Source organism: Rattus norvegicus, chromosome 2 (assembly GCF_021556685.1).
Source record: "Rattus norvegicus strain SHRSP/BbbUtx chromosome 2, alternate assembly SHRSP_T2T, whole genome shotgun sequence".
NCBI classification, from domain to species: domain Eukaryota; kingdom Metazoa; phylum Chordata; class Mammalia; order Rodentia; family Muridae; genus Rattus; species Rattus norvegicus.
Window position 1 is genome coordinate 186,171,192 of NC_141535.1, and position 243,168 is coordinate 186,414,359.

The following is a 243,168-nucleotide window of genomic DNA, read 5'->3' on the forward strand; positions in this document are numbered from 1 at the left end:
AGTCTGGGTTATAGATGGAGGCTCTTAAGGGTTAAGCCCAGAGACAGGGAAAAGGAGTTATTACTTTGGGAGGGTGGGGGTAGGGCCTCTATCCCAGAACTCCATAGACCAGGCTGGCCTCAAAGATCCACCTGCCTCTCCTTCCTAACTGCTGAGATTAAAGGCCCAGCTTGGTTATTACTTTTGGAGGCTTTCCCCCAACACACAGACTTCTGTGATTCTGACACTACTCCTATGAAGGGTTGCTGCTGACAGCTGGACCCTGGTGACACTCTTACATTGAGATGCCCTAACACTGATGGAGGCACAGTGAGAACTGCAGGTTTCCATGGAAGCTCCCAGACCCATTTCCTGTCCAGTGTTAGGAGAAAGTTCTGCTCTCGCCGTGGCCTCTAGCACTCCAAAACTTACTCCGCCTTAGCACTTTGTTCCGTGTCCTGTGTCAGAGCTCCAAGCTCCACTCTAAGCACTCCACCCGAGAACTGTGCAGCCAGAAAGTGTGAGCTGATGGAGGTGTCGTCTTTGTTGTTTTTGTATTTTGTGTATCTTTTTGTATGATTAAAAACTATATTTTGTACTTAACCAAATATATTTTCACCCCAAAGTGGGGCTATCCTTTGTAAAAAAAAAAAATCAAAATAAAGTTTTTTAATGGCAAAAATAAATGTTCTTTTCTTGTCTATGACATACATTAGTTACTAGAGAAGTTACTAGAAAGTAGGTATCTTCAGTTTTCCTCTGCCTCACAATGCTGAAAACCCATGGAGAGCAGTTGCTCAACCCTGAGTGATAGAATGACTGGTTTGGTCTCCATTCAGACTGAAGAATGAATGGGGTCTGGTGATAGAAGCTAAGTAACCACATCTGTAGTCCCCAAAGTCTTCAGGGATCAGGCTTGCTCTTGTAGCTAAGAATAACCTTGAACTTTGGTCATGTTGGCTCTGCCTGGGGTGTGGGGATTAAGAGTAGGTAATAAATACCATGCTCAGGGTTTGGGGTTGTTTTTTAGTTTGTGTGTGAATGCAGGTGGGAGTGTGGTGCTTAGGACCCACCATGGAAGAGCGAGTTCCACTTTGTGGGACCCTGAGGCAGAAATCATCTTTACACCCTGAGCCATCTTGAGGGTTCTCTGCACTCAGTTTTATGAATTCTTTAAAAATAGCTGTTTGAGGGGATTTGGAAGGGACAGGGTGAGATTCCTTTTTATTTTTTAATCCCAATGGGCAGCTTTTGTATATACAAAGGCAGGGAGGATCTGGGGAGAAGGGATGTGAGAGGGAAATTAAACAAGTGTGTGTTCAGCTGGGAAGCAGGAAGCTTGGTGTGCTCCTGTGATCTCCTGGTGTCCCTAAAGCTCAGCAGGCTGTCCAGAGTGAGAATGGTCAGTCCACCCTAGCCCAAGGTCAGGATGGCTGATGGGGATGGAGTTTTGGGTTTTGTTTTGTTTGATACAAGTTCCCTGATTCAGAAGCAATCATCTCAGCCTCCTGGGCACTGGGGTCAGAATACCACGGTCTCATTCATCACTTGGTTTTTATTGAGAATTTCCCTCAATATAAACCTGGTTTATATACTGAAAAGAGGAACTATTTCAGACTTAAGAGCTTTAGTCACAGAGATTAGATGTTTTAGAAGCAGTTTTCTATCTTTATAGTTACTTTTTGAGACAGGATTTCTCTGTGTAGTCCTGGTCTACAGACCAGGCTGACCTCAAACTCAGATCCACCGTCCTCTGTCCCCAAATGCTGGGATTAGAGTATACCACCGCTGCCTGGCTCTTTTCAGTTCTTAGCATATAATTAGAATTCAATGTCTACCCTTATTCCTCGGGACCTGTTTTGGAATCTTCTATTTCTTACAAGGGTATTGATGACTGATAAACCATTTCACCGCTAACAAGTTATTCTGTTCAGGAAAAAGCTACACACGTGAGAAATGGAGAGGCAGAATACATCGTACAGTTCTTCCTGGGGTTTGGTTCATCTAAATGTTTTCTTCAAAAATGGGTTTTCTATAGCTCTCTCTACACCAGTCCACTTTACCAAGCACTGTATTAGAAACCAAGGGGGAGCTTGCTGTGGGCAGAGGCGGAGGAGGAGGCGCGGAGTCCGAGGCCTCGGGGCGGAGGGGCGGAGGCCGAGGCAGAGGTAGAAAGATTGCCAAGAATTCAAGACCGCCTTGGCCACAAGTACCACCAGGTCTGCCAGGGCTACAAAGCAAGGACTCGTATCCCCCAAAACAAACCACAAAACCACAAAGAGCATGTGAACACAGAATTGAACAGAAATTGAAATTGAAAAAAAAAAAAAAAGAAATCTTTCCCTGCACTAGTGATCTTTATCATTCATTCACTATAGCACATCCGCTTACTTTCCTGCCTCACGTAAAAAGGAACGACCATGTGTGAATGTAGATGGGTAGCATGGGTGTGGGCCACAGTGCATAGGGAGGTCAGAGGATAACCATGGACCCTTCCATCTCTATATGATCCCAGGGACCCATCAAACACAGGTCAACAAGCTCACACAGCAAGTGCCTTTATCCAAGCCAGAAAACATATTTTCCTTCTTTTGATACTGGCTGTGTCTTCAGGGTGACCTTGAATTTCTGATCCTCTTGCTTCACCTTCCTAGTACTGGGGTCCTAGGCACGTGTGTGTGTTTCCATGCTCACTTTATCTACTGCTGGAGACTGAAATCGGGCTCCATCTACGCCTGCCGGGCAAATACTTTGCCAACTGATGTGCATCACAGATTCTTCCTGCTCCTTTTGAGTATTTACAGTGTGCTGGTATCTAGTTCTCCCCATTGCTGTAAAGACTCTCACCTGAACTCCTCCCCCACTTCTCACCTGTTCAAACATTCAGTGGCTCCTCCCCTTTAATTTTGTGATCAGGAAACTAGGTCAAAGTTGATGGAAAAGTTTTTTTATGCAGCTTGGTTTCCAGGGACTTGAGGGTTGGAGCAGGGACAAGAATGAGAAAGAGGGCCAGGCTAACGGATGGAGAGACCAGGAAGGTCTCTGTATTTGTGTACAAAGACTTGTTATGAGAACTGAGTGGCCAGGAGAGGACAGATAACTACACCCAAGGCCACTCAAGAGATTTGATCCTGCAAAAGGCAGAACGAGTGCCCCCTCTCCTGATACCCCAGCCCCACTCCCACCACATCTAGCATTGTCTACAAGATTTTATTTTTCTTTCTGAGATCGATCTCTGTCTGTCACCCAAGCTAGCCTGGGACTCACTATGCACAGGCTGGCAATCCTACTGCCTCACGCTCTGAGCTTGTAGGTGTAGCCCGGACCTAAGGAGTGTTCTGTGACAGTGGACATGCTGTCTGCACCGGGTGCTGTGGAGCCATCAAACTGGGACTGAAAAGGTGGCATTTTTAATTCTGTTTAATTAATTTAGACTTAAATAGCCTTGTGTCGCAAGTCATTGCCCTATCAAGGGCACAGCTAACTCTGAGGAAGGAAGTCGCCAGATCTGCTCCCCGAGAGGAAACTCATCCCTCCTGAGAGCACAGTAGGCTGCACTCCACTTCCTTTTGCGTTCTCTACACAATTTCTGCCTCACCCTGGGACATTTTCTGCCTGAAGGCTCATTTTCTGCCACTTCCCCATGGCCCTGCAGCTGTTTCCCCACTTAACACTGGGTCTCATTTTCCCATGATCTTCTCAAGTGGCTTTCAATATTTAAAGAGCTAGAACCTCAAGGTACCGCCATTAGTAGAGATCTAGTTCTGAGTATTTATTTATTTACTTACTAGGTCCAGTCTAGTACTGGAAGATCTGAGAAAAGTCAAAAAGAAAAAGAGAGAAGTGGGGGAAACACCCTGAAGAAAATAAATTAATAGAAGGGCCTGGTGGCCTGTCACCCATCACATGGGAGACTAAGGCAAACGGCCCAAGAGCTCAAGCTAGCTTGGGGTGCACAGCAAGCTTTTGTTTTTAAAACTAGTGATGCAGCTGGGCAGTGGTGGCACAGGCCTTTAATCCAGTGCTCCAGAGGCAGAGGCAGAGGCAGAGGCAGAGGCAGAGGCAGGAGAATCTCTGTGAGTTAGAGGTCAGGCTGGTCTACTGAGTGAGTTCTAGGACAGCCAGGGCTACACAAACAAACAAAAACAAAACAAAGAAGACACAGCACAGTTGGTGGAGTGCTTGTCTGAAAATGCAAGGCCAAAGCCTTGAATTAGATCTTCAGCAGCACAGGAAAGAAATGCCTGGTGGTAAGCACCAGTCATCCCCGAACTTGGGAGGCAGAGGCAGGAAGATCACGGAGGTTCACACGTTCATGCCATATACATCTATATAGTGAGTCTGAGACCAGCCTGGGACATATGAGACCTGTTTCAAAAAAACAGACAGGAGATCAGGCAATCCAGGCCACCCTCAGCTACGCAGCAGAGACGTTGAAGCCAGGCTGGGCTCCAAACAACAGCTACAGGAAATCACTTAAAAACAGACAGACAAAAACCAACAAACAAGGAAACAAGGCCCTTCTCTGAACATAAAGAAAATGCAAGGATCCGACTAGAGTTGAGGCATTGAGAGAGAAAACTGCGGGGGTTGGGGATTTAGCTCAGTGGTAGAGCGCTTGCCTAGCAAGCACAAGGCCCTGGGTTCGGTCCCCAGCTCCGGGGGGAAAAAATAAAAAAAAAAAAAAAAAAAAAAAAAAAAAGAAAAAAAAAATAAAGAAAAAAAAAAACCCCAAATAAAAAAAAAAAAAAAGAAAAGAAAACTGCGGAGAAAGAGTGAAACTAAGCATATGGCCAGTAAGAAATAATCACACTGGAAGGAAGACCTTTGATTCTCTCTCCCTGTCTCTATGTCTCTGTCTCTCTGTCTCTGTCTGTCTCTGTCTCTGTCTCTGTCTCTGTCTCTGTCTCTGTCTCTCTCTCTCTCTCTCTCTCTCTCTCTCTCTCTGTGTGTGTTTGTGTGTGTGTGTGTGTGTGCTCTTGAGCACAGAAGCCAGAGCACAACTTTGGGTGTCATTGCTCTGACCTTGTCCACATTTTTGTTTGTTTTGAGATAGGATGTCTCACAAGTTTGAAGTTCCCTAATCACACTACCCTGGCCAGCCAGGCAACCCCAGGGGCCCCCTTGTCTGTACTTCTCCACCACTGGGATTATAAATATTAGTTGCTGTGTTCCGCATAGGTTTGGTTTCTACTTAGACCCTCTTTCTTGTGTGGCAAACATGTTACAGCTCCCAGCCTACCTCTGACTAATTTTTCGAGCGAACCACCGAGTCCTGCTAGAGTTTTTTTTTTTTTTTTTTTTTTTTTTCTTGAATCACCTCTAGGTGAACACAGAAGGGAGATAAAGAATATATTTAACTGGCCCTCCTGTTCTAAGCACCCTGAGAAGAAGAAGGCCTTCTATCCACAGTACTTTTGAGGTTGAAACAACCTTCCAGAGAGCCATAGATCCAGGGTGGCAGGCCTTGGCCCAGTGGGTGATGGCTTTAGAACCTGGGAAAAGTTCAATGATTAGCCTGCAGGTATAGTTCTGCCTTGGTTTCTCTTTATTGCTATGATAAGCACCGTGACCAAAAGCAACTCAGGGAGAAAAGGTTTTATTCTGCTTACATGTCCAGACCACCGTCCATCAGTGAGGGAAGCCAAGGGCAGGAACCTGGAGGCAGGAGCTGATGCAGAAGCCATGGAGGGGTGCTGCTTACTGGTTTGCTCCCCATAGTTTGTTCAGCCTGCTTTCATAAACAGCTCAGGAACACCTGCCCAGAGATGGCACCACCCACCGAGGGCTGGGCCCTCCCACATCAATCATTAATCAAAATGCCCCCACAGACCAATGTGATGGAGCCATCTCCTCAGTTAAGGCTCTCTCCTCCCAGATGACTTTAGTTGGGGGTTAAGTTAACAAAACACTAGCCCCCACGGGTACTTAGGAGAACTAGTTATTAAGAATGCAGATCCTGAAACCAAACTAACTTCTACACCTCCTGTGACACCTGCCAGCATGTATGCTGGGCAGCTTGTTTAAACTCTCCACACCATAGGCTGTTGATTCAATACTGCTGTGTTGTAAAGTTCTATGTATTTTATTGTGTGTATATGTCTTGGTCTGCATGTATGTCTGTGCTCTGAGTGCCTTCCTGGTGCCTTGGGGAGCTAGAGGGGAGCACTGGATCTCCTGGAACGGGAGCTATAAATGGTTGTGAGCTCACACTGGTACTGGGTCCAAGCTGGGTTAAGTGCTTTCAACTGCTGCCTCACCGTTTATCTTTCTAAATAAGGCGGAGAGCAAATCAGGAAAACCACCAATATGAATCTCTGACTTCCTAGACACATGAGTGCGTGTGCACATACAAACACACATGCGTGTGCATGCGGACATGCGCTCAAACACAAAAAGTTCAGAGAAGCTTGTGTATGCACAGAGGACAAAGTCAGTCAGATGTCTTCCTCTGACAATTCCCATCTTAGTTTTTGGGACACAGCCTTTCACTGAAAGCCTGGAGCTCACAGATTGGCGACACTGACTGGCCAGCAAGCCTTGGGGATCCCCTGTCAACCTCCCTGCAGAGGAAGTGCAGTCAGACACCGGCCCATCTGTCTTTTTATGTGTTTGAATGGCAAGCGCTTTACCAACCCCCTTGACTTACTTACTTATTTGTTTCTATATCTTTGAGTCAGGATGTCATGATGTAAACCAGGCTGGCTTCACACTTATCTCAATCCTCCTGTCTCAGGTTCCTGAGCACTGGAATCACAGGTGCGAACCACATTTCCAGGTTGTGTGTGTATGTGTGTGTTTTATTAGGAGAACGAGTCTCGAGATAACCCACACGGACCTAAAACTCACAATCTTCTTGCCTCTCAAGTGTTGGGTTTGTAGACAGACACACTGCCACCCATAGTTCTGACTGTTCACTTGTGAAGTGAAAGCCAATGGTAGAACTGCCCCACAGCTGTTGGAAAGATTAGAAATACATAGTGGGGAGTGGGAAAGGATATCGACCACCAAACCTCTCCCCACGACTTACAGGGAAGGAGAGAGCCAACTCCCCAGAAGGTGCCCTCTGACTTCTACGGGCATACCACAGTGCCTATACACGCAGGCACGTGCGCTCACACGCACATATGCACTCACATGTACATAAGTGCGCATTCGCACACACATTGATGTAGGGGCTGGAGAAATGGCTCAGTGGCTAAGAATACTTGCTGCTTTTCAGAGGACCAGGTTTAGTTCCCAGCACACACACCAGGCAGCTCATAAACTCCAGCTCCGAGAGATCTGAAGCCCTCTTCTGGTTTCCTTGAGCACCCACCCATAAACATGAGGTATTCACAGACACAGACCCATAAACTAAAAGAAAAAAAGGAACAGACTTTTTAAAAAGATAAAGTGTAGTAAGGGAAGAATGCATCTGGGTGCTGTTAGCACAAGAGCATGCTTGCTATTCAAAGTAAGAGCAGGCTGGGCAAGCGCACAGCTCCGTCCGGAGGAGAGCCTCCGCCCACAGACTCTTCTTTTTACCTCTGCACGTGTACTGTAATGGAATCTTCTAAATTCTTTGGTTTACACAATTATGGGAAAACTTTCTACCATTTAGTGTGGTAAACCGAGGGCCTGAGAACACAGACATACAACGTAATAAAGAAGTCTCTTCTTTCTCTTTCTTTGTTTCTTTGTTTCTTTGTTTCTTTCCATTTCTTTCGAATTCTTTTGTATATAAGAGTTTGCCTGTGGGTTGGGGATTTAGCTCAGTGGTAGAGCGCTTGCCTAGGAAGCGCAAGGCCCTGGGTTCGGTCCCCAGCTCCGAAAAAAAGAACCAAAAAAAAAAAAAAAAAGAGTTTGTCTGTATGTATGTATATATGTATGTATGTGTACTACTTGTATGACTGGTACCTGCAGGGGTCAAAAAGGGCCTGGAACTGGAGTTACAGATGGCTGTGAGTCACCTTATGAGTGCTGAGACCAGAACCTGGTCCTCCGTCTAATTCAGACGCTCTCCCTGTGAGCCCTCACTCCAGTCTTAGAATTCCCTCCTAAGGTATTTTGCTCTTTTCCCAGAGACAGCCTAGCTGGGGAGAGTAAGGGACATAGGTCTGAGCCACCCTATGAGGCTCAGGTCAGTTGACCCGGATTGTTCTTGTCCTGACCTGACGGTTCATGGAGCTTGTTGGCTTTCTATTCTTTCCTTAGCCTGTTACATAAAGAGAAAAGAATGAGCGAACTCAGTGCCCTGGGGTGTTTCTGTGTTCCCCGCTGCTCGGTCATCTCCAGGCAACGGTGTGACGGAAGGAGAGGGACAGAACGTGGGGACGGCATTGTGAATCCCATGTGACCTGCATCTCAGGATGTCAAGTGAGGTCCATTCTCTGCCTTTCTTTGCGTGATGGAACTGCTGAGTAGACATCTTCCAGTCAACCAAGCAGTCGGTAAACAGGTTCTTGGAAAAGTCTGACTGGGTGATTGTCAGGGGTATTTTTAACCTCCTGGATAGATGGAGAGAGGAAGGGTTCCAGTTGCTGGGATAGGAGGGCAGACAAAGGGGCTCCCTTTATACCGCTCTATGGATGAAAACTGCCGAAATCCTCCTCTTGCTGCTGCACAGACTCACGGCCAAGGATCGGTGTCCTGCTCCTTCGGTCTGCACCCATGGTCTTTCATACTTGCCTCACCTTCCAGGGCAGAAGCTTAGCTTCCTGTTCCACACTCAGAATTTCCCCTTGCAAACCTCCATAGATCAGTGGACGTGTCCTTTTCTCCTCAGGGAGAAAGATGTGGCCCTGCCAGTAGCATGCTGCCTTCCTGATTGGTCTGTAAGAGGGTCACAAATTCTCCCAAAACCTCATGAACTCTACTGTCCCTATCCTGAGACTCAGAATCTAAGACTCAGAAACCCAAGTTTGGGCTTTGTACATCTTGGGAACATAGAAGAGCTGTTTGCTTGTGGAGATCAGAGATTGAAAATGGTGGCATATAGACATGGCTGCCTAGAAAGCTAGGTCATTGGAGAGAGGGGAGGGGCTGGGGGAGCAGTGAATCAACAGAATGCTTAGGAAAGCCTGTTGACTATGGGAGGAGGGGTCCTGGAAACAGGCATGGAGGTGAGCAGGGAAAAGAAAAATTATGGGAATTCTCAAATGGGCTTCATTTTCTTTTGGTCTTGTGTGCGTGTGTGTCTGTGTGTGTGTGTGTGTATGTGTCTGTGTGTTTGTGTGTGTGTGTCTGTGTGTGTGTGTGTGTCTGTGTGTGTGTGTGTCTGTGTGTGTGTGTGTGTTGAGACAGGGTTTCTCCTGCGTAGACCTGGCTGTCCTGAAACTCACTCTATAGACAAGGCTGGCCTCGAACTCATGGACACACCTCTCACCTGTCTTTGCCTTCTGAGTACTGTGATTATAGGCATGCGCCACCACTACCCCGCATCTTGGTCTTCTTTTTAAATCCCCCACCCTGCCATCCCCAAAGACTTGGTCCTCCTCTCCCTTTATCTCTTTCTGGGTCTCAGCATCTCTTCTGATACTTTATATCCTGTTTCGTGGTAAAGGAAGGAATCCTTAACACCGGTACTGGAGTTGCTGGGAAGCCTGCAGGAAGATGAACTTTAGTTTGCCATAGAATCCAGCTCAAACAGGCTGTGATTCGTGTTTCTTTTCCTGTCTGTTCATTTTAGCTGAGGTTGACAGAACGGGGCACCACAAAGGAAACGCTAAGCCAGAGGCAGGACATTAGCCAAAGCAGCCTGCAGATATTTAGGAGCCCATTCAATTTCTTCCTCAGAGTTTGAATTGGTTGTGAACATTAAGAAACTACATTACTACATTTTAGGGGCCTGGTGTGGCATTGCATTCCTGAAATCCCAGCATTCGGAAGCTTGATGATTAATAGTTACAGGCCACAACTGGAAATATAACAGGCTGCTCCGAGACAATGTTGAAAGAGAGGAAGGGAGGGAGGAAGAAAGGAAAAAAAGGAGAGAGAGAGAGAGAGAGAGAGAGAGAGAGAGAGAGAGAGTTGAGACAATTTAGAAGTAAAGACACTTGCCACCTGAGTCTGATGACCTGAGTTCAATACCAGGAATCCATGTAAAGATGGGAGGAGTCACCAGAGTGTACAGTTGTCCTCTGAGCTCCACATGTACACTATAGCACACATGTGCCAGCATTTACACTACACCTCAAAATCCAAGGGGGGAAAATTCCAGCACTAGGGAAGCTGAGGCAGGAGGACCAGGAGTTCAAAGCTATTCTCAGCTGTATAGCAAGTTCCAGGTCAGCCTGGGTTACATAAGACCTTGTCTGTTGGGCTGGAGAGTTGGCTCAGAGGTTAAGAGCACCGACTGCTCTTCCAGAGGTCATGAGTTCAATTCCCAGCAACCACATGGTGGCTCACAACCATCTGTAAAGAGATCTGATGCCCTCTTCTGGTGTGTCTGAAGACAGCTACAGTGTACTTATATATAATAAATGAATAATAATAAAAAAAGACCTTGTCTGTCACATACATACATATTACATACACATACATGCTGCATGCATAATACATACATATGTGTTCATACATACAAGAGGAAAATTATGTGACACACCCTGAAGACTTCAGGGATAAGTCTAAAGATCTCTTTGTACAGCTGCCTCTCCTGACCAGGCCCCCAACATCTCCTGGGAGGTTTGTAGACACCACTGACACCCTGGGTAGGTGTGAGAGTGGTGGCTTGGGCTGGAAAAGCAAGACTCAAAACAGAATCCAGGCCAAGTAAGGGAGAGGTGAGGAGCTGAGAGCAGCCAGATCCAAGTATGGTCAGGCAGGAAAAGGTTATCTGGGTGCCAGGAGAGAGGCCTGGGGGAAGGAAATGAACTTAGCAAAGGGCTGTTTCTTTCTCCCACAGAGCGCCCATCTTCGCTTACTTCCTTTCACCACCCTGCCTGGCAGAAGCATTCACTCGAGGAGAGTTTCCTCTCAAAATGGTTGCGTCTGAGGCCACAGCAGGGCAAAAGGAAAAAGAACAACAGGCCTCTTTCCTGTCCAGAGGGGACTGTGGGAGGCATCTCCACGATAAGAAAGACGTCTGATTTAGACAGCCTTCTTCTCTCCTTCTTTTGTTTGTTTGGTTTTGGTTTCTGTGTTTTGAGACAGGGTCTCTTATAGCCCAGACTGGCCTCAAACTCACGAAGTAGCTAAGAGATCTTGAACTCCTTGTCCCTTGCCCTGTCTCTACCTCACAATTCCCTGCCCTGTTAAGACGAGGACAGGCTTTAGTTGCTGGGTGTGGTAGCACAAACACGTAATCCTAACTCCAGCACCCAGGAGCCAGAAGGCCCTCAAGTTTGAGACCAACTAGAGATCCTGTCTCAAAAGAGTCATGAAGAAGGCTGGGAGGTGGTTCAGTCAGGAAGGTGCTTGCTTGGGGGTTGGTGAGGTCAGGAAGGTGCTTGTTGTGCACATTTGAAGACCTAAGTGGTGTCTACTCCCTGTAATGTGAGCACTGGGGACATGGACACGGTGGGTTGCTGTGGCCAATTCCAGCCATCCTAGCCGACTTCAAACACATATAAGGTAGGACCATAAACGAAGAACAGCACTTTAGGCTGCTTTCTACATCCTATTTACAGACGTGCACGAGCACACACATATGAACGGGAACAAATGGAAAACTTACATCAAGTGTGGTGACACACACCTATAATCACAGCACTTTGATGGGGGGGTTGTTTTGGGGAGGCTTGGTTGTTTTTGTTTGTTTTTTTCAACAAAGGGTCTCACTACGTAGCTCTAGTGGTCCTGGAACCCACTCTGTAGACCAAACTGACCCTGAACTCACTCAGAGATCCACCTGCCTCTGCCTTCCAAGTACTGGGATTAAAGGCATCAGCTACTGTGCCTGGCTATCCCAGCACTTTGGAAGTTGAGGCAGAAGGATTATTCTGGGTCTGAGATTAGCCTGCACTCCACAGTGAATCCCAGGCTTAAATAAAATAACACAAAAGCAAACTGGAAATAATGGTGTGTGCCTGGAATCTCAGCACTTGGGAGGTGGAGGCAGAAGGATTAGGAATTCAAGTGTTTTATGATTAAGTTTAAGGCCAGCCTGAGTTACCCAAGACCCTATCAGGAATGAACAAAGCCAAACGCAAACATGGGTTTAACTGAGCCCCTCCTGGCAGGCACTGATAACGCTGGGTGCTGGGGACAGGCTAAATTTGTTTTCTCTCTTTACCATAAATCCAGAGAAATAGAACCATAGGACTGTGTGTCCACATAAGGAGGGAAGCCAGCTGAGCTGTAAGGAGCACAGTTCATTGCTGAAAATCCTGGGATACAGGCGGTCTGAATAGAAGAGTCACAGACTCTGTGGTCATGGAAACCTTAACCCCTCTGGTCCCATAGCTGGGGTGAGGCCAGGGTGTGCCTACTAACTCCCACTGGGGTAGCTATAGTTAGGCAGCTGACAGAAGAGACATTAAATCCTTTTGGATTAGGCAAAGTGTTCTCCGTGAATTCTAGAAACTAGAATTCTGCTTTGGGATTTCAAATTTCTATGTTTTCTATGTTTGTGATTTCCTTGGGGGAATATGGGTCTCAGTAGGGGAAAGGTCAGTGGAGAAAAGGTTGTGGCAGCCTGGTCAGATTACCCAACCGTACTATTCCTGTCTAGCCCATTTATCTCCTCACCTTCTGGCCAGACGTGTTTTAGGACAGATAGGAGGACCTGTATCTGTGGCCGACTCTTTGGTCAGAAATCTCTATGGGGTCCTTGATGTGACTCCTGACTTGCAGGTTGTAACCTTGAACTCTTGGTGACAAAGCTTCTCTGTTTTCTTACCAGTTGCAGGAATCTCTGGTCCCCAGCTGCCCTGGCTGCAGAGGTTCTTGGAAACAACTGGCAAAGTGCCTGAGGTAACTTTAGCTTGCCCAGCCTAAAATAAGGTGGTAAGGATCAAGGGGACTGAATCAACAGCTTGGCAAAATAGGGACATGTCCCTCCATTTGGAGGACAAAGGTTGAAGTGACCAATTGGGATCAGTTGTACTACCTCAAAGACAAAATGTCATACAAATCAAGTCATATTTGAACCCTGCCCTGCCTGGACTCCTGCTTTTACTGGCAGGTGACCTTGTTGGGCTAAGCCAATGCCTGGAGTCCCAGTACCATTCGTACCTTTACAAGTGGGTCTACACCAAACTGACTGTGGAGTAGGGGTCTCGTCCAACTTTGTGTATCAGACAGGAAGAAACTGAGCATGGAGTCTTGACACAACTTTCCAAAGATACAAGTAAGGAAACCAAAGCCATGAGACAATGCTTTGCCTATCTGAGATGACAACTGGTCCCCTTGACTTAGCATCTTGATTTTTTTCCTTTTATTTCTTTTGAGACAGTGTCTCCTGTGCCCCAACTTGGCCTCAAATTTTCCATACAGCCAAGGGCCATAGGTATATATATGCCTTTATGTTCAGTCATATGGTGTTAGGTATAGGACTTTGTGTATGCCAGGCAAGTGCTCTATCTTCTGAGCGTCACCCCCAATTCTCCACACCCTGTTCATTCTTGACCAGCCTACACCCTTCTTTACATTCAAAGTTCAAGCAACCATAAAAATAGTTGCAGAAACCAAATACCCTTTCCTTACCAAACCACGGGTCCCGTCCACCTGCCTTCTGGCCTTCCAGTTTCTTTTGTCCTCCACTCTCAACCTAACTGCATATTGCAACCCAGATCTCTATTTGGTCCTCAAACCAGAGTCCTTGCACCTGTTCACAGGCTCCCCATTCCACACGTCCTGCCCAAGTAGGCAAGGCCGGGGAGGGTAGGTGTGGAGCATGGGTCAGGGAGAGTGGTTTTCCTGCTGTAAAGCCTAGTCTGTAGCCCAGGCGTGGGAGCAATTTAGACAATAAAATGCCCTAATGGGTAGTATGTACCTGACTGGCAAACACTGCCTGGGTCTGATGTAAATTTGTAGGTAAGGCCTCAACTGTTACGCTGCCTGCCTCTCCTTTGCCCCTGTCTGCTGGACCTAGGCTCCAGCCTCTGCCTGTTTGGTAGTGCTTGTGGGAAGTTGGGGAAAGGTCAGTGGAGATAGTTTAGCTCATGCCTGGAAACACTTAGGACTCTGGGGACGCTCGCTGCTGGGTCTCGTGTCTCTGGCTTTGTCCAACCAGGTCACCTGCCAGGGAAGGCAGAAGTCTAGGCAGAGCAGAGTCCAAGAATGGCCTGATGTTTATGACACTTTGTCTTTGAGATAGAATGACTGATCCCAAGTGGTCATTCCAACCTTTGTCCTCCTTTCTCCTGTGCCATGGGAAAAGGGAGGTGAAGAGACAGAGTGTGGACAGACCCTGAGGGATTAGTTTCCTGCCCTTCTTAATCACCTTCAGTCGGGACCTTTGTCCCCATTAAGTAGTTCTCAGGGATGTGTGATGGCTTAGACTGTACCTGCCTCCAAGCCTGATAACTTGAACATGAGACCCCAGACTCATACGGCAGCAGGAGAGTACTGACTCCTGCAAACTGAACTTTGGGCTCCCCGCACAAGCTATTTTGTATACCCCTGGTCAAATAAATGAAGTGTAATAAAAAAAAAATGACATTCCGGAGGAGGTAGCCAGTGGCAGTGTCTTTCAGCATAGACGTGGATTTAAGTGAGGAGGGTTAGGATGGTGTCTCTCCTCCACAGTGTGTGAAAGGGAAATAGTGGGAAACGACAACAGAAAGAAAAAAAAAGAGCGTTCAGGATCTTTGTGTTCTGCTGTTCCCTCCCTAGCTACAGTCACTGGCTGGCCGAATAACTGTGGGAAACCCCAGGGACAAATCTCCTGGCCCCACCCTCCCCTCACCTCCGAGAGCTAGAAAAGGAAACACATCAATCATCACAAATTGCTCAATAACTCTGGAATGTTCGTTTCTATTCCTGTTCCCATCTCCGTTTTCTCAGCCGGGCTTCTAGCCCAACACTTGCTACTACATTTAAACGAGGCCTTTAAGATGCTTTTCCTCCATGGAGTCTAAGCTCCTCTGTTGCCCTGTACAATGGGGTCAGAAATACCTGACCTTAGATTTCGCCTCTCTAACCCACGATGCTGTAGGAAAGTCGGTCGGCCTGTCTAAATGTAATTGGGAAGTTTATTAGAAGCTTCTCCCCTAGTCCATCTTTAGACTTTCAAATGCTCAGTGGGGCCTCCCGTGGTAGCACCCCAGATGTCTCTGCAGTTCTCCTTACTCTGTTTCTATACTGGACATGCAACTTACTCGTGGCTGTGGCATGTCAAGTGCATGCAACCAATCAGCTCGAGGAAGACTTCCTCAGAAGCCAATCACAGCCCAGGGAAGTGACCTCACCCAAGCGCTGTGTGGGCGAGGAAGCCTCTCTTAGAGCTGTGAGTGTCCCTAAATCACTCCCTTCCTCCCCACCCTCCTTACTTCCTGGAAGATAACACCGCCTACCCCCTCCCCAAAGTAGAGTGAGAAAGGCTAACTCAGTTCCACAAAGGAAAGAACAAAAAAATGAAGCTGCAAACCACACCCCGGCTGTCAGTAGAGAACTGTATATTTAGGGAGTTCCCTAAATATGCCTTTCAGTGTGGGCTCTCCAGCTCCTGGAGGAGAACCGCGTAAGCTGAAAGCAGTGAGTCACTCCTCTCTCCGGGCCCCTGGCCTTCTTGACTCTCTGCACAAAAATAGCTGCAATCACTCTTTGTAAATAAGGACGCGATCAAGGTCAAGTGTGAGAGAGGAGAGGGCTGGCGCCCTGGTGAACATGGAGCAGGCTCACGTCCTCATGCTGCTGGGGGCCGAGGGCTGGGGTAGTCCGTGGGAGAGCCTGTGCTTTCCTCAGCAATGCCTTCAGACAGCACTGCACAGGCGTTCCTCAATGTGTCCACACGGGAGGGCTGAGAAGGAAAGGTCAAGGGTCAAGGCGGTGACACCCCTCCTCCCCCCAGTATCACATTGGACAAGCAGAGGGTTGACACTGGTGGCACAGGCCTGGGATCCTAGCTTGGGAGACTGAGACAGTTTAAGGCCTGTTTGGGCTACAGGGTTAGTTCAAGGCCAACTTAGGCAACTTAGCAAAAACCCGCTGTCTGAAAACTTTGAAATAAAAATATAAAAAGAGCTGGGGGGCTGGAGAGGTGGCTCAGCGGTTGAGAGCACTGACTGCTCTTCCAGAGGTCCTGAGTTCAATTCCTAGCAACCACATGGTGGCTCACAACCATCTGTAATGGGATCTGATACCCTCTTCTGGTGTGTCTGAAGACAGCTAGTGTACTCATACACATTAAATAAATAAATAAATAAATAAATCTTAAAAAAAAGAGTTGGGGATATGGCTCAGTGATAGAATACGTTTAACATTTGCAAGGTTGTAATTTCAAGCCTCTGAAAGGGGTGGGGGTGGGGAGAATGGCCTGACTGGACATCCCTTTCAGCCTTTCCTTCAGCCCTTTCCCATCAGACATCACTCTGGGTAGAGAGACAGGTACAAACATTTTATTTAAAAATATAAAACAGGCCTTACTCCTCTTGATTATTTCTACCCCAAGTGTCCCCTAAACTGTCAGGTGCTGTGCATCACGACCCCAGGGATCACACAGGCCACCTGGATTCTGACTAAATAATTTTTCCTCAACAATTTTTCCTTAAATCCTGGTGAGTCTGGTGTGGTGGTGCAGCCCTGGAATCTCAAGACTTGGGAGGTGGGGGTGGGAGGATCAAGAGGTCAAGGCCAGCCTGAGCTACATGAGATCCTCTCTCAAAAACAATAACAAAAACAGGAAAAACCCTAATTAAATAGGATATTTAGTTCCTGTATCTCAAATCAAGAATGATATATAGTCTCAGGTTTTCAGTGTATGGCCCAGGTTTTCAGTATATGGCCTCATCCATATTGTCATCGCTGTCACCTCCAAAGTCCTCTCCATTGTCAAAATATGACATGATGTAATCAGTCTCCTGAAATGTAAAAAGAAGCAAAGACCAGGAATGATTTCAGAGTTTTCTCCTCTTGGTTTCCAGGATCTTTCCCTCCCAAATACACCTTTCCAGGTCTGGGGCAGCCCCGCCCACTGTTGTAAATGTATTTTACTTTCTATGTGTATAGGTGTTTAGACTGCATGCATGAATATACTATTTGTGCGCCTGGAGCCCTCAGAGGCCAGAAAATGGCATCCAATGCCCAGGAACAGGAGTTACAGTCACTCTGAGCCGCCATGTGTATGTTGGGAGTGGAGCTTGAGTCCTTCGGAAGAGCAGCCTGTGCTCTTAACCATGAGCCATCACTCCAGCTCCATATTATAAAAGTTAAAATGATTGTTTGCCTGTATATGTGTGTGTTTACATATGTGTGTGCATGTGTGCCCTGGTGCACATGGAGGTCAGGGGACAACTTGCAGGGGTCAGTTCTTTTCTTTCACTTTGTGGGTTCTGGGGATTGACCTCAGGTCATCAGGCTTGGTAGCAAGCCCCTTTGCCCTCTGAGCCATCTACTCCACCATGTTATGTGTTTTGAGAATAGGCCAGGGATAGATGAACTGGAGAAAAGCCTTTTGGTAGCATTGCAACTCTCTGAGAAGGTCTCCTGTGTAAGAGTTGAGAGCCCAGAGTTAGGGAGAATACCAAGTCTGGAGACATACTCATGTAATCCCAACTGCAGGAAGTAGAAGCAGGGGGTTTCTGGGGAGTTCCTGGCCAGCCTGGCTTACATAGTGGAGACCCTGTTTCAAAACCAAAACCAAAACCAAAACTAAAACAATAACAAAATCTTTAAAAAAAAAAAAAGACAGACAGAGAGAGAGAGAGAGAGAGAGAGAGAGAGAGAGAGAGAGAGAAAGGGAGGGAGGGAGAGAGGGAGGGAGGGAGAGAGGGAGAGAGAGGGTTAGAGTTGTGAGCCCAAAACTTGTGAGGGAGAAAGAAGGGGGAGGGGGGGAGGGGCAGAAGTGCCTGTCACCTCCTCATGCTCCTCTTCATCATACTCCTCTTCCTCCCCCTCTTCCTTCTCCTCTTCCTCTTCTTTCTCTTCATCTTCCTCTGAAGTCACTTCCTCCTCCTTCTTCTCTAGAGTCTCATGTGAGGATGAATAGGAAGAGAAACTCACACTCAGAGAAGGAAGGGAGAAGTGAGGCTCTAAGGGACCCTGAGGCCAGCTGCCTATTACACTTCCCTCTCACCTCTAGTTTCTGGATCGTCTCCTCCTTATCCTCTGTGCTCTTAGGGGGCCTCTTGGGAAGGATAATGGTGGTCCCTGTTTGGAGGATCAAAAAGTGAGTCCTTAGGAAGCACATATCATAACTAGGTTTCTTTCTGGCTTTTAAATTGTGTGTGTGTGTGTGTGTGTGTGTGTGTGTGTGTGTGTGTGTGTGTGTGTGTGTGTGTGTGTAACACCCAGGCAGACGTTAGAATGAGTCCGTCCTTCCAACTCCAGCACGTGGGTCCTAGGGATTGGTGGCAGGTGTCTATCAGCTGAGCCATCTATCTCTCCCTCCAGTCTAGCTGAGCCTACGCCACCCTCCTGCAGCAAACGCGGCCCTCTGCTGCCCTCGTGTGGTCATTATGGCACCGGCTGACGAAACCTCCTCCTCCTGCTGCAGATTCACTCACGCTCCTTCTGGACTTTCCGCACTCGAATCTTGAGCTCGCTGGGTAGTCGTCGCCAATCTGGGAAGCGTGGAAGTGAAAATCATTAGGACCTTGTCTGGCTAGGGGTTTCCGGAAATGATGGCTGGTACTGAGGGAAGGGGAGTATTAAAAAGGGCAGGAAGGAAGGGGTTGGTTTGAAGATTTTCAGAATAAAACTGTAGGCTGGACGCCTCTGGAGAGGTGGGCACTATCGTTACAAATAGGGTTTTCAAGTAGAAAGTGTTGCAGAGCACATGTTAAGACTCTTGTTTTTAGATGTTAAGCATCTGAAAGAAGGGCATTTGGAAAGGACCAGTCACCTACCAGGGTTCCAATCGATGGCGTTGTCAATCGGCCCAGACATCTGATACTTGTCTGAGTAACGTTCCACATCTGGGGGTCAGAGCCCATGAGTCACAGTTTTATCCTTAGAATATTTGTTCCCAAGGGTCTACTCCTCTTATCTATTGATGGAAGGGGTTACCCCTTTTATCTATCGATCGCCTTACTCTAAACCCAGAGCCCAGTGGTGCCCACTTGGGTGGAAGCCTTATTTCTCCTCCAGCCTGCCTTTTTGTTACTCTTGTCTTTGTCCAGAATCCTCTTCTAGTGTGCTCCATGGGACAGGATACACTGGAATAAAGACCAGGGTTCCGTCTTCTGTCTCCCTCTCACTAATGGGTTAGCTTAGTAAGTCTTCCACCTCTGAGCCCTCAGCTCCCAGTAGAGAAGCAGACTCAGTAGACTCAGTAGAAAGGCATCAACTGGCAGTACTTCTCACAGGGCAAACATCCACTCACTCAAGCCTGCCAGCAGCCCTGCCTTCTCCAGTCCCCTGCTCTCACTAGTGAAGGGGAGAAGGCTTTGCACAGGTAGGATACGCAGAAGCCCAGCATCAAGGTCTCTCCAATCGATGAATTGGAAATCCATTTGTACCCCACTACCCCATTTGTACATTTGCACTATGATGCTAATGCTTTAATGTCCCACTAACCCCAAGATTAAGGTTCAGCTCAAATCTCCAATAAGGTGATACATTTCAGACACAGACGGAACTTTAATGCTCTCTCCATTAGACGTAAACTTTAAGCCTCTCTGGCCCCCAGTATGCTGAGCGGGCTCTGCCCCAGCCTTCCTACTGACCTCTCTTGGGGACAGCTGGCCGGATGAAGTAGGGGAGCTGCCTCATGGCCCCACGCAGCTCTTGCTTCAGCGCCAGGACATACTCCCCTTCCTCTCCTGCGGGCAGAGGCACCGGGTGGAACTCCAAGGGCTGAGGAAGCACAGTGGTTAGTGCTGCAGTCCAACCTTAAAGGACCTGTCCCCCAAGTAAAACCCAGTGTTCTCAGTAAGAATTTGGAGGGCCAGAAAGATGGAGGGCACTTTGAGAGCTGGAGCGTGGAGGGTGTGAAGAGTGAAGATAAACACTTCTTTGCCTGGGAAACACCTCCTATGGGAAGTCACTGTAGAGACAGAATCAAGGTGTGGATGGCTCCTGACGGGCCAGGAGGACTCTGTGCTCACAAGGATTCAATGAGGGCACATGGAAGGCTTAGGAAGGGAAGGGAGACACTCACAGGGAAGAGTGGAGAGGGCTGCAGAGTGGGTGGAGGCAAAGCGTCACCCTTCCCAATGCCTACAGCCTCCATGTTGAAGGTCAACTGGCCTCGGCCACGACCCCGGCCCCCACCCCGGCTGGCCATGGTGGAGGGGGCCTGGATACGCAGAGATCCAGTGAGAAAAACCTAATAAAGACAAAAACAAAGAGATAAGAAGTATACTAGAAGAGACTCGAAGCCAGTGGGCTGCACCGCCTGTGGTGTTCTGTGGCAGGTGACTTTTTGTCTCTGGGGCCGGGTTCAAACCAGGGCTCTTCTCATGCTAGACAAGCACTCTCTCTACCTTTGGGCTACATTCCAAGGCTTTTCTGTGACACTCAAAGAAGCCAACGTGCTGGGGGCAGTGCGGGCACACGCCTTCAGTTTTAGCACTTGGGAGGCAGAGGGAGGCATTGCTTTGAGGAGAGCATTGCTTTGAGTTCGAGGCCAGTCTGATCTACAGAACGAGTTTCGGGACAGCCGAGGATACCCAGAGAAACCTTGTCTCAAAAAAAAAAAAAAAGGCAAATAAATGAAAGATATAATTAATTAATTAAAAAATAAATAAAACAAAGTCGGAAATGATACCACAAAGCTGTTTTCCTAGCTGCATACTTGGAAGGCGGATTGCCTGTTTGAGGCTAGCCTGGTCTACACACAGTTCCAGACCACTGAGGGATGAATAGCAAGACCATGTCTCAAAATAAACGAAGCTGGCCCCAGCTCCGAAAAAAAAGAACCAAAAAAAAAAAAAACCGAAGCTGGATTGATGTTCAGTGGTTAAGATGTGCATTGCTTTTGCAGAGGAATAGTTTGGTCCCCAGCACTTGTGTCTGGTGTCTCATGACGGTTTGTCACCCCAGCTCCAGGGAATCCAACACCCTCATCTGGCCTCCACGGGCCTCTGCAGTCTCATGCACACACTTCGAAAACATTTTTAAAAATAGTTTTTAAACACGATTTGGAGAGATGGCTTGGTGGGTAAAAGTATCCGGTGCTCTTTCTTGCAGAGGACCTGGGTTTGGTTCCCAAAGCTCACATCAGGACATTCCCAAGTGCCTGTGACTGTAGTTCTGTATCCAATGCCCTCTCACAGCCTACAGACACTTCTACAGAAGTGGTGCACATTCAGAGAAGTAAAAGTAAATAATACCTAAAAGTGCTAAAACATTCAGCTAGGGAGATGTCTCAGTGGTTGAGAGTGGGTGGGTACTGCTCTTCCAGATGGCACGAATTTGATTCCCAGCTCACACACAGACTCTAGCTCCAGGGGCTCCAATGCCTTTGGCCTTCATGGACACCTGAGTCATGTGTATACACAGAGATCACATAGACCCATAATTAAAAACAAGACCAATTTGTTCAATTTTTTGAGATCTTTATTTATTTTTATTTTATGTGTATGGGTGTTTTGCACTCATATATTATATAATATATAATATGAGTGTAGTGCCCATGAAGACCAAAAGAGGGCACTGTTTCTCCCGAGACTGGAGCTACAGGTGGTTGTTAGCAGCCTGAAGTGGGTGCTGGTACCAAACTTGGATCCTCTAGAAGAGCAATCAGTGCTTTCAATCACAGAACCATCACTTCAGCTTCCAATACAATGAAATAAATTAATATTAGATTATAATCCCAAAGTAAACGCCATGAGTCCATCGTGTTATAAGTGACTGGGAAAAGGCAAATGCGTCATGCAGAATTCTAAACAAACCATGTAGATAGCACAAGCTAAAAAATAAACAAAGTTAACAGGAAAGGAACATAATTCCTGATTCTTCAGAATGGGAAATTTTGTCCCACGTGTTTTGGCAAGTTGGAGTGTATGGGGTCCCTTCTAATGGACACCATTCCAGTTAGTGACCAAGATCAACATCACTGGCGACTCACAAGGACAATACAGGTGGGTTTTGTTTGTTTTGAGACAGGCTTTCTCTGTGTAGTCCTGGCTGTCCTGAAACTCACTCTAGACAATATGTATTCTTAACATGCAGTGACACATTTGTTTCCTCTCTCATTTTCTTGATTTGGGGTCTCCAGGAGCCCGGTTGACCTGAAATTACCTCTGTAGCAGACAATGGTGCCCTTTTAATCTGGAGGTGCTGGGACTGCAGGGCATGTGCCTCCTTCCCTGTCTCTCTCCTGTCCGTTCATCCTTCCTTGACAAGGTTTTACCGTGTTGCCTAGGCTGTCCTTGAACCCTTGTTCCACCTCAGCTCCAAGTGCCAGACCTCCATGCCAGGGCTGGATCCGAAATGACACTTGTAGCTCTGTGACCCTCATGCCCAAACCTCCTCCCAAGACCAGATTAGTCCCTGAAGAACAGCAGCTTCCGACAGAGGATATCCTACAGCATGCCTGACCAGTTCTCCTCAAAACTGTCAAGATTATTAAAAATAAGAAGCTGAGAAACTGTCAGAGCCCAGAGGAGCCCAAGGACATGAGACAAAATGTACTGTGGTATCTTGGATGGGATCATGACACATGAAAAGACCATTATATAAAAAGTGAAGAAATCTGAGTGGAATATGAACCTTGAATAATAACATATCACTAGTGGTTCATATGTAACAGATACATTGTAGTAATATACAACATTAGTAAAGGGAACCCTGGGGATTTTCTGCTCAGTTTTTCTGTAAATCTATTCTTTAAAATTTTTGTCTCATTATTTTGGTCACTAAATTACATGCCCAGCCCTGTAATGTGGTTTTCTTTCAGGCAATGGGCCTTCATGATTGTTTCTTTTTTTTCTGTTTGTGCATTAATTTTCCCTATAATGTATGAACACTTCTTTTCTTTTCTTTTTCTTTTTTTCGGAGCTGGGAACCGAACCCAGGGCCTTGAGCTTGCTAGGCAAGCGCTCTACCACTGAGCTAAATCCCCAACCCCGAACACTTCTTTTATAATAAGGGAAAATAATTAGGTAGGCATTGTGATTGGAGCCTGTAATCCTAGCACTTGCGGGGCTGAGGAAAGAGAACCGCTAAGCCAAGGAGTCTAGAGCTAGCCTATTATACTGGCTGGTTTTGTGTGTCAACTAGACAGAAACTGGAGTTATCACTCCAGAGAAAGGAGCCTCCCTTGAGGAAATGCCTCCATGAGACCCAACTGTGAGGCATTTTCTCAATTAGTGATCAAGGTGGTGAGGGCCTGTTGTGGGTGGTGCCCTCCCTGGGCTGGTGGTCTTGGGTTCTGTAAGAAAGCAGGCTGAGCAAGCCAGGGGAAGCAAGCCAGTAAGTAACATCTCTCCATGGCCTCTGCATCAGCTCCTGCTTCCTGACCTGCTTTAGTTCCAGTCCTGACTTCCTTTGGTGATGAACAGCAATGTGGAAGTGTAAGCTGAATAAACCTTTTCCTCCCCAGCTTGCTTCTTGGTCATGATGTTTGTGCAGGAATAGAAACCCTGATTAAGACACCTGAGCTATGCAGAAAATTCTAAACTTGTGATCCTCCTGCCTCTACTTCCCAAGTTCTAAGATTATAGGTATGTGCCAACATGACCAGCCAACAAATAAAATTATTGATTTACAATTTTAGTTAGGGACCCAAGGACGTGTCTCGGCAGGTCAAGGCCCTGGGGCATACAAGCTGACAACCTGTGCTTGATCCATGGAACCGATGGGAAACAGAAAGGAGAATCACTGTGGGCTTAGAGGCTAACTAGCCTGACATTCACTTCTCAGTGGTTAGAAACCCTTGCCTTAATAAGGTGGGGGAGGGGACAGATGAGGTCAGAGAACGCTGAGGATTCTATCTCTCCTTCACATAAACATATCACATAAAGTAAGAGTTTAAAAATTGAATTAAATGTAAATATATTTTATCTCATGTACAAAAATCATATATAAGATTTATAATCTGTAGCAGGAAGAAGACGGTGTCTGAGGAGTTAGGGGTCTAACTACCATTATAAAAATGGAAGGGAAAGGGCTGGAGAGATTGCTCAGTGGTTAAGAGCACTGACTGCTCTTCCAGAGGTCCTGAGTTCAATTCTCAGAAACCATATGGTGGCTCACAAACATCTGTAATGAGATCTGACGCCCTCTTCTGGTGTGTCTGAAGACAGCCACAGTGTGCTCAGCTGTGGAGAAGCCAGGGGCTCTGAAGCAGAGCAACCAGGAGCTAAGACAAAAGGCCACAAGCTCGGAGCTTAGACTTTAATTCCATTCCACATACTCCCACACCACACAGCTGACCACCACAGATGCAGAGGGAGAGACAGTGAACCCTATCTAATGCAGGCATTAAGAGGGTGGGCACTGGTGGGCACTAGACGGCAGTGGTCTTCCCTTCTCAGCTTGAGAATCTATAATGAATCCATTTAAGATTATAAAAAAAGGTACTGTGCACTCAAAAGCTCCTGGCTATGGAAATCAAAGGACCAAAGGGAGAAGCTACTGCTGGAACTCTGTAAAAGGCCTTCTAAATCAGAACATGGTTTTAGGTTATGGGTTGGTGCTGCTGTTGGCTTTGGTCAGCAAAGCTTCCTTTTGTTACAGGAGGAGGAAGGAAAGGGCTGCACCCTTGAACTCCCAGCACCTGTGACTAACTGCTCAAGACCAGCCTAAGACTCGGCCTGCTAACATGCCGTCACAGAAGGAGGGGGTCATGGGCCCTACCCTTCCCTGATTATAAGAAGTTATGGGAGAGGGAGGGACATTTTCTTCAGTGCTGTTGTAACCACTGGTAAGGTTCTCATTCTCCTGTAAAGAAACCCTTCCTGAGACACGGCTGGTGGGGCACACCTTTAATCCCAGCACTCAGAGGGCAGAGAGAGGCAGGTGCACATGAGACTGGCCTGGTCTAAACAGGAATGTGCAAACCAGCCAGCCAAGGCTACACAGTGAGACCTTATCTCAGTAAATAAGTAAATAAAAATAAATGAATGAATAAATAAATGATTTCTTTCTTTTTTTTTTTTTTTGGTTCTTTTTTTCGGAGCTGGGGATCGAACCCAGGGCCTTGCGCTTCCTAGGCAAACGCTCTACCACTGAGCTAAATCCCCAACCCCAATAAATGATTTCTTATGTTACTATAAACATCCCTATTGGAGAGATGGCTCAGAGGTTAAGAGCACTGACTGCTCTTCCAGAGGTCCTGAGTTCAATTCCCAGCAACCACATGGTAGCTCACAGCCATCTGTAATGAGAGATCTGATGCCCTCTTCTGGTGTGTCAAGGACAGTACGGTTATATACATAAAATAAATAAGTAAATCTTTTTAAAAATTATGGAATCACACACACCAAAAAGACACAAAAGCACAAGGAGGTCTAATTGGAGAGAAGGTTAGCAGAAATGGAAGAGGGAGTGATAAGAGAGGGAAACAGCCTCACCCACGGCGTGTGGATGACACTCCCCACTGTGTGTGTGTGTGTGTGTGTGTGTGTGTGTGTGTGTGTGTGTGTGTTTGAGTTTGACAAATACTGTACAACCAGCCAGCGGTGGAGCATGCCTTTTATGCTAGCACTCAGGAAGACTCTGTGAGTTTGAGGCCAGCCTGGTCTACAGAGCTTGTTCCAGAACAGCCAGGGGTTCACACAGAAACTGTGTCTCAAAAAACAAACAACAACTAAAAAACAAGAAGAGAAAGAAAGAGAGAGAGAGAGGAAGGAAGGAAGGGAAGAAAGAAAGGAAGGAAGAAAGGAAGAAAGAAAGACACTGTACATAGATGATTGAAGTCCATTTATGAAAATGTCATAATGGGACCCACTGCTATGTAATTAACATACCCCCATAAAAACACTAAGAGGAGATCCTTGAGGGCATCTGAGGTCTCCTCTGATGTGACCCTGATCTGCTTCTGTTACCATCAGCCCTCCCCAGTGCTCACCAGTACACTGTACTTCGTCCACACCCCACCAGCTTTCACAGGACAGACTCCAGCCCACTTATGCGCACCTTTGCCCTACAGTAAAGGTACACATACTTTTGCTACTAACGGGTGTGCTTCAACACAACATTCAAAAATACCAACAAATTCATGGAGTTTAAGGAAGGCAGAGCTGGGAGTGGAAGCACATGCCTGTGATCACTTGAGAGGTGAAGGAAAGCTGATCTGGAGTTCAGGGTCAGGAGAGGATAGATACATAGTGAGTTCCAGGCCATCTTGGGCAACATGGGTTCCTAGCTTAAAACACCAAAACAAACAACCAACCAGCCAGCCAGCAAGCCAGCCAGATCACCAGCCAACCAACCAACCAGCCAGACAGCCAGCTAGTCAAACCAGCCAGACAGCCAGATAGCCAGACAGCCAGCCAAAAAGTCCCAATTCTGTCATTTCCTAGTTATATAAACTGGTTCTTTCTTTGTCTGTAAAATGGGAGTAATAATAAACCCACATTCTTAGTTACTTTTAAATTCCTCCCCAGAGACACCATGACCAGTGAAACTCACAGAAGAGACTTTATTGGGGGCTTAGAGTTTCAGAGGGTAAGTCTATGACCATCATGGCAGGGGTGGCAGCAGACAGGCACTGCACAGGAGCATAGCTAAGAACTCACATCAAAGCCCACCTCCTGCAACAAGGCCACACCTCCCTATCCTTCCCAAACAGTTCCACCAACTGGGGACAAAGTGCCCAAATGTATTGAAAGAGCCAGAGTTAGGTCAATCTAAGGCCAATGGAAATCACAAACTATGAAGAGAAGGTTAGTTTGTAGAAGGAAGCACCCATGTTTGAAAGTGATGTCTAATTGAGTGGCAGACAAGGAGACAAATCAGAGAAAGAACTGAGAGAATAGGATATTCCCGACTCTCATGAGAAAAGAGGAAAAGGAAGCTACTTAAGGGAGAGGCAGACAGTACAGGAGCAGAGAGTGCAGTACAGGAGGAATACAGGAGAGTTTGTGGAGACAGTACAGTACAGTTGGGAGGGAGAGTGGAGCAGAGAAGGAGAAGGGGCAGTTTTACTGGGCGAGTTTTACAGAGACAGATTGAAGAGAGAACAAGCTAGACACAGGTAAAGATTGCTGGAGTTAGTTTGAGGCCAAGCAGAGCAATTCAGAGGCAGAGAGAAAAGTCAGTTTGAATCAGTCAGCTTGGAGAGGAGTTTGAACTAGAACAGCTGAGTTGAACTAGCCAGGCAGAGATCAGAAAGAACAAGAAAGGATGAAATTATTCAGTAGCAGGCCTCAGAGGCTGAAAACATTCTAGGCCTAAATAGATTGTACAGAGGCTATAAGCTTCCAGGACTAGCCCTAGGTCAGCAGACAGACAACAATTATTCAGGCAAATACAAGTTTCTTTTACATATATGTGTGTATAATTCATTCACATGTGTGTGTTTGACGTTTGAGGAGGTCAGAGGACAACTTTGGGTGTCGGTCTTCACCTCCAGGTTTGTTTCACAGGCGAGCTCTTTCTTGTTTGCCACAGCTGGCCTGAGAGCTTCTGTGGTATTCCCTCCCCCACACCAAGTCTCCACCTCCCATCTCACCCCAGGAGTGCTTGGATTACAGCGCAGGTCACCACATCTGCCCTGCTGTTACATGGGCTCCATGGAAATGAACCCAGGGTTTTCCAGCTCGAGCTGACGGTGCCTTTTATGGATTGAGCAATCTTCCTGGCCCGATTAAACCATTTTTGTATCAAATAAGGCACTAACAACAAGTTAAATAACAATAATCAGGTTGTGGTGAGGTCTCCTTCAGATGGACATTGGCTCTGCTAGGTAGATTTCTGTCCAATTGTCACAAGCAGGGGTCATCTGGGAAGAAGGAACCTTAATTGGGAAAATGACTCCTTCAGATGACCTGTGGACAAGTCCGTGGGGCATTCTTGATTGACATTGACGTGGGAGGGCCTAGTTTACTGAGTGGTGCCACCACTGAGCAGGTAGTCTGGAGCTGTCTGGTAAAGAAGCGGAGAAAGCTCTAGAGAGCAAGTCAGTCAGCAGCACACCTCCATGGCCACTGCTTCAGTTCCTGCCTCTGTCTCCCTTAAAAAAGATGTGACTGGGAAGTGTAAACCAAATAAACACTTTCCTCCCTAGGTTGGCTTTTGGGCCTAGTGTTTTACCGTAGCAATAGAAACAAACTAAACCGTAGCCCACCAGGGGAAGACCAATCAATCTCTGGAGGTTTTTCTAGTGGTTTTTATTTATTTATTTTTTTTTCTTTTTTTTTCGGAGCTGGGGACCGAACCCAGGGCCTTGCGCTTTCTAGGCAAGTGCTCTACCGCTGAGCTAAATCCCCAACCCCTTTTATTTATTTTTTTAAGATTTATTTATTATATATAAGTACACTGTCGCTGTCTTCAGACACACCAGAAGAGGGCATCAGATTCCATTACAGCCACCATGTGGTTGCTGAGATTTGAACTCAGGACCTCTGGAAGAGCAGTCTGTGCTCTTAACCACTGGGCCATCACTCCAGCCCAGGGTTTTTACTCTTAATCTAGAAATCTTACTGTTAAAAATCTGTTCTAAAAAGTCACATATTCTGCAATAAAAGTATCACATAAAGAGCTATTTATGGCAGCAAAAGTTCTGAAATAAACTAGGCATGGTGACTCACACCTACAGTTCTAGTCCTCAAGGAGGCTAAGACAGAAAGTGGTCAGTCTGAGGTATATATGGAGTTCTAGGTCAGCCTGGGCTACCTAGTGAAACTTACTTTCTTTCTTTCCTCCTTTCTTTCTTTCTTTCTTTCTTTCTTTCTTTTTGATTTATTTCTTTATTTTATGTATGTGAGTACACTGCAGCTGTCTTCAGACACACCAAAAGACAGCATTAGATTCCAATCCAATGACAGATGATTATGAGCCACCATGTGCTTGCTGGAAATTGAACTCAGGATCTCTGGAAGAGCAGTCGGTGCTCTTAACCGCTGAGCCATCTCTCCAGCCCTGAAACCTTGTTTCAAACAAGAACAAATTCTGAAATGACTTAAGTGGTCTAATAATAGGTGATGAAACCACAAAGACCAGCCATACAGTGGTGGTGTGCGTCTTTAATCCCAGCACTCGGGAGGCAGAAGCAGGCAGTATCTAGAGTTCAACCTGGTCTACAAAGCCAGTTCCAGGACAGCCAAGGCTACACAGAGAAATCCTGTTTTGAAAGAAAACAAACAAAAAAACCCAAACCAAACAAAACATAACAACAAAACCCCAAACAAACCACTTTCAAGGCAGGAGGTTGATAATACTGAGTGTGAGGGGTGAGGGAGAATACAATATAAAGTTATATTTATCTGTTATTTTCTTTTTATGTTTTCATTCTTGGTACAAAGTTGAATTTCTTGTGTGGCCGTATTACTTATAAAACACAAAGTTATGCATATATACAGAATAAACTGAGCGTACATGTGTCAAAACGCTAGTATCAGGGGGCAGGCAAGATGGCTCAGCAGATAAAGCCAGTGCCATGGGGAACCTGAGTCCCATTCCTAGAACCACATGAAGGAGAAGGGGAGACACAGCCTTACAAAGTTGTCCTCTGACAGCGACACTGCATGGGGTGGCACGTGTGTGTACAGGTACACAAAATAACAATAAAGTTGGGTTGGGGATTTAGCTCAGTGGTAGAGCGCTTGTCTAGGAAGCGCAAGGCCCTGGGTTCGGTCCCCAGCTCCGAAAAAAAGAACCAAAAAAAAAAATAATAACAATAAAGTTTAAAATTGAAGAACACTAATTACAATCAATGCTATGGTAAGACTATGAAATAATACACACTTATATTATTACTATGTGTTGTATGGAATAAATGTATATCCTATGTTAACAAGTAAAAAGGATGTTTTGTTTGCAAGAATGCAGGGGAGGGCTGGAGAGATGGTTCAGTGTTTAAGGCCCTGGCTGCTCTTCCAGAGGACTTGGGATTCGATTCCCCAGCACCCACAGTGACTCACAGCTGTCTGTAACCCATGTCCCAAGGAATCCAACACCCTTTTCTGCCTTCTGAAGGTTTCATGCACACAGTGGTGCAAAGACATACACGCAGACCAAACACATAAAACAAGAATTCAGAGGCCTGGTGCTATAGCTCAGTAGTAGAGCCCTTACTTGGTAATTCACGAGGTCCTCAATTCAATCCCCAGTTAAAGAAAATAAACAAAACCCCACAAACAACAACAACAAACTTGCTTAGCCTTGGGCCTGTCATTCAGAAGTTTTAATTCATCTTTGGCTCCACAGTGAGTTTGGGGCCAGCCTGTAGAATTCACTACCTTCCTCTGACCTATGCACCAGGGCACACACTCCACCCAGGCCCACTAACAATAAATACGGTTTTTTCTCATTATATAATATTTTATTTAAAAATTTTGCCTTTTCAGTGTACACTTTCTCATTAGCAACTCCCACGGTGGGAAGACAGTTTATTACTTAGTCTTACATTTTTTGGACAGCTCATTCGTGCATAACTGAGATACATTTGAAGAGTAAGTCTGTTTGCAATCTGTCATATTTGAACCCACCTACAAAGGAGAACTCCCTAAATTGAACTTCCCAAAATCTAACTTTCCTTGATTTCCTTCCTAAGACTTAAAACGTCAGTAACTGAGGGCATCTCCTGATTAAAAGTCCCCTAGAAACAGAGCCACCAACAGCTGGGGCCACCTGAACAAGAGTGGAAGGTTCCAAACAGAATACTGTTCAATTTCATGCAAAGTCTGACTCATGAATGAACAGTGCTCCCTCCAGGTCTGAGGAGAGAAGTCTACTCTTATCCTGACAGCAATTAGCTGGCTCTCCTTAAGAAATTGTGATCAAAGGCAACATGAGCCTATGAAATGTTCAGTTACACGATGAGTCACGTGAACTGGCGTCCAGACTCAGTGACTATAGGACTCAGACTCACGACTGAGTGAACCTAACTCCTCAACAAATAAATTCTGAAAATAGCCATGTAATTAGAAGACATTCTGCCCACCAACGGATTTACCGTTCATCCCCTCCTCATTGTGAGGTGAACAGCATTGATAAAGCAGAGGCAAGGAGGCATGCAATCAAAGTGCTACACCAAGAGGTCAGAGCTTCCACAGCATGGCAACCGCTCTGCAGATGCCTACATTGTGGTAATTGAAGTAGCAAAGCCCAGCAAAAGTCAAAGCTGAGACTGTCCTCATGAACGTAGGCAGAAACCACTTGTCCAAGGCCCCAGTAACTGTGCAGGGTGAGGGTTGCAGCCAGAGAGTAGTCCACCACAGAGCAGGGATTCAAGTACCCAGCTGGAATCAGGCCCAAGAGCAAAACACTGACAACCCTCTCACTGGTCCAGTGGAGAGATGCAGCCTTGGAACCAGACTGGTGGCTTGGTGACAGGTGAATGTGCTGGGTGCCATGCCATCCTGGGGTAGGCTGGTCCTGGAGAAATGTGGACACAAAAGCAGGTCTGACTGCCCAGTTTCGGAGTAACAGAGCTCGAGCTCCTTGGCCACTGCAGAGAACGCCCAGCTTTTTTTATATAAGGTTGTTAGTGGAAACCTGGTGTGCAAGGTAATAACTGGAGGATGTGGGCATCGACCCCACTACCTCTCGCATGCTAAGCGAGCGCTCTACCATTTGAGCTAATCCCCCGAGCTGAACGCCCAGCTTTAAGAGGACCGCCATGTCGCTTTTGAGGGCTCCCAATAAATAAGTTTAAGTTGAACAAATACAAAGAAAAAATAAAATAGTGGCTGGGCCTGAAAAGAGCTGGTGAATTCTCTTACTAAAGATGCTGGCTCTGGAGTAGGGGTGTGGTTCAGGGGTAGAATTAATGCTTAGCATTTGTAAGACAAGATTCATGCTTCTCAATTTAAAAGAAAAAGTTTATTTGGGGTGCAGTGGTACAAGCCTGTTATCCCAGGAAGGCTGAGGCAGGAGGATCATAAGTTGGAGGCCAGCCTGCTTGTCCTGCATAGGAAAAAACCTGTCTCAAAAATATTTTCCCACATACTCAACAACAATTTATTGGATAGATGTTATCAGAGGGTTCACTATGATCCCCATTGTCTAACGCTGTGTCTGGGATGTAGTAGGTGCTCAGCAAATTCCTGTTTGAACAGGAGTCTAGAGACCCTGTGAGTCATAAAGACTCCCTTATGGTTCTTATAGCTGATTTCCTTCTCTGGTCTGAGAATAACTATAAAACATTAATGCAATAAACCACCAATTTAAAGGCCTTTAATTATATACTATGTTGTCTTTTATTGTTCCCTAATTATATTAGGAGTTTAAAACTGGTTCCCACAAATCAATTCCATTCGATGAACGCTTATTGAACACAATGTATTAAGTACCACAACCTGTCCCATCAAACCTTCGGTTCATGGAATAGAAACATCAAAAGAGAACGTGTAATCCTAGCACTGGGGAGACTGTAGCAGAGGAATGCAAATTGGAGGCCAGTATAGGCTACACAGCAAGAGTCTGTCGGTAAAAAGGATGGGAGGGATGGAGGGAGACAGTGAGCCTCATGAGATACTAAATACTCTCTTTGCCAGGTGGCCAGGAAAACAGATTGATTAGCTCAAGTTGTCCTCTGACCTCCTTGCGCAAGCCATGGCGCGCACGCCACCACCACCACCACCACCACCACCACCCCGATAATAAATGTGATTTTAAAAGTTAAATAGATTTCAATAATGATAATCAGACATTGTCAGGCTGAGGATCAGTAAACTCTTCAAGGAGGTCTAGAAAAGCAGTGGGTAGAGGGTAGCGAGCGGTTCAGTTGACTTGATAGGTAATAAGAATCTGCCAGGCTCTTGACAGGAGGTTAATGTTAACAGACGTGGAAGAAGCTGATACCATAGAAGAGTCTGAGCTACAAGAATGAGCATTCCTCTCCTGTTTTAATATCTGTCCCCAGGCACGACAGCAAGCTGTGTCTCTGGTGTACAGTCAAGACAGCAGTGAGAGCCCGGGAAGAAAGGGGAGGGATTCAGAAGGGGGCTAGTCCAATAGGCTGACAGAAAGCGTTAACTACGTTGCTGTCTGGCGCCGAGGGACTAAATCTGGAAGTACCGAACCAAACCCGGTCAGAGCCACCAGGTCCAAGCCTTACCTGCCGTCCCTCCCCCACTCGGGCCCACGCAGCCGCCAACTTGAAATTTGCTTTTCTTCTTCCAGCCCGCGTTCTAGGCCCGCCTCCCTGACCTCTCCATTGGTGGGTTTTCCTAGCCAATCAACAAGAGCGGAGGCGGGCAAGGAGGGGTGGAGGTGGGAGCAAGCCTAACCGGAACTGAGGCTTGGCAAGTAGGGCGCGCTGAGACCTGGGGCTGCAGTGTTCACCTCTTCTGCCCAGACGGAACCGACTCTGGATGGCAGGAGTCGGCTAAGATGACCTGCTCCTCAGAGCACTTCCAGGCACGTAGCTGAGCCAGAAGAGAATTGCTGCTGGGAAATGTAGCCTTGGGTTAGAGAGACCAGACTGCTTAACTGTTAACGGCTCGGCCAGCAGGAGACTGGAGTTAGTTCCCAGAACCCTCCAGGAGGCTCCCAACCGCCTCCAGCGGTCTCCAGTGGAGACTCCAGCGTCCTCTACTGGCTTAGGACCCCTCCCTTGCCCCCCCCCCCAACTCCCCAGCGTCAGTCTTTTGGTGACTTTCCGACCCTCTCTTTCAGCACTACCAATAAATACTTAATCTTTTTTTTTAAAGATTTATTTTATATATGTGAGCACACTGTAGCTGTCTTTAGACACACAGAAGAGGGCATCAGATCCCATTACAGATGGTTGTGAGCCACCATGTGGTTGCTGGGAATTGAACTCAGGACCTCTGGAAGAGCAGTCAGTGCTCTTAACTGCTGAGCCATCTCTCCAGCCCCCAAATACTTAATCTTTAAAAGATTTTTTTTCCCTAAAGACAGGGTCTGGCTACTCAAGTCTAGACTGGCCTTGAACTCTTGATACTCTTGACTCTGCTACCGTGGTCAGGCCCCAAATGCCCAGTCCTGTGAATTGTTGCTATGTCTGAGAAGTGGGGGAGGGAAAGGCTCTTGGGATCAGAGAAGTCACTGGGGAGAGAAGGCGGGAATCCAGTGGGCTTTTTTGTTTTTTTCTTTCTGCGCTTTGCACTGCCCTTCAAGCCCCTTCAAGGGAATGGTGTGGAGTAGAAAGAGTCATCCTGGGTTGGGGATTTAGCTCAGTGGTAGAGCGCTTGCCTAGCAAGCGCAAGGCCCTGGGTTCGGTCCCCAGCTCCGAAAAAAAGAAAAGAAAAAAAAAAAAAGTCATCCTTTCACGGAGTAGAAGTAAATGGAAATACTTCAGGATGGAGATAAAACTAGGAGTTAGTCAACATGAATATGCCAGAGGTCAGAGAAAATGCTTGTGGATGACACATACTCGGTTTTTGGAATAGTACAAAAACATAGCAATGAAACTTTGGGGAACTTGCTTAACCTGATTTGTTGCAAGAAGACAATAGTTCCCACCTCATAGAGTTCTGAGGGTCGGAGATGATGTACGTATGCAAAGCACTCAGCACACTTCAATAGCTAGTAAAAGTGGGTGTTTTCCCTACAACTTTCTCCTCCTTTACCAGTAACGTCTTTTTTTGCATCTACATGAGGCATCCACCATTTGAGTCCTCTAGGAACCTTCGTGAGCTTAGTACCCTTAGTACCCATCCGATGCCCCCACTTCCCTTGGTACCTTCCAGCTGGACACAAACTCATCCCTAAACTATGCAGATGGAAGCCTTGGTAACCATGGAGACAGGGCAGGTGGCACGGAGAGGCAGAGGCAGTGAGCAACAGATAGGAAGAGACAAGGAGTGATTCAGGCAGGGACCTTCAAGGGAGAAGGAAGAATGAGTCCAAGGGGTAAAGAGATGTAATGAAAGAACCCATGCAACAGGGTACGGTCGTCACTCTGTCTTTTTTCTACCTCCTATATACATCCCTTAAAATACTGTAAAGAGGGAGTTTAAGAATGCCCCCTGCCCTAAAAATTCCCTGGGAAAACCTCCTTCCTTACATTCCTAAGGGACCCAAGGGAAATGAGATCCAAGTGTCTCTATGGTGTGTGATGTTTGAGGGGGTGCAGCGGGGATATTCTGCTAATTCCAGTCTATACTTTCCCTGATATTTAAACTATGGGAAGGGAGCCACATCTCCTGCTTCTCTGCTCTGTGTGGACGCCGCTGCAGATCCCAACCGCCTCCCTACACCCCTCTGCACAGTGTGCCATATGCCGTGTGTGGCAGTCAGGTCTGGCATACCGGAGCTCATGGAGATGTTGAAGATCAACGGAGAATCTGGATGGTTCCTGAATGGGTCGCGGGAGAGTCCCCTAAGGAGCGCTTAGGTTTGTTTGGGCTGGGGAGGTGGGTTAAGAAAGGGAAGTCAAGATTGGAGGCACTAGGTGTTTTTTTTTTTTTTTTCTTAAGGATTTATAGGTTTATATGTGTGCGCATGGGGGTGGGGAGCGGATTGGTGCCGGACGCCCCCACCCGCAGAGACTGGGCTATAAATAGTACAGAAGAGCTCCGCCCCCAACCCCCCTTCTCTCCTCCGGAGCCGGCGCTGTGCCCGGGGCGCACCGGGAGGAGGGACCAGGATCCAGCGCTGGGGCGCAGATACTGACACCAAGGGAATCCGGGTGCCCCCCCACGCCATGTGGGCCCCTAGGTACCCGGCTCCTCCACCCCAGAGGCCCCCATGGCCCCGGCCTCAATCCTGGCCAGGCAGAGATTATGCGGACATTCAGGTATCTATTTGGGGGTACAGCCTGGGAGGGGGAAGAACAAGGAGCAATGGGGGAACATAGCAAAGGCAAAAGAAACCCTAATTCTTCCTCCACCCCTTTAGGTCCCAATTGCAAGCTGCTCCCCACCGCCACATTCAATTTTGGGGGATGTGGCAATCTAAAAGAGGTTAGGAATAGAAATATGTGTATGACAGTACGGGTGCATGTGTGTGGGTGGGTGGCGTTCAGTATCCTAGAGAGGGGGATTCCAAGTGTGGATAAGAAAAGGGGGATGTTGGAAAGGTCTGATAAGCCGTAGGGTGCAAATGGGGGGTGGGAATATCTGCGCGTGCATGTACGTATTTGCACGAGCTCTCATCCTTCAGTGCGGGTGGTGCACTCTTCCTACCTCCTCTGGCATGAGCTGGGAGGGGGATGGGACGACTGCAAGTCAGGAGTCAAAAGGAAAGACTGTGCCTTGTAGCCCCCTCCCTCCCACCCCACCCCCGCATACACCAGGTGCTTTCATCGATGCCTCAGTTTCCCTGCTGAGCCTATCAATGAGCTCTCTGTCTCTCTTTCACAGGGATAGGCTTCACTACCAAGACCTCAGGCCTCTCCCAACCACCACCCATCCATACTCCTAGATATCTTCGGCAGGTCCTAGTCCCGGCTCCATCGGTGCTTTTGCCCGAGCCGCAGCTATGCTGCACACCGAGGGCCACGCTCTTCTTCGGGCTGTGGGACAGGGTAAGCTACGCTTGGCCCGTTTGCTTCTGGAGGGAGGAGCCTACGTGAATGAGGGTGATGCCCAGGGGGAGACTGCGCTAATGGCGGCCTGTAGGGCCCGTTACGACGACCCTCAGAACAAGGCGCGAATGGTACGCTATCTCTTGGAGCAAGGCGCGGATCCCAACATCGCAGACCGTTTAGGACGCACCGCGCTCATGCATGCTTGCGCCGGGGGTGGGGGAGCCGCAGTAGCCTCTCTGCTCCTTGCCCACGGCGCAGACCCCTCAGTCCGAGATCACGCTGGCGCCTCGGCGCTTGTCCACGCCCTGGACCGCGGGGACCGCGAGACCCTTGCCACACTGCTGGACGCCTGCAAGGCCAAGGGCACGGAGGTCATCATCATAACCACGGATACCTCGCCCTCGGGCACCAAGAAGACCAGGCAGTATCTTAATTCCCCACCGTCCCCGGGGGTAGAGGACCCTGCACCCGCTCCTCCTAGTCCAGGGGTCTGCACGTCGCCTTCAGAAGTCCAACTACAGACTGCAGGAGGAGGACGCGGGTTGTTATCCCCTCGAGCCCAGGAAGAAGAGGAGAAAAGAGACGTCTTTGAATTTCCTCTTCCTAAGTCCCCTGATGACCCTTCCCCTTCCGAGCCTCTCCCCAAGCCACCTCGACATCCTCCAAAACCACTTAAAAGGCTCAACTCCGAGCCCTGGGGCCTTGTGGCTCCTCCTCAACCGGTCCCTCCTGCGGAAGGGAGGCCGGGCTTGGAGCGTCTGGCCGCTGAATTCAATGGCTTGACCCTGACCGGTAGACCGCGTCTTTCTCGGCGTCACAGCACTGAAGGCCCGGAGGACCCGCCCCCATGGGCGGAGAAAGTGACGGGTGGGGGTCCTCTCTCGCGCCGAAACACTGCGCCCGAGGCTCAGGAGTCTGGTCTTCCTTCAGGGCTAAGGCAAAAACTGAGCCGCATGGAGTCTGTGGAGCTCGACACCCCTGGACATTTTTGCCCTGACTCCCCCGAGTCCAGCCGCTTATCCCTGGAGCGCCGGCGCTACAGCGCCTCTCCGCTGACCCTCCCTCCAGCGGGCTCAGTTTCCTCCCCACGCCAGTCCCAGGAAAGTCTGCCGGGGGCTGTATCCCCGCTGAGCGGACGGAGGCGGAGTCCAGGGCTGCTAGAGCGGAGGGGCTCCGGGACCTTGCTCCTGGACCACATCTCGCAAACACGACCGGGTTTCTTGCCTCCTCTCAACGTCAGTCCCCACCCTCCTATCCCAGATATTCGTCCCCAACCCGGAGGTCGGGCACCCTCACTGCCTGCCCCTCCACACTCTGGGGCACCAGGGTCTCCCAGGACCAAGCGCAAGTTGGTGAGACGCCACTCCATGCAGACTGAGCAGATTCGCCTGCTAGGGGGGTTCCAGAGTCTAGGCGGGCCTGGGGAACCAGGGCGCTGAAAGAAATGAGGGTCTCCAAGGAGGGGGAGGGTAAGGACCCTGATAGAGGGAGAACCAGCTGATACCTCGGACACGGGATCTCTTGCATGTGCTCCTGGCACTGTGCACGCACACATGGGTAAGCATGTGTCCAAATGCACAGTACACTTACTAGCGAGGAAGGATAAATACTGTGTTTACTGGGCGTATAGACCCACACATTCATGCCCTGGTCATTTCACAAGTACATGGGATCACTTGGGAACCCGTAGGCACAGCACACCAACAAACAGAGGACCACTTGTGCTGGGGTCCCAGGCTCACATTTGTTCAGAAGCAGCAGGGACCCTCCACTCATGGCTGGTCTCCTGTATCTTTGCCCTCCTGAATAAGCAATCCCTCGCTTTCCATGTATGCCCTGCAGCGTGGCCTACCATACCTTGCTTTCTCTTCATGACTATCTCACCCCAGTCTGCAGGCCTTGCTTCTCCATGCCTGGCTCCTCGCTCACACCCTGCCTCCATCCGCTTTTCAGGATGTCTTCTTCACTGTTCTTGGGGTTCCTGAAGCAGCTCCCCATCTCAGTTCTGTTGCTGCCTTTCATGCCCTCCACTTCTCAATTTCCTGCTTTTTAGTTTTTATTCCCTCCCCCGTGCCCCGCCCCTCAACACACACACACACACACACACACACACACGCACACGCACGCACACACGCACACACACACACCACTACAGATTGTCTTGTTTACCCCAGGGGTTATGTCATGGGCTCAAAGTTGCTCTTCTGTGTGTCTGAGCTTATGAACATGCCCCCCTCCCACAGGTAGAAGTGGGGAGCAAGCCTAAGTCTGTCCTCTTACTACTTGACATGTCAAATAAATGTGTTCAGAAGTCTGTTTTGTCACTGCTGCCGAAGGTGTGGGCTGGGGGGGTAAAGAGAGGGAACGGGAGAGTGCTGCTTACAGTCGAAACTACTCAGGGAGCGAATCTAGAGGTTACAGCTACCTTCTTTCCAGGGACCAGCTGACCAGTAGTGTTTGTAGAAGAAAAGGCAAATAGGTTCTGTGTTCTGAAGGTTTGAGGGCATTTGGTAAGCCTTCCTCCAGCCTCCACATGTCTGATCTTTAATGATAAAAGATTCTTGAAGTGTCCCCTGATCCTTAAGCAGATGTGACTTCCTATGTCTTCACCACATGGATTTTGTTGTTTTAAATACAGGGTTTAATTTCATTCACCAGGTGTGCCTCATTCATTTTCTTCTCACCTCCATTGTCCCAGGTCTCTTAGCCACCCTGGGAGAAGGGGTGGGGGCTAGTAACTTCACCAAAGGGGAAAAAGGGGGGATGGTCAGTCAACAAAAGGATGTTACAGCGTGTGTGCACGGATGTCTGCTGGGGACACTTGTTGGAATCCAGCCTTACCTGGACGAAGTACCCTTTCCCATCTATGTCCTGAACTTCTCGGTTTGATAGGTGTCTGTATGTATTCTAGCTTGCTCTTTCTGTACAGTGATAAACACATTCTACCTTCTCTGACTCCCTTAGTGAATAGCTGAAATCAGAAAACCATCCCTGGGTGTAGAATAGTGAAAAAAAGAAACCATTTGGATCGGAACACTTAATGTCTAAATTTCCCTTGCCATCTAGCCATTTGATTTGGGGCAGTGTATCTAATCTTTCTGCGCATCACTTGTTCGTAAAATAAAAAAGGCAAAGCACTAAAGTATTCTACATAGCGTGCTCTCATTAGAATCAGCATCATACTCAGCTTTCACTCCACCACCAATTGTGTATGAACTTAGAGACGAGTCACATCACTTCTCTGAACCGCATCTACATCTAGGAAGTAAAGTGATAGACAAATGATACTTAAGGATCCTCTCCAGCTACAATTCTATCTAGCCTTGCATCCAGGTCTATTTTCCTTCAAGCCCCGCCCTAGGGGTCTGGCCGGATTTCTAGCGCTTACCACAGGATTCCCAAAGATGCTCAGAAGCTCTCCTTCTTAGACGATTTAGCCTTGTCTTTTTTCAATTGGTTCCCGTAGCCTCCGCCTTCCTCAATCATTTGCCTAAGGTGGCTTAAGGGCCCACCCCTTTCCTCCCTCTCAACCAGTGATTGGCATCGCATCTGGCTCGTTCCCGCCCTCTCTTGACTGACAGCTGGATCCCGGCACCGCCCTCAGTCTCCCGGCTCTTGCTCACTGGGGTGGCTGGGACCGTTAGCTCGCCAGGCTGGCAGGCTCCGGGGCCCAGCTCCGCCAGCCGCCGGGATGGAGACTATGCGAGCACAGCGGCTGCAGCCCGGCGTAGGTGTCGGCGGGAGAGGCACTCTACGAGCACTGAGGCCGGGGGTGACCGGGGCCCCAACTAGCGCCGCCACACCCCCCGCAGGCCCGCCGCCCGCCCCACCGCCCCCCGCCCCGCCCCCGCCGCCACTGCTTCTGGCTGGGGCCCCCGGGCTGCCCCTGCCCCCCGGCGCTACGGGGAGCCCGGCGGTGCTGCGCGAGGCGGTGGAGGCGGTGGTGAGGAGCTTCGCCAAGCACACGCAGGGCTATGGTCGAGGTAAGTGTCGGGGACTGGCCTTCTGCGGGACACCCTCTAGGCAGGAGCATGGCTCCCACAGCTCCCACCGTCCTCACAGTGGCTCTGCTTGGCGTCCAGCCCTTGCATGCATTTCCTTTTGGGGAGTTTCCTTCTGGACACACACACGCGCGCGCGCTTGTGCGCGCGCGTCTACATACACACACACACACACACACACACACACACACACACACACACACACACACACACACACAGAGTTATTAATGCATTCTCCAGGGACTCCTTTTTTCAGATGCAATTCTCATTTCTTCCCAACTTTTTCTCTGTCAACAGCCGAACTCCTGGAGGCTTAAAGGTTTTAATGTCCTTCCTCCCTTTGAGAACCGGCTCCTATTGTGTGGGATCCTCTCCTTTATCTCAGACCCAGGACATTTCTCCTCCCTACCCTTCTCTGTCTTCTCTATCTGATCTCAGCAATTCCTGAACCCCTGTACTTCATCTTCTAAACCCCGACTTTTTTAGTTCTTCACATACTTATCCACCCTGCCCCTGACATGAAATTTCCATCAGGACTTCAGATCTGCTGGAGAATTAGGTAGTGCTTTCAAAAGTCACTCACAATAACTGTTCTTTTGAATCTGGACCCACACCATTGAGGCCGTGCCACTTCCTGTGACTTGGTGCCTCACTTTAGAGTCTTAGTTTGGAGCTTCACAACTCGGGCCTCTGTCTGTCTGGCGCTGTGTTCCTGGCCCCTGCCCAGGAACTGAGGATAAATCTCAGGCCCTGGCTCACTCTATGCTGAATTCTGTGGAAATGAGCCAGGCAACAACCCTATTTTGCTTAGAAATTGCCAGCTTAAAGATGCTTAATTTCAGAGAAGAGGGATGTGAGGATTTTCTTTGTTGTTTTTGTTTAGGCAATGTTAACCAATTTCCTGTCAGAATCCTGGTTCCAAATTCATAGTTTAAACGGCAAGAAACACACAGCGAAGGGTGTGTGACTCAGACTTTAAGTCTGGAGTTTCCAACACATCACTTCTGTTTCCTTGGTCAGGACCTCCTGGGTCTAAAAGGGACAGCATCCTTTCTGTCTTAGTGGGAGAAAAGTTGCACAGCATTTCCCACCTTTATTTTTTTCCAGGGTGTTGTCCTCCTTCCACTCTACTCTTTACTTCCTTTTGGAAGCATCAGTGAAAAGAGCAGACAGGCTTCCGAGGCCTGTCAGTCTGGCTGTGTCTGTGGGTGCAAAGGGACTCCTAACTTCACTGAGCAAGTTTCTTCAAGGGTTGTGCTCTGGGTTAATTAAGATCCTGCAACTGACAACAGAGTGGGCACTTGAAATGATTGCCAGCCCAGATTTTCTGGTTATCTCTTCTTTGAAACATGGCTCATTTTCTTCTACTCTTAAATGTTTGTATCTTTGTCAACTGGAAGATTTCAGTGACTTGAATGTTCAGATCCACTCCGCTGCACATCTGATGGCTCATTTACTGTTACCCTCCCTTTGCTCTCTAACCAGTTTGAATGCCAGCCAAGCTAGGATTCTTTCTGCAGGGTGCTGTGGATACAAACGGATGCACTTCTGAAACTAGTGAGTCCATACAGCCACTTTCCAGGTCGGTTCCCACGTTTAGCAAGGCGTACGGTAGCATGCCCAGCTCCTTTTACCTCAGTACTGAGGGCAACATTTTGCCTCCGGTGTAGTAGTGGACAGAAGTAGCTACCCTATGTCTGAAGAGTTCCTCTTGGAAACTTACAGGCACTTATCAACATGATAGAGAAATATATCCTCACCCATGCTTCTGTGCCCTGAAGAGCCTCTGGTTTGGCTTCTAAACTGGGTGTGTGGAAAACTCTTTTAGTTTCCCAAGAAAGGATGAAGGAACAAAGGAATTGTGCTGACAAAGAACAACCAGGCTTCGGATTCTGTGCTGTGTCTCCCCTTCAGTGCCCCCGCCCCAGTCTTATTATTCTTGAGTCTCTCGTTTCCAGTCTGGGTGTCCAGCCAGTGCTGTAGGAGAATTTGGCTTTCTGCAGATTTGGCTCAGAGTCCTTCACCACATGGAACCACTTCTCTGCTTCAGTTAATCGGCAAAGCTGCCCTTGGCAGACACCCACACACCCTTGTGACTGATGGCATGACATTTGGGGTGGCTCTGGTGCCCTGAATACAATTTACTTTGGTCTTGGTCCAGATCCCTCTTTCGTCTGGGGATACCTTACCTGCCATCTTCAGTTCGAATCCTTCATCCTTTTCCTGAGGAGTCTAGACGCACCGTTTCCAGTACTGACTTCTTAGATTTATCTTCACCAGCATTGGGTCGGAGCACGCACGCACACACGCACACACACGCACACACACACACACACTCTCTCTCTCTCCCTCTCTCTCTCTCTTTCTTTCTCTCTCTCTCTCTCTTTCTTTCTCTCTCTCGCTCTCTCTCTTCTCTCTTCTGGTGTTCCCTCATCTATAGGTTAGTTCCCACTCCCCTACCCACACCTGCTCAAAAGTCTCTCTCTCTCACACGCACACACACGCACACACACACACGCACACACACACACGCACACACGCACACACGCACACACTTGTGCCGGCTCTTTTGCTTTGTTTTGTTTTTTTGAGAAAAGTCCTTGGTATATAGCCCAGGTTAGTATGGAACTCACCATGTAGTTCAGACTTTTTAATTCAGGGTGATTCCCCTGCCTCAGCTTCCCAACTGCTGGGATAACAAACGTGTGCCATCATGCCTGGTTTGCTGTTGCTTCTCAGCTCAGCTCACAGTGTGAGAGATTTTGACTGGGGACCTGGCCCTGTCATGCACTGTGATCTCGGTGATATTGCTCACTCGTTTTTATGCTTTATCTGTTCCATTTTTTTTCCATTTAACAAATGTTTACTGCTCACCAGGTGCAGTGGTGAGCAAGTTACATATTTAGTCTGCTTTAGAACACGTGTGAGGGTCGATGGTGTAATATCGCAAGGTAGCACACCATGGAAGAGGGCGTGGCTTGGAGCCAAGGGAATTATTAGTTCTTAATCCTGGTTCTGTCACTTCTGGTCTGTCCCCTAAGCTGTATACTTTTTGCAAAATGGGTATTATAGTACTTGTCTTGATTTTTGTTTATGGGTGTTTAGCCCGCATGCATACCTGTGTACCATGTGCATGCCTAGTGCCACATTGGCTAGAAGAGGGTGTTGGATCCCCAGGGACTGGAATTACGGATGGTTTTGAGCCACTGTGTGGGTGCTGAGAATTGAAGCTGGGTCCTCTGGAAGAGTAGCAGGTGCTTTAAACCATCAAGCCATCGCTCCAGCCCAAGAATAAATGAATTTCACATGGTATTTTCTTTGTCACTACAATCACAGACTATCTATCACTGGAGCTAATCTGTGTGGGCATTTATAACTTTTGGAAATATTGGACCAGACCCCTGTTAATTTCTTGTGACTGACAGAGCAGAGCATCATATATTGTGCTGCTTAAAGCGAAAGAAAGGAAGCAGGGGTGCTGGAGAGATGGCTCAGTGGTTAAGAGCACCGACCTGAGGTCCTGAGTTCAAATCCCAGCAACCACATGGTGGCTCACAACCATCTGTAATGAGATCTGATGCCCTCTTCTGGTGTGTCTGAAGGCAGCTACAGTGTACTCATATACAATAAAATAAAATCTTTAAAAAAAAAAAAAAAAAAAGAAAGGATCAGGTCTGATGGCGCACTTCTGTATCCTCACTTGGGAGATGGAGGAGGAGGAGAATGGGAATTCATGGCAATCCCTGCTACACAGGGCCAACCTGGACTATGGGAGCCCTAACAAAATAGTGTGTGTTTTTCTACAGTTCTGCAGGCCAGACATTAACATCAGTATCACTGGACCAAATGGGTATTAGCAGGATCCTGCCAGAAAGCCTAGTCTCCTTTGCCTTCTCGGGCTCCTGGCAGCAGCAACATTCCTGAGCCCTGGTCATGACCACACCACTCCAGTGTCTGCCTCTGTGATGTCTCCTCTTCTGTGTGTTGCCAACTCTGAGCTCCCCTTCACAGTTTTGTTGCTCTTTTTTGTCCTTTCTTTCTTCCTTCCTTCCTTCCTTCCTTCCTTTCTTTCTTTCTTCTTTTCTTCCTTTCTTCCTTTCTTCTCTTTCTTTCTTTTGAAGCAGGCAGTAGTGGTGTCTGTAGAGCTGTGTGACTCTCAATAGCTTCGAACTCATAATAAGACCAGGCTAGTTTCGAACTCATAGAGATCCCCTTGCCTCTGCCTCTCTGTGCCACTGGTGTAATCCATGACTCCCTGAGTCAGAGTCGGCAAACACATCTGCAAAGTCCTTGTCCCATGAGGTAGCCTGGTTCCCAGGACTGAAGTAGTACATGTTGGCAGGATGTAATGCATCCTGCTTCAGTAGATGGAGTTCCCCACTGAACCCACTGCTACTCCACAGTGCTGGCCTTCAAAGACTTCTGCATGCCCTAGGCTACTCATGGCCTTCCAAAAACTGAAGAGGAAAATATTAGACAAAATATTGTTAAGCAGCTTCCCCATTTCCATTATATCTTGAACCTCTCACAGCTTATTCTTGCAAACCAAAATGATCAGGGCAACCCCTCACCTCTCTGTGTCACTACCTAGTTACCCTCTTTTAACACCTTTATCCTTACCACAATATTGTTTTCATCTTTTTTCCCTACCTATGGGCTGGTTTGGGTTTTTGTTTGTTTTGTTTTTTGAGGAAGGGTCTCATGTAGTCCTGGTTGGCCTCAAATATGCCATCCTTTTGACTCAGCTTCCTCAGGGCTGGGATTCCAGATGCACGCTACTGCCTCTGACCCTGGACTTACTCTTTTATTATTACTTGTCTTAGTCAGGGTTTCTATTCCTGCACAAACATCAGGACCAAGAAGCAAGTTGGGGAGGAAAGGGTTTATTCAGCTTACACTTCCACATTGCTGTTCATCACCAAAGGAAGTCAGGACTGGAACTCAAGCAGGTCAGGAAGTAGGAGCTGATACAGAGGCCATGGAGGGATGTTACTTACTGGCTTGCTTCCCCTGGCTTGCTCAGCTTGCTCTCTTATAGAACTCAGGACCGCCAGCTCAGGGACAGCACCACCCACAATGGGCTACACTCCCCCACCCCCATCATCTCTGTATTAACTCCAGCTTGTGTCAAGCTGACACACAAAGCCAGCCAGTACATTACTATTGTTGCTCCTATGTTAATCCCCTCATCCCCCCAACCCACCCACCCCCAACCCCACTCCCATGCTTGGGAACTAACCCAGAGCTAGCATTTCCTTCGGGCATGTTAGGCAAGCACCTTACAACTGAACTATGTCTTCACTCTATACTTATTGTCTTTTTTAGGTCCATTTAATAAACATGTGCACTCTGTGCGTGCGTGCGTGCGTGTGTGTGTGTGTGTGTGTGTGTGTGTGTGTGTGTGTGTGTGTGTGTCTGTCTGTCTGTCTGTCTGTCTGTCTGCCCAAGACAGGGTTTCTCTATATAATTCTGGCTGCCCTGGAACTCAGTCTATAGAGCAGGCTGTCTTCAAATTCAGATCCACCCACCTCTGCCTGAGGTCATCATTTTAATGTCTTTATCCTTGGGAATAAACAATTTGTCACCAACATTTCATTTAGACAGAATCTAGTGTTTTATTTCCTACAGGTAAAAAGCAAAACCAAATATTCCCTTTTGTGTTTGCAGTATCATGGTATAAGCATTTTAACATTCCTCACTAGTTTGGTCTTTATCTCAACCCAGCATCTGTCAATATCTTCCACAAAGCATTTGCATTTGTCAAAAATATTCTGTTGATAGCACTTCTTCAAATATCTTATACAAACCATTATGCCCATGATTTCTTACTGAAAATCTGCTTTAAAAACAAAACAAAACAAAAACAAAAACAAAAACAAAACCTGCTGGGCAGTGGTAGCACACACCTTTAATCCCAGCACTCAGGAGGCAGAAGCAGATGGATCTCTGAGTTCAAGACCAGCATGGTCTACAGAGCAAGTTGCCAGACAGCCAGGGCTACACAAAGAAACCCTGTATTGAAAAACAAAACAGCAAATCAAACAACAAAACAAAACCCTATGGGCTATTCATTTATACAAGTACAAACTCATACAATGCACACCTAGAACTGTTTGTAAGTTTTAGGGGACTCGTGAAGCCCTTTGAAGCTCAGACATAGATTGGATCTTGGGTTATGTTTCCCAAGCTGGAAAGAACAGGTCAGTTAAGGTATCTAGATTCCTGCTGCAATTCTGTTGCAGGCTTTGAGCCCCAGAGCTCCCACTTCCCCACATCACAGCATCACTTAGGGGCATTTTCAAATGTAGATCACAATCAATTGCTTAAAAAACAAGAAAAAGCCAAACCAAACCCCAAACAAAACCACAACCCCCTTTTCCCCAGTCTCTCATTTCATATTCAGTATTACCTAAATTTGCTCCATTTCCTTAGACTTTGAGGGATCATGAAAGAACTAGCCCTGTGCTGTATGCCAGGGTCCAGTTCAGCTGGATGTGAGGCAGGCATAAGCTTTGAATAGGCCCTTCCCCATGTTCGCCTCCCCTTCTCTTCCACCCTACTATTTCCCCTGTTGTTCGTATGTTAGGGGAGCTGTCGTTTGCCTCAAAGACAAGGGCCGAAAAGGTCTCAATTGAAAGATCAAAGATGGCAGAGCTCTCTGGGCCAGAGTGACCTCTGAAGAGCCTCACCGGGCCCAAGGACAAGACAGGGAGCCTTTCCTTTTTATGCAGTCTTTTGATAGAAGAATGAGCACTCTACCAAGTCAGTCAAGTATAGGCTATGAGCCAAGGAAAGGGTTTCTGCTGCTTTCCCTACCGGCCTCTCTGTGGGGATCTTTGTTTTAGTTTGCAGAGCAGGTAAGAGCTGACTCATTGGCCACCCACTTCTGATTAGTTAGCCAAGGCTGTGTGCTATTCTCCCCACCCTTAAAGACTGAGTTTTGCTTAGTGAAAGTGTTTGGGTCAGATCCCTTCTTCTGAAGCAAAATGGGCTCACAGTCTCGCCCTCCCCTCTAGGTCCATCACCACATTTGCACACAGTCCGAGATTCCTGCCACTGTCCCTGTCAATGACTGAGCATAACAGGGATGTTAATGCAGGCCCATGAGGCATATGGGGTAAGATCTGGGATTCCTTTGACATAAAGACTTCTTGGCTTGGCCAGACCTTTCTTGGAACTACAGTGCAGCCCAAATTTAAGCCTCTTTCCTTCCCTGTCTTCCACATGTCAGACATCCATTGTGCCCTGAGGGCTGTCCTGTCCGCCTACTCCAATAAATCTCTTGCATGTTTATCTTATCTTAGCACTTTCTTGACAGATCCAAATTAACACAATGTGAAGAAATGGATGAGTTTTGTGGTAATTGAGAGAGGGAGAGTATTCATGCCATAAGGTACCAGAAGGTATGTGTGATTTATGAGGCTCCAGTTAAAGTCTTTTGAAATGTTTGGAACCCTGCAGCCAAAGCTGAACATACCAGATCCCCCTTTCTATGTAAAATGCATTGCTTTGATCAGACCCTAAACACAGCCCTACCTAGTCTGGTCACTGCCTCTTTTTACAGCCACCCTGCACTTTCCTGTAGGCACAGTGGGCCCTTATTCTCTGAGTTTGCTCTGCTTCCTGCTCTCTCACGGCCTCCATATCTGTTATATGGTGTACTATTCTCTTACCTTTTGCCTAAAGAGTTCCAGCTCATGCTTCAGCCTAGACATGACCCTCACGGTAACTTTTTTGATCTTCTTCACACTGGGCTCTGGGCCAGTTCCAGTTCCATGCAAAACTAAGAGGCTGGAGAGATGGCTCAGAGGCTAAGAGCACCAGCTGCTCTTCCCGAGGACCTGGGTTCTATTCCACTTATAACTGTGAACTTCAGGGGATCCAATATCCTCTGGCCTCCAAGGGTAGCAGGCATGTAAGTGGTGCACATATATACACGCAGGTAAAACACTCATACATATAAATACCTTTAAATTAAAAAAAATGTTTTAAAGTCTCTAGTGTAGAGTCCTTGCCTGGCTACATTTGTCCTGCAAGTAAGTAAGCAAATGAAAAAACAACAAGCAACAACAAGAAATGATTTGACTGGGGCTGGAGAGATGGCTCAGTGGTTAAGAGCAATGACTGCTCTTCCAGAGGTCCTGAGTTCAAATCCCAGCAACCACATGGTGACTCACAACCATCTGTAATGAGATCTGATGCCCTCTTGTGGTGTGTCTGAAGACAGCTACAGTGTACTCATCTATAATAAATAAATCTTTAAGAAAAAAAAAAGAAATGATTTGACTGTGGAACCAAGGTCTCAGTTTGTCACATATACATAATTTCCTGTGCACGGTGACCTCCCCATGTGTGCCCATGAGGCCAAAGACTGGCTCCAGGTATCTTCCCTGTCATTCTCCAGCCTTCTTCTTATTGAGACAGGATCTCTCACTGAAACAAGAGCTCTTCTTTTTGTCTAGGCTGGTTAACCAGTGAGCTCAAGGACCTGTCTCTACCCAACGTCCCCTTCCCCAACACCGGGGCTACATATATACATTATATCAGCTTTTACATGGGTTCTGGGAATCCAAACTCAGGGCCTCACGATTGCACAACAAGTATTATAACCACAAGAACACTCTCCTAGCCCCTCCCCCTTTATGATGGCCTTGCTCTTAGGGTTCCCATTGCTGTCGTAAAACATCATGATAAAAAGCAGCCTGGGGAGGAAAGGGTTTATTTCAGTTCACAATTCCAAGGAAAGTCAAGGTATGGCTCTAGAGTAATAGCTGATATAGTAAACCTCTCTCTCTCATATCTCTCTAACATGTGCATGTGTGCATATGTGCTTGTGTGTGTGTAAATCATTTATTAGAATGATTTACAGGCCATGGTCCAGCTAATCTAACGATGGCTGCCTGGAATGGAAAGTCCGTGAATCCAGAAGTTGCTTGCTTAGTCTACGAGGCTGGGTGTCTCAGCTGGTCTTGAATAGATGCCGGAATCCCAAATGGTAGGTTTTAATGCCAGTGAAGGAAAAACAAAGTAAAAAGGGCGCGAGGGGCAGCTAGAGAGATGGCTCAGTGGTTAAGAACACTGGCTGCTTTTCCAGAGGTCCTGAGTTTAATGGCAGCTCACAACTATCTGTAACTCTAAGATCTGACACTCTTACACAGATATACATGCAGGCAGAACACCACTATACATAAAATGAAAATAAGTTATTTTTAAGAAAAAAAATCCCTCACTGAGTGATTTTACTTAATTAGATGTAATTGACAACCAAGAATAGCCATTACAAGGCAGGAACTCAAACCTAGCAGGAACCTATGGACGTGAGCTGATGTAGAGGACATCGAGGAGTGCTGCTTCTAACTTGCTCCATGTTGCTTACGAGGCCTGCTTTCCTATACAACTCAGGTCCACTGGGGCAGCACCACCACAATGAATGGGCCCTCACACATAGACTGTCAGTCAAGAAAATGCTGCCCTATGGATTTGCATCCAGGCCAGTCCTATAGAGACAGTTTATGCATTCATATTCCTTCTTCCCAAATGATCCTACCTTGTCAAGATGACATAAAACTAGGCAGCACAGGGCTGGGGATTTGGCTCAGTGGTAGAGCGCTTACCTAGGAAGCGCAAGGCCCTGGGTTCGGTCCCCAGTTCCGGAAAAAAGAACCAAAAAAAAAAAAAAAAAAAAAAAAAAAAAAACTAGGCAGCACAATCTTAAATTTCTGCCACAGCTTCCCGAGTGTGAGGATTACAAATGTGTGCCACCACACCCAGCTGGCTTTGTTTCTCATTCCGAAGCCTGATGGTTCAGTAGTTCATAGCCTTTAAAAAAAAAATGTGGGGCTGGAGAGATGGCTCAGAGGTTAAGAACACTGGCTGTTCCTCCAAAGGTCCTAAGTTCAATTCCCAGCAACCACATGGTGGTTTACAACTACCTATAATAGTATCTGATGCCCTCTTCTGGTGTGCAAGTGTACATGCAGGCAGAACTCTATACATAATAAATAAATTTATTTTTAAAATCCTTTTTAAAAAATGTTCTGGGCTGGAGAGATGGCTTTGTGGTTAAGAGCACTGACTGCTCTTCCACAGGTCCTGAGTTCAAATCCCAGCAACCACATGGTGACTCACAATCATCTGTAATGAGATCTGATGCCCCTCTTCTGGTGTGTCTGAAGACAGCTACAGTTTACTCACATGCATACAATAAATAAAAAAGTTTTTAAAAAGTTGTAATTATTTGTATTTTATATGTATGGGTGTCTTACCTGTGTATACATGTATGTGTCACCTGTGTGCTTGTAGAAGCTAGAAGGTGGCATCTGATCCCCCCAGGGACTGTTATTACAGACTACTGTGAGCTGACATATGGGCCCTGGAAAATTGAGCCCTAGTCCTCTGGAAGAGGAGCCAATGCTCTTCACCCCTGAGCCATTTCTCCAGCCATAGCGCAATTATTGAACCCTTCTTCATTTTATAATCCGTAAAATGGTGATGACTAAAAGACCTGCCTCCTAAGGTTATACGTGGTGTGTAAAGGCCCATGGAAACGCCTGTCATTTAGTAAGTACTCCATAAATATGATGGAGCTGCCACCTGGGTGATGGGCGTCATTGTCCCAGGCCAGTTGACCGATTGTAGAATGACTGCTTGTATTTTATTACACAGTAATATTGCTGGCCAGCCCTGAAACTTTGGCTGTAGTATTTAAGTTAAGCTACTTTGGTACCCAGTACTAACCAAAATGTGAGATAAAGCAGGGGCCCTTAAACTCTGTTCACTGGCCACCTTTTTGCCCAAGAAGTTGTTCTGAAACCTTGGGAATATAGGTATATAGAATAGATATACAAATCAAACATTTCTTGGTAATAAGCCAGAATTAAATGTTAAAACAGTTCTTTAGGGTTAGGGAGATGACTCAGTGGATAAAGTATGTGCCACACAAGTGTGAGGACCAGAGCTCACATTTGGAAGAATCCATGGAATGGTGGATGCAGTGCAGCACATCTGTAATCCCAGTGTGCCTGAGGCAAGATGAGTGATGGACTCAAAATACCAGGAGGCTGGAAGACCAGCCAGCATGGCTTAGTAGTGAAGAACAAGAAGCCCTGCCTCAAACAAGGCAGACATCGAGGACTAATAAACCAAGATTGTCTTTTGTTCACAGATGGCTTGTGGCATGTGCACCTTCACTCACATTCAGACACACATGCACAAAGCCACACATAGATAATATATATATATATATATACACACACACATATACACACACATATATAATTTTACCATTTACTAAAGATTAAGACAATATGCATACTAATGAGATAGACATACTTATTTATTTGCATTTATTTATTTATTGGTTTGTTGGTTTTTTTCCAATACAGGGTTTCTCTGTGTAACCCTGGCTGTCGTAGCACTTGCTCTATAGACCAGCCTGGCCTCCATCTCAAAAACCTGCCTCTGCCTCGAGAGTGCTGGGATTAAAGGTGTGTGTGCCACCATCATCTAGTATATCTATTTCTTATTTTGTTCACTTACCTGTGTTCTTTCTTAACAAAGTAAATCTAGGCTGAGTACTTGACACCATGGATATAGAGCATTGTCAACATTTTTAAAGTTTATTGATACTCTGAACACATCATCATCAATACTGAGAGCTGATTTGCATTAGTACAGAGTGGCAGAAGTAGTTAGGGCCGTTCCAGAAATTGTTAACAACTCTAGGTCCAGGGACTCAGTACCCTCTCCTGGATCCATGGGTACCTGCACACACATGGTGCACGTACACACACTCATGCACACACATCCATATACAAAAATAGTAAACCTTTACAAAGAAAACTTGTACTCACAAGCCAAAATTTGCATAAGAATTAAAATTGTACTTGTTTATGTATATGTGTGTGCATGATGCAAGTTTATGGGTGTTTGTGCTATGGCATTCGTGGAGGTCAGAAAACCATTCCACGGAGTCAGTTCTCTTCTGTCTTTATGTGAATAGAACTAGCTCACCAGTCTTAAGGAAAGTTATCTCGGTGACCTCCACTTATCCATCCATCCATCCATCCATCCATCCATCCATCCATCCATCCATCCATTTTAGTCAAACTTAAACCAGTAACTTTCAAAAGCAAATATTGGGCTAGAGAGATGACTTAATAGACTAGGGTTTGGCTCCCAGCACCCACATGGTGGCCCTCAACCATCCCAACTCCAATTCTAGGGGATCTGATGTGTGCTTCTAACCTTAACCAGCACTACATGTGACGTTCAGGCATACATGCCGGCAAAACACTCATATGCATAAAAAGAAAAAAGATAAATCTAACACTTTAATGCTCTAAATGGCTGAGCCATCTCTTCAGCCCCACACAACAATTTTTAAATTGAACATTTTAACACAATACAATAAAAATATACTATTTTGGAACTATTTGGAAACTATTGTGTTTCCATAAGATTTTTGTGTTAGACACGGTAAGCATCTGCAATCTGAGCAGAGTGTTTCAGCCATCTCTGTCGTGTCACAAGGCGCCAAGGCTGCTGCATCGCTGCGGGATTCTCCACCAGCGGCACCGTCAGAAACCCTGGACTCACTCCACATTTGATTTTGGATTAATTTGGTTACAGCACATCCAGAAGCCTTTTCCTGTTCTCAGTTTCCCACTCTCTCTTACCCCATATACGGTCACAGCCCTACAGTTTGAGAAGCTAGGAACTAGAGCACTGGGGGAGGGGAAGAGGAGGGAGGAAGCCCAGCTGTGGCATGCTGATTTATTAGTCTGTTTACCCTCTTGCAGTGAACGTGGTGGAGGCCCTTCAGGAATTCTGGCAGATGAAGCAGTCTCGGGGCGCTGACCTGAAGAACGGGGCTCTGGTGGTGTACGAGATGGTCCCCTCCAACAGCCCTCCCTACGTCTGCTATGTTACTCTGCCTGGGGGGAGTTGCTTCGGGAGTTTCCAGGTAATTCATGAGGCAGCAGCAGCTAGGGTAAATGTGTAAGTGCTAATAAGGACGTTTGTTACTTTGGCCATCAATCTCTGCCTGATGTCATGAATATGAGGACTGACTAACTCTGAGGGAGTCCTTCCAGCACCTGAGGCTCATGAGGACACAGGGGAGCCTCAATTAGCATGCTTTCTTTGGGCCCACAACTCAACCCCATTTCAAATTCAAGCAGTTATGACTGCACTCCCAGCACCAACCTTTGATTTAATCTGGCTTCCACGATCACACTCCAACTTCTGGCCATTTCTTCTTTTTGAAATGTGTATGGGCATCTTGATAGCTTCCATGTCTGTGTAGCACATTTGAGGAGTGCCCAGATACCCTGGAACTAAAGTTCCAGACTGTTCTGAGCTGGCATGTGGGTGCTGGGAATCCAACCTGAGTCCTCTATAAGAGCAGCCTGTGCTTGCAACCAATGAGTTCTCTCTCCAGCTCTGGTACTACTCCTACTCCTACTCCTACTCCTACTCCTACTCCTACTCCTACTCCTACTCCTACTCCTACTCCTACTATTTTTCTGTGACAATCCTGGCTGTCCTGGAACTTGCTGATAGACCAGGCTGGCCCTTAAGAGATCTGCCTGCCCCTGCTACCCTGCTCTGATTTTATTTTTGATTACATGTGTTGAGGGAATGTGTAAGTCAGTGCAGATGCCATTCTATTAAGTCCCTGGGGTAAACCTTGTGATGTGGGCTCTCTGTGTGTGAGAACTGAACTCAGGTCCTCTCTAAGAGCAAGAAGAGTCATTTCTCCATCCCCTCTTCCTTATTTTCATGTTTGAAAGACAGGATTTCATGTAGTCCAGCCTATCCTCAAAATATGGATGACCATGCTGAACTTTGATCCTCCTGCTTCCGTCTCCCATGTGTTGGGATTATGAGAAATAGAGCTGGCATGCTCCATTTATGAAGTGCTTGCCTGGGGGCTGCTCCCAGGGCTCCAGCACAAGAGGCAAACACTCTACAACTGGCCTACAGTCCTAGCTTCCAGGTTACATTGTTTCTAAAGTTTTTCTGTTGTTAAGGTTCTATGCAGATATAAAATGTTTGAAGACTTTTATAGGATAGAGAGAAATTGTGGGGGCTAAAGAGATAGTTCAGCCATTAAGAGAACTGGCTGCTCTTTCAGAGGACCAAGTTAAGATCCCAGCAGTCATTTCAAGCAGATCACAACCACTGGGAACTCCAGCTCCAGGGAATCCGACACTCTCTTTTGGCCTTTACTGGCACTCCCACCCTGATTTATACACAAATAAAACAGCAGATTATAAAAATCTTTAAAAAGAAATTATATAGATTGGTATGAATATTATCAAGAATTGTTTTTTTTTCCATTTCAGAGAGGAAGGCAGCCTTCTAAAATGTCACCTTAAAGAGTCTGAATAGGAATTAAAAGAAGATAATAGACACCTTTGGTTAGTTTTCATGTGATTGTGTCCATTAGATATGGTCGGAGCCCTTGTTGTGTGCACAGCACCTTGGGCCTCCCCATCATATGATTTACAATGTACCATTACTGCTTGTCTTTGCAAGTGTTCCCAACTGTATCTGTTTTCCCCTCTCTGTATATGTGTATATGTGTGTGTATACACATCGGCTTGAACCCAGGGCCTTGCAAACTATCTTCTTTCTTGGTCAGTATTAAAAACCTGCCACCCATTCAGACTGCTACATAGATGACAATTTATCTATTGCATGAATAAAAACCACTGAAGCTCAGTTTTTGCCTTAAATAGAAAGTCCTAAGGAAATCCATCCATCCATCCATCCATCCATCCATCCATCCATCCATCCATCCATCCATCCATCTACTCATTCACAAGACCTATTCATTCATAGACAAGGTTTATAGTCCTGGCTGTCCTGGGACTCGCTATGTAGAATAGGCTGGCCCTGAACCCATGGAGATTTGCCTGCCTCTGCCTTGTTGGATTAAAGGTGTACACCACCATGCCTGGCTTGGAAACTTTGTTTTAAAACAGAGGACTAAACCTTTTGACTCAACACTTGAACCATTTCAGATAAATAAATATAAGCCCAGGATAACTAATGATTACATTAGCTTTCCATTTTCATGTGTGGTGTACATGTATGTGGGTGCATGTACACATCTATTGTGTGTGTGAATCCCGAGGTTGACATAAATATCCTCAGTCGCTCTTCCACCTTACTCATCAGTGCAGAATCTCTGTCAAACCTACAGTTTGCCAACACGGCTGCTCTTGCCAGCCAGCTCACTCTGGGGATCCAAGCTCTGCTGTTCCACAGGCTGGAACCTCGGGCAGACATCGTGTATGTGGGTCCCGAGGCTGGAACCTCGGGCAGAGATTGTGTATGTGGGTTCTGAGGCTAGGATCTGAATTCCAGCTGTCACCTGTGCAGCAAGTCCTTTAACACTGGGCCATCTCAGCCCCTTTTCTTTCCTCAGAATAATATGGCTCCTTCTCACCTCATCCCAATCTGAAGGACAGATTGAGTTTTACTTTGATTTGTTACTTTCTGAAAGTTAAATGATCTGGTCTTGGCTTTTAGCTTATTTTACACCCCCCTTGGCAGGTAGAATTTTCCTAGTGGTTTTCTTCATGCTGACATTTTTAGTAGTAATATTATGGGATAAAGTGGTTAACAGGTTGGTAATAAATAAAAATAGAGAAACAAGCCTGAATGTGGATGTATCGAGCTATCTCAGAGGAAACTGCCCTCCAAAGGAAATCAGGACTTATCAATATAGTTAAGTGACAACATCTCCCACTGTCCCTTTGAAAGCTGAAACATCCAGCCAACGTGGTGATACATGCCGTTAATCCCAGCACTTGGGAGACAGAGAGATCTCTGTGTGTTCAAGGTCTGCCTGGTTTACATGGTGAGTTCCAGGACAGCCAAAGCTACACAGAGAGAGACTTTGTCTCAAAAAAGCAAAACTCTACATCACTTCTCTTAATCATGAATGACAAAGGTACAGAGGCTTCTGCAGAACCTGCTAAAGACTAATTATAATAGAATACCATGTAGGCTAGGGGGCTGACATTGGGATGATCTGACTTCTGAACATCAGATTTGCCCTAATACCATGTTGGTTACTGTTTTTAAAAAGCTGTTTCCCGGGGTTGGGGATTTAGCTCAGTGGTAGAGCACTTGCCTAGGAAGCGCAAGGTCCTGGGTGTAGAAAATGCCTGTTTACAGCTAAGAGAAAGTGGAAGAATCCCAGAATTCCAAAAGGTTTCCGCCTTGTTTTAATCTTAAGTTACCTAGAATTCAGAGACCATTGCCTGACAAACTGGTGTGTGAGTAATTTGTGTGAGTAATTAGTTCACTGACAGTGTAAGTAGAGGCCTTTTCCTGTCTTCTGGCTATCTGCTGACTCAGCAGCCTTCCTAGCTCTGCACTCAATTTGGTAGGAGTAGTCATTTCCAATTCTTTAATGACTTCAGGATGTTTAGTTAAAATTGTGTTTCCAAACACCATGCCATTTTTCAGTAAAGCTTCGGAAAGTGTGATGAATGCAACTGATTCATCCCTGGTGTGTGTACGAATGTTCTCTTCCTCAGTGGTGTCTTCCCTACTCTGCTGCTGCTGCTGCTCCTCCTCCTCCTTTTCCTCCTCTTCCTTTCTCTTCCTCTTCCTCCCCGCCTTGTCCCCCTCCTCCTCCCTGTCCCCCTCCTCCTCAGTGGTGTCTTCCCTGCTGCTCTGCCATGGACCACTCAGACGGAGGACACCGTGGGAGAAGCAGGGCTCTGGTACTCAGGAAGGCACAGGTTCGGCGCAATGACAGACACAGCACACTCAGGGTGGTTTGAGTCTGCTGCGATTTTACTGAAATCTGCTTTGTGGTTATATACAATGCTTGAACAGAAGCTAATTTTTTGGCCCCTGGCCAGGATACACTCAAACAATAACCAAGAAAAAGTTTAACAGTATACATGAAGTACAGAACAGAAAGCAAGACAGGAAATAAATTTCCCTGAGAATCAGACTGGTGACAGATGGTGGTCATATACCTCATTTACCTCGATCTCTAAATATCATCTCTCAGATAACAACGGGACAGCCGGCTGTAAGGAATCTTTAGTCTTTTATTCTCTCTTAGCCAAAATGTATGTAATTCTTTTAAAGATAAGATAGTTCTTTTTGATAATAGGCAAGCACAGGGACGTGATCTGGCCAAGCATTTTATAAAATTTAAAGAATAATATAGTACTGTCTTTCCATCAATGTTAACCCATCTATCACCTTCTTCATCATATGTCCCTGTGTAGGGCAATGGCTCCGTAGTAGTCCTGTATCTACTCATGCTGTCTTTACCTAAAGGAGGAGCCCACCACCTTGCTCTAATTAATTAATGTTTTCTTCCACGTAACTACTTGATAGGAATTCCTAAATGTTTGGGGTTTTTTTTATAATTGATGGAACTTTCCCCTCTAATAGCTATTGCCTTAATTCTTTCACTATCTACGAGGTCTGGATTTTCCACAGTTAATTCTTCCTGCTGTAAGTTATTGATCATGTCTCTTATAGTTTTATTCTGATTCTACTTAATTTTTGTTAGTGCTTTCAAAAGAGGCATGGTCCATAAAGACCAAATCAGGTCGTGATGTTCTTATTAGTAGAGAAAAAAACAAAAGAGCCGATATGTAACTCCTGATCATACTGATTCGAATCAGCTAGGCAGAAAGTCGAGCAGGAAGAGGCCAAGCCTATTCAGGAGACCAAGTTATGAGGAACACACATCTCTGGTCTGCTGACCACGATTGTTTCATGCCAGACATTCTGGCCCAGCACCACTCTTCCTCCTCCTCCTCTGCCTCCTCCTCTGCCTCCTCCTCCTCCTCCTCTGCCTCCTCCTCCTCTTTCTCTTCTTCTTCCTCCTCTTCCTCAGTGGTGTCCTTCCTGTTCCTCCTCTCTCCTCAGTGGTGTCTTCCCTGCTGCTCTTCCCCTCTCTTAGATGTGTATATATTCTCCCTCTTTCTCTCCTGCCTAGTTTTGCCCCACAAAAGCTGAGGCCCGGCGAAGTGCTGCAAAGATTGCATTAATGAACTCCGTGTTTAATGAACATCCATCCCGAAGAATTACTGATGAATTTATTGAGAAGAGTGTCTCAGAGGCCCTGGCATCTTTCAATGTAAGGAACTTGGAAATGGAAGGAGGGAGCATGGGGGATGGGAGAGGCGGGGAACCCATGCATTTTTGGGTTTTGTTTTTTTTTTTTTCTGTCTGTATTTCTTTCTTTCTTTCTTTTTAAAAAATATTTTATTATTTTGTATATATGGGTGTACCACATGCAGTGCCTAGAAGCCAGATGAGCATTAGGTCCCTGGAACTGGATCTATAGATGGTTCTGATCTGCTATGTGGGTGCTGGGGATTGAACCCTGGTCCTTCGGGGCGGTAGCCAGTGCTCTTAATGACTGAGCCATGGCTCCAGCCCTTTTGGGTGCATTTCTAGTCTGTTTATTCTACCAACTTTTGTGTTGTGTTGTGTGCTCCAAATCTGTCTTTAATTCTTTATCTGTGTTTTTATGTTTATTGATTTGTCCTTATATTTCTTTGGCATCTTGATCCTTTTAATTCAAGTTTTCTGGAATTCAAAAATTTTATAGTGATGGTCATGTGACTTCTGGGATAACCAGGACCATAGAGAGAACCTATCTTCAACAAACAAAAATAATAAGAAAATTCTTTATCAGCTGGTTGGTACACACACATATTTAGTCCTGGAATGAAGGAGGCAGAGGCAGGTTGATCTCTGAGTTCCAGGACAGCCAGGGATACACAGTGGCATTCTGTCTCAAAAAAACAAATTAAAAAAATCAAAAACCAAACCAAAAACTAGGGGCTGGAGAGATGGCTCAGCGGTTAAGAGCCCCGACTGCTCTTCCAGAGGTCCTGAGTTCAATTCCCAGCAACCACATGGTGGCTCACAACCATCTGTAATGAGATCTGATGCCCTCTTCTGGTGTGTCTGAAGACAGCTACAGTGTACTGATATATAATAAATGAATAAATCTTTAAAAAAAATTTCCATATTAATTTATACCCCCAAGACTGTACCAGTCAAGGTAATGAAAATACCACCAGGACAGGGCTATCTAAAGACGCATTCAGTAGTGTGTTAACTATTAAAAAAAAAAACACTGTACAGTTTAAAAACATCTTACACAGACAAGGAAAAAACTTCTAGAACCAACTTATTTTTCATCTTTGTCTTCCTCTTCCTCATCTTCCTCATCCTCTTCCTCATCCTCCTCATCCTCTTCCTCACCCTCTTGATCGTCTTCCTCTTCCTTCTTTTTCTTGCTCTTTTCAGCCGTGACCACCCACTTTTTCGCTGCTTTTCCTTCAGCTCTGTAGGCAGCAATATCCTTCTCGTACTTCTCCTTCAGCTTGGCGGCCATCTTCCCATAGGGCTGCTTGTCATCCGCGGCAGTGTTGGTCCACATCGCTCCTAGTTTCTTTGCAACATCACCAATGGATAAGCCAGGATGCTCGCCTTTGATTTTTGGGCGGTACTCAGAACAGAACAAGAAGAAGGTTGAAGGAGGCCCCTTGGGTGCACTGGGGTCTTGAACTTCTCTTTGGTCTCCCCTTTTGGGGGATGTAGGTTTTCATTTCTCTTTCATAACGAGCCTTGTCAGCCTTTGCCATATCTTCAAATTTCCCCTTTTCTTTAGCAGACATGGTCTTCCACCTCTCTGCGCACTTCTTGGAGAACTCTGAGAAGTCGACAGAAGCATCCGGGTGCTTCTTCTTGTGCTCCTCCCGGCAGGTTTGCACAAAGAATGCATATGAGGACATTTTGCCTCTCGGCTTCTTAGGATCTCCTTTGCCCATGTTTAGTTGATTTTCCTCCGAGAGGCACAGAGTTGCCCGGTGCCCCCACTTGCTGCTTTCTAAAAGGACCAGGGTTCAGTTCCCTGTCAGGTGAACTGTCTGTAACTCCAGCTCCAAGGGGAGCTGCTGCCTTCCTCTGGCCTTGACATTCACACATGATACACAAACATGCGCACATAAAAGACAATCCTTAAAAATTAAATATGTGGCTCGTGAAGGGCTAGAGGATGAGGTAGCGGGTAAAGCCTTAACCATTCAAGGCCTTGCAAGCAGGAGGCCCTTATTTGATCCCCAAAGCCCATTTGAAGTGCTTCGTGTGGCAGCTCTCATATTGTTCCACAGCTGGGGACCCCTAGGGCTCTTTGGCCAGCCAGGCTAGCCTACCTGGTGAACCTCAGACCAACCACCCTCTCTAACAGGAGGTGGTCAGTGTTCCTGAGGAATAGCACTAGCTCTGGCCTCCAGATGAGTACAAATGCACACATACACATGCACACGCACAAAAATGTGACTAATAGCTATTGGATAGTGCTGGTCAAAATAATTCTGATTGAAGATCTGTCTTTTTCTTTCTCCTGTTACCAGGGTAACAGAGAGGAAGCCGACAACCCAAACACGGGGATTGGTGCCTTCCGATTCATGCTGGAATCTAACAAGGGCAAGTCAATGCTGGAATTCCAGGTATAGCTCCATGCACGTAATGCAGGACAGCTTGACACAGCAAGTTTAATGCTACCGACTAATCTTTACCTTCTCATTCAGAAAAAACACAGGGAGAGAAGGTGGCTAGATTTTACAGTGTTTAGTCCTGGGTTGCATACCAGAATTGGTAATTATAGGTGCTCCCAACATAATTTGTAAAAAGTTTCCCCTGTGATTCTGATGAATCTCCTAACTAAAAGTCACTGTCCTGGTTGTATTAATCAGGGTTCTCTAGAGAAACAGAACTGATAAAATGCATGGGCACCCCACCACACACACACACACACACACACACACACACACACACAGAGTTTATTAGAGTGGCTTATAGGCTGTGGTCTGACTTTTCCAACAATGACTGTCTCTTAGAATCCAGTGTCTGTTCAGTTCACGAGGCTGGATGTCTCAGCTAGTCTTCAGTGCCCACCAAAATCCCAAAGGGGCAGGCTGTAACGCCAATGAAGGAATGGACTTGCTGCTGAGGGCAGGAGCAAGCAGGCAGACAACAAGCTTCCTTCTTCATGTCCTTCATAGAGACTGCCACGAGGTGTGGCCCACACTTAAGGGGTGTCTTCCCACCTCAAATGATCCAATCAAGAAAAGTCCCTTACAGATATACCCAGCAGCTTGGGTTTTAGTTAGTTCCAGGGGTCATCATCAGGTCAACAACAACAAATGGCCTTCACACCGGCATTTCCTCCCTCAGGAGCTGATGACAGTTTTTCAGCTGTTGCACTGGAATGGCAGCCTTAAGGCCATGAGAGAAAGACAGTGCTCTCGACAGGTAAGAGTCACCCAAGGGGGGGTTGGGGATTTAGCTCAGTGGTAGAGCGCTTGCCTAGGAAGCGCAAGGCCCTGGGTTCGGTCCCCAGCTCCGAAAAAAAGAACCAAAAAAAAAAAAAAAAAAAAAAAAAAAAAAGAGTCACCCAAGGGAAAAGGGCAGCAGGAGAGCTGCTTTGAGCTCTTAAATGGTTACCAGGCAATGACCACTGAAGGCCTCATTCATTCTGCTCTTGGATTCTTTTGTTTTGTTTTTATTTTTCAAGACAGGGTTCCTCTGTGTAGCCCTGGCTGTCCTGAAACTCCCTCTGTAGTGAGTAGCTGGCCTTGAACATAGAGACTGGCCTGTCTCTGCCTTCTGCAGGCACCCAGCCAGCTCTTGTATTCTTTGCTTTTTGAATGTCACTGTGCTCCTTTTGCCTTGCTTCCCCATCATAAAGTTTCCCTTAAGAAACGTTGGCTAAGCTGGGCTTGGTAGCTCATACCTTTAATCCCAGCTCTTAGGAGGCAGTGGCAGGCAGATCTGAGTTCTAGCTAGTTTCACGCCAGGTAGTGGTACACAGTGAGACCCTGTCTCAAAACAAAATAAACCACCAAAAAGTCCTACCTTTTGCCCTCTGTTTCCTGGCTGCTATGACATGAACTAGTCCGCTCTGCTCTGCCTCCCTTCTAAGACAGGCTGACAACTCTGAAACTATCACCTTCTGAGTGTAAGTCTGTCACACTAATTGTGGATCAGTCTCTATTGTTTCATGGAGCCCTTCTATTCCTTCTAGAACAAGGAGCTAGCTGGAGCACAAGAAATAAAATAGTCATTGCATTTTTAACATAATTTTCCCAAGTTATGGGCATTCCTACAGACCCTTGAGCAAGGGTAAGTGGCACCTCGAGACAGTGTACTTGGTCTACAGAAAAAGTTCCAGGTTGGCCAGGGTTACACAGAGGAAACCCTGTCTCAAATAAAATAACCAACCAACCAACCAACCAACCAACCAACCAACCAACCCACCCACCCACTCACCCACCAACCAACCAAAGAGATAGTATGCTCAGGTTTTCACACATTTAGGAGATTTTATTCTGCTTTAAAAGGTGGCCATATTTTCTACCACAAACACCTTCTGCACACTGTTGGGGTACTAGAAGGTGTATCCTGTCCCTGAGCCCAGAGCTCTGGCTGTTCTGAACGTCACTGTGCTCCCCACAGCAGAGCCCTGTGCTCCTGTGATCTGTGCATGTATCTCCTGCCCCATCCACTTCTGGTTTACTTAAACTCTTTATAGGACATACGTGCTAACTTCCAGCCAGACATCAAGGCTAAGTTCCATTGGCATCACTGTGCTATATGATATACAGGACTTATGTCTTTATCCATCAGGGTCATTGTGCTATATGCTGTGTATGTGTGTTACCTTCTCAGTGATCTTTGCATTCCTCTCTGACCAGGAGGTGTTGGCTCATTATTCACATCGGGCCTTAGATGATGACATTCGCCACCAAATGGCTTTGGACTGGGTGAGCCGGGAGCAGAGTGTGCCAGGGGCACTGTCAAGAGAGCTGGCTTCCACTGAACGGGAGCTCGATGAAGCCAGGCTGGCGGGCAAGGAGTTGCGCTTCCACAAGGAGAAGAAAGACATTCTCATGCTGGCTGCTGGGCAGTTGGGCAATATGCATTCTTCCAGCTGTTAAGCACCTGCCCTCTACTCGCCAGGGCTCTTCAGGCCCTTTTTTGTATGTCTCCTTTTTAAGACGTAGGATGATGATTTCTGTATATACTTTCTCAATTTTATACTTTAAAATAGAGATATATATGTATAAATTCTACACCTGGCTTCCTATTTGCTAAGAGATCCATTTTCTAACTTCCACTTTGGGGATTAGTTACCTTTGAAATCTCAGTGTTCTATTTTAGAGCACAGTTGGCTCTTAAACCTTCAGATTATCTAAGTCATTAACATGTACAATTTACTAAGTGTTCCTGTCTCTTTAAAGAGCTATGATCTCTGCACTCAGGAGTCTGAGGCAGTATTGCTGTGAATATGAGGCCAGCCTGGTCTACATAGTAAGTTCCAGGTCAGCATGGGCTGCAGTGTATAAGATCCTGTCTCAGACCCCTCACCTCCCACATAGAAATCACAGTGGGAACAGGGAGCCTGTGCTCACCTCCCCCATATTCTTGGTTTCTCTCCACTAAAATAGGGTGGGAGTGTCAGGTTTTGGTTAGCAGCGACCTTCCGATGTACCTCTCCTGCTCACTTTCCTTTTTCCTTGCCTCTAAGTGCTCCTTCATATGGGGGCTTCCCTACCTTATCCTGAAGGAGACCTGCTTCCTTTTGTTCTGTGGGACATTTTATCACAGCCTGGAACTCATCCTATAGACTAGGAGGATGGCATACTTGTGGGTGTAGGCTGCTGAGATCACAGGCATGGGACACCAGGCCTGACCTGGTTCTTATTTTAAAGTCACTCTGAGAAACTGCCTAAGAACAAGAGAGTTGGGGTTGGGGATTTAGCTCAGGAAGCGCAAGGCCCTGGGTTCGGTCCCCAGCTCCGAAAAAAAGAACCAAAAAAAAAAAAAAAAAAAAAAAGAACAAGAGAGTTACACACCCAGTTCATATGGTGGTGGGTAGCTGGGACTACCTAAGCTGCCCCTGGGCTCATCTACCCCTACTAGCAGTCTAGATTTCTGGATGTGAGAAGAGGGTAAGGGTTGAGGCTGCTTGCCTTCCACCGTTCCCTGGAGTCACCAGTCTTACTCACCAGACTTAATAAAGACACACTCACACATACGTGTGCATACATACACACACACACACACACACTCACACACACACGCTTTTTCCATTTTGTTTATGTAGCCCAGGCTGGCCTCCAACTCTCCTGGTAGTTGAGAATGACCTGAACTGCAGACTTCCTCTGTCAGCCTCCTACATGCTAGGGTTTCAGTGAATACCACCTCAGCTGCCTCAATCCTTCCTTTCAGGACAAGACGCTTCTTGTTCTTTAGAAACTGTAGCTATTCTGTTTAGAGAGAACCATGTCCCTCTCTTGTCTACTGAGCTATGCTGTTTACTCTGAAATGTACACACCTTGCATTCTCAATTCCTGCTTCTTCCTTCTCCTCTACACTGACTGTGAGAACAGGGGTAGTGAAGCTTGGATTCGAAGGTGGCTCTTCTTAAGCACAACAGATTACTTGTGTGTGAAGAGAAAACTAACCTGGAGGATAGGCAGGGAGAATTTTATGTAGTAAGCTCAATCTTCCTTTCTGTGGTCTCTGCTATATTGTATTATTGTTCAGTGCACTTTCTATCAAGTTGGGACAGTTAATGCCACTATAATTCGACTTCCCATTTAACAGTTGCAGTTTGATTTTAGATTAGGAGTTGGGTCTGGTGGTGCAGGTCTGTAATCTCAGCTATAAAGGAGGCTAAGGCAAAATTGGAAATTCAAGGTCTACCCCAGCTAGAGTGAGCTGAGGGGCAACCTGAGTAACTTTGCAAGACTGTCTCAAAAAACATGAAATAAAAACAGGGTTGGGGACATAGCTTAGTGGAAGAGAGTCTGCCTGGCATGTGAGGCCTGGGTTTAATCCCTACTGCAAAAAGGGTAGGGGAGTGAGAGGTTTGGCAGGAAGAGAGAGGGGAGCATGGTTAGATCAGTTAGCTCACTGGGTAGGAACAAGGTGAAAAGCAGCTTTCTTACTTTTAAAATCATCTTTGTGACAAGGACACATGGGATCAGAGTAGGGTGTCCAGTTAGATTGGTGTCAGTGCTTGGAGAAGGGTTCTTTGATTCCTTTAGTTAGCCCTGTCTCTTTGTTTCATAAAACACACTGGGTTGGAACAGAGGCTCCTGAGTTACATGATATGGGTGACTTTTAAATTGATATTTATAACCTAGACACCGTGAATCCTCCAGTTTCTCCTGGGCTCCTTTTTTTGTGTAAGATGTGTTAAGGGTTATCGTTTGGGGAAGAATTGTCCTTGTACCTCCTGGAATTATTGTTTTTCTCAAAAACCCAAGACTCCAAAGAACATGAGAAAAATTGTTCTGTCCACTTTTGATGTTGAAGATTTTAGTTATCCTTTTGGTACATTCTATGTATTTTCTATGTAAAATTTTACACAATTAAAATGATTTTTTTGTCTATTAAGCCAGAGTGACTTTTTTCCCCCTGTGATAGAATCTTGTGTAGCCAAGGTTGGCTTCCAAATTGTTATGTAGCCAAAGCTGGCCTTGAATACTTTATCCTTCTACCTCTACTTCCCAAGTACTGAGGTCAGGGCCATGTGCCACTAAGCCTGTTCCTGGTTGTCAACTTGACTACATCTGGAATGAACTACATCCAGAATTGGAAGGCTCACCTGTGATCCTGATCTTGAGGCTGGGAGATACAAGTTTCTGACCTGGATCTTGGTGTGGAGATCTTGAGGCAAAGTGGCTATGAATCCCAGGAGCTTAAGGCAAGGAGATCTCTGAGTTCAAGGTCACCTGGGACAAAACAAGTCCCAGATCCAGGCATGGTGGCACACACCTTTAATCCAGGACACACCTCCTGCTGGAGGCCTATATAAGGAGGTTGGAAGAAGGAAGAGTCACTATTCTGCACCTGCCTGCCTTGTGGGACTGAACGACTTCCAGATCCTTGGACTTCAATTCACAGCAGCTGTCAACCACTGCTGGAGAGCTGAACTACAGACTGTAAGTTATTATAACAAATTCCCTTACAGAGGCTACCTGTAATTTCTGTGACTCTAGAGAACCCTGACTAATACAGCCTGGTTGTTGGTTTTTTGAGACCAAAGAAGCAGAGACCCTTTTTGTCTCTGCTGCCAGAATCAGGAATTACAAACAGGTGTCCCATCCTGCCATGTTGACTGAGGCAGTCATCAGCTGAGTTCTAACAGCTGTGTGGGAAGGCAGCCTTTCTCCCTTCTCCAAATAGCTAAGGATCCTGGATTTGGTCCATAGCCTTTTCTCAAGTTCATTTTCACTATGGAGACTTAAACTCCCAATACATATGATTCTCAAATTTCTTTCTTTTACCCAAACTTGTCTTGAACTTTTATATCTGATTCTACATACTGGTCAACACCATCAGATATAACTCACATATCCATGATGAAACCCCTTTTTCCCCACTTGCTCCTCCTTGACATTATTATGCACCTTGTTATTAGGGCAGAAATCTCAGGTCCATCCTCAAGTCTCCCCCATCATTATCCAATTAGTCAGTGCCTGGTGAGTTTGCATTATATTTGAACTCCAGTCTGTGTTTTCCTTCCTCAACATCTCAATGAGAGAGAGCACTGCAATAGCTTCCTAACTGATCTTTGCATTCATTCCTGCTGTCATCCCTTCGTGGCTGTTATTCCCTTGCATAAACTATCATTTAGCTTTTTTACCCGTAACTGCGTTTCCCAAAGTTTTATATGTGAGCCTGATGTAGAATAAGACCAACCACTAGATACTGGTTTATTAGTGATTTACTGAAGGCATGGCTCGTACTGCCGATTTGCCAAACATGACTTCATTTGCTATCTGTATAGAATGACCTGGAGAAATAGCCAAAAACAATGGGCCATTGCCCTTAACGACCTGACTGCTGGTATACATCTGTATCTATACCATCTTGCTTGCCCGCTCCATTTGTAGATTTAAAGTATGAAATGAGAGTACAAACTGGAGCTAGAATGGATGTCCAGGTGCTATTGCCTCCCCTCTCCCACTCTCATTGGTGTTGAAACACTTATTCCATAAAGATTCAATCTTGCACATACACCCACACTCAAGTGTTCCAAGCTGGCCTTGAACTCTTAGTGTAGCTGAGTATGGCTTCTGAGCCTTCCTCTGAGTGCTGGGATTTCCGGCATGCATCACCATACTTGGTTTATGTGGCCATGGGAACCATCGTGGGGCTTTGTGCATGATGGGCAAAACACTTTTTACATTATTTATGCAAATTAGAAAACCTTGCCTGTTTATATTAGTGTGAGTAAATTTGTTTTAAAATCCATTAGAGAAAAAAAAATGCCAAGCAAAAAAACAGAAGCTATGGGGTGGGGGCTACTTCCCTAAGTACAGTGCTGGAGGCAAGATGGCTCAGAGGTAAAGAAATCTTGCTGCTCTTGGGGAGGACCTGAGTTAGGTTCCCAGCACCTGTACTGGGCAGTTCACAATAGCCTGAAACTCCAGCTCCTGCGGATCTGATATCCTCTTCTGGCCTCGTCAGGCAACTATACTCAGTTTCACTACGGACACACAAACACAAATAAGGAAGATCCAGGTGGCTTACGCTGAGGCAGGCAGAACTTTGTGGGTAAAATCCATATTGAGTTTCAGGCCAGTCAGGTCTGACAAACAAACCCACCTGTGATGGTTACTCTAGGTTGTCAGCTTGACTATCTCTGGAATGAACTACAAATCCAGAAATGGAGCACACCTGAGAGATTTTCTGTTTGGTGAAGTGGGTTGATCCACTTCTAGTCCAAGCTTTAGGTAGGAAGGCACACCTCTGATCCAGTTCTTGAGGCAGGAAGACACTTGCCTTACTTTAATCCAAATCTTAAGGCAGGGAAACATACCTTTAATTTGACCCCTACCGTTTGCTGGACGTCTATATAAGAACATAGATGGAGGAAGCTTTTGCTCTTTACCTTGCTCTTAAGCCCATTTCTTCCCGGCATTGGAGATCTCAGGATTCTAGACCAGCTGTGACATCAGCCTTGTGGGACTAAGCAACTACTAGATTCTTGAACTTTCTGAACACAGCTTGCTATTCTTCAATTAGTTGGGCCACAGTCTATAAGTCATTTAAATAAATCCATACACGTAGCTTTGGATCAAAGGACTTCTTCTTAGTTGAAGGTTTTAAGAGAAAGTCACTGGCTTCACTCACCCTTTAAATTTGTCCCAATGCGGTTGAGCTCCCGACCTCCAACCTGCTCAACTTGGCTGTAGGAGAACTTCCGAAACCATTTTATTTTACTTTTTATTTTTTGAGACAGGGTCTTACTCTGTAGTCTTGGAGCACGTCGTGGTAGCACACGCTTTTAATTCCAGCAGTATGTGGAAGGGGAATATAGTTGGGTATCTGAAACTCCGAGCCCAGCTAGGGCTATATAGAGAGACCGTGTCTCAAAAAAAAAAAAAAAACAAAAAAAACCCAAAAAGCAAAAAACCCAAAACACAATCACAAACTATGTAATTTACAGCCTCAAACTCGAAGCGCTCCACCAGAGCTCGGGAGTACAGGGATTAAAGGCGTTTAATCACGCCAGGTTGCCATCTCCACTCCAAAGAGGGGCCGCTTACATTTGCGAATATTCACCGCGCCGAGGGCGGGACTTGACAGCAACCTTGATTGGTCGGCCTGACTAGTGACGTTTTCCCTCTACGTCAGTTTCCCGAGGTTCCTAGCTACTAGACGCACAGAGAGCGCCGAGAGAAGCAAGATGGCGGACGTGCTGGATCTTCACGAGGCCGGGGGCGAGGATTTCGCCATGGATGAGGATGGTGACGGTGAGTAGAGTGGAGGCAGCTGCGGGAAGAGGGAAAGAGGGGAAGGTGCGAGAGGAGAGTGCAATAGGAGAAATTTTCCTGGGATGGAACCCAACAAACTGGGTCTCGAAAAGATAAGACTCCTCCCCCTTGGGAAGGAATTAGGGGTGGAACCGGGAAGGGACTGAAGCTGGAGTCCGTGCCGTCAGCTTCCAGATAGTGTAGGAAACGAGACAGTTTTGTTTGTTTGTTTGTTTGTTTGTTTGTTTGTTTTAAAGATGACTCATTTTTGTTTATTTTCTCACTTGGAACTTTAGAAAGCATCCACAAACTAAAAGAAAAAGCGAAGAAACGGAAGGGCCGCGGTTTTGGTTCTGGTGAGTGTGGGGAAATAGGGTAGAGTGATCTAATAGGGAGAAGTCCGCAAATTTGGGGGTGCGATGGGAACACATTTGGAGGACAGTTTTCGGTGATCTGGTATGCATTCTTTTAGAAGAGGGGTCCCGAGCGCGGATGCGGGAAGATTATGACAGTGTGGAGCAGGATGGCGATGAACCTGGACCACAGCGCTGTAAGTAAATAGGACCTGTGGGGAGTCTGTATGTATTTATTGGCTCTTAAATGGAAAGTAAAGAGTTGTTTAAACCAATCTCAGGATTTGCTTATTGTTGTTCTTTTTGGGATTTTTCTTTTAGTTTTTTTTTTTTTTTCTTTTTTGGATACAGGGTTTCTCTGTGTACCAGACCTGGCTGTCTGTCCTGAAACTTTTTGTAGACTAGGCTAGCCTCAAAACTCAGATCTGCCTGCCTCTGTCTCCTGAGTATTGGACTTTTTATCTTTACATGTTCATACAACATCTTCCTCTACAGCTGTTGAAGGTTGGATTCTCTTTGTCACTGGAGTCCACGAAGAAGCCACTGAAGAAGATATCCATGACAAGTTCGCTGAATATGGGGAAATAAAAAATATCCACCTGAATTTGGACAGGCGCACGGGATACTTGAAGGTAGATTTTTCTTGCTTCCTTCACTTACAACTCTTAGATACATTGTTTACATAGATTATGTTTTGTTTGCTGGGTTGATCAAGCACAGGTAGGGAGTGAAATAACATTGGAAATTGATTTTGTTACTCACAAGAAAGAGTTTAACAGAATGAGCATGTTGTGTATATATAATGGGGATGTGTGATGTACTTTTCAGTGTGGAGCTGCAAAATTTTCCTGGTTGGTATGCATTTCTGGGTTAAGGAAGAGGGTACTTGATAGTTGGTGAAGTAGAATTTTGATACTTTTTGTTGTCGCTTGTTTGGGGACAGGGTTTCTCTGTGTAGCAGAGCTCTGACTGTCCTGGGCTCACTTTGTAAACTAGGCTGGACTGCCTCTCCAATGCTGGGATTAAAAGTATGTGATGTCATTCCTGGGTAAGCTTTGATACTTTTATGTGTTCCCCTAGGGGTATACTCTAGTTGAGTATGAAACATACAAAGAAGCTCAGGCTGCCATGGAGGGACTAAATGGTCAAGATTTGATGGGACAGCCAATCAGTGTTGACTGGTGTTTTGTTCGTGGTCCACCAAAGGGCAAGAGGAGGTAAAGATGATGGGGTGGAGACCCCAAATTTATCTTAGTGAAGGGAACATGAGCAGGATAAATAAGGAAGGATACTGTATTATCTTTCTGATTCCCCTTTTGTTTTTTCATTTTCCTTAGAGGTGGCCGAAGACGAAGCAGGAGTCCAGACCGAAGACGCCGATGAGATACTTAATAAATCCTCTGTTGACCAGGTGGTCTCCATGAGTCTATTTGGTTATGCTGCCTTGGATAAACAGGGCTAGGATGGACTTTGTGTTTATATTTAATTTCTTACCCTACTTGGTAATTTTGAGTTTAAGAAAAAAATAAATGTCATTTTGTTTTCTACATTTAAAACTGTGTTTGACTGTTCTGGAAATTCTAAACAACCTCAGTGAGGCCTTCTGAGTGGTTGTGAAGCTACTTCTGTGTGGCGTGGCCTTCTGAGTTTCTAGAAAGGCTCACAGAGACTGCTCAGCATTTCTTTAGAGCATGAGAGTGAGCAGGTGTAATGGGTTTTTCTTGTGGTGTTCAGTGAATTTTACACTCTTGTGAGCAGATGCTATGTCAGTGTCTTGTGTAGCCCAGGCTGGCTTTGAACTCACTGTATTGTAAAGAACTTTGATTCTGGGGTTGGGGATTTAGCTCAGTGGTAGAGCACTTGCCTAGCAAGCGCAAGGCCCTGGGTTCGGTCCCCAGCTCCAAAAAAAAAGAAAAGGGAAAAAAAAAGAACTTTGATTCTTGCCTCTTATCTCCCAAGTGCTAACATTGCACCCATGGGCCATCATACCCAGTTTATGTGGTCTCCGGAATTAAAACATGGAGCTCTGAGATGCTCAGCCAGCTCTACTTTGAATATGGTGCTAAACTGTGAAGTTTGTTAGTTCCTACAACATAAAAACCCAGCTTAAGTACTACTAGACCAATATGCACACCTTTAATTCCAGCACTTGGGAGGCAGGTGGATCTCTTGAGTTAGGGGCAACCTGGTCTACACAAGAGTTCTAAGACAGCCAGGGCTACAAAGACATTGCTATTCCTTTATTATATATAGTTTTTAGCTGGGATGTTTTTTTAGGTGTGTCTGTTGTAACTGATTTGTTGTCTGTGTGGGTCCCTATGTGGCCCACACTGGCCTCAAACTGATGCTCCTATCTCTGTCTTCCCAATGCATAATGGCAAATATTAAACATAACTTTTTCTCAGTTGGTATTGGCCCTTCCTTTTAGTAAATTGCTGGGGGGGGGGTGTTGGTGGGTTGAATTAGTTATGAGTATATTTTACTTTAGGGTTCCTTGGTGGTTTCTGGTAAGGTAGACTGAATAAGTGTTAGTGTGGTAAGAGATAAACCTGGTTCTCCGATTTCTAGCTATTCTAAGGTATTTGAAAGAGTGAGTTGAATAAGCATGCGGGTCGTGAGGACTAGTAAATAGTATCAGCCTGAGAGACCGTGGATGGACTGCTTGCTTATGACATGGCTACTTAACTGGTTGGAAAGATCCTCTTCTATCTTGGATTCTTACCTTCCTGGATGTTCCTTGTGCTTTGAGAAGCTTATAAGGAATTAGGGATGTGGCTCAGTTGGTAGAATGCCTGCCTAGTGTGCACAGCCCTGGGCTTTAACAGGACCAGTATGGGCATGGCACTCCTGCCTGGGATCCTGGCACTTACTGGGGTGACGAAGGCTAAAGAATCATAGGTTGACATTGTCCCCAGCTACATAGCCAGTGGGGGGTTGGCCTGGGTCATATGAGCTTTTGTCCTGGGGGAGAGGCTGGGAAGGGGGAGACTCATCAATTTATTGTGTGGCCTTCTAACTCTCCTTTTCCCTATAGAAAGACCTTAACCATGTAGAGTAGAAACCCTCTTTTTAACTTTGAAACTTGAGCTTAAAAAAATAAGCAATTGCTTGCTATTTATTCCTAATGTCATTCTTTATACCATAAAATTTTCAGATTTCATTTTTTTTTTCTTTTCTTTTTTCGGAGCTGGGGACCGAATCCAGGGCCTTGTGCTTGCTAGGCAAGCGCTCTACCACTGAGCTAAATCCCCAACCCCAATTTTCAGATTTCATGTATGTTAGATATGTACATCAATAGTTTTTTTCTAATTTATATACTTTGATCTGTGTGCATTGGTGTTTTGCCTGTTGTTATATCTGAGCATGTCAGATGTTGGAGTTACAGGCAGTTGTAAGCTTGGAAGAACAGTCAGTATCCTTAACCGCTGAGCCATCTTTCCAGTTTCCTCCCCAACCCTACACCCCTTTATTTCTTTTTCCAGGCTGGTCTGGAACTGGATCTGCCTCTTCCAATTCTGGGATAAAAGGTGTACACCACCACCATAGCTGTTTTGGTTTAAACATCTATCCATCTAAGGAGTGTCTTGACTGCGTGTGTGTTTGTATACCATATGTATGACTGGTGCCCAAGAAGGTCAGAACAGGCTCCAGATCCTCTGGGACAGAAGTTACAAATGGTGTGAGCTGCTGTGTGGATGGGGGATTCAATCTCTGTCCTTTGGAAATGCAGCCAGTGTTCTTAACTGAGCCAACTCCAGCCCTAGATTTCTTTTTTTTTTTTTTTTGGTTCTTTTTTTTCCGGAGCTGGGGACCGAACCCAGGGCCTTGCGCTTCCTAGGTAAGCGCTCTACCATTGAGCTAAATCCCCAGCCCCCCTAGATTTCTTTTTATAGTGGGTGGTGGTGATCTTGTTTGTAATATTGTAGGGTTTTTGTTTGTTTTTCCTTCCCAGAACTACAATTAGACTGTTGCTGTTGCTGCTGCTGCTGCTGCTTTTATAGGCAAGGTCTTAAAACTAACTAGCTCAGGCTAGCCTGGAATTCAACTACCTTCCTAATTTCCCTCCAGTGCTAGGTTGTTGAGATTAACAAGTGCTTTTTCTAAAAAAATGTGTGTATAGGTGTTTTCCTTTGTGTACCTAATGTGCAGCCTGGTACCTGCTGAAGTTTGAGAGGGCTGTTGGATCCCCTAGAATTTACCTCCCCTGGAGGTTACAGATAGTTGTGACCAACATGTTGGTGCTGGGAATTGAAGCTGGGTTCTCAAGTAAGTGTTCTTAACCACTGAGCCAACTCTCCAGCCACACTTTTTCTTTAAGATGGGGTTTCTAAAATCTCAACTACAGTTTCACCCTCCCTCCTGCTGCCTCCCCCATTTACTCCTCCATTTCTCTTCAGAAGACAGGTCTCTCATGGATATCAACAGCCATGGCATACTAAGTTACAGTAAGACTAGGCTCTTTTCATTAAGGCCAGACGAGGCAACACAGGGTGAAAGGGTCCGAAAGGCAGATCAGAGTCAGACAGCCCCTGCTCCCAGTTAGAAGTCCCACAGGAAGACCAAGCTACACAACAATAGCATGTGTGAACCAGTGTCAAGCAGGCTCCTTGTTTAGCAGCTCCATCTCTGAGCCCCTGTGGGCCCAGTTGACTGCATTTTCTCAGTCCCTCCCCGTCTTCTGCAGGATTCTCCATGCTACACCTAATTTTCGACTGGGTCTGTGCCTCATTTTCCATCAGTTGCTGTGTGAAGCCTCTCTGACAATTGGGCTAGGCACCAGATTATGAGTATAGCAGAATGTCATTGTCATTAGTCATTTCATTGCCTCCCCCAACCTCTATTCCTGTTTGGTTCTATCCTATGTTTCTGGGCTATCCAGCCTCTGGTGCCTGGCCTTTTGGGCCCATCCCTCTCATGACATGGGTCTCAAGCTGGACCAGTCAGTCATTGGTTGGCCACTCCCACAATTTCTGCACCACCTTTACTCCAGTATATCCTGTAGGCAGAACAAATAGGTAGAAGGTTTTGTGGCTGGGTTGGTGTCATAATCCCTCCACTTGAAGTCTTACCTGGTTCCAGACTCATATCCATTGCTAGGAGTCTTAAAGGGTGGCTTGCCCTCATAGGTTCCTGGGTTGTAAAATCTTTCCCTGACCTGGAGGTTTTTCTCTACCATTGTCTTAAAGAAGGTTGAATGGGAAGGATGCAAAGATGTGGAAATAAGAGCTAAGCCACCTGAGGGGAGAGATACAGATAATAGGGTACTATATTTATTTTACCTATATGAATGTCAGCCTGATAGTGCATGCCTGGTGCCCATGGAAGCCAGAAGAGAGAATCAGGTCCCTGAATGTGGAGTTAGAGACAGCTGTGAGCAACCCTTTACATGCTAAGAATTGAACCCAGTCCATGGCAAGAGCAATAAGCACTCAACCACCAAGCTAGTAATCCTACACTAAAGTCAGTCTCAACGTGTAGCTCCTGCCAGGTGGAATGGAAAATGGTTTTAAAATTTAAGCAGTCTCCTGCCTCTGCCTCCTAAATGTTGGATTTAGAGGTATGTACCAGCCATCACCTAGCAAAATGTAGGCATCTGGCATGTAAATCCTAACTTGGCCAGAGATAGCAGCCTCCCTCCCTTAGGATTCGTGGCCAGTGACAGCAACTCCCAGGTACCTCCTGTGTAGCTAAATTCAGGATCGGCCCAGACTGGAGCCCTGACAGCTCATCTAGAGCAAGACAAGAAATCAGGGTTTCCCCAGACATTCGTTCACACCTTCGACCTGAGTTCTGGGTTATAGCAGGTTCAGGAAAGCTGCTACCCACATGGCAGTTAATTTTTTAGAGATATGGATGCCTAACACATGATTTCTCCAACCAGACACTGGACAAGAATATTTCAGGAAGCGTCTTGGGGCATAACCCCAGAAGTGACCTGTAAGTTGGCAACGGCTAAATGAGTGAGAGTTGGGCTTCTAAGGGATGGAGTTGGCTGAGTTACTGCAGTGCCCCGCACTACTACAGCAGGGCCAGGTTTCCTCCAACAAAGTAAAGCAGAGCCTAAAGATCACTCCCATTCAGACACTGCAGCCCCTGAGAAATTGGCATCTCTGACATATTTCCAGTTGTCCAGACCGTCCTTCACCAATGCTGACCTGAAAGGTGTGCGGGAGCCTGCAGATGTGGTAGCCTGTGAAATTTGTTCGCTTAATTCTCCCCCTTGACTTTACATCCTCTATTCGGGAGGAGGTTGTCCAGCGGCATTTCATCACACCCGCTTTTTCCTAGGACAAATAGTCTAGGACAGGCTTCTACTGTTCTGGACTTTTCAGCACCCGAGGGGGTTGGGGGCGGGAGGTGTGTGTGCCTTGGCCGCATCCTACAGCGCCACCCGGCTTTCGCAAGGCCCCACCCCTTGCTGCTGAGAATTTAAAGCAGAATGTGCTTCTGGGGGCGTGCTTAAGAGCTGGAGACCGTCCCAGAAGGGATGAGCTGCCGGAAACGCGCCCACGATCTCACTTCGCGTCCTGAAATTCCGCTTCAAGGCTGGCTCCGGCTGGTTGGTCTTCCTGCCGTGGTTTGTCCCTCGCGAAGCCCCGTTGCTCGCCCAGGAGGCGTGACTTGGGGCTGGAAGCAGGCGGGCTGAGGCGCCTTGGGCCCGGGCTGCCGCTGTCATGGACGCCTGGGTCCGCTTTAGTGCTCAGAGCCAAGCCCGGGAGCGGCTCTGTAGGTGCGGCGGAGGGAGGAGCGCGGGCGGGAGGGCAGAGCAGGTTTCCGCGAGGCGACGGGCGCGCTACGGGGTCCCTAAGGGTCAGCTGTGGCTACGGGGGCCCGCGTGGCCCGGGAGGCACACTCCGCAGCCGCAGCCGGTTGTGAGATGATTCTTCCCTGCTCAAGGGAAAGATGGGGAAACTGAGGCATGAGTGGGCCAGCGGGGAGGCCGCCTAGGGTTGCCGTGTCCACAAAGAGCAACAGTTTCCTCGCTGGTGTGGTGGCATGAGGGGCGATCCTCCTTGGTTCTGCGTCCTAGCACCAGTTGTCACCTAGGAACCGCGCCATCTATGCTCCCCTTCTGTTTCCGTTCAGTTCAAGGACCTTAATCTCTTAGTTCACTTATCCAGAGAAATAATCTGCCCTTCAACTAGATCTCCCTCTGTCGTGTTTCATGTATAAATTCTCGTGTGGACGCTTGCGATGGACCCTAGGCTGCTTACTGATCCCTTTAGGCCTCATCATTTTCAAAACTCTTAGTCTAACTCCAAATAGTGCTCTCCTCCATCTTCTAGACTTTATTTTCCTCGCACATCTTTCCCTTCCCCTGGCCAGGAGGGAAAAAACGGAAAGATATTGGTTTGAAAAGGAGGACGGGTCCCTGGCAGGGTTTTTGTTTTTCAATTTACCCATTTGAGTGTTTTGTCTGCAAATATGTATGTGCGCCACATGTGTGGTGCCTGCAGAGGGCAGAAGAAGGTGGTGGATCCCCTGGAACTGGAGTTACAGATAGTTGTGAGCCACCATGTGGGAGTGGAACCCAGGTCCCCTGCAAGAAAGAACAAGTGCTCTTAATTGCCTCACCAGCCCACGGAGGACATTGTTGGCAGAGAGGTTAGGGAGGCCTGTCCCTTACTCTGCCTGTCCTCTCCTCCAGGGCCGCCCAATATGCCTGTTCCCTTCTCGGCCATGCTTTGCAGAGACATGGGGCTAGTCCTGAGTTACAGAAACAGATTCGACAACTGGAGGGTCATCTGAGCCTCGGACGAAAGTGTAAGTAAAGCAAACCTTTCTCTTAGCATCCTCAGCTGGTAGTCCATTGCCTTTCCTTCCTGTATGCTCCCATTCTGCCAGTTGACCATCATTTGGCTCTCCCCTGTGTGAGAGGTAAGGGAACCGGTATAAGGAAGTTAGCGCTGCTCGAAGAGACGCGGACAAGTAACTAAACTGGCACAGAAATGAATTATGATTTGAAGTTAAAAAGGAGAACGAATTATTTTACTCTTTCTCCCTGTATGGTATTATTGCTCAACTTTTACTTTTTTCTTTCATCCCCAACCCCACCCCTGTCTCTCTACTTCAAATCCTTGCTTTCCCTTGTTATTCTCCACAAGTGCTCCGCCTGGGGAACTCAGCAGACGCCCTGGAGTCAGCCAAAAGAGCTGTGCACCTGTCAGATGTCGTTCTGAGATTCTGCATCACTGTTAGTCACCTCAACAGAGCCTTGTACTTTGCCTGTGACAATGTTCTGTGGGCTGGGAAGTCTGGACTAGCTCCCCATGTAGACCAGGAGAAGTGGGCACAGCGTTCCTTCAGGTTGGTTTTCCTTTTCTCCTACAAAACTATTTGTAGCCTTCATTCCTCATAGCTTGCATAGCTTGTAACATTAAACATTTTGCTTTACATGTATGGGTATTTTGCCTGCATGTCTGTGCACCATTTGTGTGCCTGGTGCTGGCAGAGGCCAAAAAGGGGCATCAGAATTGTAGTTACAGATGATTGTGAGCTGTCATGTGGGTTCTGGGAATCAAAACCCAGGTCCTAGAGAAGAACAGCTCGTGCTTTTAACCACTAAATCATCACTCTAGCCCCATATGTTTACATCAATAAAAATTATTGTAGAGACCACAACACACATCTGTAGGTCAGACAACAAACAGCTTTCAGTTTCTGGTTTTCTCCTCCTACTGTGAGTTCCAGGTTCCAAACTCAGGTCGAGAATAAGATCAAGCCATTAGGTTTGCATGGCAAGCGCCTCCACCTCCTGGCCCACCTCCACTTCTGTCTCCCTGGCCCATAACTTGCTATATATGAGACAGAGGTGTCTCAGGATTTTTTTTGAGTGTACAATGGCTTTTCACACCCACTGTTCCCACATCTGCTGAGTCAAGCAACCACAGACTGGAAATGTTGAGGGGGGAAAAGTGCAGCTGAATTTAACATGAAAATTGTTTGTGTCGTTATTCCTTAAACTGTACAATATTTCTTTACATGGCACTTACATTGTATTAGATATTATAAGCAATCTGAGGTGGGTACAGAGGAGTGTGTGGATTGTGCATATGTGCAATACCATTTTATCTAAGGGCTTCGAGCAGCTGTGGATTTGGGTTGATTTTGGCTTGGTGAGCAGGGGGAAGATCCTGGAATTAATCCTCTGTGGATGGATGACTGTATATTATTCATTTACTTTTTCAATTAGCAATAATCGCGCCTCGGATAAACCTCATTGGCTACGATACTGCCACTGCGCAAAGCTTATTCATTTACTTTTTAAAAGATTTATTTATTTATTATATATAAGTACACTGTCACTGTCTTCAGACACACCAGAAGAGGGCATGGGATCCCATTACAGATGGTTGTGAGCCACCATGTGGTTGCTGGGAATTGAACTTAGGATCTCTGAAGAGCAGCCAGTGCTCTTAGCCACTGAGCCATCTCTCCAGCCCCTGATACATTCTTGTAATCCCAGAAATATGGAGTTAAACTGGAGGATTCCTAAGCAGGCCTAGGAAAATAAGCAAGTTCCAGGCCAAGTGAGAAATCCTGTCTCAAAAACAAGGTGGATAGCACCTGAGGAAAGGCTCCCAGGTTGAACTGTGGGCTTCACATGCATGTGCACATGTGTGTACCTCCACTCATGAAAGAGATGAGGGTCTTGCTATGTCACTCAGGCTGCTACAGAATTCCTGGTTCAAAGCATCCTCCTGCCTTGGCCACTCTGGTAGCTGAGACTGCACAAGCTCATGCCACTCCCACTGTGCTCGGATTTTCCAAGAACATTTCTCAGTTTCTTACTATGGGCAAGAACCAGACAAATGTGCCTGATCCGTGAAACATAAAGTTTAAGATGACTCAGTGAGTAAAAACAAGGAAACCTGATGTCTTAGGGCTTACTGCTGTGAAGACCATGATCAAAGCAGTTCCTATAAAGGCAGACATTTAATTGAGCCTGGCTTACAGATTCAGAGGTTCATCCAGTGTCATGGCAGGAGCATGGCAGTCTGTAGGCAGACATGGGACTAGAAGAGCTGAGAGTTCTACCTTTTGATCCACAGGCAGCCGCAGGAGAACCCCCTCTTTTGAACTTGAGCACTAGGAGCCCAGCACCCACAAGGCAGCTCAGAACTGTAACTCTCAGTTCTAAAGGAATCCGATGCCCTCTTCTGGCTTTCACAGGCACTGCATGTACACGGTGCATAGACATACATGCAGTGAAACAACTATATACATAAAATAAAACTATCTTAAATAAAAAACCAAAAACAAATAATCACTCACAACAGCAGACAAACCAATGGGAAACCCTGTCTCCAGAAACAAGGTGGGAAGTACCAAGAATAGAGTTTGAGCTTGTGCTCTTGGTCTCCATGCATGTCCTTTGGTCTCAGACAGGCGCATGTGCACCTGCCTGCCTTTTCATCTACACACAGAAACACACACAGAGCACACATGCACGCATGTACACACATGGCTTTAGTGATTATGAAAAGAACGGTAGAAGGTAAGATTAAGGGGCTGAGGGTAAAGCTGAGGTATCTAGGGTTGGTTGTTAATTAGATAAGGAGAGTGAGCCAGGCAGTGGTGGTCTACACCTTTAATCCTGGTACTTGGGAAGCAGAAACAGGCAGATCTGAGTTTGAGGCCAGCCTGGTCTACAGAATGAGTTTCAAGACAGCCAGGGCTACACAGAGAAACTTCGTCTCAGAAAACCAAAAAAAGGGGGGGAGGGAGTGTATAATTTTAAGAGCAGAGGTAATGATGTGATTTACTTTTATGCTACTAGCTACTGTATCAGCGTCAGCAGTTGGAGTAGGGACAAGAGAGACTGTAGCTAGAGGTGTCTAAGTAATGAGAGTAGCTGTTGCATACAAACAGAAGCAGCTGAGTTTGGATCCCCAGCAAGCAGTCAGGTACACTGCTCCTGCCTGTGAGCTCCAGTGCCAGTGTCCTGTCTGACAAGTACAGAGCTCTGGGTTCAGTAAAAGGCTGTGTTTCAAGACATGGTGGAGAGCAGTAGAGAACATCTGATGTTTACCTCTGACCAATGTGTATGCATACCTTGGAACAGGGGCGGGCGCGCGCATACACACACACACACACACACACACACAGGCTTTTGTGTTTGAGACTTACCTGTAATCCCAGCATATGGAGGGCTTAGGCAGGATAAAAAACTCATGGACAGCCTGAACTACATAGTGAAATAAATCCTGTCTCAACCAGAAACAACAAGGATGTAGGTTTTATACTAGGCCAAGTGATGCAAGTCTTTAGATCCCGCACTAGGAGGCAAAGGCAGGGGAATCTCTGTGACTTTGATGTATGCCTACTCTATATAGTGAGTTCCAGGTCAGCCAGAGCTACAGAATAAGACTCTGTCTCAAAAATATTTTTTTCTGCTTACAAAATTTATAATCTAATATTTCTAGCAGTCTCAATATGTCTGGACCTTGGGGAGGGTGTCCTTGGTGTTTTTTTTTTCTTAGAGATTTGATCCAAAGTATATATAAATATATTTTCTTCTCTCTTTCTTGAGGCAGGGTCTCATGTAGCCCAGGTTGTCCTTGAACTCCTGATCCTCAATGTTGGGATCATGGGCATACACCACCACTTTAGCCTGTAACACACACTCTCACTCCCCACCCCCCTCTCCTACCCCATCTGTCTTCTGTCTTTTCCTTTGTTTTTGTTTTTTTTTTTTTTTTTTTTTTTTTTTTTTTTTTTTTTTTTTTGAGACTGGGTTTCTCTGTGTAGCTTAGGCTGTCCTGGAACTCACTATAGACCAGACTAGCCTTGAACTCAGAGATTGTATGTGTTTCTTGAACAACTAAATTTGTTCTTTCAAAATAGTTTGCATTTTTAGGGTCAAGTTAAGTGTATTTTTCCGTGTGAATGTGTTTGTGTGTTTGCACAAGTGTGTGCAAAAGTCTGGATACATGTATACATTGGCTTTGGAAGTCTCCCTGCCTTTCTCCACTGTATCCATTGACACAGGTTCTTTCAGTTGAACCCAGAGCTCACCTACACAATGCTTGTCTGACTAGCCACCTTATTCTGGGAGTCCCTGTCTCCATGTCTACCAGCATTGACATGGGCTCTAGGGATCTGAGCTTAGGGCCTCACTCTTGTGTGGCAAGCACATCACCACTGCCATCTCCAGCTCAGAGTGTGGTATGTTAGAGGGATTGTCTCAGAAAGGAAATTTGGAGTTGATCTTTGCAGATTTCATGACTCACACATTTTAAGCCAGGACCTTAAGGTGCACATAAGCACATTGTAGAATAGCAGGAGAGTTGCTTTTTATTATTATTATTATTTCTGGGGTATAATTCTACATATTAAACATACAGTGTGATGTCTTGTATATGCAGATGGTGAAATGATCACAATAGTCAAGATCACTTAGTCTGGGGCTGGAAAAGACACAGCACTTAAGAATGCTAGCTGTTGGGGTTGGGGATTTAGCTCAGTGGTAGAGCGCTTGCCTAGGAAGCGCAAGGCCCTGGGTTCAGTCCCCAGCTCTGAAAAAAAGAACCAAAAAAAAGAATGCTAGCTGTTCTTCCAGAGGATGCCAGTTCAACTCCCAGCATCCGCATGACTCTCATAAACACTGGCATCTCCAGTTCCTTGTGCGACACCCTCTTCTGGCCTCCTTGGGTGGCAGGCATGCACCTAGTGCACAGACATACATGCAGGCAAAACACCCACATACATAATAATAATTTTTAAAATGCTCATAACCTCATGGTGACACCTTTTTAATAAGAACACCTGATCTGAAATTAACCCATTTAGCAACTTTCAAGTACATGATTATACTAACTGTATGTTATTGTGTTAAGTGACGTATTATATTGTGGTCACCATGTTAGATATACAGAACTATTTATTTTGTAGAATTGAATATTTGTCCCGTTAGCTAAGGGCTTTCTGTTTCCTGCCCCCTCCAGTCCTTATTCCATAAGTTAGACTATTTTGATTAACACATAGGTGAGATCATGAGTCTTTCTGTATCAGATTTATTGAACCTAGTATGTTGTCAAGAAAGGAGGATTCTTTTTTTTCTTTTTAACAATCTATTTGTTATATATAAGTACACTGTGGCTGTCTTCAGACACACCAGAGGGCATGGGATCTCATTACAGATAGTTGTGAGCCACCGTGTGTTGTAAAAATATAAAAAATAAAAAAAGTATTGTGGTCTTTTGCCTCACTAGGTTCAGCACCATGGTGCCCCAAGATATCTGCTCGTTCTTGGTGGAAACATCCCAACTCCTCGGCGGCCCAGTGTCTCCTGCCGCCTCATACTTCGCTACACTCAGAGCGTCACATAAAGGAACACACAACACAGTAACCTTTGACCCAATTGGTAAGATATAACTGCCCACATAAACATACAAAGCCCGTACCATCCATCCCTTAGGAACATTCATAACAACCTGTAAATACACAGAGCGGAATCTTAACATCACCTGCCGTGGCTTCTCCCCTCTCCTCTGTCCTTTCTCTTCCTTTCTCCTCCAGTCTCCTCCTCTTCCTTCAAACTTCTCTCCTGCCCATCCTTCCTTCTCCTCCAATGACAGGCCTCCTTCTATCTTGTACCTGCCCTTCACCTGTACTTTACAAATTCAATGTGGGCAATTATATCTTATCAACTGAATCTAAGATTATTGTGTTGTGTGTTCTTTTATGTGAGGGTTTGAGTGTAGGAAATTGTGCGGCTGGGATGTGTTTCCGCCAAGATATCTAGTAGATATCTTGGGGCACTGAGGTGCAGGACCTAGCGAGGTAAAAGCCAATAATACATTTATTATTTTTATATTTTTACAACAACCGTGTGGTTGCTGGGATTTGAACTCAGGACCCCTGGAAGAACAATGAGTGTTCTTAACCACTGAGCCATCTCTCCAGCTCCAGAAAGGATGATTTTTTTAAAAAAATTTATTTATTTTATGTATGTGAGGACACTGCAGCTGTCTTCAGACACACCAGAGGAGGGCATCAGATCTCACTACAGATGGCTGTGAGCCACCATGTGGTTGCTGGGAATTGAACTCAAGACCTCTGGAAGAGCAGTTGGTGCTCTTAACCGCTGAGCCATCTCTCCAGCCCAGCAACCAGCAAGATATATTTTTTAACTTTTTTTAAGTTACCTAATTTTTTTTTACCTTTTCAAAAAGTTATCTATATCTCTATTTATGTTATATGTAATATATTAGTTTATTTATATTGGGTATGTGGGTACATATAAGTACATTAGTGTGTCTGTGGAAGTCAAAGGACAACTTGGGGAAGTCAGTTTCAGCCTCCACATGGGTTCTGGGGATCTAACCTAGTTCTTCAGGCTTGATGACAGTGCCTTTACCTACTAAGCTATCTCTCCAGCCCCAGCGTGGATATTTCCAATAGCGGATTTTAGCAGTCGCTTCTAATGTTCTAATGTAGACTCCCCTTCCAGTCTATGGGGCGTGTTGTTCCACAGACCTTTGTCCCTTTCTAACCCGTGTGTCGTGTGTGCCCTGTGTGTCTCAGGTACTATCTCTTCTCCCTCATCATGAACCTGAGCCGGGATGCTTATGAGATTCGCCTGTTGATGGAACAAGAGACTTCAGCTCACAGCAGGCGAATGAAGATTTCTGGAGTAGGAGTCTCAGGATTAGAGACTGGGGGACCTGGAGGACCAGGGACTCCAGGAGGATGTCTGCCACAACTGGCTTTGAAATTTCGGCTCCGAATCCTGCTACTGGCACGTGTCCTTCGAGATCACCCCCCTCTTCTGCTGGATGTGCTGAGAAATGCCTGTGACCTCTTCATCCCACTGGACAAACTAGGCCTCTGGCGTTGTGGCCGTGGGATTGTGGGGCTGTGTGGCCTCATATCCTCCGTTCTGTCTATTCTCACCCTAATCTGTCCCTGGCTACGACTCAAGCCCTGACAGTGTGGTGTGAGATAAGGAGGGAACCCAAATTGATGAGATGGGAGCTGAGCCTGTCCCCCGTGTGCCAGCCTCGTTCCAATGAACTCCTTGTCTGAAGTTAAAATCCAGACACTTAGGGATGAGGGGAAGAACCTGCCAAAGACAGGTCAGGAAGGCGATGCCCATGGGAAGACTCCAGCGCACCTCTGCGGTTGGCCTTCAGTTCCATTGCCAGAACCTCTTTGCTGTCTTCCCTTTATCTAGATGTCTTGAGCCTAGTTAAAAGTTTGTTACCTTGAGACAGAATTCTCTTTCTTAGTCTCTTGTCCAGATACTTTTAAAAGAAGTGGGGATTGCTCTTTGATGGGGGAGCATAAGTTATGGATGATAAAGTGCTAATTGTATTCTTTTCTCTGAAACAGCAGGTAGCATATTTTTTCTCTTCCATACTGCATACTTTTCAAGGCTTTATTTCATGCCCAGCACACCCTTCCCCACACCTCTGCAGGCTACTTGAGGCTTCTTCCTTGGGTCTGCCGCAGCAGACTGTCTTCTGATTCAGACAGACGCTCCTCTGGTCTTCCACACTTTTCAGTTTCTGCGTTTACTTTGATATTAGAGTTTCCTTCCCCACGTGGTTCTTGCCCTTTCTTTAACTATCCACACGGATGCTGTGTCTGGCCTCTTCCTGTAAATACTGTACAATGATTCTGTGTAAATAACTGGTCCTTGCCCACAGAGCAAGCGAGCCTTCCAGGCCAACAAATTAAAGATCGGTTTGCTCACTGACTTTTTTATTCAATTTCAAGACGTGGTGAGGGTCTCGCTGTGTTACCTAGGCTGGCCTGAAACTCTGAGCTCTCCTGCCTTAGGCTGTTGAATAGCCAGGAAAGCAAGTGTCACTCTGTTCAGCTGCTCATGACATCTGGTCTCTCATGTTCTGGTCATCATAAGCCTTAGCTCCTGTGACTGTGGATGGGCTTCCTTGGCATCAGTAGCTAAAAGGGTTAACCACAGGTTTTCATGGAAAACTTAAGTGTTGGGCACAAAGGTAGTGGACACAACATAACGGTCCCAGTTCTAAACAAGACACAAACTAAGATGTTCACAGCCTCAAGTTAGGGGACAGACGCTCTAAAACAAAGTAATTATCTTGACACCACAAAGCACACCTGTTTACAGGCAAAGACTCTCCAAAAGCTATTTTTTTTTTGAGAGAAAAATGTTTATTACAGAGGGTTAAAGACAAAGAACTCAAGAAATGAGGCAGACAGTGCTGGAGCAGGCCTTTCAAACAAAGTCCAGGCTCGTGAAAACCTTCTGGTGGAGACACTTCTGGAAGACAGACATTACCTCAGGCTTAGAAAAAGAAGCCCCAAAGATCTGCATGGAAAAAACCCGGAATGCAGATGTAGCAAGAAAACAGAGTACTTGTTAGAGCTGCTTGTAGTAGAGAAGTTAAGGAGAGCAAGGATGACAAAAGAAGTCACCCAAGAAGTCTACTTTTCAGACATGTAAATCCCCTGAGGGGGTGCACCGTTCCTGGAGGTACTGCAGTACCAGGTCGATGCGTGGAGTGGACGGAGAAAGCTCCTATTCCAACTCCTAGTTCCAAAAATCCATTTAATATATTGTCCTCGGATAGAGGACGTATCAGATATTAAACTGATAAGAACAGATACTACACTTGATCTTAGCCAAAAGGCCGAGAAGTGATCTCCAAAAGCTATTAAACACACATAAACATGAGCAGAACTCAGTGGAAACTCGTGGACTGGCAAGGTCACACAGTAGGACTGCCCTTCACACAGTAGGCAGGAAAATGCTGCTGTCACTGCTGTCAGCTGCTATTTTGCCTATTCCATGTTAAGAATAATGAGGCAAAAAAAAATATTGCTCTAAATCCTACTTTCTGTTCCAAACTGGAGGAAATCATTGAACAAATAAACCGTGCATAAAAATGGCCTCAGAAAGGGTCAAAATGCGTGTTCTCTCTGAATATTAGCTAAGGCCTCCAGGGGGCAGCACCAAGGGAGGGCTGGAATAAGACTGCTCTGTCCTCCTGTCTGGGGCTCCTCACAGCTCCCTTCCACTACCACTCCCATTCCGTCCAACTTTATTTTTAGCTGCCAGTGGGAGGGGGCAGGATGGGAGGGAAAATAACGAAAACAGTGAAGGAGAGAGACAGAGCGACTCAGCTTTCCGGACAGGACCCGACAAGCAGCCATGGAGCTTCCCTCCATCCCTCACCTGTTCTTGCCCCTTGCGTTGCTGACAGGTGAGGGAAGTGAACTTGGTTTCTGGTGGGAGTGGAAGATGCATGGATTGGTTAGAATTGGGACCATTATGGTTAAAGGTCTTTGGGAGCTCGGGTCAGAGGTTAATACTGATACTATATTTCATGTGTGCACTCATATTCTTAGACTCCCAAATGGCAGGGGCTAAAACTTCCTCTGGCTTGAGTAAGGTTTGTACCTAATCCTCTAAAACCTTTGTCCTAAACTCCATAGACATGAGGATACAGAAAAGAAACGTCTCTCATCGGCGGGTCCGATTCCTGCTTCTCCCTGCCATTGGTGCTCCTTGGTGCCTGAGGCATAAATGCCTTACTATGTGGTCAGAACTCTGGGTTCGCCTAACGACCGAGCTACAGTTCTGGTCTCATAGCCCTGCCAATTTCCTGGAGGCGAAAAGCCTCACATATAAAATACCTTTCTGAAAGTGAGCGCCGTGCAAATTGGAGTTAGATATTGGGGGATGGAGGGTTGCTAGGATGCAAAGAGCAAGACAGTGGGGAAGAGAATCATGGGAGGGACAAGAGGCTTGGAATTTCTCCCTGCTAGTGCCCTATAATCTTTGTTTCCTAAAATAACAGCTCTGATTTTAAGGGCATTGGGGTCAGAAGAAAGGAGTCAGTAGGACACAGTTGGGGACCCCTAGAGTGAGCCCCCAAGTTTGAGGAACTATGGGAGTAGGCAAAGGGTTTTTGTAGGGTGGATGAGACAAGGAGCAGATTGATGGGTGGAATCTTGGGGGGTAGATGGCAAACTGAGTGTGGGTAGGCTGATGGTTCCACCCACATAATTAGTACTGAGGTTGGCAGGGCTAGAAGGAGCCAGCGCCCTAGACCTTGGAGAAAGAGTGCAAGTGTGACAATGTCAAAAAGAAATGGAAAGAGGAGACGCCCAGGCAGGGAGCTCCTTGCCCTCCTCCTCTTCTCCCCATGGCCCTGGGTTTGGGAAGAATTTGGAAAGGGTGGTGATTCTGCATCTTCAGAAAAGCCCTCTTTCTCTTTTGACTCTCACAGCTTAGAGAGGAGACCGTGTGGGAGGAATGATGTGTCAAGAGTAACCCATCCTTTCCAGATGTGTCTGTGAATGAGATTTCAGGAGTGAGAATAAAAATGCAGCTGTGCTTCAGCATGGCACAGGGCCTTAGGACCCCTGCCCCTGCCCCTCACCCCCTCTCTCTGCAGGAAGAGAGTCATCCAGTCATCCCACCTGGGACTCTGAGACACTGACACATACCAGATGAGCTTCTAAGTAACCAGACAGGAACACCGAGGTGGAAACACTCCTCCCGGCTTGTCTCCGGCTATGCCTCTCCGGTCCTTCATGACCTGATTGGTTGATGCTAATTATGCTCCTCACCCCTCAGGTCTCTGCTCCCCCTTTAATTTGGATGAGCATCACCCACGCCTATTCACAGGGCCACCAGAGGCTGAATTTGGATACAGTGTCTTACAGCATGTTGGGGGTGGACAGCGATGGTGAGAGGGAAAACGGGAGCATGGGGTTAGGACTCTGATTGCACCGATAAAGGGAGGCGGGGTAGACAGGTCCCAGCTGGCTGTTGAAAGTGCCTAGGGCTTCATGCCATCTCATGCTCTCCCTTTGCTCACTGAATCTTTATAGCCATATTCTCCTTCCAGGATGCTGGTGGGCGCCCCCTGGGATGGGCCTTCAGGTGACCGAAAGGGGGATGTTTATCGTTGCTCTATAGGGGGATTCCACAGTGCTCCATGTACCAAAGGCCACCTGGGTAAGAAGAAGCCTGACTTCTCCCCTACTAACCCCTGGTTTTGACATCTAGTAACTCTGACTCCTTGGACATCGGCCTCTTTGCCCCCATGACTTAGACAGACCTTGTCGTCAATGGATTCTTTTTCGTTTTCTTCCCTAAGACTCTGAACGAAAGCACCGGAAACTATGACGCCATGACTTCATTCTTTCTACCCCTTCTCCCCACTCCAACCAGATGACTATCAACTGGGAAATTCCTCTCAGCCTGCTGTGAATATGCACCTCGGGATGTCTCTCCTGGAGACAGATGCTGATGGGGGATTCATGGTGAGCTAAAAGACGGGCCTCAGAAGGCTCAGAGCAGGGAAGAATTATGGTATCTGGGCAGTGCTGGCATATGCCTTTGATCCCAGCGTTCTAGAGGCAGATGCAGGCCTGACCTACAGAGTAATTTCCAGGACAGTCAATGCTATGCAGCGAAATCCTGTTTTGAAAAACCCAAAACCAAAACTAACCAAACAACAACAGAAAGAGCATTATGGTAAGGGAAATTAGTCTGTATAGAAGAGACAAGGAATTCAAAATCCTAGAGAGCAAGATAGGGTGCCCCATGGAGTGGTCTCCATCTCTTTTTTAACTAGGTGTATGTTCTGAGAGGCCCCTCTCAAGCCTGGGAATATCTATGTCCCCTATCCGCCAGGCCTGTGCCCCTCTCTGGTCTCGTGCCTGCGGCAGCTCTGTCTTCAGTTCTGGAATATGTGCCCATGTGGATGCTTCATTCCGACTTCAGGGGAGCCTGGCACCGACCGCCCAACGTGAGCCACTGGGAGGGCCCAAGAGCTCAGTTTCCAGATGGGGATCCTGGGTGGGAAAAACAAACCAAAAGACTTGGTGGAGGGTCTACACAGCTATCCTCATCATTCCCAAGAGTGCTTGAAGAAAAGGCTCCTGTTCACTAACAGATTAGAATTCAGACTCCTTAGGAGAGCCTCAAGACACCAGGATCTGGTTTTACCAACTTAAAAAAAAACAAAAAACAAAAAACAACATATCCTGCACACAGCCTGCCCCTCATCTATCACCTTTGCATTATTGTCGTTCCATGCTGTTTAATTTTGGACCTCGATTCTTTTGTTTACAATGTCCTCTACCTGAGTGCATTTTCTCAGAATCTTCAATATCTTATTTTTGTGGGTCTTATGGATACCAAGTGAGCTCTCAGTTATTAGGTTCTTCCCTCATTCCTTTCATATACTTTGTTATCTGCTGCCTTTGGGGAGATATTCTTATGCAGTCCAAGCTGCCTTGAACTTGGAATTTGCTTGCCTCAGGTTCTCAAGTGGGATAATAGGCACGTATGGCCTTTGCTGGACATTCCCCTCCCTGGCACATTAGAAGGGCATGAGGAGAAGCCTTGGTTCGAATACTGCCCCTCCCCACACAAACACAAAGGAAAGCGAGGCTCTCTCAGTCTTCTGTAGCCCAGAGTAGCGGTAGGTTTCTCACTAGAGCATGTTTTATTCTTTATGTTTACCCGTCTCTTCTTCATTCATTTCTACACTGAGGACCTAGCACAGTGCTTTCCTTGTAAGTGAGAGAGCAGTCCCCAGTAAATGCTTTCATTGCAGTGATCTCCTTGGATATTTTTCCTTATTGCCTCTACGCCGATCCTTCCCTGTCTTTGTATCCCATTACTATATCCCCACTTCTAGGTTGTCCTACATACATGGATGTCGTCATTGTTTTGGATGGCTCCAATAGTATCTATCCCTGGTCAGAAGTTCAGACTTTCCTTCGGAGGCTGGTAGGAAGACTGTTTATCGATCCAGAGCAGATACAGGTGAGAGAGAGATATGGATGGGATTGGAGGAATAGAGACAAACATTCACGGTCCCTTCAGTGTAAGTGGCATGTCCAACCTCTTTTTTTTTTTTTTTTTTTTTTTTTTTTTTTGAGCTGGGGACTGAACCCAGGGCCTTGCGCTTGCTCTACCACTGAACTAAATCCCCAACCCCATGTCCAACCTCTTAACATCACCCCAGGACATTGTCTTCTACAGAGCTCGTGCTCAAGAACTGTGCCATTAAGTTACCAAAAAGTAACAAAGATTTCATAATGTTTGAAGCAAGTTTATGATCGTATGGGGGCCATGCTGATAGCTTCCCTTTGATGCATGTAGTTGCCTGGGGCCCGCAGGCTGCATGTTGGACACACCTGTTAGGCGTTCACTTTCCCTTCAGCCTTTATCCTCCATCTTCACCCTCTACATACGTCCCATGTGTGTACATGGTCTGTTATTCTCAGGTAGGACTGGTACAGTACGGGGAGAACCCTGTGCACGAGTGGTCCCTGGGAGATTTCCGGACAAAGGAAGAAGTTGTGAGAGCAGCGAGGAACCTCAGTCGGAGGGAGGGGCGAGAAACGAGAACGGCCCAAGCAATAATGGTGGCATGGTGAGGCATGGTGAAGGGCTCGTGTGTGGGAAGATGAAGGATTAGCAGGGCGATGGAGAGGGACTGGAGTAGTAAGCACATCACAAGACACGCTGGGGGCTTATCTTCGTGCCAGAAGTTCACGGAGGTTGCTGTCACTGTATTTGCATTTTACAGTGTCTGTGGCTGTGTCTCTCCCTGTTTGTTTTGTTTCCACATACAGAACTCCATCTCTTCTACTCCTGGGTCTGATTCTTAGCTTCTTTTTTTTTTTTTTTTTTTTTTTTTGGTTCTTTTTTTTTCGGAGCTGGGGATCGAACCCAGGGCCTTGCGCTTCCTAGGTAAGCGCTCTACCACTGAGCTAAATCCCCAGCCCCTGATTCTTAGCTTCTTAATCACTTACACCAGGCCTTCTTTTCATACATGACCCTAAACCTCTGGGGAGGCTACCTGACCTGGCCAGTCTCTATTCTCCATTTCCTTGATCTTGCGAACCCAAGTGCAATGTTGGCTGAATGAATCTATGAATGGATGAAGCTTGTACATATATTTACACTGACGACAGATTATTCTATATGTTCTGTGCCATCCAGACAGTTTGCATGCTAGACACTGTTGGGGGATGGTGTAAAAGGCACCTGACCTCAGTGAACTGCTGACAGTGTTAAATACACTGTACATGCATGTGTACGTGCATGCATGCCTGTGTGTATGCACGTGCTCTTGTGCACGTACACACACATGACCGTATCTCATTCTTTTTCTCTCTCTCTTCTTAGCACAGAAGGGTTCAGTGAGTCCCGGGGCGGCAGACCAGAGGCCGCTAGGCTGCTGGTAGTTGTCACTGATGGGGAGTCTCACGACGGAGAGGAGCTTCCAGCAGCGCTAAAGGCCTGTGAGGCTGGAAGAGTAACACGTTACGGGATTGCGGTGAGACTTGATGGAGTCTGGTCGTTTTGTTTTGTGTTGTAGTGTATGTGCGTGCGTGTATGTGCGTGCATGTGTGTGTGTGCGCGTGCGTGCATGCGTGTGTGCGCATGCGTGCGTGCGTGCGTGTGTGTGCGTGTGTGTGTATTCGAGTGCATCTATGCATATACATACCATGGTGTATATATGTAGGTCAGAGAACAACCTCAGATATCAGTCCTCACCTTCCATCTTGTCCGAGACTGGACACCTCGTTCACTGCACCATGCAGTGGACACCTTGCTCACTGCACCATGACAAGACTAGCTGACCCACAAGTCTTGGGCAGGTCTTCTGTCTCAGCTTCCTGTCTCTTGGTCTGGGACATGCTGAAATTACAGATAAGCTTGTGCTGCTGCATCCAGAATTTTGTGTGGGTCTGGGGATCTACACTCAGGTTGTCAGGTTTTCGTAGCAAGCACTTTATCCACTGAGTCATCTCCCCACCACGAACTGACTGTGGATCTAGAAAGACTGAGGAAGAAAGACTTTCAGGATGTAAAAGGAGAGGCAATAGGATTACCCGCTGCCTGGACTTCAGTTGTTCTCTCCCTCCCTTGGCTTTGTTTAGTTGACTCTGTTCTATATCAGCTCTCACACCTTACTTCTCACAACTAATGGACCCCATCTTGATCTCAGGTCCTTGGTCACTATCTCCGGCGACAGAGAGACCCCAGCTCTTTTCTTCGGGAAATCAGAGCCATTGCTAGTGATCCAGATGAGCGATTCTTCTTCAATGTCACGGATGAGGCCGCGCTGACGGACATCGTGGATGCGCTGGGAGACCGGATTTTTGGTCTTGAAGGTAATGAGTATCCTGGTGAAACGGAAGGCTGGGTTGGGAGCCTTTTAAAGTGGGTTCAATAGAGCAAGCTCCCCTGATAGAACCTTGCAATTTTCTCATGCCCAAGGATCCCGTGGAGAAAATGAAAGCTCCTTTGGGCTAGAAATGTCCGAGATTGGCTTCTCCATCCACCGGCTACAGGTTGGACAGACCCTGACCCTCTGCAAGGTCCCCTAGCCCTCCATCTCTACATCATCCTCTACGACTCCTAACTCAGATAACTCCATGTCTCCTTTAACTAGCCCACAGCATGCCTTTCTGACCACAGTGCACCCGAAAGTGAGCATCTCACCACTGGAAAGTTCTTTTTCTTCCAATTTCCTGCTGTCTTCTCAGTGTGCACATTTGGTTCTGCCCTTCAGGATGGGATTCTCTTTGGGATGGTGGGGGCTTATGACTGGGGGGGCTCCGTGCTATGGCTTGAAGAAGGTCGCCGCCTTTTCCCGCCACGAACTGCCCTGGAAGATGAGTTTCCCCCTGCATTGCAGAACCACGCAGCCTACCTGGGTGAGTCACAGAGAGTTGTGGGGAACTGGGAGAGACCAGGAGACCTGGGGGTGGGGGATGGGCCGTATGAGGCACTCCCTGTTAACTCAGGCAGTTTGTCCCTCAGCTCCTTAAATCTCTTTAGACCTCTCCTTATTCCTTCAGCAAACCCTGCTCTCTGACCTCATCTTGTTTCCTTTTTACATCACCACCTCCTGGCTTTAGGTTACTCTGTTTCTTCCATGCTTCTGCCGGGAGGACGCCGGCTCTTTCTCTCAGGGGCACCGAGGTTTAGACATCGAGGAAAAGTTATCGCCTTCCAGCTAAAGAAAGATGGGGTTGTGAAGGTCACCCAGAGCCTCCAGGGGGATCAGGTATGCCATCATCAAGGGAGGGTGGGATCCTTAGACCCCCACCCCCAGAGACGAGAAGGGAAAGGGCAAGGCTGCAAAGGCAGGCAGTCTGTCAGGGATGTGAGGACCAGCTTGGCAGGCTTCCTGCTGAGTCCAGTAGTTCACAGACACCTTCCCTGCTCTCTTGGGTCATCACCGTCCATCATTTCCAGATCGGCTCATACTTTGGCAGTGAGCTCTGCCCATTGGACACAGATATGGACGGAATAACTAATATCTTACTTGTGGCGGCTCCCATGTTCCTGGGTCCCCAGAACAAGGAGACTGGACGCATTTATGTGTACGTGGTGGGCCAGGTAAGAATCAGCGAGACTCCATAAGATGTAAGTGGGTGATGGTGGAAGGGTCAGAAGAGGGAGACACACATATTTGAGAGCTCGCTGAGGGGTAAAGGTCACCAGATAAGCAATGCCTTTTATCCCTTCTCCATTACAAGCAAAATTTGCTGATGCTCCAGGGAACCCTTCAGCCAGACCGCTCCCAGGATTCTCGGTTTGGCTTTGCTATGGCTGCTCTTCCTGATCTGAACCACGACGGTTTCAGTGATGTAGCAGTGGGGGCACCTCTGGAGGATGGCCACCAGGGAGCACTGTACCTGTATCACGGAACCCAAACTGGAATCAGGCCACATCCTACCCAGGTCAGCAGTCCTGGGAGAAGAAGTAGTGTGCTGTGGCACAGGCCTTTCATCCCAGAAGGTGAATCTCTGTGAGTTCCAGGCCAACCTGGTCTACATAGTGAGTTCCAGGCTGGCCAGGACTGCTCGGTGAGATGCTGTCTTAAAAGCAACATAAAAAGGAACAACTGAAAATGGGACACTGTGGTAGGGGGAGGGTCATTTTGTCCTTGGCCTGTTTATCATCCAATGGGCTTAAGAGTCACACCAAACTGAGGTGGTGGTAGAGGGATTCCTGAGCTAGGCAAGGCTTTTTTATTTATTGATGGATAGGAATGTTAGAACGAACCTGGCAGGAGGAGAGGAAAGTGGTGTGAGTCTCTCCTCAGTCTCCTTTCTCTTCTCCTCAGAGGATTGCTGCTGGCTCCATGCCACAGGCCCTCCGATATTTTGGCCGAAGTGTGGATGGCCGCCTAGATCTGGATGGAGATGATCTTGTGGATGTTGCTGTGGGTGCCCATGGGGCAGCCATTCTTTTCAGGTGAGGAGTCACGCTTAGGTAGCAGTGGGACAACTTGTAAGAACAGAGGTCACACATTCGGGTTTCCCGGTCAGCTAATCTGATGCCTAAACCCCTAGTTGATGGAGTGAAAGGAATCACTACTGCCTCACTGGCTGATTGTAAGTACCGAAGAAGAGAGTCCACATACAGTTTCTGACAGTGTGGGTGGAGAGATGGCTCAGCGGTTAAGACACTGACTGCTCTTCCAAAGGTCCTGAGTTCAATTCCTAGCAACCACACGGTGGCCCACAACCATCTGTAGTGAGATCCGATGCCCTCTTCTGGTGTGTCTGAAGACAGCAACAGTGTACTTATAATAAACCTTTAAAAAAAGTTTTTGACAGAACTTTATTTTTATTATATGTGTATGTTTTGCCTGTATATATATCTATGTACTGTGTATGTGTGCAGTGCCTGGAGAGATCAGAAGAATCCCCCAGAACTGAAGTTTTACAGCTTGAGTTTACATGTGGGTGCTGGGACTCAAACCTGGGGAAGAGCAGCCTATGGTCTTAACTGCTGAGTCATCATCTCTCTAGTCTGGCACAAGTGCTTATTGTAATGAATGTATTGTTATGTGATTCCTGTCATAGGCTTCTGTGAAAAGTCACACATTCAGACCTTATTTATTTATTTGCTTCATCACAGGGAGGCAAGTACCAAGGTCGCAACCCTTATCTTTGCCATTTCCTCTGAAATTTCCGGAGCTCTAACACTGAGCTCCGTGTACTTCCGGCTTGTACTGCTCCTTTTTAGAACTTCTTTTCCACCCTGTTCCCAGCTCCCAGCCTATCGTCCACCTGATTCCAACCCTGGATGTGATGCCTCCGCATATCAGCGTGGTTCAGAAGGACTGTAAGCGACGAGGCCAGGAAGCAGCCTGTTTGACGGCATCCCTTTGCTTCCAAGTAAAGTCTCAAACTCCTGGGCGTTGGGATCGCAGATTCCGTAAGTGGTTACAATGTATCTAGGACAACCCTCAAGTCTTGGCCCTTCCTGGTGTCTGCTTCTGCCTCCACCTTCATACTTGCCTCTCCCATTCAGACATACGGTTCTCAGCATCACTGGATGAGTGGACAGCTGGGGCACGTGCAGCATTCGATGGCTCTGGCCAGCGGCTGTCCCCAGGGCAGCTCCGGCTCAGTGTTGGGAATGTCACTTGTGAACAGCTGCACTTCTATGCACTGGTGAGGATGGGGTAGGAACTGCTTTGTGTTGTTCCAACCAGAACAGCAATGCATTGGAAACAGAGATGTTGAGACCGTTCTGATTTGGGGGTCAGGATGGTATGGATTGGAATCCTAGCTCTATTAACTTGTCACCATGGACTCTGCCAAGTCACTTAGCCACCACATCTCAGGGTCCTTGCTAAAAAGGGATGATATATATTGATAACTATTTCATGGGAGTTGTATCTGAATTATATTCCATCGTACTATGAAAACCTTGGGACAGTGCCCAGGGCATAGGTGATCACACTTAACCTATTCTGCAGAGGTCTGGCTTCTCCTCCAATCCCGTTTCCCCACGACCTGCCCTTCACTCTTGTTTCCCTCAGGATACATCGGATTACCTCCGGCCAGTGGCCTTGACTGTGACTTTTGCTTTGGACAACACCACAAAGCCAGGGCCTGTGCTGGCTGAGGGATCCTCTACGTCTATACGGAAGCTGGTTAGCAGTGCTCCATCGGGGTCTCAGTGTTGCCCTCCTAGTGAATTTAAGAGCAAGGGGAGGGGGGGGTTGGGGATTTAGCTCAGCGGTAGAGCGGTTGCCTAGCAAACGCAAGGCCCTGGGTTCGGTCCCCAGCTCCGGAAAAAAAGAAAAAAAAAAAAAAAAAAGAGCAAGGGGAGGTCACATGCGAATGGTGAAATCTGATTCAGGCTCTGATGATCAAAACATCCCAGTCCTTCCTCCTTTCCTTCCTCTCGGACCCTTAACTCTCTTCTAGATCCCCTTCTCAAAGGACTGTGGCCCTGACAATGAGTGTATCACAGACCTGGTGCTTCAAGCTGACATGGACATCAGAGGCTCCAGGTTAGATGGAGATGCGCTAGGCAAATCAGGAGGAACTCAGGGAACCAGAGCAGGGTTATTTGTTTGTTTTGTTTTGCTGTAGTGGGGAGGTTCTCCCTAGGTAGCCCCAGCTGGCGTGGAGCTTGCTCTTAGCCCAGACTGGTCTAAGTCTCACAAAGGTTCGCCTACTTCTGCCTCCCAAGTGCAGGCATTAAAAACCATGTTGGAAATGAGACTTTTGATTCTCTTTTGCCTCTTAGTCTTTGCTTTGCCTCCTACTCTTAGGAAGTCCCCATTTGTGGTTCAAGGTGGCCGACAGAAAGTGCTGGTGTCGGTGACCCTGGAGAACAAGAAGGAGAATGCCTACAACACTAGTCTGAGTCTCAGTTTTTCTAGAAACCTCCACCTGGCCAGTCTTACTCCTCAGGTACCTTGGAAGAAGGGACTGAGGCGAAGGAAGAAAGGAGGAGGGAGACCAGGACATCAGCTATGGGGTGCTATGGAGAAGGGCTGCGTGTAGAGAGTGTGGGCGGAAGTGTGGCTCCAGCCACAACTCTAACTTCCACCTTCATCACTCTGCCTTTAGAGGGCCAAATCAGTGAAGGTGGAGTGTGCAGTCCCTTCCCCCCACGCCCGGCTCTGCATCGTGGGGCATCCGGTCTTCCAGGCTGGGGCCAAGGTAAATATGGGTTCAGGATGAGGACAAGGTGCTAAGAAACCTAGGCCTGGGATCCATGGGGCACGGAAGTTCTGGGAGAGGCATGGGCTCTTCTTCCTCCATGGGCTTTCCAGAAGAAGGTTCATTATTATCCCACCCATGTCATTTGTCCTCAGGTGTCCTTCTTGTTAGAGTTTGAATTTAGCTGCACCTTCCTCCTGAGCCAGGTCTCTGTGAGGCTGACTGCCAGTAGGTGAGACCAAAGGAGCTTCCCCCAAGCCCTTACCCACCCCTTTCAGAAAGTCAGAGAAGTGGGTGACTGGAAGAAACAATTCTGATTCCTCTAGTAGCAGAGCGGGCCCCTGAGCGGGGACTGAGATGTGAAACTTTCTCCCTGGCTCTGCAGCAGTAGCCTGGAGAGGAACGAGACCCTTCAAGATAATACAGCTCAGACCTCTGCCTACATCCGATACGAACCTCACCTCATGTTCTCTAGGTATGGCTGGGTGCCTGGCTGGGGCCCGTTCTGACCCCGATAGACACATTGACATCTGTTGTGTTTTCTTGCTGTCCTAACTTGTGCTTTAGCATTCCCTGCAATGCAATCCTTGGGTCTTTTGGTCCTCACTCCCATTCATAGTCAACCTTTCCTCTTAAGGTTCTGAGCATTCCAACTGGGATAAACAAATATGGGGTTATGGCTAAACACTTTTGTTTTTAAATCAAACCTGTGTTATATTTAATTTCCTTCTTATCCTCTCCTATCTCATTATCCACGTGCTGACCCTACCTTCCCTGAATCCATGTTTGTATGCCGATCATGTGTCCTGTGTCTGTGTCATGGCTGTGACCTTATGCCTCCTGGCTTGGTGTCTGCACAGTGAGTCCACTCTGCATCGGTATGAGGTTCATCCTTACAGGGCTCTCCCAGTGGGCCCCGGCCCTGAATTCAAAACCACTCTTAGGGTGAGAAGCTGGAGGGGACTTGGCATCCTAGGAGTGGGTGTGTGGAAAAAGACTGAGAAGAGTCTCTCGTGGCATTGAGTGGCTGAAAGAGCAAATGAATGAAGCAGGTCCTGTCTCTCATTCTTCTCCCAGGTTCAGAACCTTGGTTGCCATGTGGTCAGTGGTCTCGTTGTCTCAGCCCTCCTTCCAGCTGTAGCCCATGGGGGTAACTACTTCCTGTCACTATCTCAAGTCATCTCTGGCAATGTGAGTCTGGGCCAGAGTGTGTGGAACCCTCCATCTGCTGACTCACTGCTCTCCGGGCTCCTCTTCTTGGAACCACTCTTACTTGTGGCTTGGGAGGAAGGAAAGGGTTTCTACATTAGAAGGGTTATAGGAGTGGCCTGTCCAGGGGGATCTTTCAGGTTGGATCTTTCTCTAGGCAAGCTGCACAGTGCAGAACCTGACTGATCCCCCAGGATTCCCTGTGCATCCAGAGGAGCTTCAGCACACAAGCAGACTGGTAGGAGTCACAGAAAGGTGTCTGGGACAGGAATGCAAATAGAGGTTGCTGTGTGGTGACAGGTGGGTGGGGCGTGGCAGTGGGAGGTGGGGTCATCCCATTGCAGAGTCCTGATTTGTTCTGCTCTGATAGAATGGCAGTAACACTCGGTGTCAGGCGGTGAGGTGCCATCTTGGACTGCTGCCTAAGGGGACTGAGATCTCTGTTGGACTGCTGAGGCTGGTTCACAATGAATTCTTCCGGAGGGTAAACTGGTCTTCCATTCTGCTTCTATCTGAAACATTAACACAGATTGGGAGGCACATAGACTCGTGTTTAAGTTCAGCCTCCCTCTGTTTGCCATAAGCAAGTAGTTTTATCTCCCTAATCTTTTTTCCTGATTTGTTTGTTTTGTTTTGTTCTGGAGACAGGGTCTCTTTACATAGCTTTGGCTGTCCTGGAGCTCACTATGTAGACCAGGCTGGTCTTGAACCTACAGAGATTCATCTGCTTCTGTTTCCCAAGTGCTGAAATTAAAGGCATGAACCACCATGCCTGATCTTTTCCTGATCTTTAAAATGAGAACAATGGTACCCAGCTTGTGGAATAGTTCTAAGGAGGTAATGAGATGGACATAAGGAAAGGCCTCACTGGAACATAGCAACCACCCTTGTGTTTTCCTCTATTTAGTGTCTGTCTTAGTTAGGGTTTTACTGCTGTGAACAGACACCATGACCAAGGCAAGTCTTACAAGGACAACATTTACTTGGGCCTGTCTTACAGGTTCTGAGGTTCAGTCTATTATCATCAAGGCAAAAACATGGCAGCATCCAGGCAGGCATGGTGCAGGAGGAGCTGAGACTTCTATATATCTTTATCTGAAGGCTGCTAGGAGAAGATTGGCTTCCAGGCAGTTAGGATGAAGGTTTTATAGCCCATGCCCACAGTGACACGCCTACTCCAACAGGGCTACACCTTCTAATCATGCCACTCCCTGGGTGGGGCGTATACAAACCATTAGAGTATCCCTTATCGCCATCATGGAGATCAACTGATAGAATGCCCACATATAATTACTCACCAAGTCAGATGTGGTGGTGAACTTTCTTAATCCCAGCACTCAAGAGGCAGGTGGATCTCTGTGAGTTCAAAGTTCCTTTTAGCTCAGTGGTAGAGCGCTTACCTAGGAAGCGCAAGGCCCTGGGTTCGGTCCCCAGCTCCGGAAAAAAAAAAAAAAAAAAAAAGAACCAAAGTTCCTGGCTAGCCTGGTCTACATAGCAAGTCCTACACCAGCCAGCCAGACACACACACACACACACACACACACACACACACACACACTTCAAGTACCTGTTATAGGAATGACTTTGTTAAGTCAACACCAAAAAGACTAGTCCTAAGATGTATCATGTCTAACTCTTTGCAGGTATTTAATACTTTTCTTGTCAAACAAATGGATACAATAGTTGCTATTACTTATAGGATTTTTATGGGATAAGATTGCATAGTTGAGAGAGGGGTCTATGAGGGTCTCCAAATTGAAGTCACTATATGATAGGCACTCAGAAGTCAGTGTGAGCAGGGAAATAGCACTGAGTTGTAAATGTCTATTTAGCACTGGGAGGTTATATTGCGCATTTACATGTAGCAGCCACCTTCAGTACTGCAAGACCTCTGGGCTATCAGTCTTAGGTGAGTAAAGTCTGGCAGATTCTTCTGTTTGGTTCAGTTGTGTGTGACAGGATTGTCTCAGTGGCCTCTGGGACACGAGGCAAGCATTCTACTTCTGATCACCCCCAGACATTTTATTATTTTTATTTTTATTTTTCAAGATTTATTTTTATTTGTGCATATGTGTGTGTCTAGATGCATGTGTGTGCATGTGTGTGGGTGCTGCCAGGGAACAGAAGAAGGCATTGGGTGCCCCAGAGCTAAACTTGCAAGCAGTTAACCTGGGTGCTGGGAAGTGAACGCTGGTCCTCTTTGAGAGCAGCAAATTCTTTCTGGCTGAACCTTTTCTCCACTCCACCCAATCCCCAGGACTTCAGTGAATTGTTCTAGTTAGCCTTGAACTGATTCCGTTTCCTGAGTGCTGGGATTAGAGATGTGTACCACCATGATTAGCAGCAGCAGCAGCAGCAGCAGCAGCAGCAGCAGTAGTAGTAGTAGTAGTAGTAGTAGAAGGAGAAGAAGAAGAAGAAGAAGAAGAAGAAGAAGAAGAAGAAGAAGAAGAAGAAGAGGAGGAGGAGGAAGAAGAAGAAGAAGAAGAAGAAGAAGAAGAAGAAGAAGAAGAAGAAGAAGAAGAAGAAGAAGAAGAAGAAGAAGAAGAAGCAGCAGCCACTAGAGGGCATGACCCCAGGACCCACATGGAAAGCTGGATGAAGTGACAAGTATTTGGAATTCCAGTGTGAAGTAGGAGAACAATTCAGGTGCATCCCTAGAAGTTTACTTGCCCCCTAGTCTCACCTTATGACAAGGTTAAAAAAATAAAAACAAGGGGTTGGGGATTTAGCTCAGTGGTGGAGTGCTTGCCTAGCAAGCGCAAGGCCCTGGGTTCGGTCCCCAGTTCCGAAAAAAATAAAAAATAAAAAAATAAAAACAAATGCTTTTTAACCCTAGCACTTAAAGGCAGAGACAAGTTGATCTCCTTGAGTTCAAGGCCAGTCTGATCTTCATAATGAGTTAAAGGCCAGCTAGCCAATGAGAACTGTCAAAAAAAAAAAAAAAAAAAAAAAGGCAGACCCCGTTTTAAACAAAAGGACAAAAGTAGGTACCTGAAGAATAATACCCAAGATTGTTGTCTTGATTTACACACACACACACACACACACACACACACACACACACACACACACTACACAATTGTCATAGACACTGGCAGCACAAAGGCTGATCAAACACAGTCCTTAACTTCCAGGATCTTACAGGCCAGTGGAGAAAGACAAAGTTGTACACACAAGGTATACTAGGTTCAAGATCATGTTCTCCTAAGCTCAGCTTTTGTGGGGTCACCGTTGAGTCATAAGGTAGGCGCCTGGGCTTATGTGCGTCCATTCTTACTTGCTCTTCTTTCAAAGCCACCAAGATTCATTCTCAAGACTCCACTTTCATCGCAAGCACTTCTCAAAGGCCCCACCGCTAAACACAACAGTTGATAAAGTTTATCTCTCTCTCTCTCTCTCTCTCTCTCTCTCTCTCTCTCTCTCTCTCTCTTTTTTTTTTTTTTTTTTTTTTTTTGGAGCTGGGGACCGAACCCAGGGCCTTGTGCTTGCTAGGCAAGCGCTCTACCACTGAGCTAAATCCCCAACCCCAAGTTTATATCTCTTAATATCTTGCAGCAGACACCAAGATTCAACATGAAGGCTGAAGGACGCTCGACCTACTCAGATCCTAGTATCAGTGGGAGTTGGTAGGAAACATGTCTCTGATCTCAGAATAGAAAGGTTCAGCCCCATGGAGGTTCCTGAACAGAAAGGAAATTTTTTTTTCTTCTTTTTTTTTTTTTTTCGGGGCTGGGGACAGAACCCAGGACCTTGCGCTTCCTAGGTAAGCGCTCTACCACTGAGCCAAATCCCCAACCCCAGAAAGGAAATTTTTTCAACTTCCTTTAAACTGTGTATTTGCAGAACAGGCTTTCTAGCTGTTTCCCGGACTTTTCTAAGCCTGCCTCAGCTCTTGAATAATGAATGACCTGGAGACTTATTTATGCCTAGGCCTTAAGCGAGGTTTGCTCCCTAACTAGCTCATAACTTATATCCTAACTTATATTAACCTGTAATGCTATTCTATGCCTGCATGTGGCTGGTTATCTCTGAGTCCTGACAGTGAATCAATCTCTCGATTCCTCTCTCTCCCTCCTTTCTCCCTTCCTTCTCTCATCTCCTGGGACAGGGAAATCCTCTCTCTGGTCTCCAGCAGAGACTCCCACTGGGATCAGAGGTCCTGCCTCCTCCTCTCCTGCCCAGCTGGTGGCTGATCAGCCCTTTATTAACCAATCAGGTGATAGAAAACAATTTTTACACAACATCGAGACAGGAGGTATTAGACAAAGCCAACATCCCAACTGCAACCAGATCTCTGGGCACAGTGCTCAGTTTCTGAATACACAGTGCACAGAACCATTCGCTGACAGTTTCCCTTCCTCTTTCCCCCCACTGATTTCCAACAACATCTTCTGGTCTTCAGGGCCCTGGTAACTGTGTCCATGGAGCTTCAGCCTTGTTCTTAGGGTTCCACACTACCAGATGATGGCTCAGTTAAAATGTTTTCCTGACTGCTTGTTCCACAGGCCAAGTTTAAGTCTGTGACAGTGGTCAGCACCTTCAAGTTAGGAACTGAGAAGGGCAGTGTCCTCCTACTGAACGAAGCCTCCCAGTGGCGTGAGGTAGGCTGGAGCTGTGGGAAGAGTGGCAATGGGTTGGGTAAAGGACCTTTCTCCCCCTCTTTTTCCTCACGTTAGTTTTTTTTTTTTTTTTTTTTTTAAATCTATGTGGAGGTTGGGGATTTAGCTCAGTGGTAGAGCGCTTGCCTAGCAAGGTCCTGGGTTCGGTCCTCAGCTCCGAAAAAAACTAAAAAAAAACCCTTATGTGTATCAGTGCATTGCCTGCAGGCAAGTGTACCAAGTGAGTAGGGGTCAGAACCTCTTAGTTCTGTATCCCCCAGAACTGAGATGCGTTTGTGTCACCATGTGGGTGCCGGAACCAAACCCAGAACATTTCTGTAAGAGCAGCAAGTGCTTTTAACCGTGGTCCCATCTCTCCTGCCCCACAATGGGATTTTTCAGAGTAAAACTATCTCCGTGGGGCTGCAGTTCACCAGGCAGAAGGGGTGGCTCCCTGGGGTTTGCTTCTTGCTTCAAGGTTTTTAAGTAGAAAGAGGTTTTGGGTTGTTTTTGTTTTTGTTTTTAACTCTATTTAGGGGCTGGCTTTGTGATGACTTTGAGTGAGGCTATCTGAATTAAAGGGTGCATGTAAAACACAAGTCAGGCATGGTGATGCACGCCTGTAATTCTCATACTGGGGTGCCTGAGAGGGGAAGCTTGCCATGAGTTGAAGGCCAGCCTGGGACATGAAATGAAACTTTGCCTCAAAACCAAACCAGCCCACCAACCAACCCACAAAAAGCCACCTCAAAAGCAAAGCGTGGAATAGCAAAGCAAAGCAAGACAGGACAAAACAAACTCTTCTTGATACACAGAGCCACTTGGAGGTGATTCAGACCCTCCCTACCCTCATCTCCCTGTGGATCCTGGTTGGCAGCGTCCTGGGAGGGCTGCTCCTGCTTGCTCTCCTTGTCTTCTGCCTGTGGAAGGTAAGGCCAGCTTTTGTGGGTGGAAGAACATCTTATTCTGTCAGGAAGGACAGGCTATGTGCTAGTCGGTTAGATAGAATGAGGTGGGGACGGGGGTGGGGGGGAGGGTTGCCATGGTCCACTCTCCTTGACTCTATTCTACAATGATGGTTGAATTAACCCAAGCCAAATAAAATAAATTTGAGTCTCATTTTTGGAAACAGAACAAAAGTGAAGCCCTCCGATAAGTTGGAGGGCATCTGGCAATGACTGGTATCTTTTCCTCTATAGCTTGGCTTCTTTACCCGCAAGAAAATCCCCAAAGAAGAACAAAGTGAAGGGAAGTTGGAGCAGTGACTGCGGAAGGCTCAGAAGCCCACTTTGGCAGCCTTTTCAAGAGACTTGTATCCAAATGATGCTTGGAGGCTCAAAGGGGAAAAGATGCTGCTGGAGAGTGTCTCCTGACCTGCAGCCTCACTTGACTTTTGAGCCATGGGGATGCTTCTGGCAAGAGATGAAGCTTTGCCTTAGAGAAGGGCTGGCACCAAAACACTAGCATCCCCACCCTATGCGTCCCTCCTCCTGACCGGTTCCACAGCCAGCATTGGGTCTTTGTTTTGGGCTCTATCTTCCCCGTTACCAGGAGTCAAAAGATTTTGTTCCCGACCCCTTTCAGATTCCCTTTGTCCTCCCTCACAGTTCCCCGGAGGATTGGGGGTGGTGGTGAAAAAATGTACCCTCTACCGCTGCCCACACACACTCTCTCACCTTCCTGCCTGCTCCCCGCTCCACAGGAGAGGGCTGACGTTGGCTTAAAAGAAGTAAAAGTCAACATCTGCTACTTTCCCGTGGAGTCCTGTGATTCATGGAGTCGAATGGGGAGAGTCAACAGGAAAAAAGGAGGGAGGAGAAAAAGCCACAAGAGACACTCTGTACAATTCCAAGGCACAGAGAAGCCTTCAGACAGGCAACTGCCAGCCAGCTGAAACTTGAGACTTCACAGTACTCCCGCCCTCAGGTGCTGGGGAAACCCAGCTGCCCCACCCCCCACCCCCCGCCCCGCCTCGGGCTCTGGGCTCAGGCGTTCCAACCCTCAGCCTTCTCTGGGAGCAAAGCCAGGACTTGATGCTGAATTTTCCGGAGCCAGGGGCCCCCAGGTGGTTCAAGCTGGAATAGCAGGGAAACCCATTGGCAGTTTTATCCATTTACTCTTTGGGGCTTTCTTAACAGAAAGCTTCTCAGTGGTTGGGAAGCCCTTTCATCCCACCAGGTTTGGATAACAACAGTCCCAAGAGATCCAAACAAAGAGGAATCTGCATCTGGAAGCCTACGTGGTTGGCATCAGGTCTCTGGAGAGTAAGCCCTTACTTGCCCAGCATTGATTCTATAATGGGGATATCCTGGGAAAATCCCTGATACTCCTGTTGTATGCATAGGTTTCTCTGCTGGAGTGAGTTTTTCAGCCCTTGCTTGATTTCCATGTTGGAAATCGCATGTTAACTCTAAACTCTCTCCCTTTTGTCCTATGTTTTGGTTCATGGGCAATTGAAATTCTCATAGTAATGGGGGAACTTGTATTTTTATTGTAATTAAGACTTTGAAGAGCAGAGACAGTTACTGGTCTCCATAGTTCAGCTCTGACAGATGCCCTCTCAGACTGCGAAGAGAGGAAATCTGATTGGACAGTTGACCAGTTGCCAGAGAACCGGTCTTCCCAGGCTGTTCTCTGAGTCTGCTTGCAGTGTTTATTTTGGTGTCTCTGGTCTTCGGCAGAGGCTCCCTCCTGGGGGTTGTCACGGTGAGCAGATGATCAGAACAAATAAAATCCAGTTATCAAATGGCTTCTGCCTCTGTTTGACTTTCCTAGGATGCAGAGTGCTCGTGAATAGGATGTGTAGAGGAGTTTTAATGCAGCAACACGGCTACGCTGGCAAGGGATCACATCCAAAGACCTTCTAGGTCCGAGTGATCTGGCTGTAATATTGACATGCCTTTACTCCCAGGAGACACAGGCAAGCAGATCTCTGAGTTCAAGGCCAGCCTGGTACAGAGTAAGTCCCAAAAAGTTCAGGTCCAGGCATGGTGGTACACACCTTTAATCCCAACACTTGGGAGACAGAGGATGTAGATCTCTGAGTTCTGTTCAGTCAGTTCAGTGAGTGCAGTTCATTGAGCTGGGAGTCCAGTGAGTTGAGCGTAGCTCAGTTTGTGGAGTTCAGAGGTGGTTTTTTAAGGAACAGTTTTACAAAGACGGGTTGCAGAGGGAGCACACTAGACACAGGTGAAGACAGAACAGGCCAAAGGATGAGAAGGAGCCAGGAGATTAAAACAGATTTCTAGAGTTAGTTTGAGACCAAGCAGAGAAATTCATTGAGAAGTTAGATTGACTCAGTCAGTTTGGAGAGGAGTTTGAGCCGGAACAGCTATACTGGCTGGTTCTGTGTGTCTCCTTGACACAAGCTGGAGTTACCACAGTGAAAGGAGCCTCGGTTGAGGAAATGCCTCCATGAGACCCAGCTGTAAGGCATTTTCTCAATTAGTGATCAAGGGGTGAGGACCCAGACCGTTGTGGGTGGTACTGTCCCTGGGCTGGTGGTCTTGGGTTCTATAAGAGAGCAAGCTGAGCAAGCCAGGGGAAGCAAGCCAGTAAGTAACATCCCTCCATGGCCTCTGCATCAGCTCCTTCTTCCTGACCTGCTTGAGTTCCAGTCCTGACTGCCTTTGGTGATGAACAGCAATGTGGAAGTGTAAGCTGAATAAACCCTTTCCTCCTCAACTTGCTTCTTGGTCACACTGTTTGTGCAGGAATAGAAACCCTGACTAAGATAACAGCTGAGTTGAACCAGCCAGATAGAGTTCAGAAAGCACTAGAGGGGTTGGGGATTTAGCTCAGCGGTAGAGCGCTTGCCTAGCAAGCGCAAGGCCCTGGGTTCGGTCCCCAGCTCCGGGAAAAAAAAAAAAGAAACAACAAAGATAAGAAATAGGTAAGAAATAGGTGAGGAGAGAGAGAGAGAGAGAGAGAGAGAGAGAGAGAGAGAGAGAGAGAGAGAGAGTTATAGTACAGGATTGGGAATAAAGAATTTGGGTATATAATCCATGCAGTTTCAAATGTATGTAACCTGAGACAGATTTAACAACTGTGCCAGCCTTCTTGTGTTTAAACTAGAGGTTCTGAGAACTGAGACCATCCAGATAAAGGGACCATGCTTAATAGTGACCATAATTATGAAATATTTTGTTGTTAGAATAATCTATTACTCCATGTGTTATGAGGAGGGGTAGAAGATCTACTGACATATAAGGTGGTTCCCAACTCTGATTTGTTACCTTTAAGCTACTTGATCCTCCTACGAACTCTTTACCGTGTGCTTCATGTCCTGTGAAGCAGACTCCTTGAGCTTCTGTGGTGATGATTAACTGAAGGTAAAAGTCAAATCTACTTGATTTATTTAAATATCTGCGTATTTTCTGGTTCTCGTGTATTTGTCTGTTGCCTTGGTGGTAGTTTTCGGATACGATCTTCTGTAGCCCAGGTTGGCCTGAATTTGTCGTATAGTCAAGGCTAGCCTTAAAATCCTGATCCTTCTGCCTGCACCTTCCAAAACGCTGGGATTACAGGTGTGTGCCACCACACCTGGCTTTTTCTAGGCAATTCATGGACAACCGGGGTTCTTATATCGCCAGTAAACATACTAAGAAGATGTATGGCTCATATGTATCTGTACCTTCAAAGGCCAGAAGAGGGCGATAGAGAGCTGGATTACAGGTGGATGTAAGCAACCCAGTAGGTGCTGGGAAACAGATTTGGATTCTCTGAGAGCAGGAAGCGGCTCTCTGCCCCTTCTTCTTTACCCATATGATTAACACACACACACACACACACACACACACACACACACACACACACACACACACACACACACACACACATACACACACACACACACACACACACACACACACACACACACACACACACACACTGGGGCTGGCAGATAGCAATCTATTATCTTCTAGAGGTCATAAGTTTGCCTCTGTTCCTTAACCCTGAGAATGGGAACCTGTCACATAATGACCTCCCTCCGCTTCAAGGTGGTCAGCCGTCTAGTTATAGAAAAGATCCCACAGCGACCCCTCTCTGTACTTCATTTAAGCTATAACTTAACCAGCCTTTGTGAAGATGTTACATCTGGGGCTTGAACGGAGGCCATACTTATAATTGAAAACGTCCCTCAGGGATGGAGAGATTGCCCAGTGATTAAGAGCACTTGCTGCTCTTGCAGAGGACCTGGCTTTGTTTCTTAGTACCCATGTGGTGGCTTAACATCATCTGAACTCCAATTCCAGGGGAACCCAAACTTTCTTCTGTCTTTTGCAGGCACCAGGCATGCACATGGTACACATACATACATGTATGCAGACAAAACACTCATACTCATAAAGCGAATAACTCTTTTTTAAAAACCTTAAAAAACAAAACAGAGGTGGGTAGAGAATCCCTCACTTCCTTACTCCCAGTGAGCTTCCAAAAGGAAATGGGGTGCTACTAAAGACTGGTGCATCTGATCTTTCTCCGTCTGTCTCTGTCTCTCTGTCTGTCTCTGTCTATCTCTGTCTCTCTGTCTCTGTCTCTGTCTCTGTCTCTCTCTCTCTCAGGTTTGTTTCCATTTTTTATTTATCTGTGTGTGTCTATGTGAGCGTATGCCACATATTTGTCTGTACCTGCAAAGGCCAGAAGAGGGCGATAGAGAGCCAGAGTTACAGGTGGATGTAAGCGGTCCAACACAGGCTCTGGGATTTGGAGGCTCTGAGAGCAGGAAGTACTCTTGACTACTGAGCATCTCTCGGTCCCTTCTTCTTTACCCATATGATTAAAAGAACACATTGGGGCTGGCAGATAGCAGGTAAAGGTACTTGCCACAATCTTGACAGAGTTTGATCCCTAGAATGTATATGATCCCCAGGATATATATGATGGAAGGAGTGAACCCCTGCATGTTGTCTGCTGATCTTCACAACGGTGCCATGGCAACAGCTCCCATCAACACATACACACAGAAATAAAGACATGTAATAATTTTGAAAGAAAACCTTTTGGGAGCTGGAGAGATGGCTCAGTGGTTAAGAGCACTGACTGCTTATCCAGAGGTCCTGAGTTCAATTCCCAGCACCCACATGGTGGCTCACAACCACCTGAGATGGAATCTGATGCCCTCTTCTGGTGTGTCTGAAAACAGCTATAGGGAACTCATATTAAGCAAAATAAATAAATAAATTTTTAAAAAGAAAACCTTTCCCCCCATTCCTGTCATCTCTTAGTGTTTGGCTATGATCTAGAGCATCAAGCCCTCCAACAAGGACTTATCTGCCTCCTATCCGTCCTCAGCTCAGGAGTTGGGCTCTTTCCACCTTTCTCAGCCTGTTCCTCAGGAAGTTCACTAGGTTTTTTAAGCAAAACCAGTGTAGAAGCAACTACAGGAAAACAGTGGTCTTCTCCACACTGGACTCTTCTTTTCTTGTTGCTTCCTGCTCATTCACTCATTTACTTAACAGACACTGAAGACCTACTGTGCGCCAAGCTAGGGGACTAATAAAAAACACAACTGCTACCATGGGAGATTCTCCCCCCGCCAGGAAAAACAAAGATGTAAACACACAACAGGAAGATGGCGGCTGTCCAGGCGATGGTAAGAATGGCCAGTAAGGTGCACACCAAGAGTCACACTGTGTTGGGCAAGTTGTCAGGGTTTTAAGGGACAATTTACAATAGTGAAAACCACTTTACATGGGGCCTCACCTAGATTAGAGATGCTGCAAAGGGCGTTATGTATGGTCTGCTGCGAGTTTAAAATTGAATGTTTGTGAGAAAACACTGAGAGCTAAGGCAGGCTTCTGGTTTGGGTTTTGGGTTTTGAGACAAGATTTCTCTATTAAGTGCCTCTGGCTGTCCTGGAACTTGCTATGTAGACCTAGCCAGACTGGCCCCGACTCACAGAGATCTACTGCCTGGAGTGCTGGGACTAAGGGTAGGTGCCTCACCACGCCTCCTTCAGGCTTCTGTTTCAGAAGAGCCTTGGGAACCATAGTAAGAACTTTGGGCCTGTATCATCTTGGGGGGTCGGGGTGGGGCGGCTGCTACGCCTCAGTACCTCAGTTCAAGCACACGAATGGAGAAAGCCAACTCTTGCGGTTGTCTTCTAACCTCCACAAGTGTGCCTGCCCTTAGCACATACTCACACCTCAGGAAACGAATTAAAGTTAAAACACTCCCAAAAAGGACTTCGGGCTTTATTCCATAGGGTTTCTTGAGTATTTGGGTGGGCTTGCTTGGTTTACAGGGAGGAGAAAGGAGAGATGGGAAGACCAGACCAGTTGGCTGCAACAAACACTGGTCAAACAAGAATTACTAAGAACTGAGTCTAAAGGTAGTTTGTTTGTTTGTTTGTTTGTTTGTTTTTGGAGAAGGGAAGCACACTGTAAAACTCTGCTTTCTAAGAGCTGTGTTAGGTGATCGGCCTGATCCTTTCTTGAGCTTTTTCCAATCTCTGGTTGCGGTGAACCACACATCACACATACATTGGTGCTCGAGTCTGCTTAGCTCTACAAGCGCATCATGTTTCCAAACTGTTCTCTTTAGAAGACCTTGAGGCGTGGGTTTTCATCGGGGAGGAGGGGGATGAAGCACATACAGGTCATGGTTATGATGAGTAAGAGTCACTAACCAGTAAAAGAAGTTGGTGACGTGGAAGCTTGTGGAGATACGCGCGAGGGCCCCACGCGGGATGGGTGGGGAGAGGGTTGGAATATAGAGTGGAGCTCCACGCAGAAAGGCGAGGAACTTAGGGCCTGGAAGTCACCTCTGCAGCAGAGCCTGCGAGCATCCTTTTGGGATTTGGTAGATAAGTACAGGGGGCGGGCTCGAACTGAAGGGTGGAACTTGAGAGCCAGCCAGGGCGGCTGCAGAAGACTGCGGGCTTTTTGCCTCTGCAGGGGCGGGTTAGACCGGGCCAGAGGCGGGGTTTTAAGCCCAACCTTCAGGTGCAGGTCTCCCATTGAGCGGGGTGGGATCTGGGGCGGGGCTTGGGGCGGGACCCAGTTTGCTTTTTGACAGCTGTCTTTCGGTACAGTAGTAGCAGAGTGGGTTTAGGAACCTGTGGCCCGGCTCTCTGCGCGTCCCCGTCCCCCCGTGGCCCTAGCCCCGGCCATGAAGCGCATCTTCTCCTGCTCCAGTTCACAAGTGGCGGTAGGTGCCAAATGTGTGGGAGAAGGGCTGGGGCTGGGATTCAAGCCCTGTGTTGACAGAAGTCCTGAGTCCTATTTCCATGGGCGATCGCATTAACCCGGCATCAGTTTTTCCTGCGTTGCTGTTCTGAAAATGCAGCCGCCAGCCTTGTGTGTGTTATCCAAAACCTGTCCCTCAACCGTCTTAACCTTTTCCTTCCCAATTCCTTCCTCTTGGCTCCTTCTGCCAACATATTTGGCTTCCAACTTCTGATGGTTTCTTTTTTCTTTTTCTTTCTTTCTTTTTTTTTTTTTCTTTTCTTTTTTTCGGAGCTGGGGACTGAACCCAGGGCCTTGTGCTTGCTAGGCAAGTGCTCTACCATTGAGCTAAATCCCCAACCCCCTGATGGTTTCTAAAGATCTTCCAAGGACCCTGGTCTCTACTTTAGCTCTGGCTCCCAGTACCAACCCACCTCCAGATACCTGCCCCACCCCCACCCCGCCTTTGAATCCGTTCCTACCTCTAGCGCTAATTCCTGCCCTATAGTTTCATTTCATCCTAGCCTTCCCCTCTACAACTTTCTCTCCTACATAGCTCCGTTTTTACTGTTTGCTTTCTGCCCCTAACAGTATTTTCTGCCCCCTAAAGTATTCTCAGCCCAGTGTCTTCTCCCAGCCCTTCTTCACAGCCTCCTTCACCGAACTTGCCTTTCTCTTACTCCGTGACACGTCCTCTCCCAGTCTCTCAAGCACCAATCCAAATCTCTTTCCAGGCGGTTATCCAACATGGAGCCTCTGTTTTCTCTTTAATTCCTGGTCACCTTTTCCTCAATGCTACTTCCTCTACCTTTTGCCTGGACCTCCTGCATGCTCACAGTGACTTAATCTTGCTATCTAGCTAGCTGGACAAACCTCTCAGAGGACAGGCAAGTCTCCTGGCTGATCCCCAAGAGCCCCGGTGAGTCGCCTGCAGAACCTACCCTGGCCAGTCCTCTGCATTGTCTGGTCTTCAGACTGGTTTTTAGGACCAATCAGTTTCTGCCTGGGTCTCCCCCTGATTATTCCTTTGCCTCGTTTAGGGTTTGTGTTCATTTTCTTTGGTTGAGTTAGGGAAATGTGATGGTGAGGGAGAAGACAGAGTAGAGCACGATGAGAGAGTTCCTGGCAAGGGTTACTCTATTCCCTGTTCTCTCCCCTCTAGAGCAAAACAATGATTTCAGAAGATGGTGGTTCCGGGAGGGTACAGCTTTCTGTCTCTAAAGAGCTCTTCCAGAGTACCCCTCTGTGGAGGGGTGGTGTCTTCTGTGTACAAGTCCCTTGGCACTACTATTGCTTAGCTGTCTTGTCATTCACGTAGAAGCAGATGTGAGAGGTATTTGGTTATCTCACTGTGCATGGGCAGGCCCCAGAAACCTGGCAGAGAGCTGTGAAGCAGGAGTGAGAAGTGCCAAGGCTGTCTCTGTCCCAGTTACATTTGCTTCTACATGGAGTTTCTACACACTGCCCAGAGTCAAAAGGCATTTACTATTCCAGTAACAGAAACTGAGGCTACCTGGGTTCTTAACACTGCCTTAAATAACTCTCAATGATCTCCTAATCCATGACTACTTTCCCCTAAATATGGAAAGTTCCCACAGTTGTTCCTTCCTTTTAGATTTATGGAGTCTGCTTTCTCTTTAGGAGGGGGACTATTTCATTCTTTGTTGTTGTTGTTGTTGTTGTTTTGTTTTGTTTTGTTTTTGTGTTTGCTTGCTTGCTTGCTTTTTCCAGACAGGGTTTCTCTGTGTAGCCCTGTCTGTCCTGGAACTCCTTCTGTAGACCAGGCTAGCCTCACACTCAAGAAATCTGCCTGCCTCTGCTTCCCAAGCACTGAGATTACAGTCATGAGCCACCACACCTTGGCTTAGTTCATTGTTTTTTGATTCTTCTGTCCAGGTACTAACCAGGCCCAACCAATGCTTAGATTCTAAAATCAAGCAAGTTTAAAGTGATATGACCCTAGGCCTTCTCTGGTTCTCTAGTCCTTGAACAATTCCTCCTTTCCTGGATGCTGGAGTAAGCAGTGGGTTAGATCTTGGGATCTCAAACCTTCCCTCTATCCTTCCTGGTTCTAGTTCTCCACATGTTTGACCATGAGGAATGTCTACTCATCTGAATTCCCAGTATTGCAAGAACACAGTTTATCAAGAGTGTGGGGAGTAAAAGGTGCACTTAGAGCTACATGCTTAGGATGAGAATATCTTTCCTTAGATCAAACTTGCCAAAGACTTGAACATAGGTTGGCTTCAGCTACAAGTTTTTCCTCAAGAAACCCCATTATAACAACCCCCAAGATGGGGTTGGGGATTTAGCTCAGTGGTAGAGCGCTTGCCTAGCAAGCGCAAGGCCCTGGGTTCGGTCCCCAGCTCCAAAAAAAAAAGGAAAAAAAAATAACCCCCAAGATAATGTCCCCCGCTTACCACACGGAACCTACTGCCAATAGTGTGACAGCTTTCCTGGAAACCCCAGAAGCTGGCTTCCCAGCTATGCCAGCCAATCATCTCATGCTACCCTAATTCAAGTCTTTGCATGAGGAACCTTCATTTGAGGCAAGGATGGAGTGATCATCTAACTCTTAGTCTGCTCGGGGCTGGGGCTGTAGCTCCGTTGAGAGAGCGCTTGTCTAGCACGCACGAAGCCCTGGCTTCAATCCTCAGCTCCATGTTAAGTGGGCGTGGTAGCACATGCGTGTAATCCCAAGACTCATGCAAAGGGGTCAGAGCTTCAAGGTCATCCTCTGTTACAGGTGGAATTTGGGGCCAGCCTGATACACGAGACCTGTTTCAAAAAAAAAAAAAAAAAAAAAGGAAGTAAATCAGTGAAATGTAATGTACAGCATTCACTGTCTAGGAAGATGACAAAAACTCAGGCCCTTTAATCTCAGGTTATTTGACTCAAAGTGGATGATGCCTTCAAGGGTGGCATAGACCCAGGCTTGCTCTGCCCAGGCAAGACACAGACCAAGAGACAGGCCGGTAAATGGCTTTCAACCTTTGGCACCAGATCAGCGTAGAGGAATTTCTATTGCATTTAAAGTGTTAATGGCCAGGTTCTCATCCCTCCAAGGCATTTCATTTCCATCCTTGCTCCTGCACTGCCTGTTGGTGTCTTTGTCCTCCCATCTTGACGGCAAGCCTGAGAGTTCACAGTCAGAGATAGGAGTGGGCAAAATTACTTCCACACGGGCTCCTCAATCTCATCTGTAGAAATGACACAGCTCATCCTTGTTAGGGAGTCTGGTGATTAATTCGGTGATTGCTCCCTGGAGGCTGTGATGATAATCTGGCGTCTCCTTTCCAGGGTGCTAAGGCAGACAATGGGCTGACTGCGGGACTTTGGAAGAAGCCCTCCTGCCCTCTACTTTCCACTGGTTTTATCATGAATGAAGAATTTCTACCTTTTCTAAAGCCTCCTTGGCATAATGAGATCATAGAAAGTAAGCCAGGTGGAGTCGGAAGGACCTAGCTGGAAAGAAGTATGCCCACAGTGCTAAATCACACTTTATCACCTATCCAGCTTGCCTAGCTCATACAGTGGCATAACCATGATCTTTCCAGCTCACCAAACTGGAGAATTCTAAGCCTGGGCACATCCAACGTGTGCCCAGCAAAGCCAAAAAAAAGGATGAGAATAGAAAGTTCCATTTACTGTGTGTCTGCTATGTGACAGATGCAAAACTAGATGCATTGTCCTCTCTTACATCATTAGCAAACTGAGGTTCAGGGACATCGGTGCGAGCCTGACACAGAGACAAAACATTGCCATGAAGATTTTAGAGCAGGGCAGGGTGACACACACTTAAGACCCAGCCCTCTGGAGTGAAGATGGTGAATTCTTGGCTAGTCAAGGATGTAGTCAGAGAATAAGAACAGCTTAGGAAGAGGGGAAGACAATTGGAGTTTGTGAACAGAGAACCTGAGGTTACGGTCAGCTGGTGGCCATGTGCTGGTGGCCGAAGTGTGTGCTGGTGGTACTGTTCCAGCTCTGTTTTCCATCAGGTGACCTGGTTCCCAAGGGGCACCGGAAAAGGTTTGTTCTTGCAAGTCAGAACCTGCCAGGTTGTGCAGGAGTTGGTCTGCTTGCTTCGTCATTGAGAATAAACCTGTTTGGAGACTCTTCCACACACAGGGAGTGACAGCCTACAGTGAGTAGCTTTGCCCCTGGAGGCATTCTCGAACTTTATCTGGAAATAAGTCATTCTTCTCCCATAGCTCGAAGAGTGTGATCTGACACGGGAATCAGGCCTGGATGCAAGAAGTCATTTCTAAAGCCAGTGCTCCTGTATCACTTCTTTATGTGATCCTGGACAGATGTTTAACATATATGTGCTTCCATATTTTTTTTTATGAAAGACAACAAGATGATACCTATCATCTCTGACTATTTTGGGGGGCTGTTAAAGGCTAATTGGAAGGACTAGGAGAAGTTACGAGTGTTTTACAGGAGCATTACCTCAGAATCCGTCTATCCTAGACAACTTTATGGCTTGGACCTTTAAATTTGTCCTGTGTTGGTGATTAACAATTTGTCCTGGTTTTATAAACAGTACTTGAGAATGAATTATTGGGCTCCCGCAGACTTTTTTTTCCCACCCTTTCCTCTAACCTCTTTCTTGTTGAGATTATACCTCATAAAATGCATTAGGGCACCCCTGACTGCTCACTACTTCCTGTTTTGTAGTAAGGATGCCATCCATTTATGTGGTCTATCTACATTACCTCGTTTAATACTTTGTGGTGAGGTGGTTATTACTGCCTACAGCTTATGTACAAGGAAACAGGTTAAAGTGTTTAATGGCTGGCTGTAGGTCACGTAGCTGAGAATGTAGCTGGGTCTCAGGCTCAGTCCAGACGAAGACCCATCTTGAAGACTTTTCTTCCTAACTGATGATCTTTGCATGCTCCTCCTTCTCCCTGTATGTTTCCCATCTCTGGATCAAACCAGGCTTTTCTGTGCTTGCAGCCCTAGTGGTTTTTTTTTTTTTTTTTTTTTTTAGCCCTAGTGGTTTTACAGCTCTTCCTTTTATGCCCTGTAATACTTCAATTATTTTAATTACTCCTCCACCCTCAAAACCTGAGCTGGAAGGTTGGAACAATGTATGCTGAGGTGTGGCTGCTGTCTGGGACAGCTGCTCCCCGCCAGGGAAACTAAGAGGGAGGAGAGAGGGAGGGAGGAATCCCTTTCTGCCTCTTCTGGCTGCCTCCCCAAGCCTAGCTAGAGACTGGCCTGCCTAGGCTGGTTGTTTCCAAGGAAGAGGTGGAGAGACTAGTGGAAGACATAACCAGATATGATACAGGGAAGTAGAGACTCAAGGATTACCGCCCACCCTGCTCCCAGTTTGGGACCCAGAGTCAATAAGTAGAGATGGTGTGATTAGTTCTGGCTGTGATTGAAAGCTGAGTCCTTGATTTACTTCACTAAGGACTAAAGACAAAAGGCAGAGCAGCATGGGGGAGTGGGCAAGGAGGGGGGCATTGAGAGGTGCCAAGGACCAATCAGGAGTGTTGGGGTTGGTTTGCTCCAGGAAGACCCAGGGAGCACCAAGGGAGGGATCATGGCTAGGACTGTCCTCAGGCTGGACCCCTTGCATTTGTCACCATGGTGCATTGTTTGGCCTGGGTGTTTTTTGTTTTATGGTATTAAGATTGGAAGGTAGGCTCTGGTCGGGGATTTAAATAAAATTTATTTTAAGAGGTAAATTTAGGTCCTGGAGAGATGGCCCAGTTAAGAGCATTGGCTACTCTTCTAGAGGACCCAGATTCAATTCCCACCACAACACATGACAATTTCAGTTCCAGGTGATCTGACACCCTCACACAGACATACATGGGAGCGAAACACCAATGCACGTGAAATAAAAAATAAAAAGAGTTTTGCTGGGTATGGTGGTACACACCTTTAATCCTAGCATTCAGGAGACAGAGGCAGGTGGATCTCTGTGAGTTTAAGGCCAGCCTGGCCTACATAGTGAGTTCCAGGACAGCCAGGGCTACATAAACCCTGCCTCAAAAATAAAATAAACACAACAAACCCCAAAACAAAACAAACAAACATAAATAAATTCTTAAAATATTAGACATTCACCATTACTAATAATTTTGAAGTTATGTGTGGCAGAGAAGTACTGAATGATCAGCATTAAGAGGCTGAATGGAGGATCCGGAGTCTGGCTACATAGAGCATCTGAGACCAGCGTGGACTAGCCTGACTCTATTTCACAAAACACTTTTAAAATAATAAAATCAGCTAGGCGGTGGTGGTGCACGCCTTTAATCCCAGCACTTGGGAGACAGAAGCAGGAGGATTTCTCTGAGTTTGAGGCCAGCCTGGTCTACAGAGTGAGTTGTGGGACAGACACACAGAGAAATCTTGAAAAAAAAAAAAAAAACAAGCAAAACAACAGAACAATAAAACCCTAAAATGATGAAAGTAATAATAATAATATTTTCCTGAGAGAGTCTTAGTTAACCTCAAACTTGAGATTCCCTTCTCCCAAGTGTTGAGACTACATGCCTGCCAATACATACATACATATATGTATATACATACATGCATATATGTATATACATACATGCATATATGTATATACATACATGCATATATACACACACATACATACATGCCTATATATATGCACACACACAAGTGGAGGGGTGCTTCATGTATCTCAAACTGGCTATAAGCTGCCTATGTACCTGAGGCCGGACCTGAATCTCCTGCCTCTACCTCCTGGGGTCATATTATCATGTTGTAAGTCTGAGCCACCATACCGACCTTTATCATTTTTAATTCAGAGACTAACCTTTAGGTTCATGTTGACAGTTGCTATGGGTAATTCTTGGTGACACATGGAGTGGTTAGTGTTTTGCTGACCCACTTTGTTCTGCTGCTCTGGGCCAGGCGATCACAAGCAGTAAGGACCTCTGGAATGCTCCTTTACTCTTGCTGGGCATCTGACATCACTTTTATCTCCTCAGACCATTGCTAGTGCCAATGCTCACATAATCTGTAACTCCCGGCTAGGTGGAGAAATGGAACCGCCGTGATCAGAAGCTGCTGGAGGCGGTGCAGCGGGGGGACGTGGGACGCGTGGCTGCCTTGGCCTCTAGGAAGTCAGCCCGACCCACCAAACTAGACTCAAATGGCCAGTCCCCGTAAGTAAGTCTGACCCCACCCGGGTATGTGGTTCTTTGTGAAAACTTCAGAACTTGAACAATCAGGCAAGGGCTATAACTTCAGAACCCTTTTATTGTTTGAATACTAAACCTTTGCCATGTATCAAGCACAGAACAAATGAGGGAGGAGGATATTGTCCCATAGTTTCAGCCTCCACACAAGCCACACTGATTTGAAAAGGATATAAAACCCATTAAACCAACAGACAACTAATTGCTAAACAAAGTTTCCTCATCGCAAAAGTAGAAGGGCGTGTATGCTTGAGAAGTTGAGAATGAAGAAGTCAAGTCATGGGGGTCATGGGGCTAGAGGGAGTGGTTTTCAGGAAGAAGACAATGCCTCCTGCCAGCCTTCTTTCTGTTCAGGTCTGGCTGACTCTATGTCTCTTTGGTTCTCTGAAGGTTGTGTGCTGGGAAAGGCAGGCGATCATGCATCCCCTGAACATACCCGCAGTATCTGAAATCCCTTGAGATTTGTAGCTTGTCTAGCTTTTCTGGTAGCAGCTTTGAGGCTGTAGGTCATGGAGACAGGCTTGATCCTCCTTTTAGCAAGGCAGACCAGGGGCGCCTCCCTCTCTGACTTGGAATTGGCCTTGGGATAAGGAGCAAAGGAAGCAGGGCTTATTTAAGCTCCCCCTGTCAGCAGTGTTGGTACCTGCTTATAAGTCAAGAATTTGGGAGTTCAAGCACTGAAGACCAGCCAACTCTATATAGTGAGACCCCATCTCAAAACAAATAAACAATGCCAAAATAAAAACATCTAGGTGTAAACTGATCAGAATAACTTAGAAATATTAAACTTGCCTTTTTAAAAGGAAAGAACCGCCTGTGTTTTATCCCCCTGGTCTTTCATCCTTCTCTGTCTCTTGGCTTGGACCCTGGCAGGTTCCATCTGGCAGCCTCCAAAGGCCTGACAGAGTGTCTGACGATACTGCTTGCAAACGGGGCTGATATCAACAGCAAGAACGAGGACGGTGAGTCGGCCAGCACTGCGCGCCCAGTGTGCTGCAAGACTGTCTCTGTCTGCAGAGGGGCCAGTGCTGGGCTCTGACGGAGGTTCCAGCTGTGGGCCTTTGCTTCTTTGCTCAGTAAGTCTTGGCTAGCATCTCTCCTGGGGTTCCCCTCCCTGTAAGCCAGGCACATTTCACCCCCACTCCCACCTCCATTAAGGGTACCAGCTGTTCAAGGAACTGGAATTTCTGGCCTGGTGTGACCCACAGCTTCTCTTCTCTAATCTCCCTCTGATTATCTGTGCTTCTCTTACCCTCCCTCGAGGTGAGTCATCTGCACTCACGGAGCCACGCCCCCTCTCTGCCTCTTTTCAGGAAGCACCGCCCTTCATTTGGCCACCATCTCCTGTCAGCCGCAGTGTGTGAAGGTCTTGCTTCAGGTAAAGGCAGTCCGCTGATGCTCCTGGGCAGGCAAGAAAGAAATGCCACGTGTCCCCCAACTTTGTTTTGTAGTGACCAACAGTATCGTCTCATTCCAAATAGCACAGCGGATTGTCATGTATTAATATGTCCACGAGCATTTGTTTAACTCCTACTCTGTGCTTGTACCACCATGCCTGATACTGTCTCTGGGGCTGGGTCGGAAGGCAGGGTACCCAAGGACAATTGAGTTCTGCCAGTAGAGAGCCACGGCCCAGGGTAACTGCTATGTAGAAGAAAATCAGGAATAGTCCAACAAAAACGTCTTTGGTGGGAGAGGCTGGTAAGAGGGCTCAGCGGGTAAAAGAACTCACTGCCAAGTCTAACGACCTGAGCCTCAGAACCCACGTGATGGAAGGAGAGACCTGACTCTTGTAAGCTGTCCCGACCTCCACGATTATATCCATACCCCTTCCCCAAGTAAAAATAAATAAATAAAATGTAGAGGGGGTTTACAGTAAAAATATACATGTGTAATGACATGTGGACGATCTGCATCTCCCAGTAGGCCACCAAGCACACACTGACTGCTCTACCTTTATTATTCCTGGTCTTTTCCAAATTTCACATTGGGCCGCAGTCATTTCCTTCAATCTGTTTGCTTACTGATCATCTGTATTTTTCCTTTGGCCCTAGTTAGGAAGTAGGACTGAATTTCAAGGCTGCCCATCACCTGCAGGGAGCGACTGGGCTTGCCTAGTAGTTAGCTTCTCTCAGAGCAGTGGTCTTCTGGTTCCTTTTCATGTTACCATGGAAACAGGTGGCTTGATGTGAGATGCAGGATGAGGATGCTAATGCTGAGCCCCACATCTGCTTCTCTTTGTGGTTATTTACAGCATGGTGCTAATGAGGACGCCGTGGACGCAGAAAATCGCAGTCCGTTACACTGGGCAGGTGTGTGCCTGGGAACAGGATGGGAGGTTAACAGGATGGGGGAACAACAGTTGTTCTTCCAACTCCTCTTTTTTTTTTTTTTTTTTTTTTTTTTTTTTTTTTTTTTTTTTTTTTTCGGAGCTGGGGACCGAACCCAGGGCCTTGCGCTTCCTAGGTAAGCGCTCTACCACTGAGCTAAATCCCCAGCCCCTCTTCCAACTCCTCTTAACCAAATGTCTCTCAATTCTTCCAGCCTCCTCTGGCTGCGCTTCAAGTGTCCTCCTGCTGTGTGACCACGAAGCCTTCCTGGATGTGCTGGATAATGTGAGTATCAGAAGGCCCATTGGGTGGTGTTTCACACCAGGAGGCTGCTGTTTTCTCTGAGTTTGATCAGCCGGTCTCTATCACTCCTCCTCCATCCCTCCTCTTTTCCTTATCATTTGGGGAGCTCCTAACCTCTCTGAACCGTAGTGTTTAACCCCAGGACCAGAGCTTGTTTCAGCAGGGGTGGGGGTGGGGGAATAAGAGATGGTTCCCCCACGCTTTCCCACGGCCTCTGCAGGATGGACGCACACCCCTGATGATTGCATCGCTGGGTGGTCATGCAGCTATCTGCTCACAGCTGCTGCAGAGAGGTGCCCGAGTCAATGTCACAGACAAGGATGACAAGTGAGACATCTCTATGTCCTATCCCAATTCCCAGTTCTCTAGCAATCTGGAAAAGCCCATGAGCACAGCGCATGCACTGGAGAGAGTAGCTATGCTCTGTTCTTCAGGCACATCTTCCTCTCCAGGGATGGTTCAGAAAAATCTTTGCCTGGAGTTCTAAGGAAGCTATGCTAGCACAGATGATGCCAGAGGTAGAATGGCTGTGCCTGGGACCACTGCTTTAATTTACTAGTTTTTAAGCTACGCCCTAAACAATTTTCTTCCAAATGTATGCAGAAGATGAGTGCGGTGGTATATGCTTGTAGTCCAGTACTTGGAAGGTTGAGGCAGGAGGATCACAAGCATATAAGTTGCTGTGTGTGTGTGTGTGTGTGTGTGTGTGTGTGTGTGTGTGCGCGCGCGCGCGCGCGAGTGCGTGTGCGCTCTCTCTCCTGTGTGTACCTATGTTCATGTGCAGAGCTTTATCATTCTACAAAGCATACAAAAATGGAGCCCTGCCAGTGGTCCACTTTCTGATGCTGCAGTTCCAAGGAACGACACTGGAAAAGTCCTGCTTCAGTCTAAATCTTTGTCCGTGGCTGGTTTGGTGTGTTGTTCTGACTCCATTGAGTGAGGGCTTACCCTGTGAGTGGAATCTCTGAAACCATGAGGGGAAGCTGGTGCTGCAGATTTGTTTCCATCCACAGATCAGCTTTGATCCTGGCCTGTGAGAAAGGCAGCGCTGAGGTGGCTGAGCTGCTCCTGAGCCATGGAGCAGACGCTGGAGCGGTGGACAGCTTGGGGCACAATGCTCTTCATTATGCTTTGCGTACACAAGACAGGGAACTCTGGAGGCTGCTACAGCAGGCCCTGAACCGGCGGCGGAGAGGAGGTAAAAGTCTTTGTGCCTTCGAGAGTCTCTTCAGTAGCTAAAGAATTAAAGATGCCTCTTAGTATCCCACTCTCAAGGAAATTGTCCATCTGAAAAAATGGACCGCCGCCTTAGTCAAGGCTTTGCTAATTTAGTGTGGCTGCATTTTGGGAACGTGTGACCCCACGACCCCATAAACATGGTCACAAAATTCCCCACTGCAGCCTTTGCTCATTGCAACTCTAGCTGTTGATATTGTTGTAGTAGGTTTTTGTTTGTTTGTTTGTTTTGTTTTGTTTTTGAGAAGGGGTTTCTCTGTGCAGCCCTGGCTGTCCTGGAACTTTCTCTGTAGACCAGGCTGGCCTCAAACTCTGAGATCCCCTGCCTCTGCCTCCCCAGTGCTGGGATTAAATGGCTATTGCTACTGTTGTCATCCATGTGATTCCCATTTTGCACACTACTGATGTCCCGGTGCCTTCATAGTACCAGCACAGTGATCAATACCAGAGGCGAGCAAACAGAATGAAGGAATACACCATCTCCAGAAGAAACCTCAGTTGCTGGGTAGTTAGGGATCCATGAACTGAGACGATCACCACTTTTCTCTGACAAACTCTGAAAATTAGAAGAGAGCTGAGTTCTCCTTTGTTCTCTGTCTTTCCTTATAGGTCGTGGACTGGTTCAACACCCAGATCACGCCTCTCAGGTATGACCCCTCAGAGTCTCCCCTTTTGTTTCTGACTTACCCTCAAGGAATTCCAGTAGTCCCTGTAGGCAGAAAAACATTCTCAGAGAAGCAGGGCCCTTTCAGAGGCTAGTTGAATAACTTCACACCACTGCTCCTTTTTGACATAGGCTTCTCCATCTGAGCCTCAGGTGGGATCTCCTCCTAAGAGCCCATGGAGAGCAGAGCCTGAGGAAGAGCAGGAGGAAGAGGAGGGGGAGGAGCGGGGCTCGGAAGAGTGGAGGTGGAAGTTTGAAGAGGAGCAGAGGAAAGTTCATCAACTGGAGCAGGAGCTCCTGCAAAAGACAGATGAGTGTAAGGCTCGAGCTGCAGCCTTCGTAAGCCTAGAGAACCAGATTCGAGAGCAAGTGCAAGAACTAGGCTATCTCCTGGTGCAAGTACCTGGAGCTCCAAGAAATCAAGGCCCTGGTCTTCGGCCTGAAGGAGATGGCATGGAGCAGGGCTGTCCCCTGAACCTGCTGGCTGAGTGGATCCAAGAGCTAAAGAAGCAGCAGAAGGCAACAGCCACAATAAACCCAACGTTAGTTCCAAAGAGAGCTGAAGACTTAGCCCCAGCAGAGACCCATTATGAAGTACCTGGAAAGTTCCAACCAGAACAGGGACTGTCCCAGAGCCCAAGGTCTGAGACCATCGGGAAAGCCACAGGACAGCAGCTGAACACCAATGGGGAACAGAACCTTGGCCTCGATAACACTGAGCAGGTGTGTGCTGACCAGAAGGAGAGGGCCCCGGCCCCCGGGACTGAACCAGCAGTCACAGTGGGAGAACCAGTGGGCATAGCAGCCATGAACCAGCTCCTCCTACAGCTAAGGGAAGAGCTGGCTGCAGTGTGGCGAGAAAAGGATGCTGCCAGAGGGGCTTTGTCAAGACCAGTTCTGGAGGGAGCCCTGGGGACTCCCAGGGCTGAGGCTGCAGCAGCTGCCTGGGAAAAGATGGAAGCCAGGCTTGAGAAGGTGCTGGTGAGGTTGGATGGAGCGAAGGTGGGACTGCATGTAAAACCTGAGGTTCCTGCCCAGGGGTCAAGAGACGGAGCACCAAAGATAGTCCAGGGATGCACGAAAGAACAGGAAGGAAAGAAGGCTCCTGGAGCCAGAGGAGAGCCCTTAGGGGCCCCTGGAGGGGAACAGGCCTTAGGAGGAGGCCTGGCAAAGGGACAGCTGGAGAAAGAGGTGTCAGCTCTGAGACTGAGCAATAGCAATTTGCTGGAGGAATTGGGAGAGTTGGGGCGTGAGAGACAACGGTTGCAGGGAGAGCTGCAGTCCTTGACCCAGAAGCTACAACGGGAGTTTGTGCCCAAGCCCGAGGCACAGGTCCAGCTACAGCAGTTGCGAAGGAGCGTGGGGTTGTTGACAGAGGAACTGGCCATCGAGAAGGAGGCCACAGAGAAGCTGCGCAGACGACTGGCCTCCCAGACCAGCGGCCTCCAAGGACTGTGGAACTGCTTGCCCCCAGACCTCGTGGGCAAGGGGAGTGCACGGAGTACAGCTGCGGAACCCTTGGAGGAGCTGCAGGCCTGCATCAGTACCCTGGTGGATAGGCACCTCGAGTCCCAACAGGTGCAGGCTCGGTTGGAGGAGGAAAACCAGCGGCTGAGGGGATCCTTGCCTCCCTGCGGGGAGCCCGAGGCCTCCCTGAAGGCTACAGCATCCCCGCAGGTGGCCGCCCTAGAGGAGGATCTGGGGAAGCTGGAGGAAGAGCTGCGAGCGGTGCAGGCCACGATGAGCGGGAAGAGCCAGGAGATCTGCAAGCTGAAGCAGCTGCTCTACCAAGCCACGGAAGAAGTGGCCGAGCTGAGAGCTCGGGAAGCAGCCAGCCTGCGACAGCACGAGAAGACGCGAGGCTCGCTGGTGGCCCAGGCGCAGGCTTGGGGCCAGGAGCTCAAAGTTATGCTGGAGAAGTACAACACAGCCTGTCGGGAAATGACTCGATTGCGGGACACCGCAGCGGAGGAACGTCGCCGCAGCGAGGAACTGGCGGCTCGGGCGGCCGAGCAGGAGCGCCAGGCTGGGGAAATGCGCGGGCGCTCGGAGCAGTTTGAGAAAACTGCTGAGTTGCTGAAAGAGAAAACAAACCACCTCATCGGAGCTTGCCGGGACAAGGAGTCCAAGGTGAGCACGGAGGTAGCCTTGAGAGCAAAGCGGGGGAACAGCGGTGCTTTTGCAGGGTTGCAGAACCGAAGGTCAGATTAATACAAAACAGAGTACTTGCAAGGACCGCTCTGTGCTCGCCTAGGGCAAAAGAGGTTTGGGGTTGAGATTGGAGCTGAGGTGGAGTACAGATAGAAAAAAAGAGATAAAAATAAATCACCTAATACAAGAGAAAAGAGGGCATAGGTATGTATGCCCCCAGGGTTACCACCCAGGAACACTGGACAATTAGTATTTTATCTTAATCCCACATTAGCCCAACCTAGAGGTGTAATGAGTTCTGTGGTTTTGCTGAGGTTCTCGGCTGACTCAGTCTGATGAAGAAGAAAAAGAAAAAGAAACAAAACAGTTTGAAGAAGTGCATAGGCAATAGGTTTGGAGTCATCCTCAGCTACAGAGCTGGTTCCAAGACACCCTAGGCTCATGCGACTCTGTTTGAAGACATCAAGGAAAGCCAAGCCACAACAAAGTTTGAAAGCTACTGTTTTCTTAGTGCTGACAATGAGACATATTTTATATATTTTAAACCACTCATTTACAAATGGATTTAGAAGTTGTAGAACTAAATGAATGAATTCAGATTTATTTTAAAGATTTATTTTATTTATTTCATGTATATAAGTACACTGCAGACACAACAGAAGGGGACATCAGATCCCATTACAGATGGTTGTGAGCCACCATGTGGTTGCTGGAATTTGAACTCAGGACCTCTGGAAGCGCAGTTAGTGCTCTTAACCACTGAGCCATCTCTCCAGCCCAGAATTCAGATTTCTTACTAACACTTGTACACATAACCAAATTTAGGAAAACAAGAATATAAACAGCATGTGCCTCCTGTACAATGCATGGACAGAAGAACTGATGTCCAAGATAGGCATTATCATGGAAGGGAGGTAAAGGAGGCATTTTGTCAATAAATAGCAAGAAAGTCAAAAAAATCTGCCAAGGAAAGTTTGGTGTAGTAGTTGAGAATGGTTCTATCCCCAGCACTGATAACACGACAACAAATAAAACTTAACAGCTGACTGACTTTAGACAACCTTTTGCTTTGGCTTGTCAGGGTGTCACTGTGAAGCCTTTACGTCACAGATCAGCCTGCTTCTGTCAGAGCGCTGATAAGGGCTTGGGACGCCACTCCTGGCAATGTTCTTAATATCTCAAAGACGCAGGGGGTTTTGTTTGTTTTTATTTTATTGGTTCTTTGAGACAGGGTTTCTCTGTGTAGCCCTGGCTGTCCTAGAACTTGCTCTGTAGACCAAGCTTGGCCTCGAACTCAAGTTCAACCTGCCTCTGCCTCCTGAGTGCTGGGATTAAAAATGTGCACCATCTAAAAAAAAAAAAAAAAAAGATAAATAAAAAATAAAAATAAAAATAAAGGGGGGGGGGCTGGAGAGGTGGCTCAGGGGTTAAGAGCACTGACTGCTCTTCCAGAGGTCCTGAGTTCAATTCCCAGCAACCACATGGTGGCTCACAACCATCTGTAATGGGATCCGATGCCCTCTTCTGGTGTGTCTGAAGAGAGCAATGGTGTACTTACATACAGAAAGATAAATAAATTAATTTAAAAAAAAGTGCACCATCACTGCCTGATTGAAACCTAGGTTTCTCTTCGATAAGATTAAGTTACTGTGCTGGAGAGATGGCTCATTGGGTAAGAACAATGGATCCTCTTCCAGAGGACTTGAGCTCCTAGTACCACAGTGGCTGCTCTTCCAGAGGTCCCAAGTTTAATTCCTCCAACCCACCCGGTGGCTCACAACCATCTGTAACTTCAGTTCCAGGGTTTCTGAGGGCAAGAGGCATACACATGGTACACAGTTACACATGCAGACAAAACACCCATACACATAAAAAATTAAAATAATAGATAAAAGTTTAAAAAGAAGTTGATACAGGAGAATCAGATATTCAAGGCTAACCTTCCGTTTGAGACTAGCTTGATTTCTAAGAGCCCCTGTTTAAATACATTATTATAAATACTCAGAAGTTTGATGATATGGAAGTCAGGCATGGTGGCACACACCTTTAGTCCTAGCATTTAGGAGGCAGACACAGGTAGATCTCTGAGTTCAAAGCCAGTGGGGGTTACAGAGTGAGTTCTAGGACAGGCAGGGCTGCACAGAGAAACCTTGTCTCGAGAAGAGAGAAAGGAAGAAAGAAAGAAAGAAAGAAAGAAAGAAAGAAAGAAAGAAAGAAAAGGTTTGAAGTCATGGCTTAATGGTAGAATATTTGTCTAGAATGGAAAAAGGATCTGGCTCATCCCTGAGCACCATCTCCGGAAAAAGAAAGAGAGAAGGAAAGAAAGTAAATTGCTTTATTGGACCTGGAGAAATGGCTTAGCAATTAAGAATGCCTGCTGCTCTTCCGGAGGACCCCAGTTTAGGTCCCTGCACCCACACAACTATCTCTAACTCCAACTGCAGAGGACCTGGAGTCCTCTTCTTGCCTTCACCAGCTACACAGGTGGAATGCACACTTATATACATGCAGACGAAACACACACACACACACATACACACACACACACACACACACACACACACTAAATTACACACGATAATTTGGGGTCCATATCAAGTACTCAGTAAAAAGTTGCTATAGCCTGTTGTGGTGGGGCACCCTTTTAATCTCAGTACTCTGGAGGCAGAGGCAGGAAGATCTTTGTGAGTTTGAGGCCAGCTTAGTCTATGTAGTGAGCCCAGGCCACCCAGGGGTATACAATGAGACTGTTTAAAACAAAACAAAACACACACACACACATACACACACACACACACACACACACACACACACACACACACACACACACCAAACAAAAAACCAAAAAGTTCATAAACTATAGTAGAACCATCCTGGAACTCACTATAGACAAAGTAGTCTCAAACTCACAGAGCTCAGCCTGCCTCCTGTGTCCTAATTGCTGGGATCAAAGGTGTGTACCACCACCCTGGGACAGCAGCATGGTTGCAAACTTAATAAACTTATTAAACCCATAAAATGGGGACAATAGCCCTTTCCTCAGAGAAGCATTGCTCTTAGAAGAAGGGGTGGATTGTCTGTTCTATAAGACAATGCATATAGAAACATCTGGTACATATTAAATACTCAAAAAGGAAACCTGACCTGGACCCTGGGCCATCTTGGGGCAAATGACTTGGGTCCCTGTTAACCTCATGAGATGAGAATAAGACCATTACCAGCTTTTAAAGCCAAGTTTGAAGCAAGCTTTCATAAACACTGGTCGGGATGAGAGGGACACTGGCTTAAGTCCACACCCAGGATTCCCAAAGAATGGCTGTGAATTATGTTTAGGCGCACAGAGGCAGAGCCCACAAGGCTATGTGCTTCTGTCTTCATCCAACTGGGGGCAAGCATATATCCTGATGTACTTCCTGCCTCCATTCCCCACCTACCTGTGATCAGGCACATCTTATGCCGCTGGGGCAACCAACCTTGTTTACAGAAGTGAAAACTTGAGGGCTGGAGAGATGGCTCAGCGGTTAAGAGCACCTGACTGCTCTTCCAGAGGTCCTGAGTTCAATTCCCAGCAACCACATGGTGGCTCACAACCATCTGTAAAGAGATCCGATGCCCTCTTCTGGTGTATCTGAAGACAGCTACAGTGTACTTATATATAATAAATGAATAAATAAATCTTTAAAAAAAAACAAACAAACAAACAAAAAAAAAGAAAAAGTGAAAACTTGTAGCTTGTTTTCTTATATGAACAACCCCCAGCGTTCTAGGAAGCTAGCTATCCTCAGGCAAGTGGGGATCACGGGTTAGGGGCATTTTTGTTTCATAGATCTCTTAAGCACAGTAATGTAAACTTAAAATATAACTTTAGCCCTCACATCCCTTTCTTTCCTTTTGGCCATAGATCAAGGAGTTGTTGAAGAAGCTGGAGCAGCTTTCAGAGGAAGTCCTGGAAGTCCGTGCGGAGAATACCCACCTTGTCCTACAGCTGCAGGTATATTTTGGCCTGCAGGGAAATGGATGGTGATAGAGAAGAGGGGGGTGGGGAGTGGAAGTGGGGAGTAGCCAGGGCAGACCAGCAATGGGCCCATGGAGCCAGCCTCACGCTCGATGAGTGTGGGAAGGGTAGGCACGTGACTTCCCGTGGGTGCTCCGTTCCAGGATACCCAGAAGAACCATGAAGAGATCATCTCCACTTACAGAAATCATCTACTGAATGCTGCCCGGGTGAGCTTGCTGGAATCTGGGAGGGAGCAGAGGTACAGAGCAGAGGAAGGACTGTCACATCTGTCCCTTCTCTTCCTTATACATACTTATCATTTTGCCAGACCCATTGGACCCCGTGGCAGGTCTCGGGATCTCATTGCGCGCATCAAGAGAGGCTGTGTGTGAATGGGAGGAGGAGAAGCTTCTGCTTCTCTTTCCGGTTCCCTAATCCGTTGTGAGGGTTTTTCCTTTCCCCACCCCCACCCCTCAATTTCCTCAGGGGTGACTCTGCCTTAATCAAGGAAGAGTGGGCGTGGCTGCTCCTTTCTTAGGGATGATAATGGAGAAGCGCTGAGAGGTAGACGGGATTCCCCTCCTTGTGAAGATGGTAGAGCAGCCATGGAAAAGTTATCTAATGCTACAAGTGAGGACTGGGGTATAGAGCGCTGACAAGCACTTGCCCTGTTCAGTCACAAGTACTGCTGACCAAAAACATGGTGTAACAGGCAGGCAGAATTTATTAAGGATTATATAATTATAAGAGGCAATGCCTGGCATTCTGCTATCCTACAAAACTGCTCCCTCGCCTGCCTCTCCCCACATTCTGTGCTTCATCACTTATGTCCGTCCTGCTACCCCCCAGGGCTACATGGAACAAGACGTCTACAACATCCTACTTCGAATCCTCAGCGTGCAGGAGTGAGGCAGGCTCCTAGCGACCGTCAGGGATAAAGGCATTTCCCTTTTGTGAGTTGTGGGTTGGGGCGAAGGAGGCCTGGGGCTTAGGAGAAAGGACTTGGGGGAGGGGAAGCTAAGGATGATGGGATGTCAGGTTTTGCCTCTCTGGTGGCTGACACTGGGGAGTCAACTGAGAAGACAAAGTGTGGGTCACTAGGGGGAGCCAGGACCTTGTGAGCAGGTGGAACGAGATTAAGGGTGACTGTGGATAGGACAGACAGAAAAGATGGGTAGACTATTTTCCTAAAGTCTGTGGTACAGGGATACTGGTGAAGGATGAGGGGTAGTGGGACAGTGGGACAGTCGTTCCCTAGGGCAGGACTTTACAGACCCAGGTTTTCCCACCCTTCACTCAAAAACCAACCATCTCCCAGCCTCCCTCCTACCCCTCTGTCCAGTTTGGAAAGAAGCAGACCCTTTAGCACGTTGATGTGGATAGGAGAGTAAGGGTAAAGAATTCATCTTTGAATTTCTTCTTACAGGGAGTAATGAGGCTCCATCAAGCTGTGGTGGGCAGGCAGGTGGGTGGTGATTACCCACTGGTGTTGCTGTGGGCTTCACGGGACCCAGGGACTCCAGTCCTGAAAACCTGGACCCTGGAGTCAGCACAGATGAGACCAGAATTGTGGATGTAAACTAGCTCCATGGAAAATAAAGCAGAAAATAGATGGACCTGGGTATCCTTGTGGTTTTTGTCAAAAAAGGGTGGAATGGGGGAAAAAAAGAATCTTGATCAAACAACTTAAAAAATAAGCTGGGAAGGGGTTGGGGATTTAGCTCAGTGGTAGAGCGCTTGCCTAGCAAGCGCAAGGCCCTGGGTTCGGTCCCCAGCTCTGAAAAAAAAGAAAAAAAAAAAAAAAAAAAGCTGGGAATGGTGGTATACACCTTAATCTCAGTGCTTGGGAAGTGGGGGGCAGGGAAAGCAAACTTCAGGGTCAGCCTTGGCTACACAGTGAGTCCAATCAGCCTGAGCTACAACTGCCACTCTGTCTAAAAACAAACAAACTACATCCTTTCTCTTCCTGTTAGCAAAGCCCCTCACTAGAGAGGTAAATTTGTCCTATGTCAGGGCACACTGCCACAGGTGTCCACAGAGTACATTAGGTTACGGCCTACTCCTGACGCTGCTTAGACGGATTTGCAATGGCGTGTGTCCAGCACAGTAGTCGTCACAGTAGTTTTACAGCGATAGGGATTCTTTATGCTCTGCTCTGCCTGTTGGTTCCTTCCCAATCCGAGCTCCAATCCTAGCTCCTGACCTTTTTTTCTTTTCTTTCTTCCTTCCTTCTTTCTTTTCTTTTCTTTTCTTTTTTTTTTTTTTTTTTTTTTTTTTTGAGACAGGGTCTCTCTCTGTCGTCCTGGCTGTCTATGTAGGTAGCCTGGAGCACTACCTAGGTAGACTAGGCTGGCCTCAAACTCACAGACTCCAACTGTGACTCCAATTCCCAAGGGGATTGGACACCTTTGACCTCAGGGTACTCATGCCCTATCACACATCATTAAACAAATTCAACCCAAGCCTGCAAATAATCCTGGGAATCCATATGCTTGTGGCTGGGTTTAATGACCTTCAGTCTGCTGATCCCACGCGGAGGAAGAAGAGACCAACAAAGTTGTCACCTACACACCTGTGTCTCATGTGTCCTGAGTGTGCACACGCAACATTAATGTAAAAAGGAAAAATTCTATGTGTTAAAATCTTGCCTTAAGTAGAATCCCTGTGAAACTACTGTGACTACTGTGCGGGCACAGCCATTGCAAACTTGTCTAGGCCCTAACGTGCTCTATGGATGCCTGTGACAGGGTGTGCTGGTTTGACACATATGTTCTCGTGTGATCACCATTCTTTGTTTTGGGTGCATATAGGGATTTAAAACATTCTGGGGCTGGAGAGATGGCTCAGCAGTTAAGAGCACCCGACTGCTCTTCCAAAGGTCATGAGTTCAATTCCCAGCAATCACATGGTGGCTCACAACCATCTGTAATGGGATCTGATGCTGTCTTCTGGTGTGTCTGAGGACAGCTACAGTGTACTTATAATAAATAAATAAATCTTAAAAAAAAAAAAACATTCTGACCGGGGTTGGGGTTAGCAGTAGAGCGCTTGCCTAGCGAGCGCAAGGCCCTGGGTTTGGTCCCCAGCTCTGAAAAAAAGAAAAAAAAAAAAACAAAACAAAACATTCTGACCTTAATGGCACACCTATATCCACGAGGAGTTTTCAATATACCAGTGACTGTTAGGTCTACAGTGAGAAAAGTCTGGTTCCTGAAAGAAGGGAATCCAGGTTTGGTTCTAGGACAGAAAGAGTTGATGTCCAAGCCATCTGAACCTCCTCTAGCTTGGCTACTCTGTGAGAAAGAGTTCCTCCACAATCTGGAGAGTAGGCCAGAGGCCTGCAAGCAGATCCCTCTCATCCCCTTCCCTCAGCCCGCCCTCTGCTGGGTTAAGCTGGGTTAGACAGCAGGGGCTTGCCAGGAGAGTCTGCTGGCTCCAGGGAAAGAGTAGAGAGAGAGAGAGAGACTGCTGTGGAAATTGGGAACTAGGGGAACTGGTCCAGAGTTTGTGGAGGGGGAATGCAGCTGAGATACACGGATCTAGAGAAGGATCGGACCAGCGCTGAGGTTCATGGACAGAAGACTGATAGAGAAGGGGAAACTGCTGGGGCGGGGCAGGCACTGAAAGGGTTCAGGAATTTCTCTTAAGAGGAATAGAGTTTCCTCCCCCTTCCACTCAGTTACTAGAGATCACCAGGGGTGGGTACACATTATATTTGGAAGTATGTGGGGGGAATGCCAAAAAAATGCAGAGAGGACGGTCCAGAGAGGAAGACTCCCATTTGGCTAAGTGTGTCAGGAAGTAGTTTGGTTATGAAAAGCAGGCCTTTGGCTCCTGGGAGCTGATTCCAAGGCGGCAGCTGGGAGAGCGGTCAGTGATTCGCACAATGGAGGAGACGCTCCGGGTATAATCTACACCTGTGTAGTAAACGGGCAACTTCAAACCCAAAGGGTGAATGTTCCTTGGTTTCACAGTCGTGTCCCCTCGCTACTGTAATCCTGATGCTCCCGTTGTTCTCCCACACCTGTAAGGTGCCGGGTCTCCTGGAGCTGGCGTTTCAGGTGGTTGTGAGCGCTAGGAACTGAGCTCTGGCCCACTGCAAGTGCAGTGCTATTACCTTCCCCGAAGGTGTGGAGGTCAGAGGACAGCTCTTGGGGGTTAATTCTTTCCTTTTGTCCTGTGGGGAATGGGTTTGGTCACTATTGTCAGGAGTCATCTTAGTGCCCTGCCCCCCACGCCCATTCCCCAGAGGCGTGAAGTCCAGGCTGGCCTTTAACTCCTTTTTGTTTCTTTTTTGAGACTGGGTCTCCATATGTAGTCCTGGCTGTCCTGGAACATGCTACATAGACCAGGCTGATCTTGGACTCACAGAGATCTGCCTGCCTCTGCCTGGGGAGTACTAGAATTGAAGGTACTCCACCATATCTGGCTTGGCCTTGAACTCTTGATCTTCATGCCTTCATCTTCCAAGTGCTCAAATTATTATTTTTTTTTTTCGGAGCTGGGGACCGAACCCAGGACCTTGCACTTGCTAGGCAAGCGCTCTACCACTGAGCTAAACCCCCAACCTCAAATTATTATTTTTTGAGACAGGGTTACACTATGGAGTACTGTGTAGAGCAGGCTGGCCTTGAACTCACAGAGATCCACTTGCCTCTGACTCCCAAGTGCTAGGATTAAAGGCTATGTGTCACCATACCTGGCTGATTTTTATTTTTAATTTTGTTTGAAGACTGGGTCTTACCATATAGTCTGGATTTGGCATGCTGGGATTTCAGATGTGAGCTGTGTCCAATCTTCTTTCTTTTAAACATTTTATTATTTATTTATTTTGCACCCTGACCACAGTTTTTCCATGTCCAACTTTCAAAATAATATTTTAAGGAGATCGTCTTTCATTAAATCACTAAGAATTAAGAAGAGGCTGATTTTCTGTAGTACATTTTTATAGCTTTGTTGAGGTATAATTGATATACTCGAATTTCCAGTATTTGAAGCACTTTGTGCTTTACATGTTATCATGACATGTAATGCCAATGAACGCTGTCTGAAGCATCTTAGCTCAGATTCAAGACTAATGTTCACGAATGACAATGATGTTGTTTTACTGTCCATACAAAAGATTCTGTTCTTATAAAAATATAATGGCTTACTTATGGAGAATAAATATTTTAAATATTTTCCTATCATCGCTCCCTAGAATGTGTCAAGTTAATATACCTTTGGATTGTATCGTTAGAAAGTTTTTTTTTAAATGCTCTTTTGAGGTTTTGAGTTTCATCAAAAAAAAAAAAAAAAAGAATCAGCACTTTATTAAAGGTGTGTGCCACCACACATGGCTGCTTTCATCTTTAATGCATGATGAAGTTATATGTATACCAAAGAATTGGAAAGTCTTTATGGTTTATTGTCAGTACATGCCTGATTATATGCTTATTTTTTAAAAATTTTTACTTATTTTCTGTATAGGAATGCTCTATCTGCATGTATACCCAAAAGCCAGAAAAGGGAGTCAGATCCCAGTACAGATGGTTATGAGTCACCAATCATGCAATGTGATTGCTGGGAATTAAACTCAAGAGCACAGTGCTCCTAACCACCAAGCCGTCTCTCCATCCCCTATATACTTACCTTTATATACCCTGGGGTCTGGAGTCACAAAAAACGTCTAGGGCAAAAAGGGATACCAAGCTTAAAAAGAAACAAAAGAATACGATTGGTAACGAGCTCTGCTGGCTGTGCTGGCATCCCAGGGTACTTTCAGTGTACATCCAGTGTACAGAGTCTCAGGTTCTATCCCGGAACAGACAAGCACCAGGACCTGATTTGGATGCAGGAAGCAGCAGATGAGACTTAGGGCCATGTACTTAGCCTAAATTTAGCTTGAGGGGCCATCATTTCAAGCAGCAAGGAACAACCCCCTCCTTCAATCTCCACTGTTGGGAGAGGGTGGTCATTTCCCTAGGAACAAAACCAGGAAGTACTCAAGTATAATTAGCAGGAACTAGGAATATTGTTAGCGCTTTATGGTTTGCAGCTTGGGTTGGGGCTCATGAAAAGGATTACACTGAAGGCTTAAACTAAATGGGATTATTCCTAGTATTTACCAGGGCTTTTTATTATTTTGCATGTTTGTTGTACTACTTGCCTCTGATGCCAGATTGAGCTTTCGAACAGTTTTAAGCCCTCAGCACCTAGCAATCCCTGATTAGCACTTTAATATTTACCTCCCCCCTTTTCAAATGTTTACAAATGACAAATGGCATTATCCCTGAGGCCCCAAACAACTATAAAATGTGGAGGTTTTACTATAACAGTATAAGGCACAGTGCCTTAAAGTAGCTATCTCCATAGATATTGAAATGAATTACTGAAATTGGCAGTTTAAGTGGCCAACTTGGTTTAGACAGGGCCCTCTGGAGGAGCCAAAACTTTGGAGAAAGGAGGGGCATTTCAAAGAGGAGCAGAAGTGTTTCTTCTGTACGTGTACCTCCTTGTGTTCACCAACTGTGGAATCCCTAGTTACTGTAAGCATATCTGGAGGTTGGGGGATAGAGGGCTATCTATAGGGATTAGGTTGCTAATTTTCCATTTGTAGCCCAAGTTTTCCCACAGACAGATGGAAATCTCATCCTAGAGCCTCTCTATACAACCGGACTCCCAATGCACACAGTCTTGCCTCGTGGTCCAGCCCAGTACAGCCCCTTCACTCCGGCAAGTGATCAAAGGACTGCTGAGACTTTGAAAGTCCAGAACCTCTTCTCTCCTAAGTGCTCACCAGAGTTAACATCTCCCGCCCCGCTCCTGGGCTCCGCCCCTCTCCCCTCTCCGAGGTCCTGGCGGGCTTACCCTGGAGGGGGCGGCCCCAGCAGCAACGCTCGGACGGGCGGAGCTCTGGCCCGGGCGGTGCTGCGGCTGCAGCGTCCAGCTGTCGGACCGAACTCCAGCCGTGCAGACTGCGGGAGCGGCGCGAGCCCTTCCTACATCGGGGCCCACCCCCACAACTCTGCGGGTAAGTCCTGCTTTCCGCACCCAACTTTGTTGCCTGTCAAGCCTCGAGTCCTGTGGCGCTAGCAGGAGCTACGCTTGTAGTTGCTGTGTATTCGGGGGAGGTGAAGGATTGGGAACAGCCGCCTCCAACAGTTTGCAAGTTCCCAACTTCCCCCAAAATGACCAGAGTGCATCGCTCCCAGAGTTGACAGAACTCTGGGATTTCGCTAACTAAACTTGCCGAGATCTCCGGAGGACAGGGGCTCCAACTTCGCCGCCCCTCCCCCATCTCTCGGAGCTCCGGCAGTTCCGGATACTTTCCCTCCATCTTTCAAGTATCCTTGGGTCCCTAAAAGCCCTTCCCTTCGGGCCCGCCTCCTCGTCGTTACCCGCAGGGCCCCACGATCCCCGGGCTGCACACTCCCTGCGGGGCCACCGTGTCCCCCGCCGCCCGGAGACTTGCCCGGGCCGCCCGGCTGCAGGAGAAGGGGCGAGGCCGGCGGCGGTCCGAAGCCCGGCGGGCGGGGCCGGGAAGGGGAGGTGTAGGGGGCCGGACGGGGCGGAGCAGGCGGCCTTTGCGGCCGGCGCTGGGGCGGAGAGTTTGCGCCGGTCCCTGGGCCTGAGCTCCGGCTCGGGCTGGGGCGCCTGCGATGTCTCAAGATGGCGGAGCTGGGCGAATTAAAGGTACCGGCCCCCTCCCCCAGGCCCAGCAGGACTCGCTCGGCTGCCCGCCGAGGCGGGGAGGCGACCAGGCTGGGCGCAGCGGGCGACGTGGCAGGGACTGGATGCAGGGATGCGCGGGCAGCAGCCGCGAGAAGGGGCCGCGGCGGCGCCCCGGGGGCGGGGCCGCAGGGCAGATGCAGGGGTGGGGCGGAGGGGGAATTGTAGCCTGGAGGGCCGAGGCACAGGGGGCGGGGACGCGGGCCGTTGCCGCTTTTAGTGGTAGGTAGTTGCTGGGTACAGTCAGGCGGGGAAAAGCTGCTCAAGAGGCGTAGGGGTGAGTCCATCAGGCCCAGAGATATGGCAGTGAGGGGGAGACGTAGGGATGGGACCCGAGGACCAAATGTTGGCTAGCTCTGGAGGACGTGAAGCTTAGGGTGGAGGCTCTGGGGCTGCTGTCGGCATCTGAGCCTTGGGAAGTACTGGTAGGCTGCTGAGATGTAAGGAGGCGGGGCTGTACAGGAGCGTACCTTAAGAGCTGAGGCTGGAGCATCCTGGAGGCTGAGGGTAAGGAACTGTCTTAATGAGGTGCTGTCGTTGGGAGAGGTAGAGAAGTGTGAACCATTGGACAGAAAAATAAGTTATAGAGCCAATAGAGAAATACAAACACGTAGGAGGAGCTAAGGATGGAAAGGTAGAGGGACAGTGTTTTCATCACATTCCTGAAAAGGAGCTCAAGAGGGAGAGAACTTGGGAGACTAATGGTCTGCCGGTGACTAGGTCTTCTAGACATTCACAGAAGGGAGCCCTGGAAGGAGAGAGGTCCCCTACACCTCCCCAGCCCAAACACAGTCTTCAGGGAACTACACCTGAAGCTATCCCACAGAACCTTAGGTCATTCTCCCCCCCCCCCCTCTTCTGGCTTAGCACCATCCTTGTCCTGGACAAGCTTGAGTTCTAGCCACTGGACCATCCACCTTTAAGAACTTACTTCTGTGCTCATGGACCCCGTTCTCAGTCTCTTGGGGTCTCTGTTGAGAAGTTTGCCTTGGTTTTCACCCTGGTGGCTATGTATACCATCTATGAGGGAAAGAAGCAAGATAATAGTTCCAGACTGTTTGGTTTCAGACCCCAAGACAGGGGACTGAGGTGCACATTTTACATATCAAAGTGGACGGGGCCTCCAAGTTTTCCCAGCATCCCTCAGTCCCTACCTGGCATACCATGCTTCCAACCCTGAACTTTCCAGCTCAGAGGCTGGGCTGCCCTACCCCCAAGGCTCTTCCCTATATAATCCAGACATTTTGTGCTTTCTCCCCCTACACCCCCCCACCCATGGCGACTCCCTTGGGGAAGCTTCCCAATAAACCTGCCTTTAATCTAATCTACTCTGGTTTGAATTGGCTCATTTCACTGACGGAGAAATAACCTATCACTGACAAATGGAGTAAATCTGGCCACTTACCTAGACTTGTGAATTTACCTTTCTCCCCTACAAATTTTGGTAGCTTCCTTCTAGTAAACAGGAATAAAGGAGTGTGAGTGTGTAAATAATGTAAAAGGTGGGGATGGTGGTGGTGGTGGTGATGATGATGATGATCACGACAATGGATGATGTTGATGATGATGATGATGATCACGACAATGACGACGATGGAGTGTTGAACTCTGACGATAAACGTTACAGTTCAGAACTATGGGGAGAACAGGGATGGACTGAGGTGACTGGGAGGGTGGCAGTGGATTGCAATCCTCTTGCCAGCTGGCCTCTTTCTCATGGGGCTGTCTGCCCTGAATCCTCCTTCCTTGTGTCCTATCTTTTCCCCTGGAGCCTAGGGCTCTGAGAGTCTGAGCCTAAGAGACAATAATCTGCTTAAGGGAATGTCTGTATTAGGGCTAGGGATGGGGCTCGGTGGTCCTCGTGTGTTGAGCTGGTCAGTCAGGTCAGCTACTCAGGTCAGTACACTAGCTTTAGGATGCCTTTCAGCACTGGGGATGGAGGGGAGAGGCACTGCCCCCCCTGTAGCTCAGCTGTCATGTCACCAGCAGGACAGCCATTTTTTGAAGCCAGATCATTTCTGTGCTCTTCTCCGCAGCACATGGTGATGAGTTTCCGGGTGTCTGAGCTCCAGGTGCTCCTTGGCTTCGCTGGCAGGAACAAGAGTGGGCGGAAGCACGAATTGCTGGCCAAGGCCCTGCACCTCCTCAAGTCTAGCTGCGCCCCCAGCGTCCAGATGAAGATCAAAGAACTTTACCGCAGGCGCTTTCCCCGGAAGACCCTGGGGCCTTCCGATCTCTCTTTGCTCTCTTTGCCCCCTGGCACCTCTCCTGTAGGCTCCCCCGGCCCCCTTGCTTCCATTCCTCCCACCCTCCTGACCCCTGGCACCTTGCTGGGCCCTAAGCGTGAGGTGGACATGCACCCTCCTCTGCCCCAGCCTGTGCACCCTGACGTCACCATGAAACCACTGCCCTTCTACGAAGTCTACGGAGAGCTCATCCGGCCCACCACCCTTGGTATGGCTGACTGGTCTCTCAGGCTTTCTGGATTCTGGTTCAGGCTGGAATTTTTCCTATTAGGTTTTACTCTTGAAGGATCAGCAGTGTGGGATGGAAGCAAGTAGCTTCTCAGGCAGGGGCTTGGGAATGACGGTGCCTTTGTGTCCACAGCGTCCACCTCCAGTCAGAGGTTTGAGGAAGCCCACTTTACCTTTGCACTCACTCCCCAGCAGCTGCAGCAGATTCTCACATCCAGGTACACCCATCCCCGCCTTGTCCCTGCCGACTCTCCTCTCTGTGCCCCAGGCTTGCTTCTGCTCTGAACTGCTCTTACTTTGCGCAGGGAGGTTCTGCCAGGAGCCAAGTGCGATTATACCATACAAGTGCAGCTCAGGTGAGTTGCTCCTTATCCAGGGTGGGTGCTAAATAGGTAGATGGCATCCTCCCCCCCCCGCCCCGCCCCCAGCCCCAGTCCACTCTGGCCCATGACTCCTCAGGATGCTGATGGCTACAGATATCTATGGCTAGTTTTTCTTTTTTCTGGAGTTCCCTGCTCAGTTCTCGATTCACATCAGAAAACTGCCACTTAACCCCCCATTCGTCTGTCCTTTCTCCCCAGGTTCTGTCTCTGTGAGACCAGCTGCCCCCAGGAGGACTATTTCCCCCCTAACCTCTTTGTCAAGGTTAATGGGAAACTCTGCCCCCTGCCGGTAGGTAAAGAGTCTCTCCCTTTGGCAAGGAATAAATATTAAGTAAAAACCTCTTATGAAAAGACATGCTTAGGACAGTGCCTGGCACGTAGTAGTTGCTCAATTTATTGATGAAATCAATACAATCTAGCGATAATTAAAATAGGGCTGACTAGTTTTTGTCAGAACCCAGTAGAAGGACACTAGTTTAATATGAAAAGACCTCTAAAAGGTGATATTAGATGAAGTGGACCCATGGGACCCAGTGACTGGGTTCCTTCCCACTTTCACTCCCTTACACCAGCCCTACCAGGGCCCTTGTTTTTCAGCGGATCCTGATTCCTTTGCTCCTGGGTGAGCTGGCCATCCTCCAGAGAGTAATCTGTCTTTGGACACACGGGAAGAAGGATGGTTGTGAGCCACCATGTGGTTGCTGGGAATTGAACTCAGGACCTCTGGAAGAGCAGTCAGTGCTCTTAACCTCTGAGCCACCTCTCCAGCCCCAGAGAGTAATCTGAGACAGGAGTTCTGTTGTTAGAGTTGAACCTCTCCCAGCGCTCTCTCTCCACTAACAAATCCCTCCTTTCCTCAGGGTTACCTCCCTCCAACCAAGAATGGAGCTGAGCCCAAGAGGCCTAGTCGTCCAATCAACATCACACCCCTGGCTCGTCTCTCAGCCACTGTTCCCAACACCATAGTGGTTAACTGGTCATCTGAGTTTGGACGGGTGAGCATTGCTGAAGCCGAAAGGCTGTAGAGGCTGCAGGGGGCCATCTAGTTTTGAGTTGGGGATTCATCTTGCTCTTAGGTCTCTGTGCTAAAGGCCACTGTCTCTGGTCTCTGTGAGACAAAGGCCATCTCGAAAGAGGAGGCGTGGGAAGCAGAAACTGATGCTCCCTCTCCCTTCCCCAAGTAGAATTACTCCTTGTCTGTGTACCTGGTGAGGCAGTTGACTGCAGGGACCCTGCTACAAAAGCTCAGAGCCAAGGGTATCCGGAATCCAGACCATTCCCGAGCACTGAGTGAGTAACAGTCCTTTCCTCCTTCTGCTTTGAGCTCAGGCTTTCTCAGGAACAGCTCTTGCATATGGTCTCCCTGGTTTTCTCCTCAGTCTCAGCTGAGGAGTTAGACCCTCAGGCAGTGGGAAGAGCTTTGCATTGTGAATCACACAACAGTTTTGTATCTCACCCTCCTAAGATTCTAATCCCACCCTACTAAGACAGAGCTCTCTGTACCGAAGCCCGAAGTCCAATCCTCCCATCTGGATCGTCCCTAACGTAGCCCACATTTCACCTTGCGTTGTTTAAGCATCTTTAGGGATGTAGACATCTCTTCTCCACTCCTGTGACCCGCCATGAGCCCCCAGACACTCTACCCAGCTGCCTGTCATCTGGGGCTGTCTGCTGCCAGGCTGCTTCCAGCCTCACTGACCCCTGGAAATGGCCCCATCCTTGTTTCAGTCAAGGAGAAATTGACCGCTGACCCCGACAGTGAAGTGGCTACTACAAGTCTCCGGGTGTCACTCATGTGCCCGGTGGGTACAAGGTGGGGGACAGGAAGTGGGAGGAGGGCTGGGATACATTCTGAAGAGGGTCCCTCAGGATACTAGAGGGAGGTTTGCTAGAGTGAACTCTCCTCTCCTCAGCTGGGGAAGATGCGCCTGACTGTCCCATGCCGCGCTCTCACCTGTGCCCACCTTCAGAGTTTCGATGCTGCCCTTTATCTACAGATGAATGAGAAAAAGCCAACATGGACGTGCCCTGTGTGTGACAAGAAGGCTCCCTATGAGTCACTGATTATTGATGGGTAGGGCTCTTCAGCTTCCCTCTGTTCTGGGACAGTCACTAAGTCCCAGCTTTCACTGTTTCCATCTCCTTTAGCCTCCACCATGTGCGTAACATTAAGGACGTGAGCACTCTGACTGCATTTTCTCAGTAGTCCCCCTGATAGCCCCACGACATAGGTGCTATCATGATAGATGGGGAAAGGGACTGAAGGTCACATTCGTAAGTGACAGGGCTGTGCATTGAATTGTTCCAAATGCATTGCTGACGACTACCAGACCTTCCTGCAGAGCATTGCAGTCAGGGCTCCTCCTCGTTTTTCCTATCACAAAAGCATTTATTAGGTCGACACAATAAGGGTGTTTTTTTGTTTGTTTGTTTGTTTGTTTTTGTTTTTGTTTTTTGAGATCCTGGATGGGCTTATATAACTAGTCTTCCACCCTAACCCTTAATAAGCAAGTTTTCTAGTCTTAGTCCCCTTCCACAGCTCTCTTACATACTTTCCCCCACAATGCCAGGGTTCAGACTCAGGGCCTGCATGCTAAGCAAGTGCTCTATTATTGAGCTGCAGTCCCAGCCTGTGCTGTCCTCCTATTCCAGCGTCAGTTCAGAGAGGTGCAGTGGGGTGGATAATGCAGACGAGGTGACTAAGGCATAGGAAGTGAGTCTCAGAACACTGAGTGCGCTTCCAGCCATCTTCCAGCCAGGGTCGTGAATCGCCATGTCCTCCTCCCCTAGTTTATTCATGGAAATTCTTAATTCCTGTTCGGATTGTGATGAGATCCAGTTCATGGAAGATGGATCCTGGTGTCCAATGAAACCCAAGAAGGAGGCATCCGAGGTTTGCCCCCCGCCAGGGTATGGGCTGGATGGTGAGTGACCCTCTGCTCTCCCATTGCACTCAGTCATGGGTGGCCCTTTTTCTGAGACAGCCTTCTGAACCACCCATAGGTCTCCAGTATAGCCCAGTCCAGGAGGGAAATCAGTCAGAGAATAAGAAGAGGGTTGAAGTCATTGACTTGACAATCGAAAGCTCATCAGATGAGGAAGATCTGCCCCCCACCAAGAAGCACTGCCCTGTTACCTCGGCTGCCATTCCAGCCCTTCCTGGAAGCAAAGGGTATGAGAAAAGGCTGCTTCTGTATCGGAGGGGGCAGATGTCAGAACTGCCTTTTGGCCACCGGGCAAGCTATGGGATGGGGAAGGGCAGGGACGATGGGACCTTGGGCAGCCGTGTTTGGCTGGTTTCTCCAGCTCTTTCTCCCCACTACAGAGCCCTGACCTCTGGTCACCAGCCGTCTTCGGTGCTGCGGAGCCCTGCAATGGGTACACTGGGCAGTGATTTCCTGTCTAGTCTCCCACTACATGAGTACCCACCTGCCTTCCCGCTGGGGGCTGACATCCAAGGTAGAACGCTGACCCAAGGTGGAGGGGAGGGTCCTGCCCTCGTACCCTGTCCAGACCTGTTTCTTTGCAGAGCCCTAGGGACAGGGGGAATTTTTTTTTTTTTTTTTTCTTGTGGTGAAGGAGTCAGAAGGGGGTTGATTTTGATTTTTCTTTTCCTACCAGGTTTAGATTTATTTTCTTTCCTTCAGACTGAGAGTCAGGTAAGTGGTCATGTCTAGGAAGATGCAAGATCTCAGGAGAGTCCTTTTTGTAGACACTGATGATATGTTCTTCCCCTGTCCGGTTTCCTTAGGGATTTCATAGTGTCTTTCTTCGAGGGGAGAACATGGCACCTGTCTTCCTTACCCCTCGCCCCCATCACTTCATATTCACACCTGTGCCTTCCTAGCACCTCTCTTCCTGCTCACTCACCCCCGCATGCACTAGAACCTTCCCCAGTGGATGTTCCACACATTTCAGACACCCACAAGGCCCTGGATGTCAGAGGGGCTGTCCCAAGGCAAGGCACAGGAGAAGGGTCTTGGGGGAGTAAGGAAGAGTCAGGTCCTCAGCTTCTCTTCTCAAGAACATCATGGTCATGAGATCCGTGAGGGTTGGAACCCCGTGAAGTGGTTTTGAGGTGGGTGAGGTGCTGAGTCAAGATGACTCGTCAAGCTGTCTCCTTTGTCCCTCCAGCACTACAGCCCTTCAGTTATCACTTCACTAGATGAGCAGGACACCCTTGGCCACTTCTTCCAATTCCGGGGAACCCCTCCCCACTTCCTGGGCCCACTGGCCCCCACATTGGGGAGCTCTCACCGCAGCGCCACTCCAGCACCTGCTCCTGGCCGTGTCAGCAGCATTGTGGCTCCTGGGAGTTCCTTGAGGGAAGGGCATGGAGGACCCCTGCCTTCCGGTCCCTCTTTGACTGGCTGTCGGTCAGACGTCATTTCCTTGGACTGAGTTATTTGGATTGCAAAATCAATTTCTACTGGCCCTAGCACTGAGCAGATACATTGTGGGTTCCCAACCCCTGGCTGCTCTGATCCCTCAGGGGTCATTGGCCAAAGGCCAGGCCAGATCTTCATGGATACCTGCTTTTGGCCTTATCACTGCCTAACAAGGCCAGTACTCAAAGGGTTAACATTTAACCTTTTGAAAAAGGACATTGGGGTCTGTTTTTGGAAGTGTTCTTTGATGTAGCACATTCCTTTGGGTAGGGTAACCTAGGCAGTGGGAGGCAGATGGAAGGGTAGGGGTTCCTCACCCTTCACCAGATCTTCAGCCTCTTGGGGAAAGGGCAGTTTCCTGCCCCCTCCCCCAGGACTCCTTTCCTTACCCAAACCCAAACATCTGTTCTTTTTCGTCCATTCCCTTCTCTTTGGTCATACTGTCAGGTGGCAGGTCAGAGATGGACAGACAACTCTATTTTGGGTTGCAGATTTCTTTTTTGTACATAAATAAGAAAACTCCAAATTATCCAAAGATGACTTCCCTTGCCTTTTACTTCCCAGTGTGACTCGAGGAGGAAACAAGGCCTTAGTTGTGATCCCCAGGGGCTTGGGAGCAGGGCGTGGCCTGCCTACTGCCTGGGTCTCTCTATTTATATATTTAAGTTCACAATGTTTTTATGCTAAACAGCCAAGGGCCTAAGCTTCTAGTGACCTGTGCTCAGGCCTAGATTGTTCTTGCACCTTTTATGGGACATGGGGGCTCTGTTCTCCTTCCCAATACTCAGGCCCCTTCAGGGCCAAAGCCCTGTGATGTGATTTCACTTTTTATCCCCAGAGCTGTAGCAGAGTTCTCGCCTACAATAAAGGTTGTGAATGTTCTGTGAGCGTCATGGAGGGGAGAGATGTTGTACCTTGTTTTCCAGACCCATGGTTTGTGGGGCAGAGGGTCCATGTTCTATCCTTTCACTTAAAAAAAAAAAAGAACACTTAAAATGTTTATTACTGTGCATGCGGGCATGCGCGCCATGGGTGCATGTGAAAGTCAGAGGACAACTTTATGGAGTAGGACCTTTCCTTCCATCTTGAAAGAGATCGATCCCAGCTACTGGACTCAGGTCTCAGGTTGCCAGACCGCCTCACCGGCTGCCTGCCTTCATTTGCTGGTCTGGGGTCCATGCGAGCTTCATTTTTACCTGGGAGGTAGTGGAGGCATTTACACAAGCATAGCCAAGAGCAGTTGCTCTCCCTTTGTCTCTTTGACGTCCCTAAGAACACCAGGCCATCCCGCACTGAGGCTGTGCTACCCACAAGTTGTTCCTTACCTTCATCTGCCCAGATGTTGCAGCCAGAGCTTGAGGGCAAACTTGGTTCCAGTGCTGACCCTTTCTTTGTCCTCTTCTGCTGTGGCTGGGGTTACTCGCATGAGCGTGGACACGGGCAGGACCAGAGGCTGGGTTCCTCCATCGTCCTTCAGTTCAGTTGTGCTGGATTATGACAGTGCCTAGGTTGTGCCTTGTAGCTTACAATGAACTTTAGTACATTGAGACATTTAATCCTCCCAACTATTGCAGAAGGCCAAGTGAGTGTTAATCCCTTAACAGAAGGGAAGCATTCAAGGAGGTTTAAGCAACTCTCCTGTGGGACAGTAAGGGCTCACTAAGTCAAGGTGTTCGATGTTATCTAGCTGGAGCAAAAACCCTTAACGTTTAGCGTCTTTGTTCTCAGAGGGTCTTTTGATTATCAGTAGACAAATCTCATTCCCTAAATCTCTTTCACAACATGAAATTACAAACTGTACCTTCCCATGCATGCTTATGCATATATGTTGCATGCTGAAAGCTAAAGGAAAAGTTCTCACCAGACAGAGAGTGGTAGGTCCTGGGAGAGCAGTCCAGGTGCCTTCGTCCCATCCTCTGTGGCAGCCACAGCCCCTGCTACATCTGGTCCCAGCCACATAAAGGCATTCACCTCATTTGGATTTACTTGGATCCTGGCCTGGGATTAGACATGTTGAGTCTTGACTTAGGTGAAGAGGCCACAGGTGGAGAGGAGACAGACAAGGGGCAGGGCAGCTTGTTGCTTGATTATCTCCCCTTGTTTTCTAATCACAGTCACAACCAGGTCATATGTCCTGTCTTCCCCTACTACCAGACCTACCTGGAGTTGCTCCTGTGACTCCCGGGAGATCACCAGGACATAGAGAATGAGGTGATGGTATTTGGGGAAACCCCAGCTCAGCCTAGGAGGGTAGGCAGACTGAAGAGAAAAACAAAACCAGTATAGCATATTGAGGAACTTAATCTCTTTGAGACTTTGTAATAGAACTTATGGAGACCATGCCAAAGGTCAAGGTGACAGGTAAGGGACACATGAGTAAGAGCTATTATGGCTTGGGAGCTCCAGCCCATCCACACTTTTCCCAGTGCCCAAGGCAGACAAGGACTATACAATGGGCTTCAGAGGTTTTTCTGTCTCACCTCCCAAAACCCCAGAAGGACAGAAGAAAACTGATTCTGGGGCAGCTGTAGTCCACACTCTTCCCACAGCTCTCGAAGCCCACACGCCAGTATCTGGGAGTCAAAGGGAGCAGGTCAGAGTATCCAAAACTCAACCCTACCACATCCTTTTCTTTGTCCCTCTCTTCCTCAGCCCACACCCAAGGTGACTCCACTCAGGTCTCTTGGTTGGGTTCGTGGACTGTTTACCTCTTCATCAGGTTCCATGTGCCCGCCTGCAAGGGGAGTGGGCCCGATATGAACGGTTGTTGTCTCCAACTAGAAACCCCAGTCTCCAATGGGCAGAGGAAATTCGTTGTGAACAAAACCTTGGGCCACCACTGTATGAGACTACCCAGTAACATTGTGGGGGAAAAGGGCACCCATTTCCCATAGACCCTGTTCTTAGGTGCTCACCTGGAGGGACCCACAGATTGGGGGAAACACGGAGAGTACATGCCCTTCGGGTCAACAATACAGTCTGGTCACTGGATTGAAGAATGACTGCCACACCCAGCTCCACACCTCTATTTGTGAGTGGCTCTGCCCTGGAGATCTCAGGCTGCTGGTCCAGAGCCCCAAAAGGGCAGAAAGGGGGTCTCTGACAAGAGGGGTTTGGTCGGGTTAAGACTTCTGGAACTTAGAAGATTAAAGGTGCCCACAGAGGGAGCTGGCCTGTCGCTGCCACCCCACCTCTACCCCAACCCTCCTCCACCCCAAACCCCTCCAAGTTGCCCTCACTTTCCCTGCTGGTTCCCTGTCCCGACCTGGATTGGAAGTCTCTCCGAAGCTCCCGGGAATGAAGTGCTAGAGAGGACCATCTGTCCTCGCTCTAAGCTGCAGTGCGTGTGCCACGGCCCGGGTTCCTGCCTAGCGCCCAGGAGGCTACACACACTCTGTGTGAAGCTCACAGACTCCAGGCGCCCGGCAAGGCGCAGCAGCAACCGTGCGGCAGCCATCGCGCAGCTCTGGTCACCGCTTGCTTGACGCCCTCTGGTGGCCCAGTGCGGTGAGGTGTGCAGCTTCCGGCCGGCCCACGCAAGTCAGGTTTTCCAGACCCTCTGGGAAATTTAGATAATAACTTTTGGGGACAATCCCTGGGTGTAATGTTCATAAAGCACAAGCAAATCTTCCAGTTTCTCACTTCCTTTAAAGTTATTTCTGACTTCTCTGTTTGGACAGTAATCCCCAGGCAGAATGATTCCTGGACTGGCGTGTTATTCCCCACCAGCCCAAGGTTGCCGTCACTTAAGCCTCTGTTCACCTCTCAGCAGGGAGCTCAAATTATGCTCCCACATCATACACCTAACAGGGTCTCATTTAACCCAGGCTAGCCACAAATGTGTGATTAGCCAAAACTGATGTTGGCCTTTTGACTAGCTGGCATCCACATCTCTGCGTCACATGCCCAGTTTGTCATGCATCCACACTTAGTAAGTGATGGCAAGCAGTTTGAAGGCAGATACAATCTTTTCTCTTTAAAAATAAATAATCCCGGGGTTCGGGATTTAGCTCAGTGGTAGAGCGCTTACCTAGGAAGCGCAAGGCCCTGGGTTCGGTCCCCAGCTCCAAAAAAAAAGAACCAAAAATAAATAAATAAATAAATAAATAATCCCATTTATTTATGTCAGTGTGGGGTAGGGAGGGGATGCACTTGCCAGGACTGGTTGTGGAGGTCAGAGGAGTTGGTTTCCTTCTATAATGTGAGTCCAGGGGAACTTCAGGTCGTCACTGATTGGAATCAAGGCCTGCTCCACGAGATGGAACTTATGCCCAGTGCTTCCTGGGATGGCCAAGAACCTGGGACTAGGTAAGCCATGGACCTGGTGGGAAAACCAAATACTACGCTCTGCTAAAGGAATGTGGCAATAACATGACTACCGACAACATTCTGCTGCATTCTTAGGCTTATGTCCTGTTCAGTCACCATCAGAGAAGCTTCCTCCTGCAGTAGATAGGAGCCAGTACAAGGACCCACAGCTAGACAGTGTGCAGAGAGTGAGAGACCTTGGAACACTCAGTCCTAAATGGGATTTCTGTATCAAACCTCTCCCCTTAGGGCTCAGAAAACTCTGGGGAAGAGGAGCTGGAAACATCATAGAGGTGGAGGGGGTGGGGGACACCAACCAAACAAGGCTGTCCGATACAACAGGTCTGGCACACACATAAACTCAGTTTATGGACGTCTACATGCATAGAACCTGCATGGGTCTAAGCCAGGTGGGGTCCCAGCACTGAGAATAGACACATAAGCCCCAAACAGAAGATATTTGACTTCCTCCCACAGCAGTCTTTGTCCTTCTGTACTGTGCATGTGTTAAGTGTTACAACTCATGAAATAGGCATGTTCTTTTGCAAATGGAATTGTTACTTAGGAAGAAATTTGAGAGACTGGGATGGTTCGCTTGGTAGCCTCCTGGGCGCCAAGTGCACATGGGCATTTGCACTTGGTCCCCAATTAATAGTACTATTTGGAAGGGTTAGGAAGTGTGGCCTTATTGGAGGATGTCACTGGGGTAGGCTTCAGGCTTCTGTGACCATGTCTTCATTCCACAATCTTGGGCTCTGATACCCTGGAACTGTAAGGCCAGATAAGGGTCTTCTCCAAGCTCTTTGATCATAGTATTTTATCCTAATAGAGGAGTAATTAATTCAGGGGTGTTTCAACATGGGCTTGGCTGACTTAATTAGTGCTTTGTTATCACAAGTTAAGACAAGTTCTTACTCTACTGCCCACAAAAGGCCCAAGCTGACCTTGAACTTGCAGTAATGCCCCTCTTTGCCTCCTTATTGATGGGATTACAGGTATGTGTCTTCCCACCCAGCTTTGGTGGACTTCTTTTTGTATGTATAGTATATGTATGTGTTATATGGGTATGGGTGTGTATGTCCAGGTCAGAAGTCAGTAGTTGGGTGTCTTCCTTGACTGCTTCCTCTCTTACTACTTTTACATTTATGTGTACGTGTGCATACCTATGTGTGTCATGGTGCCCAAATAGAGGTTATGAGATACTTGTTTAGTTTTTTTCTCTTTTACCATATGGGTTCTGGAGTTGGGTCATCAGCCTTGGTGGCAAGCTCCCTTATCCACTGAGCCATCCATCATCTTGCTGGCCTTTTGTCTTATTTGTTGAGATAGGCCTCACTGAACCAGAAGCTCATCAGTTTGTTTCAGAGCTAGCCAATGACCTTCAGAGACATGACCATTTCCCAGTGTTAGGGCTCCCAGCATCACACCCAGATGTTATGTGGGTACCAAGCATGTGAACTCAGGTTCTCATGTTTGAGCAGGAAGTATTTTACCTGGTAATCATCTCGCTGATCCCTAGCTGAATTCTTAATAAGAACAGATACACATACTTTATGATTGTTGTCATTTATTTAAGGTTCATCGTACCATGAGGATTTGATGGGAGGAGGTGTGTCACGAGCAGCAGGGAAAGACAGGAACAGAGGGTCAGTATGAGAGTCTTCAAGGTAGCTGGGCATGGGGTGGACGCCTTCAATCCCAGCAGGATCCTCTGAGTTCGAGAAACCCCATCTCGAAAAACCATTAAAAAAAAAAAAAAAATATATATATATATATATATATATATATATATATATATATATAATGATTGATATATATCAATCATTGCAAAGAATACATCCAAGCACCTTCTTCTTCTCTATTTCCTAATCTTTTGAGAAGGTTGGGGATGTGGCTCAGTGGTACACCAGTTGACTAGCATGTGAAAGGCCCTGAGTTTGATCCCACATGGCTTCTTCTGGGTCACTGTCTCTTCATGGTGCTCTCGATGTATGATTCCAGTAAGAAGATGGTTTCATCTACCTGGATCTCACTGGCATCCAACCTGAGTGAAAGAGTGAAAGCATCTGCCTGGGGTCAGTGCTCAAGACTGGGCTGAGGTGGCTCACAGACTCGCCTGTCTATCCCTGAGCAGATGGAAGGTGAGTTACCCAGAAGATAATGGCGTCCCTCCCTCCCAGGTGCACGGAGCTCCTGAGCCTGCGCAGTCCTGACATTCACTTGCAACGATGAGAAAGAGCAGCACTTACATGCAAAAGTAGAAGCAAAAGGGAGTGTGCTTTACAACCACAAGATTAGTGCTAACTGGGAAGAAGAAGGGACTTCCACACTCCAATAAAATTCAGTGAGGAAACAGAATGCAGCTAACACTGCACTAAATGATGAGAAACTCAGTTTTCCTCCTTGGATCAGGAGCAAAGCCGAGATGTCCTTCACTGCCTTCTACCCAAGGTGCTCGTCAAGGCAATCAGGCAAGAAAGAAATCCAGATTGAGTAGAACTATTCCCAAATGACACAGAAAATCTCTAGGGACCCATAAAAATAATCACTAGAGCTAATAAATTTATACAGTCCCCATTGACAAGTTAAGGAAATGAAGGCAGAAGTCCACTGCTATGAAACTGTGAAAGGAAGGCCCTGTGGCACAGCAATGAATTTGGATTTTATACTGTAAAAAAAAAAACAAAACAATAAATTGTCTCGGCCAGCTGTGGTGATGCTCATCTGTGACCCCAGCACTTTGGGGGTGGAGGTGGTTGGAGCAGTAGACTCTGTTCAAGGCCAGTGTGGACGATGAAACCTTTGGTTAAAAATATAACTCCTGGGGTTGGGGATTTAGCTCAGTGGTAGAGCACTTGCCTAGCAACTGCAAGGCCCTGGGTTCGGTCCCCAGCTCCAAAAAAAAGAAAAAGAAAAAAAAAATATATATATAACTCCTTCCCAAACTGAAGGATGAACAGACAAACATACACACAGGCAAGGAAGCCATTAAGTCACTTCACCAGGGGACTGATGCTTGCCACCCATCACTTTAAAGACAGTAACTTGGGGGTTGGGGAGATGGGCCAGTGGGTAAAATGCCTGCCATCCGACTGTGAGGACCTGAGGTTGGAGTCCAGAATACCCTCCACATGCATGCGTGGCGTGTGTGTGCTTGCACACACAGGCACCGCAGGTGAGTGCATTGTGACAGTTTGTAGGGTGAGGTAATGGCAAAGTTCTAGGCAAGAGGTAATGAAAGCCTGTGCAAGGTCAAGAGGGAGTGCCACACTTGAGGCTGAGGTAAAAACCTCAGTACGTGGTGAATGAGATTATAGACAAGTATGACAGCCTCCGCACTGCTGGTCTAGAAAAACAGGCAGGTTCCGTACTCTTGAGACAGGGTCTCCCTGGCTGTCCTGAAACTCACTATGTAGACCAGGATGGCCCGAACTCAGAGATCTAAGTCTCCTGAGTGCTGGGATTAGAGGTGTGCGCCATCAGTCCTGGTAGGTTCAGTCCTGGTAGTTAGGCCAGGGAAGATGATGCTGTACTCAGGTTTGCTCATGTTAGGGTGGAGGAGGTCAGGCTGGGAAGCTGTATTGTTTGAAAGGCAATGCCAGGTACAAGGCTGGACTTGCACAGCTTACTTGTTAACGTTGCGTTTCAGTGTCTCCAGCTGCTGCCGCTCGGGGGCTGTGATCATCTCCTCGATCTCCTGCAGCTGTACCTCCTCTGCACCCGTGGCCTGCATTGATGCCATGATGGCTTCCACCCGCTGAGACTTTTCTAGTAGCCGCCTATCAGACAGACACAGCGCTGAGGTACGCGCCTTAGCTTTGGGGTTGTGCGGCCCTCTCCATCTTTCATCTAAAGACATTTTCCACAAACCCAATCACAACACAACCTTGTTCCTGAAACACTTATCGCCTCTCAGTAGCACTGACACTGTGGGGTCAAGCACATGCCTCATAGGCCTGCAAGACCTCTAGACTGGGGATTGGGCTACTGTCTCATTTCTACAGCAAGTTTTCTGTCAGGCTTCCGGCCTTGGACATGTTAATGGAACATTAATGCGGGTGTTAGGGCCATGGTTACTAGGGAAAGGAGAAGCGGACTATGTATTCTTTTAGTTATTGGATCAGTGTTAAAAACCAAAACCCAAACTGAAAATGGTTCACGGGAGATTGCACTCACTTGTTCTCTTTTGTTTCAAATTGCCGCCTTTCTATCAAGTTGGCTATGCTCTGAGGAAAGAGAAGACAGACTAGAAATGCATAGCGTTCTGAAGTGACTTGGGTTGAGTGGGCAGAGGAGCTGGGAGGGCGAGCTGTGAGGGGACAGGGAGGAGCGCATGTGTCACCTTGTAGCACCTGTGCAACAGCATCCTGGCGGCTGACAGCACATTCACGGTGTACAGATAGAAGGTCCTGGACGGGGCGTGGTCTGGCGTTTTAGGAATTTCCTGTTGGTCCACAGAAATAAAAAAAGAAATTGTACTGTTATTTGCAATGGGCAAAATAAACACCCATCCTCCTGGTACTGTCAGCCCTGATACTTCTTTCCTTCCTAGCCAATCAGAGGCCGTCTTTATGACATAAGCAGCCACACGTAGCAGGCTGCTCTGTTTTCTATCTGTGAATCAGCCTCCTGGGTAAAGGAAAGGAAAGGCAGCTATATTTACTGAGTCAATTCTACACAGGCTAGGTGGATTGTATTTGATTTTCAAAATAGACTTTACTAATAACTGAGACAGTGTGATACTCAGTTCAATCCTCCAGTCTTACTCTTCTAAGTACAGAATCATAGGTATGCATTACCATGGTTGCTCAGTCTGCCTTTTTTTTGTATTGTCCATGATTGGTCCGAACCACACTGTTTTTATATCAGCAGCCACCATCACTTTACAGCTATGAAGATGATGGTGGTTGCCTTGCTTAGTGAGTTGACCCCACACTCCATTCAACCTACTTCCTCAAAGGGTCTTCAATATCGATAGATCTGCAGGATTCAGGCTATGCTGAACAAGTTACTCTATTTGAGATTTAAGGCTGAGACAGGTCAGGAATAATTAATTGGCTGAGGGCAAGAAAGGACAAGGAAGTTAGAATTGTGAGCTGATTTCTTGGTGTGCTCTGTCTGTCTCTCTGAGGCCAGTTAAAGTCTAGATGATCCTTCAAGAATTTGCTATGTCTGTGTTACTCTGCCTTCTATTTCAGAGGTGGCTGTAGTGTCTGTCAGGGGCCCAGACTGACTTCTCAGCAGGCACTGAGGCCGTGGTCACCTGCAGTGATATGAAGTTCTCCGAGAGCATCTTATACAGCATGTCCTTTGCCTCCTTTGCAGGGATCATTGCAAAGTCCTCCACCTGCTTCTGCTCCAGGTGCTTCTTCTGCAACACCAGACGGAATATCCGGGCACAGCGAGACCCGAATCTGGGTAGAGACAGGGAAGCACTTGGCATGCGTTAGCTCCTATCTCAGAGTGTTACTAGTCCACATGTGAGGTCTGGGCCAGAAGGAAAACAGCATCCGTTCTTCCTCAGCTCCCGAGGCTGGTGATGGCACTGTTCTCTTGTTACCAGAGGCCTCCTCCTTAGAGCACCAGTGCTTGTATTACAGAGCTCTAGGGTGGCTAGTTAGCTTGCCTAACTAGGAACTAACTTTATGGGAAATATGAGACCAAGTGTGGTGGGGAATGCCATAAAAACTGAATTACTTGTTCAGTGGGGTGGGGATAGGAAGTGTCTGAGCCCAACCCCAATCAATGAGCCCCTTACCTCTCTTGGATGACAGACTCCAGAGTTGCTGTGGATAGGGATGCTAATGCCTTATGGAGGTCTTAGGTAGAGGATTAAGGACATTTAGTAATGTTTTAGCCTGGTCACTATTACCTTAGTTTCATGACTGAATTCCTAAATTTCTAAACTAAAAATTAACTGCTATTTTGCTTTTCATATTTCATGTGTGATATGTAAGTATATTAACACATTTCATGTGTGATATCTATCAACATTTGTAAGGGTTCACTTAAGTAAGATTTTTGTTCCCTACCTTCTTTTTTTTTTTTCCGGAGCTGGGGACCGAACCCAGGGCCTTGTGCTCGCTAGGCAAGCGCTCTACCACTGAGCTAAATCCCCAACCCCAAGTAAGATTTTTAAAAACAATCTTTTCTTTTCTGAGACAGGATCTTGTTACGTAACCTAGACTGACTTTTGAACATTCAACTTTCCTGCCTCAGCCCCTAAACTGCTCAAATTATAAGCATTTACCATCACACTGGCACTGGCTCTCCCCAGCTCCTTCCCTTTCTTATCTCCCCTCCCCGCCCACATCCTCTTCCTCTCTGTCAATGCTGGTGATCTGGCCCAGCACCTGGATCAGTAAGTGTGGTGCTACTGAGTGACAGTGGAAGCCTTTTTTATTTTCATTAATGTAGCTCACTGAAAATTCACAGAAAACTTAATAGAAATTTCACTTTTTAAACTTGTTTAGTATATTAAGCATTAACAAAGTCCTTCCTGGTGGTGGCACATGTTTCTAACCCAGAACTTGGGAGGTAAAGGCAGGAGGACCGGGGCTGTACTGTCAACTTCTAGGCTACACAGTGAGTTCAAGGCCAGGATGGGCTACAGAGACTGTCTCAACAAAAACAACAAAAAACCAAAAAAATCTTTCCCAGGCCCTGCTCCTGCTTCCTAACTCAGGGGTCCTGAGAGAATAGGCGACTGGGAAGGATACTGATGACATACATTCCTCCGCCACTGTCGCCAGCCTTTCCAATAAATTCTAGCTGTTAAAAAGAAAGAGGGAATGGTGTTAGTTGCATAATTCTCTTCCCAAGGAGCAAGTCTGGTCAAGAGTCTGTGGCAGGCGGCTTTCCTGCAGGCAACAGGGCTTTGTCTGGGATGGCAGGAAGACACCAAGGCTATAGGAGACAGACCGTGATCAGACTAAGGGGCAAGACACTTACTGGGTCATCTGCCAGCAGCGTGAGGTACTGATCCAGAACCTGTTTAGAGATATTATATCCGACAGGCAGGGATCTGAAGATCTGTGGGACAGAAGGAGAGGCTGGAAGTGGGGCCAGAGACGCAGAATTGCTAAGTGTGACTGAAACAAGATGTCCTAAGTTTAGGGTTCAAAAACATAAAAATATCTAAGGAATATTCACAGTATCATTGTTTATAAGAGTAAAACAAAGGCCAAGAGGGCTGCACACCTTTAAGTCCAGAACTTGGAAGGGAGGCAGGTAGAACTGTATTTGGGGCCTGGTCTACAGAGTGAGCTCTAAACAGTCAGTGCTATACAGATAGACCCCGACAGAAGCAGAGAAGAATGAAAAATAACCCAAATGTCCAGTGACAAGTAATTAGTTAAACTACAACCAAGCATAGTGGTATATGCTTGTAATTAACACCAGCTACCCCAGAGGCTGGGGAAGGAAGACTGTGGGTTACTGTGTAGTTACAGCCTCCAAACATAAACATGCCATTCTGGAGGGAGGCTCCTAAGACTCTGGAGGCTAAAACTTATAAGTTTCAAGAAGTTTATGAAATTTACAAGGGTCAAGAACTCAGAAAGTTAGGCCTTTGATCATAGCACTAGGGAGACAGCCTGGTCTACAGTGCAAGTTCGAGGCCAGCAGAGACCCTGTCTTCAAAACAAACAAATCAACTACAAAAAGTTTAGAAACAATATGAAATATAAAAGCAATATTTAAGTATAAAGTATATAAGTATATAAGTATAAAGGCAATAGACATGAAATGTTTAAATGCCAAGACTTTCATCAGAATGCAAACATGTATATAGTGTAAGATAGCCTTATCAAAGCTAAGTTGCCCAGCTTAGCTCTGAGCTCTGAGCTCCGACAGGTAATCCCCAGCAGCCTTCTGAACAGACAGAATCCCAGGCATGTGCCGGCACACCTGGCTATTAGAGTCTTAAAACAATTAGAAAGAAGCTGTACTTGACAGATAGATATTTGACTATAATAATGGCGTAACAATTTTTTCTTAAGATTTATTTGCTTATTTGGTTTTTTGAGATAGGGTTTCTCTGCGTAGTCTTGGCTGTCCTAGAAAATGCTTTGTAGATAAGGATGGCCTTGAACTCAGAGATCCACCTCCCTTTACCTCCTAAGTGCTGAGATTAAAGGTGTAGGCTACCATGTCTGGCTTTATTTTAATTCCCCCCCCCCCCCCCCCCCCCCCGGAGCTGGGGACCGAACCCAGGGCCTTGTGCTCGCTAGGCCTTGAGCTAAATCCCCAACCCCTTATTTTAATTTTTATGTGTATATATATTTTGCCTGCATGACTGTAAATGTATCATGCATGTGCAGTGTCCAAGGAAGCCAGAAGAGAGAGTAAGACCCCTTTGGACTGGAGTTACAGACAGTTGTGAGCTGCCTTGTATGTGTGCTGAGAACTGATGGGGTCCTCTGGAAGAGCAGCCAGTGCTCTCAATCGCTGAGCTATCTCTCCAGTCCTCATGACTTAGTGTTTCTAAAAGCTGGATTCTAAATCATTAGAATGGCTAAACATTTCAGTGCTTAACATTTCCAAGAAATCCTTGAAGCAACCTTTTCCCCCAAGGCACAGGCATCAACAGAGCCCTACAAGTTATGCCTCTTAACTGTTGTAATCTATTGGAAAGCTAGCACAAAGATATGGAGCTAAACCAGGAGTGAGGGTACAAACCTCTGAGCTCAGCAGTAGGGAGTTCCAGGACAGCCAACGGCTATACAGAGACCAAAACAAAACAACACAGCTCCTCCCCCAAAAAGAAACCTGAAGCCTACCTCATTGGAGGACAGTGGCTGAGTAAACGGCGCACCAGAGGGAGTGGTAATCTCACTCATTCGGAGCATTGTCCGCACAATCTCGCTGCTTGTCTGAAAAATACAGACAATTCAGAATACGCCATTGCTGCTTCTGGCTCTGACCCTGAGCCAGTGGCCACATCTGACAACTGTCTGAATGACGGACCTTATTCCTTGCTGAACACTGGCTGACCCACTTGGATATTACCTGGTCCATTCGGTTTGCCACTGCGCTCACAATTGCTTGGTCACGGAAGTGCTGGTGGAATCTGTCCAGGTTGACTTGCCAATAAATCCCATCGTCTGGTGTGGGCTGGGGAGAGGAGGATAGAAAGGCGGTGAGATGCAGCGCCAGCCATCCCCAGTGGGTATACAGGGTAAAGCTCTGCTTGGTTTGTCACACTGTAGCAATTAAATGGGTCAGAGAAAAAGCATTCAAGAGCGTGGATTAGTGTGTTCCAAGAAAGTCTAACTTCAGGTTCCATGAAGTCACCTTCTCCCTTGTTAATTCTTCTCTATTACTTTCCAATCTCTCCTTTGACCTCTCCCTTCCTCTAATAGAGGCCGGAACTCATCCAGCTTTGTGCAGGCGTCTTTACTACCCCCACTCTCCTTCTTGCCTCTTTCCCAGGAGGACGTTTGTCCTTTCACCTAAGGGCAAGGACCATGCTGCTGTTTCAGATCCTGTCCTCCCTTGGGCCTCGGGGTCTGGAACCTTTGCTTCCTGTCCTCTGAACCTGCAACCGCCCTGCTCATCAGCTTTTACCCTGCTCAAGTCAGGACTTCTTCTTCCACCCCACGCTTCCCTGCTTCCTTGCTTCCCTTCTTCCCTTCCCCTCCTTTGAGGTCATGCCACCACTGGCCATCCTGGTTATCCTCTCTCTGGCTTTACTCAGTCACCTCTGTAGATTTCAGTCCCACCACTGTCCTCAAGGGCCCCCTTGTGGCTAAGCTCAGAGGATACATCCCAGTCCTGATCTTACGTGACTGTTTTTACGTATGCCAAATAGTAGGCCATTTTCTCAATTTGCCTCCTGAGTACAGGGATTAGAGCTTTGTGACAGGATGGCCAGCTAAATGTGTACATTTTTTTTTTTTTTGAGAGAGAGTGTCTCTCTACATAGCCCTGGCTGTCCTGGAATGTACTATGTAGACTGGGGTAGCCTCAAATTCACAGAAATCATCTGCCCCTACCTCCTGAGTGCTGGGGTTAAAGGTACGCACCACCACACCCAAGCAAAATGATCTTTGATTTTACGTGTCTGTGTGACTATGTACAAGCATGTATCTGCAGCACGGACAGGCTTGGTGCCTGTGGATCCAGAAGGGATATAAGACCCCCTAGAACTGGAGTTCGGGGGTTTAAAACTGAATTTGGGGTCCCTGCAAGAGCAAGTACTCTTGACTGATGAATCATCTCTCTACCCCTGCAAGACTTTTCTTTAATTCATATTATGTATGTGTGTGTGCAGAGGCCCCAAGATGGCTAGAAGGTGTTGGAACTCTTGGAGCTGGAATTACAGACACATGCTAGGAACCAAGCTCTGGCCCTCTGGAAGAAGAGGAAGTACTCTTAACTGCTAAGCCGTCTCACAAGACCCTAGACATCTACTTTTATTTATTTTTTTGAGATAGGATCTCTCCCTGGGCTTGAACTTACCAAGTAGGTCAGAGTGGCTGGTGAGCCCCAGAGACCTTCCTGTGAATTTGTGTTGGGCCTGAAGATTCAACAGGCCTGATAGATCATGTTTGTAGATTTTAATACAATCCTATCTTACTTAGTTTTCTTTCTTCTTTTTTTTTTTTTTTTTTTCAGAGCTGGGGACTGAACCCAGGGCCTTGCGCTTGCCACTGAGCTAAATCCCCAACCCCTTCTTTCTTCTTTTTAAGATAGGGTCTCACGTAGCTTAGCAGGCATCAAACTTACTACATAATAAGCATGAACTCTGGATTTCCTGCCCCTATCTTGCAAGCGCGGGGATCATGGGCATTTACCACTACATGTAGCTAAGAAGTAGTTCTGGCCACTAATTGGGTAAGAATGCCAGAAGGAAGATCACTGAGGAGAGTTTTGGAGAAGTGCTGCCAAGAGATGACAGATAGTCCTGGGGGCTTGACAGATGGCTCAGAAGTTAAAGACATTTGTTGTGGAACTATAAGGACCTGAGTTTGGCTCCTAGCATCCATGTAACAAGGCAGACATGATCTCGTACCTGTCTGTAATTTCAGCACCTAAGGGAAAAGGATTGTTAGGACTTGATAGCTTAGCTGAAAAATCTCATTTGGTTGTTGGTTTTTTGGGAACAGGGTTTCATGTAGCCCAGGCTGGCCTTAGACTTACTTTGTAGTCAAGAATAACTTCTGATTCTCTTGTCTCTACCTTCTGAGTCCTAGAATTATAGCTATGTAGTGCCATTTCTGGTTTGTTTTGTTTGAGATAGGGCCTCACTATGTAGCTCCTGGAACTCACTCCAGACTAGCTTCTAACTCACAGATATCTGCTAGTTTCTGCCTTCTAAGTGTTGCAGTTAAAGGTATCACATTGGGCACCATTTCTGCTTTTATTTGGTCCTGGGGAATCAAACCCAGGGATTCCTGCATGCCACAAGCAATTTACCAACTAGGCTACATCCCCAGCCATCTCCCCCACCCCAATACTGTGACCTTTAATACAGTTCCTTGTGTTGTGGTAACCCCCAACCATACATTTATTTTTGTTGCAAGTTCATAACTGTAATTTTGGTACTGTTATGAATCATAATGTAAGTATGTAGACCAGATTGGCTTTGAACTTAGAGAGATCCTCCTGCCTCTGTATCTCAAGTGTTCCACATCCAGCCCTACTTTCTCTTTTGAGTAAGTTAGTACAACTATTTAGTGAAATAAGTTAAGAATCAGAAGGGAAATGGAGTGGCTTTCCTTCCACAAAAGTCCCCTGGACTCCCAGGAGTTCTCACGGTTCCTCAGTATAAAGGGCAGGAGAGGTGGACAGAGACAGCAGGGACACTCTGTCCTCACTGGTGCCCCTGAATAGTGTACTGAAGTTCATAATCCACTACTTCTTAGCCAGGAACATTTAGGTTCTGTCAGAGCTCATTATCTGAGGGCTGTTTCTGGATGCTCTAGGGTGAGGACTGCTAATCAGGAAGCCCCGTTACCTCCTCATTATCTGTGCATCTTGGTTTCTTGGCCTTGGGCTCTCCAGCAGCATCTTCGTCAGATGATCTCCTCCTCTTACCTTTTCCTGCCAAATAAAGTCACCAAATAATTAGACTGTACCACATGATGGCAGGAAGCGAAGCTCACAGACATCTGTAGCTGTCTGCTTCAGGAGCTGTTTAGGAGGCCGAGGAGTCATGAGAAACTCCAGTCAGTGGGGGCGCCACCTAAGAAAATCCATAGTCTGTGCCCTCAAACTGCTTCTCCTCCTACACCGCCTATCAGTGAATGGCAGCACTGCGCTCCCATGCATGCAGCAGTACAAACCATGCTACTACTTTTTCAATAGTCCGTCTCTATTTGCCTTTGCCCTGGCCTTTCAGTCTTTTAGACAATTTACAATGTCAATCAGACCATGTGGCTTTCCTGCTTAACATCTGCATAGTCTTCCTTTGCTGTCGGTTAGAGAACAGTTGCTCTGCAATGCCTTGTTTACCTGGTCCTCCCCTCTCTAGTCTTCTCCCATGCTTCTCAGAACTTTGCTCACCTTGCTGTGACTCTGACCTTTCACTTTCTCGAATGCTCTATTTCTTCTTCTTACTACACACAAGTCTTTAAAAAGTACCCATCTTAGGTCACTTCACTGGGCAGGTCCTACTTCTGCTTTAAGACCCAGGTCAAATTCCACTTTTTCAGAAAAATGTAAGCCTTAACCACCTGCACAAAACCAGTCCCTCATTACACATTTTTAAATAGCTAGCTCTTTCATAGTTCTTATCACAGTGGATAACATATCTTTTGTTTCTTTTTTTTCAATTTTATGTACACTGGTGTTTTGCCTGCATCATGGAGTCAGATCCCTTGGAACAGGAGTTACAGGCAGTTGTAAGCTGCCATATGGGTGCTGGGAACTGAATCTGGGTCCTGAGGAAGAGCAGCCAGTGAGCCACCTCTTCAGACCCCGAATAACATATCTGTGTGGCTGATTAATGTCTTCTGGGCAGGGATCCTGGCTTTTACATTATTACATACTCATTATTACATACTACAGTGACTGGTACACAGCAAGGAACTGGTAAACAATCAAGATGCTCATTCAAATAATAATTAGTGAAGAAGAATCCCCAATTAAGGCAAGCCACAATTCCAGGATGTAAATTCTTTTTTTTTTTTCTTTTTTTCGGAGCTGGGGACCGAACCCAGGGCCTTGCACTCACTAGGCAAGCGCTCTACCGCTGAGCTAAATCCCCAACCCCCAGGATGTAAACTCTTTACCTATCAAGCTCAGTTTGGGAACTAGGTACATGTCCTTTTCATTAATGACAAGGTTTGGGGCAGGTGGCGGCGGCCCGGGGTCAGAACTGTCAGTGTCAGGAACCAGGGGACAGCGCTGTACAAAGTGAGTATCTGCCAGTCGAACAAATGCATTTGACACCTCAGCGTAGTCCATGGTCTTGCCATCTGTACAACAGGAAGAAAGGGGGTGGGGTGAGAAGGTCTAAGATGATGGAGCAGCTAACTTATCTATGCCTTTGCAGGGAGCTTAGATGCAGTACTGACCCTCCATGGTCTCTGTGAGTCGGTCTGCTACTTTCTTCACAACAGCCGACATTGTCATTTTGCCATTCAGCAGAAGCTCCTCAACAATCAGCTCTCCAGTGTCACCATACAGCGTTTTGGTAGTATAGATGTACCGGGGGTACCGAAGCATCCGCAGTACCCGGCTGCATTGGGCTTCATACTCCACCACACCGCGTTTATGCACATGATAGATGACCAGGTTATGGTGAATGAGGACACAAAGGGCTTTTTTCACCTAGATAGGACCCAAAAGAAAGTCAGGAAAGGCCTGACGCTATATAGCTCACCACTGCTGAACATACAGCATACCTCCCACAGCCTAGTAAGCATCAGATCACTAGCAAAGAGTCTAATGAATCTCTTTAAATTTTGTTTTTAAAGCAACTGGGCCTGAGCTGAAATACCAGGACTTGCCTTTTGTCTGCCCTGAGAACCCCTATGTTTAGAGTACAGTGTCTGCAGCCAAACTTATCCCCAGGTCCCAGGTTAGGGGACCCAGAGCCCATGAGCAGCAGAACTTGTTTTGGCAGCCATCTAGGCCAGTTCCCACCATGGCAGGGCGGGGACTGAATTTGTCTTGACTGCACATAGAATCTTACTTTCTCTTCGGGTTGGCGTAGCTAATGTCAGTGCAGGAAATCAAGAGGATTCTTTGTTATGATGTTCTTATCATGCCCAATCCATCTTCTAGCTTTCTGTTTCTGAATCAGGGTCTCATGGAGCCCAGGGTGGCCTGATATTTGTTATATAGCTGAGGTGACCTTGAACTTCTGAGCCCCTCTCTCAAGTGCTGGGATCATGAACATAAATCACCATGCCCAGTTCTATGTTAGTGTTGGAGCTCAAGCCAGGACATCCTACATGCTATGCGGTGTAGCTGGCCTCTACTACTTTGTGGGTTCTTCTTTTTCCCACCCACTCCCATCCCCATCCCAGTTTCACCCCTAACACTACATAAGAGAGAAACAAGGAGGAATTAGGGAACCCCCTGAATTTAATTTCTTTCATCTCTTCTTTGACCACACAATTAGTAAACCACAATTTCCCTGACTAACAACCACTGACCCCACCTATCGGGGGCTAGCATTTATTATCCTCTGAAAAGTTCCCAGAATCCCAGACATTGCACAGTGACAGAGACTATCAATAGCTGGCAAAACCATGCCTCTGCTAGAACACAAGGTAAGGCTGCTGCGACAGTCCGAAGCAGCCCCATATCCACACACCTGGGACTAAAACAAAAAAAAGTATTCTTAGATATTTCTGTGTGTGTGTGTGTTTTTTTTTTTTTTTTTTTTTTTGGTTCTTTTTTTGGGGGTGGGGACCGAACCCAGGGCTTTGCGCTTCCTAGGCAAGCGTTCTACCAATGAGCTAAATCTCCAACCCCTGTGTTTTGTTTTAAAGATATATTTATTATGTAAACAGCATTCTGCCTGCAGACCAGAAGAGGGCACCAGATCCCATTATAGATGGTTATGAGCTACCATGTTGTTGCTGGGAATTGAACTCAGGACCTCTGGAAGAGCAGTCAGTGCTCTTAACCTCTGAGTCAGCTCTCCAGCCCTAGTTCTGTGTTTTTAAGGAAACCACAATCCCCAAATTGTCAATACAATGTAGTCACTGTGCCAACCGAGCTCCATCCTTGACTAGGATGGCGACAGAAACCTTTCACCTCACAGTTTACTGTTTCTATCTTTTCTATTCCTTAAAGGCAGTACTCGATCTGCAGACTTACTGTAAATAAATGAGCATGGCATGGGAACAGCAAAGATGAGCTAGGGACACCATGAACAGCAGTACACTGGGGCCTAAGTACAATACCACACCCCCACCCCACCCACAGTGCTTTTGACCAGAGGGCAGGCTTTCTCTGTTTATACTGCCTAAGTAAAGGAGCACTACAGTTCAAAGGTGCTTGAAGGAAATGAATTGAAGAAGTTCAAGAGAGCAAACTCTCTTATCTAAACATACCTGGTCCAGTGATGCTTTTGTGTCATGGGCAATTACTCTAAGTGGCTGGCTCCCAGTTCTGATTAGGTGGACTCCAATTTTTTCTACAATCTCACCAAAATGCTCTTGTAGCAACAAAGAGCACAGTTTAATTTCTGCTTGAGTCATTGCACTTGGAGCCTTAGAACTAGGAAAGAACAACAATATAAATTCACATATTTTTTTTCTAGAGGGTAACGGCAATATACATCAAAACTTTTATATTAAGGCATATTTATCGTAATACTTATAAGTGAGGATCCTCTGTTCCAAGGATATAGTAAAAATCATGCCATGAGTTCTCTTCACAATACTGGCATTGACAAACTAAAACAATCTAGCATCTATCAATAAATTATAGTATAACCTTAAATGAGTACACAATGCCAACATTTAAAATGACTTTGTACAATATAACTACCATAAGATATCCTAATGTGTTGTTATTTAGTAATTGGAATGGTCAGATATGATGGTGTACACTGCCTGTAATTCTAGCACGCAGGAAGCCAAAACCAAAGAATCAATAGTTCCAGGACAACCTGGGGCACAAAGTAAGTTCAAAGCCAGCCTATGTTATATAGCAAGACTCTGGTGGATGAGACACCCTCCCACCAAAACAAAGGACTGGAAAACCAGACATCAATTTTTTTTCTAAAGCCAGGTATGGTGGTGCATGCCTATAGTTCCAGCACTTAGGAGGTGAAAGTAGGAGGGTCAGGAGTTCAAGGTTACATATTATTGAGTTCAAAACCAGCCTGGCTACATGAGATCCTGTCTCAATATATATATCCATATATCCATACACACACACACACACACACACATATATATTATCCTCCTCTATACATATGCCATTTATTTAAACGGGAGTATATGTGATTCCAATAATCTTTAAAGACTGGATTCATCTGGGTGTGGTGGCTAACATCTGTAATCCCAGCACTAAAGCTAGAAGATTGCCATAAACTCAAGACCAGTCTGGGCTACATAATAAATACCAAGCAAACCTGGTCCAGAGTGAGACCTCTAAAAGTAAAGGGGGAGGGGGAGTGTAAATGACTTCGCAATCTGTCACAGAAACAAAGAACTAAGGTTCATGACTCAGTGGGGGTACAAAGTATCATTCCCAAGCCATAAACCATGATTTAGAAAGAGAAAGTAAAAATGAGCTTCTCAACAGGGTATTTTAATTAGGAGAAGAAGTTATGCTCCATTTTACATCCTGACGAATGGGACACAAGCAGAAATGGAAGTATTGATTTATAAATTACCTCCCTATATCACAAGCTGCTACCTGCCATTATTCATCTCTTTCTTCAACTCTTCAGAACCTAAATTTTTTTCCCTCTTGCCACAGGGTCGCACAGAAGACTATTTCACTTATCCACACGTCTTTGGAGAAACATCCTTAGACCAGTTGCCATCCTTGAAAACATTTCCAAGGCGCCTGGCTCCTCTTGCCTTCATGGAAGTTTCTGTTCCGGACTTTGTTTCTTAGCCCTGAGTCAGGGCCTCCTCATTCCGGCAGCTTTTTCACTAACCTCAGGGTCAGTGCTAATTTAGAAGCTCCAAAAGTTATCCTCCCGAGGACAGTAGCCTAAGATCAGGAGCAGCCCATAGCCCCTTCTTAGAAGTAGCGCACCATCCAGGCGGATGCGGAAGGGTCAGAGCACAGACCGCTCTAGCCGACCGTGTCGGTGGTTTCCGGAGACGCTCTTTCTTTCCTCTCGTTGGAAGGCTGGAGGACCGGCCAGAGGCTGTCTGAGGTGCCGGCGGGCGGGCTCTCTGCCTTTGGTGCCGGGAGGCGGGCCTCGGGTCGCGCGGCCGCTGGCGGGCGGGCCTCTCGGGGCCGGGCGGACTCACGTGACCCTTGCGGGCCTTGGAGCGGCGGGCCGCCCAGAGGAGGCGGCGACGGCGGCGGCGGCGGCGGCGGCGGCGACCGCAGCCCAGGAGGTAGCGGCCTGGGGAGGGACCGCCGGCCGCCCTTTCGGACATCCTCCGCAGAGGCGAAAAATGGCGGAGGCCTCGGCGGCGGGGGCGGACGCGGGCTCCGCTGTCGCCGCGCACCGTTTCTTCTGCCACTTTTGTAAGGGCGAGGTCAATCCCAAACTACCGGTAAGAGCCCCGTGTGTCCCGCGCTCGGGCGCCGCGTAGGTCCCTGGCCCCTAAGGCTGGAAACCGGGTCTTAAGCTGCCCGCACACCCGTGATTCCCTTGACACCGGTGTCCTCGGTACCTGCTGCCTGCTGTCTCGGGTACTGGCAGCAAACCCTAGGCATCAGGGCCAGCGTCCTGCCTAGCCCACATTTCCGCGGCGTCTCCAGTCTGCCCCTCATTTCGCTTCCGCTCTTTAATACCACCCCCATCTTTTTGTCTTCCTCGGTGAATTCACAGCCAAATCTGCGCCTAATTTGCTTGCAGTCCTCTTCCTTGTCTTCTTTTCGTGATGACCTATCCCCCTGTACTCTTTCCGTTTTTGCGTCTCACCTAGTCTTATTTTTCCTCCCACTTCTCAACCAGATCCTCCCCCTTCTGCATCCTCAGTGAGACAAAATGCTGAGGACTCCTTAGTAGGTTTTGTTGAAGTACAGAAAGAGAAGGTTTGGAAGGTATCAGGGAAGAGGGAGATTTTGCTCTTCACTGGTTTTTGGGCTCTTGTGAAAGTGAAAATAGCAGTGTACCAATGACTTGCAGACTGCGCTCCCTGTTGCTATTGAAGGAAATGGCTTTGGGACGAAGGTGGAACGTACTGTTTCAACTTAGTTTATTTTGGATATCACGTTGCCAGTGTCTCTAGTTCCACTTTCCTAGCCCACCCCCTCGATTTTATTTTTCTGTTCAGGAAAACAAAAAAAGGACAGAATGTTGGGACTGCTTTCTCTGATATAAAATTGGTTCTGCCAGGCTGTCAGCCAATAGAGAATAGGTAGGAATATGCTTTGAGAAGAAATGGCTTCTGCAGCATGCTAGCCAGTGCCAGCGCCTCCAGTTATGTTTTTTTTTTTTTTTTTCTTGACGGGTGGGTGAGATTCTTCTTAAAATGAGTGGTTATGTCATAATTTATTTTTATTCACGGTATCTTGAATACATGGTATCTTTTTGTTTGTTTGTTTGCTGTTTGCGCCAGGGTCTCACGGTGTAGTCCTGGCCATCCTGGAACTTGCTATTCAGATCAGACTGGCCTAGAACTCACAGAGGTGTGCCTGCTTCTTCTTCCTCCCAAGTGTTGGTATTAAAAGTGTGCACTGCTATTCCTGGCTTTGGATGCACTCTTAAGAGAAGACCCAAGTTTCTGTTTCTATCTTACTTCTTAGAAACACAAATGGAGTCCAGTGAATAAGGACTTCACTTAGAAGTAATGAGGTAACCAACCTATTTCCTTTTTCTCCTTGTTCCACCTCCAGCTTCATAAATACCTCCATCTACTGGTTTTACTTGCTGCCTTTGCTCTATGCTGATGCGCTGTCTGCCATATTCCATATTTCAATTTGGGAAAGAGTGTATACCTTATTTTTTCCCAGCAGACACTAGAAGTCTCACTACAGAGAGGGAGTCTGGAATTCAGCCACTGTGTGTGTTAAATCAGTGACATGTTATTGAATGTGATGGATGCCCTGTTAAAACATTAGCCCTTGGATCTGTAAGTGCACTCAAGGATTGCTTTGCAGTGTGAGAAGACATAATGTAAATGTCTTTTTTTTTTTTTTTATTACCTGAAGTCTTCAATCCAAAGGAATGATTTAATTAAGGCTTTTTAGGTATTTTTCTAGGACTTAGATGAATAAATGATCTTTGTTGTATTGTTTTTTTTTTTTTTTAAATTCTGATTTATTTCTTGTCAGGCCTGACTTATAAATTCAAGCTCATCAGTATCTAATATAACCAAATGCTGCACACAATAGACAGGGCTCTCTGCTGGATGCCCTGGAGGTGGGTGGAATCATATGTGGTTCTTGTTCTTAAGAACCACAGTTTTAGTTGTTGTTGTTTTGAAAGACAAGGCAAACATGGAAAAATCAGCAATCATCATGCATTGTTTAAGGATGGGGACAAGTTCTGAAAAATACAGTTAGGTGATTTTCATCCTTGTGCAACCTTTGCAGAATCTACTTAGGTAAACCAACATGGACACAATGTCACTTGCATTGTGGGTTTGAGGACTGAACCTAGGTCTTTGTACTCATTAGGCAAGTAAGAGCTCTATCACTAACTGTCTTATATAGTTCAGGTTAGTTTTGAACTCAAGAGCCTCCTATTACTGGAATTACAGGTAACACCCTTGCATTCCCACCCCAGCAACATGATTGTTAGTGGAATTACCCTGTATAGTCTATATGCAGTCAGTGATTCACAGAAAGATCATACAATGCATGGCAGCAAAATAAATGAAGACAGATAATGCACGGTTTCAGTTTCAGAAAGGAAGACATGTTTGCATTGGTGTTTTTGGAGACCTATGACATATGAGGTGGGATTAGAGTGAATTTAGGACAGGTATAATTCAGCTTGAGAATATGTAAGACTAGGAGGAAGCAAAGGTTGAGGAAAAAAGGAGACTTACCGAGGAAGGCTTTATTGTCTTTGGCTGACAAAATTGTAGTTATGGGGCACAACGTGTTTGATATGAGTACATTGGGGAATGGCTAAATCAAACTATTTAATTGAGTTTAATATACATTATTTCACACTTTTCAATTTTATTTACATTTTTTATTATATGTGTGTATGTATATGAATGTGTATTATAGCGCCATTGTAAAGGTCAGAGGTCAGCTTTTGGATATTCTCTCCTTTTACCACATGGATCCTGTGGGGGTCAAACTCAGAGGGGTAGGCTTGGCAGCAAGTGCCTTTCCCCAGTGAGTCAGCCCCTTCTCACATGCTTTTTTCACTTACTGAGTCTGCTGTTTTAGCAATTTTTAAAAAAGATTTACTTATTATATATAAATACACTGTAGTTATCTTCAGACACACCAGAAGAGGGCATCGGATCTCATTACAGATGATTGTGAGCCACCATGTGGTTGCTGGGATTTAACTCATGACCTCTGGAAAAGCAGTCAGTGCTCTTAACCACTGAGCCATCTCTCCAGCCCCATTTTAGCAATTTTTAATGTCTATGTTACTTGCAGTCACTGTGGTGTTCAGTAAATAGCTAATCAATGTTCTGTGTTTTTAGGAAAAGGCATGATGAGGTCAAACCTACTGTTTTTTTGTTTTCCTGAGATAGGGTCTCTCTATTTAGCCTTGGCTATCCTGAAACTTGCTCTGTAGACCAGGGTGGCCTCCAACTCACAGAAAAATCTTGGCTCTGCCTCCCAAATGCTGAGTTAAAAGCTGTGTCCAGATGTTGTGTTTTGAGACAGACTTTACTGCATACTCCTGGTTGGCCAAGCTGATCTTGAACTCAGAGATCCTCTTGCCTCTGCCTTACTTACTCCAGTGCTGAGAGTAAAGGTGTGCGCCATTATGCCTGGCCAGATTTAGTTTTGATTTATGTGGGAACTTGTGACTTTTATTTTGTTTCATGGGCATTTTAAATCTGTAGTCTTGGAAATGTTTATCAGAAAAAACAGGTCAGTTACATGTACTGTTTAGTACAAATTTGTCCTTGTGATTGATAAACCAACTCAAACATTGGTAACATGACCTTCATATGATTATATCTATATAGGACAACATGGAAGGTTTTTAAAAATATAAATCCTATTGTAAACTTGAGAATCTCTCATTGCCAGGACCCAGCATATTTAGGTACGCATAATTCCTTAAATTGGATGGTGTGGGAATCTGGCTGTCCTTTGAAGATAAGCAGACTCGGTTTATTATGGATACGTTGCCTTCTTTTTTTTGTTGTTTTTGCTCTTTTTTTTTTTTTTTTTAGATTTCTGTGTTAAAATAGATTAGCAGAACTTAGTATCTTTTTTTTTCTGGTGGACTTTTTAAAAAAATTTTTTTATTAGATATATTTCTTTACTTACATTTTGAACTTTATTCCCCTTCCCGGTTTCCTGTCCATAAGCCCCCATTCCCTCCCCTCCACCTATACATCCCCCTTATCCCCCCCCCCATATTCTCCTGCACTGGGGGTCCAACCTTGGCAGGACCAAGGACTTCCCCTTCCCCTGGTGCCCCAACAAGGCCATTCTCTGCTACATATGCAGTTGGAGCCCTGGGTCAGTCCATGTATAGTCTTTTAGTAGTGGTTTAGTCCCTGGAAGCTCTGGTTGGTTGGCATTGTTGAAGGGATTGCAAGCTCCTTCAACTCTTTTAATCCTTCCTCTAATTCCCCCCAAGGGGGTCCTGTTCTCAGTTCGGTGGTTTGTTGCGAGCATTGACCTCTGTATTGGACATGCTCTGGATGTGTCTCTCAGGAGAGATCTATATTCGGTCCCTTTCAGCATGCATTTTCTAGCTTTATCAATCTTATCTAGTTTTGGTGGCTGAATATATATGGGCCACATGTGGGACAGGCTCTGAATGGCCATTCCTTGAGTCGCTGCTCTAAACTTTGCTTCCATATCCCCTCCTATGGATATTTTTTTCCCCTTTTAAGAAGGAGTGGGAGCATCCGCATTTTGGTCATCCTTCTTCTTGAGCTTCCTGTGGTCTGTGGATTGCATCTTGGGTAATTTGAGCTTTTTGGCTAATATCCACTTATCAATGAGTGCATACCAAGTGTGTTTTTCTGTGATTGAGTAACCTCACTCAGGATATTTTCTAGTTCATTCCATTTGCCTATGAATTTCATAAAGTCATTGTTTTCGATAGCTGAGTAGTACTTCATTGTGTAGATGTACCACATTTTCTGTATCCATTCCTCTGTTGAAGGGCATCTGGGTCCTTCCAGCTTCTGGCTATTATAAATAAGGCTGCTATGAACATGTCTTTGTTGTATGTTGGAGCATCTTTTGGGTATATGCCTAAGAGAGGAATAGCTGGGTCCTCAGGTAGTGGAATGTCCAATTTTCTAAGGAACCAGACTGATTTCCAGAGTGGTTGTATCAGTCTGCAATCCCACAAACAATGGAGGAATGTTCCTCTTTCTCCACATCCTCGCCAGCATCTGCTGTCACCTGAGTTTTTTATCTTAGCCATTCTGACTGGTGTGAAGTGGAATCTCAGGGTTGTTTTGATTTGCATTTCCCCGATGACTAAGGATGTCGAACATTTCTTTAGGTGCTTTTTGGCCATTTGATAATCCTCAGCTGAGAATGTTTTGTTTAGCTCTGTACTCCATTTTTTGGTTGTGAGCCTAGCCTTTAACGGCTCAGCCATCTCTCCAGCCCTGTACCCCATTTTTTAAATAGGGTGATTTGGCTCTCTGGAGTCTGACTTCTTGAGTTCTTTGTATATTTTGGATATTAGCCCTCTGTCAGATGTAGGATTGGTAAAGATCTTTTTCCCAATCTGTTGGTTGCCAATACATTCTCTTCTTTTCTTTTAAAAATGTATTTATTTTATGTATATGAGTACACTGTAGCCGTCTTCAGACACATCAGAAGAGGGCATCAGATCCCATTATATATGGTTGTGAGCCACCATGTGGTTGCTGGGAATTGAACTCAGGACCTCTGGAAGAGCAGTCAGTGCCATCTGAGTCATCTCAGCCCTTATTTTCCTAACTGAATTCACAACCACAGAAGATACTGAGAGGATACCTACTCTTGTGATAGCTGGATGTCCAGAACCTTTACTTACTAGTGTTGTATTGACTGAACACCACCTTACCGTAGCCTTTTCTCTGCTTTGTGTGGTGGGACTGTGGATTGAACTCAAGGTCTCAGACATGCTAAGCACGTGTTCTACAACTGATAGGTTGTGAGGGTCATAGCCCTTATTTCTTCTCCCTTCCAATCTAGGATGTATTTGTCAGCCCACCTCCCTCTGTCCCTCCATCCTCCTTTCCCCTCCCTCCCTCCCTCCCTCCCTCCCTCCCTTCCTTCCTTTATGTTGTAGAGAGAGTGGGAAGGGAGAGAGGGAGGATGTGTGTATATATATATATATATATGTGTGTGTGTGTGTGTGTGTGTGTGTATATATATATATATATATATATATAGAGAGAGAGAGAGAGAGAGAGAGAGAGAGAGAGAGATTGATTCTGACATAGCTCAAGCTAGCCTCAAATTCTCTGTGACCTTGGATTTCTGATCCTCCTGTTCTATCTCACAAGTGCTGGAATATAGGTGCTAGATAAAGTATACGCTGTTATTACTCCTTGTTTACTCATGCCAGGCAAGCATTCCACCATCTGATCCTACTTGATATATTTTTAAGTGCCCAAAGGCAACTGCGTAGCTTATCCAAATATATCCATGACACTGCCCTTGGTTTTTGTTTATCATTTTCCTCTGAAGTCTACATGAGCCGAACTAACTTTAGGATTCATAACTTTGGACTGAGAGTGAAGTATGCCTAATGCTATGTAATCAATCATGTGTCAGCTGAGGTCATTTCGTTTGGTGGGAACACTTGTCACTGCTCTTCCTCATCTCCCCTCTCTTAGCTGGTTGTCTTTAGTTTGTATGATCCCAAGAAGAGGACAGAAGGTTAATTTAGAAATAAGGTACCACGGAATGAGGGAAAAAGTATTGAAGGGAATTTAAAAAGAAAAATATACTTGTACCTCAAAGAAGACTCTCCAAACGAATCATGTTGGAATTGCACTTACTAGATGAGTTTTCATATTCTAGCAAAAAGTGGTGAGTAGCATACTTGGGATTGGGAGCAGGTATTTTTGGTCTTTGTTTTCTTTGTTTATTTGTTTTTTTAAAGATTTTATTTATTTTGTGTATTTGAGGACACTGTAGCTATCTTCAGACACACCAGAAGAGGGTGTGAGATCTCTCACAGATAATAGTGAGCTGCCATGTGGTTGCTGGGAATTGAACTCAGGACCTCTGGAAGAGCAGTCACTGCTTTTAACCATGGAACCATCTCTTATTTCTGTCTTGAGACAGGGTCTCTCTATATAGTTCTGGCTGTCCTGGAGCTTAATATGTAAATCAGGCCGGCCTTAAGCTCACAGAGATCTGCTGTCTCAGCCTCCAAAGTGCTGGGCTGGCAGAGCTCCTCTAGCATAGTTTGTTCTGTTCTTTTCTTCCTTCCTTCCTTCCTTCCTTCCTTCCTTCCTTCCTTCCTTCCTTCCTATCTTCCTTCCTTCCTCCTTTCCTTTCTTCCTTCCTTCCTTTCTGAGATAGGGTCTCAACTATGTAGCTCTGGATGTTCTGGAACTTACTATGTAGATCAGACTGTTTGCAAACTCACAGAGATCTACCTGCCTCTGCTTCCTGAGTGCTGGGATTAAAGGTTTGCTGTGCTATGCCCAGTTCCAGAATTTTAAAATAAGAGATTCTAATTATATTGTCTGAAGAATTCAGGTCTATATATGATATGGTAGAATGACATTTTACATATATATATGTAAAAGGGCTGTTTCAAGGAATATAAAGGTGTGCTTTACTCCATATACTATCATTACCTCCATCCTTCTTTAAATGACTCTCTTACAAGGTAGAATCTGATAGTGATAATTGTATAGTAGAGTAGCCTGCTTTGCATTTTGATGAGACTAGTGTGGTTTTTAAGTGTTTCATGAAAAATAGGGCATTTCCCAAATCCAGGTAACAGAGGAATCTAAAGACTGCTGGGATGTTGCTTACTCTGGCTTAGCCAGAAAGGACTGGTGGGCTTCTCACTTCCTAGTTCTCTGTTATATTGTCTTCTTTGAGCTAATAAATGTCCTTTTTAGTAAGTATGTTATCTCATTTGGCTCTTTCCCAGCTACTTACGCAGGCTTCAATCTCTGTGTTGTACTTATAATGGCTCCAATGTAGGAAAACATTCTGATCATCTTATAATAAGGGTAGCTAAATGGTATACTTCTTCAAAAATTTATACTACTGAACAGAGGAAATATTACTGATTTGAGATAAATTTCAAAGATGCTAATCATTGGATTACCTTAAACTTTATTATCTGTGACTTAATATCTGTAATGTCTACATGATTAGTATCTATCAGGGATAATGGTGTTTTGAGAGCTTTATATATTTTGTTTAAAATTGTTTTACATCTATCTATCTATCTATCTATCTATCTATCTATCTATCTATCTATCTATCTATCTATAGTGTGTGTGTATGTATGTGTATATCAGGGTGCTTATGCCATGGTATATGTGTGGATGTCAGAGGACAACTTGTGGGACTTGGTTCCCTCCTTCTATTATACAGGTCCTCGGGATTGATCTCAGGTTGTCAGGTTTGGTGGCAAGTGTCTTTATACTTTGAGCAATCTTGTTGGCCCATAATTTTTTTTTAAATTTTTTTTTTTTTGAGAGAGGGTCACATATAAATTGGCTGCTTTCAAACTTATAGTGGTGAGTGGTCTGGAACTCCTGATCTTCTTATCACCTGCCGGGATTACACATGTACTAACACCACTACCACTGCCACCACACTGTGCTCTTTTGAGATCTTTAAGAAGCTATAATAGGGGCTGGAGATATGGCTTAGTGGGCAGAGCTCTGTCTACTATGTGCAAGGTCTTTGGTTCAATCTCTCGTAACTTTAGTTGGATATAGTGCTGTATGCCAGTAATCCTCGCACTTGGGAGGTAGTGACAGGATAATCAGGAATTCAAGGTCATTCTGAGTTATGTAATGAGTTAAAGGTCAGCCTGGGAACACATGTGACCCTGTTCCCTCCACTTTCCAAAGGCTCTAGTAAAAATAAAATACAGTGCTGAGTTTGAAGATAAAGTGCGGCAAGTGCATCCCACATAAGATCAAGAAATAACATTATTTTGTCTCGTGTGTTTGTGTGTGCACAGGAAGTATGTGGGTGGACATGTCCATCATGGCACACATGTGATGGTCTGATGACAACTTTTGGGATCTAGTTCATTCTCTTGTGAGTTTCAGGGATTGAATTCTGGTCACTAGACTTGTGTGGCTTCAGACTTACTGTGTAACTCAGGGTAACCTTCACCTTCAAGTCCTGTGCCCCCACCTCCAGTACTCCGTCTTGCTGAGTGACGGCATTACAGATGTGCTCCAATGTATTCTACTTGTTTATTTAGGTAGTGTTTCTCTCAATAGTCCAAGTTGACCTGGAACTCATCATCTCAATATATAGCCTAGGTTTCCTCGAACTCTTAGCAGTCTTCTTGCCTCTGTGTTAGAATTGCCCATGCCTAGCAAATCTGTATTTTTAAGGGTAGGAGGTTAGTTTTAGCCCCAACATTCTGATTAGCACTTATGTGTATACTGGGAAAATTTGGAGGACTTTCTCAGTATGAGGAAGGAAAAAAAACCCTTAAACTTATTGCAGATAAAGTTCCTTTGGGAGCATAAATGCTGACAGGATAGTTATACTTTGTGTTTCTTTAAGTTTAGGTGACTTTGTAATGACCTTTACTTCACTTTTGTTCAGGTTCAGGCAGCCAGCTTGTAAGGAGAGCTGGGTCACTTTTTTTTTTTTTCTGTTTTTTGTATTGTCAAATTATTAGGGATTAGTAAGTAAGTGTATTTCATCATTTTATAGCTTAGTTCTAAGAAGTGAAGAACTATATCAGAGTGGAGTTTGAGTGGGGCTGTTTTGCTCCTCAGGAACATTTAATAATCTCTGTAGACATTTTTGAGTTACAGCTGGGGGAAGGGGGAGGAGTGCAGCTGTCATTTGGTAAGTAGTAGACAGAGCTGCTGCTAAACCTGCTGAGGCTGTGAGAAACAAACCCTGAATGGACAAAAGGATGAATCCATGGGTATTGTTTGTGTGTGCCGTAGCGCTTAAGGTTTTGTTTCAGGGTAGTTTTTTATTTCTGACTTTGGGATCCTGATGAGAATTTCAGTAAAATAATTGAGACAGTATAATTTTTGCCAAAGTCCTCATGGGAAACGATTGTTTAGAACAGGGACTGGAGTTGGGTGGCTGATGGCTGCCATTATATCAGAGCAGATCTGTTTGGCTCCCTTTCTCTCTGTGCTTAGTGAGGCCAGAGGTATTATTACTCACCTAAGATTACACACTGTAACCTAAAAGTATCCAATTTTTTTGTTGGTTGGAAATTTAGTAACAGTGTAAGTAATTTAGTAAAACAGTTGGGAATTCAGTTTGAAAACAAAAGGAAAAATAGAACAATAGTAACTTTTTCTTGTCATTCATGTTAGTATTGTGTTTTTTTGTCTCTCTCAACTCTCCAAACATTTCAGATGCATAGGAGATGGTATTCTTGAGCTTTTAGTTTCTTTAAACTCTTCATTGAAAGGGCGAATTGATGTTATCAGTCTTCCTTTTAACACTAATTCTTCTTGTAATAGAAAGTGAATTTAGAGATACCAGTTAGAAGCTGGAGTCAGCTGCTGAGGGGGTCTCTCCTCTACCTGGATAAAAATAATGGGAGGCAGGCAGCTCCAGTAGCTTTTTTATTTACAGAGTGTTTGATAGCTAGCAGGATGTTTTGGTAGTAGAGTTAGGCAGAAGCATTGGCAAGTGGCACACCCCAATATTACAGGTCCTCATGCCAACTTGGGTATTGGAATCCTTGGCTCTTTTTAGAAGGCCATTGTTATAGAACTCAGATATCTGAGATTGGCCTTGAAGACTTCATAGCTCTCTGGAACAGACTGGCACCTGCAGGTTTTATTTCTGTTTCCTTAATAGCCATTACCAGCTTCTGTGGTCTCTGTTTCCATGTTCCTTCCTCTTACCCTTGGCTCTTCTAAGCTGTTCAGTTAGTTGTCAGTGGCTATTGTTCCTGTTAGGTACCAGCAGATAGGCAGCCAGGATACATGAAGGGTAGTCCTGGGTGCATATGGAGGACTGTCTAGGAATTGGTACTGTGTGCAGCCAAGATGCTTAGGTGCAGGTATCCCCTCCTACCAGGGCAGGGTCCTGGTAGATGAATGAGAACCCAGACAGAATCCCATGGACAGCACAGTGTAGATGCAGGTCTGTGGGTGTAGCCAGCGGTTCTGAGATCTCCTTAGGCAGGCACTTCTTTGCCAGGGCCTCTGTCTCTGCTGTTTCTTCAGCTATCAAATGGTTGTGGGTGCTTTATACTGGAAAGTCAGACTCAGTGTGCTCAGAAACCGGGTGTTGGTACTATTTAAGGAACCCAGGATTGGGTATCAGAAGCTGCTTGAAGCTCAGAGGTCAAGGTCAAGGTCAACTTGGGAGTACAAACAGCACCCAGGTACAAGTTGCACTTCAGGCCTGGTGCCATCATTGTGTTGGTGCAGCTGCCAAGCAAGCTCTATGCAGCTCCTAGTGTACCCATGGATTGGTTTTGTCCATGGCTGCTTGTCTCTGCTGCCTTTCTGTTTCCAGCTGATCTTGGACCATGCAGTAGAACTGGTTTTTAGACCTAACATTGGAACACCAGAGGAGGTGGCACAGGAATATCACTTAGTAGGCTCTCTGAGTGAGCCTGAGCACCTACTAGTGCATATAGTCTAGGAAATGGTGTTCATCTGTCACAGCTGTTTGTTTGGCAGTCCACCTTTCCTCCAGCACTAATCACAGGCGTTAGTGCCCAGGTTTTGACCCAGTCATCAGTTGTAGTATTGTTTGACTGACAGTGCTTTGCTCAAGGCAACTTGGGCAGTAAGAAAGAGTGTAAGAATGACTGATTCATGAGTCAGATTGTCCTGTCTGTAGTGTTCTTGCTTATTTGCAGGAAACCAAACATAAGAAAGTGTGCTTACAATGTAAACTTACAGAACTTATTAGCACTAGCAGCAGTCACAACAGATTTGAAAGCCTTTGACAATGCTCTGTACTTGACCAGTGCTCAGATGTGGGCCTGTCTTAGGAATGGAGCTTCGTAATCCTAATTGAAAGGAAGTACATGAACACTGTAGAGAAAGAGAGCTTTTAGAAGGACGAAAGGAGGCCCTGGGTTCGGTCCCCAGCTCCGAAAAAAAGAATAAAAAAAAAAAAAAAAGAAGGAAGGAAAGAAGAAAGGAAGGAGGGACCTTTATCAACATAGAAATACTTCACCTTATTCTTAGAGTTTCCAATATGTAAGTTGAGGTTAGAGGCTGAAAGATTTATATAATTTTTTTCTTCATTTTTTTTAGTAGCTCAGTTTCTTTCAAAAATATTTTAAAATTACATTTACTTACTTATTGTGTGTGCATTGTACCCTTTGTTTTTTATTTAAATGTATTTAGTTTATGTGTGTGAGTGTAGTGCATATGTATATGTACCGTGTGCAGGATTGGTTCTCACAGAGGTCAGAAGAGGGCATCAGATCCCGAGGAGCTAGATTTAGGAATGGTTGTAAGTTCATGCAAGAAAAAGTTCTGGAATACAGCAGGCTCTAATAAAGTCACTGAGTAAATGCAGGAACTACTGTTAATACTGTAAGTTTAGTAGTGCCTATGTTATTATCAAATACAAACCAACTTCATGGTGCTAAAACTCATAAATAAAACCAATGGCTCTGTGTGTGGATGTATGTATCTTCAAAAGACAAAAATCAAACAAAACAAACCAACCCCAAACAAACAAACCCCACACTCTATCAGAATTGGTGTACCCCTGCAATTCTTTTCTTAAGCTTTTAAATTTTTTATATGTGTACATGTGCAAATGGCACATATGTGTGTGGGTGCCCATGGTGACCACAAGAGGGCATCAGATCCTTGGAGCAGGAATTGTAAGTGATTGTGAACTGCCAGATAAGGATGCTGGGAGCTGAAGTCCTTACTTCAGGAAGAACAGCAACATTCATAACAACTAAGCCATCTCTCCAAGTCCCGGAGCCCTTTTGTAACCTTCCAGTTACAGCATGAGTTAAACCCAACCTTACTGAAAACCTTAGGAGAGGAAAAGAAGCACTGGCCACTGGCAGTTGGGCACAGTGGCTTATCATGTAATCAGCACTGGCAAGGTCAAGGCCAGCCTAAGCTACTTAGTGAAAATTTCAACCAAAAATAAAAGTTTTCTTTTATCCTTTAAATGCATTATGCATAATTGAACTTTTCAAGGACTTAGCTTTCCATTTGTTCCTATTTATAAATTAATTATTTAAATTTTTGGGAATCTTTTAGATTTTGTATAAGAGAATTTTGTTTTACATTTTTTCCATATGGAAAACCTCCAGATTAATCTTGGTGCTTGTTAAGTTTTATGTCTCTAACTCTCTCCTTCTATGTTACAAACTACTAACACACACTCTTGTTTATGGTAGTAAGTGATCAGGCAGGCTTGACATGTTTCTTTTTTTATGGTATCGGGACCAGACTCCAAGCCTTGCACATGATAAGCACACGCTCTACCATTGTCCCCCTCAGCAAAGAAATGTGTTAGGCTATGTTCTTTGTTAGAATTTTAAAATAATATTTATTTTATTTTCATGTGTAATTTTTTGTTGCTGTTTTTTTGAGGCAGAGTTTTTCATTGTAGCCCCAGCTGTTCTGGAACTTGCTCTGTAGACCAGGCTAACCTCCCAGTTCAGAGAATCACTTGCTTCTGCTTCCCACATGGTGGAATTAAAGGTGTATACTACCACTGCCCTCTCTGTTTATATGTATTTATACCTACCTACCTACCTACCTACCTACCTACCTGTGCATGGGTGTTTTACCTATGTGTATATGTACCGTGTGCATGTAGTACCCATGACGGCAGAAAAAGGCATCAGACCCCTTGGAACTGGAGTTACAGATTGGTTGGAACCACTGTGTGGTGCTGGGAATCAAAGCCTAGGGTTTCTGGAAGAGCAGACAGTGTTCTTAACTGCTGAGCTCTCTCCAGCTCCTTGATGTAAGGCAGGCTGATCTCAAACTAGAGGGAATTGTTTTGCCTAGACCTAGAGCTATAGGTGTTTACCACCATAATGTTTTGATATACACATACACAGTGAAATGATAACCAGTCCTGCTTTGAGTGGTTTCAGATTCCTTACTTTTGACAGCTTAGGCCGTTCAGTAACATGGTTCAATTCTTATTTTGTGGTAAAGTCCCTAAAATTAGGATATTCAGAAAAGTCCCATTTTGTGTGTTTTTACTTCCCTAACTTCTATAATATATTTAAAAGTGTGCTTTTATAGAGCATATATTTTGTTTGTTTTGAGACAGGGTCTCATTATGTAGTTCTGGCTGTCCTTAACTTGCTATGCAGACCATGCTGTCCTTAAACTCACAAAGATCTGCCTGTCTCTGCCTCCCAAATGCTGGGATTAAAGGCTTGTACTACCATACATTCAGTTCACAGAGGTCCATCTGCCTCTGAGTGCTGTAGTTGTATGTGTATGTTTTGCCTGCAAATATGTATGCCTGGTGTCCAGGGAGGTCAGAAGAAGGCATTGGATCTCCTGGAACTGGAGTTACAAATAGTTGGTAGCTGCTGTGTTTATGCTGGAAATTGAACATGGCTTCTCTGGGAGAGCAGCTAGTGCTCTTAACTGCTGAGCCATCATCTCTCTAGCCCTCATGTGTAAAGTATTTTGATCTTATCCACCAACTACTACTTCCCTCCTACTTCCTCCAGGACCCTTTCATCTGATCTCCCTCCTAACATCGTCTTCTTTTACTATTTTTAGTGGTAGTGCAGTTAGTGCTGACCATATGGTTATTAGCGTGGGCCATTCACTGGGGACCTACTGGCAACCACATCCTCAAAGAAAAGTGACTTTCTCCTCAGCTGCTGTCAACTGCTAGTGGCTCCCCATTTCAGAGTGGGACCTCAGGAGTTCTTCCCCAGTCTATGCTGGGATTAAAAAAAAAGATGTATTCGTTTACAAATTTTAAATGTGTGTGAGTATTTTGTCTGCATGCCTGTATGGAGGTCAGAATAGAGTGTCAGATCCTCTGGAACTGGTATTATAGAGGGCGATAAGCCATCAGGCAGATGCTGGGAACCAAACCCAGGTTCTCTGTAAGAGCAGTATGTGCACGTGCTCTTTAAAAATTTTTTTTATTTAGTTTTTAAAGATTTATTTATTTTATGTATGAGTACAGTGTTGCTGTCTTCATGAGGAGGGCATTGGATCCCATTACAGTTAGTTGTGAGCCACCATGAGGGTGCTGGGAATTGAACTCAGGACCTGTAGAAGAGCAGTCAGTGCTCTTAACCACTGAGCCATTGTTCCAGCCCCCAAGATGGAATTTTGACTGGCTTGATCTTGTTCTGGTTTTGTACACAATCACTGCTGCTATGAAGTAGGCATGTATGTGTTGTTGATGTTATATGTAGAAGACAGCATTTCTCAGCTCCCCTTTCCATGTTCTTTTTCTGCTCATGCTTCCTTCTCGTTCTCTGAGACTTGGATAGGAGAGGCTGACATTTGAGAGCAGCACAAATCTTTGGGAATAAACAACACCTATAGATTTGTCCTGATAGCCCTATCTCTAGTCCTGTATTATATTTAAAAAATTAGCTTACGAACTATTGGGTTTCCATAGCCCTCTTAGTTTTGGCTAATCCACATGCTACACCCACTTTCTCACGTCTCCTACCCTCAATTCCACATATGTTTTTAACCTGGAGTATTCCCCTTGTTCTTTCATATCACTGACTCCACTGCCTGCCCTGATTGAGTTTTTTTTTTCATTTGGGTTGCCAGAGTGTAGGTTTCCACATAGCTTTACACACTCCCTGCATCTTAGGGAAACCTTCCCCTACCCCTCATGCCCTCATTCTCTATCCTTCATCTGTGAGTCTTCCCACCCCCAGGGTTCTCCCTCTATACTTCTATTTTACCCATTTCACTGTCTCCTCTCTCTTAATGATAGGGTATATTGTTTTTTTCTTTTTTGGTTTTTTTTTTCTTTCTCTGTGTGTGTGTGTGTGTGTGTGTGTGTGTGTGTGTGTGTGTGTGTGTATGTATGTATGTAATATGAGTGCTTTAGCTGCACATACACCCACATGTCAGGAGAGGGCATCAGATCCCATTACAGATGATGGTGAGTCACCATCTGTTGCTGGGAATTGAACTCAGGGTCCTCTGCAAGAGCAGTCAGTGCTCTTAAGCTCTGAGCTATCTCTCCAGCCTTATAGGCTGTATTCTTTTTTTGTTTTTAAAGATTTATTTTATTCATATGAGTACATTGTAGCTGTCTTCAGATACACCAGAAGAGGGCATCAGATCCCATTACAGATGGTTGTGAGCCACCATGTGTTTTCTGGGAATTGAACTCAGGACCTCAGGAAGAGCAGTCAGTGCTCTTAACCACTGAGCCATCTCTCCAGCCTGGCTGTATTCTTAATAAGTGATTTCGGTGACCTAATTCCAAGTTATTTTTCTTTCTGAACAGTGCTTAGTAAACAGGGTTTGCAATATATTTTGCAATACATTTTCTATCAGTTTTGAAAGAAGTTTCTTTTTAGCTAAACCGGTTAAAATTTGTCTTTGGGCTGCCCTCGAGGAGAGCTCATAAGCAATACCCCACGAGCAAACTTGAGACTCAGGACCACAGGTAACACCAACTTTTCGGATCCAAGCAACCTGACTGGTGGCCTCAGGACACACAGAGGCAAAATTCCTCTAGGACAGACACTTCCGGTTTTTAGCTGGATTCCCAACCTCGATGATCCCCTCCCACACCTCACTGCTCCCAAACCCCATGGGAGAGAGAGCTCACCGCCCGGACAGGTAGGCACTCCTGAGACTGCAGAGCGGAAGAGACCACCGACACTGCCCACCCCTGCCCACATCCCTGGCCCAAGAGGAAACTGTATACGGCCTCTGGGATCCGGAGATAAGGGCACTGGAGCTGCAGGTCCCCTGCGCCCGAGACACTGCCGGAACCTGAAGGGACCAACCGGATCAACAGTTCCCTGCACCCAAATCCCGTGGGAGGGAGAGCTAAACCTTCAGAGAGGCAGACAGGCCTGGGAAGCCAGAAGAGACTACACTCTGCCCACATTTCTGACTCCAGAGGAAAACACCAAATACCATCTGGGACCCTGGTGCACGGGGGCTCCCGGAAAGGGCGGTGCAGGTCCTCCTGGTTGCTGCCCTCGAGGAGCGCTCATAAGCAACACCCCACGAGCAAACTTGAGCCTCGGGACCACAGGTAAGACCAACTTTTCTGCTCCAAGTGACCTGCCTGGTGAACTCAGGACACAGGCCCACAGGAACAGCTGAAGACCTGTAGATAGGAAAAACTACACGCTCGAAAGCAGAACACTCTGTTCCCATAACTGGCTGAAAGAAAACAGGAAAACAGGTCTACAGCACTCCTGACACACAGGCTTATAGGACAGTCTAGTCACTGACAGAAATAGCAGAACAAAGTAACACCAGAGATAATCTGATGGCGAGAGGCAAGCGCAGGAACCCAAGCAACAGAAACCAAGACTACATGGCATCATCGGAGCCCAATTCTCCCACTAAAGCAAACACTGAATATCCAAACACACCAAAAAAGCAAGATCTAGATTTAAAATCATATTTGATCATGATGCTGGAGGACTTCAAGAAAGACATGAAGAACTCCCTTAGAGAAACGCAGGAAAACATAAATAAACAAGTAGAAGCCTATAGAGAGGAATGACAAAAATCCCTGAAAGAATTCCAGGAAAACACAAACAGTTGAAGGAATTAAAAATGGAAATAGAAGCAATCAAGAAAGAACACAGGGAAACAACCCTGGATATAGAAAACCAAAGGAAGAGACAAGGAGCTGTAGATATGAGCATCACCAACAGAATACAAGATATAGAAGAGAGAATCTCAGGAGCAGAAGATTCCATAGAAATCATCGACACAACTGTCAAAGATAATGTAAAGCGGAAAAAGCTACTGGTCCAAAACATACAGGAAATCCAGGACTCAATGAGAAGATCAAACCTAAGGATAATAGGTATAGAAGAGAGTGAAGACTCCCAGCTCAAAGACCAGTAAATATCTTCAACAAAATCATAGAAGAAAACTTCCCTAACCTAAAGAAAGAGATGCCCATAAGCATACAAGAAGCCTACAGAACTCCAAATACATTGGACCAGAAAAGAAACTCCTCCCGTCACATAATAGTCAAAACACCAAATGTACAAAATAAAGAAAGAATATTAAAAGCAGTAAGGGAAAAAGGTCAAGTAACATATAAAGGCGGACCTATCAGAATCATACCAGACTTCTCGCCAGAAACTATGAAAGCCAGAAGATCCTGGACAGATGTCATACAGACCCTAAGAGAACACAAATGCCAGCCCAGGTTACTGTATCCTGCAAAACTCTCAATTAACATAGATGGAGAAACCAAGATATTCCATGACAAAACCAAATTTACACAATATCTTTCTACAAATCCAGCACTACAAAGGATAATAAATGGTAAAGCCCAACATAAGGAGGCAAGCTATACCCTAGAAAAAGCAAGAAACTTGCTTTGTCTTGGCAACAAAACAAAGAGAAGAAAAGCACACAAACATAACCTCACATCCAAATATGAATATAACAGGAAGCAATAATCACTATTCCTTAATATCGCTAAACATCAATGGTCTCAACTCCCCAATAAAAAGACACAGATTAACAAACTGGATACGCCTTGAGGACCCTGCATTCTGCTGCCTACAGGAAACACACCTCAGAGACAAAGACAGACACTACCTCAGAGTGAAAGGCTGGAAAACAACATTCCAAGCAAATGGTCGGAAGAAGCAAGCTGGAGTAGCCATTCTACTATCGAATAAAATCAATTTTCAACTAAAAGTCATCAAAAAAGATAAGGAAGGACACTTCATATTCATCAAAGGAAAATCCACCAAGATGAACTCTCAATCCTAAATATCTATGCTCCAAATACAAGGGCACCTACATACGTAAAAGAAACCTTACTAAAGCTCAAAACACACATTGCACCTCACACAACAGTAGTAGGAGATTTCAACACCCCACTCTCATCAATAGACAGGTCATGGAAACAGAAATTAAACAGAGACGTAGACAGACTAAGAGAAGTCATGAACCAAATGGACTTAACATATTTATAGGACATTCTATCCTAAAGCAAAACGATATACATTCTTCTCAGCACCTCATGGTACTTTCTCCAAAATTGACCATTTAATTTGTCAAAAAACAGGCCTCAACAGATACAGAAAGATAGAAATAATCCCATGTGTCCTATCAGACCACTACGGCCTAAAGCTGGTCTTCAATAACAATAAGGGAAGAATGCCCACATATACGTGGAAATTGAACAATGCTCTACTCAATGATATCCTGGTCAAGGAAGAAATAAAGAGAGAAATTAAAGACTTTTTAGAATTTAATGAAAATGAAGGTACAAAATACCCAAACTTATGGGACACAATGAAAGCTGTGCTAAGAGGAAAACTCATAGCGCTGAGTGCCTGCAGAAAGAAACAGGAAAGAGCATATGTCAGCAGCTTGACAGCACACCTAAAAGCTCTAGAACAAAAAGAAGCAAATACACCCAGGAGGAGTAGAAGGCAGGAAATAATCAAACTCAGAGCTGAAATCAACCAAGTAGAAACAAAAAGGACCATAGAAAGAATCAACAGAACCAAAAGTTGGTTCTTTGAGAAAATCAACAAGATAGATAAACCCTTAGCCAGACTAAGGAGAGGACACAGAGAGTGTATCCAAATTAACAAAATCAGAAATGAAAAGGGAGACATAACTACAGATTCAGAGGAAATTCAAAAAATCATCAGATCTTACTATAAAAGCCTTTATTCAACAAAACTTGAAAATCTGCAGGAAATGGACAATTTCCTAGACAGATACCAGGTATCGAAGTTAAATCAGGAACAGATAAACCATTTAAACAACCCCATAACTCCTAAGGAAATAGAAGCAGTCATTAAAGGTCTCCCAACCAAAAAAAGCCCAGGTCCAGACGGGTTTAGTGCAGAATTCTTTTTGGTTCTTTTTTTTTTTTTTTTTTTTTTTTTTTCCCGGAGCTGGGACCGAACCCAGGGCCTTGCGCTTCCTAGGTAAGCGCTCTACCACTGGGCTAAATCCCCAGCCCCTTAGTGCAGAATTCTATCAGACCTTCATAGAAGATCTCATACCGATATTATCCAAACTATTCCACAAAATTGAAACAGATGGATCACTACCGAACTCCTTCTATGAAGCCACAATTACTCTTATACCTAAACCACACAAAGACCCAACAAAGAAAGAGAACTTCAGACCAATTTCCCTTATGAATATCGACGCAAAAATACTCAACAAAATTCTGGCAAACCGAATCCAAGAGCACATCAAAACAATCATCCACCATGATCAAGTAGGCTTCATCCCAGGCATGCAGGGATGGTTTAATATACGGAAAACCATCAACGTGATCCATTATATAAACAAACTGAAAGAACAAAACCACATGATCATTTCATTAGATGCTGAGAAAGCATTTGACAAAATTCAACACCCCTTCATGATAAAAGTCCTGGAAAGAATAGGAATTCAAGGCCCATACCTAAACATAGTAAAAGCCATATACAGCAAACCAGTTGCTAACATTAAACTAAATGGAGAGAATCTTGAAGCAATCCCACTAAAATCAGGGACTAGACAAGGCTGCCCACTCTCTCCCTACTTATTCAATATAGTTCTTGAAGTTCTAGCCAGAGCAATCAGACAACAAAAGGAGGTCAAGGGGATACAGATCAGAAAAGAAGAAGTCAAAATATCACTTTTGGCAGATGATATGATAGTATATTTAAGTGATCCCAAAAGTTCCACCAGAGAACTACTAAAGCTGATAGACAACTTCAGCAAAGTGGCTGGGTATAAAATTAACTCAAATAAATCAGTAGCCTTCCCCTACACAAAAGAGAAACAAGCCAAGAAAGAAATTAGGGAAACGACACCCTTCATAATAGACCCAAATAATATAAAGTACCTCGGTGTGACTTTAACCAAGCAAGTAAAAGATTTGTACAATAAGAACTTCAAGACTCTGAATAAAGAAACTGAAGAAGTCCTCAGAAGATGGAAAGATCTCCCATGCTCATGGATTGGCAGGATTAAGATAGTAAAAATGGCCATTTTACCAAAAGCGATCTACAGATTCAATGCAATCCCCATCAAAATACCGATCCAATTCTTCAAAGAGTTAGACAGAACAATTTGCAAATTCATCTGGAATAACAAAAAACCCAGGATAGCTAAAATTATCCTCAACAATAAAAGGACTTCAGGGGGAATCACTATCCCTGAACTCAAGCAGTATTACAGAGCAATAGTGATAAAAACTGCATGGTATTGGTACAGAGACAGACAGATAGACCAATGGAATAGAATTGAAGACCCAGAAATGAACCCACATACCTATGGTCACTTGATTTTTGAGAAAGGAGCCAAAACCATCAAATGGAAAAAAGATAGCATTTTCAGCAAATGGTGCTGGTTCAACTGGAGGTCAACATGTAGAAGAATGCAGATCGATCCATGCTTATCACCCTGTACAAAGCTTAAGTCCAAGTGGATCAAGGACCTCCACATCAAACCAGATGCACTCAAACTAATAGAAGAAAAAGTGGGGAAGCATCTTGAACACATGGGTACTGGAAAAAATTTCCTGAACAAAACACCAATGGCTTATGCTCTAAGATCAAGAATCGACAAATGGGATCTCATAAAACTGCAAAGCTTCTGTAAGGCAAAGGACACTGTGGTTAGGACAGAACAGCAACCAACAGATTGGGAAAAGATCTTTACCAATACTACAACAGATAGAGGGCTTATATCCAAAATATACAAAGAACTCAAGAAGTTAGACTGCAGGGAGACAAATAACCCTATTCAAAAATGGGGTTCAGAGCTAAACAAAGAATTCACAGTTGAGGAATGCCAAATGGCTGAGAAACACCTAAAGAAATGTTCAACATCTTTAGTCAAAAGGGAAATGCAAAAAAAAAAAAAAAAAGGGAAATGCAAATCAAAACAACCCTGAGATTTCACCACACACCAGTGAGAATGGCTAAGATCAAAAACTCAGGTGACAGCAGATGCTGGCGAGGATGTGGAGAAAGAGGAACACTCCTCCATTGTTGGTGGGATTGCAGACTGGTACAGCCATTCTGGAAATCAGTCTGGAGGTTCCGCAGAAAATTGGACATTGAACTACCCGAGGACCCAGCTATACCTCTCTTGGTCATATACCCAAAAGATGCCCTGACATATAAAAAAGACACGTGCTCCACTATGTTCATAGCAGCCTTATTTATAATAGCCAGAAGCTGGAAAGAACCCAGATGCCGTTCAACAGAGGAATGGATACAGAAAATGTGGTACATCTACACAATGGAATATTACTCAGCTATCAAAAACAATGACCTTATGAAATTCATAGGCAAATGGTTGGAACTGGAAAATATCATCCTGAGTGAGGTAACCCAATCACAGAAAAACACACATGGTATGCACTCATTGATAAGTGGCTATTAGCCCAAATGCTTGAATTACCCTAGATGCTTAGAACAAATGAAACTCAAGACAGATGATCAAAATGTGAATGCTTCACTCCTTCTTTGAAAGGGGAACAAGAATACCCTTGGCAGGGAATAGGGAGGTAAAGATTAAAACAGAGGCAGAAGGAACACCCATTCAGAGCCTGCCCCACATGAGGCCCATACATATACAGCCACCCAATTAGACAAGTTGGATGAAGCAAAGAAGTGCAGGCTGACAGGAGCTGGATGTAGATCTCTCCTGGGAGACACAGCCAGAATACAGCAAATACGGAGGCGAATGCCAGTAGCAAACCACTGAACTGAGAACAGGACCCCTGTTGGAGGAATCAGAGAAAGGACTGGAAGAGCATGAAGGGGCTCGAGACCTCATATGAACAACAATGCCAAGCAACCAGAGCTTCCAGGGACTAAGCCATTACACAAAGACTCTTGATGGACTGACCCTGGACTCTGACCTCATAGGTAGCAGTGAATAGCCTAGTAAGAGCACCAGTGGAAGGGGAAGCCCTTGGTCCTGCGAAGACTGAACCCCCAGTGAACATGATTGTTGGGGGGAGGGCGGTAATGGGGGGGAGGATGGGGAGGGTAACACCCATAAAGAAAGGGAGGGGGAGAGGTTAGGGGAATGTTGGCCCGGAAACCGGGAAAGGGAATAACATTCGAAATGTAAATAAGAAATACTCAAGTTGATAAAAAAAATAAAGTAAAAAAAATTAAAAAAAATTTGTCTTTGAACTAGTATGACACATATCAGTGCTAAAGATTCATGTTTTAGCTGAGCATTGTGGCACCTTTAACCTCTACACTCAGAAAATAGAGGCAAGACAATCAGGAGTTAAAAAAACATGAAATATTTAATCTTTTGTATTGGTTACCATTTTCTCTATTACTGTTACTTTAACTTGTGGTAAGCAAAAACATTGTAATTAACTCTTGGGGATGGGGAGGTGGCTTTGTGGCACTTGCTGAGTCAACCCAAAAACCTGAGTTTGTTCTGGAAAACTCGTGTGTATTAGTGAGGGTTCTCTAGAGTCAAAGAATTTATGGAATGTCTTTATCTATGAAGGGAATTTATTGTAATGACTTACAGCTCTTAGTCCATCTAACCCAACAATGGGCAGCTGTGAATGGGAAGTCCAAGAATCTAGTAGTTGTTTAGTTCCATGAGGCTGTTTCAGTTGGTCTTCTGTATAAGCTGGGATCCTGAAGAGGTAGGCTTCAGCAGACAGTTGGCAATGGCAAGTGTAAGCAGGCAGGCAGACAGACTTCTTTCTCCAGTGTCCTTATGTAGGTTTTCAGGAGAAGGTGTGGCCCAGATTAAAGGTGCGTACTATCCTTATACTATCAGCCTGGATTTGGAACTTCTTTTGTCTCAGGCTGACCTTGAACTCAGAAATCTGCTTGCTTCAGTCTTCTGGGATTAAAGGTATGTCCTGCCTTGCCTGGGCTTAAGCTTTTTATGGCCATTTTGCCTCAAGATCTCCTTGTCAAAATCCAGGCCAGAAGCCTGAGCCCTCCAGCCTCAAGATCAGGATCACATGTGTGCCCTCCATTTCTGGATTGTAGTTCATTTCAGATATAGTCAAGCTGATAACCAGGAAGAACCACTACACTGAGTAAAGGTGGATGGAGAGACTGACCCCACAAAGTTGTCCTCTGACCTTCACATGGACACCAGGGCACATGTACTCACTCACGTGGCTATGTTGTGTTATATGAGGTTAACTTTTTCTAGGGTGTGTGTGTGTGTGTGTGTGTGTGTGTGTGTGTGTGTTCATATGATAGAGGCCAGCACCAGAAATCCTCCTATCCTCCTGTCTCTGTCTTCCCAGCACTATCTCTCTCTCTCTCTCTCTCTCTCTCTCTCTCTCTCTCTCTGAATGCTTGAAGTCAGCTCCTATACTTTACTAACGGATCCATCTTTCTCTCAGGCCTGCCCCTTTAACCTCACGTGCTGGAGCTAGAGATGTGTGTCACCCTGCCTGGTTGTTGTTGTTTCGCCTTTCTTTGATTAATTCTTACCAGCCCAGCTTGTGTCCAGTTGAAAAGCTCTCAGGGAGAACTTTCCCTCGGGATGGAGACCCTCTAACTCCAAAGACCAGACCGAGACACCACAGGATGCAATCAGCAAGAGGATTTGGTTTATTGTCGGGATACACAGGCACAGGCACCTGCGGGCGCTTCAGTCACTCGGGGGACTGGCGCGCCCCACAGAACCAAGGATGGGCTTTTATAGGATTTTGGGGAGCAGAAGCAAGCATACAGAAGCAGATGCATGGTTACAGGGATATAATTGGTGGATTCTAATATGGCAAGGGTTTAGCCCGGGGGCAAGTTTCCTAGCTACCTTCCTGAAACATAACGGCTGACTCGGCCCCCCAAGGGTTCAGCCCGGGGGCAAGTTTCTTAGCTACCTTCTTGGAACATAACGACTGACTCGGCCCCCCACCAGGGTGTGGGACCTCTCCCGGGGCTTTTTTTCATTGTCAGGTGCTCAACCGAAGTCGTCCTGTTGCCAGGCCTTCAACCAAACACATCCTGCTTGGCAGCCGCTGTGTACTCAGTGTTCTAACTTTTCCCTGAACCAGTCATCTTAAGTACAGCCTTGCAAAATGGCGTTACTGCTGCTAAGCTGGGGTCTTTCATTCCCCCATTTTTTTTGTTAACTTTGAGTGAAATCTTTCACTCGACTTGGTCAAGAAATTTCTGTCTGGTGGGGGCTTATTCCCCCACTGACTCTAGGCCACAAAAGGGCTAGGAGGAGCCACGTAGGAGTTTTAACTTTAAGGGGTTTGGAGTGCGCTGAACTCTCCATGTCTGGGGTGTAGTGTTGTGATTAGTCAATTCCTCAGACCGGACTGCCTTGAGGTGTGGTGCGTGGATCTAAGCCGAGACTCCGTCTACCTTTAGGGCGGTCAGGGTAGTCAGGAGGACGGTGTAGGGTCCTTTCCACCGTGGCTCGAGATTCTTGGTCTGGTGTCTGTGCACCCACACGGTGTCTCCAATCTGGAACAGGTGTGGCACCACCGGATGTTCAAGCTTGTCCTGGTAAGCAGCGGCCAAAGGTCTCCAGACGTCTCTCTGCACAATCTGTAGGGCCTGTAAATGGGCCCTCAGAGAAGGGCTGTCAGCAAAATCAGCAATGTTTGAATCAAAGAAATGGACAAATGGGGGTGGTGTTCTATATATTATTTCAAAAGGAGTTAGACCATGGGGGCCCGGGGTATTCCGGGCCCGATATAGAACTAGGGGAAGGAGGGCCACCCAATCCTTTGAGCCAGTTGCAAGCGTATGTTTGGATAAAGTCTCCTTAATTGTTCTATTCATGTGTTCTACCTGACCTGAACTCTGGGGTCTATAGGCACAATGTAATTTCCAATCAATCCCCAGCAATTTGGCCACCAACTGACTTACTTGGGAGACGAAAGCGGGCCCGTTGTCTGACCCCAACGCTTGAGGCATGTCATACCTGGGAAAGATTTCCTCGAGGAGCTTCTTGGTGACCATTTTTGTAGTCTCGTGCTTCGTGGGGAAGGCTTTGACCCATCCTGAGAAGGTGTCTACAAACACTAGGAGATACTTGTATCCATATATACCTGGTTTAATTTTAGTAAAATCAATTTCTCAATGGATGTCGGGACGGTGTCCCCTAGGACGAACTCCTTGTCTAATCATGGTCCTTTCCGGGTTAACCTGAGCGCATGCTTTGTAACTCTCAGTCACCTTTTGTATCGCTTTGTCCCGATTTTAAAAAAAAACACAGATTTATCTCTTCCCGATCTAGTAAGGTTTTTATCTTCTTAAACCCCAAATGGGTTAATTTATGTAAAAAGGAGATCAATTCAAAAGTCATTTTTATTGGCATAACTGTCTTTTCTTTGTAGACCCACTGTTTTAGTTGAGGGTGGTAGATGGCCCCCATTTTTTCTAGGAGCTCTATGTCCTCATGGGCATAAACCCAACTGGTTTGTCCCACTGGTGGGGGCGTGGGTTGGTCTGGGCTATTTAAGGGCAAGATTTGTTTGTTCATGGCCGCTTCTCACGCCGTGGCATCGGCCAGCCGGTTTCTTCGTGCCTCTGGGTTGTGTCCTTTCTGGTGTCCTGGACAATGTATAATACTCAGTCTTTTGGGCAAGAATAGGGCTTCTAAGAGGGCCAGAATTTTAGCCTTATTTTTAATATCTTTACCCTCAGATGTGAGCAGCCCCCGCCTCCGGTAGATCTCCCCGTGGATGTGTGCCGTGGCAAAGGCATAACGGCTGTCTGTATATATATTTAGCCTCTTACCTTTTGTCATCTTGAACGCCTGAGTCAAGGCGATGAGTTCAGCCCGTTGTGCGGAGGTACCAGCAGGCAGGGCTTTCGCCCAAATCACTTTGTCCTCCGTAGTGACCGCAGCTCCAGCCTTTCGCTCTCCCTCTGCCAAGAAGCTGTTGTCATCCGTGTACCATGTGTGGTCAGCATTCTGAAGAGGCTGGTCCAATAGGTCCGGCCTGGTTCCATGTACTTCTGCGAGGATTTGTAGGCAGTCCTGCTGTTTTGCCTCCTCTGGTAGAGGAAGCAAGGTGGCAGGATTGAGGGCGACTACGGGCCCAAACTGAACCCGTTCTGCATCCAGTAACAAGGCTTGGTGTGAGAATTAGAGAGCCAGCGGTCTGGGGGCTGCTTTACCAAGGCCTCCACTGCGTGGGGTGCTAGGATGGTGAGTGGCTGTCCCAAAGTCAATTTTCCAGCGTCCTTGATCAGGACAGCAATAGCAGCCACCATCTTTAGGCACGGTGGCCAGCCGGAGGCCACAGGGTCCAATTTCTTAGACAGGTAGGCCACAGGGCGTTTTCAGAGTCCCAACCTTTGTGTTAGGACCCCTTTAGCATACCCCTGTTTCTCATCGATGAACAGTTACTGAGCAAATTGTAAGGGTTTGGAACAGTCGGATGAATATCTTCTATCCTCTTGTTGACCTTTCTCAAGTCTTGTACTGGCCTATAATCTCCAGTGCCGGGTTTCTTAACAGGCAGAAGAGGCGTATTTCAAGGTGACCGGCAGGGGATTAGGATGTCTTGATCTAGAAGCCTCGTAATGTGAGGCCTTATACCTTGATAAGCTTCATATGACAGGGGGTATTGTTTTATGGAGACTGGAGTTGTAATTAAGGGGGGCTGTTGGAGCGCCAACCCCATCCCACCAGTCTCTGCCCAAGCCAGTGTCCTGTCCCGGTTTATAGGGTTAGAACTTGAAGGGGAGTTCCGTGGGGGCCAGTTATTTGGGCCCCTCCTTCCTCAAAATGAATTTGTGCTTTTAGTTTGGTGAGCAGATCACGGCCCAGCAGAGGGTACGGGCAGTCTGGAACATGTAAGAAGGAATGGGTCACCTTACCAGTAGCCAGCTGAACCCGGCGGTCCGTAGTCCATCGGTATTGTTTCTCACCAGTAGCTCTTTGTACCCAGGCCGTCCGGTCGCTGAGTTGTCCTGAAGCTTGGGTGAGGACTGAATGCTGGGCTCCTGTGTCTACCAGGAAAGTAACCGGCTGCCCCCCAACTTTAAGCGTTACCCTGGGCTCAGGGGGGGGCTCCTGGCCCTGACCTCCCTAATCTTTATCTAGAGCCAAGAGGGAGGTTCGTGGTCGAGGCTTTCGGGGTCCGCCAGGCTTCTTGGGGCACTCTCTGGCCCAGTGCCCTTTCTCTTTGTAATAGGCACATTGATCTTTATCCAGCTTCAGCCCCTTTCGAGCTCCCCCCTATCTCCCTTCCTTTCTTGGCCCTGAACTACGGCGGCCAAGATTTGTCTCAATTCTCTCTCTTATTAAAAATCTTTTCAGCTTCTTTAAGTAAATCCTGTAATGTATAGCCCTGTAAATTTTTTAACCTCTGTAACTTAGTCTTGATATCTGGAGCAGCCTACCAGATGAAGGACATAGAGACACTCGTCATTTGTCCTGGGTCATCTGGATCATAGTGAGTGTACATACGGTAGGCCTCCTTAAGTCTCTCTAGAAAGGCGGAGGGAGTTTCCCCTGCTTCCTGTAATACCTGTTTTACCTGAGCCAAATTAGTAGGGCGTCATATAGCCCCTTGGAGACCCGCTAGAAGCAACTGGCGATAAAGGCGTAGGTGTCCCTTACCTTCAGCTGTATTAAAATCCCAGTTTGGTCTCTTAAGTGGGAATGCAGCATCAATTTTTTCAGGCAGCTGGGTGGGACGCCCATCATCTCCCAGAACATGCTTTCTGGCCTCTAGGAACACTCTTTGTTTTTTTTTTTCTGAGGTTAAGAGGGCCTGTAAGAGCTGTTGGCAGTCATCCCAAGTAGGCTGGTGGGTAAGTAAAACAGATTCTATTAGGTCGGTGAGTGCCACCGGATCTTTGGAGAAAGAAGGGTTGTGTTGTTTCCAATTGTAAATGTCAGCTGCTGAAAACGGCCAGTATTGGGTCTGGCCACCGGTTCCCTGTCTAAGTGGGAAAGCCTGGGAGGTTGAATCTGGCATCACCTCGCGCTTATTGCGCAATCTCCCTGCGACAGGGGAGAAACCCTTATCAGACTGTGGCCCGGCAACTGATCTGGCCGGCGGCTCTGCCTCCTCCATTTCAGCCGGGCCTGTCAGAGAGAAGATCTATGAGAGGGGAGTTTGGGTCTGCCGGGAGGACAGGTTTCTTAGAAGGCTCTGATTTCACAAAGGTAGAGAGAGGAAGACGTGGCCGGCGGACCGGACGGGGCCGAGGGGACAGGCTGGGGGTTGAGGGGAGGCCAATTCGGGTCCACGAAGGGTTCCGCCCGGGGGGGGGGGTGGTTAAGGCGAGACTCTCTCAAGTGATAATATAAGAAACCTGGTCAGGATGTCCGTGGACGACCCGATCTTTAACCTGTAAAATAATGATCTTATTAAATGTGCCATTCACTGGCCATCCGGCTCCGAAGGTGGGCCACTCGGATGTGCAGAGAGTCTGCCATTTTCCTTTTTTAACCTCGACGGACTGGTTGTGTGCCCGGTCGTGGACGTCTTTCCAATGATCAAGAGTGAGACTTAGGGGCGTTGTTAGTGACTGTCCCATGTTAGTTCTAAGGAAGATTAGAACACAGAGAAAACAAACAACACCAACAGTCAAACAAACAACAGCAGATAGAGGTGGCAAAAGTCCGGGGCCCTCTGAAAGCCAAAAATACAGACAGAGTGCCGTTAGTCCGGATCTTTCTCAGATGGAGGTGGCAAAGGTCCGGGGCCCTCTGAAAGACAGACAGAGGTGCCGTTAGTCCGGATCTTTCTCCTCTCCCAGATTGGGGCCCGAAAAGTCGGGCCCCTAGCACCCTTGGAACGTCTTCCAGGGCTGCGGGGCGAGAAGTCCGAGCTCGTCAGCTCCTTCTTCGTCCCGCCCAAATTCCAAACAACCTGGCTGAGCACTCACAGAACAGACCTGGCTGAGCGCTCACAGAACAGACCTGGCTGAGCGCTCACAGAACAGACCTGGCTGAGTGCTCACAGAACCTGGCTGAGCGCTCACAGAACAGACTTGGCTGAGCGCCCACAGAACAGACAGAATAAGGCAGAACGAGACAAAATCAGACAGACAGACAGACGCCGGCCGGCTTACCTCCCAGTGGGTGGTCGGTGGTCCCTGGGTGGAGGATCTCCTTTCCCGGCCAACGCACCAAATGAAAAGCTCTCAGGGAGAACTTTCCCTCGGGATGGAGACCCTCTAACTCCAAAGACCAGACCGAGACACCACAGGATGCAATCAGCAAGAGGATTTGGTTTATTGTCGGGATACACAGGCACAGGCACCTGCGGGCGCTTCAGTCACTCGGGGGACTGGCGCGCCCCACAGAACCAAGGATGGGCTTTTATAGGATTTTGGGGAGCAGAAGCAAGCATACAGAAGCAGATGCATGGTTACAGGGATATAATTGGTGGATTCTAATATGGCAAGGGTTTAGCCCGGGGGCAAGTTTCCTAGCTACCTTCCTGAAACATAACGGCTGACTCGGCCCCCCAAGGGTTCAGCCCGGGGGCAAGTTTCTTAGCTACCTTCTTGGAACATAACGACTGACTCGGCCCCCCACCAGGGTGTGGGACCTCTCCCGGGGCTTTTTTTCATTGTCAGGTGCTCAACCGAAGTCGTCCTGTTGCCAGGCCTTCAACCAAACACATCCTGCTTGGCAGCCGCTGTGTACTCAGTGTTCTAACTTTTCCCTGAACCAGTCATCTTAAGTACAGCCTTGCAAAATGGCGTTACTGCTGCTAAGCTGGGGTCTTTCACAGTAACACTTTATCCTTTGACCTGCTTTTCTGTCTTTGGACACAGTGAGGTAAAGGAGGTTGGGTGAGTGTACTGTCTTGTTTGGAGTCCCTCATGTCAGTGTTCAGTCATGATGTGGAATGAAGAAATAAAATTACTCAAATTGTCTTGTTTCCCACTAAGGGCCTCACATCCAGCAGGAAGAGTTCTGTCTTCTACTGCCCCGTACTCTAGCCTCTCAGGTTGCTTGGTTTTCCTTAGGTGTAGCTAAAAGAACAGCTTCTTTTAAGATGTCTTCAATTCAGAGAACTGTTTTCAAAGTGCTTACTTGGAACTTTGGCTTTTTATTTTTTGATGTCGAATCTCACTCTATTAATCCAGGCTAGCCTCAGACTTGTGGTAGTCCTCTTGCCTCAGCCTCCCAAGTGCTGGGATTACAGGCATGAGACACCATGTCCATTTTTTAAAAAAAATTTAAATAAGTGATTGGATGCAAGAATGAGAAAGAAGTTTAGTATTTTTTTCTGAGAGAGGATTGGGAGAAACAGTGTCTGGAAGATGTTTATGTTGTTGAAACATTTCTTTACTGTTCCCTTAGGACTGGTGGAGCTGGGGACAGAATGCAGAAGCTCTTTGTTTTGTTTTGGAATTCAGCTGATGCACCTTTTTTAAATTAAAAAATATGATTTATTTCACTTTAATAATGTGTATGTTTGTGTCCTTCAAGACCAGAGGAAGGTATCCGGTATGGAACTGGAGCTACAGGTGGTTGGGAACTGCCTGACACAGTGCTGGAGGTAGAACTCTGGTTCTTGGAAGAGCAGTGAGAGCTCTTAGCTCGTGAGTCCTCTCTCCAACCCTGTCAGTTGATACTCTTGAAAAGGGAAATATGGCCTGTCCTGAAAGGGAGCATGGGACCAGACTCCACAGCAGAGCAGGGTCTTTGACCACAGCTGTCTCTTGGTTTGGAATTATGGCAGATATTGCTTAGGAGCTGTGATTTATGATCTCAGCTTGTCAGACTGGATGGAAAGTAGGCCTTTTATTTGGATATAAGAAACCATTTCGAGTTGCTAATGTAGACATAATTCTATACTGATATACTGAATACTTGATACAAACTTGTTTATGTTCAAGAGTATGGAAGTTTCACAATATAGGACTTGGCATAAATAGGTCTTGTCAAATGTTTTATATTTTGATAACTGATCCCTAAAGGTTGGAGGCAAAGGAAAATAGTGCATTCAAATTTTCTTATTCCTTCCCTTGCTGGAGTCCCGTGTTCTCCTGTGATGTTCTTTAAGATTTATTTATTTATTATATCTGGTGTATCTGTCTTCAGACACACCAGAAGAGGGCATCAGATCCCATTACAGATGGTTTGAGCCACCATGTAGTTGCTGGGATTTGAACTCAGGACCTCTGAAAGAACAGTCAGTGCTCCTAACCACTGAGACATCTCTCCAGCCCTCCTGTGATGTTCTTATAACTGTGTAGTGACATGTAAAGTGAAGCCTTTGTGTACGGCTTTGAGTGAAATGTTTCAGCAAAGCCTTTGCTATGCTTGGGTCAGTCAGTAGAGGCTGAGAAATTGTTTGACTGTTTGAACCTTGAAGAAATGTTGTCTCCTTGGATAGTCTGCACTTGGTGCTACATGAGAGCTTGCAGCTGTACCAACCTTGGTCCTGGCACTCCTGGCAAATTTGGAGTTCTTATTTTTTATTATGGCTAGCTATGGTCAAAAGGAACTAAGATTTGTGTGGGTTTTCTGCTCTCTTGGATTGGAAGGGCAAGATGGCTTTGGTAGTTGGAACCTTTCCCCAATTAATCTTCTGTAATGAATGAATAAAAGTAACTGGAGTCACCTAGTTTGGGGTCAGTCTTTTTCCCAAGAAGGTTGAACCAACCCCTCTGCTCCTTCAGAAAGAGCATCTTGGTGAGCCTCTCTTTCTAATGCGGCACCTATGGCTAACATCAACCATTATAACTGGGTAAACATTAAGGCTAAGCTATATGTAGAGAGCTGTTCCTCATTTAGATTATGAATGGTGAGAAGTATTTCTGCTTGATTATGGTTTTATATTAAATAACTAATGAACATCTGAAATAGTTGAGTATATCTAGTACTAGGTATCTTTCATTACTAGCTTTTTATTTGGCATGCAAAATAATAGGTTTCATTACATTTGTATGTGCGTTTACCTGTGTACCATGGCCTATGTGTGGAAGTCAGAGGACAATTTATCAGATATGATTCTCTTCTTCTACCATATTTGTTCTAGGGAACCAAACAGGTTTTTAGGCTTAGCAGCAATTGCTTCTACCCCATGAGCCATTTGCTGCTGCTCCAAATAGTAGGTTTCAATGAAATTTTATTTTTATTTTTAGAAATTTACTTTTTTTTTTTTTTGTGACATGGTCTCACTGTGTTCCCCTGGTTGGCCTGGAGCTCTTTATGTAGACCAGGCTGGTAAATTCACAGAGAAATCTGCGTCCTGAGTATGGGGATTAAAGGCATGTACCATAATGTCTTTATTGTTACTTTATTATTATTGTTATTATTATTAGTGTGTATGTGTACACACACACACACACATACACACATATCGGTATATAGTCGTCTGTGTTACAAATATGAGAGAAAAATGTGGTATTTGTCTTTCTGCGTCTAGTTTATTTCACTTTAGCAAGATGATCTCTCGTTCCGTCTACTTTCCTGAAAATTACATGATTGCCTCCTTTTTTTTATGGTTGAGTAGCTCAGCTGTTGTGTCAGCAATAAACAGAGATGTACAATTGTGTGATTTGGATTCCTTTGAGTATATCTGACAGATTGGTAGAACTGAATCCCATGGTAGTTTTAATTTTAGTGTTTTGAGGAAACTGCATGCTGCTTTCCCACCAACACTGTGTAAGGATTTCTTTCCTTTTTTCTTTTTCCCACATAGAATCTCTCTTACGAAAATTTGTTTTCTTTCCAAGTTTGAGTTGGTTTTCTGCTTTCACCATGTGGGACCTGGGGATCAATCTCAGACTTTTAGGGGTCGGGCTACCCACTGAACCATCTCACATCCTCTATTTTCTTGATGATATTCCCTCTGATTGGGGTAAGATGAAATCAGTGTAGTTCTGATATGGGTTTTCCCAAAGGCTAAGGATATTGAACATATTTTTCTAACATTGGTTTGTCTGTCTGTCTCTTCCTTCCTTCCTCCCTTCCTTTCTTTTTTTGAGAACTGGTATTCAATTTAGTTATTCATTAGATAATTTGGGGAATTTTTTGGTGTTTAATTTTTTAATTTTAGTTCTTTATAGAATCTAGATGTTAATTCTGTCAGATATGTAGTTGGCAAAGATTTTTTTTTCTCTTATTTCACAGGCTCCTATTTTACTTTGATGAGTTATTTCTTCTGTTGTTCAGAAGCTTTTATATTTCGTGTATCCCCATCTAATTTTGGGGATTATTTTCTTTACAGGTGGTAACTTTTTCACAAAATTCTTGCCTGTGCCCCTGTGTCTTGGACTATTTTGCCTGTGTTCTCCTTATCAGTTTTAGAATTTCAGATCTTACATTAAGATCTTTGAATCATTTTTTATTTGAGTTTTATGTAGGGTGAGAAATGGGAATATGGTTTCATCCATCTACACGTTCATATCTAGTGTTGCCCGCACCGCTTGTTGAAGCAGTAGTCTTTTCTCAATTGTATTGTTTTGACACCTTTTCAAATTGTAGGTGGCAGTAACTGTGGGGGCTTTCTTAGGGGCCCTTCCTCTGCCCCAGTGGTCTCTGCATGAGTTTTGTGCTGTGTTGTCAGGATGCCATTGACACTGTTCTTGTGCTTAGGATTGCTTTGGCTCTCTAGGACCTTCGGTACTTCCACAGAAACTTTAGGATTTCTTTTCCAGTTAAAAAAAGGCCACTGAGGGTTGGGGATTTAGCTCAGTGGTAGAGTACTTGCCTAGCAAGTGCAAGGCCCTGGGTTCGGTACCCAGCTCCAAAAAAAAAAGGCCATTGAAATTTTGCTCGGGAAATACATTGAATCTATAGATCACTTTCAGCAATGTAACTATTGTCCCAGTATTCTGCCAATCTGTGAGCATGGGCTGTCTTTCCATCTTTTTGTGTCTTCTTTAATTCTTTCAGTGACTTAAGGTTTTCATTGTATAGAACTTTCACTTCATTGGTTAAGCTTATTCCCAGTTATTTTTTAAGTACTTACTATTTTTTATTTTTGAGATAAGGTCTTACTGTGTAGCCTTGGCTGACTTGGCTCTCATTGTGTAGAGCAGACTGATCCCAAATTCAAAGTGATCTTCCTGCCTCTCTTTTGAGTGCTGGAATTAAAGGTGCATGCCACCATGTCTGGCCTTAAAGACTATTGTATGTATTTGAATATTTCGTGTGTGTGTGTGTGTGTGTGTGTGTGTGTGTGTGTGTGTACATCGTGTGTGTGCTGTCCCCATAGAGGCCAGAAGGCGGTGTTGGGTTCCCTGGAACAGGAATTTCAAACTGTTGATTGTCAGCCACCATGTGGATGCTAAAAACTGAACCTGGTCTTCCGCAAGACTAGCAAGGATTTTAACCTTTGAGCCAATCTCTTCAGCAACTCCACCCTATTTATTTTTTGAGAATGTTATGAGCAGCATTTTGTTTTAAAGCAATATCATTCTTGGTAAGTTCATTATTAAAATACTGAAACACCATTTTTTGTAAATGTTATATCCTGGTATTTGCTAAAAGTATCAGGTCTAAGAATTTTTCTAGTGGAATCAGAATCAGCATCAAAGTAATAATATTAGCTTTCTAGAGTAAGTTTGGTAGTACTTCTTACTGTTCTATTTTATGGAACAAGATTATCTCTAAACCCCTTCTACGGTAAGTATGATTTTTTTTTAAAAGATTTATTTATTTTATATATGTGAGTACACTGTCGCTGTCTTCAGACGCACCAGAAGAGGGCATCAGATCCTGTTACAGATGGTTGTGAGCTACCATGTGGTTGCTGGGATTGGAACTCAGGACCTCTGGAAGAGCAGTCAGTGCTCTTAACCACTGAGCCATCTCTCCAGCCCCCATGATATTCTGATTTAGACACAAACTTCTGAAATAGCCATATCTTAGACCTTGTAATTATCTCTAATAGCATTAGCTTTGAAATGTTAGACTTTAACTGTCATGTGATAATCAGGCCGTAACTTAAGTTTTTAGATCTTTTAGTCCTTTACTCTACACTGCCTCTTCTATTACCATACAAGGTCCAGGTATTTTGTCTTTTTGTAGTTGTAATGTGTGTAGTTTGTAATTTCACAGACATTGCCGCAGCAAATATGTGTTGAACACTTGTTTGCCTTGGACATTTTGCCTTGGATAAGCAAAAGTAATTAGGACCCTGACATTAGGGAACAGCTTGTTGAGTGTTGAAAGACACTAACAAACTGTGAAACAAATATAACTATAAATTGTAATCCATGCCATAAAGGAATGGTAAGAATATCATAGAAGAAATCAGTAAGTGAAGTATCTCTTAGATTAGGTAGATAGGCTGGATTGGCTGGTTTCTTCCTGTTACCAAGAAGGGGACTAGGTAGTAAAGTCTTAAAACCCGAGGCCTTGTCTTAGTTATTGTTCTATGACTGTGATGAAACAGCCTATGATCAGGGAAACTTACAAAAGGAAGCCTTTAATTGGGCACTTGCTTATAGTGTCAGAGGATGAGTCTCTGATCATCATGGAGGGTGGAATGGGGTGGCGGCAGGCAGGCATGGTGCTAGACCAGTAACTGAGAGCTTACATCTGATGCACAAACTGTAGACAGTCAGAGGAAGAAACAGACAGACTGAGAGACTGGGCCTGGCATGTTCTTTTGAAATCTGTAGTTCACCCCCAAAGGCACACCTTTTCCAATAAGACAAACCTCCTAATCTTTCCTAAACCGTCCAGCAATTAGGAACTAAACATTCAAATATATAGGCCTATATAGACCATTCTCATTCAAACCACCACAATCTTTTTTATTTTAAAACACTTCAGCTCTTTGATTTTTCCTCCATCTTCTCTATAACATGAGAATGGATCTGGCATGTTCTCCCAAAGTCAACCTTATTCTAAAGCATTGTAGAGACTCTTCACTAATGCCTATGATTTATGGACTGGAAGAAAATACCCATCCTTACAATATCATCTGCTGAGGTGTCTTATGTAGAAAAATTTTATTTTAGAAATAAAATGTAGAAAATGTAAATGTAGAAAAAAGTTTATTTTCCTTTTATTCACTTTACATCCTGATTATACCCTTTCCCTCTCCTCCAATCCCTTCCCCTGCTGCCCCCTCCCTTTCTTCTTAAGGGGAGCCTCCCCGTTCCCTGCTTGGGTACCACTCACTCTGGCCCATCTAATCCCAGCAGTGGTAGGCACATCTTCTCTTGCTCAGGCCCAACTGATCAGTCCAGGTAGGAGGAGGGGATCCAATGGCAGGCAACAGAGTCAGAGATAGCCCTTGCTCCACTTGTTAGGGGACCCACATGAAGACTAAGCTGCGTATCTGCTACAAATGTGTAGGGGGCCTGGGTCCAGCCCCTGCATGCTCTTTGGTTGGTGGTTCCGTCTCTGTGAGCCCCCTAAGCCCAGGTCAGTTAACTCTGTAGGTATTCTCGTGATATCCTTGATCCTCTCTGCAGCTTTCTCAATTCTATCCCCCACTGTTTCACAAGACTCCCTGAGCTCCACCTTGGCTGTGGGTCTCTGCATTAGTTCTGTCTGCTCCTGGATAAAGCCTCTCAGGAGACAGTTAAGCTAGGCTCCTATCTGCAAGCTAGCAGAGTATTATTACTAGTGTCGGGGGTTGGGTTTCAACATGGGATGGGCTCAGGCTGGGGCAGTCATTGGTTGGCTCTTCCCACAGACTCTGCTCCATCTTTGTCTTTGTGTATCTTGTAGGCAGGACACATCTGTGGTTGAAAGTTTTGTGGGTTGATGTCCCCCTCCCTCCACTGGAAGTCCTGTCTGGTGACAGGAGGTGGTCACTTCAGTCTCCATATCCTCCGCTGGTAGGAATCTCAGCTAGGGTCACCCCTATATACCTCCCATAGCTTCCTCCCATCCCAGATCTCCAGATTGTCACCAGAAATGCTTGCCGCTGATTTCCATGCTTACCCCCAGACCCTTCTCCACCATCTCCCCACACCCGATTGCCATCCCTGTTTCCCTTCACCCCCCTCCAACCCAGTTCCCTCTCTTCACCCACCTCTGATGAGTATTTTGTTTCCCCTTCAGAGGGAGATTCAGTGTCATCCTCCCTTGGGCACTCCTTATTACCCAGGGTTTTTTTTTTGCGGGGGGGAGGGGAGTGTTGGGATCTGTGGATTGTAGCATGGTTATCCATGCAGAGGTATCTTTTTCCTCTTCCTTTCTCCCTTCCTAGACTGGTTATTCAGGATGGCTCTGAAGTCCCAAAGTATAGCTGCCTGGTTCTATGAAGAGGAGTATATAGTTAGGCTGGAGAGATGGCTCACTGGTTACGAGCACTGGCTGCTCTTCCAGAGGACCCAGGTTTAATTCTCTTAGCAACTCACAACCATCTGTGACTCTAGTTCCAGGGGATCTGACACCCTCACACAGACACATATACATGCAGGCAAAACACCAATGCACAAAAAATTAAAATAAACAGATCCAAAACAGGAAATGACAAGAGCACAGTAAATAAGGATGATAGTAAAGCCCAGGTAAAAAAGCAGAGATCAGCACTGTGTTCTGTCAAACTGGGTTGTGTGTTCTGTGACAGGTGTTAGGGACAGACACACCTAAGCCTCTAACAATGCAAGAACTGTGTATTATTTTGAACTGTAGTACAAACAATGAAATATAAGAGATGATAGAATAGCAGTTGGCCAAAGAATACTAGCAGCATGGCACATAGGGCTTCTTAGCTGTAGAATACATAGACCTCTACTCTAATTGTCATCGGGTAAGCCTGGTGAGTATGCATAGAGATCTTCTAACACAGAGCCACTAGATGGACTGGAAAAATCCAGGTTAGAGCATCCAGCCCTGGAACAGCCAGTCTTGCAACACCATTTCTGGACTGGTTACGTTATACCCAAGCCTGGAACAATCAGACCTTGAAGTCCCATCTCAGAATTGGAGAGTGAGTCTCTACAGGCATTGGGTTGAATCTTTTTAAAAGTTGTTTCTAAAATTAACCTCATTTATATTCACATAAACTTTTTAAGTGGGAGAAAGGAGTGAAATCACTGTTCCTGGGAGAGTGTAGCTTAAAAGAGCAGGAGAGATTCAGGATTTATTTGACTTCAATTCATTTTACTTTTCAATAGTTCACAGTATACCTGTTATGAAGGTGTCTCATCCTCAGTGTGAATGATGGAGGAAAGAGCTGAGAGCTCCTGATCCACAGGATAAATAACCCAGAGTTTTCCATAATCCAGTTCCCCGTTAGACATCTCCTGAGTGTCCGCCTTCATCCTGTTCCTCTCTGTCTTAGTTTGGGTTTCCACTGCTGTGAACAGACACTGTGATCAAGGCAACTCTTTTTTTTTTTTTGTCTTTTTTTTTCCGGAGCTGGGGACCGAACCCAGGGCCTTGTGCTTGCTAGGCAAGCGCTCTACCACTAAGCTAAATACCCAACCCAAGGCAACTCTTAAAAAGGCCAATATTTAATTGGAACTGGCTTACAGTGTCAGTCTATTATCATCATGGTGGCAGGCAGGCAGACAGACATGGTACTAGAGAAGCCAAGATTACTAGAGAAGCTGAGAGTTCTACATCTTGATCCAAAGGAAGTCAGAGGGAGACTCTCTTCTGCAGGCAGCTAGGAGGAGGATGTCTTCTATACTGAGTAGAGCTTGAGCACTAGGAGCCCTCAAAGCCCACCTATACAGTGACACACTCCCTCTAACAAGGCCATACCTCCTCTAATAGTGCCACACCTCCCAGTAATGCCACTTCCCATGGGCCAAGCATATTCAAATCAATACACCCTCTATCCTCCAAATCTGCTATTTTCTTTCATTTATTTATTGCTTCACTTTTATTTTTTTGGCAAGGTCTTACTATGTAGCTTCATCTGGAACTTGCTGTGTAGACATATAGCACAGTGATTCCTGCTGCTACTGCCTCCCTGGTGCTAGGAATAAAGGCACAGGCCATCATGCCTGACTCCCAAGTGCTACTTTTTTTTAATCACTACAGTCCTACATACATAATTTTCTTCTCCGTGGAATAGATTAATATCTTAGAACTGTTTTAGAAATACCTTCCCTGGATCCTCAAGACAAGTCTAATATCTGTTCCTTTGTCTAGTGTTGGTTAAGGCACTTATTTTACAAAATAATACTGTTTCTTGATTTGACTGACTCCTCATCAAATTAATATTGATGAGAAAAAAATGCTTCATCACTTTTAAGAAAATGTTTGAATATTTGAGTTACTGTTCTTTTTTCTGAGATAGTTACAACTATATCTACAGCAGATCAACCAAGCTTAGTGTTCAGAAAGTAGATGGAACAAGGAACTAGTTGAAAACACCTTTCTCAGGTATATTTGAATAGACAAAATTTGCAAAAACTGTGACCAGTCTCTAAGATGTATTCTTTTTTAGCTCCAAACTTTGATATTCTTTCAAAGAAAAATTTATGATTGAAAGATACAGAAACTAACTAGTAGCTCTGTTTCGGTTAAATCCCTTTAAGAAGCATTGTTTTGTGATTATTGTATTGGGGGCACATATGTGGGGGTCGCGCTTCTTTGTGGAATGGGTTCCCCTTCACGTTTTTATGGGTTTCTGGGATGGAGTTGAGGGCTGCCTAGCTTGTGTGCTGTGGTGGCTTGAATGAGAGTGCTCTCGTGGAGTCACGTGTTTGAATACCTGCTCTCCAGTTGATGGCTCTTCGGGAGAATTAGGAGATGTGGCTTTGCTGGAGGAAGTAAGCACTGCTACCTGGCGTTGAAGTTTCAAAAGACCTGGCCATTTTGAGTTAGTTTTTTCTGCCTCCTGTTTGTGGATCATTGTGAGCTCTCAGCTTTACCTGTTGCCATGCTTCTGCTCTGCCATCCTGGACTCTAACCCTTTGAAGTCAGCAGCCCAGTGAAATACTTCCTTCCATAAGTTGCCAAGGTAATGGTGTTTTGTCACAGCAATAGAAAACTAAGGCTTGTGGCAAGTACCTTTACCTGCAGAGTCATCACGCTGTCCTTAGTTATTTGCATTCTTATTCCTTAAAGAGCTGAGAATATTATGTTTTACATGGAACCACTGCTACCCAGAAAATATATTAGGAAATCCATTTTGTCGTGACTCATGTCTTCAATCTGAACATTTGAAAGGCTGAAGACTGAGGAGCTCTCAGCAGATGTGAGCTCTTAGGACCAAAACTCAAGCAGGGCAGGAACCTGGAGGCAGGAGCTGATGCAGAGGCCTGGAGGGGTGCTGCTTACTGGTTTGTTCCCCGTGGCTTGCTCAGCCTGCTTTCTTATAGAACCCAGGACCACCTGCCCAGGGACGGCACCACCTATAATGGGCTGGGTCCTCTCCCATCAAGAAAATGCCCCATAGGCTTGCCCATAGCCCAACCCCTAGAGGTATTTTCTTAATTGAGACTCCTCTCTGATGACTCTAGTTTGTGTCAAGTTGACATAAAACTAACCAGGACATCAGATATCTAGTTTTGCTATCATTCTTCCAAAACAAATCAAAAACATTAAAAAAAGAAATGCAAATCATCCCAATTAAAAACAAAACTAACAGAAACAACCAAAGAAACAAATCTATAATACTCCCTTATTCTCTCAATGAGAACCACTTAGGTAGGTATGAAACCATTTTGTAAATATCTTGTGGAATTCTTTATTTCCAGAGTACACTAGAAAAACAAAACAGCCTGGAAATTAGCAGATGTATAAGTTGTTTTCCTTTTCTTTCTTTTTTTTTTTCATTTCATTTCATTTTGTTTTGTTTTTCAAGATACATTTTTCTGTGTACCCCTGGTTTTCATGGACCTCACTCTGGAAACCAGGCTGGCCTCAAATTCAGAGATCTATCTGCCTCTGCCTCCTGCATGCTAGGACTGAAGGCATGTGCCACCCTTGCCTGGCATGCACATACAATTTAAAACCAGCTTTAATTTTTTTTTTTTAAATGGGGCTGGAGAGATGGCTCAATGGTTAACAGCACATGTTGCTCCTGGCAGGGGCCTGGGTTCAGCGTCTAGCACCTATATGGGTCACAACCGTCAGTAACTCCAGTCCCAGGGGATTCACTGTTCTTCAGACCTCCATGGCATTTGACACATACTTGTTGCACAGACACATGTGCAAACAAAACACCCTTAAACATAAATAGGTACATTTAAAGATGTTTAAAGTTTTTATTACATTTTTGTTTATTTATTTATTGTGTGTGTAGGTGTGTGTATGAAATGGCACAAGTATGGAGGTTAGAGGACAATTTGCAGGAAGTCCGTTCTCTTCTGCTGTGTGGGTCCTGGGGTCAAACTCAGGTCATCAGGCTCAGCAGCCAAGTTCCTCTACCTTCTGAGTCATCTTTTGACTGATCATCAGCCTTTGTGCTTCGTGATATCTAAAGTCACATGCTTAGGTTCCTAATGAAATGAAAAACGTCTATTTACTTATTCTTTTCTTTTATAGGAATATATATGTCCCAGATGTGAATCAGGCTTTATTGAGGAAGTGACAGATGATTCCAGGTATTGTATAAGCTTATGGATAAACCAAACTGTCTAGTACTGAAACTGTTTTCTCTTAGTGTTGACTGAGTGGAATGGAAGGAATTTGTTTTGTAGCTTACCCTCCTGGGAGTAGACACACACACACACACACACACACACACACACACACACACACACACACACACACACGAGGAGAAGAAGACAGGAGATGGAAAGGAAAGAAAATTTGGAAATCAATGTGATGATATGATTTTATCCGTTGCTCCTGATTGCATCACACCTGGAAAACCTCTGTAACCATATCAAAGAGAACTGAGTTTTCGTTTGCTTCTTTAGGGTCCTCTTGGATTACTAATTAATTCTTGGCAACTATTTTGTTGCCGGAAGTTAAACTGCTGATGCACATATTTGGTGGGCTATGGAGTGACTTCTGAGAAGGACGCTAACAAGGCATATGTTCTAGTCAGGGAAACTGAGTTGTTGCTCTGCCTTGAGGAGCCCAGGTCCATTGTTCAAATGAAGATTAGTGTTATCAGAGTGCCATCTTGCTGCTGTAATATTGATATTTGGGTTTGTTTTCTTGGCTTTGATAAAGGTTTAATATTGATAAAAAGAGGAAATATTTTCTCTAAGTAATAATATATTTCTTGTTTTTTTGTGAATAAAACTGTAATAACTTAATTCTAGCATTTGACCATTTGACAAAATATAAACTGCTTAAAGTGAATCTTGGAGTGACCTTGGAGCTTTATACCAGTTCATAATTCCCTCACATTGCTGTCAGCAGAATCTAAAGTTGAAGGTCTCTTCACAACCAGGAAAAACTACACCTTTTAAAGTATGTACTGTTAGTTCTACTGTACTAATTGTTGATGATTATATGTGGAAATGAGTTGGAGCTTCTGGGGCAATGTGTGGCATGGGATCTAGTTTGGTACAAACACTTGAACATTGGCGTGACAGTTTTGCCTTTAAATAACAATGCCAGCACTATGCCTGTAAGATTAGCATGACAGCAGATTTTGAAGTGTGTAGATGGCATGCTAATTTGGGATTTTTTTGTGTTGTTATAATTGCCTCAAATACAGTGCTCTGCATGTCTTGAATAAAGAGTATACTGGGTATAGGGGAATGAGTAATGGATGTTCTCCTAACATAGACATTTTAAATTTCTTTAGACATAGAGAGCTCTTAAACAAAGTGCAGCTATACCTGGTGTAGTAACTAGCTAGTCTGGATACTCTGGGGATTCAGTTTTCACTCAACCCTATGTGTGTGCCTGATTAAGTCAAAGGCTGTCCTGTGTAGATGCTATTGGTGGCAGCCATTCAAAAGGAAATATTGCGAGGTTTGAATGAAGTTGGTCGGGTTTTTGTTGTTTTCTTTTTTTGAGGCCCCTCCCCTATTCTTTTCTCAAAACCTGACTGTTCTGGAACTTACTCTATGGACCAGTCTGGCCTCACACTCAAAGAGATTTGCTTGCCCCTGCCTCTGGAGCACTGGAACTAAAGTTGTGGGCCTTCATTGCTGGGTGAAGTCAGTGTTTTTAAAGAGGGAAGAAATCTTATTCTTAGACTTGGAGTCTTACAGGCAATTACTTATTATTTTCTTTTATAAAATTTGTAAGCATTTGCTGACTTTAGTATTTAGAACCGCAGCGAGTAATAGTGAATTGTAAAGGTTATTGAAGCTGACATTGCAGAAATTCTAGTTACTCAGAAGGCAGAAACAAGATGAGTATAGGATCATGAGGCTTGCCTGAGCTGTAAAGTTCCCAGGTCAGTCTGGGCATTTAGACCTGGTCGCTAAAGAAAAAGTAAAAATAGAAAATGTGGCTACTGGGGCTGGAGAGATGGCTCAGTGGTTAAGAGCACTGACTGCTCTTCCAGAGGTCCTGAGTTCAAATCCCAGCAGCAACCACATGGTAGCTCACAGCCATCTGTAATGGGATCTGATGCTCTCTTCTGGTGTGTCTGAAGACAGCAATAGTGTACTCACATATAATAAATAAATCTTTAAAAAAAGATATTTTTTAAAAAAGAAAGAAAATGTAGCTCAGTGGTAGGCATGTTTGCCTCTTCTGTGTGAGGCCCTAGGCGTAACACTAGTTCCAGAAAAATAAATCAATACAAGGAAGTCTTTGCATATAAATATAAGATAGTGGGCTCCATCTGCCCCACACATGCTGGAGAACGTCTTGTAAATTTTCTTAATTTTTGTAAAGTTTATTAGAATATTGTTATTTTTTATTATGTCTTCTCTGTGTTTAGTTCTTTTAGGTACAGAAGAACTAGTTTGGGCTACATAGTGAGTTCAGGGCCAGTTTGAACTCATAGTGAGGTCAGACCATGTCTCAAAAACAAGACAAACACACACCACCACCACCGCCACCACTACCACAACCACCAACTGCACAACCTAGGAAAGATGATCCTTAGGAACTGTTAGGTTTGGGCAATAAAATATCTATACAGCCATGTATTATAGAATCTAGTGTTCAATTATTTATGTAGTATAGGTGTTACAAGTGCCTTGTTGCATAATTAAAATGATTTTTTTAAAGTATTTTTAACCTCTTATGTAAACACAAGTTTCCATTGGTTTCTTATCAGAGTAAGGCTTGAGACAAGTGTAGAAAGAACAATATTTGCCTTGGTTTTAGACTAACTAGGGTGTGCTTGTTTCCTTAGTGAGCGCAGTGCAGTGCCTGGAAAAGTGTTATAATCCTGAAGGTGAAGTGGTGTTCAGGAGTTCACAGGCTTATGATTAGGATGTGTGCTCGTGTTTGTTGCTGGAAGAGCTTTTAGCAGGTTTTTGTGACTCAGTTCTTCCTCCCTTTTAGGAGTGTTAGCCAGTTTCTTCTCTGCAAATTTCATATGGGTAGTGGGATTTAATTTTTTCCTGTTCTTCTGGGTTCTTGAAAAGAGGCATTTTGTCAATTAGACATGTGCTATTCAGCAGCTTCTATTTTGGAGTTAGAGGTATAGGATATGCCACCACAAGGTTTTCAAAGGTGAGGAATGCATTCATTATGTAACGTCTCACAAATAATAGAGTATATATGTGAGGTATTCATTATAAAATACAGTTTTTTGGCATTGTAGTTTTATTTATGAAAGGAACAAAGGGTTGAAATGGTTGAGGCAAATCCTAGCTGTTAATAATACAAGCTAGAGCTTAGAACCAGAGTCAGTGCAGAGGGGTGTGGAGGAGTCATATTCGGCTGGTGAGGTCAGAAGTGATTCATGGATGAGGTAGCCCTGAGACTGGGCAGGATAATCTAAGAATAGGATAACCTATTCAAACTTCTTTGAATACTTACTGAATTCTTTCTAACCTGCTAATCTATACCAGGCCCTTTTATATTAAACATTTAGTAATTCCAGAAGATACTAACTTTGGTTATCTTGATCATCTATCTGGTTAAATGGTTTGATGCTGAAATATTTTTACTTTCTTAGACTGTTTGAGGATACACGTCTACTTTTCTTCCTTTGCTAGGCTAACTTTGAATTGTGTTACTGGCTGTGAGTTCTTTCTGCTCGATGGCCCTTCTTTCTACATTTCCTTTTGATCTAGCTTTAATTCATTTGAAAACCATTTGATTTTGCCGTTTGGTATGCCCATTTTCTTACTGTTTTATTTGCTAAGATACTCTTACAGACATGGTGTCCTGCTGGGATGAGCTGGTCTCCCTATTGAGCTTTGTTCTCATTTGCCCTTTCTATATTTAGCTTCTGGGAAGGGAGGGGCTCATTCCTGGGAAGAGAGTCACCACCATGCTTTTCTCTTTAGTTTCTTAGGTGGTGGTGGAAGCCGGACAGACAATAGCACAGCAACACATTTTGCCGAGGTAAGTTTTCCTTTGACTGTAGAGATTGCATAGGGTGTGGCTGGGGATTAAAAGACAGATAACTACCCACCCAGTGCAGCATCACAGAGGATGTATGTGTAAGAAGAATGTAGTCAGGGGTACCCTGGAAAGATCTGTGTTCTCAGGAGTTAAGGGTTTTCATATTTCTTCTGAGGGAAAAGTCATAGCTGATAAAATATCCTGCTGCAAACCTGGTTGGGTTTTCTTTTGTTGCTGCTGCTTTCTGTGTATGAATTAAAAGCTTGTGATGTTTGCAGAGCACCAGCCTCCGCTGCAGTGGCAGCCCTGATGAGTTACTACTCAAATTGCAGTCAAGCAGTTTTAAAACAGCATTGTATAATACTAGTTTCTAGAATTTACCTTTCGTTAACATGATAGTTTGCTGTGAAGTAAGTATATTTATAGCCTTTCAGATCCTAAGATGAGACCCTTAAATAATTAACTTCTATTTCTTTGTATAATGTAGCATCCATATATTAAATATGAATATTCTCATCCCCCACCCCCCTTTGCCCCTGAGACAGGTTTCCCTATATGGTCCAGGCAGGCTTCATACTATACTCACTGTGTAACATTTGTTGGCCTTGAACCCATAATCCCTCAGCATCCCAGGAGCTAGGATTCATAGACGTATGGCACCAGCCCAGTTAGAAAATCAAAACTGTGAATTATTATTTGAAAATAGAGCACTAGGGCATTACTCTGTGTCCTTTAATGCCATTTATTTTTCAATTCAAATTACTTTGGCTTTTCATTGACCTCTTTCTTTTTGGCTTGTGTAACTGCTCGAACCTCTTGTTTCTTTAGAGAAGGGGTTTCATAAGGTTTCACTATATTGCCTCTGCTTGTCTTAAACTCATGAGCTCAACTGATCATCTGGGGAAGCTGAGACTGTAGACATGTGCTGCTATGCCTAGTTCTTAAACTGTTCTAAGTACACAACTCAGTGGCACTCAGACTCCATGCTTGTAGTTACTTAGAGACTGATTCCCAGATGGGAAACCCAGCTTATTGGACTGCAGACACTTCTACTTTCTTCTTTTACTCATGTATCTCTTTGTTGCCACACAGCTTTCAGGTGCTAAAAGCTGATATATGACCAAAACAATTTTTAACATTAAATCCCATAATCAGAATTCCTTTTTATTTTAGAATCATAGTTAATAAGCCCATAAGTCACTGAACTTTTCTTTTTTTGAAAATTATCTTAAGATCTAATATGTCTCCCTCCCTTGTTGACACTATAGTTAAGAATTGTGTTAGATCCTTCCTTTTGTTTATGGCTATGGAAATTGCTAACATCTAGTTCTGAGATTTCTAGTCAATTCTTAACTGTTTTAAGATGAGTTGATGTAAGCACGACTCCAGACAGATCAAATTTTGAACACTCATTTGTGTTTTCTTGTTGATAGATTTAGAAGCTTTTAAAGTCTATACACTCTGTGAGGCCTGGCAGCCTTCTTGATGTAGCATTTCCCAGGGTGTGCTATTCCTGGGAGCATAGTCTGTTCCTGACTGTGCATGTGCAGAAGAAACTTCACTTGATTTTCTTTAAGCATTGGTTCTCTTTTAGAAATGGAAATAGATATGGATCTGTCAGTTTTGTATGTATGAATCAGGAGGAGGAAATGCATTGAGTAAGAAGGAAAATAAGTAATGTGGTCAGCATTTTAACTTTAGTAGGACTGACTACATCTGACACTGTGGCGTGGGCCGCCCTTCAGGTGTTACTTTTGCAGAAGTCATGGTTCTGAGGTCATGATTCTTAGGCTTTGTAGTGACACACTTTGTGGTAGGTGTAATCATGCCCAGTCTTCTTTCCTCCAACAGAGTCTTCTTGTCACCATACCTCAATATTTAATTTTCTTTCTCTCTATTTTTTCCTTTCTCAAGACAATGTTTTCTTACTAGCTCTGGCTGTCCTGGAACTTCAGGCTGGCCTTTATGTCCCAGAGGTCCACCTGCCTCTGTCTACTGAGTGCTAGGGTTAACTTTTTTCTTTTAAAATATTGTTTTGCATATTTAATTTAATTTTTTTAAAATTTCCAGGTTTCCCCTTCAAAAACCCCCCATTCTACTCCCTTATCCCCTGCCTCCATGAGGGTGCTCCCCGACCTACCCACCCACTCCTGCCCCACTGCCCTAGCATTCCCCTTCACTGAGGCATCAAGTCTTCACAGGTCCAAGGGCTTCCCCTCCCATTGATGCCAGACAAGGCCATCCTCTGTTACATATGCAGCTGGAGCCATGGGTTTCTCCATGTGTACTCTTTGGTTGGTGGTTTAGTTAGTCCCTGGGAGCTCTGGAGGGTGTGGTTGGTTGATAATGTTGTTCTTCCTATGGGGTTGCAATAGTATGTTGCAAAGGTATGTGCTCCGTAAGTCCTTCCCCTAACTCCTCCATTGGGGTCCCTGGGCTCATTTGGGTGGTTGACTGCGAGCATCTGTATCTGTATTTGTCAGGCTCTGCCAGAGCCTCTCAGGAAACAGCTCTACCATGCTCCTGTCAGCATGCACTTCTTGGCATCAGCAGTAATGTCTGGGTTTGGTGTCTGCAGATGGGATGGATCCCCATGTAGGGCAGTTTTTGGATGACCTTTCCTTCAGTCTCTTCTCCACTCCTTGGCCCTGCATTTCCTTTACATGGGAGCAATTCTGGGTGAATATTTTTGAGATGGGTGGGTGTTTCTATCCCTCAACTGGAGGCCATTTGTAACCATTGGATACAGTCTCTAGTGTTCTCTTTCCCCTTTGTTGGGTATTTCTGCTAATGTCATCCACATTGGGTCCTGGGAACCTCTTGCGTCTGTTTTTCTTTATTTTTAATTTCTTTATTTTTATTTCATGTGCATTGGTGTTTTGCCTGTCAGTTTTGTCTGAGAGCATGTTGGATCCCCTGGAACAGGAGTTTAGAGGCAATTGTGAGCTGCCATGTGTATGCCGAGAGGTGAACCTGGGTACTCTGAAAAAACAGCCAGTACTATTAACTGCTGAGCCACTTCTAGCCCTCCCTAAATGGTCATATTAGAAAAAGCTTAGTCAAAGAAAATTTCCAAAATCCTTAATATTTATTTATCCTTCAAGTGAGGATGGAGGGGGAGGAGTTGGGAACAGAGGCAGGGAGAGGCCTAGCAGTTGCAGAGCAACAGTACTTGAGTGACATGTGAGAGGTAGTGGCGGGTAAATCTAAGATGCCTACAAGCTGACTCTGAAGAGCAGATGTCAGTGGGAATTGGTTAGGGGCTTTCAAGTAATCCATGCTTCCCTGGGTAACTGAGCTCATCGCTTCAAGTTCTCATCAGCAACCTCAGAATAGCAATGGCCTCTCACTCTGCAAATCAACACTGGTTAAATAAAATTGGCTATGGCCTATTATCATTTCCCTAATTTCTTTCTTAGCCTGTTTATCCTTTAAGTAGAGGAAGGCTACTGATTTGAGTTAATTTTATACCCAGCCACTTTGCTGAAGTTGTTTATCAGCTTTAGTAGTTCTCTGGTGGAACTTTGGGGATCACTTAAATATACTATCATATCATCTGCAAATAGTGATATTTTGACTTCTTCCTTTCCAATTTGTATCCCTTTGACCTCCTTTTGTTGTCTGATTGCTCTGGCTAGGACTTCGAGTACTATATTGAATAAGTAGGGAGAGAGTGGGCAGCCTTGTCTAGTCCCTGATTTTAGTGGGGTTGTTTCAAGTTTCTCGCCATTTAGTTTAATCTTGGCTACTGGTTTGCTGCATATGGCTTTTACGATGTTTAGGTATGGGCCTTGAATTCCTGATCTTCCCAGAACTTTTATCATGAAGGGGTGTTGAATTTTGTCAAATGCTTTCTCAGCATCTAATGAAATGATCATGTGGTTATTTGAGTTTGTTTACATAGTTGATTACATTGATGGTTTTCTGTATATTGAACCATCCTTGAATCCTTGGGATGAAGCCTACTTTACCGTGATGGATGATCATTTTGATGTGTTCTTGAATTTGTTTGTGAGAATTTTATTGAGTATTTTTGCATTATATTCATAAGGAAAAATGGTCTGAAGTTCTCTTTCTTTGTTGGGTCTTTGTGTGGTTTAGGTATAAGCAAAATTGTGGCTTCATAGAAGAAATTGGGTAGTGCTCCTTCTGTTTCTTTTAGTAAAATAGTTTGGACAGTGTTGGTATGAGGTCTTCTATGAAGGTCTGATAGAATTTTACACTAAACCTATCTGATCCTGCGCTCTTTTTGGTTGGGATACTTTTAATAACTGCTTCAATTTCTTTAGGAGTTACCGGATTGTTTAGATGGTTTATCTGATCCTGATTTAACTTTGGTACCTGGTATTTGTTTAGAAAATTGTCCATTTCATCCAGATTTTCCAATTTTGTTGAATATAGGCTTTTGTAGTAAGATCTGATGATTTTTTGGATTTCCTCAGATTCTATTTTTTTTATTTCTATTTTGTTAATTTAGATACTCTCACTGTGACCTCTGGTTAGTCTGGCTAAGGGTTTATCTATCTTGTTGATTTTCCTCAAAGAACCAGCTTTTGGTTCTGTTGATTGTTTGTATAGTCCTTTTTGTTTCTACTTGGTTGATTTCAGCTCTGAGTTTATTTCCTGCCTTCTACTCCTCCTGGGTGTATTTGCTTCTTTTTGTTCTAGAGCTTTTAGGTGTGCTGTCAAGCTGTAATGTATGCTGTCTCCTGTTTCTTTTTGCAGGCACTCAGAGCTATGAGTTTTCCTCTTAGCACTGCTTTCATTGTGTCCCATAAGTTTGGGTATGTTGTGCCTTAATTTTCATTAAGTTCTAAAAAGTCTGTAATTCCTTCCTTCTTTCCTTCTTTCCTTCTTTCCTTCCTTCCTTCCTTCCTTCCTTCCTTCCTTCCTTCCTTCCTTCTTTCCTTCCTTCCTTCCTTGATCATGTTATCATTGAGTAGAGCGTTGTTCAACTTCCATGTATAGGTGGGCTTTCTGCCATTATTGTTGTTAATAAAGACCAGCCTTAGTCCTTGGAGATCTTATAGGTTGTATGGGATTATTGCAATCTTCTTGTATCTGTTGAGGCCTGTTTTGTGACTGATTATATGGTCAGTTTTGGAGAATGTACCATGAGGTGCTGAGAAGAAGATATATGTATATGTTTTTGTTTTAGGATGAAATGTTCTATAAATATCTGTTAAATCCAACTTATCTGTTAAAACTAACTTCTGTTAGTTTCTCTATGTCTCTGTTTAGTTTCTGTTTCCATGATCTGTTCATTGATGACAATGGGGTGTTGAAATCTCCTACTATTATTGTGTGTGGTGCAATGGGTGCTTTGAACTTTTGCAAGTTTTCTTTTATGAATGTAGGTGCATTTGGAGCATAGATATTAGGATTGAGAGTTCATCTTGGTGGATTTTTCCTTTGATGAATATGAAGTGTCCTTCCTTATCTTTTTTGATAACTTTTGGTTGAAAGTCGATTTTATTCGATATTAGAATGGCAACTCCAGCTTGTTTCTTCTGGCCATTTGCTTGTAAAGTTGTTTTCCAGCCTTTTACTCTGAGGTAGTGTCTGTCTTTGTCTCTGAGGTGTGTTTCCTGTATGCAGCAAATGCTGGGTCCTCTTTATGTATCCAGTCTGTAGGTCTATGTCTTATTACTGGGGAATTGAGTCCATTAATGTTAAGAGATATTAAGGAATAGTGATTGTTGTTTCCTGTTTTGTTTTTGTTGTTGTTGTTATTGTTGTTAGAAGTTGAACTATGTTTGTGTGTCTTTCTTCTTTTGGTTTCTTTTCTTTTTCTAAAACAGGTCTTACTTTGTAGCACTTGTTGGTCTGCAACCATGTAGATAGACTAGGTTAGCTTTGAACTCATAGAGATCTGCCTGCTTCTGCCTCTGCCTCCTGAGTTCTGGAGTTAAAGGCCTAAGAAGGTTTTATAAAAATTAAAAACCTCCCATATTCTTATTATTTTATTCTTGCTTAAAAGTATCTATGTCATAGTACTTAACCATTTCTCCTATGTGTGCCTCATAACTTTTCAGTTACAATCATTGAGTTTATTCTAATTTTGCTTAAAATTTACTTAGGGTTTTGCTCTTTGTTCCTAGTCACTTTTTTATGAATTATTATATGTTCTATATTTTATGACTGCTTTTTAAAAAAAAAATTTAATGTATGAGTGCTCTGCTGTATATACATCCACAGGCCAGAAGAGGGCATCAGATCCCCTTATAGATGGTTATGAGCCACCAAGTGGTTGCTGGGAATTGAACTCAGGACCTCTGGAAGAACAACCACTGCTCTTAACTGCTGAGCCATCTTCCCAGTCCGACTGCTTCTTTTTTATGCTCATACTATTTTTTATTAAACTGTTAATCTGTGTTAGCTATGTCTAATTGTGTGATGGTTGGTCATGGAATTATACATATTTATTTCTTGCCCTCCTGAGTATAGGACGTACTAAGAAATAAAACATAGCAACTAGACAGATGGAAATAATTTTTGAGGGATGCAGAGATGGTGGTTAGAAGCACTGACTGCTTTTCCAGGGGACCGTGGTTTAATTCCCAGCACCTACAGGGAAGGTATTACCATGGTCTGTAACTCCAGTCCCAGGGGGATTTGGGGTCTTCTGGACTCCTTGGGTAGTGCACAGCTATAAATGCAGGCAAAACATCCATACACTTAAAAATAATTCTCAAGTTTTAAAAAAATTGTTTTTCTTTGACTTGGACAACTCAACTGGACTATGATCACATGGATGCCCTAACTTTATATGTGACAATACATCTGAAAGTTAGGCTATAGTAGGTACACTATCTCATAACCACACTAAATTTTTTTCCTTCATTTATGCAGTTTCCTACTACAGTAATTCTATCTACTAGAGGAATGTAATTGGTAGCCATTAGGCTCTTGCTATGAGATACATCATTCCTGTAGTAGTGAAGAGGAATGAGCAAAGAAGTCAGAAGTGGGTATGAGAGGTTAGGCTCTTGTGTTCAGTCTTTGTGGTTCAGAGTTTCCGTGTGTAGTCAGCAAGCACTGGAGTGGTGTGAAGTAGATGGGGGAGGTCAGCATCTGTGAGACAGTCCTGCTTTTACTTTCATCAGCATCTTCCACAGGACCAGTTTATGCTCCATTCAGCATGCTGGAGCCTATGGTAGGTATCGTACCTTTTTCCTGCAGAAAGCACTGAGTTGAGCAGGAGGAATATAAAGGTACAGTAGATTCTAAATAAAATTGTTGATATCCACTTGCTTTGATCTAAGGCCGTTTTAAATGATTAAGCACTTGTTCTTCTAGAGGACCCAGATTTGGTTTCCAGCATTCACACTGGGAGGCTCACAACCACCCAGTGACTCTAGTTTTAGTGGGATCTGACTCCTCTGGCCTCCATGTGTAGATACACTTATGTCTACCTACCCATCCTTACACACACACACACACACACACACACACACACACACACACACACACACGCAATTAAAAATAAACCTTTGATTAAAAAGTAAAATTAGCTGGGAAGTGGTGGCACACACCTTTATAGTCCCAGCACTTAGAAGGCAGAGGCAGGCAGATCTTTGAATTTAAGGCCAGCCTATTCTACAGAGTGAGATCTAGGACAGGCAGGGCCACACAGTGAAACCCTGACTTGAAAAACTAAAAACTAAAAAGTAAAATAATAAAAAGTCTGCCATGATGGTAGCCAGTCTTCATATTTTTTGGGGGGTCCTTTTCTTTTATTTCCTTGATATTACACACAGTTTAATTTTTATGTTCCTTTTCTCTTGGTGGGGCTCTTGTAGCTCAGACTGGTTTGGAACTTACCGTGTACAACGGCTAACTTTCAAATAATGAGAAGTCTGAAGTGCTCAGATTACAGGATACCCTGCTTCCCTTTACCTTTTCTGTTTGTTTGTTTGTTTGTTTTGACTTTTGTTTTTGAGATTTTGGAATCCTAGAGATAATTATGTAATACAGATTCTGCAACCAGTGATCTTCCTGCTTCATAGTGTAGTACTGAGGGAGGGTACAGGTATGAGCAGCCAGGCCTGGCTCAGTTTGCTGTTTTAGCCTTGTGTTCCAGGAACCCCAGGGCTCTAGTTTTATTTTCTTTCACTATCCCATTGTACTTTTTCTCTGCAAGTTATTTTAGTGCTTATTGTATAATACATTATTTTAAAAAATTTTTCTCTCTCTGTCTTTCATTCTCTCTCTCTTTCTCTCTCTCTCTGTCTCTCTCTCTTTCTCGTGTGTGTGTGTGTGTGTGTGTGTGTGTGTGTGTGTATGTGTGTGTGTTAGAGACAGGGCCTAGATTTATAGTTCTGGTTGGCCTGAAACTAACTATATAGACCAGGCTGGCCTAAAACTCACAGAAATTTTTCCCCTTTTGCTTCCAAAGTGCTTGGATTAAAGGTGTGTACCATTATACCTGGCTTTTCCTAATTTTTTGAAGAAGTTATTTTCTGGAAGTAGACCTTTTTTTTTTTTTTTTTCGGAGCTGGGGACCGAACCCAGGGCCTTGCGCTTCCTAGGCAAGCGCTCTACCACTGAGCTAAATCCCCAACCCCCAAGATAGACCTTTTAAAGCACAAGCTTTTTTTTTTTTTAAACTTTTTTCATTAATAAATCTTTACTTCATGTATGTGAGTACACTGTTACTGTCTTCAGATATAACAGAAGAGGGCATCAGATCCCCACTACAGGTGGTTGTGAGCCACCATGTGGTTGCTGAGAATTGAACTCAGGACCTCTGGAAGAGCAGTTAGTGCTCTTAACTTCTGAGCCATCTCTCTAGACCAAGTCTCTTAAATTATACTTTTAGCGTTTAACTGATCATATTCAACCTTCTTATTAACCATTGCTAAGTAGAAGCTTTATTTCTGTGACAAACGGGATCTCCTTGCTTTTTCAAATTTGCTAATAAAAACCTGATGAAGATGTAGTTTTCGTTTCAAGTATCTAAAACCTGGCTCAAGAGTTAGCTCTGAAATGCCTCTTTGGGTCCACAAGTAGTTCAAAGTAAGATAAAAATAAACTTGAAGTGTTTCTTAGTTATCTTTCCTGTTGCTGTGATAAAAAACTCTGACAAAACAACCTAAAGGATAAAGGGTTACGTTGACTTCACAGTCCACCATGTGGGGAAGTCTGGAGCAGGCATTTGAGGCAACTGGTTATATGAGATACACATGCACATAGGTGGTGCTACTTAGTTTAGTTTCTCTTTTCCATTCCATCTAAGACCCCAGCCTATGAAATGGTGCCACCCATCTTTATTAACCTAGTCTATGTAATGCCTCATAGGGATACCCAGAGGCTCATGTCCTAGATTCTGTCAAGTAAGCAGTCACCATTAACCATCACAGAGTAGCTGTGATGCTATTTAACTTACCTTCCAATGTCATCTAATGCCTCTATAGCCATTATAAAGACACAGTAATCACAAGTTACTCCAAAGCTGGGATATGTGATGTATAAATGAGAATGACCCCCCGAGGCTCATACATTTGGAAGTTTGTCTGCAGTTGGTAGAACTGTTTGGAAAAATTAGGCAGTGTGGAGGAGGTATGTTACTGACTTTGAGAATTAAAAAGCTCACACTATTCCCAGTTAGCTCCCTCTCTGTCTTGTGCTTGTGGATCAGATGTAAGCTGACAGCTGCCATTCTGGAGCCATGGCTACCTGCCTGCTGCCATGCTCCCTGGCATGATGGCTAAATACTCTAATCCTTTGAAGCCATGAACCCTCAAATTAAATGCTTTCTTTTGTAAGTTGTCTTGATCATGGTGTAACTAAGCCACAGCTTGGTACTATAAATTGTTATATTGCTGTAACAAGCCCGGCCATGCTGTTGTTTGGAGAAAATGTGGAAGACTTTGTGACATTGAACTAGAAAAATTGTTGAATGCTATAAGCCCATAAATGGGCTTTAATGGACCATCCTTGTAGGAGTTTGGAAGGCAGTAGTGCTGAGGCCAGTGTGGACTGTGGAGGCCCTGCTCAAGGTTTCAGAGGGACAACAGTAGCTAGAGACCGTAGGCTAGAGACCATTTTTGTGATCATTTGGCAAAGAAAGTTGCTACAATTTGCCTAAGACTAAATTGAAGAGTTTTGTAATAATTTCATTGGTCGATTTCAAGATGGCCTAATATTGAAATGTGTGGCTGTTAGTGATCACTCTTATGCAGATCTGCAATGAAAATGAAAAGCAGAGCAAAAAGAAGTACAAAATGTACTATTTGAGGAGGAAAAAAGAACCAGGAAATTTAAAGTTGAACCTTGGTTTGTGCTGAACGAGATAAGGAGAAATGAAAAGAAAGAAGTGGTGGCCACAGAGCAAGGCTCCCACTTAGCTAAGCCTGCCATCTGTGAAAAGAAAAGGCCAAAAGAATTATCTGTTCCTAAAGAGCGACAACAAAGGAAAGCTCATATGAATGTAATCCCCCTGTCTTAGCCTCTCTCTCAGTGCTGGGGTTATAGATGCATGTGGTCTACAGGATTTTATGTAGGTACTGTTCTCCACCAGTTTCTGAGACAGGGTCTATTGTAGAGTTGAAAACTTGCAGGTTCTGCTACACTAGCTAGTCTAGTCCACAGACCCCAAGGTTCCTCCAGTCTCTGCTATTCCAGTGCCTGTGTTACAAGCACAAGTCACTGTAGCTTTCTACATGGGTTCTAGGGATCGGATACAGGCAGAGGAAGCAGTTCACTGGCTTTGACAGCTCCTTAGTACCTTACTGAACTTTTCTTCTTCTTCTTTTTTTGTTTTTAATTAATTTTTACTTATATGAGCACACTGTAGCTGTCTTCAGACACACCAGCACACCAGAAGAGGGCATCAGATCCCATTACAGATAGTTGTGAGCCACCATGTGGTTGCTGGGAATTGAACTCAGGACCTCTGGAAGAGCAGTCAGTGCTCTTAACCACTGAGCTATCTCGCTAGCCCCTACTGAACTTTTTAAACTAAAAAGTTCTTTTACATTTACTTTATGTAAATAAATATACATTCTTGTACATTTGTGTGTGTGTGTGTGTGTGTGTGTGTGTGTGTGTTTTCATGTGAGCATGCAGTGTTACATGTGGAGAAGTCAGAGAACAACTTGCAGGAGTTGGATGCTAGTTTTGCATCCTTCTATTTTGTAAAAATGTTTATTAGTTCTAAGAGTGTTCTGATGGAACTTTTAGTCTTTTAAGTATAGGATTATATCTGCAATTAGGGTTAGTTTTGCTTGTTCACTCTCTGTTTATATCTGTTTCCTCTCTGTTTACATCTGTTTACTTTCTTTCGTTATTGCTCTTGCTAAGGATTAAGCACTTTATTGAGTAAGAGTTGAGATTGGGTATCTTGATTTAAATTTCTTCCTTACCTAGTCTATCTAATATTGGACTTAGGTTTGTCATAGATATTCTTTAGTATGTTGAGGTTTCTCCTAATACCCTCAAAGCTTTTCATCATGCAGGGACACTATAGTTTTATAGAGATTTTGTTCTCTATCTATTGAAGTGACCATGTGATTTCTGTCCTTAAGGCTATTTACATGCTTAACTACATTTACTGGTTGGTACATGTTGAACTATCATAGCAACCCTGTAATGAAGCCAGCTTAGTCATGGTGTGTGAGCTCCTCTTCCTCCTCTTCCTCCTCCTCTTCCTCTTCTTCCTCTTCCTCTTCTTCCTCTTCCTCTTCCTCCTCTTCTTCCTCTACCTCTTCCTCTTTATATTGCTCTTCCTTCTCTTTATCTTCCTCCTCCTTCATTCTTCCTCCTCTTCCTTGTCTTCTGAGACAGGGTTTCTCTGTGTAGTCCTGGCTGTGCTGGATCTTGCTCTGTAAATCAGACTGGCCTTGAACTCAAAGATCCTCCTGCTTCTGCCTGAGTACTTGGATGAAAGGCATGTGCCACCACAACCGGTGAAGTATGAGCTTGTAATATGTACTTGAATTTTATTCATACAAACTTTATGTCTGTGTTCACCAGGGAAATTGATCTACTAGCTTATAAATTAATTTGATAATGTTCTCTTTTTATTTCTATTATAAGTTTTTTAAAATACATTTTTCTTTTATGCATATGGATGTTTTGTCTGTATGTACCACCTGCACACCAGAAGAGGGCATTGGAGCCACTGTGACTACAGTTATAGACAGTTGTGAGCTGCCATGTGGGTGCTGGGAATTGAACTCAGGACCTTTAGAAAAGCAACCAGCAGTGTTCTTAACCACTGAGCCATCTCTTCAGCCTTATTTTGTTGAATTTTTGAGGAGCATTGGTGTGTGTGTGATTGTGTGTGTGTGTGTGTGTGTGTGTGTGTGTGTGTGTGTGTGTGTATTTCTTCTATCAGTATCGATCATTTCTTTTGAGACAGGGTCTCTGCTGGCCTGAAATTTACCAAATAGACTAGGCTGGTCAGCCATGAAGCTCCAGGGATCTGCCTGCCTCTTTTTCCCTGGTGCTAGCATAATTCCACACTTGGGTTTTTTGTTTTTTTGTTTTTTTGTTTTTTTGTTTTTACCATTTATACTTCTTATTTCTCTACAATTTCCCCACACTAATCAGCCACTTTCTATCTCTATGTAGGACGGTAACTATAAATGGTATCATATAAAATGTGACCTTTTCTGACTGAATTTTTTTTCTACTTAGCATAATGTTTTCAAGTTTCCCCGTGTTGTATCATGCATTACTACTTCCTGCATTGTGTGTCTGCACAATACCTTGAGAAAATATTCTTTTCCTTTTGGTGTTGGGAGTCGGCCCCTCAGCTTCAGTATGCAGGCAGGCAGTCTACTAGCTAAGGCCAGCTCTGTGTGACGATTATTGTGTGTTTCTCTGTTAGCTGATAGACACTGGACATTTACACTGGGCTCTTAGGAGTAGTTCTGCTATTAATATAATTGTACATGTTTCCTTGTGATATATTTTTAGCTCTCTGGCTTTTATAGCTAACAGTGAAATTCTTGTGTCATATTATAGTAAACTGTTCAGCTCTGAGGAACACATCTTAACATTTTAAGTATGTAGAGGATGTGTTTGCAGTCGGCTCAGAGCAAGGTCTGTCAAGTGGAAGACACCATCTGTCCTGCTGTTTGTTTTTTATTTATGTTTTAAGAGATTTGTTGATTTATATTTGTGCATCTCTGTGTGAGTGCATGCACATATGAGTGTGCTGGTGTGTGCATGGGTGGAGGCCAAAAGAGGCCCTTAGGTGTCACCCTCTATCACACTGCCTCTTCCATTGAGTCAGAGTTTTCTTGGCTAGCTTGATACCAGCAAGGCCTAGTGACCTTCCTGTCTCTGCCCTCCTGCTGGAGACGGAACGGTCAGCTTGTTAATGGGTGCTGGCATCCAGGCACCAGTCCTTACTGTGGGAACATGTGCTTAGTTGCCCCAGCTCTGTCTCGTTTATAATGACACTGGGGGCTTTGTCTTCTTACATCTGTTCAGAGTACCTTACTATGTTGTTTTTCAAGAAAAAATTTGTCAAACTGTGTAATTCTTTAAAGTGTTTTACTAAAACTCTGTAGTCATTCAGTTAGTTTATACTTATGTAGGCTGTGTCCTGAAGACCCAGTTCTGTTAATGAGCTCTTTTCCCTCATGCTTGTGTAAGTCTGCTCTGAGACAGATGACCTGGCTATTCTTATCCTTCTTGTTGGTTTGGAATAAAGTTCTGAGATGTACCCTTTCATTCTATGTTCTGTGCTTAGGGCATGCCGTCATCTGGGGATGAAAGTAGGCTAGAAAGACACTGTTACTATTAGTTGGTACCACTTTGCATTTCCAAACAAGTGGCAAAGTTCCTCAAGCTGATGCAGAAGGTGATTTGGATTTTCTACTTTCTTAGCTGTGGTAACCATTGACAGTAATCTAAAGAGTATAACTAACCAGGCTGGGAGATGACTCAGTGGCACAGCACTCACAGAGCAAGTTTGAGGACTAGAGTACAGATCCTAAGAACCCCATGTAGAGGGAGAGGGAGAAGCATCCTCTTCAGTAGTGTAGCTACTGTAAGGTGCCCATGCGCCTCTAAGTCTGTAAATAACCTTGTGTATGCCCTGTGAGCAACTGTGCCAAACTCAGTGGATCAACAAAAATATACAATACAAAAGGAAACAATAGCAAAAGAAAAAACCAAAGTGGAAGATCTTTAAAGTAGAAGGGGGCTGGTTGGGAAGAGGCCGGGACCAGCAAGAGTGGAAAGGGATAAAATATAATAGGGAGTGTATAAAAGTCACTATCTACATTATAATTAATGTATGCTAATATGCATTTTAAAATAAAAAGAAAAAAAGCCAGTGAATTATAAATAAAATATTTGGATAGCATTTACTTAGGGAGTTATAAGAGGGATATAGAGAATTTCAGTAGCTTTAGGGAGATAACAAAGAGACGGCTTACGGACATATCTTCTCTACATCTTATTCATGTGCTATTTTACATGTGTTGAATATATCGTGATGGTAATCTTAACATGTAAAATATCCATGACACATTGATACTGAAAAGAATGCTATGGTGGTATCCTGAGGCAATGCAGGCCTTCATCATTTAGGATGCTTACAGTTAGCTAACACATTACAGTTTCTGTATTAGTTACTTTTGGGTTTGTGTGACTACAGCACCTAAGAGAGACAGCTTAAGAGGAGAATGGTTTATTCTGGTTCAGAGTGTTGGAGTTCATCATGACAGGGAAGGCGTGGTGGGACAGCTTAGTTCTTGGTAGTAGGAGCACATGGCAGAGACTGTTCACTTCAGCACAGCATAGGAAGCACAGAGACAGCTGGTTTCACAGCTTCCCTCAGGAGCCCCCAAGGGGCCTGTATGGAACTTTTGAGCTAACTTTCCTATGGTAGGGTGTTGCTTGGGCTTGGTGTCTATATCTTTCTACTTGAAAATAAAATTCTTTTGAAACAGAAGAGTCTCTTTTTGTAAAAACTTGTTTTGGACTGGAGAGATGGCTCAGCAGCTAGGAGAACTCGATGCTCTTGAAGAGATGGGTGTGGGGTTCCCAGCACCCATGCTCTGTGGCTCATAACAGCCTGTAACCTTAGCTCCAGGGACTCTAGTCCTATGCTCTCTTCTGACTTCCTTGTATTTTTTTTTAATTATGTATTTGTTTTATGTATGTGAGTACACTGTCTCTGTCTTCAGACACACCAGAAGAGGACATCAGATCCCATTACAGATGGGTGGGGCCATGATGTGGTTGCTGGGAACTGAACTCAGAACCTCTGGAAGAACAGTCAGTGCTCTTAACTGCAGAGCCATCTTTCCAGCCCCTCTTCTGACTTTCTTGAACACTACATTCCTATGTGCAAACATACTCACAGAGACACATAGTTAAAAATAATCTTTTAAAAAATTAACTTACTTTTCATTTTCCCCTTTGCTTACTGATTTTCCCAAACCTAGTCTCTCTCCCTCCCATATTAATGATGAAAATGTGTACAACAGAGGCTCTTATCAGACATAGCTATACTGCTTTGGCATAGTTTTGACCCAGCCTGTCTTTGATGCCAGTGCCAAGTCAAGAGACGTATTTTAAAGATATCTATCTCCACTTGACAGTGATGAAGTGTTCTTTACAAGTGGAGAAATATATTTATTTGTTTTATTGAGAATGAAGATGCCACTTGTGATTAAACAAAGTATAACATTGATTTGAACTGTTACTTAAGCTTGGGACAGACGGACATCTGAGCTTTAGCTCATAGTATATTTCTGTAAGGGAACCTGGTCAGAAGCATGTGGAGATGGATGTTAAATAACTGTTAAGGAAAGAAGCTAGACATTTGTTTGCTTTCTTATATATATGTAGAAAATTATTTTACTTTGTTTATTTACAATCAGCCAGTGCAAGGAATTGAGCCTCCCACATTCTAGGCTAATGTGCTTTTTTTTTTTTTTTTTTTTACCAGCTCTGGGACCATCTGGATCACACAATGTTTTTACAAGATTTTAGACCATTTCTAAGTAGCAATCCTCTGGACCAAGATAATAGAGCCAATGAGAGAGGTCACCAAACTCACACTGACTTTTGGGGACCAAGTCGGCCTCCAAGGTTGCCTATGACAAGAAGATACAGGTCTCGAGGAAGCACTCGTCCTGACAGGTCGCCAGCTATCGAAGGGTGAGTTGTTGTTTTGAATTCTTGAGAGCTGTTTAGATTGTTACTGAAGCAGTCTAATCTATATTTTATAAAGTTCTCAGACTTACTTTTGTGGACACACAGAAATATAAACAGGATGAAAATGAAGCTACATTGAATGTCATACTCACAATGTTATCATTTAAGGATTGGTGATAAAGTAGTGGTCTATCTAATACACTTCTGTAGCATTTTCTAGTAATATCTCAGAGGGGATTTATTAAATTTTAGAAAAGGCTAGGCTTGATACTTTGTGCCTATAAGCATTTGGAAGGCTGTGAAGAACATGAGTTCAAGACCAACCTGGGCTAAATATTGCCTCAAAAAAGAATATGGTAGCACGCACCTTTATTCCCAGCCCTGGGGGGGCAGAGGTAGATGAATTTTTAGAAGACCACTCTGGTCTAGAGAATGAGTTCCAGGACCATACAAAGAGACTATGTCTCTAAAATAAAAACGTAAATAAGTAGATAAAAAGAAAAAGAAGTAAAGAGAAAAAGAAATTTGGAAGATACCAAAAGGTAAACCAAGTGTATATTCTATAACATTGAGATCTGTTTTAGTCACTTTTCTGTTGCTGTGACAACTTATGAACGAAAGCAGGGACTTGTGCTTGTGGCTTCAGAGGGCCAGGAGTCCATCGTGGCAGGACAGCAGGGCAGCAGGCATCAGACCGCTTGGCTGGGGCTGAGGACTCACATCTCGATCCACAAGTAGGAGGCAGAGGGAGGGTACAAGGGGACCTGCCCCTATGATACATCTCTTCCAACAAGTGCACACCTCCTAATTCGCAAATAGTTCCAACAACTGGGGGCCATTCTTATTCAAACCACCGCAGAATACAAAGATCTGAATTTAAAGAATTTAATAGATAAGAACAGCAGGCTTAACATGAAGTTGCTCTAGCATATTCTCTCTCCCACCCTCCATCTTAAAACCATTTTTATAGGCTAGTTAGATCTACCAGGTAGCTCAGGCTGGTTTTGAATTCCAGATCCTCCTGCTTTAGGCTCCCAGTTGCTCAGTGTGTGCCACCAAGCCTGCTTTATAGACATTTTTGTTAAAAGAAATGGAATCCTTTTCTACTGCCTCTTACTCTGTGCTCAGAATATTTCCTTTACTGAGCACTGTGTTATAATGTTTCCTGCCCACAGATGTGAAGAAAGCTAGATGAATGTAGAGTTAACTTTGTATCCTTTACTGTGAGGTGTTGAGGCAGTGGTGTTGAGGACGGTTTATGATTAGCCAGCTACAATGTGTGCTAATCACGTACAATAGAATAAATGGTATGTTTGAACTGGGTTTGCTGGCACATGCTTGTAATCCCAGCATTTGGAAGAATCGGGAATTCAAGCTGGCTTCAGCTCTCTACTGAGTTTGAGGCCACCCCAGGCTCCACAAGCCTTTAGCTGAAACAACTAGATAACAATAAAAAGCATGTATCAGGTGAGTAGTACTGTACAGTCAATATTTTTTCAATGTATAGCAATTTTCTGAGCATTTTTATTTTATTTATTTTCGTTGTAGGTGTTATAAGTTTAGATTTGGGCTCTCTGTTTTGTACATTAAATTATTTCTTGATGAATTTTTTTCTTTGTATAATCACTATTACATATCTTTAAATAGACCCACCTGTTTTCAGTTTTATTTATTTAGTGTATTGTGAAGTGAAACCACATGTTTTATATGCCCAAGTGTAGAGTCAGCAGCACTTTCCTTTTCCTCTTACTTTTCTTACCAAGTGGAGGATATTTCTTGAAATATGACCAGAAAATGCCAGATTACTTGCTGAGGGTTCTTGACATAGGGAATTGGTATGGAACCCATTTTTCACTATTGGGACTCTAAGAGTCTGCTGTAAGAAATCTGGATGCGGGGCTGGAGAGATGGCTCAGTGGTTAAGAGCACTGACTGCTCTTCCAGAGGTCCTGAGTTCAATTCTCAGCAACCACATGGTGGTTCACAACCATCTGTAATGAGATCTGGTGCCCCCTTCTGGTGTGTCTGAAGACAGCTACAGTGTACTGATATGTAATAAATGAATAAATCTTTTTTTAAAAAAAAGAAAGAAAGAAGTCTGGATGCATTTCCCAATACACACATGCTCTCTTATAAATATCCAAGGGGAATTCTATCTTTTATTTTGTAGAGATATTATGCTTACAGCTGCTGCAGCCAGCCTCCAGTTATGAATGGAGGGTATGACTGAAGCTGAGGACGGCAGAGGGAGAGGTTGAAGAGGAATTTGCTCTGTTGACGTCCTTCCCAGCCTCTAGAACTATAAATTGAACACATTTACTATTGCTTATATTCTTCCCACATTGTTTTATTTAGACTAAAACACAAGGTTATTAATATCTTTCTTCCTATTAAACTTTAGTTCCAAGAAGAAAGAGACCATTATTCATGCCATGATACGTGGCATATCATAATATGGTTTTTATGTCTTTCCTGGACATAAATTTGTAGCCCAGACTGGCCTTCCATTTGTCCTGCCTCAGCCTCCCTGGTACTAGGGGTGAGCCACTATACCCTGAAAACAAAACTTCCTTTTAAAAATAATAGTGTATATATTATACTGTATTATATCTATTATAACTGTATTATAGTTATTTCATACATTTCTGGGGCAAAATATCTGGCAAAAACAATTAAGGGAGAAAAGGTTTACTTTCACTCCCAGTTCCAGGGATGGTCTCTCATGGTGGGAATCAGCCACTGAGCAGTCTCTCTGGTACTTCTGATAAAACTGAGCCAACGTCTAACTTCTAGAGGTAAGGAATATAGAATGAAGAATGAGCCCCTGTTAAGGAGGTGACCCTGGCCGACTGCATTTGTAACAGGCTGGCTGCTTTCTCACTGTCTACGCTTGTCAATGCACCAGTGCGGTAATTGACTTTCTGTTCCTGGTAAGCAGGAGGGGCTTGTGTTAGTTACCCGGCTGACAGCTACAGTGTCGCTCTTTGTGCAGTTCTGGCATTGAGGAACAGCTTAGCTGGGTGGTTCTGGCAAAGGGCTCCAGTCAGGTGATTGCATGCCTACTGCAGGGTTGTCATTTGAGTACTTGAACTAGACATGGAAGGTCTGCTTCCAAGATGCCTCCTTCCCTCGGGAACTAGCAGGAGGCCTTAGTTTGCTCACCATGTGGGTCTCTCCACAGAGCTTTTTCCTTGTCCTCATGACCTGGCAGCTCTTTTAGAATAGATGATCCAATATAAATAGAGGTAGAAGGAAGGAAATCACGATAACTTTTGGTATTCTAATTTTGCAAGCCACAGTCACTTCTGTCATATCTTATCTGGAAGAAGTGAATCACTAAGTCCAACCAAGTTTGAAGGGAGAGAAGTATTGAATAATTTGTAGACATATTTGTCCTGTAGTCTGATATTGCCTGATAATCAACATAATCAAAATTATTTTGATTAGCTTAATGCCCTTCCTTGTTAAAAGGGAAATGGGTCCAGAGTTCTACTGGGTCAGCATCCTTTGGATCTTTCTCACCCTGGTGTGAAAAATCCAAGAAAATATTTTGAAAACCACATCATAACGTCAGGTCATTTCCTAATCTAATTAAAAAATCATGTTAGTCTATAAATGGCAGAATCTACAAAGAGCAACAATGAACACATGTACAACAGGTAGTGAACTGATTTCTGTTGGTGTCTTCTGTATAACAACCAGTGGAAACTATTGTGGTTTAGAGTGTTGATTGTTGACTAGTCAGTCATGATTGTCTATAGAATACCTCTGTGTACTGTTTTATCTCAGTTTTCCTCTTTTTTTTTTTTTTAACAGAATAATACAACAGATCTTTGCAGGATTCTTTGCAAATTCTGCCATTCCTGGGTCCCCACACCCCTTTTCTTGGTAAGTGACCATTCTTTATATTACATTGCTTGAGTAGTGCCATTTTAGGTGCTGTCCTTTCTGTACCATAGAGAAAGCAAACCTGCATAGGTGAGTATGTGGGTATGCCTGGGATATTGGAGTACTTTTTTTTTTTTTAACCAAACTCAATCAGGGCTCACTTCTCCTTATTGATGTTCAGAACAGCTGGCAGCTGGTCTGGTCCCCTAAGATATCGCTCGATGTGCCTGGTTGTTTCCTGTCTTGGTCTGAGTTATGTGGGTGGGGAATGAGATGGTTCCTGCCAGGCTTCTGATCTGATTTGCAAGATCAAATTTTTTCTTATGGACTACACAGGAAGATTTTGTGCTTTAAGAATTCCTGAAGTTGAGAACATAGCATTTTACTTTCTTTTCTCAAAGTAAGAAAGTTTCTCCAAATAAACAAAGGCACATGTAGTTCAGTATCAGAGCCACAGCAGGCATGGTAGGGCTTGCAGACAGTGTTTTCTCCTTCTAGGACGAGCCGCCATTCCTGCAGTGATTTGTGATTTCTAACATTGCTGCACAAGGGCTCTCTGCTCAGTTCTTCCCGAATTTACTCTGCTTTACAGCCTCTGGTTACTTTAAGTGTGGTCTAGCTAGGGCCTGTGCCTGTCATCCAGGGTACTGCACCAACAGCACCAAGAAAGAAGTCCGGCCAAGTCCCTTTGTAAGTGCTCTGAGCCACAATCCACAGGAGCTGCTGTGGCTGCTTTTCTACCAAAAGTCCTTACTGTGCAGGGCACGTGTGGCCTCTTTGAACAAGGGAAGTCTGCTGTAGATTTGGGCCAACCAAAACACAAATTTTTTTTTAAACCCACAGGCTCTTTTTGCTCTGGGATATCCTGTAGCAGTTTAGAGAGCATCACATTTTGCTCCAGTTAGGTAAAATTTGTTGAGAATAAAAGCCTATCTCTAGGTAATCTGCTTGACTTCTCAATACAAAGACCTTGCCTCCAGGTTGTAGAGGACTAGTGCCTTGCAGCTCTGAGAGAGCAGTAATCCACTGCTAGGTCCCCACTGTGGTACATGGCAGAGAGCCTCATGTCACCGACCTAACCCTGTCTGTCTCATCTCATGTATAGGAGCGGGATGCTGCACTCCAACCCTGGGGACTATGCCTGGGGTCAGACAGGGCTTGATGCCATTGTAACCCAGGTGAGGAGCTGCCTTTTGAGAGGGTGTCTGTTTGATGTGTCTCACGGTTCCACAGACTCCTGCATTCCTTCTACTTTCTGAAATGTCAATCGCTCTGCTCTCACTGATAGTGTGAACTTTTGGGTTTCTGTTTTTACTAAGTGGATGGATGGATGGGCTATGGGCGTAGCCTACTTTCCATGTTCCTGCTAGGCATCCCAGGATTTCTCGAGAATTACTTTACCTCTGGAAGAAGTAAATACTTATCCTATACAAGCAGTTCATTGTAATTTGTCCTTTTGTTCAGTCCTGGGAAGCACAGGCTCCCTCCACCCCCTCAAGGTTGAAGCAGGGTTTCTGCCGACCTAGCAAAGTAGAGGAAGGAAGCAGAGGCGAGAGCGCCCCGTACTGTGTAATTGCTTCCACGTGGTTTTGCAAGTTTAATTTGACTGGTTTTCATTGCACTGTGGACTGGTGAGAGTAAATAGAAAGCATGTCGTTTATTTCTGAGTCTTCTCACACACAGTAATGTATCCATCTCTTGACTTTTTGCTGCTTTCCATACTTCCACACCTTCCTTCTAACTGAATGACATTTTGACCCAGTTTACAGTTGGTTTTTATTAAGTTGTAATTTTATCCAGGACATCACAGCTCTTTTGGTATCTTTAAGTTTGCTTTATGCCCAAGGGTAGGCCTTTCAGTTATGAGTCTGCCCTATAATCACGCTTTACACTGGTGCCGCTCTGACATTGGAAAGCAGCGTGAGTGCTCCAGCACCTGCAAGAGCCCTGCACAAGTTAAGGGCAGCAAACATCCTTAATGCCTGCGCTGTGTGTTCTCAGCTAGCATGGCTCTCCCCAGTTAGAGATATGAACATTACCACCTCTTCTTTTCATAGCTTCTAGGACAGCTGGAAAACACAGGGCCCCCTCCAGCTGACAAGGAGAAGATCACGTCTCTGCCAACAGTGACAGTAACTCAGGAGCAAGTCAGTAAGTTTACTTCCCTATTGTTCTGTCTTCTCATGACATCTGATCAAGCATTTAGTGCATTTCTCTTCTAAAGGTATGTTTCCCTAACATTCTGTCTGGCTACCAGCTATGGAGGGCCTAGTTAACATGCCTGCTTTCTAGGTCCGGAAAGAAATAGATAGCTGTTTGTCCGAAGCTTGATTATAATTAGTACAAGAACTTCTGTTGGAAACAAAACTCACTAAGTGATTTAAAAAGCTGTTGAAAATAGTGTTGGGCCCATGATCGAATAGGGAGGGAAAGAGGCCAGATAGGCTGGGGGATTGTTTCACATGGAAGGTCCAGTCAGGCAAACAGAGACATGGTTTTGAAAACTTTTTACCACCTAAACATCTTGAAATGTGTTTTACTGTTTGAAGGTTTTCTAAACAAGCCCCTCCCTTCCCTATTTGGTCAGAGTCCATTCCAGATCTAATAAAAGAGCAGTTTCTATCTGACTCAAACAGCACAGCCCTGCAGGTATTCTTCAGTGACCCCACTCTTCTGAAAGGGGGTCCTCAGGTGGAGGAGCGAGGGTGTGAGGGGTCTTTAGGAAGATTCTTCTGGAAATAATATGTAAGATGCAGTTTAAAGGAGAGCGAGAGGAAGCAGGGATCGGGGAGACTTGCTGGCATTGAGATGAGGTTCTAGTGATGGCTGCAGTACTGATAAAAGAAAAGGTAGATTTAGAGGTGTGGGTGTTGGGTTGTTACGGAGGCACACAGCTTTAATCCCAGCACTATGAAGGGAGAGACAGGCAGATCTCTGAGTTCAAGGCCAGCTTGCTCTATATACTGAGTTCTAGGCTAACCAGGGCTACATTGTGAGATGCTAAGAAAGGAAGGAAGGAAGGAAGGATGGAAGGAAGGAAGAGAGAGAGAAAGAAAGAGAGAAAGAAAGAAAGGTAATGTAAAGTTCAGTTTCGAAAAGACTTCGTTTTATTATTGATTACATAGTAAGAGAAGGAGGCAAAGGGTTATTAAAGATGATTGTAAGATTCCAGAGCTTTATAAAGGTGGCACTACCACCATTGGGTGACAGTGAATCATGAACTGGCCCTAGGCCTGATGAGGAGAGGCTGTGACAGTTTTAATTCTGAATTTATTGATTCTAAGGTGCTAGCTGAGAGTCCAGATAGAGATGTGTGGGATTGTCTTGAGGTTGGCATTGGGGGAATCAGCGGGTGATAACGTTTGTGTGTGTTTGGATGGCTAAAGAGTTAAGAGTCGGGATGCTACCTGGAAGGCTGTTGTCACGGCCGTGACGGGGAGTAGTGAGAGCTAGCATGAGAGTTAGCATGAGGGATGGGATGGAAAGGGAGGAAGAGTCTTTTAAGGGGCAGTTCTCTTCCGGATGCTTCTTCCTTGATCATCATCAGGGCCTGGAGTATAGCTCAGGCATTATACTATTGACCACATTTCTGCCGTTCAGAGTTTGCCACTTAGAGCTCTCTCTACAGAAGCCATTTTCTCGGAGAAAAGGCTTCTGTTGATTGATTTGGAGTCCTGAGTACACTTGTCCCCTGTAGTTTTGAGGTACCGTCTCCTGGTTCATCCTTTAACAACTTGAGAGGACCTTGGGACAGCTACACTGAAAAGAGCGTAGTACGGAAAAGAGCAGGAGACAGGTGGTTAAGGCACTGAGTAGACACCACTGAGGTTGCTCAGTCCCTCAGGGTAGACAGGTTGCCACTGTTTCCTAGGCTGGACCTGGCTGACAGAGGCTGTCACACACTTGGGAAGATGCTTCTCCCTGTTTTATTTAATAGACAAATATGTTTCTGATTCTGTTTTTTTTTTTTTTTAAATTTGTTTGGTTTAGTTAGGCAATTTTTTTAGATTTATTTATTTGTTTGTTTAATGTATTTGAGTTCTTTTTCTGCATGTATGTCTGCATGTCAAAAGAGGGTATCAGATCCCATTACAGATGGTTGTGAGCCACCATGTAGTGGGAATTGAACTCAGGACCTCTGGAAGAGCAGTCAGTGCTCTTAACTGCTGAGCCATCTCTCCAGCTCTGCTTACCTATTTTTTAACTTCAAAATTCTATTTATTTTGTGTGTGTAGCACATGTACCATGTGCACGTGTGGGGTCAGATGATAACTCTGGGAGCCGACTTTCTTCTCCCATCATGTGGGTCCCAGGGACAAGGTTATCGGGCTCGATGGCAACCTTTTTATTCTCTAAGGCACCTCACTGGGTCAGCTCTGCTAATTCCCTCTAACTCATTACACTGAAGATGGGGCCTATTACATGATCCCTCCTAGGTCTGTTGAAATTGGCCCCATTCGTTTCCATGTCTTTTGCCATTTCTGTCTCCATTTTGAATAGAATTCATACTTCTCATCTGCCCCCCCACTTAGACATAACTTTTCTTCCCCATCCCCATGATGTATATGGTGGGGGGACACCTGCGTTTATTGGGTTGATAAAGACATCTGGTTTGGTTTTGTTCTTTTGTTTGTTTATGAGGTAGACTTTGTAGCTCAGGTTAGCCTTGACCATTTGTGCTTCTGCCTCCCCCATGCTGGGGTTATAGGCCCTCAGCACATGCCGGGCTCTTGACTGTTTAACTTTCTTCGTTTTGCTTGTTACTTTAAAAACGCACATCTTCCTCAAACAGATACGGGTTTAGAATGTCCAGTATGTAAAGAAGATTACACAGTTGAGGAGAAAGTCCGGCAGTTACCCTGCAACCACTTCTTTCACAGCAGCTGCATCGTGCCCTGGTTAGAACTGGTGAGTACAGCGGCTTGACCCGTGACAGGGCAGCAGGCAGGTGAGCTGTTGGCTGAGGGAGGCTGGTTCAGTGTAAAGATGTAGTTGCAGTTCAGAGAGCCAAATAGATGAGATTTTAGCCTCCCTGACTGACCCTAGTGCTACCAGCATTGCTTGTTTAATTACTACCTGTCGTAGTGCTTCTGACAAAGGAGAGTGAGCTGTAGCACACACACAGGCCACGGTGGCACAGCAACAACTTAGGTGAATAAAGCGATTCTGAAGCACACTCAGCAACTGTGGCTGTTCCTGCACTCACTGGGCAGAGCTGAAAAGTTGTAACAGAATTAGTATAGAATAGCCTGCAGAGCCCACAACACTTCCTCTCTGTCCTTTAAAGGTCTCATTATTGGTTTTAGTTATGTGTCTATGTGTGTGGTTGGAAGGGGTATATACACACGAGTATAGGTGCCCTTGGAGCTGCAAGAGAGTATTGGATTCCTGGGTACTTCGCTTACAGGTCACTGTAACTCATGGGTGCTGGGAACGAAACTCATTCTTCTGCAAGAGTGGTGCATGCTTTTAATTGCTGAGCATCTCTCCAACTCCCTCGCTGTCCCTTTAAAGACAGTTTGCCTAGTCTCACTGAGACTACACGAGGAAGTGGTTGATCGTTACCTTTCTGTATAGTTGAGCTCACTGTAAGCAGTTACATTTGTTTGCTGTTATGTGTTAGCATTTATACTAACTTCTTGGCTTAGAATTCTGTTCAGTCTGCTTAAAATTCTATCCAGCACATATTCTGGTATGGTACCTTTCCAGTTGTCAGCTCAAAGGCAGGTTCCTTGAATCATAATTGGGGGTGAGGTAGCATGTGGGTACTCAGATTATATGTGTGCATGGGGAGGCAGAGATCAACCTTAGATGTTGTTCCTTAAGAACTGTTGACTTTGATTCTTAAGACAGTGTCTCTGATTGGTTGACCTGGAACTAAACAGATCAGACTAGCCTGGCCGGCCACAAACCCCAGGGATCTCTGTGTCTGCCTCCTTAGCTACAGGATTACAAACATTGATCACTGGCCTTTTACATGGGCTCTGCATTTGTTTGTAAACGTTTTACTGACTAAGCCATCTTGACTTTGGGGTTTCTTAAGTGTTTGGTGTTCTGACTCCTCAGGCCATGCTGTTTATATTGATCGATATCTTTTGTTTCAGCATGACACATGTCCAGTATGTAGGAAGAGCTTAAATGGTGAGGACTCGACTCGGCAAACCCAGAGCTCCGAGGCCTCTGCAAGCAACAGGTTTAGCAATGACAGCCAGCTACACGACCGATGGACTTTCTGAAACTAAAGACCACACCCGAACCAGGGCTGCCTGTGTTAGTCCTGTTGTCATAGCTGTAAATTGTATCAAAACTAAACAAACAAAATAGTAGATGGATTTAGGAATCATGTAAGAGACTCAAACCCATAATATTAATGCAATGAGTGTATTTCTTCTCTAAATTTAAAGTTAGGGCTTACAGATGGAATCGTATCGACAACCAAATGCCTCTTGTTCCTGAATTGAGTGATAGTTTTCTAAGTGTGAAACTTAATTATGTCAGTTTGCTCCTGCCTGAGTAGAATCAATTCCGTAAAGTCTAGGTAGGTTCTGCTGTCATGTTGTCTAGTAATGGATGGCTCTACCTCCTCCTCCTGTCTCTGTCCTACCATTAGTGGATTTCACAGCAAATACAGACAAGCCAGAGCCCTCAGGTCCTGTCATATAAAGCCTTTTTTCTTAATTGTACAAGAGTACAAGTACACACTTCAGGAATCTGAGACTCTAATGCTGTCTTGTCTTGATCATCAGAGAGCAATTCCAGTGGGAAGGAGAAACGACGGCCTGCACTGTCCACGTGGGCTTTCTTATTTTAGTTCAGGAAGTACAGTTTCCCTAAAAACCACCATGGCATGTCTTAGTTTTGGGTTGGTAGAAATCTGATTTTGGTTTCTCTGTGAAATTAGATTGAGCAGCATATAGATGTGGAAAGACAGATGTGGGAGACTTTACTACTGCGATATTTTTTAATGACCCTCAACTGATTGTTTATTGTCTTTCATACTAGGAACCTTATAATAATTTTCTTCATAAAATTAATTTCCTTCAAAAATACAATAAATTCCTTCATAAAAAATAGGATTATTTTATTACTGTTTCTATACCAGTTCACAGTTCTGGTAATTCATTGTTATTTAGGAATTAACATTGTGTGTTGTCTTGTTTTAGTTTGTACAGCCCATTTTTCATGTCTGAAACTTTGCCTGTTCTGTTCAGTTCTAGCTGTACTTGGAATCAATCTGATCAATGTAATCATGCCCAAAACAACTTAGTTTGGGAAAGGTAAACCTTGTTTTAAATTCTAACAATGCTCATACGCATACTCTGTACATGTTTACAATGGAATAAATGGAGATTGTGGAGCATGTCATTGAGCTTCGGCGCCTCAAAGGGACCCGGTGAAGACAGATCAGCTGTTGGTGTACCAGAAAGGGCCTGGAGGTGTGCAGTAGCTCCATCTGTAGGGTGACATTAGCATTTCATATTTCAGAATAATCAGAGCAGGCTCACTATAATTTGGTGTGTCTCTTTCGTGGTAAGGAGTCCTTCCCTAGTTTTTGATGACTTGCAGTCTGATTTGGGGGTAAGTGTGTGGGGTTAAAGATGTTTTTGTACTTTGTTAGAGGATAAAGAAGTTGGGGAAGGAAAAGAAAGAGATGGGGGAGTGGCCTGCTGAACTAATAGCCTGCCCCTAAAGGTTGTGGTCAGAGGCCTGGTTCAGAAACCAGTCCTGGTGGCATGGCTCCTATAACCCCAGCCATTTGGGAGGCTGATGCAGGCTGATCACAATTTAAAGGTTTGCCTGGGCTTCAAGGCCAGCCTAGGCCACTTAGTGAGACTCTATTTTAAAATAAAAAAAGAGGGCAGGGATATTGCTAAATGTACAGCACTTGCTTAGATGTATAAGGACCTACATTCAATCCCCAGTACTCTCAAAACATGTGAGCTCATGTGTACGTGTGCACACGTCCATGCACACACTCACACAATTTAAATAGCTTAAAGAAAATGAAAAATGTTTCTTATATCCTTTCATGCTATGCCTTCATAGTGGGTGGTCATTCAGAGGGTATGACCTGTTTATTGCGGTTAGTCTATAAAGTGTAGTCTGAAAATACACAATGACTTTCCATTGGGAGGAGAATGCACCCACTGACTTGAGAGAGACCGCCTTTTTGTTCAGTTCATGTCCTCATTTGTTTGGGCTTCAGAGTAATACACTGCTTTTCGGCCAACTGACAATGTTAATTTCATTAAAAAACAAAAACAAAAAACAAAACGCCTTCAATGAATCCTATGAATAGTGTTTTGAGTGTCTGAGCCTCCTGCAACCTATTCAAGTTGCCACATAAACTTGACTATCACAAGGAGGTCATAATGATCCATGCCATTGTGACTTTCATGCCATTTGAGCAAAACTTACTGGCTAGTAAATAAGTGTCCAGGTTGGCCTAGAGACTGTAGTGGGATGGCATGTAGTGTGTGCTTAACTTAACTTTACCTCGGCACAGTTTAACTGGGAAGTAAGAGATGTTGCCCATTGTAGGAGAGAATGGATGAAACATTTTTCTGTTCTTTGGTCTAACCCCAGATTGTGAACTGGGGTTAAAAGCTTATTTGCATAGTGCTTTACCCTTAAATTTGAAACAGTTTAGATATGGCTCCCATGTCGGAAGTCTAGTAGTATCTTAGTTTTATGTCTGTTGCTAGGTTGGCAAAAAAACAGCTTAGCAGAGGAAAGGTTATTTGCCTTGTCAATTCCAGGTTGCAGTCGTGGTTGTGGGGAAGTCAGGGCAGAAACTTGGAGCAGCTGGTCATATGCTTAGTTGAGCAGAGAGAGGATATAAGCATGCGTGCCTATCTGCCCAGTTCACTCTGCCACACTTCATTCTTACAGTTCAGTGCCCAGTCCCATGAAATGTACTATTCCTGTTCAGGATGGCGCTTCCCACCTCAGCGAACCAATTAAAAGAACATCCCCTCTATAGGCCAACTTAATCTAGGCAGTCTTCATTGAGATTCTCTTCTCAGATGATTCTTGGTTGTGAAACGTTGAAACTTAAGAATGAAGGGTCATAAGACCTATATGTTAATATTAATGCCCTACCCTTTGAATTCTGGGCAGAGCTCAGCAGATTTTGCTACTCCAGTTTTGCTTGCTGTATATGGATAGAAATAAATGCTTCTGTATTTGTATAGATACAGCTATTCTTATCTGCTGCGCTGAAACAGTTACTTGTACATTCAGAACATGGCAGACTTGAAAGCAGGGAAACTAGGCCAGAGCCTTGCTGCCTTTCCAGGGACTAATTGCCCTTCATGTTTTTCAGACATCGTATTCAAATCCATTTTCATATTGATTAGTCTTTTTTTTTTATTTATTTATTTATTTATTTATTTATTTATTTATTTATTTATTTTTATTAACTTGAGTATTTCTTATATACATTTCGAGTGTTATTCCCTTTCCCGGTTTCCGGGCAAACATCCCCCTCCCCCCTCCCCTTCTTTATGGACGTTCCCCTCCCCGTCCTCCCCCCCTTGTCGCCCTCCCCCCAACAATCTAGTTCACTGGGGGTTCAGTCTTAGCAGGACCCAGGGCTTCCCCTTCCTCTGGTGCTCTTACTAGGATATTCATTGCTATCTATGAGGTCAGAGTCCAGGGTCAGTCCATGTATAGTCTTTAGGTTGTGGCTTAGTCCCTGGAAGCTCTGGTTGCTTGGCATTATTGTACATATGGGGTCTCGAGCCCCTTCAAGCTCTTCCAGTTCTTTCTCTGATTCCTTCAACGGGGGTCCTATTCTCAATTCAGTGGTTTGCTGCTGGCATACGCCTCTGTGTTTGCTGTCTTCTGGCTGTGTCTCTCGGGAGAGATCTACATCCGGCTCCTGTCGGCCTGCACTTCTTTGCTTCATCCATCTTGTCTAATTGGATGGCTGTATATGCATGGGCCACATGTGGGGCAGGCTCTGAATGGGTGTTCCTTCAGTCTCTGTTTTAATCTTTGCCTCTCTCTTCCCTGCCAAGGGTATTCTTGTTCCCCTTTTAAAGAAGGAGTGAAGCATTCACATTTTGATCATCTGTCTTGAGTTTCATTTGTTCTAAGCATCTAGGGTAATTCAAGCATTTGGGCTAATAGCCACTTATCAATGAGTGCATACCATGTGTGTTTTTCTGTGATTGGGTTACCTCACTCAGGATGATATTTTCCAGTTCCAACCATTTGCCTATGAATTTCATAAGGTCATTGTTTTTGATAGCTGAGTAATATTCCATTGTGTAGATGTACCACATTTTCTGTATCCATTCCTCTGTTGAAGGGCATCTGGGTTCTTTCCAGCTTCTGGCTATTATAAATAAGGCTGTGATGAACATAGTGGAGCACGTGTCTTTTTTATATGTTGGGGCATCTTTTGGGTATATGCCCAAGAGAGGTATAGCTGGATCCTCAGGCAGTTCAATGTCCAATTTTCTGAGGAACCTCCAGACTGATTTCCAGAATGGTTGTACCAGTCTGCAATCCCACCAACAATGGAGGAGTGTTCCTCTTTCTCCGCATCCTCGAGAGCATCTGCTGTCACCTGAGTTTTTGATCTTAGCCATTCTCACTGGTGTGTGGTGAAATCTCAGGGTTGT

At 45.5% G+C, this 243,168-nt stretch overlaps 12 protein-coding genes, 3 long non-coding RNA genes, 2 other non-coding genes and 3 pseudogenes across 42 annotated transcripts in view; 11 read left to right on the top strand and 9 right to left on the bottom strand.

Annotated features, from left to right (window-relative positions):
• Txnip (thioredoxin interacting protein) overlaps positions 1-661 on the top strand; it is a 3,801-nt gene extending 3,140 nt beyond the window's left edge. Inside the window, 1 exon segment of the mRNA NM_001008767.2 lies at positions 1-661. This exon segment is cut by the window's left edge and continues 751 nt beyond it. The gene's annotated coding sequence lies outside the window, so the exon portion shown is untranslated.
• Positions 662-16,438: 15,777 nt separating this feature from the next.
• Positions 16,439-33,574, bottom strand: Polr3gl (RNA polymerase III subunit GL). Of its 3 annotated transcripts, none has more exons than XM_087634586.1 (8): positions 33,400-33,574; positions 20,162-20,329; positions 19,728-19,857; positions 18,909-18,977; positions 18,567-18,623; positions 18,137-18,210; positions 17,917-18,030; positions 16,439-16,922 (listed from the first exon to the last, which is right to left on the bottom strand). In XM_087634586.1, the coding sequence occupies exons 2-8, from the start codon at positions 20,285-20,287 to the stop codon at positions 16,836-16,838; spliced, it is 657 nt and encodes a 218-aa protein (XP_087490712.1). In that variant the 5' UTR covers positions 20,288-20,329; positions 33,400-33,574; the 3' UTR covers positions 16,439-16,835.
• On the bottom strand, positions 31,069-31,584 carry LOC147996431 (succinate dehydrogenase [ubiquinone] cytochrome b small subunit, mitochondrial pseudogene; annotated as a pseudogene).
• Ankrd34a (ankyrin repeat domain 34A) lies at positions 33,342-39,204 on the top strand. 3 transcript variants are annotated; one of them, XM_087619841.1, is made up of 5 exons: positions 33,342-33,474; positions 35,292-35,416; positions 35,499-35,818; positions 35,920-35,984; positions 36,384-39,204. In XM_087619841.1, exon 5 carries the CDS (start codon positions 36,502-36,504, stop codon positions 37,987-37,989), a length of 1,488 nt encoding a protein of 495 aa, XP_087475967.1. In that variant the 5' UTR covers positions 33,342-33,474; positions 35,292-35,416; positions 35,499-35,818; positions 35,920-35,984; positions 36,384-36,501; the 3' UTR covers positions 37,990-39,204.
• Positions 39,205-40,152: 948 nt separating this feature from the next.
• On the top strand, positions 40,153-66,024 carry Lix1l (limb and CNS expressed 1 like). Of its 2 annotated transcripts, NM_001395134.2 has the most exon segments (6): positions 40,167-40,533; positions 53,352-53,515; positions 58,538-58,678; positions 60,972-61,067; positions 61,795-61,872; positions 63,315-66,024. In NM_001395134.2, coding segments are annotated over 6 exon segments (1,014 nt in total). In that variant the 5' UTR covers positions 40,167-40,241; the 3' UTR covers positions 63,558-66,024.
• LOC147996432 (high mobility group protein B1 pseudogene) lies at positions 59,673-60,403 on the bottom strand (annotated as a pseudogene).
• Positions 66,025-69,277: 3,253 nt separating the features above from the next.
• Positions 69,278-72,154, top strand: Rbm8a (RNA binding motif protein 8A). 2 transcript variants are annotated; one of them, NM_001271138.1, is given in 7 exon segments: positions 69,278-69,392; positions 69,689-69,748; positions 69,865-69,942; positions 70,241-70,377; positions 70,826-70,962; positions 71,083-71,557; positions 71,671-72,154. In NM_001271138.1, coding segments are annotated over 6 exon segments (525 nt in total). In that variant the 5' UTR covers positions 69,278-69,325; the 3' UTR covers positions 71,129-71,557; positions 71,671-72,154.
• A 4,093-nt stretch (positions 72,155-76,247) lies between these two features.
• On the top strand, positions 76,248-95,316 carry Pex11b (peroxisomal biogenesis factor 11 beta). 3 transcript variants are annotated; one of them, NM_001025684.1, is given in 5 exon segments: positions 76,248-76,475; positions 77,394-77,509; positions 77,851-78,052; positions 84,275-84,957; positions 95,164-95,316. In NM_001025684.1, coding segments are annotated over 4 exon segments (777 nt in total). In that variant the 5' UTR covers positions 76,248-76,419; the 3' UTR covers positions 84,678-84,957; positions 95,164-95,316.
• Positions 78,867-78,995, bottom strand: LOC120101126 (U4 spliceosomal RNA; annotated as a pseudogene).
• Positions 86,186-86,376, bottom strand: Rnu2-64 (RNA, U2 small nuclear 64). The gene has a single exon (XR_015679006.1). It is a non-coding gene; the product is annotated as a U2 spliceosomal RNA (small nuclear RNA).
• Itga10 (integrin subunit alpha 10) lies at positions 86,837-106,250 on the top strand. Its single transcript, NM_001107699.2, is given in 30 exon segments — positions 86,837-86,937; positions 88,317-88,428; positions 88,591-88,700; positions 88,917-89,008; positions 89,382-89,496; positions 90,394-90,521; positions 90,986-91,134; positions 91,893-92,043; positions 92,719-92,884; positions 92,991-93,064; positions 93,286-93,430; positions 93,635-93,783; positions 93,975-94,118; positions 94,259-94,462; positions 94,849-94,979; positions 95,782-95,948; positions 96,045-96,187; positions 96,559-96,672; positions 96,950-97,035; positions 97,300-97,441; positions 97,601-97,693; positions 97,849-97,925; positions 98,079-98,168; positions 98,554-98,638; positions 98,771-98,884; positions 99,060-99,140; positions 99,273-99,386; positions 103,408-103,503; positions 104,316-104,429; positions 104,700-106,250. Coding segments are annotated over 30 exon segments (3,504 nt in total). The 5' UTR covers positions 86,837-86,885; the 3' UTR covers positions 104,766-106,250.
• A 4,982-nt stretch (positions 106,251-111,232) lies between these two features.
• On the top strand, positions 111,233-131,152 carry Ankrd35 (ankyrin repeat domain 35). Of its 8 annotated transcripts, NM_001433210.1 has the most exon segments (15): positions 111,233-111,303; positions 111,536-111,651; positions 118,692-118,822; positions 119,729-119,817; positions 120,169-120,233; positions 121,110-121,167; positions 121,400-121,470; positions 121,709-121,815; positions 122,502-122,686; positions 123,334-123,371; positions 123,521-125,518; positions 129,441-129,530; positions 129,698-129,763; positions 130,386-130,489; positions 130,963-131,151. In NM_001433210.1, coding segments are annotated over 13 exon segments (2,997 nt in total). In that variant the 5' UTR covers positions 111,233-111,303; positions 111,536-111,612; the 3' UTR covers positions 130,446-130,489; positions 130,963-131,151.
• Positions 131,153-136,441: 5,289 nt separating this feature from the next.
• On the top strand, positions 136,442-145,464 carry Pias3 (protein inhibitor of activated STAT, 3). 4 transcript variants are annotated; one of them, XR_015670130.1, is made up of 14 exons: positions 136,442-136,548; positions 139,283-139,700; positions 139,854-139,938; positions 140,026-140,076; positions 140,302-140,392; positions 140,964-141,098; positions 141,288-141,393; positions 141,832-141,905; positions 142,017-142,177; positions 142,894-142,996; positions 143,107-143,275; positions 143,429-143,562; positions 143,725-143,762; positions 144,238-145,384. XR_015670130.1 is itself a non-coding variant. In NM_001439452.1 (14 exon segments), coding segments are annotated over 13 exon segments (1,860 nt in total). In that variant the 5' UTR covers positions 136,467-136,548; positions 139,283-139,285; the 3' UTR covers positions 144,505-145,464.
• Positions 145,465-145,476: 12 nt separating this feature from the next.
• Nudt17 (nudix hydrolase 17) lies at positions 145,477-147,977 on the bottom strand. Its single transcript, NM_001109340.1, is given in 8 exon segments — positions 145,477-145,687; positions 145,817-145,978; positions 146,353-146,489; positions 146,652-146,750; positions 146,972-147,064; positions 147,200-147,225; positions 147,407-147,590; positions 147,757-147,977. Coding segments are annotated over 7 exon segments (891 nt in total). The 5' UTR covers positions 147,949-147,977; the 3' UTR covers positions 145,477-145,687; positions 145,817-145,818.
• Positions 147,978-150,346: 2,369 nt separating this feature from the next.
• Positions 150,347-165,998, bottom strand: Polr3c (RNA polymerase III subunit C). Of its 7 annotated transcripts, none has more exons than XR_015663543.1 (16): positions 165,874-165,998; positions 164,312-164,477; positions 162,320-162,575; positions 162,035-162,220; positions 160,759-160,844; positions 157,809-157,913; positions 157,580-157,672; positions 155,751-155,831; positions 155,519-155,570; positions 154,558-154,618; positions 154,063-154,213; positions 153,142-153,243; positions 152,976-153,025; positions 152,429-152,578; positions 150,647-150,843; positions 150,350-150,530 (listed from the first exon to the last, which is right to left on the bottom strand). XR_015663543.1 is itself a non-coding variant. In NM_001415056.1 (15 exon segments), coding segments are annotated over 14 exon segments (1,602 nt in total). In that variant the 5' UTR covers positions 164,459-164,477; positions 165,874-165,989; the 3' UTR covers positions 150,347-150,761.
• Positions 150,611-152,980, top strand: LOC148006727 (uncharacterized). The gene is made up of 2 exons (XR_015676579.1): positions 150,611-150,940; positions 152,449-152,980. It is a non-coding gene; the product is annotated as an uncharacterized LOC148006727 (long non-coding RNA).
• Positions 154,125-154,957, top strand: LOC148006728 (uncharacterized). Its single transcript, XR_015676589.1, has 2 exons — positions 154,125-154,811; positions 154,927-154,957. It is a non-coding gene; the product is annotated as an uncharacterized LOC148006728 (long non-coding RNA).
• LOC120101237 (small nucleolar RNA SNORA5) lies at positions 162,791-162,926 on the bottom strand. Its single transcript, XR_015679264.1, has one exon. It is a non-coding gene; the product is annotated as a small nucleolar RNA SNORA5 (small nucleolar RNA).
• A 121-nt stretch (positions 165,999-166,119) lies between the features above and the next one.
• On the top strand, positions 166,120-239,899 carry Rnf115 (ring finger protein 115). Of its 2 annotated transcripts, NM_001108560.2 has the most exon segments (9): positions 166,133-166,447; positions 208,631-208,689; positions 212,467-212,524; positions 228,441-228,652; positions 232,466-232,537; positions 233,643-233,715; positions 234,595-234,688; positions 237,330-237,445; positions 238,642-239,899. In NM_001108560.2, coding segments are annotated over 9 exon segments (918 nt in total). In that variant the 5' UTR covers positions 166,133-166,345; the 3' UTR covers positions 238,774-239,899.
• Positions 190,859-192,445, bottom strand: LOC148006729 (uncharacterized). The gene is made up of 2 exons (XR_015676581.1): positions 192,209-192,445; positions 190,859-191,863 (listed from the first exon to the last, which is right to left on the bottom strand). It is a non-coding gene; the product is annotated as an uncharacterized LOC148006729 (long non-coding RNA).
• Positions 239,900-243,168: the final 3,269 nt, after the last annotated feature.

What these genes read in the sequence shown, in the direction of transcription:
- Lix1l (XM_087631129.1), top strand. Translation starts at nt 40,242, where the DNA reads ATGGAGACTATGCGAGCACAGCGGCTGCAGCCCGGCGTAGGTGTCGGC. An exon ending in AGTCAATGCTGGAATTCCAG is followed by an intron (nt 61,068 to 61,794) that starts GTATAGCTCCAT and finishes TTCCTCCCTCAG; the next exon opens with GAGCTGATGACAGTTTTTCA. An exon ending in AAAGACAGTGCTCTCGACAG is followed by an intron (nt 61,873 to 63,314) that starts GTAAGAGTCACC and finishes CTCTCTGACCAG; the next exon opens with GAGGTGTTGGCTCATTATTC.
- Polr3c (XM_087624283.1), bottom strand. An exon ending in CAAAAGCATCACTGGACCAG is followed by an intron (nt 162,576 to 164,311) that starts GTATGTTTAGAT and finishes GGTCCTATCTAG; the next exon opens with GTGAAAAAAGCCCTTTGTGT. An exon ending in AGAACTTCATATCACTGCAG is followed by an intron (nt 153,244 to 154,062) that starts GTGACCACGGCC and finishes GTGGACCAACAG; the next exon opens with GAAATTCCTAAAACGCCAGA.
- Ankrd35 (XM_087629004.1), top strand. Translation starts at nt 111,613, where the DNA reads ATGAAGCGCATCTTCTCCTGCTCCAGTTCACAAGTGGCG. An exon ending in GCTCCAGTTCACAAGTGGCG is followed by an intron (nt 111,652 to 118,691) that starts GTAGGTGCCAAA and finishes ACTCCCGGCTAG; the next exon opens with GTGGAGAAATGGAACCGCCG. An exon ending in TCCTGGATGTGCTGGATAAT is followed by an intron (nt 121,471 to 121,708) that starts GTGAGTATCAGA and finishes CGGCCTCTGCAG; the next exon opens with GATGGACGCACACCCCTGAT.
- Rnf115 (XM_087627703.1), top strand. Translation starts at nt 228,465, where the DNA reads ATGTTTTTACAAGATTTTAGACCATTTCTAAGTAGCAATCCTCTGGAC. An exon ending in AGGTCGCCAGCTATCGAAGG is followed by an intron (nt 228,653 to 232,465) that starts GTGAGTTGTTGT and finishes TTTTTTTAACAG; the next exon opens with AATAATACAACAGATCTTTG. An exon ending in TTGATGCCATTGTAACCCAG is followed by an intron (nt 233,716 to 234,594) that starts GTGAGGAGCTGC and finishes TTCTTTTCATAG; the next exon opens with CTTCTAGGACAGCTGGAAAA.
- Ankrd34a (XM_087619841.1), top strand. Translation starts at nt 36,502, where the DNA reads ATGCTGCACACCGAGGGCCACGCTCTTCTTCGGGCTGTGGGACAGGGT.
- Polr3gl (XM_087634586.1), bottom strand. Translation starts at nt 20,287, where the DNA reads ATGGCCAGCCGGGGTGGGGGCCGGGGTCGTGGCCGAGGCCAGTTGACC. An exon ending in CGCCATCGATTGGAACCCTG is followed by an intron (nt 18,624 to 18,908) that starts GTAGGTGACTGG and finishes CACGCTTCCCAG; the next exon opens with ATTGGCGACGACTACCCAGC. An exon ending in AGACGATCCAGAAACTAGAG is followed by an intron (nt 18,031 to 18,136) that starts GTGAGAGGGAAG and finishes TCCTCACATGAG; the next exon opens with ACTCTAGAGAAGAAGGAGGA.
- Pex11b (XM_087624255.1), top strand. Translation starts at nt 76,420, where the DNA reads ATGGACGCCTGGGTCCGCTTTAGTGCTCAGAGCCAAGCCCGGGAGCGG. An exon ending in GCCCGGGAGCGGCTCTGTAG is followed by an intron (nt 76,476 to 77,393) that starts GTGCGGCGGAGG and finishes CCTCTCCTCCAG; the next exon opens with GGCCGCCCAATATGCCTGTT. An exon ending in TGGGCACAGCGTTCCTTCAG is followed by an intron (nt 78,053 to 84,274) that starts GTTGGTTTTCCT and finishes TGTGTGTCTCAG; the next exon opens with GTACTATCTCTTCTCCCTCA.
- Rbm8a (XM_087619849.1), top strand. Translation starts at nt 69,326, where the DNA reads ATGGCGGACGTGCTGGATCTTCACGAGGCCGGGGGCGAGGATTTCGCC. An exon ending in GGGCCGCGGTTTTGGTTCTG is followed by an intron (nt 69,749 to 69,867) that starts GTGAGTGTGGGG and finishes TTCTTTTAGAAG; the next exon opens with AGGGGTCCCGAGCGCGGATG. An exon ending in GGCGCACGGGATACTTGAAG is followed by an intron (nt 70,378 to 70,825) that starts GTAGATTTTTCT and finishes GTGTTCCCCTAG; the next exon opens with GGGTATACTCTAGTTGAGTA.